This window comes from Psittacula echo, assembly GCF_963264785.1.
Source record: "Psittacula echo genome assembly, chromosome: 3".
Taxonomy (NCBI): domain Eukaryota; kingdom Metazoa; phylum Chordata; class Aves; order Psittaciformes; family Psittacidae; genus Psittacula; species Psittacula echo.
The window spans coordinates 45320055-45608412 of NC_137736.1; the positions used below are offsets into that span (position 1 = coordinate 45320055).

Consider the following 288358-nt stretch of genomic DNA (forward strand, 5'->3'; position numbering starts at 1 on the left):
CCCCAGCCCAGGTGTGCATATGATATTTCCACCTTGCTTCCCCTTTTCCATATAACCACAGAAAACTGCCAAACAGCCGTGGCTTGGCAGGCATGACCTAACAGCAGGCTTTGGCTGGAATCCCTGCTCACATTCCTGATCATACTAAACCTCTTCTCCCCAGTGGCAGACAGAGTCTTGCACTCAAAGCTTTTCCTGCCAGCATAGTTCTTGGACACAGACCCCTCCTAGGTGGCACATGGATGGATGTGGTGCACCCAGGGCTTGCAGACTTCTCTGATGGGCCAGGGGATGCTCTGCCCTGCACTGCTTTCCTGCTCCCCAGCTGTCAGGGGGCAGAGTGCCTGTGGGGACCTCCGGCTCCTTCACACTCAGTGCTTAAAACGACATGGGTCCTCAGCCTCTCCCTGACAAAATGGAAAACCTCATGGCCTAAACCCACCTCATCCAAGCCGGTAACTTTCTCCCTTGCTTTTATACGCAGACGTGATCTCACCAGACATTGCTTTTAGCTGCAAGAAAATGTCTTCCTCTTACTGTTATGTTCTTAAAGACTTCCTTCCCAGGCTAAACATCCTTTGCTTTAAATAGATGGGGTGACCCATATGCTATTGTGAATGATTATTCAAGGATGAAGTACAGACTTTATTCCAATGATTTTTACAAGACAACCTAAATCAATTAGATCTTTCTTGTTAGTTTCTAGATATATATCTAGATATATATGCTACATCATCCCTATTTCTTTCATCATTTGGCTCACTTCTGCTATATTTGTTCATGCGGTACATTACCAAGCATCTGAAGCGTTTGCTCTTTTGTCCTCTAGACTGCACTGATTTCTTCTGGAACAAAGTGTAGCTTAGAAATTCTCCACTGTGGATTTTTGTGATGAATATTCTACAGTAAGCCACTTGTTACTAATGAGCCTAATTTTACTTGTACAACTCTTTTTATAACCTTTATTCTTAAAAAATAATTGGGAAAATTTACAATGATAATTTAAGTGTTTATTAACCGATGGTCTACTTGCAAGATTAAACTGAACATGGCATTGCAATTCAGGCCATTTTTCAGCTTTGTACAGGAAAAAAAATTACTGGAAGCATGGAAACCAATATTTTCCAAAGCACACCTCTGAATATTCTTTCTTATTGCAGATTGTCTACTATAGTATAGCAATGTTTTCAACAGGAATATATTAAAAGCCTAAAATCTAAATCTAATTTAAAGTCTAAATGGTGCACGATTAAAAATGCATTATCTATTCCCAGCAAATCAATATCACTGAAACACTAATGTTTCCCTAATTTTAAGCACCATCTAGTGAGTCAAACATTAGATCTGATTGCCCAAATTATGGCTGAGAAATATAAGATCATGGCTTGACTGCATCTCACCTAGTGCTCTGTCTCTTCCTAAGATTTGTACCTTAGCTGTTTAGCCACTGCTCTCTTGCTAATGGACGTTAACTATTCCTCCAAAGGTGCCAAAGACCTGAGCTGCTGCCTGGAGATAATTTGTCTGTCAACAAAGGAGAGTGCTGGCTGAGTAGGCTCCTTAGTTAGACACAGCTAAATGTCTAAAAGCGGAGCAGGGAGAAACCTCATTTTGACAATGATAACCTTTGTTTTATCACTCCAGAGCAAGGGACTGGAGAGGAGGTGGCTTTTATCCAATTATCAGTGAAAGAAAAAAAATCTCTGGGCAAATAAACAGCTTTATAAAGATCATAATTCTTACTATTTCTATTAGCTGGCTTGCCACAAAGATGAAGTAGGTCTGAGAGGGAATTGCACAGCAAATCTGCATGCAATTATATGACCCGCTTATCCAGCACTGGTATTAAATCAGTTTAGTTAAATCAGTGCCGGCTCCTGTGGCAACACACTGGAATCAGCTGGCAACTGACCTGCGTAAACTACGCCCCATATACAGAAGTCATTCAGACTGCAAGTGGTGCACAGCCAGCTTGGTTAACATGGCATCACTGGGTACAGACATGGATGTTCAGACTGGGCCTCATTTGGCTGCTTATGTTCCAGTGTCTGCAGACGGTGCTGTGCTGGTACTTTATACGTGCCAGCAAGATTGGTGGAAGCCTGGGCAGTGCTTGGCCTGGCCTGGCCTGGCCTTGCTGAGTGCCTTGGAGTGCATCACTTGAGTGGGGAAGTGTGTTTTGGCTGCTGCTGGCAATACCCACTTTTGCCCATGCCAGATTTCTGACCCCTTTCTGGTACATCTGGATCCAAGGGAAGTAGGATTTAATTATGTGTCCTCAGTCCCAGCTTCTGTGGCTTACTGGACATACACAAGGCAATTTACCAGTTCTGGGAGGCTGCATGGCTCAACAGCAGAAGACCAGTCCAGTTTCTGTGCATCAGGTGGGCATCATGTGCAAGGGTTTCTCCCAGTGGTGGGTCCCCAGATGCCTGCCCAGCCAGTGTCTCACCTCTCCTGTGCTCTTGATTTGGGGATCTACGTCTGCCTGGGAGTCCACACAGTGAGGGAGGCTGAGGACCTGACTTGGGCTACAGACATGTCTCTGCTGTTGGAGTACTGGGTTTCCACCAGTCCTCTTCAATCATCAGTTCCTGGCTGTGTCACCTCCCAGCCCTTGCCTCAGGGTAATCGTGGCTGCACAGGTGAAGGGCTGATGGAGGACAAGGACTGTTGCCTAAGAAGAGGTGATTCTAGGACTTGCTTATCCAGAACTGCTGCAGAAACTCTCCTCAAACTTAGTCCTGTGCTGAAGGCACAGCCTGTGTTCTCCCCTGCATTCACTGCTCAGCCTCCTGGTGAAAGCGTGAAGGCACAGTACTGGCTTGCTGTTTTGAAACCATGGAGGTTTATCTGCACCTCTAGTTTTTGAAATCTGGTACCTTATGGGGTTAAACTGGAGAAAGCAGTATCTTTAAGAGTGAGAGAAGAGTGGGAGCTTTAAGGCCTGGTCCCTCATCACCAACACAGATCACTGCTAAGTGGTGACAGACATACCTGTGTCTGTTTTGCCCAAAGCAGGAAAAGCCAGATCAAAAAAAAGATCAAACCAGAAGTTTGGACTCAACTGCAGAGCTTTGCTAACAATATCTGAAATACTTTAGAGTTGTCCCAACTTGGACATAGGCAAAGCCACTGGAAAAGAGACATCCCTTTTCTACTTCATCCCCACTGCCCATACATGTCATTTTGCTAGCAAGGGGGAAGATTTTTTAACAAGATCCTGATTTGTAGTTTATAATGTCATGTCCAAAAGTGGATTCAAGCAGTAAATCAATTTTTAGAGCTTTTCAGCAATAAAAAGCAAGGGTTTTTGAGTCCTTCACAAACAGAGCAGAGCATACGTAGGTATCAGTCTGCTTAGCAAGCCAGTTTAAGCTCATTAGAAGAGTCACACAGCATGCATGTTCCAGATCAATACCCAGCCAGCTCCCAAACAGTCCTTGATTACAGGGGTAAGCCAGAATTTCTTGACACCATATGAATAAATGTAAGCAAATGCAGTAAAAAGTCTTTACCTTGGGCTTGAGCAAAAGGTGACATTTTTGAGTACTGCAGGATTGTCCTCTACACCCAAGTCTGCGGGGTCATTGTCCAGTGTTTATCGACACTGTCAAGATTTGCAGGTCCTGAGTGTGTGTGACTTGGAAAGAAAGGTGTTAGGAGGAGATTCCTGAACACCTCCACCCAGAGTTACACAGAGAAAAATACAGAAAAACAAAAGCAAGCTTTAAGAGGTCAAAATGCATAGCTTGCCCGAAGCTACTATTCCTGGTAGAAATTAGACCCTGAAGGGCCTGGGTGAAAATCAGGGATAATCCCTGTACACATGTTTCTAATGAGCCATATTGAAAATGAGAAAGCTGAGAGAATCAGCTTCTGCCTGTCCCTGGGGGCTCCAGGTTTATTCCCAGCTGGTAAACGAGAGCACAATTATGCAAAGCCTCTATAAACAGGGTTTGGTTTATTATGGCTGAACTGGGAGAGTCTATTTTTGTCACTGCCTTGTGTGAATGTGTTACCCTTGTGATTTCCAGCCAGGTCATTCCAAGTCAGCTGCTCTGGCCGTGGCTGCTGGTGGAAGCTCCTCCGCCTGCCCAGTCCCTGGCCCCTCTGCTCCCCTGCCTGGGTTTGGCTCCCGGGCAAAGAGGATGAGGGGATGTGCCTGTGGCTATTCTGGTAGCTGTGAGTTATGGTGGTGTCATGTGAGGCAAAGAGCTCAGAAATGCATGTCAAATCAAACCAGTGACTAATCATGATATTTTGGTTGTCTTAGTGCCTGCCAGACAAAGATTTATGGGTTCAGAAAATCTTCATGTAGTAATCCTTGGGTGCTGATTTGATCTTCAGCTCAGGCTTCCTAAGAGAGTGTGAAAAGAGGACGATAAGGGCACTGCTGTCCCAGGGGTGGAGAGGTCTAAACTCATTCGAGTTTGAAATACGAACAGGAGACGAGAAAAGCCAGCACTCCCTTCTTATCCGTGTCTGCTCAGAACCATGCACTGCCAGTCAGAGAGGATCTATTCAATGTGCCTGCAGAGCAAGAAGGGTCGAGGGCGACGGCTGAGCAGACACAAACTATCATTTGTTGGGATTGTCATCTAGCTCCCTCATCTGTCACCTGATGGCCAGCCAAGCAAGTGCTCCGCGCAGTCGTGGACCCTTCATCCTTGCACAAGTGACAGAGGCAAGAAAAGTAAGGATCCTACAGCTGTTACAACATTCAGCTGTTTTTTCTATAAAGGAATGCCTTGAATTCATTACCAATCTACTAACTGTCCCCCTCTGCCAGGCGAGAGACTGATTTGGTTTTTTTTTGTTGGGCTTTTCTCTAACAGCTGGAGGTCTGCTGGGCACTCAAGCGATGGCCAGTGAACAGGGCAGCTGTTTCAGTATCTAATTGCATTTTAACTTAAATAACTTCAGGGGAAAGTGCTGCATTGCCTACCATGAGTTACTTCCTGTCCTACTGTAAAGCGCACTGCAACACCGTACTTGCACAGTACCAAACCCTGAGATCAGAAGGCTTTCTGTGTGATATTTTGCTGAAAGTGAAGGAAAATGAATTTCCTGCACACAAGTCCTTGTTGGCATGCTCCAGCGACTATTTCCGAGCCATGTTCAAAAGTTACACCCAAGAGTCTAAGGCCAGTGTAATTCACCTACAAGTCGTCTCACCCACTGGTCTCCAGCATGTCCTGGATTTCATTTACACTTCCTTGTTGCCCCTTTCCTTTGAAAGCCTGGAGGATACCTTGGAAGCTGCAAGCTACTTGCAAGTGACTGATGCTATTGGCTTGTGCAATCAATACTTAGTTAACAACCTTGCCTTGGAAAACTGCTGCTTCTCTGCCAACGTGGCCAGGAAGTTCTACTTGCCAGATGCCTTAGAAGCAACAGAAAAATACATTGTCAAAAATTTCTGGAAGCTGCTGGACTTGGATTTGCCAGGACTGCTCGAGCTGAACTTCAGGTCTTTGCTAGCAGTGGTTCAATCACCAGATCTCCCCATAGTGAAAGAAACCTGCTTGTTGAATCTTGTGCTGCTCTGGCTGAAGCAGGATAAATCCAGGCTGGTTCACACAAGCAGCCTTTTAGAGCACGTAAGATACGGTCTCATCCCAGTGGAAGAGCTGAGAAAAACCTACAGACAGTCAGAAGTACCCCTCTCAGCAAGTATTAAATGCTTGATCATTAAAGCAATAAATTACCATACATCTGTTTACAAACAGCCTGTCCTGCAGGATAAGTTCACCACACTAAGGAATGAGAAAACTCGCATTATTCTGCTGGGGGGAGGAACAGCAAGTGAGGGGCTTGTCACGGATGTGGTGGCCTTCGATGTTTACAATCACAAATGGCGAGCTCTCACGAAGGTGCAGGACAGGGTGCAGAACCACAGTGTATGCGTGGTGGGGAATTTCCTCTATGTCTTGGGTGGGGAAATAGAAAATGGTGCTCCAGGTGACACCAAAACCGAAAAGAACCTATCGGTTACAAACAAGGTCTACCGTTATGACCCGAGATTTAACACGTGGACCCAAATCACAGGCATGCTGGAGAAGAGATGCCAGTTTTCTTGCTGTGTCCTAGGCAAGGATATCTTTGCTATTGGTGGAAGGGGTGGGGATGGGTCACTGCATTCATCTGTGGAAGTCTACAACATCAGCAGGGACAGATGGACAAAGGCCAGGGAATTGCCATGTAAGATGCATGGCCATGCTAGTGCCATTTGCAAGAATACTATATACATCTCTGGCGGCAAGTACTCAGATCCAGCCAGCACAAGCAAGGACGTATATTCTCTGAGCTCATTTGAAGGGCAGTGGGTGAAACAAGCCCCCATGAGCATTGCTCGATTTGGGCATCAGATGGCAACAATCAGAGAAGCCATATTCACCTTTTTAGGATTATACGAACCATTCTCTGAAATAGAAAGATACGATCCTGATCAAAACCAATGGACTCGGTTAAGACCACTGATCTATGATCGATTTTGCTATGGTCTGGCAGTGGTAGAGGAAACGGCTCTCCTTATTGGGGGAAAGAAATGGCAAAACTCACAGGAAGTGCCCACGCAAGATGTGGTTGGCTACGACATTGACAACGATGGCTGGGAAGAGATCTGCAAAGCTCCCTCGCCTTGGTGTGGGCTGCAGTGTGCGGTGTTGCAACTTTCTGAACCAGCCGATGAGCAGGAGAGTGACACCCAGCAGAAGAGGCCGCTGAACTGCTGAGCTCACACACTGAGGAACAACCATCTCAGGAGACAAGCATCAGGGTGGTCCTGGGGAAGAAGAAGAAAATTGCAATGGCACTGAATGTGTCAGAGTCAAGGTTTTTCTCTGATAAGCCAAACACCTGGTGGAAACATTCAAGGAAGTCTGGCTCCAGCATGGGAAAAGGTGCTGGAATTACAGAGTTGGAAGCCAATCTCATTAAGGAAGGATGCAGCAATTTTGAGGCATTTTGAGCACATTTTGAGGCAAGGTGCAAGAATCATAATCCTTGACTTTTGAAGACTAATACCTAGATAGCCATTAATAGGTTTTTCAAGTCAGATATTTCAAAGGTTGAAAAATACAATCCATCTTTTCTGTTTTCTTAATCAGAAGTAATTTTCCCAGCTGGTAAGTGCCATTGAATTCTTATACTATGGCGAAGCAAAATAAAAGTGAACTGTATAAAGACTAGAAAATTGATGCCTATGAGAACTAATAACATATGCTGCCAGGGAAAAGGTATTATTCAATATGCTACATACTAGGCAAGAGCGTCTTAGCTAACCAGCATGAAATTACTGGACAGAAAGCATGGATTTTTTTGATATATGGACTCAACTCATGGCCATAAGTTAAAACAGTGATTGTTTGACAGAAACCATTTCTCCCTGAGCAGCTTTTGTTGTAGCATGCCCTTCAGACACTTATTTTGTGTCATTTTTAAGACCAGGACAGCACATTTTTTTGTACCTTGTGTTAGTTTCAATGGCCAGACCTGAAGAGGTATACTTATTATTAGCCTTGTTACAGGAGTTGCTGAAACTAATCCCTTGAAACTTACCTCAGTAGCACATGCTGCTTTATCATACCTGCTCATAAGGGTAAATGGATCATAGCTGCTGAACTGGTATGTGCAAGAATCTTGCAGTCAAAAAAGGTTTACTTTCATCAAAGAGTATGAAGGGGAGAGAGGTAACTGAAGGTTGTCAGAAGTCAGTGTCTGCCTACATATGAAACAGCAACCCTTACATTTTGGCCATGCTGGCCAAGTTTGAAGGCACAGATATAGGGCTACTTTAAACCATGTGTATCTGTGAAATGCAGGTAAAATGGCCAGATGCTGTAGGACCACTTTGGTATGGAGTAAACTGAATCCTGAGTCACAAGTGTTCATTTAAAAGCTAAATTTATTGTACTTCATTTTACAGTGTTCCTTTCTAGGCTGAGAGATAATACAATAAAAATATATATAGAAGAACATTTAATAGTCTCAAAAGAAGGCAGCACAATGGAGAGGACACATGTTCTTTGTCACTAGACTAGCTTAAAAAACTGTAATGTTTAATTTTCACCTTTAAAGCAATCAAGCTGACTTTACTAATGTAAAGTGCAGGCAGAATAGCTGTTGCATAGCAACAGATCTAAGTCTTCTGAACTGCCTTGGTTTTGACAAGGAATCAACTACACAATGTGCATATACATCCATCAGATATAAAGAGATTTTTTTTATATGAATATATTTACTTTTGGTCCAGTAAAACAATAGCAAGAGAATCTAAATGCTTGGAACAATAGCACAATCCATTTCAAGTCAAGCATTTTTAAAGAGAAATTTACAAAAAACCTCACAAATTTAATATACAAGTCAGTACCCATGCAGTAAATAAATGTCCAGTTTATACAAACAATAGTCTTCTAATGGTACAAATATTACACCGGATCCAGAATTCTATACAAACATTAATACATGATTTGTCATCCATATCAACTTGAATATAGGATTACTGAAAATGGGCTACAGAAAGGCCACTCTTCTGGACAATTGTGCAAAATCTGCAAAACATTTGCAATCCAAATGCAATAAAATAAAAAAAAAAAAAAAAAAAAAAAGAGGGAGAAAAAGAAAGAGAGAAAAGGGAGAATGAAGGAAAATAAGGGAGAGAAAGAGAAACAAATAAAAAAAAAGAAAGAAGGAGAGAGAAGGTAAATCTATCCATCTTTCCTTCAACCCTTCATGGATGCCAGGAAATATCAGAGCTCATAAACTTTAAAGTACATTCACTGAGCTGTACAGGCAATAGTCTAAAGTCGGTTAAGAGTACAACTTGCTGTAAAGAGGACAAAGGAGGCTCTTCCCTTTCACATGAGCATTATTAAATCATTGTGAGTCCTAACTTATGCAGCAAAATACTGAAAAGCAGCAGAAATATTTTGTCATGCTCTGATCACTTTTCTAAAACAAGCCCATAAAAAGTAAATACGTGATTTAAGATTTCCCTCCCACTTTCCTATTCCAGGCCTGTGCCTGGCTCTAAGGAGCTATTTCTACTCATATTCACTGGGTTGTCTCCAGCACATCTTGCATCTCATATAAGTTTAAAATATTTTAATTGGCTTGTGAACTCAGCAGAACCCAGAGGCATCCCTTTCCCTTCAAAAGGAAACCAGAAGCTTTTTTACTCATTTTTTCAGGTTCTGTGCTTAGCTCTGCTCCCATCACATATTTTCCCTGCATACAATACAGCCAAATTTCACAGCTCAGAAAACACATAGGAGACTGCTTGAAAAATCCTATTCATTCCTTTTCTATTGTGGGAATTTTCAAAGCCTCTCAGATTTGTAGCATTTTGTTGGGAACCTTTTCCACTGCTGCTTTTCTGGGCAAGAGAAATGCAGCTATCAAGGATGTTTAAAGTCTACTTACTCTCTTTTGAAAAATCTACACATTGTACTGATACCTTCAGTACAAAAGCAGCATAAATGACAGTACCATGACTAATTTTTTAAAAAATCAACTAAACGTGGTTAAGAGACAACTAACACATAATTTGGTCTTCATTAGCATACAAACCAGCATCTCTTTGCCCTGATAGTAAATCTTAGCAACAGGCTTTACAAAAGCACAAGGAAATAAGACCTAACATTTTGATACTTAAATTCCCATTAGTAATTTCTGTCTGCTGATTTTCACCCTTTTGTGTGTTTGACAAAACTGAAACACAAGCGCCACATTACATTTTCCCTGTTATTTAAGAAAACTCCTAGAGTTTCTCGTTAAATATAAAAATTGGTTTTCTCCCACCACCAAAATAGTACCCGCACTCCAAAAATGCAATGCAATATTGGAATTATATAATATAAAATATCATTGTAAAAGTAACCTTCGATAACAAAACCCTAGCTTGTGGAACTTCCTGCATGAAGGCCACAGTCTTCCAAAAATGCTTTTAAATACTTTTCTTTAATAGCTAAAGATTATTTTTGTTATTTCACAGAAGGTAAACACAAGCAGATCATTGGTAGCATATAAAATATACAAATCCTCATTAAAGACGTGGTATTGTTGACCATTGAAGGTTTACTTTACACAGCTGAGTAACATTAAAATATAATTTACTAGAGCTCCCACATATTGATATAAAAACTACTTTATGCACTTAAGTAAAGGGCTGGAGTGTAGCAAATGGGCAAAAAGAGAGACCTTTATACATGCGTTTCAATGTAAGAGTGAGTGTGCGCTAAGGAAGCTATCAGTGCATCAACCTCAGATGAGCCATTAACAGAGTCCCTCGGGGTGCTGCTTTGATAGATGTCCATGAAGAGATCAAGGTACATTTGTTTCCATTCTTGAAAGTCTCTAGATGTCAAAGCTGGATTATCCAGAACCTTATCTATAATGGCTACTTCTCCTTCTCTGGCCTGTGAGAGAAAAAGAACAAGCAAAGAGTCAATGCGAGTGATGAGTCAGTCTCCTGGGTGGAAGGAGAGAATGGGGGGAGCAAACTCAAGCCACAGAGCCCCTAAAAGCAGGGAGATTATCTGACTGCTCTATGACGGCTCGCAAACAGAAGCCCTTCCTCCAGTGTGTCACACATCACCCTGCATGGCTAGGACTTCCCTTGCCTTGTCCAGAATCCTCAGAAACAGTTCCTATTCCCCTTCCTCACCCCTTGTTCCGCTCAAGAAAAAGCAAGCCTTGTACTGTTTACTATTAGCTGCTTGCATTTCTCAGGATGAGTTTCACACAAAGAAGTGCCATCTGTTAGCAATTCCTGATCAGCAAAAGAAGTACTCTGCGGGATGCAGACACATGGCCTTCTGCCTGCCAGCAGAGCTAAGCTTTTTCTACTGGGCTTGTCATGGGGACATCTGAGGGTTACATTGCAAAGGCTTGTGCAAGGACCTCCATGTTAATGATAAATCATCTTCATTAGAGATCCAGTGTATGTGATGGGCTGCCTGGCTGCAATCTCCTCCTCCCACTGTAGTGGCAAAGAGAAGGCAGAAAAGGATAAAATCTAATGTAGCTGCTGGTATCTCCTTAGCCATCATCGAAGCAGGGGTGTGACTCTATCCTAACCACTGGCCAGTTTATCACGAGACAACAGGCAGCCAGTACAGATCAGATTAAGCCCCAGATATACTCATAGCCAACTGTGGTTGTTGCAAGCAATGAAAGCTGGATGCAACAGACATAAGCCTTGGAAATACAGCTAACACACAGGTTTCCAGTACTACTCCTCTGCATGAGAATGGTATGGTTGCCATCAATCTCCACTCTATCCTCTCTGCTAGACAGGTTTCACACTCCTCATTGCTAACTCACATTTTCCATGTCCATACTATGTTAATTCTTTCTGGGAGAATGTTAAAGGGAAATATTAAACTGTTTCAGCCCATGCTGATAGGAGGCAATCAGAAGGGTGAGAGATGTCACCCAGAAGCAGTAGTTCAAGAGGTATTTTTCATGCTTTGCAAACAGTAGCAAATTAATGATATCCACTAGAATATTAATTTCCAGAAACAGAGGTGCAAGCTGAGAATGACCAGCAGAAACTGAACTCCCAATTACCATATATCTGCTTGAACTACCATAACATGATTCTTGCAGATTGTGGCTAGTACCCACACCCCTGCACTACCAGCCCACACTTGCCAGTAGGAGAATGGTCACAGAAAAGAGAGCAGAGGGTCCTTCGTTAAGGACTTTGATGATGGGACAGAGAGCCTATGGACAACAAAGGCTAGAAGCATTTTGGAGGGCTGTCTCAGGCTACTATTAATTAGGAAAAATTTCAGGAAAGTTCAGAACACCAACTCCAACAGGCCAGTGCAATTGGCTGCATTCACAAAGGAGAAATCAAAAGTGCTGGTAAAAAGAGAGAGTAACTGATTAGGTAACAGCAGTAGCTACGGGTACATATGACTACCAGTAGTATGGTCCAAACAAGAATGGTGACAGGTTTAGAAAATATGGCTCATGGAGAGAGAATGAACAAATGGTCTTTTCTTGGTCCAAAAGGAAGAAGTCTCAAGCATGAGAACAGGCATCTGCTGGATCAAGAGGTTGTGCTGGCTTTGGAATTCCCTGGAGGAAAGCAATTCCATTTGTAGGAAGCTACTGGCCTAATGTAGCTCAGGTATCAATAAATGCTAACAAGAAAGACAAAGGTGGCAGCAAGCTGCTGCTACTGAACCACAGTTTTGGTATGAGTAATCCCACCATGTACAAAAGTACAGATACAGTGTGAACCTCCTGCCACCCTGACATGTCTGAGAGCATTTTGATTTTGTTTCAGTTTCACATGCTTGTAGAAGTCATGTGGTAAGGCTGTGTACTTTGAGTTTTTCTGCCAAACCCCCAATCCTGTAAAGACTCACTGACCCCCAGTGAGATGATACAGTGCAGAAAGTTAAGCATGTGTAAGATTTTTTCAGGATGGGAGCCCCACAGCATGAAAATAATATTGCTCAAATGCTTCTCTAGGTGATGGAGAACTAAATTAATTAATGTTGATAAAGCTCTCTCTGATGAAAGCTGTTACAAAATCCACTGTCCAATTATCTAGTGTCTTAAAATGTGGTAATTTAATATAGTTAACAGGGTCCCTGGGGAAATCCAGCATATTGTTTGCTGAAATCTCTATTAGGACAGAATTGAAACTGCTGTAACAAACAACAAAAAAGCTGATGAGGAGACTAAATGAGCTGTGGTACATTTAGAATAACCATAAAAATCTTAGAATCTGTCATCACCATTATCTATTTATTTAACCAATCCTGCTAATTAAATACAATGATCCTATCACACAGAAAGCAAGCTCACAGTTTCCTCCTGGACAAGCTCAGCAATCAGAAAATAATCAAGTGTTGCAAAAGCTACTGCTCCCTTCTGAAAGGCTGCCTTTGCTTAACTTTAGACTGAGGCAATTACAGAATGAAAGTGTTCTGGTAAATGAAAATGTTCAGAGACAAAAAAGGGATTAAGGTTTCCTCCCATAATTTGGTTTCAAATTCTGTTAAACTGTCTAAAGGAAGAGCAGCTGCTGAGATTTTATCTCTGCAGAAATAAAAACTGATCCCACTCACTTCAACTGCTCTCCCAAGGCACATTTTTCTCTGCTTAGCGGTCAGCACTTCCCCATGTCTCCCTTGTTCCGCACACTAGGTTCAGCCTGGACTACAGCTGCGCACAATTAATCTCCGAATACAATGCAGTCTGATCCAACCCTGGGGCAGGATTTTTCTTCCCTCTTTTATCTCACCTTTAAAGTGCTTTTCAGAATTCGCAGCTGGTGCAGTTTTTCATTGACTACTGGATCGCTACATCTTTTTATAAAAGATTTCTTATACTCCAGTTTAGTGGAAATCCGGTGTTCTCCTAGAGGAGACAGGCTGGCCTGCTCCAAGGCTCTGTACAAATCATGCAAGGAATCTGCTGTTTTTTCCTTTATAATTTCAACTGTAATGAGAAAAAGAAGAAAAAATAAAAGGAAAAAATAGAGAAAAATCATTAATGTGATTAAATAAGATCTATCAAAAAACCTCTGCAAAATGTTTAACAGGTTTAACTAGACCATAAGGACATTTCACAACCTAAGTTGCAGAAAAAAGTGCTGTGATTGTAACTCTCCTCTTGTTATTGCCTTCAGAAGAAAGGGAGAAAAACATTCAAGAATGTAAAGTCAACCTGCACAGAAAAAAGGAAAAAAAGGGAAATATTGCAAGGTGTAGTAATATTAGAGTAGCATACTGGCAGAGATCTCATCTCTACTAGTTAAATATGCTGGTGACTTTGTTGTTACAAAGAAAGGAAGCCCTGAAAACATCCTGCTGAAGGTGGTGATCAGGGATTGGATCTTGGCCTGAGAGCACTGATACGGAATTCAGTATTATATTTATAAAGGTGGCCTTGGAAGGACATGTCATTTCCTTCCTAGAAAAGTCCACTTCTTTTTGTTTCTCATTTTTGATACTCAAAGAGTGTTGTTCAATAGTCAGTAATGCTGTCACTTGTTTTTTTACTCTACTATTACCTGAAGGTTCAGTAGCAGACTACAGACTGGATATAAGAGCATATTCATGACAGCTTACCCAGCCACATGGCAAACCAAACCAGAGCTGTTTGCATTATAGGTTTGTTTATTTATTTGTTTACTACAGGTTTTAAACTATTTGCTCTAATTAACACCAGGAGCATTTTAAAGGAAAATCGAGCAAAGGCTGGGGATGAAATATTACTCTGATAGGAGCATTTGAAATGCTTCATTAAGAAGGCATCAAAACATTTCAACTACTCACACACTGTTTACCTCTGAAGAAACTGTTTGATGACTCTATACAAACTTGGGAAGTGCTAGGAGCAGCTGACCAGGAGTGGTGACCCTCTCACACCAACACTGCTGTATCCACCACAGCTGGCCACCGCATGTGCTCAGCCTTCCAACTGTCTCCAGAGCCCTTGGGACCCTTCTACCCGACGGGGTTTTCACAGTGGTGTATGCTTTCCTGCCCCAAGGTGCCTGTGTCCTCAGGATGCTTTCATGAAAGCTTGTGTAGGAAGGCTACAGCTGTTTGGTTTTTCAAGCATTACTTTTATTCTGTGAGTGACCATGCGTCAAGACATAGCCATCTTCACTACATGAAAGTTCAGTACATGATAAAGTGCCCATACGTAGTGAACCTCAGTCTTCTCAGATATTCAGAGAGGGTTTTTTTATTGAGCACCAACTGGGAGGACAGCTAGTGTTCAGAAGTGACATTTCTAGGAGATACCCAAGGCAACTTCCCATTGAAGCCCCTACCATGCAATATAGCAACTACTCACCTCAGTATCAGGCAAGAACTCCAGAGATCCAAATCTCCACACCCCATCACAATAAGTGTCTGCATTTGTAGAGATTTTTACACTATCACAGAACTTTGCAGACAGCAACTAGTTTAGCTATTTCTCTTACCAGTTTATTCCTTTAACCTTTTAGGAGGTAGCTGTTTTTAAAGCACTTCTTTTTAAGAGATATGGAAGTCAAGTAGGGTTCTAGGCTTTTTATTGATGGAGGTGTTGTGGGTTTGTACAGAGCTCCCTAAATTCTCCCATTGTGTGCTACTTTGCTTGGAAAGCTGGGTTTATTGCTGTAAGGGGCAGCCACGACTAAAGAAAATAGAAATGTGATGCACTTCTCTTTCTTGTGGATTTCTTTCTTATTAAGCCATCTAATTAAAGGGCAAAACAGTCAGTATTTAAATATTTAAGGATCAGTTAAAATCCCCCCCAGTCTTGATTTCTATACTTTCTTCAAAAGTCCATGCACCTACGAGATCAGATGTTTGGGATCTATCCATCAGTTTATATTGCTGAACACTGAAGACCACCATTCTGACAGCTGGGGAATGGGAGTGATTTGCTAAATGGCAAAGGGGAAAAACCCCACCTCTATCTGACACTGAAGTATTTTATATTTCTCTCTTTATCTTATCCCTTGTGCAAAACAAAAAAGATCTTTTGTCCGTTCTGTTCCCCAGCAGCATTGCCACATTGTACCCTCAGGGGATTAGGGGGATTAGTACAGGGACAAACTGCTGAAGAAGCAAGCCAGTGCTTTGGCTCCATGTCATCACTTTGCTAAGGTGATCTAGAGCCTGGAGCAGCAACCACACACCTCATCCAGACTTGCCATCGAAAACCCATGGCTTCCTCAACCACCACAGGTCCTCACCATGGCGAAGGACCTGAATGAGACGTGCCTTTAATGAGCCTGGAAGGCAGCATGGCCTGTGCAAGCTCAAATGCCAGGCTGGGGAGCTTGTGCTGCCCTCCCTTCCCTCCACCACTGGCCAGGCAATCTGCATGGCTGATGCTCCTCAGGGTCCATCTCCTCGGACAGGCAGCTAATGTGGGGCTGCAGACAGAGGATTTCCACCCTCACTCCAAACATGCTCTGAGGCTGCATGGGAAGAGGCGCAGGACTACAGGGGAATGATGCAGGCAGGGTTAGGCAGCAGAGCACTGACGACAGGTCTTTGAAACGCATCAACACATCACCTCCACGCAGCTCGGGCTGCCTCCCCCAGGCTCTGCCACTGCCTTGGTGCTGCAGCTATGGGAGGTGTGTATAAAAGGAGTTGGGATTTGCTATAAAGGAAAGCATAGGGAAGAAAAAGAGCAGGTCCCCTCCCTTAAATGTCTTGCTGGGGCTGGTGAAGCTTAAACAGGGCACAAAGCTGCCTTGTTCCACTCACGGCGGGGGAGAGGGCAGCAAGTGTCATGATAACACATCCCAAGCCCTTAATACTTTCCAGAGGAACACTGAAGGTGGGGGTACTGCTGCTCCCAATGGCTCTCAGTAGGCGGGAATGAGATTACACATGAATCTCCCCTCCCTCACCCTTCTGCTAAAGGCTTTGATTGATTTCCTGTAGGTGTTGGTGAAACCCTTGGCACTATAAAGCATCTGAGGTACTTGATTAGATGTACAGCTGAGCTTAAAACATATTTTCTTTTTCTAAATTGGTGGATTTGTATGTGAGTCATGCTACTACAGCAGGGCTGTCTGCTTAAGGAAAAATAAGGCCTCAGGTACTGACTTGTTCAAGTAGAAAACGTGGCCTAATGGGATTTGCAGATGACCTCAGAACAGCCTCTAATGCAGCAGGTTGTTTTTCACCCTCACTTGGCTGCTGAGTCATAGGTTACATCTCTTTGTTTCTCCGAATACACTGTCAGGTACTTATTTCCACATACAACTAAAAAGGAGGGTTTCTTCTCTGAAGCAATAAGTTTATCCCCTTCCCCACCCAAGCCTGAACAACTGTGTAACTCTGGACTACAAATAAAGATTCATAAACTGCAGCATACAAAATCTAAATTCAGAATTGTATCTTCCAAATGCACAGGTAATGAATTCTGTAACAGCGAAGCATCTGCTATGTCTTCACGTGAATGCAAAGCCATTTGCATTAAATTCAGAAGATAAACAACACATCAGTCTAGTAAATGGTGTGTTATTATTTTTCATTATTTTGCTTTCCACAAGGAAGAATTTCTGAACCTTTTGTACTTCGCCCTTGCTTTTTAAAATGGAGTAAATATTTGTATCCACCTTAACATTTCCTCTGGAGAGAGATTGTGGATGAAACTGTAAGAGGTCAGGAATGGTTTGCGTTGTTGGCATTTAGGAAAAACTGGTGAGGTTTCTTACGCTGTGCTGTCATTTGTTGTTGAAAAGAGCATACCCTGAGCTCCACGATGTACTAAATGCAACCATCTCTTTGCTCTGTCAGGCTATTCATCTTTCCATTATTTCCCTCTTATAAACCAAAATCCTAAGAGCAATAAATAAGAACATCAGACACTTGAGTGAAAAGTGACAGGAAAGAAACAGTTATGACTGGTTATTTACATGGATCAAGTGATGACTGGTGCCTGTAATCTGGTGATTCAGAAAGACGGTACTGAAGTAGGATCATGCAGAAGGTCACTGTTGCAACCCAGCTGTCTAACACATTGGCCTCTGGACACAAAGAACCTCTAGGCACACATTTCTCAAAAATGTGCTTTAAGTATATGAAATAACATCTGGTAATTTTCAGTAGAGGTTCTTGCACTTCTGTGACTCACTTTCCCTGTAAAAGCTTGAGCCACCAAAAGCTTGCATGGTTTTTCTCTTTCAGTGAGGCACCAGAGGAACCTGGGCCTATGAATGCATACAACTGCCCATACAAGGAGAGTACAACTCAGTCACTCGTAAATTTTGTCACCTACTGTGCTGACAAGGTCAGATTTTCCAAAGGTTACAGCTCTCCTTTGAGTCCACCTTGTGCTTTGCCAGTGCCTACTAACACCACCTAGGCTCATCCCGTTGTCTTTAGACTTCCTTCCCTGACTGACAGACACTGTTGACGGCATTCTCCATTTTCCAGCTATCCTCTTTGCTACCTTTACAGCTTAGTGACGTGCTTTCCTTCGCTGTGCAACTCCCTCTCATGCACGCCCACTGCTCTACTTGCGATTAGCCCTGCATTTGAATGAAATTACACCCTCTGCAAATCCTGAGAAAGCCAAACTGCTGCAAAGTCTGTGACAGAGCAAGAACAAGGCACAGTTAGACTGAAACCCCCCGGCTTCACTGAAATTTTAACTCCCATTTCCATTCCTTCTTGTGAGTTCACTCTGGCAGAGGAACCAGCTCAGATCAGCTTTCTCAGGATCTTAAGGAGGCAGTTTTTGCTAGAATACATCACTAATTATGTGATTAAACAGCTGCCATATGTTATTCCTCCCATACAAATCCCAAAGATTTTTTTCCAATTTGAATTACAACTTACTGCTTCCCTTTCGTATAGGGGAGGCCTCTATTTGAAGCCTCCCCAGACTTTCTGTGAGTGTTAGTAAATGCTTCACCAAAACAGAGAGCATCCCTGGCCTTTAGGAAATGGTTTCAAACTAGATGAAACAGGCCCTGATGCATGAATCTCTGGGTGCTTTGTTTTTCTTTTTCTTTGCCTTCTTGACCCTGATGCACGCATGTTGGGAACAGAGAAGCTTACCTACCACAGGCTGACTAATAAGCGATATAATCCCAGGACCAACAAAGGGTTTTTGTAATCTTCTTATGCCATAGCATGTTGATTATGCCATGTCTAACTAAGAGGTCTATCAAATCCCACCTGGTTCTGCAATGGTTTTACAGGTAGATAGTGCAGCAGACATATATCTGCTGATCCCTTTGGAAGGGGAGGCCTCTCATGTCAAGCTATCAAGCTCCAGCTCCGGCTATCTGCTGGCTCAAGTGTGCTAATAGGGAGGTAGAAGCAGGGAGTGTAACATAGCCACAGGGTCCCAACCCAAGAGACCAGTTAGGCGGAAGGCAGAAGGAATCTCCTTATATTTAAAGTTAAAAAGCAGAAGGATCAATATGGCTTTTAGGTGTGTTGGAGGGGAAGGGAGAGAAGAAATTTTCCAAAGAAGGATGTGCAAGGCTTAAATCCATCTTTGCTGCTGTTTGGGTTAATCATTAGAGTTCAATTGCACAAGAGGGAGACATACCCAAATGCTTAGGATGCAAAGAACCAGGAATTACAGTCATTTTTTAAACTATTTGGATGGATGTCAGGCAGATTAAACCAGGCATTTCCTTTCCCCCAGATTACAAACTAAAAGGAATGAAATGGTGGAATCAATGAAAGGATTACAATTACAAGGAGATAGTGTTTGCACAGCTGTGTGCTGCATATGAGATCACCCCTGCACAGGTATGGGGGAGCCACGGTGACATGGAAAGTCAGCTTTTGGTAGGAAAATGATGCAAGTCACATCCCTCATTACTCACAAAAGGAAGAAGTAACAGTGTTTAATCCTGGCAGGAGGTGCAACGAGATGCAGTTCAGGTCTACATGGAAGACAGCTGCTAATCATCTGCTCTGGGTAATACAGAACAGATTTTCTTGTTAAAGTATAAATAGAAACCTGTGTCATCTCTTATGCCACATTAAAATCAAAGCCTGACTGGGCATGTGAGTATGCCTGTGCATGTATATCCCTATACACACGTGTATACTACAAGTATATGTATACTTGTATATATAATGCTTTCCACAATTGATGCAGAGTTTAAGCAAGCTGAAGAAAAGCTGTCGGCTTATTGTACAATGTCTGGCTTTGCAACCCTTTTCTCTGTTATTCTTTCTCTTTGCCTGCCCTTTTCTGATTTGTGTAATCCTCCATCCTGATTGGCCCCATGTACCTGAAAGTTCAGGATTTTTCCCAAAGACTTGATTCAAGGAAGGGAGAAGCAGTGTTTAAAAACAAGCTTTGGCCCATGTGTTTGGTGAAACATTAGTGGAGGAGGATCAGAGAGCATGTATTAATTTGTATGGTATAAAACCATCCTTTCTTCTAAAGCAGAAGTATTTTTGGGTTACCAGGACAGTTGTACATGTAAATGTATATGTAAACCTGCAGTCAAAAAAAAGATATTTCCTAGAGAAGGTGTTCACTGAAATGGTGAACACAACAGAGCTCAGCAGTATGATGGAGTTTTCCACTCAATGATACAAGGCTGCCTTGCCTCTCACATATATGAGCATAAATTGGTTTCTTGAAATAAAGTGAACTGTGCAGGCAAGTGGAAAAGTCATCTCCCATAGGACAGATTTCCGAAGGTATTTCAGGTGTTTTCCACTGTTTGAACCAAGTTCAATCAGAAGCAGTTAGGTACCATAACCACTTTTAGAAGATCCAACCCTAGCCTTTGTAAGGCCTGGGAGATGCTAAACTTTTGCTGTGACACCAAAGGTCTAATTCTATTTGTGAACTATTTATGGCACTAGTGGTTTTTTCCTTGGATCAGTAGATCCCTGCAAATCTCTTTTCCTCTGAGGTCACCCTGCTGGTGATATTCGAATGACAAAAGCCTCGTGAACCACTGCAGCCATGCAGACTGCTGTTTGTGAGGCAGCAGCCGGGAGCACGTTCAACCTCCTGGCTTCATGGGACACCTGTGCTGGTCTTACTAGAAGTCTCACACCCAGAGGCAACCACCTCTTTTTAGCTTTCCTTGCAACTGGAATTGCTTAGTAAAACCAGCCAACACTAAACTCAGCATTAGAAAAAATAATCAATACTCGAGGTTTCTCCCTGCAGACCTGCGTTACTGTGCTGACAGTAACATTTAGGCATTTTCAACATCCACTTAGGACAGAAGTACAGGTGAAGGCAAATAGGTTAATATGTTAATGAGAAGGGAAAACATAGACAGAGGGAATAATTAGCTTGCTCTGTTCATACTGCCTCTTGACAGCTCTTACACACCTCAAATGAGCACCAGGAGAAGCTCCTCATTTGCTCCCAGCCCTGCTGTTTCATGAGCTTATACTGGTGGGCTGTGATTTCAGAAAGAGCATAAGAACGAAGAGGAAATAACTCCAAAGCTTCCCAAAGTAACAAGGAACTCTGATCAGTGGCAGAGCTTTTTGGCAGCAGTGTTATCCTTTGGTATTTGGACACGGTACTCTACTCATTAAGTTGCCTATGAAGGCATCAGTTTAACCTTGATCTGCTGAACTGATTTTAGTGACTCTCTGGGAGAATTTTAACATGATGAAACAAGAGAGTTTGACATTTTTCTGTGCCACACATCGATATAAGTGTTGTTTAATTTTACCACAAGCTACCGATATTGAAGTAAAATAAACAGAGCAATTACATTTTGATGGCACGCTTCCCCTCAGTTCTCACAGTTCAGAAACAATGAAAAACTTGTCTTTATGAGGTAAACCAGTAGCTGAAGCAAACCAGGTAAACCACTACATGTCTGGGGATGCTTGTGACTTTAAACAGGATGAGGATGTCCCTATGGATACATCTCACAAGCTATATATGGAAGCAATTACTCCTTCAGGAAAATATTTTTTCACAGACCTAAGCTGTTACAGCACATGATGGTGTGAAAAGTTAAATGACAAATGATACGGGTGCAGTGACATTACTCACCAATCAGAATCAAGCCACAGTCATGCTTGCACAACAGCAATGCCTGTCAAGGTTTATGGGCTTGATACCTGAAAGAAAGCCTGAATGGAAGAGGTGTGCATTTCTGGTGAGCAACACTATTCCTGGTTAAGAAACACCCACTGAGAAAATGAACTCTACTTTGGGCTGCATCCCAAGTTTGCTTATTTATATGGAAATGTATCACTGACAGTGAAACACTTGCATCACTTAGGAATTGAAATCCTACTTCCAACATGAAAGAAACATGGCAAATCAGTCTGGGTGGGGGCCAGCTGTCTTAGTTACATCTGTAATGCACCACGGTCTGTTGGGAAGGTACCTCCTGAGGCATTTACAAAAGGGGCCTGAAATATTTCTGAAAATGTTATCCCAGAAGTCATATTTATTCAGATATTCAGATTTCTCATTGGATTTACAATTGCACGTCATGATAGCTGCACTGATTAGATTCCAGACTAATTAATCTGCACCCTGATTTACATGTTATTTATGTAGGGCATGACACTGCCAAATATTAAGCACCCCTTGTCAGCTGCTGAATGCCCATCACGCCGCCATGGTCTGTGAGCACCACACAGAGTTCAAAGTACTTTTGAGCACCAGAGCTATTACTGTGATGAGAAACATGCAGTAATACCATGTGGCTTTTCTAGGCATTGCTCATGTCATCAGATGTCATCACGAACTTGTGAACACACATACACCTTAACATAAGGATCTCTCTCATAACTGACATGTCATCACCCAGGAAAGGTCTGTTCCCCATCCACTGGGCAGAATGTGTTTGCACACAAAAGAAACAAGAGAAAGGAAATGAACATCAGCCCTGACAGACGATGGTTACGCAAAGGCAAAACTGAAAATTTGCTGGCTTATTTCCTTTATTAAGCCCAAAATAACACCTTTAAAAAATCCTGACTTCATGAATAAATCAAATGCTTTCATTAAAGAAACGTTTACTGCCATTTTCTATACTTTATTTTAAGGCATACAGAAAATATTTAACAAATGTGTATGCAATTAAATGCCAAGGACTGCTAATTACAGCCCTTCTGAATGCCTCTGCAAAACAAAGATACTCAGTACAATATGTTAGAAAGGGTGGGGAAAAGAAAGAGAGGAAGCTGAAGACAATCTAATTCATATTAGCACAGATATATGCTGGCCTTTGGCTACAAGCAGCAAATAAGCCGACAGTATAACCTCAAATGGCAGCCAAAGGACATTTTTGAGTCACATCTTTGCTTCTGCTTCTCTAATTCATTTCCAAAACATTTCACCTCTAACTAATTATGGAATTTAATGACAGAATGTAAAGGACTGGCTGGGGTTGCAGGCCATTCCAACAAGGCTTTAATGGCATATCCTTCAGGTTGCAGAATCTTTATGTACTTAGCAGTTGATTTATCAGACCTGGCAGAGGCAGGTACTTCAAAGGCAACCTTATATAAAAAATAAATTCTGCCTTTGCCAAGCATTGGAAAGAGCACTAAATTAAATTTAAAAATCAATTCCTACAGACAAGAGAGTCATGAAAACTCAGTGAGTTTGTCTATTTGGCCAACAGGCAAAAATTTATGACAGTACAGTTTTGTAATCAATAATAGCAATACAGTGTATGTTTTTGATCGGAAAAAATTAAAGATGCCAAAACAACGTTGCTAAATATTTAGGCTGATTTGTGACAGTCCCATTGAGCAGAAACACAAAACATGCATTTTGATGAATTTCCAACTAGTTTGTCATACTATACCTTTTATTTTTCAAAAAAGAATATTAAAACTATTATAAGCTTTTGTCACCTGCTGTAAGGCAGAATGATGTAATTTTATTCACTGCACATTTCCTGTTTGTGAGGCAAAAAAGCATAATTTACTTCTTTATAAAAGGGAAATATATATAACTATATATATATAATTTTATTGGTATTAACATAATGCAATACCATACATTGAGCAAACAGAAAGAAAACATTTCAAAATACATTTTTTAAAAGTATCTCCCTGTAAGATAGTATGAAATATCAAGTAATTAGCATTAACATTATTACAATACACCCTTAGCCAAATATATTAAGGAAAATCCACATTCTAATCACAGAGATAGAGGCAAACATCAACCCATAGGGGACCGGGAGCATAATGATAAATACAATATCTGAATCTACTTCAAGTGACATCCAGACAAATACTGGCCCCAAAACAGCCCTCTGGAGTCTCGGTGTTATACAGAGAATACTTTGTGCCTGGTTGGCCAGGCAGCATCACTCACATGTTTAAGTCCTAGAAGATAAAGAGGAACTGAAGAGTTTATCTGCAGAGTCTAATAAATCTCAGCACGAGGTATCTTCTCCGTCATGATCCCAGTGTACTCTCTGGTAAATCGTTACAAGTCATTAGATAAATGGAAATCTCTGAAATGTCTATACATACCTCCACTTGACAGAATACACTTAGTTTAGCATGACAAAGTAAAGTGATTTCCTTCACTAATGTGAAGCTCGCTTTGACTCTGCCTAGTTGGCCTGAACAGGTTCACTGTACAGTTCAGTACAAGAAACAGGATTTTATAGTTACCATGGCTGAATTTCTCTTTAATTCCTCGAAGTCTGCAGAACAAAACTGAGTGACATCAAAGCCCTTCCCCTGCCAAGACCCTCTTCCCCTTCCGTTCTCCCATGCCGGGGGGGGCAATATTTTCTGCAAATGTGCTCCGTGTAGACTGGATCTGACTTTGTGCCTAGTCCCATTGTGGAAAGGGTGCATTCTTCAAAAGACTGGCCATGCCCTTTGACACCTTCCTGGAGGCCTCATATCCAGGCATGTGGTTGTCTATGCTTTAACAGGTCTGTTCTCTGTTATAAACATCAAAGTTATTCAGGAAGAACTGACTTTCTGAATGGAAGCCATTAGGTTGCTTGCAAGAGGCTGAAGTTGAGTCTCCGCCGTGCCAATTCTCTAATGATAAGTTTATCAACCTTTGAGTCCAATCGGTTCAGTGCCAAGAGAAGTGGATTCCATTTGACATGGAGAGGTGCTATCAACTCTCGCAGTGTATTAGCCTAATATGATAAAGCAGTGTTACAATATGTTGAAAGAACTGTGATGTGCCATTATTTCCATATCATATTAGTATATTAGAAATACTGTCATGCAAACAAGAGCAAATAGCAAATCTGGCATACAGTAGCAGCACTACAGAGCTTTTCTAATCTGCATGCAGCTATGCTCATGAAGACAGAGACATGGCACTGTTCTGTTGTTACAGTTTGCTCCATTAAAATATCCATCCCTGATGCAAAAGAAGTATTTAGGGCAGAAAATTATATATTCTCTTTGTCAATACGCTTTCAAAAAAGAAAAAAAAACACAAACAAAACAACAGAACAAAGACCAACTAAAACAACCCAAACAAACCACAAATAAAACAAGAGAACAATACACATCCTAACCAATTTGGATTGGTTTCCTCCGTGTTGAAGAGACATTAGCTCATTTGTTAGCACTGGAAAAGGGTCACATGAGTGAGGAGAAAAGAAATAAAGAATGTGCCCCAAATCCACCAAACGTGCTACAAACACAGAAAAATATCCTGCTGGCAACTTTTTCATGAACTAGGACAAGAGATGGCACAACGCAATCTGGTTCCTTTTGTTATCCTAGCTGACAATCCAGCATTGTGCAACATTGGGTGAAGGATAAGATACAGAGCTAGGAAATCACGTGATTCTGAAACCACACTGACATTAAATTCACCCAAAAGCTAGGCCTTGAGAACTTGAGAAGTTTTGTGGACGTGTGTTAGCAAAGAAAAGAGAAAGAGAGAGTGGAATAAACAGCATACATCTAACTTGTTTACTTAGAGTTTCTGGGTGGCTAGGCAGTCTCTGTACTGGCAGTTTCGAAAGCCCAGCTGCTCTCAATGCATACCCTATTCTATTGTCGACTACACTTATTTGTTATAAAAAATGAAACTACATGGATTTTGAAATCCATTGTGGTTTTAGATCCCAGATATGAAAAGCTGGGGGATGTTTTGTTATTAAAAAAACCCCAAACACCTTGGGAAAGAGTTCATCTGTGCAGAATATACAGATGCACCAATTCAATCCAATTTAAAAGGTGAAATTTTTTTAACCCTTGTTAAGGAGATTTTTTTTTTCTTTTTTTCCCTTAAAGACAGGATGAAAAAGGAAGGAAAATATCAAGTGTTGCCAGTTTTACTCTTGAGCATATTACAAAAGGTCTGGAAAGCTGAAGTATTGTCTCAGTGACAGAAGGCACAAGGTGGAAAGAATCTCAGATGGAAAGACCAGTGCCATTTACTCCACCTACGGCAGCAATTGGAAAATGAGTTTCCAGAGAGGCAGGGGGTGAGCAATGCTATATGGAACTCAAACCGAGTTCAGGCTTTGCTTCACTGCTGAGATTTCCTGGCGACTCTGTGCGTCAACAGGGAGAGGAAGAAGAAGGGAAAGGAAAACAGTTTATATAACTAAATTGTAAGTATAGCAGTTGAGGGAAGCTTTCATATAACTTCTTGCTTAAAATAAGGAACATTTGATTCTACAACCAACCAAAAAGAAAAATAAAAACCGAAGCAACCTCCCCACCCCCAAAAAACCCCCCAAAATAGCCAAAAAAACCAACCCCGAAAACCAAACTCCTGACAAACAGAAGGCCAAACCAGCACATTTCAGGACTCATGGGGTTGAGGGAAGGGGGACTTCAGTAGACTGAATAAGGGAATGTTTTTCACACTTCATCCTGTAATAGACTACAAACAGTCACAGCATTTATAAGAAGAGTCTTGGATTTGTTTGGAAAAAGGCACTAAGTGAAAGAGGATACTGCTGCCTTCTAGCTATCACTTCTGAAGCTTGTTGTCTCTTGGTTGTTATTAATATAACTCTATCTCCAAAAATTCAGGAAGTTTGGTTTCAAAGGTCAGGCTTTGGTGAAAAAAATGTCCCCTTTCATGAAACAAGGTGGCTACGAAATAAGGCAGGGTTATTGAAGATAAGGCAAGGGTATTATCTAGCAGATGTCTAGACCCAGCTCTTCCACATGCCCGGCTGAGGCATGGTACCTAAATTATGTACCTAAAATCCAACTAGATTTTGGATTAGAAGATGACTATTCCTGAAAAAAAACACCTTTCTAATTAGACACACTTTTGAAAAGCCTATTCAGTGATAGGCCTCTCATCAAACACTGGTAAGTCTTTACTATCCCAGCTTGGATTAGTTACAATATGCATGAGCACCTTTTATTATGGCCTCTTAAACGTAAGTGTTAGTGTACACTGTCCTATTTATCTGAAAGTGAATATAATTAACAGGCATTTGAGGGGGCTTTTCTAAATAGATTTCATCATTATTTTACTGTACCACTCTTACTGATAATAAGAGTACTGTATAATATTTCACATTAGTGTAGAAGCACATTAAGAGTTTAGAAATTCTGCTTTTTGTTAGTAAAATTATTTTTCCTTATCATTATAAACCCCACATTTTTCTTTCTGTGTCACGAGCATTAGCAAAATGATTTAATGTAAAATATCTCCAGCATACAGTTCCCTTTCTGTATAGGTTTTTAAAATTTGTTTTAAAGCAGAACATATACAAATAACAAAGAACAAGTAGCGTGCTTTTGGATGGATACTTATTGACACTACAACTTATAAAACTGATGAGACTTGCAAACATTTTGAAAAATAAACCAACTGCCATTCACATATAAAAATGAATGTGACCCTATGAAAATAATGAAGTGAAGTTACTGCATTTATCAACCAAATTATGTTTGTATTATTAGAAGAGCTTTACTGCAAATGACTTCCCCAGAGAGGCTGCAGAAACAAAACTGCCTGCTATAAGTCTCCGCCTATTTCTTCAGCTAATTTGGTCACATAAGATGTGAGTAATCTTGTGTCTGAGCAAACCTGTAAGCAGTGGGAGGTATTTTACCCATTGAAAGTGTCAGAAACAGAATGCATCAGGGCTGGGACCAAGCTGCCAAGCAAGAGCAAAGGGATGCTCTGCTGGCCTTTTCCACCATGTCTTAAAAAACAACAAAAATGTAAGCAGAGGGGAGGAGAAACTTCTCACCTGAGAGAAATGTTCGAGAGTCACAATCAGTAAAGTCTCAAAAGGCCTCTCACACCATAAGTCCTATGTAAGGAAAGGGGCATGGAAGGTGCATCAACTATTTCTCTTTGAGACCTATTTATCATTAATGAAGGCAGAGCAGCAGTCACTAAATGAGAGGTAACTTAAGTTAGGGTTTTCACTCTGATGTGCTTTTCAATAAAATGCATAACATTTTACTGCTGCCACTTGAGAATACACTTTCTTATGAATGTTCACATCATATATTTTGCCTAAACAGACTACAAGGTGCTTGATTATTAAATGGTATGATTATGGTAAATTTGCTTTTCAGAGAAGGGTTAGGTTGAATAACTGCAGGTTAATAAACTTACTTTTTAAAAAAGTACTTAAGTTTTGGAAAAGGAAATCTCAGATTTCCCATCTATAGTAGCAATCAGTGAACTGTAACCACCTTTTGAATCTTGCATGTCTAGTTACATATATTGCCCTAAAGGTAAATACTATGTATGAGTAATCAGGCTCTGAACAAGAATGAATGCAAAGACTTGGGGAAAAGAAATCCTCCCCACCATGTACCACAGGCTGTTCCCTGGCTGCTTGTAATTCCAATGGTAGATATATTTTCGTTCTTACTAGTAATTGCCTCAATGCTATTAGACACAGAGTCTTTGGGAGGAATGCTGGCAGATCTACAAATTGTCCATCCATTGCTCAATGGTAGGAAGCTCCCACCCTCTTTATGACTGCTCAGGTCTCAGACATATGCCATGCAGAGATGAAAAAGAGCTGGTACGCAGCCTGGCAATGAGAGTGCCTGAGGAAAGAGGGCTTCGATGACACATCCAATGCAGCCCCTTGACACTACACTCCAAAGCAGCATCTCTGCAAATTATCCTGTAAGAAGCCAGTTAGATGTGCAAGCAGTAGCAGGAGTCAGTACTCTTCTGGAGACTGAGATACTGCAGTAAAGGGCACTAAATCAAGCAATGACAATATAGGAATATGCTTTCTACAAATAGCAAGTTCCAGCTTTTTATTACAGTATACGCTTTAGTGTTCCTCATGCCCCCACTGAGCTAAACAAAGAAACATCAAGAGCACAAATGTTATATGAGAAGGCACCACAATGAGGAAGGGGGACTGGGAAGCCAGAGGGCGGTGTGAGAAGACATACAACCTCCAGTATCTGCTCCTCTACAAGTGCTGCACTTAGCCCCATAGGACAATGCTTGGGGAAATTACAGGGCTCTGATCAGAAAGCGTTCTTCCTCCCGCTTACTACAGTCCTTCTAAATGTGCAAATGTATCCAGCTTTCATAATATGCAGCTCACATAGTACAGTTATTGCTAAATAATCCTCTATCTATTCAGTACTAAAGAACTAAATACGCCCCCCAACAAAGTGAGCAAAAATCCCACTAGAGTTACAATGAAAAGCACCACAAAAACCTTAAAATTCATTTTTAATGTTGCCTTACACACTCCAGCACCACACTACTGATGTACTTATTAGTACATAAAATAAGATTAGTCTCTGCATCATCCTGTCTTAAACTGTGCAGATGTACGCTAAATTGTACCTAGCTCACCTCATGTGCAGGGAAGACACTGAAGCCTTATAAACTCCCTGGACTCTTGCTTAGCCCTGCAGCTGCAGATACCACTCTGTCCCTAGGCATAAATGCAGACATCACTCTGGTGGTGCATGCTGCAACAACCTTCATTCAAAGCACTCTTACTGCTCCGTGAAAGCCACCTTTGACAAAAACGGACACAGACTTGGAAGTTTGTGGAGACAGAACTCTCAAGAATTTCTAACTTTTCTTTCTGTACTACCTTCTGCTAAAGTAATGCCTCACACAGAGGTGTCAAGGAAAAAGTTTAGCTAGAGAATATGCATTTGCTTTACCAACATTGTTTCTCTAAACAACAAGAGGCTTTTTGACAATGCCACTAGAGCTCCTATATTATTTGCTGCTTGTCTATGGACCTTTTCTGAAGTGACAAACTTCCCGCTTGCTTGACAAATAAGGATGATACTGGTATCAGTAGCTAAATATCTAATGAAGGACTCAATTTTTTGTCCCCTGTTATGTGGATTTTTTTTTGTATTATTCCTAATTCTTACTAATATTGTTCTTATGTCGTTCCATATTAAATACATCTCATGGGAATTCTTGTGCTGTACAGGTAGGTCTCTTTGTGGTATCTGCAAAGTTCTTTACTTTAGCTCATTATTGGCATCTTACTGGAGTAATGGTTTTCATAACTCCAAGAAGGAGCAGTTTGAGTTGTGGCTCTGTCAGAAATCCACAGTTGTTTTTCCAGAGTAGTTTGTTTCATAACCATTGTAAACTAATACAAACAGTTGTTCCCAGGCAGAGGAAGCTCCCTAATCTGGGACATAAACAGTGAAACACAGTTGAATAACTATGGTCAAAAAAGGAAAAATAAGCTGGCTGAATTTCTTACTATTTTATATATGTTCAGAGGGTGCAAGATGCAATCAGGACTTTAGCGTGCCACTGGGTAATGTGAATTCTGAAAATGTTATTAATATTTCTGCATATCAGCACTGTAATTGCTGAATTACACTGAAATGAAGTTAAATATGCGTATGGGACAAGCTTCACCCAGGAGAAGTCTATGTTACATTCAAAAGACAAGCATATGGGGCACATATCTAATGGTGAGGTTCCTTTCGATCCTGTTCTTAGCACTGTTGTAAGCTAAAATTAGCCAGGCTATGATTGTAATAGCATATAAAGCTCAATTTAATCTACTGAACCTTCTGTGCAGTTTACACTGAGAACTGCTTGAAAAGATGTATTTTTTTTCCTGACCATGAAGCAGGAACTGTAGTTCCACTTTGTTGTCCCCTGAAAGAGTTACTATAAAGAACAAAAATGGGAGTTGTGTTTCTTAACTAACGCTTTGGACTACAACCCTGAAAAAAGAAAGTAATATACTGGTTTTTTGCATGTGTATTTTCAGATGTTTTGATAAGGAATATTAAAGTAGAGTTGGTCCTATTATTGTAACAGACTATCCTCCATATCACTTTTATCAGCAGCATATTTCTGGGAATCTTTATACACTAACTCACTCAGGACTTTAGAAGCAAACAGAAATGTATGAAATTAATTATAACATGTCACTTTCAAACTTACACAAAGAGATTTTTAACTTCAACCAGTAGAAGCCACTTTAGATAAAGAACATTTTAATAGCCCATCATCAAGTAACATAATTGCTTTTTCTGATGGTGCCTTCCATACTGACAGCAAAAATACTAATACACTGACAAAATCTCTCATGTGACTAAACAATACAAGGCCAGATTGTCATCTCCCCACTGCCTGCCTACATCCAAAGACAGAGGACTGAGATGCTGTCCCTGCCACAGCTGCTGACAACTGCAGCAACCTGCCCTCCTGGCCTAATCTCTTCCCTGAGTGGAAGAAGAGACAGCTAAAAGAGACAGATCACATAAACATTGTAAGTAAGTTGTTGATATGAGACTATATGAGGTAAAATGAACAAACTGAGCAAAACCTGTCATCTCTGTGCCCTGTTCTGCCAAGGCTCTTCAGCAGCTTTTGCTAAAACATCCAACATGAATGATGTGAAAACCCACACAGTTAGGGAAAGCTGGGAGGGCAGATTATTATGATTATGATTATTATGATTATTATTACTCATGTTGAGATGTTTTAATTGAATTTGGAGCTTACTGGACATTATTACTTATGTGGCGAGGCCATTCAGTGAAATGTCAACAACAATCCCTGGCTGGCTGTGCCACATATAACGAAGGTATTCCCTTCTTGCTACTCATAGAATTATAGAATCATAGAATAGTTTGGCTTGAAAGGGACTTTCAAAGGTCATCTAGTCCAACCCGCCTGCCATGAGCAGAGACATCTTCAACTAGACCAGGTTGCTCAGAACCACATCCAGCCTGGCCTTGAATGTCTCGAGGGGTGGCATATCCACCACACATCTCTGGGCAAAATGTTCTAGTATTTTACCACCCTCTTTATAAATCATTTCTTCCTCACATCCACCCTGAATCTCCCCTCTTTTAGTTTAAAACCATTACTCCTTGTCCTCTCACAACAGGCCCTGCTATCAAGTAGTAGCACTTGTTTGATCTGTCAATCCAACTTGTCTTGACTGTTCACAGGCAAGCCATGTCACTCTGCTCCAGTTCTATTTTTGATTTAGTCAGGTCTCTTCCAGGCTTGAGGAGGACTATACTTAGCAACACAAATGCTATTAGACCTGAAGCCCCTCTCTCAGATTATCAAACTGAAATACACTGCACAAAAGCAGCATACAAAGAAACTGCTTTTAGAAACTAAGTAATTTGATTTCCATAAAAATAAAGCAGAAATCACCCTTTCTGTTTTAAAACAACGATTCAGCTGCTTTCTCAGGTGTCTACAGTGTCCTGAAAGCCCATCAGACCAATACAGCAGTGAGCTCCTTGGTATTCTACTTGGGAATATAAAATGAAGAATTAATGATAAAATGTTTCACATCTGGTGCATACTGAAAGCATATATTATCATCCGGAGAATTTAACTTTTATTTTTTATGAGAATAATTATCTTTACATAAAAAGCTTTCACTGAAAGGCTTTACGTATGGTGCCCTTCTGGCAAGTGAAACATTGCTACACTTTTTTTGCTTATAATTGCTTTATATATATATTTTTTATATACATTTTTAATGTGCAAAAGCTGTTTTCAGAAGTGCTCCATTTTTTTTTTTTTTGAAAAGTATATCCTGAACCTATCATATGTCAAACAATGCCCTCACCAGTGTAGTAACAGAAAAACAGAGCTGCACAGGGATTTCATTAGGCTAAAGGCTCCTCCTCCAGAAGTCAAATGCTGAAAATGTCAGAAGTTCCCCAGTGTATTTCAACTTTAAAGACAGCAGCAAAAACCAAATTTTAACTTCAAATCCCTGAACATGCTAGACTGAAGATGATCTCTTTAATTGGATAGGATATCCTAAAACTTGCTAAGAAAGTACTTCTGTAAGTAATTTAGTAGGTGGAAGAAACAGCAAACTAATCAAGTAAGTCTTTTGTCATATCATGTTATGTGTACAAGCTCCTCATTAATACTCATTCAGAAAACTAAAAACCTACAAGTTCATGAAAAGGGATGGTAAAAGGTATTTGTCAGAAAGCTCAGGAAGCCCAGACAAAGCTTAAGGTGGCATGCCAACGTTTCACAGCCACATGAGATACCCAGCCATGGAGGCACCCTTAGCTCTGCTGCCCAGCCTTCCTCTGACATCCAGGCACCATCAAAGGCCCTCTTGGGGCCCACTTTGGGCACAGCTTCTCTTTTGCACATCTGACCCTTTCCTGGTGTTGAAGAGCAGAGCCCTGGCTCCTGCCCCAGTGCCCTATCCTGAGGGGCCAAGGGCAATATTCCTGAGCCTGGGGGAGACCCTCTGTCCTCCTGAAAATCACTGAATAACATGGGCTCTGTTCTCATCCAAGGGTAGAAACCTCCCTCCTATGGATTTCTCAAGTTGCTCAGTCCTATGACTGTTAACTATGTCCTCTGCTAATTTCTTTAGTAGCTACACTGTATTCTTTAATTTCCTTTTCCTCTGCAGTCTTGTATGTGAACAAGCATTACACTTCTCTTTTCATGCATCACTTGTGCTTGCATTTTTGGTTGTTTTTTTTTTTTTCTTTTTTAAAGCAAATAGCTGCGGGTCTGAGATCTGCAATAGAACTACACAAATGGACTTGTTGGACCATTTGTACTAAGCTCACATCTGCTGTGCAGAAGGGAAACATTGGCCTACAATACAAAACAGTAAAACAAACAAGCTTAGTGAGTTTTTAATTTTGCAAGGATTTGTTTTTCAGAAGAAAGCAAACATCCTTCTTAAAGGAGCAGCGTATCTGATGGCAATAAGCTCACTAATTTTCCTGTACAGCACCAAGACTTGCAATCAGTTCAACTAGATATTCCAAAAGGCTTTACAACAGCCTGTTTACAACAGAATAATGCTTTCGTGATTTGCAGTGATGTGGATTTATTTTCATCTTCCTCAGTGTTTTTTATTCCAGAAACATAGGTTCTGGAAAAATTCTCCTGGTGCAATGTTGTGGAATTAAGCTATGAATTTATGTTTGATTTATGTCATATCTTTCATAACTAGGGTAAAAGATGCATAGAAAACAAGATTGCTTCTGGAAAAGAGACTCAAGGAAAGCGACTTTGAATTATGCGGAGATTGTACTACCTTTCAGAGTGTCCTTGCTTTTATCTGGTATATTAAATATATATCTTACAGATATATCTTACAGAGTAACCACAAAGTTCAATGTATATTATATAATGCAGCTATTCAACAACTCTGTGGAAAAATAAGAACTTTCTCAATTTAAGTTTTCTATTAGAAAGTAAAGTAAATGAGAAGGTAGGAACAGGCAATAATTTATCTGTTCTGGCGACATGGTGTAGGCACGCTGTCAGCACAGCTGCTGGTGATGAAGCAACTGTTGGTGACCACGATTTACACACTTCTCTGTGAACAATAAAATACAGCAAGCGCATGGTTATCTGAAGCTGAAGGTTTTTAAAACAACCCTTTAGCAGGTGTGTGCAGAAACTTTGGGGGGTTTCAGAACTGGAATTCCACACTTGCACACCTAAGTGCAGTGAGCAACCTTCCCTGCTCAGCCTGGAACTACTACAATCATTATATTTAATTTGGGAGGAGGAAACAATTGCTAGTAAAACCCAGAAGGAGCAGAGATGAAACCTGGCTGTATACTTTTGGTCATTAATAACAGTGCTAGCTATGGCAACTGCTAAAGATGGGCAATAGCAGACTGAAGAAATGCAAAACATACAAGGACAAAATCAAGAAACAGGCTCATGACTTCATCTTTTAAAATATCTACTCCATTTCACTATGGTACAACCGAATAAGTCATCTGAAGAAAAAGTCTCACCAGAGGCCTCTGCTAATACTTTTGGAACACCTGAGGTAAGGGGATACTATGAGAAAGTTTTACTTGTCAATAATAACTGTCACCTCTGCTAATTATGGACAGATACATATTACAGAGTTTTCATAATCATGAGGTTATGCCAGATTCTCCTCTGTGGAGAACAGCTTAGGCTGAGCAAACGGTTCTGTGCACTGGCACAGTCTGCCAGAACACAGCCTCATCACAAAATATGTCCGCTCTCACCTGAGCAACATTCTAAACTGTGCAATTCCATGAAACAGAGGCAAAGGCAGCATGGGTGCACTTACAGTAGGTTATCCTCTGTTACTATCAAAACAAAATGCTTTTAAAACAGGTTTCCTTACTGGGTGAAAGATTTATAACACCATCATCCTCAATTGTATCACGGAGCATTAAGGCTGATGGGATTTTCATTTGAAAAACCAGTATCAACTTAAGGAAACTTGATCCATAGCTTATTGCAGATTTATGTCCATTACAGTTTTATGTCCTATTTCTAGACATCTGTCTTCTGCCTTTTGCTTCCAACTCACCCCACTAGATTTTGCTATCTCTTCCGCAGCTACCCTGATGTTTCCTGTTCCAAGTAAGCACTACAGATCACAGCCTATAGAAAGGGTTTCCTTTCTTTTCACATGGGTAAATTAAACCTCTGCCACCTTCGCGGGGGTCTGCTTTCCTTTATTTGTTCATTGGCTTACTCTCAGCAACCTTCTACTCCCCATCATCCAAGGGAGCCGTAATGCTCTGAAATGGATGCAGTCTTCTGGCAGCTGTGCCACAAGAGCCAAATCTAGGTGGAACATAAAATCTCATCCCTCCACTCCTGTTTTCCTCTGAGTAGAAACCTGAAGACTTCAAGAGACAGTGTTGGCTGTTCAGGGATATGCCTTTGTTCTCCTAAGTCCAGCCTCCCCTGAAGCTCAGGAACAATGAAATCCATCAAGGACCCAAGTGCTAGCTTCAAAACTGAAGAGCCTGATTTTTACTTTAAGTGATTTTTTTGTACTCTCGCTATAAATGCTATAATCTTGTTTAGCCACAACAAACACAAGCTCAGGAAATTGGCCTCTTGGGATGAAGGAGAGCAAGAAGAAGACAGCTGACATTTCTAAGTTTCATAACTGTAAAAGCCATTTCCAAATCATGAGTCTCTGAGATAACCACTTTTTCACTTCATGAAAACCTTGAAACTTCCTTCCACCTTCTACCAATAGTTCAAAATTAACTGAACCAAAAATTTCAGCCATGCTTTATACAAGTATTCCCAGGAAACCTAGCACACATCCTCTTTTCCTCCTCTTATACTATGAAGACATTTTACACGTATTTTATAGACTATGCAAGACATTCATGGAATCAAACTTCTTGTTAGAATTTGCACATATGCAAGGATAGCCTGTTTATGCTATAAGAATCATGATGGCCACTACAAGGTGGCCATATCTGCAGGCAGAACTTCTGAACTGAACTGCAGAGAACTTACTTAGAAACTTACTGATGTGTTAATGCATTATGCACTAATGTCAAAAGTGCATTTTCTGGTTTTTATTTTTATTTCTCAGTCTCACCATTCAATAAGCCACTGTCAAAATTCTGAGATTTAAATTTTCATTGTGTTAGTATAAAAAATACATAGTACAGTTAAATTATCCTAGTTCATTAATAAATATTCCTAGCCCCTGCGAGAATCACATGAAACTTTTGAGGCTACAGTATGAAATATGACATTAAATACCAAGACCATACAATAACACTGGAGAAGGTAAGTATAGTCCTCAGTGGCAGATAAAGTTAATAAATGAATGAATAAATAAATAAATAAAAATTTAGTCTTGGAAAGCTTTTAGTGAGACTGTAAAATTAAAACGGACTTTTTCATGCACTTTTTACACAACCATAAATAAATAAAGACAGAAATTCTTGTATCTTCTGAAAAGACAGAAACCAGCAAATCTAGTTGTCCCTAAACCCATTATATTAAAAGTTAAAAATTTAAATGTTGTACTGTACAAGTATGTGCGTGTAATTGATTAAAAAAAAAATCTTGAAAACAAAATTTATTTTCTAAATTAAAAACTGAAAAAAATGGCAGGGTACCTTCTAGCTGGGAAGAAAGAAACTGAATTCTCAATAAACAGCTTGAAGTTTTTTATAGTAAGATGTTCATATTGGATTTCAAGTGTTCACACAAGTACAGTAAAAATATCATTTTAATGCCAAATATAGAGGCTATGTTATATGAATTCTAAACCAGATTTTGCAATTTTTACAACAGGAAGATACTCTCTAATTCTCTATGTCTCATATTCACCAGTTCTCAAGTATTCTGTAATGACTGCTTTGCAAGTATAGGAAACGCCGTATCAGCTGCAAGGAGCCCACTGACACGTGCCTCAGGATGGGTGCTGTACCAGGAGCCTCCCCCAAGCCATCCTGCCTCACTCAAAATCTGATTTTCATTTAACCCAGAACTAAATGGACAGTGATCCTCAGTTAAGTTTTATTACTTATTCTCATTAATCTTGCTTGTTAAAGCAATCAGGGTAGACTTCCTCCCCGTTCATACCCAGTGGCTAGGCTTTGTCATGCTGTTGCCTGATCTCTGTCTATCCCTGAATTTACAACAAGGATAAAGCTCCCAAGTGAGGTTTCCTTAATTTCACTTCCTCCTTGTATATCTTCACAATTAAATTAACATTTCAAAAACTGTCCAAAAGGTGGTTTTAAATCAAAGTTTTTTGGCAGCTTCTGTCCTCACTTTCAAATGGTGATAACAATTCAAATGCTTTTAAACAAATCAGTGGTGATATTTTATATTCCAAAAGGCCAAAGTCTATCCCTCTGGAATCCAGGAGAGAAGAAATAATTAGCTGCTATTATTTTATGCCAGCCATACTCAAAATGTGGAGCCAGAAATCAACCATCTTCCTACTTAAAAGCAGCCATTTTCTTCATGTAAATACAATAAGATACCACAGAGATCTTGTTTCTCACTTTGTCCGTGAAATGATGCTATTTAATAGCACCACACTAGGTACAGTGATGTGGGAGTGTTAACTATCATCAACAAGATCCAACACTCGCAAATTGGGGCCACAAAAGGAGACAAACAATATTTATCTTCTAGCTTTTGAACCACAGTTTTTGAAAGCAAAGCTATAAACCTTTTTTTATTAACAGGAACTGAGATCCTTGCAAAACTGCCTGATTATAGGGATTTTTAGGTTTTATCTTTTTTAAGTACCATATTATCATATTTGTTTCATAAGAACTGGCAATGCTTGACACTGAAAAACAAAAGAAGATCTTACAAATAAAACTCACATAGTTAGTCTAAGCTCTGAACATTAAGCTCTTTTGAGGGACTGACTCAATCCAAACTGACAAAAGGATGAGCCTTCAGTTCTCCACCTATCTTCCTTGGTTATTTAGATGTAGAACAGATATGAGACAGGGCACAACATTTTCCTTCTTGAAGTTCAGCTGCCAGAAGTGAGCGCTATTAGCCCCCTGTGACCCAAAGTGCCCTCATAGGAAAACCCAAGCCCAGACAGAGCAGACACCAGGGACTCGCAGTTAACAGGGAAGACTGCACTACGTGAGGTTCTCCTGAGGCTGCCCTGCGTTGGGGAACAGTCCCAGGCTGCACTAATGACCCGGATGGTGGATGGTGGAAGAGAATAAACCTACTAAAATACACAAGCACAGAAGTGGAAGGAAACATCTTGTAGACTGCTGGAGGTCAGTGTCAGAAGTTGGAATGATTTGAAGGGGTGAAATCTCTCACAAATTTCTCATAGCAATGTGTTCAATGATGTGCTGTCAGACACAAAACCTGGCAAACACCATGTTTGCCTGCAGGCTTTTTTTTTTTTTTTTTTTGTCTGGTCAGGTTGTTAGTTTTACAAAATGTAATATTTTTCAGTTTTTTGGTTGGTTTTAGCTCAATTAATTAGAAATTTTAAGTCACCTAAGGTTTTTATTAACATCAGCTACTTAATGTACATACGTGAGAGGCATAGGAATAATCAGCTCAGCTATGATTAGAAAAATAGCCATTAAGAAGAAAAGTTATTTGAAATACTGTACAGCATGAACTGAAATATGAAGTACAATATGGTTGAAAAACAGATACTTACCACAGTACAGTGCATAAAACACCCAGTGCAAAGCAACCTTCCTGGTCCCATCCAGGTGCACTGCACCTACCATGGATGCTGCTATCCCAGAAGAGGTGGGAGGCAGCTGGTAAAAACAGGGAAGCTCAGCAAGAGGGGTCAGAGCCTAGAAAGCACCATCTGTCAGAAAAACTAAATCAACCTTCATAAAAAACATTCATCTTGAAAAAAGAGCTGCTGTAATGGAGCAGTTTTGGTTTTTATGCCACAATGGAGAAGAAATGCTAGGCTTGAATTGCAGAGGGAATGATTCAACATCCATTAGGAGAAAAAAAAAAAATCCTTTCCAATACAGCAAAGAGAAAAAGCACTGTCCAGAGGGAATGAGGAATACTGCTAGGGATGTTTAAGGACAGATTTAGCAGGTATAGTGGCTCCAAATTTAGTGGGTAACTTTTGAATCCACTTCCATCTCACTGGCTCCAAGACATGCACAGCACATTTACAGCTTCACCAGCACCTTTGGAGAGGCCAAGATTTTAGCCTACATATGCTGCCCTCCTGCAGTGCAAAGGTTTAGGAAACAATGTTAATATGCCTAAACATAAGCATCTAGTGCCATTTTATCTGTCAAAGAGTATCCAAACAAGTTGCATAGGGATGGCAGGTTGGACACATGACCTACACAAGATCTGTGACCCTCTGGAGTAGCAGCTAGCGGCTGAAAAGAAAGGAAAGAGAGCTGAAAGGCCAGGCTGGGACCTTGGAAGGTTAACAGAAAATTACCCTGCAACATCTATTTATAGGCCTCCATGACAATCTTTATCTTAAATCGAAGATCTCCGAGGACATCTTTTTTAACAATAGGTTAAATGAAAAAACCTGCTTTGTAAAATTTGGCTTTTCCAGAGTCTCCTGTCCAACATAAACAAATCTAGCAGGATGGGCATGTTAGCATGAGGGCTTTAATATCTCATTATCTGCTGCCCGTGATGAACAGTAATTAAATAAGAATGCACGCTTACACAGTGACACTACAGAAGTTCAGCATTGGTAGTAGTTTAACTAAATCACAGACATCCAATGACCTTCCAAGCACTACTGATTCAAGTTCATCCCTACATATGTTTCACAGTTGCCTTCCAAGAACCTGAGAACCACAGACAGCAGATGGTATCACATGGAGATGTAATTTGAAGAAATTTTAGTCCTCCTCTATTCTCCCAGTCCTACTGATACCATGTCATATCCTTCTGATTTAATTATAATCCATTATAGAAAGGTGGTGGGTTTTTTTTAGCTTTGAAAAAAGCAAAAAAAAAAAATTAAAATTATATATTCAAAAAAACATTCTCATGCTCACAATGGCCAGTTAATGTTTTTCATTGTAGGTGTCTGTTTCCTTTGCATTTAGAAACTTTCAGATCAGGCTGAGTACCTGCTGCATCTCAAAGAGGAACTATGTCAGTTCTGCAAAAATCACAGCAAAAAAAAATGGCTTCCTCATGTATTATGCAGTGGTCAAATCTGAGAGTGTCTTTAAAACAATTTTCAGTGAGCTTAAGCAAGAAGATTTATGCAAATGATTAAAAATTATGTATGTTTCTCATGATCGAAATAAAAAATGAATCTGAGTATAAATTTCGAGACAGGAAAACCTTCTTTTTAATGGCAAGCTATATGCTAATTTAAAAAAAAAAAAAAAGTCTGATTTTCCTTTTTGTTTCAAATTTCAAAAAAGCTACATACCCCCTTTTAGGAATGTGACTGTATTATGCTTCAGAATGAAAACACATTTTGAACTGGGGGGGGGGGGGGGGGGGAATGTGCAAGCACAAAAAACGCTGTTTTATATTGCTATCGAGACCTATCAGGCCAACAAACAGGGAAGCAATCGCATATCCTTCAGTATGGTAAACAGACAGCCCCAGAGGGCTTGGACTGTCTTCCCTGGATGTGGTCTGCCACTGACAAGTTGTCTTTTCCTGAGGAGAGCAAGTCTGCAGCCAGACTCAGACAGGGCAGTGGCAGGGACAGTGCTTGCTTACACCAAGAAAAAAATGGAAAAAGAAATGATTTTCCATTTCCAAGAAACGGAAAAGTTAAAGACAAACCAGATTGGTTACATAGCACCTAGCAAGAGAATTAATGCAGAACATCATAGGAAAAAATAGAAATATATTCTCACATCCATAGATTGCTTGCTCCATCACCTATCCTAAAGGTGTTTCTGGTACCATGGCTCCATTGACAGCCACTGACTTAGTAATATAATTGGGGAAACTCTGTGAGAAAAGTAATTTATAAGAATGGCCACATAAGAAATTCTCTTGTGCATTTCTTTTTGCTTGCAAAAAGACCACTTAATCCATATATTTCAAGGAAAAGCAGATGAACTTTGTTTGCAATGACATCCAAAGCTATTAAAACCAAGATAAGAATAGGAATTTACCCTTCCATTGCATTTTTAGCAGAACAAGCAATGGAAATCAATTAAAATTTAAAATGTGGCAACAACATATTTGTGAGTAAAATGCATTTGTATGTAAAAACACCAAGAGGCAAAAAATTAAACTACTTTTATTTTTGTTGACAGCCCATATTGCTTTCTGAATTGCTGCTTAGTAAATAATTCAATATTTGGCTTTCAAACACTGCAGGCAATTTTTTCCCCTTAAACTGAAATTTAAAATCAGAATACAGAGGTTCTGTATCCCATCACTTTTATTTAAAATACAAACCCACTCCTGCAACAGAGTTTCTTTTGCATATGAGAACTGGAAAAGCTTATTTTATAAATTTAAGAATTTTAATTGAAGAACATGCTCAGAAAGAAACATACCTACTCCCAGTACTTATTTATCCAAGCTAGTCTTAAAGATAATAAATAGTCTAAACCACATATTTTATACATGCAGCTGAACATATGCACATATATATATGTCAGCTAGAGGATAATTAAGCAACTCTTAGTTGACAATTTTCCCAAATTGCAGTTGCTTCTGGAAGCTTATAGAAATTCCTATTCAGATAAACATGTACCTTAAAATTTAACAAGGATAAAAAGCATTAGCCTGACATATAACCTACATTATCAACAATGCTGTCCCCGCACTCATTCATTTTCAAATATAACAGCTCTCATAGGTTCTCACTGGATCTTATGACAAATGAAGCACTAAATGGCTTAGTTAAGAGAAAACCAACAAAACGATCCAAGAGCATGTGAAGACATGCCATTCCACCAGACATTTTGTACGTAAAGCATTTGCTTTGAAAAGCAGCCCAGGTGGTACAGCAGCTACTGTCTTGCCCTGCTTTTCCACAGCTCCTTCCTTCCTGTGAGGCACAGATGAAATTTCCTTGTACATACATAAACTATCCTTATCAAAGCAGTGCAGGCTAGACATTTACACTATAAACCAACAAGCTTAAGATCATATTTCTGAACACAGCTAGGCAGTATTTTTTAGGCAAGCTCATTCTGAGTTATTGAGGTAAGCTAGCCCTGCGGGGGCAGTGGGAGGGTGGCCTTCTCCTAGCAGACAAGGCACGAAAAGAAGCCTTAGTTCGTAGCCCACAGGAGTGGAAATGCCCAGTCGTGTGCCACATGAAGGCTTAAATGGGAATTAGGAATGAAAAATCAGATCAGAATAAGAAACCTTAGGAAAAGCAGACATTTCATTAGTCCATTCAATGTCTGAGCACATATAGGCTGTGCCGCCCAGAAGGATGTCAAGAAAAAAAAAACAAATCAACCCTGGCAAATGTACTGCTATGTACAGGACTGATAGTGGATGTAGCAAGCTAGAATAACATCCTCCTTAGTGTCCTAGAGGGTGCTGCACTTCCTGCTATTTGCCAGCCTCAGAAAGAATATTTCTAACATGAAACATTACCTGTCATTTCTCATAGCTCCACTTATTTAAGACACTACCAGGCAGGCACACTTCTACTACCCTAAGTAATTCCAGAGGGGAAGATACAGTACCTTAATGGTCTCTCCCTTGCCTCCTGGTGCTGATAAAACTAACTAGGTGGTCAGAAGATGGGACAACCTTAATGGTATCTTCTGTAAAATGGAAAGAGGCTGTCAGAAAAGCAAATGCTCTATTAATTTCAGACACACATTACCATCAATTCCAGTGCCCTTAATCCAGGCTTTACATGTTACTCATCCTGACTTGCACCTTTCATTGTTGCCCAAACCCTGCCAAAGTGAAAAGACACCTTATCCAAAAGGCAGAGAAGCAAAACCTAGAAGTGGTACACAGCGAACCACTTCATAACATAGTGTTTAATTAGCAAACACTGATCTTTGAGAGACAGAATTTGCCCTGCTCATTACAGCCCTCTCATTAAAACCAGGCAAGCCTCCTTGTACCTGTATTTCAGAATTTGAAACATCTGACCTTATTTGGAGTATATTTTTCATTAGCACAAACTCCTTCTTGAAGGCAAATACCACCTAGAATGTCACAAGGAAATACCTTCTTGGGCATAGTGCGTGAAACCACTGCTAGTTATAGCACTACTCCTTAAACCCATCTGTGCTATTCTGTGAAAGCACTGCCACCCTGAATTTCATTTCTGCAATTGGTAGGTGGGGTGGGAGAAACTGCTCTCAGTTTCTCTTGCTGCTTCCTAATTATTTTACTGGGAAAAACAGGAGAAAGTCTCAGGCTTGGTGCCTCAGCACAAACAGACATTCGATACCTCTTTCAGTGACCGTGAGATATCTCTTTCACATCAAAGGGAGCTTTCCTGAAATCCTTTGAAGGGATTGGACATCCCTCTAAGCTGCAAAATACCAGCACCAGCTCCTCTTTGGCCTTTGGCTACTGTCTTCAGTGGTTTAAGGTTAAAAGTCACGTTTCAGAGACTGGAACATGAGGCTATTATGTTCCCCTGGGACAGTGCTCGCCAGACTATGTGAGACTAAGCATGGGATGCTGGGAGATGTTACAAATCTGCACAAGGGCTTCTGGTGATTTAGCAAAATGCCCAGGAACACATGTGAGTGGGCCCAGGCTTAGGAAACGTTGTGAAATCTTTTCAAGGTGACACAAGTCATGCATGGAAGATTGTTGTATCTCATAAACACTCCAGGGGAGCAAATCAATGCAGCAAACAAAAGGCTCCCACCCTTCAATTATCCCAAAAGGACAGCCAGTGATTTATTGAAATCTATTCAAGAGTTTGTTATAGAAGATACTCCAAAATTACGAGGGTAGGATAGCAAAACAAAAATCCTAAAACACATGTCAGCAGGAATTACAGTGCTCAAAGTGCAGAAAAAGGACATAAAACTTGCAGAAGCAAGAGAAGAAGAGGTGAGGAACGATGCAGAAGGAAATGGGGTTAAATAGTGGGAAGACAGCCGAAGTTACTTCTTTCTGCTCCAAATACCTTTTCAAACTCAGAGACATCAATGCTTTTCTATCCATATTCCTGAAGAAACCTTAAGGAGCCCACACAGTGGAAAATTCCTTTGCACACTTTTGCAGGTCCCAGGTGTGAGTTCCCTGGAAGTTGCATCAATCCTGCTCTGGCCAGTCCCACAACACATCCAGCCAGCAGCAGAGCTCCTGCCCCAGCACTGTATAGGCAGGTCACAGCAGCAGAGACTCCCACGGATGCTACTGCTTTCAAAAGAGTTTTTCAGGGAGTATGGAAAAAGGTACAGGGTTTTCTGTGGCTAGGTCTGTAGCACCTACAGCCAGTTACACTCTGTAGAGATCTAGTATCTTCTCTTACAGGCGGAACCCTTAGTAATTTCTGTTATTGTGCCAGAAACAAAAGTCTTCGAAAATGAAGGAACCACCATTGAAAATAATAATAAAGCAAAAAATGAAGCAAGCTTTCCTGGGACAAATCATGGAAACAGTCTCCCAAGAAGATCCCAGAAGCATTCTTTGGCATTAAGTAGTGAAATCTGTCAAAACACAAAGCACAGACAGCAGTGGGGCCAGAGGGGAAGAGGGGTGGCAGTGCCATGATGCACAGCTGGCTCCTTCTGTTACCTCCTACTAGCACAAGCCAAACCTGAAAAGGCCCACCTTGTCCTTCACAACTCAATCACAGAAATGCAATGCACTGTGCCGTAGCCATTGACATGCTCCCCGCATGCAGGCTGCCTCTGAACCAGACACCAAGAGGGACAGTTGGTGCCACAGATCTGAATGTTGCTTGCCATTTTCATAGGTTCAGGAGCGAACACACAGACAAACTCAAATACCCCACAACAGGATCCTCTTCAATTACAAAGAAAGAGACCATTACTGGACAGTGTCAATATGGAACATCTAAATGAGTCACACAAATGTCATTTTAATTAGGGAAATAAAACAACACATTAAAGATTAGCAATGCAATGTTCATGTGATATAACAAGACAAAAAGCAGCAACTGAACACACAACAAAGTTAAGTCCTCACAGATAAACACAGGAAAGGACACCCCACATTTTCAGTTTACCATGATATATCTAGTTACTATAGAAGAGCTGATGCATAAAATTATTTGCACTGTCAGTAAAGTTTTGCAATATCTATTTAAGGCATAAATTAGTAATTAAGAGAAAGCAGATGCTTAGTTGTTGCATGCCAGTGTAGCTTTAGTAGAAAGTCAACAGAGCTATGTTAGATTATGGCAGCTGGTGACAGCATTTGAAAAAAACATGGAGCTCCTATTTTGCGGTGTGGTTATTTGAGAACAATTCTGCAAAAGAAGTTGGAAGAAACAGGACTGCATTTTACTATTTGATTTAAACTCAAGAGGTTTTAAAAGTGGGAACATAAAACCAAAAAGCTGAGAAAACGAACTTTTGGCAATGACATTTGACTTGTACAGCAACAACTGCAAAGGAGCTACATTTCTCGTCCCGCAAAAAAAGCAATAAGAATGATTAAGCTTTAAAACACATAACTGTACACACAGGAACACATATAATCATCAAAGAGCTCGGAACTATGCCAGGATCACAAACGTGTAAGGCAAATAAATACATTTAAAAGGCTCATCTGATTCCATGTTAGGGAATGTTCAAGGTGAGATTAAAACATTTCTAAAAAGGAAAGGATTCCCCTTTGCCAGCCAGTTGCAATGTTTCATTTTCCCAGAGCAATGGAAGTGAGGCCCCGGGGCAATGATGGAGCATGCACAAGGGCACCCACCCTGTCAGCAGACAGCAGTTAAAAGCAAATCTCTCAGCTCAGAAAATGGATTTTGCACCTAATACTACTTGCATGAAATCCCTCCTGCCTTTTACTCATAAGGGAACTGGAAAAAGCCAGTGTTGCAAACAGAACATTGCAGCCATGGCAACAAGCAATTCAACACTTAAACTTTTCAACAGACTAAACAGTATTTTCTTTCTGTTTTTATAATTTCATGGTCAATAATTCACCATGAGCACTTTACTTGTCTAGCTGTTCGTTAATGTCTCAAAAACAATCTCCTGTTAAAGCTTCAACCAAGAAAACCTTCTCACTCAAAGAAAAATAAAAGCATGTGTATACAGGCAGAGCACTTCAAAAATGAATCTTTTTTCTCCCTTTTTGGAAACTGGCGTAGAAAGATGGAGAAGGGATCAAGTTCTGGCACGTTAAATCAAGCATTAGCCCTTTATTAGTACAGTACATTATTAAATGCTACAATCAGCAACTCAAAAGCATTAAAATTGAGATTTAAAACACCTAACAATTTAGGCCTTGCAACATTATGTCTGAGTAATGCCCAAACAGCACAGGAACTCCAGTGGGAGGTCTCTTTGACTCTTTCTGTTGACTGTAAGGATTTTGTTTTAAAATATTTTTATATTGTTATCAGCAAAAACCAATTTGAAAACTGAAACTGAAGGCTAAAAATGGGATAAAGCATTCTGTATAGCCAATGAAATTTAACCCTATTAATTAGACAGCTTCATTTCACAGTCAATCAGAGTCTAATATTACCCTAATAAATGTATGGGGTTTTTTTGAAATGTCATGCATGAACACAACTGAAATTGGCCCTTTTTTAACTTTTAAAGGCATTGAATTTAGTATCTGCAAAAGAAATCACAGTTTTCTCAAAGTCAAGAATTTGAGATTTTAAGAACCTACTGACTGAAACATAAAGGCAATGGAAAACTGCTGATCTCTCCCAAGTAGACCAAATAGCGTCCACATGGATTTTAATGCTCAGCAAAGTTGTTAAACTTAATGAATTATCTTAGCTAGGTAGTTTGCTATCCAAAGCTTGCATTACCATTTCCTATCTCTTTACCATTTTTATACTCCTTTACTGCAGTGAAAACAATGAACGTGAAGGAACCAGACAGTACAGACTCTTTGAGAACTTCAGGAATCACCCTGCTTTCCTTGCCATATCAGGTAGTTTAATTGCAGCATGACCCCACAACTGATGGATGAAGGCTTTGTTGACTGACCCTACAACGTGGGTGTGAATTCAACTTTGCTAGTAACACATGCTGAGAAGCTCCATAAATGACAGTGAAGGACAGACCACGAAAAAGACACAGAAATGTGTTTATGTGTTCAGGAGGCGCAGAGACCTCCTCCAATCCTTGTTTATTTGGATTATTTTGACAAATAGCACTAGTATCTATGGAGTTAATGTGCCACATAAGAGACAGTTATTCAGCGTTATGATTTTATTTTTTAAGCCTTGCTGGTTAGATAGTTATTCTCTATTAATTTCTTCATTTGCTTCAAAAGATTCTTTTTCAGCCTCCCTCTGTAACTCACAAGGTGAAGAACTGGGGAAAATACACTCCCTTTTTCAACTTCTTAGAGCTTCTGGGCTGTCTTGTGACCTGCCCACCTGGATACCACACAACCTCAGCCTGACCCTGCACTCCAGCATTTACCAAGTGTTTTTCACAACCTAGATGGAGTTGGACGGAAATTTTTCTAAGTATGTCCTGAGACATACATGTGCTGGGGGGGGACACTGTGCAACTGGAAGTGTGAAGAAAGCATGGAAGCAAAACCCATTTATAACTAAGAATTGCTAGTAGGAGATGAATGGTGACCAGCCTACTGGTATGGTGACCAGCCTATGGGAAAGAGTCTGGTGATCATGAGAGGTCATGCAACACTGATTATTAAGCCTTATACAAAAAGCAAATCAAAGAGGTGTGTGACAAGGTGGACCTGGTAAAACATGGGGATGTTGAAAGACTTGGGGTTTTTTGATAGGAAAAAGGAAAAACAACCTCCACTTTACACAAACAGGAAAAGCCACAGAAATATCCTATACTTACTTTTATCTTCCTGGTTTTCCTCTGCTGCTTTGCCCTCCTCTTCCTCCTCCTCCTCCACCTCTTTCTGCTGTGCTTCTTCATGGTGGTCGGCGGCACCAACTGAAAGGCTCTGGCAGCAGTGGTTGAAGCCACTATCCCGAGGCAGAGTGAAACTTCTGGGCTTTCCCCCATTCCCATTCAGCACTTGCATCCGCTCACCCTCCACGAGGGGGAAGGGGCCGTAGTGGTCTTGCAAGTGGCACTTCTGGGTGGGCAAGGTGGACTGCCGCCGGTGCTCGGGGGAGACCACAGCCACCTCGGAGAACACAGAGTCCTCCAGTGGCAGCGTCTGCAGGTAGTGGAGTCCTGAGCTTGTCAGCGGTGTCTCTATGAGGTCCTGCCAGGAGCGCCGCTGGCTCGCCGTCTTGCGCACCGGCGAGTCGGTGGCGCTCCCCGCCGCCTCCGGGCGGAACTCCTCATGCGATGACTGCGACTGGGAGGTCTCCGTGGATGAGAGCCGGCTGTGTTTTGGCTCCACATAAGGGCTTGTGCAGCTCATCTGCAACATCAGCAATGGAGCAATCTTCAGATCAGTGTACGTTGAGACCTAGTGCTCATAATAACCATGTACTTTTCATTGTCACTGACACCACCCAGTTCAGTAACAAAGGCATAATCTTACCAGATTAACCTGTCCTGATCCTAACTTTAAGGCATGCCCATATCTATATGTCACACGTGTAGGTCAGACACTGATTCTTATTCGTAATAGTAAAGATATCAGTATATTTACTATGTCCCTTAGTCTATAAAATAAGCCAACACAATTATTTGCAGTAAAATTGGCAGAATATAGCACTATGGAAGACATAGAAGAGGTGTGCTTGGTCCATTAAAAATCTTATAAATGACATTCAAATGCCTGCTGTCATCCTATCGTGCTAAGAATTTCTTTGGAATCATGTTTGCAGTGTTTTGGTGCAGTTTAAAGATCTATGACCTGGGAAGAGAAAGTATTGCATTTAAATTAAACATCATGAACAATCCCTTTCCCCCAGCTTTCCTAATTTTTGATTCCAAATTTTTGCATTTTAAAAACTATATTCAAGTAAGATGCATTAGTTAATACTGAGTATATGGACATGAAAATTAAAATTGCCAGTGTAGAACAAGTTAGATGTCCATACTCTGGTTTATACCAACAACTGCTTCAAGAAGAAAGTAAAACAAATCCCCTTGTGTTCCAATTTACAGACAAACCTACTTTTTCTACAACAACAGAACAACTGGTATCACTGTTTGCAATATAAGACAGAACATTTATATCTTGGCATTCCTCTGGAAATTCAAGTGCAATTTGTCACTGTAAAGCTTCACAGCACAACTGTTGGAGCCTTAGAGAAGAGCCTGTGTTGTTACTGAGGAAATAAGATTTTGTCAGAGAAGTCGATAAGGGGGTGGTGGGAGATTGCATGGATGAGTAGGTGATTGTCATGAATGAAGATCAAGAAAAAAGAACTCTGTAACTTAATCTACTTCATACAGTGAGCGGGATTATAAATCCATATTCTCTGCAAATCAGTTGAAGTTAGGCTGCTGGAGGCTGTTGAAGTTAGCAATGCATGTGACTTAACAAATGCTTTAAGTCAGGTACTGACTCAAAATATATACTAGAGTGTGCCGTAATGTGCGCATGCAGATGCTTCTAGGCAGGAGAGTACATAGAGGTGACGCTTTACCTAGTGATCCCTTTAGACAGTTGCAGGTGACTTACCGAAGGAGGCCGTGGGTATGTGTCATATGGGGGTGGTGGGCTGTCTTGTTTGGGTGTTGACGGAGTGTCAGCTTCCTCCTTATCGCTCTCACTCCAGTAATCTACAAATTACATACAGATCAGATCAAGAACTACCAACACAATTTGGTACATTCATGTATCAGAAACTTGCTTTCTCAAAATCATCCTTGGTATTACTGAGAGATAAATACTAGTGAATGCTGTAAACATTAGCTGCTGTAATTTGCAATTGTTTCAATCTAATTATTTTAATCTAATCTAATCTAAATTCAAAACATTATGTGGTATACTAAGTCTAATGCCCCATTGCAGACATTAAACAACAACCTGCAAATGAGCCACAAATTTAACTCTTGTACACACCTTACAAAATACAACATGCAAAATATTCCTACTAAAACTATCAGATTTTCAAATACTTATACAGACATAAAAATAATTATGACTGGACATACATTGGCTGGAAAATACTGAAAGTAATTTTTTAACAGAAAGGATGAAACTGCAACTTGCTAAAGTCTTGTTGACTGCAAATAACATTAACAAATGTAATTAGAACCAACTGGCAAATCAAACAAGTAGAGGTTACTGCACACATGAATAATCAATGCTATTTTACTACCCATTTTCTCCATTGTATGCTACCAGTTACCCAAGCTTTTAAATTCAATTTCTATTAACAAACAGCTTCTTTAAAGATAAGCCAGAAAAACTACTTTTCATATATCTGCTTCATAAAACAAGTGCTGCCATGTTATCCATGCAAGATCATAAAGGAGATATGGTATGGAAAAAGTATGATAACGACATTTAAGTGCAGAGTTCCAAAAGATGGATGAGAAACTACAAAGGCTAAATTTACCAGGATATAGGGATCCATTTTGTCATGAAATCAAGTCTTGGCCAAGCCCATTTGATAAGTTTGGTAGCTTGGTCAAAGGGCAAAACACATGGTAGAAGGTACCACATGGGAACTTACGTTCATTCTGTTGCAAATATTTTTGAAGTAGAACAGCATCTAACAAAATGGACACTGGACTTTAACAGTCCTTCAAAAAGAAAGCTGCCAACTCAGCTCAAGATAGGTAACTTTAACATTTTGCCACGATGTAAGGCATGTGCAAACATTTCTGTTGTCACCTTCTAGTATTTGGTAAATCATTGTACAACAGGACACTTTAGCTCAGACTATTCACAGGCAATTTTCACTTTGCCTAGGAAGTGTTCAGTGAACTACTTAACTAACTTACTACTTTCTCTTTGATAGATGGCGAGAAAAAGATTGCTGCTTCATAAGCAACCTAAGCTAAAATCCAAGCTGGCACAACATATGATTTTGGCTTTAATGTTTGTTTTTTTTACTATGATGATTATTGTATTGTACGATTAATGATCTACTGTAACTAATCTTCTAAAGATTTCAAAAAAAACCCTTACCTTTAAATAACACCATCTTGAAACAGCTCTCCCTACAATTTTGTATATATTTAGATTGCAGCAATGTTAGGGACAGCTTTATTTATCTATTTAATTTTTCCAAGCAGTAACAACTCAATTTTAACTCTTGAGTCTCCTGATTTGCTTCCTTCAAGCTTATAGCTGAGATTCTTTTAAAATAGTATAAATAAATAGCATAAAAAGTTCTTCATGACTATGAAATAAAAAAAAAATCAAACAGTTTCATCTAAAGAAATCTGCAAATAATTAATTTTTGGTGAATGAAAGACTAAATCAGTGAAAACTCTTTTTTAAATCACTCCTAGTTTTTAAGAAAACCTGTTTCCAGCAACTAAAACCACCTGAAAATATTGGCATATAAGCCTGCTTGCTGCATTACAGCAAAGCCTAATGGCACGATGTGTGCTGAGAGGGCTGTCAGAATTGCATCACTCAGTGACATTACTGTAAACTTGGAGCTCAACTGTTTATTCTGAAAGTAATATTTAGCAGCTTCAGTGCAGGTTCCAATTTTGGCTAAAAATACAAAGAGGTTCTTGCTGTCAAATCCACATTACATAAGCCACTGTATGATCCTGCTTTTGTGCACCTTACCTCAGACAGGGAATTATGTTGGCAACCTTTGGCTTGTCTAGAAAAATTCTGCAGTCACAGGGGTCAAGTTCCAGATGGAATGCATGAAAATAGCCTCATACCAGCTTTTAAAAATGTTCTGCTTTTGGCAATTGACTCATTAGTCTAAAGTGTGTATAATGCTATCAAACAGTTATTGTATTTCTCTCTTCAGATTTTGTCCAATTCAGTGATGGACAAACTCAATGCATCGGGAATATCTTGAAAGCCTTCTGAATGAGCAAAAGACTTAATATATTATATATAAACTAACACTGACCTGCCATTTGCCAATAAAGTATTTTCTATTTATATAAGCTAGTATCTTTTTCTCTGATTTTATACGACTAGAAAGTATATAACTTCTCCATTCAAGGAAGTCTCTTGCCATATTGCTAATATTCATGGTATTTAATATGGAAAGCTGATGGCATTTTTATAAAACTGTTCTGTACAGAATGTAACATTTTATTCAGCAGTACACCCACAACTCGGTGATTTGTGCATCTCCGAAGCACCTGAAATATATTTATGCACTTTAGATTCAGAAGCATTCAACTCTTAATTGAAACAGACTTGACAACTACTGTTGAATTGTTTCAGAGGTATTATAAAGCTTTGCTGCAAAGGGCTGAACTGAGCAGAAATAAAAGACCTTTTGTAAAATCAAATACGTAGATGACAGTTGGCACAGTCACTGAGTATAGAAAATTCCAGCTTCATGGTTTTTACAGTTGCACAAATCTAAGTTATAGAGAGGTTTTACTTTGCTAACTTGATGTCTCTTAATTAGGGACACTACTGTGCTGTTTAATAGCCTTTGTGCTGGGAGTGAATGATAATCACCAGAGGCATAGAGGTACTGTACAGTGGCAAGGGGGGAACATGATACCGCTTCCCACACTAAACACAACTAAGCAACGCCAAGAGGATATAGTTTTACCTACCTGTATGTGATAAATCAATTTGAGTGAATGGCTTTAGAGTGGTAATATGGAGCTCTGTCAGTGCCTGGGATATAATTTGCATTGTAAGTAGGGTCTCACTGATTACCTTCAACAGGGAGACATTTCAATAATAGGTAACACAAGGCCTGGATGCACATGATCTCATGTCTAGGAGCAGGATCATCTGCTATTTTATTACTCAGTGATTGCTTGGTAGCAAAAATATTTCTCCATATCCGTCTGGATTTTGAAAGACGTACTATGTCTGTAATTATGCACTTGGACAGCGTGAGCATAACTGTTCACACACCTTTTCACTTACTGTCCCACAGGTTATTGCAATTCTAGTGCCAACCTGCTGTCAATAAGAGTTTGAAATTGGCTTTGAATACTAACACAGAGGATTTCCTAGAAGACTCCAAGATTCAGAGTTTGTTCACAGCCTCTTCAAGCAGTGACAGATGGCATACAGGTCCCTCCAAAACGGTTATTCTAGTACCGCCTGGGGAGTACAGATTCCCTAACTGATTTTGAAGTCTGGTGAGGAACTGACAACATGACTGGAGGAACAGTGAGCATAGCACTGCTATCCTGGGCTGTGTGAATACGAAAGGTCTTGTGTTAGATGTGCCAAGCACCATACCAGACTAAAAAAGGGTGTAGGCAACACTCTCAGGATAAGCAGCTGCACTTACTGGAAGATGAGATTAGAAATAAGGTAACAAGAGGTACAACCCAGTTATGTTGTACCTGTTGGCAACAACCTGCTGTTGTACCAAATGGCAAGACCAAAAACCTTCCCAGGCACACTGCTACCACTGAATTACAGCAGTATGCTGTGAACCACTGCTCTTCAATCCCAGGCCATCCCTCTAGGATGCTCTGTGGTGGGGCAATCAGGGTATGAATCAACGCAGACATAATTTTCAGATCTTTTAATATTCTACCACTGCAGGATATCCTACTCTCTTGATGTTTCGACCTGGCTGCTGAAGTCATCCTTGCTTCTCACTGGGGAAAAGAGTATTTTTGCAGTGTCTCTCAGAAAAACAGCACTACAGCAACACACTGCAGAGAGACAGACCACACACAACTACCTCCTTATGGTATCAGACATTAAGGTCAGGGCTAAGGCTGCTGTCACATAGGTTGGTAGAGCGCCACGACTTTGGGGGGCAAGAAGGACACCATGTGGCAAATGTTGAAGCCTAGCAATAGCCTTTTGAATACAACTCTCCCTGAAAATGGTTAGAAATACAGTCTTTGTAAAGGAAAGACTAGATTAAATACATGGCTGCTGTAGCTCTGACCTATAAGCTTTTTGGGCCGGAGGAAATAACCGTACTGATGGCGTCTGCAGAGCCACAGGATTAAAAAAGTGAAGTTTTGACTCAGTGGGCAGTGAGCAGACAGGCATCTGGATAAGCTCCGGATCATAACGATCACTGCAACTTTCTGGTGTCTGCTGCCAGGTACATCTATAAAAGAGAGCACGGACTCAAAAGCCAGCTGCTGGCCAAAACAGCTAGTTGGATAGGAACACTTCTGTGGATCCATGTCACTGGCAGTTCTAGGAAACAATATCCCCAACTGAGGACTGAGCCTTTCTTTTTCCTGACTGAAAACAGGATTTCTACTGCAGTAAACTAAAGCAAAGCAACTCATTATTTTATGTATGCCCCTCTTCTAAACCCATGAAATATTAGACATTAAAAATAAACAGATGTAAAATGATGAAAACCTGCAATTTCAAATGAATGCCAGCAGGGCTTTAGCACAAACCTCAATATAGCAAAAGGAGTCGAAATCACAAAAAAATTAAATGGCCTTAAAATTAAAATCTTTAGGGGCAATCCAATTATGTCAACAGGCTTTAGAAAAATGGTTTTGTTCCTGAGACCAGTTTCATGCATTCCTGCCCCTTGTGAGCTTAACCACCAAATGAAATGTTTAATTTTTTTTTTTAGTTTGCAGATTCTTATGTTTCTTCTGACAGGGGACACAGACTCCTTGGCACCACATACCAGAGCTTACTGACAGTACATTTGCTGCTTTTAGCTACCTTCTGTGGCCTTCTCGGAAATAATCCTGTCTGTGGACCAGAAACTGAAGGAGCTAATCAAAATCCCTGGGAAAGAAGGAATTCTCTAAAGCAACAACAGTGATAACCCATAAGTGAATTGCTTTCAGATGACAAGAATGAGGCCTGATATACAGCAGGGAGAAAAGAACAGATGAACTTGCGAAAAGAGCTGACAGAAGAAACCAAAATAACAACACACTACCTTGCTCTTGTTTGATCCTCTCTCTTTCTGCATAGCCAGCAGCAAGCATGTTAATTCTGTTTAGCCACCTGAAACAATATTAAAAAAAGCAGTGATACTGATCCAGCCTCTTAATTCTTGGGTGCATTTCTATAAAAACCAAAGTTAGGAGCATCTGACGGAGATTCAGGACAATGTCATTTTCCATATTAGACAGCTGCTTCCTTTGATACTCTTACGCAGGGAGTCTCCAAAGATCTATGATTCTGCTGTTGAACAAACTGTTTTCACAGCAAAGGTTTTATTTCAAACCATGCATGATGTCAAACATCTGTAAAATAAAGGATTTGGAGATCATCAAAGAGCTGTTAAGTCTGGTGCTCACAGATATGCCATCACAACACTCCTGCTGTTCTGATTTCTTAAGAATAAATACCACTTTTCAGAGATTTAAGCAATATTTTAAAGCCTGAATTGGCAACTTAGCAGAGGAAAAGAGCAGAAACCAGCAATAAAAACAACAGGTTTACTCCCAGTCGGTGAGGTTTAATTATGCCATTATGTGTTTTAAAGCTTACCTACAATGCCAAGTACAAAGAGAAGGAGGCAGATCAGAATTCACTTTTGTGTTCAAGTCAGAGAAGCAGAGGGAGAAAAGACAGTTGCCTCAATGCAATTTTATATCTAAGGCTTTAACATCAATTTAGATTTGAAAAAATGCTTCCATAAACTGCACAAATTAGAAAAAACCCCCAACAACCAAACCCAAACTACAAAAAAAACCCCAAAATACCCCAAAACCTAACCCTCACCCAAACTATTGCTATTCTCTTCTAGCAGGGCTGTCATTGGCAAACATACACTCAATTGCCTGTAGCAGTGCACTGCTTCCACTTGCTCTCTTCCCCCATGGGGCTTTCAGTGTATTCATTATCCAAATACTAAATCAGGTCTTCCATCAACGAGGCTTTAAACCACCATGACAATCTCCCGTGGTTGTCCATTCCATGGTAAATCTAGAATTACCTGGTCCAGTCATCCCAGTCAGGATTTGACAGGCTTGGTTTACCAACCTACTGGCTTGCAATTTTACTGCTAGGGTATACAGAGGGACAACTGAAGTTAGGTTTGAGTTTTCTTCAGGAATGTGAAATGACTGTTTCAGAAAACTGTGCCTTTTTTGGTTTCATTTGCGTACTGTATGCACATAAACAGGATGCAGTATTGTCTCAGCAAGGGATCACCTTTGTAATCACTTCCACAGGCCAGCCTTTAAGACCTTTCAGTTCAGGGTAAGCAGAAATCAGATCATAAAATACAGTTGCTGTGTTCAAAATTAACTTCTGTCACTGCTCTTCCACAAACAGTGACCACACGTATGATCTGTAAATCACATTGATGAACCACAAATCATTGCACACATTGGGAAGAAAGCATACTGTACATTGGAAAGAGATTTACTCCTGAAGTGATTATACAATACTTCATGTTAGCATACAATCAAAATTTCTGCCAGAAGAATAGGGAAGCTGAAGAAAAGACTTAAAATTTACATTATAATTGTTAGGAAGTGCCATACACTTATAAAAATAAATGGCACATAGGAAGAGAAATCCAACAAATCTTGTTTCAGGCAATGATTCGCATCTTCACAGCAGAAAGGTGACCCATACAAAGCAATATTTTAGCTTCACATTCCTGATAAGTGAAGGCTTTCTTTGGAGAATAAAGCCCACCTATCTTGACAGCTCTGCCAGCCCAAATCAGAGGCACTGAGGCAGGAACCTTACCCACAGCACTCTGGCCCCATGCTGCCAAGGGACCAGCAAAGGCCACAGACTTGTCTGTGTCCAAAGGGTAAAGCAGCACTAGAAGAAAAGCGCCAGCTCTGTCAAGTGGCATGACAGACAGTGTAAGTCTGCCATGCTTGTCTCTCGTCTATTTTGCATTTCACATTCCTCATTTGTCTCATGGCTTACCACTCCCCAGTGCAACCAGCTGGGAACAGTGCCCTACTGAGCCCCTCTGGATGGGACTGCTGGTCCCAGAGTATTAGATGATACACCTAACAAGGTTCTCCTGTTGGAAAACTTTATTCTGTCTTAATAAGAGATAGCATTTCGTGTTAATTTGCCTGACAGTGAGGTTACCCATTAAACTAACAAACACATAATTGACAGTCAATTGATACTGCTTACAGCTATGGCAGATGGCAGTTTCCAGAAAAATGTTTTTTCCTGAAAAGTATAATCTAATGAGAACCCAGCAAATGTATACCAGTCTGAAACAGAGACAGCAGACTGACTTCACATTTCGTGATTTTCTGCAGGTCATGACTTGTGTCATGGTTTGGAGTACCACCTGAAATGCATGTGGGCTGAATGAGAAATTACTGATGTGGCTGTAATCTGTTAACAACCATGGCTTTTGAGCAGTTTGCCAGTTTAGAAACTAAAAAAATGGCATTGAGTTCTGCATACATTCTAATATGTGGATGCCAAAGCTTTTTCAGGTGTGGTTAGAATGGGCATGGTTAAAGAATTAATATTATTTTAATAAAACATGGCTAGAATTACAGTTCCTTGAAGTTAGAATCCTATGAGAAATCCAACACACTGGGCTGGTATCACAGGGAAATGTAAAGATCTCCTGCAGAATGGAAGAGGAGTACTGGGGACAAAAGTTCCAAGCGTAGTTATACAAATATTCCTCACTATGAATATTAAAAGATACAGAGCCATAGGACACAGGAAGATTTAAATCTTTCTTCCCTGCAGCGTGCTGTGTCCTGGTAGCCACTGTAACTTTTCGAGGGCAAGATGCCAAGAAAATATTCCTTCCTTACTGCAACTGCAGCTTTAATTTTCTTATGAGAATTATAAAATCTATTTGTTAGCTATGACAGTAAATACAGTGGCACTGGTAGTTTCCACAGTCATCTAGGTTTCCCTTTTTTTTTTCCTTATTTTTAAGAATAGCACATACATTTCTTGTCAGTATTTGATTACAACAATTTTACAACACATGCAGCAGGATTAAAAAACCTCAATCTTTCTGTAATGAAAAATGCACAGTACTGGCACTCTCAGAGAACAGAAGGAAACATTTTTCTATCCTATCTCACGCTGCAGGTAGATGCAATGCTTTCAGTCAAAGCAGGGTGTCATATTGTCCATAATCATAAAGCTTGAGGATAGAGGACAAACTTGCTATATGGAACTACGGAAACCTTACAGTGTCTATATGTACCTAAATGCAGTTTAACTGGAATGAAGAGGCCTGTGGAATTGTTAGAGGCCTTCTGTACTGAAACCTTTCAGAGACATTCTCATGTGCTAATACTAAAAGCTGACTTGTCATCTTTCCTCTTGATCATGAAGCAACATTAAGGAAGAAAACTCTTATAAATGGCAACACTCAATGTCACAAAAAAGAGAAAGAGAACAGCTCAGCTACAGCTATTTCCTTGACAGCAGGTCAAGGAAGTTCTCAGAGAAATATTCCACATTAAGTTACTGACCGTATTTCCCTGCCTTAAAAGTATAATTTTGGCAGCCATATATGTCATCACTAAAAAAAATGGACAGTTTGGAATAAAAAGGAAGAAAAAGTATTGTAAGTATTTAAGCCAGCCAACCCTGAAAAGGATGCATTTGGCTGTGAGCTGATGATCAGGGTTTCTGAGTAAAGAGCAAATACTTGGTCTATAAAGCAGCAGGCACAGTTACCATGGAAAATCAAAATAAAGTTACATATAGTATCACAAAGTAGAAATATATGGACTGTCTTCTCCATCAGAATATTTTCTTGGAATGGGAATAACAATGAATTTTCAAGCAAGATGTTTCTGTGACTATACAGTTAAACTAGCAAAACAGTACTTTGCATCAATAAAGGATATTCTGTCCTTCTTTTCACCCACACTAAGCATGTTATATGCTGGTGCAATCATGCAGATGAAAGGAACTTCAGACAGCACAACAATAAAGTACAGTGATCATAGTTCTCCAGGCTCCTTACCAGCATAATGGTGTGCCACAGGCATAAAAGTAGTGAGAAAATTTGAATAGTGACAGAGTTACCTGAGATTAAAATACCCATTTTATGTGAGTAGATACACACAAACAAAAACTTCATATCCTGCAAACACTCAAAAAAAACCCCAAACATAACAGCTAAAACATTTTATACAAGGGATGAAGGAATTGAACCATTTTGAACTTTCAGTTAGACTATGTATTAGCAGTTACCTACTTTCGTTTCTTCTGCTCCAACAACTGAAATGACTGCATAATACATATCAGAATGTATGACAGAAACCCAACAAAAAGAAGAACAGAAGTTGATCAAACAGTCTTAATTTTACTTAATAACTTGATTCTGTCTTTGCCTTTAGTTAGGTTACAAAATGCTTCTAGGCAAGAAGTATTTTATGTCTGCATCTGAAAGATTATTTTTTAGTAGCCCACTTTTTTTGTTTCCAATATATTGAGTTGTCTCAATGTTTGTGAAAGTGAAAAACTTTTTCTAATATGTTAAACAAAGAGGAAAAAAAGTAATTTGGTGAGACTCTGATGGCAGAATGTAAGTAATACCATGTAAGAATGTCAAGTAATTCCATAGACCTTGACAGAGTTGGTTTAAATTTACATGTGTATAACTCAGATCAAAATCTGGCCAAGTTCATTCGAAATGAATTAAAGAGCACTTATTTAAAAATTTGATAAAAAGACTATTTGTGCTGGGAAGATAAAAATCTTCCAGTTCTTGGGTTTCAGACCTTCCAATATATTTTTAAATAGCTGATGCATATTTGTTGTTGCTTTCTGATTACTGAACAATATATAAATTTTTATCCTTAGAAACAAGGCGCCTTGTCATACCGACTGAAGACCTGCTGACAGAAATCATTTATCTACCGCTGTAGTTCAGGCTATGCCAAATAGACCATGCTATTATTGTTTGCTGTGCAGCAAATTGCATTTTGAGTGACTGGCTTGACAGAATTATCAAGGAAAGGGAAGCTTAAAACTTTACAAACAAATAAAAAGGTTTTAAGTTTTCTGAGGAGAGACTTTTAAAGTAAGCCTTAGTTATGCATGAACTTTTGAAGAAATGTTGACAGACAGCTCTTTCTAAAGGAAAGTAAGCATACTGTAGTACTGGCATACTTTTCCAGTCAAATATTATCAGTAAAGAACTGGCAGTACCCTAAAGGTCTTCTGCCAGGTAGCTGAATCTAGTACACACAGGAGAGATTAAACCATGATTATAGAACTTACTAACAGTTTTATGGATTGAGTTTTATCTCATTTTATTCTGTTTTAAAAGCAATTTTGCTCAGCAAGGATCTCCACAGACATTATCGAAGATGGAACAATTCCCAGGTTGCAGTAATAGATTTTTGTTTGTGTCCTCTGTCATAGGCTATGCCACCTCTGGATAGGTGTATTCTATCCAGAGATTGTCACCTCTGGATAGGTGGATTCTTTGCTGGGTTGGAAACTGTCTGGATGGTTGATCCCAAAGAGTGGTGGCATATGGCATTACATTTAGTTGGCAACCAGTCACTAGTGGTGTCCCTCGGGGCTTGGTGTTAGGGCCAGTGTTGTTTAATATCTTCTTTGATGATCTGGATGAGGCAATTGAGTGCACCCTCAGTAAGTTTGCGGATGACACCAAGTTGGCTGGGAGTGTTGGTCTGTTGGAGGATAGGAAGGCTCTGCAGAGAGATCTGGACAGGCTGGGTTGATGAACTGTGGTCAATGGTATAAGGTTCAAAAAGGCAAAGTGCCGGGTCCTGCATTTGGGCCACAACAATCCCATGGAACGATACAGGCTTGGGGAAGAGTGGCTGGAAAGCGGCTCAGCGGAAAAGGACCTGGAGGTGTTGACTGATGAAGGTGAACATGAGCCAGCTTGCACCCAGGCAGCCAAGAAGGCCAGCGGCATCCTGGCCTGTATCAGAACTAGTGTGGCCAGCAGAACTAGGAAGTGATCATCCCCATGTACTCGGCACTGGTGAGGCTGCACCTCAAATCCTGTGTTCATTTCTGGGCCTCTCACTACAAGAAAGACATTGAGGTGCTGGAGCGGGTCCAGGAAAGGGCAACATAGCTGGTGAATGACCTGGAGAACAAGTCTTATGAAGAACGGCTGAGGGGATTGGGGTTGTTTAGTCTGGAGAAGAGAAGGCTCAGAGGGCACCTTATCAGTCTCTACAACTACCTGGAAGGAGGCTGTAATGAGGTGGGGATGGGTCCAGGGCAGCCTTGGTTGCAGCGACCACGAGATGCTCGAATTCGAGATCCTCGGGACAGTGAGAAGAGCGTGCAGCAAGCTCACTGCCCTGGACTTCAAGAGAGCAGACTTTGGCCTCTTCAGGAACCTGCTTAGTAAGGTTCCATGGGATATAGCCCTAGAGGGCAGGGGGGCCCAAGAGTGTTGGTTGATATTCAAGGATCACCTGCTCCAAGCTCAGGAGTGTTGTATCCCAGCTAGAAGGAAGTGCAGCAGGAGGGCCAGGAGACCTCCTTGGATGGATAAGGAGCTGATGAGGAAAATTCAAAGGAAAAAAGAGGCTTAGAGAAGGTGGAAGCAGGGAGAGGCGGCCTGGGAAGAATACAGGGATGTTGTCCGGGAAGCTAGGGACCAGGTGAGGAAGGCTAAGGCCCAGTTAGAAATGAACTTGGCTAGGGATGTGAAGGATAACAGGAAGGGATTCTGTAGGTACATAGCGAATAAATGACAGACTAGGGACAACGTAGACCTCCTCCGGAAGATATCAGGAGAACTGGCTACCCAGGATTTGGAGAAGGCTGAGGTTCTTAATGACTTCTTTGCCTCGGTCTTCACTGGCAAATGCTCTGACCGCACCACCCAAGTCTTGGAAGGCGGACGCAGGGACTGTGAGAATGAAGACCTTAGGCCCACTGTAGGAGAGGATCTGGTTTCAGATCATCTTAGGAACCTGAATGTGCACAAGTCCATGGGACCTGACGAAATCCATCCGTGAGTCCTGAAGGAGCTGGCGAATGAAGTTGCTAAGCCACTGGCCATCACATTTGAAAAGTCATGGCAGTCAGGTGAAGTTCCCGACGACTGGAAAAAGGGAAATATAACCCCCATTTTCAAGAAGGGGAAAATGGATGACCCAGGGAATTACAGACCAGTCAGTCTCACCTCTGTGCCTGGCAAAATCTTGGAGCAGATTCTCCTGGAAGGCATGCTAAGGCACATGAAAAACAAGGAGGTGCTTGGTGACAGCCAGCATGGCTTCACTAAGGGGAAATCCTGCCTGACCAATTTGGTGGCCTTCTATGATGGGGCTACGGAACTGATGGACAGGGGCAGAGGAGTTGACGTCACCTACCTGGACTTGTGCAAAGCGTTCGACACTGTCCCACATGACATCCTTGTCTTTCAAATTGGAGAGACATCAATTTGATGGGTGGACCACTCGGTGCATAAAGAACTGGCTGGATGGCCGCACGCAAAGAGTTGTGGTCAATGGCTCGATGTCTGGCTGGAGACCGGTAACGAGTGGTGTCCCTCAGGGATTGGTGTTGGGACCGGTCTTGTTCTACATCTTTGTCGGTGACATGGACAGTGGGATTGAGTGCGCCCTCAGCAAGTTTGCCGATGACACCAAGCTGTGTGGTTCGGTTGATACGCCGGAGGGAAGGGATGCCATCCAGAGGGACCTTGACATGCTTGTGAGGTGGGCTGATGCCAACCTGATGAAGTTTAACCATGCCAAGTGCAAGGTCCTACACCTGGGTCGGAGCAATCCCAGGCACAGCTACAGGTTGAGCAGAGAAGAGATTCAGAGCAGCCCTGCAGAGAAGGACTTGGAGGTGTTGGTCGATGAGAAAATGAACATGAGCCGGCTTCAGTGTGCGCTCGCAGCCCAGAAAGCCAGCCGTATCCTGGGCTGCATCAAAAGGAGCGTGACCAGCAGGTCCAAGGAGGTGATCCTGACCCTCTACTCTGCTCTCCTGAGACCTCACTTGGAGTATTGTGTGCAGTTCTGGTGTCCACAACATAAAAAGACATGGAACTGTTGGAACAAGTCCAGAGGAGGGCCACGAGGATGATCAGGGGACTGGAGCACCTCCCGTATGAAGAGAGGCTGAGAAAGTTGGGGCTGTTGAGCCTGGAGAAGAGAAGGCTGCGTGGAGACCTCATAGCAGCCTTCCAGTATCTGAAGGGGTCCTACAAGGATGCTGGGGAGGGACTATTCATCAGGGACTGTAGTGACAAGGGGTAACAGGTTCAAACTTAAACAGGGGAAGTTTAGATTGGATATAAGGAAGAAATTCTTTACTGAGAGGGTGGTGAGGCACTGGAATGGGTTGCCCAGGGAGGCTGTGAATGCTCCATCCTTGGCGGTGTTCAAGGCCAGGTTGGATGAGGCCTTGGGTGACACGGTTTAGTGTGAGGTGTCCCTGCCCATGGCAGGGGGGTTGGAACTAGATGATCTCAAGGTCCTTTCCAACCTTAACTATCCTATGATTCTATGATTCTATACTGAAGCATCCTGGCTCAAACATATTTCCAGGGCTGAGCACAAGAAAAGCACCAGCCTCCCCTATCAACTCTCTTACCCATGTCATTTGAATGAGGGACAGGATGCCAATAAGACGTGGGCATTCTAGGCTAAAAGTAAGAAAAAAATGTCTTGGCAATGTTAACTTTAATCTGCTTGGGAAAAAAAAAAAAAAAAAGCAAAGCCAAAACCTCAGTTAGTTAGAACTGTACAAGACAAAGTAACTTGCTACATGAGCTTCAGGATGAAGTCGAACTACTCAGCTTAAGCGAAACCAAATAATTACTATTAAATTAATTTTAGTTCAAAACATTTGTTGTACCATAGGGAATACATCCGGAACTCCAGCACTTTTAGAGCCAATTAGACCTGGATTTGCATTTGTATACACATGGAGTTTAAACAGTGAATTAAATCTTATTTTAGATGCAAAAAGAGAGGACAAGGGGTAATGGGTTAGAGCTTAAACAGGGGAAGTTTATATTGGATATAAGGAAGAAGTTCTTTACTGTGTGGGTGGTGAGGCACTGGAATGGGTTGCCCAGGGAAGTTGTGAGTGCTCCATCCTTGGCGGTGTTCAAGGCCAGGTTGGATGAGGCCTTGGGTGACATGGTTTAGTGTGAGGTGTCCCTGCCCATTGCAGGGGGGTTGGAACTGGATGATCTTAAGGTCCTTTCCAACCCTAACTATTCTATGATTCTAAGTAACAAGCAATAGGACAAGAGGTAATGGCCTCAAGCTGCACCAGGGGAGGTTTAAACTGGATATTAGGTGAATTTTTTTCACAGAGAGGGTGATCAGGCATTGGAACGGGCTGACCACGGAAGTGGTGGAATCACCATCCCTGGACGGTTTCAAAAACTGTGTGGATGAGGCCCTCAGTGACATGGTTCAGTGGTGGACTTGACAGTCCTGGGGTAATGGCTGGACTTTATCTTAAAGGTCTTTTCTAACCTACTTGATTCTATGATTCTGTGATGTATTATTCTGAACTGAATTAATTTCAAGTTATGTTGTGCAAAAAAATGAAATAAACTCCCAAATATTTGAATAGAGATCCATGTTTTTAATTTGCCATTTGAATGAATTAGAAGGAACTGTGTCTATTTTGTGCTGAAGTCTCAATCAGTTTGCTGAAAAAAATCGCACAAATGGCCTCAAACAGATTCAGTAAAACGCAACACCCAAAGAACTAGGACTTAAGGCCTTGATTTTTTTTGAGTTGCTGGAATTTTCTCCACTAAATTCAATACAACCAAATTTTAACTTCAACATGTGGGTTAAATTCATGGCAATAGAGAGAATCTGCAAAATAAATTTCTTGTAATCTCTTTGTCCCAGACTGGCAGAATTAAAATCAGTGAGTGCTTTAAATCTTTCTTCAACTTCTTATTCTCCCCAGGACCAGAAATAGAAACATCCACAGATCAAGCATCACATATCTTTGAGAATATGTTAGGAAGCAGAGCTGGAGATATTGCACCTTTGCAGGTGCTGCACAACCGAAGGTAAAAACATGGAATTCTGAAATTGTGTTTGGATGTTGTTTCACATACTGTATTCATTTCTTTTTAGAAAGTGGGAATCTTGTTTCTGAAAACCTTCAAACCTTTGTTTAAAAAAAAAAAGTAATTTTTGCATGAATTGAATATTTAACATATGCAGCCACTCAGAAACAATGCTACTCTGCAATTATTTTCTCAGCTATTAAACTTAACTTTTAGATCAGCACATAATTTATTATCACTGTGTAATTACTAGCTTCAGGAAGTGTCACATTTAAGGAATGGTTCCTTGAACTTTGCTAGATTTCCTTACCTGTTCATGTCATCTAGATGTTCAGCAGCAAAATAAAAACTTTTGATCTTAGGATGGCAGGCTTTGAATGCACTGTAGAGGAAAAACATAGTTATAAAAATGTAATGGCACAACTCTTGTTTTTTAAACTGTAAGATAGTGTGGTCACCAAGGAATGAGATGTGTTCTAATTTCCTGAGGTGTCAGATGTACCCAAACAAGATATAAAGATATAACTTTTAGAATTGTGCCAGACTTCACCAAGTGCTCTTGAACTACATATTTCTAAATAATGCTTTATCAATACGTGCATAAATATTGTTCAACAATCACCTGTAGTGTACTATATTTAGATAAAGTTAACCAGTTAAGGATATAATTTCATGTATCAGGTAACTTTGCTGATGTACCTCTAGGTGTCAATTTTTTCTGAACAGAAAACTGACTGAACAATTTATTTGATACAATAGAAAAACTCTTAGTCCTGGTGATTTCTCACATCCCAATGACCTTCAGATTACCTTTAGCTGTAATGACTACGTTTCAAACAGAAGAACACGATGCGCTGATTGACTTCTGAAAAGCTGTTATAAATCAACACTGATTTCAATCTTGAGGTCATTCTAAGCAATGGGCAATTACAGCTCATCTTTTCTTTCCACCAAAGTAATCAACATGACTGGGCTGAGAGAATTACTGCATTTCATACATAATACGAAATAAATTACTAGAAAGCATTTTCTAACTGTGTTGGATAAAGATTTATGGTGAAGTACTTGAGGATCCAGAAAATGCATCTGAAAGTAATTAATAATTTACAGTACAGAAGAATAATTTTTGAGAATAGCCTGAAGGCCTCTCTTAAAATAAGAACAAAAAATGCATAACAGTACCAATGAAAATAAGGAAAACTGCAAACATGACACATGAAGAACATCATTACCATTTTTCTGAGACACAGTGGATTAGAGAAAGTAAGAACTATTTTATATATCTCTTTATATATATATGATCCATTGTATCATCAGAAAAATGGTGATGATGTACTTCATGTGTATCATGCTTGCAGTTTTCAATATATATGTCTCTGTGTGTACATATATGTAAATATATGAAAACAGATTTTTAAACCAGGGATATGAAATTGATGTCCATAAAAGGTATTGCTAGTGAAGGCAACATGAAATTGAGACAAAAAGCATTACAGTATGACAAAATGTTACGCAAGTGAAAGCAAACAGGGACATCTGCTCAGTTTAGAAAGACATTATCAGGTTACTGAGACCCAAAACTTGACTTCTCAAAATTGTTACAGCATCTGTTGTCTGGATTCTTAGAGGTTTTTCTTTATCTGCCACGGAAGGAAGGGATTTTCATAGCCACATTTTATGTTCTACTATTCAACAGGTACCAAATCGGGTACAAAACCCCAATGTAAGCAGGGTGCAATTCTGAGGAATGAGTTGCCTTTATGCTGCTGCCCCAACAAAACAGAAAAAATGAGGCACTTTGGTGATGTAGCCCAAGGACACAGCACAATAAGTCCAAGTTGATGTATATTTATTTTTGTTTTTCAATGAAGTTTTCATTTTCTGCCCTTGGAAACCATCACAAAGAGTACAGTTCATCCTGAAGAGATATGTAGACCAACTGATCCAAGATCAGTGTCTTCTTTAGAACTGTATGTACTACAAACCATATCATTTTACTTTTGCAATTCTTTTTCTGTACAAATATCAATGATTCAACAGTCTTAGTAAACTTAAAAGAGCAGTAAAAGGCATTAAAAGGCAGTACAAAAAGTTTTCAACTCTAGTTACTCTAAAAATACCTCTGTGGGAGTATGGAGCTGTCACATAGCTACATATGCTTGACTTTGTGTCAAAACAAGAAACGGATTTGTGCAATGGCACAGATCTGGACAGAGGCAAATACACAGCTAGGTGAGAAGTTATTTAAGACCTTTAAATAATACAGCAAATCATTGTCATTCTCTTTTTTTTACTCTGCCTGAGGACTAACAACACTGTGTCAGCAAACTTTAAGATGACACTAACTAATTTGGAGTTACTTGAAAGATTGATGCCTGGCCATTAACTTGCAGACTTTTCTATTTGGATTAATTTTATTCAGATTTTATTCTGCTTAAAGCTCTTTATTGATCCTAAAGGTATCACATATACATAGAAACCTGCACCAAACACCTACCTACTCAAAAAAAACCAAAAAAACCCCAAAACAACAAAAACAAAACAACAAAAAAAGCCAGAAAAGAAAAGAAAGGAAAATAAAGGAACAGAAGCAGCCAAGCTCTTAATTCATTCTGCTCTAGTCAAGCACTGTGATTCATGATAAAGTAAAAAAACCTTCTCCAGGGAAGATAGCACACAGAAACCACACTGAATTTGCCTCTTCTGTGTGAACTTATGATACAACCAAATGTCATTGTAATAAAGTCCATTATGTCACTGAGTCAAGGGAAAACCTTGTCCATTTTTCCACTTTTTCTATTGTGTAATTGCATTATTTTTCAGCATACTTACTATTTCTTGCGGCATTCACTGGCTCTGTCAATTTTAAATTCAGGTAGACTGATGAAACCTTCTGCTTTTTCATCCTGCAAAGGTAGTTCTAGATATTACTATTGTTAAGGTGTTTGTTGGAAAAAACCCCAACCCACCACACTGAAAACTTAAAAATATTTTCACTTGCCTGCTTCTTACATAAGGAATACTAATGTATGCTCTGCTCTGGCAAACTGCCTACCGAAATCACTGGGACTTTCGCCAATATAGTAAGAGAGATCCCTTGGTGTAAAATACAATTTTAAATACTCAGTTTTCTCAAACAATTTCACAGCTGAAGCAGCGTTTGAAAATACAGAAGATGACCAAATGTATTCAGGCAATTAGTTATTGTAATTAGTTAATTTGGGGGAAAGATGGACTAATTAGTAAGCAGAAATGCAGCCTACTGTAAGAAATAGGGAAAAAAGCTATTTCAATGTGTGTTGTTTACCATCTTTATATGATATCACATCTAAGAGGCACTGTACCTCTTCAGCTACTTTCATCTGACTCCAACACTTAAGGAAGAAGACATCTGACCTTCCTCCCCCCTCCTCTAAAGCTTGCTCATAGTTCATTTTATCAGATAGCCACTCTCCCCTGACTTTTCACAATTTAAAGCATTATTTATTTTAAGCCACTAAAGACTCTCTTATTTAGCTGCTCATAACTTTGCATGAGAAATTAACACAGGATCATGAAAGTGAAGCTTAACATACACAAATGTTATGTTAAGGAATTCCACGGAATTATATATTTTTCCCAGAATCTCCATAGTTATTTATGCAGCCCATATGACTATGTGCTTTCTTAAAAATAAATAAATAGAAGACATATATCAGCATGTAAAACTGGAACTGTAGCTGGTACAAGTTTATAATGGGTTCTGCATTAGCAGGCATTTTAAAATTGAAAGGACACTGTTTAGAATAATCTTGCCATTTTTATTTTTTTGCATGGTTGGCTAAGGAAACAGAATTTTGGCAAGACCACTGTTTACTTGACTGTCCATCTGCCACTAATGCTCCCCTCACCAGCTTGTGAATCTATTGGTGACTGCAGACACTTCAATGATGGAGCTGAGGTCTCAAAAATAACCAATTCTCAGCAAGTCCCAGGGAAAATGGGGACAAGGGGGAGACAGAGGTGGTCAGACCATTGCCCTCTCCATGGGAAAGTAAGGCACAACTCAGTAGTTCCACATGCTTCTTGGCCATGTTTGGTGACCACTCATTGTAATTGTAGATATAAATTACTGCTCTGATGAACACTTTGTAATAGACCTTGAAGAGGGAGGATGAAGAGAAGGGAGTTAGGGTAACGGAGCTGGGATCAAGGCACAAATGCAATAAGTCTGTGGCAAAACAGGCTTCAATAACTGTTCATGGAATGACTTGCTTTCTGTATACTCAGGGAAAAGTTGTGTTTCACAGTATTTTAAAAAGGATATGCACAAGTGCTTGCAGTGATTGAAAGAACAAGTCCAAGACTGCGTGCCTCTACATGTTGGCAATGATTTTACCTCAGCATATTTACTAATGAACTAACAGAGTTTTAAATTAACGTTTCCTAACTCACTGGCAAAAAGTTTTCTTGGTAAACCTGATATAAATAAACATGCATTAATGCAGAACATGTTGCACAATCAAAGCTGCACACAATTCAGTTTAGGCTGCTCCAGCACTCTTAAGTTCAGCATATATGAGCAACCCGAAAGCTTATCAAAAGCTACAAAGAAGGAGAACTCAACTGAGAAAAAAAAGCATCTTCCTTAACTGCCAGAGGTTTTGGTGATTTCAATAGCATAGATAAACAAGGAATAACAGGCAGTACATCATTAAAGTTTACACTCCCATGACTAAGGTTGAATGACAGGATTAAATAACTACCTTTTCCATTTCAAGGGTTTGAAGATAGATTTATTTTAAGCTGGTGAGAGCAGGACACAGGAAAATGTGTTATTTCTCCTTGTAGTACATAGTGAATTTGAAGGACCAAGTATCTCTAGACCTTAATGGTAATTTAGTCAGTCAGTTAATATTAATTTCAGTATGGTTATTTGGGTGAATAAAATTATTCACATACATGAGCAGTCAAAGCACTGGCTTCCCACTCAATCATAAAAACAGCAGTACACAGGGTATTTGTCAAGGCAACAAGCGTAGATGCTCACCTCTTCGTTGATATACCAATATAGAGATGTATCCTTCAGGACAAACCAGTATTTTTTCCATTTTTGGGAGAAATAACTCTTGGCATCTTTCTTTTTCCAAAGCCAGCCTTCACAGTCCCCTCGACCAAGATCTTTACACGAGATCCTTCTTTTGCTTTTACCTGGAATAGGAGCTGAAAATGACAAGGACATGTGAAAGCATTTGATTTGTCCACTATATCAACAAGACAGCTAGCCAGAAAGCACTACGTATTTGTTTAAGAAAATCAATTAAAAATTTCAACCTCAATTTGCCATAAATAGATTTTACAAACATTCTGTTTCAACCCCAAAGTCTATGTAAGGCACCGTAAGTTAAAAATCAAAACAAATCAAAACAAACCATGTTAAGCACCTCACAAAGCTCATATTCTAAGGATAAGACAGAAAGATAAGATATTATAGAGAAAACAAAGGCAAGATATTTGAAATCAGAAAAATGGTTCTTTTTAGTTTTCAAAAAAATTAATATTTCACATCAGATTAAAGCACCCAGCATATAAATTCATGCACTTTCACACTTAGCTGTCAAATACAACTATGCAAGTACTTCAAGGGTATTCGAAACCCTCTCTTTGTAAGTGCTTTTGCAACTAAGGCCTTTGTACGTCTAAATCAAAAGAGGACAATTTACTATGCTATAAATTACCTGACAGCTTAGGTAATGAGCAAGGACTGCAGTAAGGCATTACATGCACACAACTGGAAAAAATAGCCCTGGCCCCAAAGACGCTAGAGGATAAGTATTCAAAAAAACCCCACCATCAGATATATGCATGAGGAAACTATCAGTAATAGACTAGCAGCTTCTCAATATGATCAAGTGAACTAAACATTGAATAGGAGCTAAAAAGTTCTAGTTCCTCAGATTCTGCAATACTATAAACATTAATGTTGGCAATTCCCTTCCTACCAATACATGAAAACAAATTTAATTTTTACCTTTGTTCTTCTTTTTACTTTTCTGCTGTAGAGAAGACTGCTGAAATGTCTACAAAAAAAAAAATCAAAATAGAAGAAGTGAAAATACAGTGTTTATATTCAACCACATCCTTGTCATACAAGAAGTATAATATTGCGAACACTGAAGTCATCATCAGGTAACACCAGTCAACAGACTTCTATGCCTCAGAAAAAAAGGTAATTTTAGTTCATCTGCTCATAAGGTTGTAAAGCAAAAGCACACAGTGAAACACCTTAAAATAGACCACAAATTACTTTACCAACAACTGAAGTTTCTGCTAATGAGGAAGGAATGTCTCCCTTTGGTTAGTATGATAGTGAAGCTACACTGCATTTCTAAACAGCGTTTCATTTAGGTCTTCTTGACATAAATATGCAAATATGCAAATTAACACTGCCTAGTGCAGGTGTGAAGGCATTTATGTGATGGTCTTTAGAACATCAGACAGTTTGCTCAGAAACGGGCCTAATATTTTTAAAGATATCAATAAAATTCTGTTAAATCACAACTGTGAAAAAGTCTCCCAAATAAATATTCTGAAATAGAAACCACTTTCTGTTTGATCAGGTTTTGACTGGAAGTATTTCTCTCCAATTGATCCACCTCCATAAACCAACCCATTGCCTTGGCAGTGAGACAGGAAAGAAATTATTTGTTCACCCAAGATCCTAGCTTATTAAAAATGGCAACACATATTAACATATTCCATGGTCATTTTTGGTAAAAAACTTTGATTCAGATAATCACCATCACTTCAGTGAACTAAAAAATAATTCTGTAATTAATCACTCCAAAATTTAAAGACATCATTTTAGTTGTTTTGAATTTTAGTTTTCTATAGACAAATGTATTTGAGAATGCCAAAACTAAGACAAGGCCACATTCAAGTGTCTGAGTATTAAAACCTCTTATTTCAGTTTACCATGAATCAAAAAAAAACAATCAATCAAAGCTTTTGTGCCACTTGATAAAAATAAATCTAAGCAAAGCACTGACAGCCCTGTAATCCCAAATCCTGTTCCTTGCAGATAAGACAAACCCTTACCCCAACTTACAAAGCTCCCTTTTCAATTCAAAAACTGCTTTTCATTTTCTCCTCCCCACTTCCCATTCACCTGAACTCATACAGGAGGCTGAGGCTCAGCTACCAAGGTATGTCTTGCTTCAGAGCTGAGACATTCTCAAGCAGCAAATACTAACATGTCCATGGGAATAAATTGCCAGCAATATAACAATAATTAAGTGTAATGTATAAAAATTAACTGACCTAGAAGATGTGCTGATCCCTTGTAGACCATATCTAAAGAAAGCTATTCACCTATATTGCCACCTCAGACGGCCAAAATAGGCCTCCACTAGGAACAAAAAGGAGCCCATTTGTTTTTATTCCCTGGCTCTGGTTCTTTTAATTCTGCTTCTGGTATCATCTCAATCAGCACCAGCTCTCAGCAAGCTGAGACAGCAACTGCATCCCAACTTAAGTCACATGAAATGTTTTGACCTTTGTAGGACTAAGAGAGATCTTTATAGCCCAGGAATCAAGAGTGACTGGGCAGAACTGTGTAAATAACTCTCTTAGATACTTCGAAAATCTTATCTAATGCGAAGTGGTTGAAAAACCACACACACCCATACAAACCCAAAAATTCAGCACTTCTCAGTTCACAACCCAGATAATTTCATTCTGCTGCTTGACTTTTCTGTACTAATGTTTTCACAGTGCCAAAACAGAAAAGGAAAACCTTTGCTTGATTTTCTTATAAGTTATTATGAAAGCAGATTAGAACAATATGAAAAGCCTGCTCTTTAAATGTTTCAACTGTAAATTGAACCTGCAAACGTGAGCTCGCACCTCTCAACTTCTGAGTCAGTTTTTGGGAAGAAAGAGTAATGAAGGGGTATCAGTTTTTAATAGGAAGACAGCATGTAATTTAAATGTCTAGCCATCTTTCCATACATTATGGCATATTGCAAAATAGAAAGGTTTTATTAAATTCAGTTATTATTCTAAATGAGCTCATTAAATTAAATTGTAATTAAGGACAAAATCTACAACTGAGTGAAGTTCCTGGGAACTATTAAACCATCATCAGTGATTGTAGCTAATATTTTAGATTACATAGACTTCAGGATTCAAGTTGGTTTGCCCTTTGCAAAAACAGCATCAGCTTTTTTTTTTTTTTTAAACCTGGAAGATGTATATGTAAAACATATAATATATAATATGCAATAAAAAAACCCCAAACAAGTGAGGATGAAATCTAAAAGTGCTTCTTCTGTTGCCTTTTTCAGGAAATCATTGGATGGAATCTGCAGCCTCTTCCAAGTTTTTAGATAATACTTAATGCCATTTTCTCAGTGCTGTTTAGAATCACAGAATGATGAACGAGGTCATGTCCTTCCCTCCTACTCAGAGAAAGGCGTGCTTTGAAGCCAATGCTATTGATTTGGGTCAACTGGTTATTTTGCTAAACTTCGAGACTGTGGAGGAAGTCAAAAGATTTGGGGTCAAACTATTCCTGTATAATAGCTTCTCTAAGATCTAATATAAATTCTATGTGTGATCCACAGAACACTACATCCATGTCCAAAAAATAGATATATTCTAATATTTACTTGAACCCCTTCATGGTGACAGAATTTTTAGGTGTACCAAAATAAAAGACTGAAGCTTCTCTGAAGATCTGGATTGGCCATAGCAATTAGTACTAAATTTGACAGCTCCTAAAATCCTCTTTCAAGTTGTTATTTGTTTCTTCACTTTTCCTCAGAGATTTTGCACCTGCCCATTTTCAGAAACCTGGAAGAGAGAACCAGGTTACAGAAATAATCCCCAATTCTCTACCTGAATTTCAGCTCAGTATGATTGGGAAGGAAAATGACAGGTATCTTTATAGTTTTTTTGAGAGCTCCAGTCAAATCCAATTTTTCTCAAGCTTCAAGTTTAGACACGAAGGAACTATTTACAGTCAGACAGTTTCCCTCTGCAAGATAACTTTCTCTAGTTTCAGCAGAGTAGCTTGTAACATTTGTGATTACTGGAACTTTCTGCTGCAGATGGAAAAGACAGTATCTAGAAAAAGCTAGTGCTTCCAATTATTTGATTGATCTCTCATACTCGATACTTTGAGAACACCAGCAATGCTCTGTTTTTGTAGTTTTGATACACCACATATACATGTTTCTCTGCATTTGGTGTGTTGAGATTCAAAATTTCAGAGCTAAGGATGAAAAGGGGAAAAAACTCAATATCAAAAGCTTTGATATTACATTGTCACACTACCCATCAGTGTAACAAGTCATGCTCCAGGGTACTCCCAATAGAGGATTTTGCCAGAATCTTATTTGTTTACAATCTCATTTAGTCTCCACTAAGAGCTAGTGATAGAGAGTATTAATTATTTTTGTGGATATTTGTGGAAAATATAGTTTTCAAGAACTATGTTACACAGGTATGATGAGAGATGACCTCTGGCATCTCAGAGAGTTTGAAACCTCCTGCCAATTAGTAGCAGAATTTCATTCACAACAGATAACTGGTTTGTTTACAGCAAGAGCAGGTGTTAACCTGTTATTGTGTTTAGCCCTCAAACTAAGCAAAAAGATTACTGTTCATAGTCAGCTAGGTCTTGAAGCTATCTGAGTCCACACAGATCATCTGCAAGGTAGTTTCTGAAGGACAAACTGAAGCTAGGCCACACAGGACTTCATTGGCATAGGAGAGAAGAGATGAGGTATGACCTAATGCTCTGTTATGAGAGCTAAGGATCAAATGAAGCATCTATAGGTGAAACTACACTCAAATGGGAACACACTAAAACGTGGGATAAGGAAAGACTATGCTCTAAGTTATGATCCTATTTAGGAAGTCAAAGACTTCACTGCCTTGTTTGAACAGTTCTTGTTGACTGGGGTTCAGAGACTGCTAGCAGAAAACATATCTGCAAAAAATCTCATGCTTTGTATATCCGACTTGTCAGGTAATGCAGGGTGTTTTAGGAAATACTCCTGTTCCTGTAATCACAAACACTAAGATTATTCCAAATCCTACTCTCTTCTCTCTTCTTCTTACATTTTGCTGAATAATTGTTAATTTTTTTATTTACCTCTGGATTTTGAACTTCTCACATGCATCCAATGTTCTCTAATTTATCTGTGCCTATAAGTATTTAGTTGCCCCAAATCAGTACTAAGTGGCACTACATTGCACATATAGTATTTTTAATTTGCAGCAAGAACTCTAGTTTACATAACCCTTCCAAAAGCAGGGCTTCAGTCGGTACAGGTAAAATGCAAATACAGTAAATGGGATGGTGTATGTAAGAGACAGTCTAATACAAAAGCACGACAGTAAATTTAGGAAAGCAGATCCAGAAATATTTCCTATGCTAAAGTCACAGGCTGATGACAAAACAGTCATCATATGTGAGTAATTCATAAATCCATGGTGAGTTCAAAGGAAAAGTGATTTAAAGACAAAGGATGCCACAGTTGATTAAAAATGCCCTGAAACCTTCAGTCTTGCCTCCCAAAAGCAACATTTATTGAATCAAATCTTGATCTTTTGGTCTACTGGTAACAGAAACTTCTGCTCTCCCTGCACAGCTCTCTCTCCTCTTAAGCACACTGAAAAATAAAAATACCAGACCTGGGTATTTACTAAGTTCTAGCCTAAAACATGTAATACTAATACACAGTATGAACATTATGTATGTACAGACTTTCAAAAGTGAGCTTTCGTAGTAAAAACAAAATAATGTCAACAAGTAAGGCAGAGTCATTATACTAAATATCCTGTGCATATTTCTCTTTTAAATGGCAGGTATGTCAGAGAGAAGCATGAATCACTGGTTCTGCAAATGAGCCGGGAGAGGCACAGGCATATTAACAGTCATTGCCAGAATAGATATCAGAATTTATGTCTTGATATGTTATCCTACAGACCGTATTCCTCCTCCTCACTTAGTCTTGCTTTTTCAGAGCTGAAAAAGATGTTTAAACACTAAGGCCAAATGAACCTGTATTTGCAAAATTTGGCAAAGCAATAGTTTCCTTGGCAGCAGCCAAAAAATCCATTTCAGGTGAGATAATTTTCTACATTTACCTGACAACCAAAGGCTATGTTCCTATTTCTTCCCTCCTTCCCCACAGCAGCTTCATGAAAGGCTTCTAGAAATTACTAGATCTATATAGATCTAGTATGGATATATAGATCTATCTATAGATAGATGGTTATATCATCTATCATGCATAGCCACAGCTCTAACTGGGTTCTTGTATTTTTGGAGCTCTGACCACGAATTCCAAACACATGCATTTTGTTAGTGACCACAACGATAAAAAGCCAGTATGTGTCTTCAGAGGAATATGCTAGAAGCTTTTTACTGTAAAAAATGTAGCCTGAGACCCTGAAGCTGCAAACTTTCTAGCTGCCTCTGTTGTAGGCAATTGCTACGTTACCTGTGCAGGGCTGCTGTCCTTATTGCATAGTCTACACAGACTGATACTGTCAAAGATGTCTAACCTTTTCATTCAGCTGTTCCTATAGCTGCTTATCCAGGAAGAATATGCTAGCTAAGGACAGAACTATGGTTGTCTGAAATGTGACAGCAAGTACACCTTTTCTGTTCAGAGATTCTTATTCATTCTCCCAGACCTAAACTTTTTCTTGTAATTTGGGGGGCAGGGTCTGTGGAAAATGTTGCATTAGCTGGATGCAAATTTGCAGTTGCACAAGCTAGTACTAATTGCTTGTGCAAAACTGTAGCATAACACAAGCAAAACTTAGAAAAATAAGTGTTTTTAAATCTTCAGGTCATGTGAGAAAATAATACGCAGTGAGAAAATAATACACAGTGGTTCCACCACCAGGGAAAGATTTTCCTTCTTAGACATTAAGCCACAGGACTCTTTAATTGAAACACCAAAGCAGTAAAACTGGACAATATCAAATTTAAATGAGAGTTCTCATACTCCCCCACTGTCTTTTCAACTGACAGAACAAGGACTGCAGCACTGTCATAGCTGCCTGAAGTAAATGAGGATAAAAAGTTAAACTAGACAAGTGCTGTTCATTAGAATAATTTATTCTGAGATCATTCTTCTGCTGTAGATCTACTCTGAAACACGTAATTTTGGCACCTCCCACACTGTTTTTATTGACAGTAAGTCATCTGAGAGAGAAAGTTGGGCTCGAAAACTGTATGTATTCCTTAATGGGAAAAGTCCAAGACACATCAGTTGTTCCATCACTGTGTATGTTTCAACTTCATCTATTTAAGAGGGAAAAAGAAACTTAGCTGTCATATATTACAAAATAGTATTTTACCCTTTTTTGATTTCTACCCCAGAACAATTCCCATATTCATCTCCTACGGAAGCAATTGGACCAGTCAGAGAACCACAAAATGGCTGAGGCAGGAAGGTGCCTCTGGAGACTGTCTTATCCAGTCCTGCTGCTCAAAGCAAGGTCAGCTAGAGCAGGTTGCTCAGAGCTGTGTTCAGCTAGGCTTTTAGTATCTCTAAAGATGAAGACTCCACAAACTGCATGGGCAACCTGCTCCAGTTAGACCATCTTCACAGTAAAAGTAGTTTTTTCTTATGTTTACATGGAATTTCCCAAATTTCAATTTATGTCCATTGCCTTTTGTCCCTTCACAAAGTATTGCTGAGACTAGTCATCCCATATGCACTCTAGAAGCTTTGTGGAGTGCTGGTTCCCTGCTGTGTTGCTCCTACAGCAAATATCAGTCCATCAAACAAACCTCTTTCAAATGACACAATTTCCTCCAGGAAAAATCTGGTTTTGCTTAGAATATTTCTGTCTGATTCACAGGAAATGTAGGTTTTCCTCTGTATATTTATCTACACATTATAAGACTATCCAAGCAGTTGTAAGAAACATTCTGCAGGTCACCTATGTTAGATTAGAGAAGTGGTCATGGGCACAGCATGCAATTGATCCTGAAGCTTCTGGGGAGAAAAATACTGTAGAACACCACAGAAGTCAACCCCAGGGCATTAACAAAATTTTGCAACAGGCCCATGGTCTTTTTAGATGAAAAATCATTAGTTTTAATAAAGGTCCCTTGCCCCCCTACAACACCTACGTTTGCTTATGATGAAAAGAGTACATACACAGGTCCTTCTGTAGGAAAGTCAGCAACACTGCTGACTGTGTCGCTCAGCATGATCTCTTTTGCATTACTCAGCCTGACTGTGTGACAGAGAAAAGTGCAGGGGATGTAGGAGGTCTGCAATGAATGAGGGCAGAACTGAGAAAACAGATTTTTGCTTTAAGGAAGATATACTCTTGCAAGCTAGTTTCTGTTAGCACTTGGTCATAGTATTATTTCAGTGAAATAAACAGAAAACTCATTTTGACTTTGAGCAGAGGAGAAGTTTCCATGAGGCAATGAGGGAAAGAACATTTGTACCTCAGCCATTATACATTCTGTTAAAATTCATACCAAACACTTCAACTGAACCTATGAATTAAGGTAGAAAAAGAACAGTTAATTCCAGGATAAAAGTCACATAACTTGCTGGAATTCAGTAAAATGGCCTCTAAGCATAGGATGAAACAGCATTTCTCAGAAGATGGGGAAAGATAACATTAGGTCTTTTAACTCTGTGCTGGCTATGGTGGATTTATGGGTACAAATAATCTTACAAAATTAGTTTTACACTTCATTGTAAAGTCAGAATTCTGTAGTGTTAGAAATATTATCTGCTTGGGTTAATCGGAAAGCAAAAGTTTATACCTGAGGAATGAACAAAAAGCAGTTATCTCTATATGAAAAATATGAGGGTTTTTTCCTCTACAGCAGAGTAACAGAGATGGATTGGCTGACTCAGAGATCAGGCGCTAAGCAACAAGCACTTCTTTCCAGTAAAATAGAAACACCTAATAAACCAACTTCTGTTCAGGAGCCATACTGCTGCAAAGAGCCATTTTCCGCCCAGGTGCAGCCATACAATCTCTCACATTATGTGTCAGCAATATGCACAAGAGGCCACCACCATGTAAACGGGGAAGAGGAATGGGGCAGGGACTCCTGCAGAGTCAAAACTACCACTTTGTGAAAATCACTTGCTCAGAAACAATTGTGATGCTTGTCAAAGCATTTTGATTAAACGGTACTCTTGCGCTCCTTTAATTCCAACATCATTTTCACCACTCAGTACAAGTTTTTCAGAAGGCCAAATTTCATGACTCATGCCAGCCAGTGTCCTTGGTTCACTGCTTTCATAGCCCAACACCTCCCTTTTCCTTGAGCAGAACGAGTACAGAGAGGAGCCAGCTGAGAATCAGGAACTAGATCTAAGTTCTCATAGATGTGACACTCCCCATCATATTGCAGTGATAACTCACGCTCACTGCCCTCTCTACAATGCCTGACATACACTTCTGTGCTACAATATGCTGTGCTTAATCTTTTCTTTATCAAAGGGGAATAACTGAGGAACTAAATGATGTATTCTGCAGTGAAAAACCTCAAAACAATAAATCTCTCAAATGTGCTATTGTGATTGTACCAGCTACAGGTAATGTGTCTTACTGGTGTACAAACAATGTTAATACCTACAAAGGCAGAAGTCCCCTATCAGTTAATAAAAGCAGGATAGAACCCAGAATGATTAATTGAAATGGATAACAGAAAAAATACAGAATGGGGATGTGAAAGGATATTAGGAAATGGTCTGAGCTGGGAGATTTATTAGTCTGCAGATCTACATCTCTTGACAATGTAAAATTACACTTTCAAAGCATTAGATCATATGCAGTAAGGAATAAATCTAGACTGGCAGAGCTGGACTAGATGACCTTTACAGTAACTCTCTTAGTTTTAAAGAATTCCCCAGCTTCGTCATAGGAAGAAATCATAACAGGCCATTTTTTCCCTCAAGGTCAGTTGCAAAAGAAGGTAATAGGGAAAGTTGAAAATAAAAATTTTCCACAAAAACCTCCAACTGTGCTTCATGATGGCCCATAAACCAATATCACCTCATCCCTGGAGCATTTTGCTTTGCTGCAATAGTTAACTCTGGATTCTAATAAAAATGACATAGCATATAGAAATACATGCAAAATCTCCTACATTCAGTACCTTCAAATTTCATTCTGGCAACCGCTTCCCCAGTAAGAGAAAATTCATGGCATTAACTGCTTCTTTCAAGGAGAAGCAGTGCAGATGTGAAAATGTTCTCTCATCTGTGACAGCAATAATATTCCTCATAAAGAATGCATGTATTATTCTATATAATTAAAAGAACTTAGTACTCCCTCCTAGGGAGACAAAATATTATTATTTCACAAAATATGTGCTTAACCAGAACACAAGTATAAAAGCCACATATGGACATCCGGTCTCTTCAGTCTTGAGTTTAAAGGACTGAGAGTCTAGAACCGGCAAAACAAATGCGAGATTGCCGTGGCACTTTCACTAGATGATTTTAACTAAACAGCAATGAAACAACAGAAACTATGCCTTAAATCAAAACAAGCTATCTTCTCAGATGCTGCCGCCGAGGTCTCTGTTTTATTGCTCATCTTCAACTCTTTTTTCCCATGAGGACAGCCAAGCAATGCAGCAGGTTGGGTGGGAGTTCACTGAGTTTCCATCTCAGGTTTACAACACCTGACTGGGCAAAGCTCTGAGAAGCCTCATCACCTTAGAGCTAACGATGCTTTGTGCCAGACCAGAGTAGAGCCCTCCAGAGGTTCCTCCCAGCCTGAATTATCCTATGTACTTTATGCTGGTTTCTGAGATATTTGGATATTTTTCTGTACAAAATTCATTAGGAGTGATGCCATTCTCTTTCTATCAGGCTAATTATAACTTTGTTCTCTTTCCTCTCCCCTGTCCACCATTTTTAATGGAATTATGACAACTGGCCATCCATTCAGGCAGTTTACCACCTTACACTGTTCCCGTCATTAGCCACAGCAGTTCATACCATGTATGAATGTGGAGTTTAACATGTATCTGAATAGGATTAAATGAAGGTGATTAACTGCAACAGCAGAGGACTAGACCCAGGAGGTCTCTCTATTCCTCTATGTTGATTGCATTAGTCTAAAAATAATACAATGCCATCTTCCATTAGCAAGGAATTTATATGATGTTTCTCTCTTGCCTTATCTCTCAGAAATGTAGAAAATTTATTTAGAACTAGATTTTTACCAAACCCTTTTATTTACCTTTTAGCACAACAATGTTACGGCTATCCTAATCACTTCCAATTCACAGAATCACAGAATCACAGAATGGTTAGGGTTGCAAAGGACCTTAAGATCATTTAGTTCCAGCTCCCCTGCCACAGGCAGGAACACCTCCACCAGATCAAGTTGCTCCAAGCCCCATCCAACCTGGCCTTGAGCACTGCCAGGGAAGGGGCAGCCACAGCTTCTCTGGGCAGCCTGTGCCAGTGTCTCACCACCCCCACAGCGAAGAACTTCTTCATAATATCTAATCTAAATCTCCCCTCTTTCAGTTTAAAGCCATTACCCCTTGTCCCACCACTACAGGCCCTTGTAAAAGTCTATTTCCATACTTCTGGTAGGCCCCCTTTAGGCAATGGAAGGTTGCTATTAGATCTCTCAAGAGCCTTCTCTTCTCCAGGCTTGTTTGTTTTATATGCCACACAGTTCACTTATGGCCTAGATGAAGCTCCTACACCAATTCTAGCAACATAGTTAATAATTTTATCACTTATTTTGCTCTTGTTACATTTATAAAGGGCTGCCATTTGAAGGAAGGAATACATACAGTATCATTTATATGGGTTTTTTTTGGAGTGAAGAAGCTGGCCAAGGCCTGGAACCACTACTCCAGCTTGAGAAGATGCTGCTCTTCTGTCTGAATCAGATACCTCAAACCGTGAGTTTCCAGTTGAAAGAAACCCAGCGCGTGCAGTGTGTAGGCATTCAAAGCTGCCTACAGGCAATGGGACATGAGAATGTTTCAGACTCATGAAGGCACCAGTGAGAATTTTCCATTCTATTTCTTCCTCTTACCTGTATTCCCCTTACTGATTTTTTTAATTGTTCTTTCCAACTGTCTCTCAGAGCAAAAGGCCTTCTATATCTGAACTACACTAGAGGAAGCTGACAAGAGAAATGGATATGTTAGGTGCTCATGATGCCTTCATACTGGAATTGAGTGTTCTATTCCACATTGCACTATATGAAACATTTTACCAGCCTCTGTATAGACTTTGAGTCTTTAAAAAGAATTCCAAATGAACTTATTCTATAACTTCATAAGCCTATTCAGCTATGATTCTCTGCAGAACAGTAAGCTCCTTCCATTTCCACATGTAGACCAAGATATTGTCACAATCTTATTACATGCTCATGGATGGGAAAGTGGACAAGGAGTTGCTGAAGTTTTAGTACAGGGCAAAATGCTCTCTTACATCCCCACCAGGCTACAAAACCTAAGGTGAGACATGACCAGTGCAATATACAGAAGAAAGGGATGTTAATGTCATAAATGCTCCAGTCATCTCCTGAGAGTGATTTCCCAATGCTTAGTTTTCACCAGAGCCAACCTACACTGAATCTTCATAAACCTACAAGTCCTGGAGAAGAAACTAGGGTATCACAGCAGTTCAGACTATTAGCCTTGTTCTACTGAGGCACCCATGAGCCTTCCTGGAGTCCAACCTGAAAAGGGCAGACATCATGAAAAATTACACTTTTTTTCACCCGTGAAATTTCCACAGTATGTGTCACTTTCAGTTGAGGTTTCTGGTTTTGTACCTTTACAGTGGAAGCTACTGCATGCACGATTATATTTAGACTGTAAATGGCTAATTTGCAACAAAGCAGCAATGAGCTTTTTAATCCTTTCTTACTGCGGTAATGAATAGACTAAAATTTTTCACAATTACAAAACATTTCAAAAACTCTCCATGATGTTCATTTAATTTCTGGACAGTTATTTGAAATCCACTGCAGTTTCTTAGCTAGGAATATAAAAATGCTAATGCTTTTTAACTTTAACACAAGTATCTTTTTTAAATCAACTATTTCTTACAAGTACGTTTTCAAGGAGTTTAAAATTTCTTTTGTTGACGATTGATGCTTGTAAGTCTGAAATCATTATGCAAGCTTACGTTTTATTTTAATACAAATATATAGAGGTGAAAGACCATAGAGAAGAAGCAATATTAATTCCAACGTTAACAAAAACTGTGGAATACTTATGGAAAATATTTTTTTCAATATGCACTTAGGTTAAACTGGACTTTGATATTAACTGCTAGACTTTTATTTTATAACAATAACAAGTCTAACTATAGACATTTGTGAAAACAGGGAGGAGAAAAAAGAAAAGGAAGCTTTGACATTTAAATACTGTCATAGTTGGACTTCAAATATTTTGCAGAAGAAAATGTACCAACTCCATCTGCTGTAATGCTACAGGGACATTCTAGATTTCAGACACCTACTTAAAATCTGTGCAAACTGATTTTCAATTTTTTTTTCCGAAACTCATTTTTTGTTTAATTACAAATATCCATAACAAAAATTTCACCAAACTGAAATTCTTTAAATACTGCAATGCTTACAGTTATAATAAAATGCTAGTTTTTCAGTGGGGTAGTTCTGCTTTTTTTCTTTTTTGTTAATAGTTTTCCAGGATATAGTGCCTAGTAGATGCCATTTCTTTTCATAAGATTTTTACAACAAATTGATTGGTAGATTGTGCACAGGTTTATTAAGAAACTAATATGCCTATGTTCTGCATTTTTTTAAAAGCTAGTTACTGAGTACTACAATGAAAAAATTTTATAAATACATGTGTATTCAAGAGTTTTCATAGAAAATTTAGATACTTTATGTTTCAGCCTTTTTACAAAAAAAGGGCAAGAAGAGTAAGAGAAAAATCAACCATTCAAGTAGAGTTAGACTAAAGTTTTCAAATTCAGAAGATTTAGGTAAATTCTTCTTTGTATTGAGAACACCTAAATATATAAATTTTGAATCAAACTTTTGAAAATAACTCTTTCCTATATTTTTCTCTGGAGGGGTTGGTGGGTGGCCAAAAATATCTGGAAATATGCATCATTTAAGCAGAAAAGTTTGGTTTCTTTTTGTTTTTAAAGCTACTGTTTCCTTTCCAATTTATCTTACTGGCTAAAAAATGATTTTTGCAGTGGGTTTTGCAATAAGCAAATCTTAGAATCACAAAACCATAGGACACCACATTCTTGAGGAAGGGACCTCAAGGATCATGTGGTCCCACCATTCTAGGCATGCAAGACCTAGACTAGATGTCTCAGCACCCTGTCCAGCCGAATCTTAAAGATGTCCAGTGTTGGGGAATCTACGACTTCCCTGAGGAGATCATCTTTGCTTAAGGATATTCAACAAGATCACTGTTGCAACTGAACTTTGCATGCCCAGACTGATGCAGACCAAACAGCTCTTCTGAGCAAACCCACTGAGGTGAACCACTACAGCAACCTCACGAGGACTGGCAAAGAGAAATAACTGAAATCATAACCTTGGCCAAATCCCTCATCGTCATCTCAGTGTCCTCACTAGCAGAAAGTAGTAGAAAGGAAAGTGCTTGGCTCTCTGTAGGTGCTCATTGCAGCAAGTGCTGAAAGTAATTATGTGAGTTAAGAGTCACCGAGCTGCACTCCAACCACATGGATAGTTACAGATTGCTAAACAGTATAAAAGTAATTTTGTCAAAAGCGCACCAATATAATTGAATGTTCAGCAAAACCCCTCCAACTGATGGCTTTTTTTTTTTTTTTTAATTCTTCCGTTATTTAACATAGAACTGTGTCCTGGGTTCAGCAGCAGCAGTCATTTTTTCTCCTTCTTAGTAGCTGGTGCAGTGCTGTGTTTTTGATTTTCGGCCTGGGGACAGTACTGATAAAGCCGATGTTTTCAGTTGCTGGTCAGAATGTTTAGTCTGATCAAGGACTTTGCTCAGCCAGGGAGGAGGAGAAGCCGGGAGGAAGCAGAGACAGGACACCTGACCCAAACTAGCCAAAGAGGTATTCCGTACCACAGCACGTCATGCCCAGGATGTAGAACTGAGAGTTCCCCAGAAGGGTTAGTTCACTGCTGGGAGGGGGGTGAGGTATCGGTTGACAGGTTGTGAGGTGTTGTATTCTCTTCCCTTGTTATTTCCTTTATCATTATTATTATTGGTGGTAGCAGTAGTGATTTGTGTTATACTTTAATTACTAAACTGTTCTTATCTCAACCTGTGGGAGTTACATTCTTTCAATTCTCCTTCCCATCTCTCCAGGAGTTGGGGGAGGAAGGGGGGGAGTGAGTGAATGAGCTGCCTGGTTGGCTTTAAACCACAACAAACTGGAACATTAAAAACAGTGCACATGTACATATCTACACATGTAGATTCAGCAAAATCCCTATGGAACAAATCCTTTGTTTCTTTCCTGCATCTGTTTCTGAGACACCTGTTCCTGATACATGAACTTTAATTGATACATCTTGCCAATAAACATGCTTATTTTTTTTCTCAAATACAATTAAAATGGCTAAGAAAACTACCCTAATCAATTAAACAATTTCAAATAGTTTATCAGAAAAGTAAGAATCTGTTACTTGTTACTTTTCCTATGACAAGCAAGTCCTTAGGAATTGCCAAGTAAATATGAACACATGAGCATAAACTAGAAAAGGCAAACAGATGAGGCAGAAAGGGAGAAGAAGCAAGGTCAGCAATAGAAATTTACTCGTATAGGTTTGGAAAGAGTATGTAAGCAAGGTTATTTTTCCTTGTATAACTACTATATACAATAGGCTGCAACCTTTTCTTCTCATAGTAATTCTGTTTCTAGACTAAGGGAAAGTTGTATCAATCCAGATAGGAGCTGATTATTATTAACATGATATGGATCTTCTTTTGACTCATGACACTATCTCCCTTCTAAAGAATCATATTATTTTCCTACAATGAAAACAAAGCACAATGTACCAAGGAAACTTCTACACAGAATAACATAATGAATTTAAAAACTTATAGTCATGTGTCAGAGCTTTCATTTCTTGTGCCCCAAAGGTTCAAGACAATTTTAACTGCACCATTTTATATCTACAGTAATAGATCACATCGAACACCTGCTTGCACACTAGATTAGCAACAGTTCAAACAGTGTGCCTTGGCTTAATAAAAACATTAACACTCTGTGTTGGCATTTCTTTTGCAATACTGAGGAAAAAAAATAGAATGCAAAACCAACAACTTGGCTAGAAGTCAACATGGGCTGGAAACACCTTCTGGAATGGGAAGCAAAATAAAGCAAAGTGGTGAAGAGACTTTGTATGTGAGGATTAAAAAAAATGTGGTAAGTGGATACAAGAGATAATTACTTCACAGATATAAGACAAATTAGCTTTTCTCTTGCTATTATATCAGCTATCCCATCAGTTATCTTCAGTGGACACAAGTAAATGCTATTTACTCTTCAAGGCCATAGCTAAAATGCTATATTGACCACACAGTCTTGATTGCAGTGGCAGGTCAATGATACAAGAAAAAAACTGTTAGAACCTGTGATTTTATGCAAATTTACTATAGGGATGGCCAGGAAAATTCTAGATTGCCACATTCTTGTGATCACTTCAGAATATAACAATCCAAATCTGCTGATGTTTTTCAAAATAACTTTAGGCAAATAAACAACCACCATGTACTGCTGAATTACCATGGTTATTTTTTAATCCCATCCACTTTGTTTACAGGACAAAACCACACCATTTCTGTTGTGGTAATTTAACTCATCAGTGTAGATTTTGATCAAAGATTTTTCTTTTCTAAAAAGCCAGATATAAAAGAAAGGAGTTGAAGTCAGCATAATTGCAAAAGCTGCTTTTCTGCAGAAAACCTTCACAGTAAAAAGGGAATCAACCTGCACACATCAATGGCTGCAAAATTCCAAAGGAAAGAGGCTTGAAATTGTAAGGGGAATTCATCCTTAAATTAGTGCAATGCATTCTTAGTCCACAATTATTTAACATTGATATCGATGGAGTAAAAAAGAGAATGAAAACATCATTGAGTAAAGGTAACACAGAATCAAAGACCAGTGAGTGATATGAGACCTGAATGCTGAGTAAGCAGCATGGTTTCTATTCCAGGGAATTCAGAAAAAAGGGGAAAAAAAAGACAAAATTAAAGGAATTATATATGTGTTGTTTGTTTTTGTTTTTGTTTTAATTTCACAGAATATGCATATTAAAAAGAGAATTTCAAAACAAAGATTTTGGTAGTTCCATACCACAGCAGACCCTGGATTCCTGGAGCTTCAGTACTTCATGTGATGGACTTGGGAATCACATGGGCCCAATTTGAGGGCCCAGAGCTCTCACTCTTTGGTATTTTGCACTTAGGGTTGCTTTAGAGATTCAGATTATTCAGCAAGCATACCCATGAAGTCATACATTTCAACATGGTCAACCATACAGAGTGTTAAATATTTAAGAAAAAAGAATGCCAGATATAAATTATAAGACTGGGGGAATACCAGTCTTGCAAATCACTGATTTGGAAAAGCGGCATTACAGAAAAAATAAAACCAAACCCAAGTGATGAACACACCCTCACTTCAAGTCTGTGGTTAAATTGGGTAAACAGCCCTTTAAATATTTAATGAGGGGTAGCAAACAGGAAAAGTTATTATTACTTTCCATCCAGCTTCTGGAAACTTATGTCCTGTTCTGGCATACATACTTTAGGAAGGACATTTAGGATATTTCAAATACTTCAGGATTAAATACAAGGAGTTGAAAGAATTATGAGAATGAAGGTCCATTTGTAACTAAAGTAGGATATGGAGGTCAGGTAAACACTGGCTAACAGGTGAAAAGGGTTAACAACAAAAGCAGCCAGGGACTGGAACAACTTAAGAAGCCTGGTGGAGTACTCTCTAGTACTGGGAACTAATACAAACAATTGAGGCACTATAGGTACAAGTTCAACTACAGCCACTTGGTAGGAACTGCACTTCAGGAAAGTCTACTGTCTTGTGGTATGCAGTGCAGCCAGGCACAGTATTGTCTTGTCATCTGATATTCTACTATGATGAAATCACTGACATCTTAAAAAACCCTACAAAACAAAACCCTAATCAACCCCTCCAGTCCTTTTCACTACTATTAGTACAGGTTTTGGAATTGCCACTATTCCTCTGCACTGAACTCAGGCTCATCCAGAGGCTCTCATTTCCAAATAATCCAACGTGTGAAAACTAGGTAGCTGATGCTTGTAAAAATATTATATTCTACTAGGACAGCCACTTCTTAGTGATCTTTAGGATGCAATTTGAAAATAAAGTGCATTTCATTGTCCTATTTGTTATCTACAGTTTAATAAAAATGTGTTGCAGTTAGAGACGAGTTTCATGTGTTTTATCTGTATTCATTCCCCTGTTCCTTATCTACTCACTGCACTGTTTATTTAAGATTTTAAGAAAAATTCTGTCCAATTTATTAAAAAAACATTGACTCTGTTATGTGGCAAAGACTTATAGCTCCACCTGCAAATTAGATTAGGGTTTCATAAGCCAGCATGCTTGGGTGCCATTACCACAAAAAGGGAACTGTATTGTACTGCATGGTGGCAGCCAGGTGGCTTCCAGCAATAAAACCAGCAATATTCATCTGCAGGGGACTGTAAATTCTTTGTGGAGGGCTCCTTCCCATTTCCCTGAGGAAAAATCAGTGGCTCAAACTTCCTCTTTCTGTTTATTTCATGCACTTCGCTTCAAAGCCAGTTAGCAGATCAAGACATATTTGTGTTCTGAAGAATGAATAACCTTTATATATTTTTATAAATAAATAAGCTCCCACTAAACTTCCAAGAAGATGCCAAAGATTTTATGGCATTTAAACTGGGCTTAAACCACAACATAGAAAGAGACATTCTTTAATGGTAAAGATGCACAAAAAAAGATTAGCAGACACTGGTAGAACTTGTGGTGTTAGGAATTCTGTTGGTTTGTGGACAGGTATCTAAAGTACCTGAAAAATGTTGATTGTCAGTTCTAAGTTTGCTGTTGCTGATTGAATTCCACACCAGAATTTTGAAGAATCTTCCAGTTCCTGTGTAATTTATTCTCGTACACCTTTTGAGTACACATAGTGAGTAATAGCAGGAACCAGGTTAAAACAAAGATGGTACCTTCAAAAAAGAAAAAAAATTCTCCCATTGCAAGTGTCAGGAATTTAACATATACTAACGAAGAAATGTTATTGAGAGATGACTGTTCTCTCGATACATGGGAAGTGTTGCTAATTTATCACACTGTTCTTTACAGAGCTGAAAGTTCTTCATTGCACAAATAGCTTTTCTATTTTGTTATGTAAATATTTGATTTCAAGGGCTCTTGCACTGATTAGATTTCTTCTAGGAAAGACTGTAGACATTGCAAACAGGACAGTTTGGGGACACTTGCAATCTCCTTGGTTTCGTGTATTAGGGAAACACTATACATTAGTTTGCCTTTGCAAACTGAAATCTCCTCACTATCAATTTTCCAACATAACAAAACCTGCACAAAACAAAAGTTGGAAATAATAAAGTAAAAAAAACCAAACCATCATACATAAATTACTATAAATTAAAAAGAAAGGGAATAGAAGCTCTTGGATCTGGGGACCTGATTTAATTAAAGTGCACCACAAGTGCTTACTTTTAATACTAAATGACATCTTCTCTGAAATTTATCATTCAGCTATACATTGCAGCACAATAAGGAGTCTTAGGAGCCCGTTCGCCAAGCACTCAGAATGTGTAAAAAGATGTAAAGACTCCATTAGTTTCAACTAATCTACATCAACTGTAATGTGATAATCCGTAGTGATATTTTACAACAGGAAACCAAGTTACTTTCTCTTAAAGGTTCAGTGACGCTTCTCCTGCCAGTTTTTCACAGCAGACAAGCCCACACTGCCATCTCCCTTAAACACTGGCAATCTGAAGTACATAATCTTTTTTAGTACATTATGATAATTACAGTTATTTCTACTGTTTTGCTGTAGTGTTACTGTATGTAGATTTCTCTACAATGAAATCTTATACTGAGCTCTAAAATGTAAATACTTTCATGGGGTGAATGTGACATAATATCTAAAATAGGTGGTGAACTTCTAATTTCATTCTCTTGACACATTCAGAACTATTTTCCTTTCACATCCTACTCAGCAGAACCCCTTCCTCCACATTTACTTGAGTTATTGAGGGCTATATATTATGAAGTTACACACATTAGGACTCCCCTTACCTCAGAGGAAAACCAAACACCTCCTACAAGTTTTCCTGCCCTTATCAGGCCTTTCAAGTACCTGTAGCAAAGGGATTGTCTGATAACTTAGCATATTGCAGTGACATAGATGCTGGAAAGAAGGTTTCTAATCAGTCTGGAAACTGCTGCTTTTTCCCTTTCCAACAGTAGCAAGTCAAGACAGAGGTACCACACTCCATTTCAAACATGACATCTTCTAGTTAAAGAACATGACATCTAGTTAAGTTCACATGACATCTAGAACATGACATTTAGTTAAGAACATGATGTCTTCTAGTCCCATCCAGAGGGACCTTGACATGTTTGTGAGGTGGGCTGATGCCAACCTGATGAAGTTTAACCATGCCAAGTGCAAGGTCCTACACCTGGGTCGGAGCAATCCCAGGCACAGCTACAGGTTGGGCAGAGAAGAGATTCAGGCAGCCCTGCAGAGAAGGACTTGGGGGTGTTGGTCGATGAAAAAATGAACATGAGCCGGCTTCAGTGTGTGCTCGCAGCCCAGAAAGACAACCGTATCCTGGGCTGCATCAAAAGGAGCATGACCAGCAGGTCCAAGGAGGTGATCCTGACCCTCTACTCTGCTCTCGTGAGACCTCACTTGGAGTATTGTGTGCAGTTCTGGTGTCCTCAATATAAAAAGGACATGGAACTGTTGGAACAAGTGCAGAGGAGGGCCACGAGGATGATCAGGGGACTGGAGCACCTCCCGTATGAAGAGAGGCTGAGAAAGTTGGGGCTGTTCAGCCTGGAGAAGAGAAGGCTGCGTGGAGACCTCATAGCAGCCTTCCAGTATCTGAAGGGGGGCTATACGGATGCTGGGGAGGGACTATTCATTAGGGACTGTAGTGACAGGACAAGGGGTAACGGGTTCAAACTTAAACAGGGGAAGTTTAGATTGGATATAAGGAAGAAATTCTTTACTGTAAGGGTGGTGAGGTACTGGAATGGGTTGCACCTGGAAGTTGTGAATGCTCCATCCCTGGCAGTGTTCAAGGCCAGGTTGGACAGAGCCTTGGATGACACGGTTTAGTGTGAGGTGTCCCTGCCCGTGGCAGGGGGATTGGAACTAGATGATCTCAAGGTCCTTTCCAACCCTAACTATTCTATGATTCTATCATTCTATGAAAAAGACTGGTGCCCATCCCACATTTGTAACAGGAAAATAAAGAATACTAAAGTATTTCTTTGAAATCTAGTTATTGTCCAAAGAACACAAATCTATGCAACAGCAGAAATCCAACAGATGTTTCAACACCAAGATAAAAACAAGAGAGAGCACTGACTTTTGTTAATGTTATTTTTACTTACGTGGTACAGAGCAGTTTCTGGTCCAGGTGTGCCCATGACTTCTTGTCTCAATGCATCCATTTGTAAACTAGGCAATAGTGAGTAATGGCTTGGACTACTACTCTTGTCTCCCTTCTTTTTGGATTTTTTCCCAGTATCTTTTTTGCTATTCCTCTGAAACATGTAGTCTTCTTGACCTATTTTCTCATTGCTCATATAGCGAAGCAATGAATTTTCTGTTGAAAGAAAAATAATGCAAAATATCATTGCGAATTTTTGTATGTATGTTAATCCTGCTTCCAAAATACATAACATTCTTGCTAAGATCTACTGACAGGTTTAGCTTTTCTAGACTATTTCATTAACAAAACCGATTTACTTCATTGGTCTGTATATAATAAGAAAGCAATCTTTTGGTAGGGAAAATTCATCATTCTTCTAGTTTTCTGGTATCTTTGAAAATAAGAGGAACAGAAAATGAAAGAAACCCCACATCAATAAATTTCATCTTGGAGTGTGCAAAAAATGAGCAATGATACACATATGATCATAATATCTGTAATCATTCTTTCAAACAAGATTCTATTGAATACAAATTATTATGGTGCCATACATTTAAAAGTAATTTGCTTTGAACATTCATTTGAGATCATTCACCGTGTCATCCATACTTTCCCTGAATACTCTTCCAGTATCTACCATTGTGTAGGCTCAGGGACATCCTGAGCCAGAAGCGATGTTTGTGAATTTAGGAAACCTCAGCAGGTTTTTCATGTCTTTCATGAAGTTGTCTGGTCTTTCTTTGTATTAAACGTGAACTTTTAGTATCCACAACCTCCTGTGGCAAGAGATTCCTTAGCCTGAATCCAAAGTGCACACAGAGCTAGCTCTTTTTCTTTTTAACCAGCACTCGATAAAGACATTTGATGCCTCTTGGGTCTTGTTTCAGGAAAAATAGACAAACCTATTACCTTACTTCACTCCACACAAGATTTTTATAAATTTTAATTTTTTAATTTTGTCCTGCCTAAATTCTATCAAACTGATAATGGCCAGCCTACTGAATTGACCCCACTCCATAAATCTGATCATTTTTGTTGTCTCCTAAACTTTCTTCAATTCTACTGTATTTTTCTGAAGAGATGAAGAGACCGGAACTGCACACACACCCAGCATGAGCAAGAACTTACACAGTAGCTTAAGAAAATTTCTTAATTTGTCTTGTATTCTTTTCCTAGTAATTCCTAACAGTTTTTCTTTTTTTTTTTCTTTTGCTCTTTACTGAACATTTTGTTAATATTTTTATAGAAATGTCAATTATTACTGTAACATTTCATTTCTGGGAGATAATAGCCACCTCACAGGTTATCATTTTGAATGTGAAGTTACATATCTGAGCCTCACAAACCAGAATTTTGAAGAACTTATCCTTGATGACTTTGAGGTGAATCTAGAATTGCTCTAGAATGTTTTTGATGCAAAAATAACTCATGAAGACAGAGAAATGTGAGATATAATTCTCATTTAAGCATAACAATATTTATCAGTAATAACCACACATTTGTCCGCTAGCATTACAAAATTAAGGCCACTTTCAAAATAGAGTGGATAATATAGCTAAATCAATTAAATGCCAATATGGAGTTAAAGCAAACTGCAGAGCTTTGCAGTCATGATTTTCTTTAGCCTGGCTGAGCAACCTCCTCAATCCTAGTAGAGGCTCTACAAAAAATTAAGTATACATAATGAAAGAACCCCAAACAGGTTCACAAAAATATGTACCTAAGCAAGCAGCAAAATGAGGTCGAAATATGTATACGTTAAAGCATGATAAAACCCATAATGCCTTGTACAAGATGTGTGTTCAGATCACTTACCTCTCCTACTCTCTCTTTTTATTTTATTGGGGTCTTCATAATCCCCCACCCAGTTATATTCTACTGGCATAGAAATAGGCCTTAGTTTCCCTGGAAACAGAGGAAAAAATTGAGATCATGCACCATACGGCAGCATTAAACTAACATTCTTTAGGAGAAGGAACAAATTATGTGCTAAGCCGCTATTCTGCAGGGTTGCTTACGAAAGAGGATCCAGCATTGCCTCTGAATAAGAGGTTAAGATAGAAGTTCTGTTTGCTTTATCAGGCAAGAAGCAGCTAAGTATTTAATGGATTTTTTTTCAAGTTTAGAAAATAAATCCAGTGCCCTATAAATTCATCAGCAGACTGACAATTGAGACTGAAAAATGCATTCAAGTTACTTTAGCTTTCACTGAACAATATCTATTTATTATTCTGGAAGCCCCTGGCGCACACATGAAGAGAACTGCTTTAAAGCATATGTGAATTGTTAGTAACAGAAACGTGTCCCACGTCACTAAAGTACCTTGAAAATAGCATCTTTGCTGTGGGCTTAAAAGATCCATCAGCGACTGAGTAAGAAAGGAAGAAGAAAACCTCTATGTGTAGCTTCTTTTGTAGGATTTCACCCACAGAAAGCAAATTACTGTTGGTAAATTCATTTTGGTTTCAGACAGCAAGAGACAGAAAAGCTGAAGACTCTTGTATGTTTAAAATTTTTATTTGGAAGCTGCTGAATTGATTTTGTAAGATTATGTGCACTATGATTTCTGCTTAAGGATTCCACAAATATAGTTGAAAATTCAGTGAAAGTGTGGTATGCAACTTAGTGGGGTTACTTCAAGTGGCCTGAAGTTTTTAGCAAGTTTAATAGTATATTGAAAGGAATCATAGAGTAGCATAGCATATGGCACAGTATCTGGCAGGCTTGAAACAAAATGTTTTCACAACAAGGTCAGCCTTTGCTCTTTTTTGAATCAATCTACTGATAACAAAACTGAAAAGTGGGAAAATTATTTGTTTTTAAAAATAGCAGAGCTTAAAGTAAAAAATTAAAAGTCTTGTTAATTATTTTAGTAGAAAACCCCTACATAAAAGTGATCTGTCTTATTCCACGTTTTTGAGGTAAATCCATGATACACTGAAAAAAAATACAAATTTTCAAACATGTTTGTCGACCTGTTGAAGTATGGCATTCATGGGAAATACACCGATACCCTGCAGGCAGCACAATGCTAAAAGGTTGCATTGTCTTTTTAAATAATTGACAAAAAAGTTGTACATTCTGTACAGACCACAGCATCAGGTCACAAATACATCATTGTTCAGGAAATACAATATATATATTTAACTTTTTATTTATAATTTATTTTACTATTTATGGACACATATTTAAGCCTGATTGAAGCGGTGAGAGTTAGAGCACACAGTTAAGAAGTAATTTCCTGAATAGGGATGTATCCGGCTCATGTTTACTTGATCAGAAGGAACTTTCCAAGATTACTTTTTCTAGAAATACAGTATTTTCTTCTTTGTGAGGCTGAACTCAAAGTACCTTACTGAAAGGACCTGCACACTTAAAAAGGTACAAATCCTATAAAATCATGTGAAGTCTGATTGTTACCAAAAGCTAAAGTCAAAACAAATTTTCTACAAAATCTCTAGCTGTTCAAAGTGCATATTTTTTGTAGCTGGCAGTAAATCTGAAATGACCCAGTTTGTTTCTTTCCTTAAACTCAAGTTTCATTTGCCTGCTACCTCTGCTCATCTCCTTCTTCTTAACCTCTATGGATTCCCTAAATCTGTTTTCCCAGGCGACTACACTCAGGAAAATTTCTTTCTTTGGATGTGAACAGAAGCTTTCTGAGGCAACAATTATACAACGGCTGGAATTATAGCAACAATTATACAACATGAAAGAAAAATCTCTCTGCCAACATTGTCAAAAAATGTCAAAAGATTCCAATAAATTATGGCGAGTCCTATTAACCTCTCACAAAGGAGGACTGAGAAATAATTTAAAAAAAAAAAATTAACACCACTACAAAATTAATGAGTATGTGTTGAAAATAATTATCTCTTTAGGCCTTGGAACTCTGTTTGACCTTCTTTAATGGGTCACCATAAGCCATAAGAGCTTTATTGTCATTTTCCACATTTCTGTGAAATCCTAAAGTCATGCCTAGCTGCAAATCTTATGCTAACAAATGTCATGTGAGAAACTTCAGTGCTGAAATTACAGTTTTTAGAAAACGCACTTAAATGAAAGTGGACTCGATGGTGTCAATTCATTAAAAAAGAAGTGAGATCAAAAGCGAAAGGCTGTACAAAAAATGTGTTAAATAATGACTGATTTTCAGTGCAGTCTTTGATCCATGTATTTATAACCCTTTCTGCTAATAGAAAAAAAGGCTAAAAGAGCTAACCTGTAACAGAATAATGGATTCAGCAGTCCTTGAAGAAGCAATGTGTTCTTTTCACTCTAGACTACCAGTATTAAAATTTAACATCAGGAACAGAGAGTACACCTCTCTTAATGGAACTGACTGCATCCACCAATTGTAGTAGTTGAAAAACTGGAGTAATAAAATTGACATATCCACTTTGAAAACTTAGCAGTTATTTTGTATTCTATGGGCATGGTCAGAAGGCACCTGAAACCCCTTTGAAATCAAAAGGATACTGAGGATTTGCAGCAGGATTGTGTAGTTGTGTAGAAAGGGTGCATTTTATGAAAATGTATCCTTTAATGCTGTGTGAGCACATTGCTCTAGGCCCTGAGGATACTTTACAGAGCTCTAGCTCCATTTATATGAAGGTCCCCAAGTGAATTTGCAGCTCAGCTGCATGATGTACTAAATCTATGCTTCCACATAACTTAAATCTATTTTCTTCTCAAAAGGATATGATGTCAGGATTACTATAACAACTCCAACATAAAGCTTGTATTTCAATTTAAAATTTAAATACTGAAATAACATAGCAAGAAGGGTGAAAAAATATTCAAGTGTGTGCTCAGCTAATATCACAGTAGTCAAAATATCTTTTTTAAACATGAGATTTCCTCTTCAATTTCTTTTATAACCTAACAACTCTATGAGTGCACGATTTTATACTTGGCAATAAAAAAACAATTCTCCCAGTACAAAGTTGAAACAACTTACAATACTAGCTAAAGAAAGACTTCCAACAGATTCAAAGGGAAAATAACCTGGATGATCAAGGTCTGAGGAGTAGAACTCTTACCAGAATTTGCATGAGTTCTCACCCTAAATAAGTCAAAATCCAAAATGTGGAAGTAGCATGAATGCACGTGTATGTTTCCCTATCATAGCAAGCAATTCATCTTTTCTTGCACGCAATTCAGCGTAGGCTGAATCTGGACTAAAGTGGTACAGAATTGTTAGCAAAATCAATACTCACTGAAAAGATTTTCATTCTTAAAACCAGAAGCAGATGCACAAAAATCCTAAAGTCAATAAATGGTGATTATCTTCATTAGATCAATGCCATACCATATGTTGGTGTGCTCTCTCTCCTTCCAGGACCACTTGTTCTTCCTTTCTCATATTCATAGCAGTATAGAACTGCATCTTCTTCAACCACATTAAAGCGTTTCCGATATTCCTGGTCAAGAAATGAGTTTGGAGATTCGGACCCTGTATGAACCGGCTTGCCCACTATATGTCTGCCAACATCATCACATGGGAGATTTCCCTTTTCATCCCTTTAATAAACAAGAGAGGTTTTTAATGCATTGGGATAAGACTTTTTTTTTTTTTTTTTTTCTATGAATATTTCAACAAACTGTGAATATGTCAATATTTAATACAAGCAGGAAACAGGTATCATCAACCAGGACAAAACACAAACTACTAAAGGCATCAAATAATAGAGCAAGCTGTGCCTGGGATAGGAGCACTCTCCTTGCATTAGATGAAGCAGGGCTCAGTAAACCCACTGGTAGGACTGTGCCCAGAGATGGGTGCAACAGACCTAATCAGATAGTAATTTCTGGGCAGCAAAATGCGCAAGAGGCAGCCGAAATAGAAGCTGGAGTCTCATGCCCCTGTTGGGCATGAGGTCTTATTGGGCTTCTTCCCCTCTGGACTGCCATGTAAGTTCCAAGCTAGCTGCGTGCTGACCCAGACTTCCCTTAGCTTCCTGAGGCTCCATCTAAGGATGAAGCAAAGCCTCCTCATGGGATCCAGGCAGCCACGGAGGATGAGGAAGGGCTCTCCTGCCTTGGCTGCAACAGCACAGCACCACATCTCCCCAGTGACCTCTTTGCCAGGCTGCTTTCCCAGGGTAGGGATGGTGTTGGCTTAGCAAGGGGCTGTTGCAGCCCCACTGGGGTTGTGAGACCATCTCCAGTCATGGAAAGACTTTCTGTGGCGACAGTGCTGGGCAATCCTAGCAGGCAACATGACAGAGACTGACATAAATCAGCCAGATGCCAATTGATGCCACAGCTACCATCAAGGGCTGGAATAAGGAATTCTCTGTGATAAGGAGGGCAGCCTGAGTGGGAGGGATCTTTATGGTGAGCGTGGAGGGAAGTGCAGAGCCACCAGACAAACAGCCTTTGCCACAGCCCTTTGGAGATGAGGGCTTCAGTTCTCACTCCTGAAGGTATACAACAAATTTGAGCAGGCACTAACTTGTGACTAGTGCTCGTAAGTAACTGCCACACAGAAAGTGTCATTCTCTCTTTCTCTTGCCATCCTTGTGCTGTTATGTCAGCAGCTGTGCTATCTGTGGATATAGTCACCTAGGCATCATGGCTTCAGGCTTTTACAATTTACAATAAAGTATCAAGCCTTTTACTCCATTCCAGTAACAAAAGGAGGGTTTGTGTGCTTGTTTGGGGTTTTTTATTTGGCTTTTTTTTTTTTTTTTTTCCTTTGGAACAGCAACAACAAACTGAGAAACAGATGCTAAACAGTTTGATAATACCCAATATCAAGACATGCTTAAATATAGTTAATCATGGACAAAATAAACTGATGAAATGCCAAAGCAGTTTATTCAGAAACACTGTACACTGTGTGACAAGCTTGTGAAATGAAGTATAGTCCATCAGGATTAAGCTGATAAAAAAAAATTCAAATGTACAAAGCTTAATCTCTCTGTAAGATTACAGCTTGTACTAATATGCATTAGAAGATTTAATCAGAGTTGGTCTAAGGTAGTACATTATAATCATCATGTAAGAAATGTTATTTATAAATAATCAAAATGTATTTTGAAGATCTCAGTTTCTAGAGCAGAACTCAAAAAGTGCTGAGCAACTGATATTAACTAAAAATACTTAAAAAAAAGAGGATACATTTCTTATCAAATTAAATTACTTTTGTAGTGGTAAACATGATCAATAGCAGTCCAAAGGCACTATTTCTTTGGAGATAGTTTCAGTTTCAGGATCAACAGGTCTTTACCATATAACTACTGCACTGAATGAGAAACCTAAGACTATGTTTCGGTTGGGGTTTCTTTTTCCAGCTTTTTTACAATAATGGGTTAGAATAAAATACTTGATATTTTTCCCTATGGATTGTCTATAAAAAGTCCTCAAAATATTTACATAGGCACAGCAAAATACTCTTATCAGAGACACAAAAGACACATTCAATTTCTATGCATAATTCCAGTGTCATGACTGACAATATTTTTATTTAATTAGAAGAAAAAAAAATAGCAAACTAGACTATGTATTCTGTTTGTCTCTTTGTCATATTAAGAGAGATACTAGAGTAATTGTGTCAACAAGTTCAACTATGTTATATGTGTCATATTTCAAATAAAATGGCCATTTTTTCCCCCAAGAAATAAAATCAAGCCAGGTAAAGATGAAGCAGTGATGAGGAAGAAATGGCTTCACAAAAGGCTTCTGACAACATCTATGTCACAAAATGAAATTCACTCTTCTGCCCTGCAAGGTTTTTCATATCTCTGAAGAGTAAGAATTTATTATGGAACCACAACTTCTCCTCCCTACTAGGCAGTTTAATTTGCCATATACCTCACTCCTGGATAACCCCCAGGAAAGTCTTGTCAGTATCAGCTCATACATCTTTTTAATTGGCTAGAAGAGTTACAGATAAGAAAGTCTAAGAAAAACTCAGCTACAAGGAACTCAGCTACAAGAAAGGATATGCTGCCCTACAACCCTTCCAAGAAAGTTAACTAAAAGAAAAGCAAGAAGTAATTTGAAAATACATTGACCGGACATATGATAGCCTGTGTCTAAGAATATGGAAGCTTTAAAAATACTGATTTCTCTAAAACATGTTCCTAGACCTCTTGATAGCTACTTCCATATTATTTATAAGTCATAATTCTCTCAAAGTTTTAGAAAAGCAACATCTGTGTACCTTATGGACTTATACTGAATCATTTGAGGTCATGTGAGGGGAGGGTGAAGAATCTGAAGGAGGATCTGCTGATTTTCTGGCTTAGCAAGCCCAGAGACCTGGGAAAGATGAAAATACCCATGCCAGGCAGCAGGTCAGAGTAGCAGATATATTTACAGGGAACAGCACGGTCACTGCAGAATCTTGCAGAGAAGCAACACTAAAACACAATCCTGAAATCTGCTCTAACAAATCAACTACATCTAGAAAAGAAAATGCTATGGCAGAACAGAATGGTGATGTGTTTGAAGTTGCAAGTTTCTTGCTTTTAGCTTACCCTCCCTTGTTGCATCATGGTCATTAGGAGAGGGGATAGATAGGAACTCTTCCCCTAATTTATAGATTCAGGCTTTCAGATAATTTTAGCTCTTCCGAAATACAATGAGACTGTTATGGACAATAGATTAGCCAATATTTGAGAAAATAGGGTACAGAACCTTTTATTCTAAAGGCTACTGTCTGTTTTGCAAACAAGACATTGATTCACACCGACACAAACATGTCTACTCTTAATAACTAATTCACCTGCAAAATGAAGTGTTATCAGCCTAATCCTGCAGGGAAGGCTGATAAACAGGTAGGAACAGAACAGTCAGTTACTTTACAAATAGTTTCTTACATTGAATTATACCTGAAGTGATCTTGTTTACCTTGGAACATAAGGTTCTGTTGGAGGTGGGGGTATGTAGAGATCCTGAAGGGCAGAGCTATCTCTTTTTGTGGGTGTGCTGATAGTGCTGGATGGTGTAGCAACACTGCTTGTAGGACTTCTAGGAATAAGAGGCTGATTCAAAAGAGAGAAATAATCAAGATTATCCTTATATATAATACATTTTTATTTGCAACAGTTACAAACATTCTATAGTTCAGAAAGTCAAAGAAATAATGGTTCTAATATTTTGTGTGCTTTTAAACTGACTGAAAAAACACTCATGCTGAGGAGACAGATCTTTGAATGGCCATGTATTGTGCTTATAAAATTGATGCCTCTGATTACATCATTTTTCCTTTTTGCACAGCAAGATTATTGCCAATGCCCATAAAAATAGTAAACAGTAGAGCCATTGGTAAAATTTTAATGAGTAAATAACATCCAGAAAATCCCTTAATTAAACTAATACTGTAAAGAAAGAGTCTAGTGTTTCCAGTAAAAGGTGCATAAGTAGGCATTAAATTAAATGTCATCTCCCCCATCTGCTCTACAGCTTAGGAATTAATTGTAAGAGCTTCAGTTTATGTCTGCAGATGCTGTAAAATCAGGTACTGCATCCTCAGAGCACACACATTATGAGACAGAATAAACTGGAGATCATTATTATTATTATTATTATTTACTCCCCTGAGCACACACCTTACAAAGTAACATTTACTCACAGGTAAATAAACTGTATACCCCTTGCAGAATAATCATGCATTCTGGCTATCATTCCTGTTAATCAAGTATCTCTCTCATTAAAGACACCATAATAATAGGGACACCATCTCTCTCATAATCAGACGTCCCTTTTCATTCCTCAACTTCAGTATCTTGGCTAGTTAAATAACAACCAGCCACATGAAGTCTTTATTAAATCACTGTAGGGATAGAAATTACAGAAAGATTTTTCTAACAGTCTCTATAAAGATGCAGAAAAAGGAAATGAGAAGAAAACTTTTATTGCTTTGGTCTACTTAATAACATGTCTGCCTAATAACAAAAGCCTTATGTTGCTTGGCTTGTGTGATAGCTATACTCAAGCAGAAGAAACAAATGGCAAAACGGCAGGTACAACAGTATCTTCAGATACCATAAAAATAATGTAATATAATATAATATAATTAATATAATATAATATAATATAATATAATATAAAACAAATGCTGAGTTTTGCTTTGAAAGAGTTCTTTCCCCTCCACCTTCTCAGAATAAAACTTCTTAAATAAAGAAGTGTTGGGATTAAAGAGAGTTCACCATACCTATAATTTCTGACCTGAATAACTACTGGAGGACACAAACACTTCTCCTTGTGTTGATGACACAAGAACTTTAAATACTGACTGAACAGGTGTGTAGAAACATCCTTCTACCAGCACTATTAAGAATGCTTTATGACAGACCAATAGGGCATTTCTGTGCTGACTAATCAGTTATCATTTTCTAGGTGTTAATCTTGACACTGTAGCATTATGCCTATACTGGCATATAGCATTGTACTATGTACATGCATTATATGTAGCATTATACTATATGTATAATTCAGCATTATACTATACTGCAGAAAACCCCAAAAGTTCAACAGCAGGAATTTTTTCATAATGTTGGCCTTTTATCACTTTTAAGCTAGTGATTAGCCATTCAAATTCATGCTTATCAAGCAAAGCCCCCATCAGTGCATTACTTTTTATTCAACCCGTATGTAAGAATAACGCATACCACCTCATCCTTTAGCCAGTTACTGCTTTGTTCTAGGAACAGAGCTGTGTCAGATGCTACTTATCTCAAACATAATAAAATGTATGCTTAAAATTTTCCTATTAAAGCTTTGCAAGACCACCTTTAGAGCAATACAAACTGGCACAAGTTTTCTCTTTTTGAATGTCAGGAAACCATCTCCTCTAAACAATGATGCTGCTAAATTCTTTCCTTGCTCATTAATGTGAGTATTCTGTAGCCAGGCCAATGAAAGACAGCCAGTATTTACAGGAAGAGAGGGAGAAAGATACACACACACAACCAGACAGGTAAAAGACTTCACAACCACTAAAAACAAGAGACAGAAGTCTGCAAAAATAAGAATAAAGCTGGGGACAAAGCTGGGTAAAAATAAAATAAATAAAAAAAAATCTTTCAGAAAACCAAAAATTTTATCCTTTAATTTTTAATCTGTGACACTGTAGCCACAGACATCCTTGAACCACCTGCTAATACAACACCAGTTATTTCCTTTCTGATACCTTGCACTTCTCTGACAAGTACACTTTGGGGCTTGCTAGCTAGCCTGTAGAATTGTCATTTTAAGCAAAAAATAATTTTGTGACTTAGACTATGTTTACACTTGTTAAGCCAAGGCTGTTGTTGTTCATGGCTCATACTGGCAGAGACACTGAGAGGAAGACAAGCTGAGTAGGTGGATTTGCGCTTCTCCACTTTGAGGGAGAAGACAGCCCTTTACTTTACCTGCATGAAAAGGTAGATAAAAGGAAAGGGGGGCCCAGAGACTAGACTGGTGGCAATCAATCAGTTTATGGTGTATGTCATATGACAAAAATCATGCTCAACATGACAGAGATCTGGAGTTACAACAGCTTCATGAGACTCTAGTGATCCTGACCAGCTTCTGGAACGCTAGAGGACACAGGTAAAGAATTTCCCTTATGTTACAGACAAGGATTAACTATCTAAATTGGTTGGACTCAATGATCTTAAAGGTGAGTGCAACTGGAAAAAATGTTATTCAGTGTACCACAGGAAACCACAAGTTATTCAGCTACCTGAAGGTAAAAGTTTTCCCTCGAACTGGTCCCATGTCTGACACTTTCAGAAATTACAGTGCAACTGGTGACAGTTTGAAAGACTGTGGTGTCACACAGGATGGCAATGTGGGTATAACTTTCCATGGCACCTGGAGCTCTCAAGGGGATAGAAACTGTAATAAAATCTAGTGGAAGCACAATCCTCTAGGACTGTCTCAAAACTAGGATTTCTTCATATTTTCCATAATTGTGTCATATTGTCAGTCAACTCTCCAGCTTATTTCCACAAAAACAGAAAAGCTGTGTTACCAGAAAAAAGGAGAGAATCCAAATTTAAAAATAGGTCACCACTTTTTTTTTTTTTCTTTTTTTTTTTTTTAAATAAGTATATTTATCACCTCTTCACCAGTAAATAGGTAGCTCAGTAAGAACTGTTACACGGTAAAAGTATTCAAATGGTCTCTTATGGTAATAGTTCAACACACTGAGGGCAAGGTAACTACCACCTTGTTCTTTAGGAGTTCAGCTTTCATTTTATAGATAACTAAAAAGTCTTCAGATTCTTTTGGCTGAAAAGACAGCCTTGAGAATATGGCCTGCAGGTTCAGTGCATCTACATGGCTTTTTGCATTGCATTTTAGAAAGGCCACAACTGCTCAGTTCCAGTCAATCTGTGCACCTGCAAGTAAATCAGCCACGCAGCTCTCTAGTTCAATGGCAGCCATTCAGAGGACCATACACAGGCACATTAAACAGAAAAACACATGGATATTCACTAAAGTATTTCTGAATTGGATGCCTTGGAGATCAGTTCTATCACTGAGTTAATTCTCTTCCAATGGCTAGAGCTTTTTCCTGCTGCTGTCCCTTTTGGTAGGCTGTCCAGGGCAAGTGAGATTGCTGAAACAGCAATAAAATGAAAAAGTTTTCAGGTCCTAAAAGTTAAATACTTGACCCACAGGAGCAGCTTGCCAGAGAAAGTTCAGAAGTTACGTATTAAAACTGGAATAGCCTTAAGAATGTAATGCAACAGACTCTTCATCAATCTTAACCCACAATGACAGATACAAAATCCGTATTTAAATATATTTTGGAGTACTATTTCTCAAACATGTTGGATGCACCATCCTCCTTTAGGATCATTAGTCTTTATGGTCTCTTTCCTACACTGTCAGTTGGCCAGGAAACAGATAAACAATCATCTTTATTTACAGCAGCTCAGTTTCTTTGACACAGAGGAATAAGAAGTCCCTGGAAGTACTGGCTGATAACTCACAGACACTTAACTCCCCTCTCCTCCAGAAGCTGCTCTGTGTCCGGCTGGTGCTGCCATGCAGACCCTACTCTCTTCCTACCGGGACTTATTGCTGCTTTTCCCATCTCCAATCCTGAAGGAACTGTAAGTCAGTAAGTCAGTAAGTCAGAATATTACTTTTGCTTTCTCTCTCTAAACAATGAATGTAATTAATATTTAATATATACTATCAAAAATTCTTTTAAATGCTTTTTAAAACTCTTTGAACCTTTCATTAATTCCCTTGGAAGCTACAAAACATAGTTTGAGAAACACTGCTCCAGAAAAAGACATAGAATTTTTTAAAACATAAGCAAAATCAGTACAAAATTTTAAGTGGTAATATCCTTATACAGTATTTGCATCAATAAACAGATTTTACTGTTGATATATTTTTCATATTGGATTAAGGTTATGACAATTTATTGAACAGAATATTTACAATAAAATACACTTTTTATAAGACCAATTATGTCACTAAGTAATGAAATGCTATAACTAATTCATACTTTGTATGAATCCATTTTAACAGTGCTGCAAAGAACGTCCAGTTCCCATATAGTTAAAATACAACTAAGAAACCAAAAAGCAAGCAAGTCAGCATTTTATTCAAACTTTATGGTTGAAGAGTGTAAGGTCATTAATTCTACTTATAAATCATGAAAACAGAATATACCATTGTCTCTAGATCAATGAAGGAGGCAATATAATCACATACGGGAAAATACTGAATAAAAATTATAAAAGTAGTGTTTTATCTCAAACAAGGACTCTGTTGTTACTGTTCCTGTTGCTTCTTAGGAGGCTGAAAAGCTGAATACATAATTGCGGAGACATGAACCATATCTAATCCCAAATGAAGTCTCTTAAAAGAACTGCAGATACTGAGCTGTTGGTGATTTTGTAACAGTACAATTTAATCACACACAAAACAGTACAGTGAACTATTTTAAATATACAAAAGATGTCATTTAAATAAGCTTGTTGAAGAGTGTGACAGTGACTAAGAGGGGTCAGAAGGTTTCTTTCCAAGTCAACACAGAAGACGTGGTTGGCAGCTAGACCTGCCCCCAACCTCACTGACATCAGTAAGAGCCTTTTCCCTGATAGTGGCAGGTGTAGTCCAGATCAGCCAAGGCATGGAAACATGTTGATCTACCACTCCTTTTCTGAGTTATAAAGAAACTGGATGAAGAGTCTTCCACACTGTAGTCAAAGTCCAGTTTCTTTTGACTAATTAACAAAGCATTTTCCTGAAGGCAAAGGAGGACTTCGCAGCTAGCTGCTTGCTAGTATGATGATAGCAACTTACATAAGATTTCATATGCTCCAAGAATCTTCCCATTTGAAATTTCCACCCTTGTTCAAATAGCATTTCAGGAAGTCTCCCTTTGAAACCTCCCCAAAATAACACAAAGTGGAAAGCAGAAATAAAACAGACAATTTGGAGTAGACGACATTTATTTAAGTTAGGTTTTGAACCAGAGCAAAATTTGGAGAGTTCAAAGATAAATAAGTTACCTCTATATCAAGCAATAAAATAGAAAAATTAAAGATTAAACTTAATTGGTTTGTTCAACACATTCAGTAGCAGTCAGAAATTCAAACACTGTGATCTGAAACATCATTCTAGGCTGTCACATAACAGATCAGTGTATCAGAAAAAGTAACTGAAAGGCAAATTTAGTAAGATTTGTCTTGCAGGGATAATATATTACTATTTATGGTACAATACCATATTAATGAATACATTCAATTGCAAAGGCAACCACAAAATTCACCAAGGCCACACCTGTCTAATTCGATTGTTACAAAACCAATAACGAAAAACATGGTCTGTTGACTATACAAATTTGGATATGACTCCAGAATGCGTCAAGGGAGAACTCTGATTATCTGTGAGAAGTTAGATACTGATAGATATTAAAACATACAATCATCAACTGACTGAAAAGAAAAAACCCAGCACTTTCTTTAATCACGTCAGAAGGGGAAAAAAAGAAGAATGTTTTTCCTTCTGTACTGATTGACCTTAGAGCTGGAATTCATGTACTTGTAAACACAAACTCACTATCTAATGGTGCATAGTATAGCCACAGGCTAACTGTATTATTTTACTGTACATAAAGCCATTTCATATCAGTTTCAGGACTGCTACAGAGGATGCATAATTCTTTTCCTCCTTCTTCTTTCCTTCCCCTAATCTTTCATATTTATTCTAAGGATAGAAATATTTGTGAAAGGTATGAAAATACCACATTTCTGATAAAATGAAAAAAAACACAAACCCAAACAATTATTCAACAATTATGTAGATTGCATTTAACTCCTAATTCATGGCAAGACTACAAAGTGAAGGAAGAGCTGTTAAAAATAAATGACTGAACAGTCTTAAAATGTATTAATGCCAATTAGTAGCCAGTTAATATCTGAATGATCTAAAATCATTTTCCTCTCAGAGACCACAAACATTTGGCTGGCATATGGCTTATGTAGATCACTAACAGTGGACAGTAAGCTTTTAAAAATTTTATTATCAGAATGCATAATTTAATTACCTGGATATCCTGTCACTCACACACCAAACTACTTGATACACTGGTAGTAACTGCATACTGCCTGAACTGGAAGATTCATCTAACATTTTCCCAGCTTACAGGCATACTTAGTACCTCTCCATTAAGTCTTTTTTTCATGTAGCTGCAAATGGAAAACCTCAAGTTCTTACATACAATTACTTACTGAACAAGGAGAATGTAATTTACCAATAAAACCTCAACATTATTCACTTCCAGCTAAAATTAAGGTTTGAAGGCCCTCAATTAAAACATCCCAGTGTAAATCTCAATTTAAATGAGTCTCTTAATTTAATTCACTGAAATATTTACCGTCTACGTTTGCTGCAACAGCTGTTCAAAATATTCATTGGTGGGGTGCATACAAAAACTCAATCTCTGTTTATGCGTCATCCTTCTTACATTAGGGCAAACTTCTACATTCCCACCTCACTCGATGCAATTTGATAAGAATGTGACACCATATTTTCCCTCTGTTAAGTCCATTTGCAGAACCAAAAAACCACAGCGGACAGTTTGCAGATTCTAATTCCCATTTTATCAGAAAATCATCCCCATATCTTATTCTAGAGTCTTTTGACTATTTTGCTCATATTTTGTACTTTAACAGAATTATTACTGAGTCAAAACTTCTTTATAGCCTGTGTCTGTTGAATAATACATATGGTTCAATTAACTTAGCTCTGGGATGACAGCACAGTTATAATATTCTCAATTATTTCATGACATCCTGATATAGCAAAAAAAGTTGTAATTTCTCCTGCTCTCAAAGGTGATGGTACTGCTTTTCCTAATTATTTTTTTTTTTTATTGCTGTCACTTTACTCCTCTCCTTTAATACTATGTACCAGGTTCCTATTACAGAATAGCACCCTTATCTGAATCAGGAACATTAAGAAATTTCAGAACAGCCATAGGGAAAACTGCAATTACAAAACTTAGTTTTATGGAAGGTTTTTTTTTTATTATTATTTTCCAGAAAATTTTAAAGTAAATTCTGTTAAATAAACATAATTATTTCATCTTTTGAATGGCTATAAAATTACACTTCACTGCTTTTGCTGCTTGTTATTAATAAAATATAGTTTTCATTGTTTGATAGTACTGATGTCACACAGGCTCTGTTTAAATTTTAACATCATCTGACTTTAACATCTGTTCACCTCTGTGACTTTAACATCTGTTCACCTCTGACCTGCATAAATCAACAACAGAAATCTCCACATTATGCAGCTTCTGAAGTCTGTATTCACTTCACCCTGGAGCTTTTCCAACATTCAGTCTACTTAAGAAAACTGTTGTTTCTGACACTAAAATAAAAAAATTACAACATACATGTGCAACACTGCACACATAAGCATAAAATGAGATTCCAGCCTTTTCCTGGTATCATTTGGTAAAATCAGAACTATATCATCATGATATCAGAATAATCTCTTTAACGTTCAACAGCATCCCTATTTGAACTCATATTAGCCTTAATAATATTTTCTATGTTATCAGCAAAAATACCCCACATGCAAACCAATACTCTCATTACTCCCCTTCCCAAACCTGTAAAATTACAGAAGACCTCTATCTATGGTCAGTCTCATCTAATACAGATAATCTACAGTTGAGCTAGCTGTCCAGACTCTCTTTATCATCAAATGGAGAGAAAGAGGCACACACAATGTTCAGTTCACCTCATCCTATCTGAAATAGGGCAAGATGAATGAACCAGTACCTGTTATGTATGTCTGATGGCCAGAGTAAAAATGAGGAACCTGAATTATATGTAGATATGTACATAGCAAATATCTGAAGTTAGATCAGTTGAATAACACCCTAGTATCTGTATTGAACTACTGACGCTGAGATGAAAATCAAAGCCAAGTACAATACATTAAAAGACTACTTGATTTTTGCTTCTGGAAGTGAGTGTGGAGTTTTCAAACAGGACCACAACTTAAGCTCATGACTGCATTCACTGTAAAAGGACCACAGGAATTCTGACTTTCCTACTGGACCTAGTTTAAATGGTGGAAACTAGTTTCTGTCCAGTTTCTTCCTACCCTTTTGGAATATCCCGCCTTGAACTGGTTGCTTATTTGCAGTTGTCTGCATCAATGACCAATGTCAGAAACTTCTGTGGTGGGGCTTTCAGTGTAATTATTCTAGCAACAAATGATTAAATTAAGCAAAAAGGAATTATTTAGCAGAATGACACAATTCACCCAAAGAAGTACCAAACTCACACGAAGAGGATTTAGGCTGTAAGCATTTGACCTCATTTAAAGCAATGATGTGCATTTTTCTTCTGTATTGATATTCTCACTAAATCTATGCTAAAGTGAAGTCTTCTAGTATGGTCATTCATACAGTCATATCATGCATACAGATTTGCAATTTTATGTTCAGACACTAATAAGACATTTTTGGTAGGAAGTTTTTTATCACATGTCTAGTCAGTTTTTTATATCTGAAAGAAAGACATCTCAATAATTCAAAAATTACTCAGTTTCAAAAACAATGATGCATTTAACCATTATAAAATAATTTTATATATATATATATACTTATTTGAAATAAGTTCTTCAATGCATTAGTTCTTTTTAAGAATCTCTTAATATTTTAAATGGCAAAGATCACAGCTGCTGGCAGTGTCATTTCCATATCTCATTTTCCTTTTGCCCAATCCTTGCAGAAGTCTTCTCTCTCTCAAATATGATTTCAAATTAGACTATTGTGATAATAAAAATGTCACAAAGAACGCAATCTTTACACAAAGAAAATACATTTCTAAACAATGTTTTATTTGAACTGAATGAAAAAAGGGATTATTTCCAGCTCTATCTGTTGATTATAATCTTTCATTAGTCTGGACATAACTTTTATTTCCTACAGTAATCCATCAGAGTGACATTTTATCCTACAGTGAAACATGAAAACTTTCCATGGTTTTCAGCACATTGCAGGCTTACTAAAATTAAACACCTAGCTGGACATCCTGTGCTACACATCTTTACATGCAAGGGTTCTTAAGGACAACTTTGACTTACATGAAGAAATTTTGATGGTCAAGTGGTTTAGTGAATAAAATCACCTTGTAAATCCTCCTACAACTCCATCACTGATCAAACTGAGAACTCTAGATCTTTTCATCCCCTCTTTCTTTAAGGTTTTACTGCCTGAGAGATTAACAAGAAATCAAACTAAATTTTTTTATTTTATGAAGTATGCTTCCTTTCCATTGGCTAGAAAAGTTATCTGGGGCTATATTTCTGCATTGAAAACCACTGGGACTACTTCCTAACTTTGAAGAGTTCTATTAACAGGTTTAATTTCAATTGAGCCTATGAGAACAAACTGCAGAGAAACAATTTTTCAAAGTACGCAAGAGTAAATCCATATGCTGCTGAGATGAAGCACAATAAAGCATCATTGAGATAATCTATAGTTAAAATGATGGTGTATGACTTATGATTAAGCTTCATTACCTGCAGAGCAAGGGGTTTCCATCTCATATTTTTCAGTAAAGCTGGTGCTGAGGTAAGCATGCTCTGAGGTCGCTTTTTCAAAGTTAAGATAACACCACTCGGATCCTCTCGTAGTGCATTCACCAAATTTTTCAACTGCCACCCCACCTGGTAACCAGTAAAATCATTACAATAAAATTGAGGTACAGTATTCAATATGTAATGTTCCCTTTTTAAATAAGATTAGTAAAATAACATAATAGGAGTGTATATATATACATATTAAAGGAGATTAACTCTAGAAATGTCAAAAATAAGTTACTGCATAATAATCATGTCAACTAAAATAATTATTCTAATGCATTAAGATGCATATGCATCATATCAGGTTTTAGAATTAATAAACTATTGCTATTCCACTGTAAATGCACAATTAAATCTCAAAGCATTTTCAAAATGAGCTCTGGTACATAAACTTTAGAAAGCTAAAAAGCCATGGCTTCTGCATTGACAGTTCAATTCAAAACTGAGCATTTTGTACTCCATAGTTACTATTTAAAGTCCACTAATCACATGTAGTCATATTATTTCTACTCCTAGCAGCTTATGCAAGCACAAACCAGTTCAGGAAAATCTTCTACTCTTCACACTGCTATAAAAATAAAATCAGAATCACAAGGCCTTTTATTATTTTTTTAATAGTACTTTTTCATTATGATTTCAGGAACAAATACAGTAAATTGATGACAGAAATGTAGTCTAGCCACTACTTGAGTATTAGCCCAAAGTAAAATTTTCCTACAGCATTTTGAAATATTCTAAAATTAAGAACTTGACTAACATGGAATGCAAGAAGTCTTTATTTATAAATGCAGGATAGAACTTTCTAAAACAGTTTGCATTTTTAAAAACACTAACTCAAATATTACAATAGTACAACTCATGACAATGATTTTCAATTTAAATAATACCTAATATTAGGTATCTATCTTGAAACGCTTCAAGATATTAAATCTCTGCACTCTCAAGTTTGGCACCTAGAATGGCAATACACAGAATCATACATCCCTTTAAGATCATACATCCCTTTAAGATCTTGGCCTGCAGACTTAGAAAGTGATTATTTCTGCAAACTTGACAGTTTTTATACCTTTTTTTTTTTTTTCTGTTTCCCCTTAAGTAAACTTTCTGGATGTTTAAAAGATCACAGTTAAAATATTTTCCTGCTTTCACAACTTGTACAAGAACAATGTTCAGAAGAAAATTATCCATTTGAGAAGTGAAATTATTACTGAAAAATAGAAATCTGAAGTGATAAGGTAATGTGATTGTGAAAATGTTACTTTGTATCATGTCAATTGTATTAAAAAATACAATTAGGCAATGTGAACTAAAAGAATGCAGATGCTCCTTATCATTGGTGTAGTGCAATAAGACACAAATATGTATTTTTTTCCTATGTTTAAGTAGGTTGTTGCAACTATTTTTTACCTTACTCCCTAATACACTGAAACTCACTTTGTTTGTTTATTATCACCAATACTAATGCTTGCCAACAACTCTGGATTACAGACATGGTTCAAACCTCAACACTCTTCCTCAGCTACTGTGAACCCATCTGTCCCATTTTCACCACAGCAAATTCACTATATCCAGGATGTACCTCTCCAGTAATGTTATTGTACACAAAGAAACAGGGTTTTGACAGCATGCATCTCTATGAAATATTTTCCAGCTTCCACAGAAGACTAGAAGTCTTATTTTCAGTCCAATGTGCTAGGCATATGGCTGTTATACTTTGAATAAAATGAAACATGAATGTAATCAACTTCATCTCAATTCCCACATCCCAGTGAAGTCTCCATTTTGTTTCAACAGCACCTAACCCAAGTCTTTGTAAGTGCAAGCTTTGTGTCTTAGAAATACAATTTTATAAAAAAGTACTTTGCTATTTACACTATCATTTTCCTACTCAGAGAGACTTCCACCACTGCTTAGAAACAGTGTATTCCGTATAGTTCCATAACGTCACCATGGGCATATGCAAGGTTTCATATGCTACCCAAAAGAAGGAATTCAAGGCCTACTGTTCTTGTAAGCTGTTTCTATACATAAGAGACTGCACACTTTAATTCCCTAACATAACAACTGAAGACAGAGCTCTGCAGAGGAATCTTTCTGCTGAATAAAGCAGAACATGATTGCCAAGAACACGATGTGGCCCCAATTGCAGAGTTAGGGTGTAAAATTCTTGCCATTTAAGTTGGTAGAACACGGCATACAAAACCTGTGCTTTAAAGCCATCTGTTTCTTAGAGAAATAGCCAAAAGAATCTAAATAAAGCTGGAGGGGTTTGTTATGCTAGCAGTTTTAAAAATATTTTAAATGCACTTTCAGAACTTGCAGAGATAAACTATTATGTATTTCAACTATGCCTTAGACTGCAATAAAGGGAGATTACCTAGTGTCTGCATGAGAGTTAGGGGGATTAAAGAAAAAAATCACATCAAAGTACTAAATCTGATGTACTTAATTTAGAAGCTCATGAATATAAACAATTTGACTTTATTTTTCACAGGAATACTCTGAGTTTACTATAAATTTCAAATGAACTTCATCCTCTGCTTTTACTTGTTCCCTGACAGGAGTTTTCTGACTGGTTCAGACAATCCTTGGTTACTTCTCATCTTATTAACAGAAACAACTAAATTGTCTGAAGAGGAAGAAGTCACATAAAAGGCTGTCTACAACAAATTGAAGGAAATCACTGTCCACATGGAAGGCATGCTTTTCAGTTCCCACACAGTTTAGATCCCATCAAAATTCATATTGACACAAACTAAACAGAAGCACTTTTATGTGGGGAGGTCAGGTTGAAAAGAGGAAAAGGCAGTGACTATAACTGGAACTGAAAACTGTTTTCCAGAAATCCACTCTAGTGATATATCATCTACAGTTTCTTTTAAGTGTGATTTGAATGTATTCTCTGTAATCTATCCTTAGTATCTTCCCTTTTCTCATTACCACCACAGTTATTAATTCTCAACTTCTAATCATCAAGGTTTTGGGCAGAGATTTCAAAGTCCCTATCATATTCTTTATCCTGCCATGTACTGCAAAACCAGACAGTAATAAGAAAATTTTATTACTGGTTTGAAAATTTAATAGATAAGTAAAAGTATTAGCTGAGAACTTTCCTTACATTTAAGGAACCTGAGCCATTAATTTTTAAAACACTGCACTATGCTGACCAGGTACCCATTTTTAAGGACCAAGCAAGTTACTGTTGCTTGTTTAAAAATAAATTTACATTGTTAAACCAAGCGACATCAACAAGTGGTGGTCAGGAGAGGTCTCTAGAGGCAGCCTAAACTCAGCATGGTGTTTTGCTGAGCAGTGCCTGAATCACTGCTGGCTGCCAGTGCAGCTCATGGCCAAGCACAGGGAGGGCCGAAGGCAGACAAGGGCAGCCCGTGAGTCGGGTACCATGCACAGGCACAACACAGCAGGTTCGTGGGTAATACTGGGAGCCAGTGCAGAAGTGGGCACCTGAGGGAATGTGGGGCACCTTGTGGAAAGGTGTAGCTTGAAGCAGACAGGAAACATGGGGTTTTTTTGATGAGGAAAGAGGAGGAGGACTATGGGCTTCATGAGCACCAAGGGATGGTGAGCACGCATGCAAGTCAGGGGAGCTGGAGGAAGAGGAAAACGAGAGTGAGCAAGCACCACGGGGGTGCTGAGAAGTTGTGTTGAGCTGTTTCTGCCAAGGAGATTATAGCACCTTTGCTGGTAGAGTCTACTGCCAGGGTAAATGAGGGATAGACAAGGGTAGCCAACGTCCATGTCACCTAACCATTGATACCCCAAGCCCAGATGAACAGCGCTTCTGGGGGATGGTGCAAGAAGTGATGTCACCCTCCCAAAGGCAGAACAATGCCCTGTGCCAGGAGAAGTGAGTCTGCAGGCAGGGTGCCTGCAACATCAGCTTCAGGCCACCTTCAAATTTCTCATCTCATCCCACCACTACACACCCAGAGGTTGCAGCCAGGCTGGGAAGCCTCACCAGAATGCTCTTCTCAGAGCCAGCCAGGTTGCTTCAGCAGGGCCAGACTGGCATGTGGGAGTGCTGTGTAGCTGCAACCAGCTCCGACACATCCTCATATCCCCTGCCTCTCCCCATCACCTCTCACCGGCTTCTCCACCACCTGGAATATCCCAGCACCCATTACCTCAAACAGCAAAAAGCTTTAGCAGGGGATGCTGTTAGAGGTCTGCTCCCCCAGCCATCACCTCTGCCAAAAGATGCCTCCAAGCAACAAGAGACATTTTAAATGACCACAGTGTCTCTTTGGCAAGTACATTGAATGACAATGTTACAACAGCCTGAATGGAATTTTTATTTTGAATTCCTATTCTAAATTGCTAAGAACTTTAGCATTTTAAACTATTAAAAAGTTACTCTTAATGTAATGACCTTTTTTCCTCCAGATTAATCTATTTTCTCCTTTATGAAAAGCTTGGAAAATTGGTAGTGATCTTCCCTTTTCCTGAAAGTATGACCATTCATTGAATCTTTGTTTTTACACAGACACACCCAGGAAAGTATTCCCAAACTCCTTTGTTCATTCATGACTTTCGTGAGTACTGCTGTATGTTATGAGCCAGAGAGGAACTCTGTAAAATATTAACATGCAGGCAGCTTAAATACAATTGGATGGATCTAAACCAAGTATTTTTAGCATGTTACAAGATCCAGTACTAAACAACCTACAGTGTGAAAAATCTAGCAGATGTTTGCCAAAGAAACCATGGAACAGCTGCATTATTTAAAAGCAGTGTGCAAATCTAACACACACTGAAACTACATCATCTAGAGGATGGAATTATAGTCAAATGATAAATAGAACAGAGTCCTTATTTTTACAGGCATATTCCTGTTCAAAGGGCCACCAGAGTCCCATGAAAGTTAATGGGATCCTTCTGTTTTCATGAAACTGGTTTGTTTGTTGGTTTTTTTTTTTTCCCCAGTTACAGTAATCCTTTCCTTACGTGCAGATTTGTGAAAGGGAAAGGTACAAATATTTTTACACTTCCGAAGGAAAAGTAGTATCTTCCTGCTAAATATAACCTGCAAAGCCATGTGCTATTTTCTAGCTAGGCAAATATGCAAAATCAACTTTAGCATTTCATTTGAAAAAGTTACTGGAATGCAGAGATAATAAAAATTATTATTCTTTCAATATTGCCCATTATAAGTGGCATGCAGCCAGAGCTCTTTAACTTATCAATCATTTCAAGCTTCAAGCTTTCACTAATTTTTCAGCTAAAAAAAATTATTTCTAGGAGGAAAGTGTGTTTATTTTATAAATAAAAATTAGTGCATAAGAAAAAAACCCACAACACTGCACTTCAAATCACTGTCTATCAAACCTAGCATGTCTTTAAGCAAGTCAGAATCTGACAAGGAAGTATCTGGTGTCATGCTGTTAAATTAACAGATTGATTTCCATGAATGCTGGCCAGAAATGAGGATGGTCAGCTGGCAGCCCTATGAAACAAGTATGTTAGTAGCAAGCATCTCCTTTCCTTCCCCCAGCTGTAGATGCCTAAAAAGGCTAAAAAAGAATGGAAGGCCATAGGTCTTCCGCTGCCAGAAAAGATTATTGGGTAAGGAAACCACAGAAGGATGTTTACAACATGAACTACCGCAGAGATGAAAGTTGTATCTGTATGAGGTAGAAGCAGTGTCAGAGACTAGCAGATGGCTTTCAGGGATTTATCCAGCTGAAAGTCCATGCTTACATAGCAGTTTTCTCCCAAAGAGGAGAGGTTAATGATAATGTGATTGCATATGCTGCAATTCTAATGAAGACTATCTATCTTGGCTACATTATTTAAGTAAATGCAATTTTAACCCAATGTTAAAGTCAGTTCTGTGCATCCACAGAATGTCACTGATCACACAGCACTGTATCGTTGTTCAAAGTCACAACACAGTGCGTACGTAAAGTACATTGAAGAAAATCACATCTTTTACTTGAGAAAATTCTAATGTTTCACTAAAACTTTTGTTTACTACCACCAACGTATTAGATAAGTATTTGTCATATTTATTTTTGGCTATTTAAACTAAAGTTCACAATTATGAGACCTTCCCAAGAATAAGCTAAGTTAGGACCAAAATTGAAAGCTGAATACAGAAGTTACTGCTTCTTATTAAGCTGCTCTAATAACATTTCCCTGTCGAAAAACATATCTGATCCAAAGCATGACTTCTGACTGAATTTATTACCTTGCTCCTTTTAGGTATTTGTACAGCTAAGTTCTACCATAATTCAACAAACCTGACAAATGTTATTAACATGACTACAGAACACCTTGGTAATGGAGACAAGCATCTGTTTCATTCATTAACTGAAACTTGAATTATCCAGGGACACAGAATCAGTTCTGCATTGAAGCTTGGATATTGTTTAATAACAATGCTTACCTTTCATTTTTCACTGATACAATCAACCTTTAGTTCAGAGCTACCTCACTGTTTTGCTAGCAAAACCAGCCAGTTTTTGCTAGCAACAGCTAAACAGAGTCAGTGCTAGCAACAGCCTAGAACAAATAAATGAGTATATCCGTTGGGAACAGCAAAGAGTCCAACTTTATGGGTTTGATTATATCCTATTTTTGCAGATGTAAGGTCAGTGAATAGGTACAGGTTTTGAGGAAAAAAGGTCTCATTTCCCTATTTCTATATATGGCTCTAGAAAACAGGGTTGATTTCAGTTCACCCAGTTTTGAGGTACCTCTGAAATTCGAAGCAAGTACTTGGGTACTTGCTCTTCCCTGCAGTGACTGGCTGCCTCCAGCATGACGACTGCAAGGCAACTCTCCCTTCAACCGAGAGTACAGATAACCTGAGGAGACAGGTACCAGAAATTTGGAGGGATTTTATCCAGCCTTCCACCCACCTGCAGAATGTGAATCTCAGTATTATTTAGCCTCAGAGGGACTACACTCAGTCTTTCTAAATCAGGATGTGCATTAATTTCAGGTTAAAGGCCTTCCCTGAAGGCAAAGCACTGTGCTGACGGGAATACATAAGTATGAAGCCCGGTCATACAACAGGTAAGAAACCATCATGTCCCTACACTGGGAGCAAAGAAATGAGGGTTCTGATCCCAATTCCCAGTCACTGTTTTTTTTGTGTCGTATAAATGCAATACAAACTACACACATACTGCAAGGAACAGGGTCTGAAAGCCAAGTTGTGATGATCAGGCCCTACTCTTTCTTCAGCAAGGGCATAGACATTAAACTATTATGAATAAAGGTGCTGCCACCAGAGTCCTCACTTGGTCTCATTTTCAGGAGCTTCCAGGGAATATATGGAGAGCCCAGGCACCTACGTTCATTTTCAGCAGGGCTGCTGGTGAGGGACAGACCTCCACTGCCTGAGATTTCAGCATTCCTGAGTGGCCACAGGTGAGTGCTAAAGAAACTTAACTGCTGATAAAATACCTAAGGAGACACAGGCAGGACTTAGACTGGATCACACCCCAGTTTCTCACAGATCAAGCTGCAGTATGGATATAGGTAGCCTCATCCTTCCTCAGGGGAAGTGAGTAGACAAGTTGTCCGTATTTCACACAGCATGAGGAACATGTTCCTCAGGAGCGACCCTGCAGTATTAACCCACCACAGCCACTTTTGCCTTACAGTAACTCATTTGTGCTGCTGTGTGCTTCATCTCACAATGGGAATTTGAGGCGTGTATGTGCATTGCATATGCTCATATTTAAATTTCAAAAATGGTTGTCCTTGAATTAAAATAATAAATATATAAACATGCATATATATCTAAATAACTTTGTTGCAGATTAAATTTACATCATTACAACTTAATACTTTAGAACAACTCCAGTGACTCAGTAATTCCAAGGTTTTGATGCCCGCATTTTAATGTATAAATAAACTGAGATCCCCAGTAGCCCTGCAGCTAAACAGTGCTGCTACCCTTGAAGCAGATGTTTCCTAAGACTGAATTCATATAGTGAAAATAAATTAACATGTCTTTACAAAGAAATTGTAAAAAAATCCTTAAAAGTCACTAAAAACCAAGCAAACGGGGGAGGAGTGGAGAGAGCGGGGGAGGAAAAAAAACCAAAACAAAAAGCCTTTAATTGAACTGAATTACATGGCATCACTTGGCTAAAAGAAAGACATGGATAGAGATTTGAAAGAAATTGTCATAATAAAGCAGTAATTTATTTAGACGTAAAAGTTCTTTTCTTTTTTATTCCATTTTACTGCTGTTAAAATAATCAGCCATAAACATTCAAGCCACAAAAGTGTTCTAAGCCAGTACGGAGGTGTTTTTTTTAATAAAAAATTACATATCCAGACTACATCTACGCAAATTAGGCACAGAATTTCCCTGCTTTAATTTTTCTTCCCTCATGACACAGCACTAACTTCCTTTTCTTACTGTTTCGATCTACTTTTACAATAACTATCACCGTCTCATGCTTCCTCACAATTAACTCCTAACTTCATCAGAATAAGATAGTGAAATATGTAACACCGTATCAGGCTGGAACCTGAAGATCAGCCGTTTAACTTACATAGCTGCTACCTGTGCAAGGCACAGAGGGATTCAAAACTATTGAACTCTGACTTGTACGTGATCCATGCTGTGCACGACTGTAGTATCAGTGAATTAATTTGCACAACTTTGAAGACATCTCTCCTTACCTTTATCTCCTTCTCTATAGTGTACTACAATTTTCAGCAATCTCAGTTAAAATGATTATTAGCAGCAGAATAATACCTGCCTTCCTTTCCAAAGACAGATAAGTACCTGAACTTAAATAACAGTAAGCCTTTTAACCTGTTCCTATTAGACAAGACTAATGTAATATGTGTTCTGTTCTATAGGCATCAACATTGTTAACAATAGAAAAATTCAATTCTGCTTACTATCTTCTACCTGGGCATCAAATATATGTTCAAATCATGCATCTCACATATGAGAGACTGAGAAATTTTGAAAGAAGTATTTTAACTGCAAAATCTACTATCAAGAACACACTTAACACTGTAATTTAAATTGCCTGCAAATACAAATGGTAGTGAACAGCCACTACTATAAAGGCATGAAAATTATTTTTATCAGGAATATACGCAAAAAGTTTTTGGCAGCATATTGTCTTTCAGTATTTCTGTTGGAAATATTAATACCATTTACAGCACCTCTTAAAAGACTTTTTTCTTTTTAGTTCCTATGGAAACATCACCATATAAGGAAAAAATGAAAAACATAAAGCAACTGTACAAAATACATAAATGAAAATGCACCATCTCCCAGAATGTTCTGTGCATTTCAATTTTAACAATTAGATCACAAGAATACTCTGCAGAATGCTACAGCAGTTTCTAGCAGATACACCCCCAAGATTATGGTCATGAGTACAGCTTGCATAAAAATACTTGATTTGGCTAGAGACTCAGTAACTTAGCGAGAAGCAGCGCTGAAACTATGAAGGCCCACAAATAACATCCACAGACAAGGTCTACTGGTACTGCAGTGGAACTCTTACTACAATTACACTGCTTTTAAAAGTGATATCGGTGCCTTCAAAGTCAGCCTACATGTGTATTCCCAAACTGTAGTCGGTGCAGCCTATGTCATCAACTACAAAAGAACTTTTTTTCCCCTCAAAGAAAATTCATGAAAGAACATAACAGCCTGCTGAATTGCATATGTTCATCTCATCACATGAGTAAAACACCAGGGCTCAGGAGTAGTTGTTCATTCTGGGTTACAGCCAGGACAGAAAAAAAAAAATAATTCTATGCTTTTGAGTGACTTATGGGACATAGCAAATGGCAACAGGTGACCAAGATCACAGTCAGTTGGCAGGGGTACTTCTAGAAATACAGTGTATGGCCACTGACCCCACGTCACAGTTACATGAGAGGATAGGCATCTCCTGTTGCACCAGTTTCTTCGATTACTTCTGGAAAGGACTACAATAGCAATCTGAACCTCTCAGTGCTTGACCGTTACATAGCTCCATCAATAGCATACTAGTAGGATACTAACCAGCTATGCTGGTTTGGGCTGGGATATGGTTAATTTTCCTCACAGTAGCTGTTATGGGGCTGTGTTTCGGATTTGTGCTGGAAACAGCATTGGTAACTCAAGGATGTTCTCATTATTGCAGAATAGTGCTTACACAAAGCCAAGGTCTTTTTTGTTTCTCAAACCACCCCACCAGCAAGCAGGCTGGGGGTGCATAAAGAGTTTGGAAGGGACGCAGCCAGGACAGCTGACTGTAAATGACCCATGAATATCCCACACCGTATGTTGTCATGCTCAGCATATAAAACTGAAAGAAAAAGGAGAGGAGGGACATTCAGACTGACAGTGTTTCTCTTCCCAAGTAACTGTTATGTGTGATGGAGCCCTGCTTTCCTAGGGATGGCTGATCACCTGTCTGCTGATGGGGAGTGATGAACAAATTCATTGGTTTGCTTTTCTTGGTGTGTGGCTTTTGCTTTACTTATTAAACTGTCTTAATCTCAACCCAAAAGTTTTCTCACTTTTACCTTTTCAATTCTCTTCCCATCACACCAGAGAGTAGGGGAGAATGAGTAAGCAGCTAGCTGGTGCTTAGCTGCCAGCTGGGGTTAAACCACAACACCAGCATATATTCTTCAAGTACTGTAGCATACCATAACTGCAGCAGAGAGTGGAGGTCAGGTCCTCTGGAGCACAGATCAAAGAGCACAGTGAAAGTGGTCAGTGTCCAGGTCACAGGACCAAACCTGCCACTCACAAGTAAGGAGCAGTTCCCACAACCATTTACAACTTATGAGTGATGCTGTCAGTGTTCCCTTTCTATTTTGGGGGACAGTCAACCAGGTTTAAGCTTTCAGCTAAGCCAAGCAGGTGGATTTTAAATTAAGGTAGAAGCACTCACATACTTAACTCTGTTATCATCCAGGAGACAAGTAGCTGCTGAAAGGCAGCACAGCGCGGCCTTCTGCTGCAACTGAACTAATTCCACTGGCTGGTGACACAGGTGTGTAGTTAAGTGTGAAAATTTCATGAGGAATGAAAAAAAGGAAATTATTTAAAGTTTGGCAGAAACATGAAGCAGCGTGGGCTGGCCAAGCTTACGCTGCTCTAACACAAGATGCAACAATGAACTTGTTTGTTAGCTGATGTGTCGTGCCAGAGTTAGAAGTATAAGTGGATGCCCACACTGACACAGCATACTAGTTATATAAAAATGAGCCTGTGCTCATCAAAGTGGTGTGTTTCACACGTCAACTTTGAGCAAGCCCCAGGGATCAATGGAAAACAGATTCCATGAACAAGTGCATACAGTATTTGTTACCATGGGGAAACAAAAGATCATCTTCTCCTACACATTTCATTTCTGCAATATTACAGTTCCCTGACATACGGGATTAAAATAATTTATTTCTGTGTGCATTTGCACATCCATGTAGAAAACAAATCATAAGCAAAATCATACAATCTCAACACAAATACCATGTTATATGCAATTGCAAATTCACGAAAAGATTTTCTCTTTTGAGAGGATCTTGCCAATTTAGTTCCTTTATCAGTATTACAAAATACTTATGAAGACTGCAAAGAAAGAATAAAGAATTAAACTGAAATTTTGAGAGGACATTTGGAGGATGGTCTACATTTGTCAAAATCAAAGTATGGTCCTCATATCCTGAAAAACTACAGAGCGTTCAAGATAGAGCCCTGCAGAGAACTTCCATTACATTTCTGAATACACCTAAAAACCTTTTAGATGTAAATCCCACCTACCTTTAAAATTAAATATTAATGTTAGCATTTATCAAACTATTATAAACAGAGGAAACTCAAGGATTTGGCAAGGATTAAAATTATTACTGGGGAGCTATTACTCTATCTCCTCTTCCATGAAAGTACATGCATTAACAGCAACAGAAGGAAGCTGAGCATGACACACGTTTCTTTTGAACTTTTATGATCTTGTTTCACTGCTCTGTTCAAGTCAAGCATCATAAGTGAATAAACATATTATTTTAAATAAAAGATGTTGTTAGTGGAAGTTTTGTTGTATAAACATCTAATGTGAAAATCTTGGACAGACAATGCTGTCCCCGCCCAATTATACTCTTCCAGCCCACTTACCTACTGAGTCCTTATAAAAATACTATTTCCTTCAAAGCCAAGTTAGTAAGGCCTTCAATGAAATCTATCTTCAAAAAACCCTAGCTTGGATCTGAAAGAGATCCTTCTAAACAGTGCAGAAAAACTGAATAAACAGAAATATTTGCAATGACATTTTTCTACTTCTATGTATTTTGTTCTGGTTTTCCTAAAATAAGAAGACATGCACTGCAAACTCCATTTTGGATGCACATACTCGAGATACATATGCACCCCAACTTCAGCATTTCCTATCAGCTGTAATTTGTCAGTTACCCACAAATGCTGAGAGGTTCTGTGGAAGTTGTAACTCTTCTCACTAATTGTACAGTGAATCTTAAAAACCTGTTCCTTACTTTTCTAAGCAAAGATTAAGTTAGTGTAAGGATCTAGAAAGGTATCATAGCCTTCTTAAGTGTTTACCCTTACAGAAAAGCAAGGTATGATATTGTAAATGCATCTATCATGTTTCACAGGAATTTTAGCAAAATATCCTCAAAGTTTTTGCACTGTAAATACAAAAAGAATTCCAGCAACTCACTTCTGTGGACTTGGCTTGGCCCACAAGAGCCTACAGGAGTTTTCATGTCAAGAGACATATAAAACCTAGGTGTTATCTACACACTACATGATTCAAAAAAATCCAATTTCAATGGTAACTTCCAGGTCTTAAAAACATTGAACATACCAGCTTCTCCATGAAATGGATTGATAACTGACCATATTCACCTATTTTGCCAAATTAAATGCATTTTTTTCCATCATCTATATGGTGAGTTCCAATGAGTTTTAGCAACAAACACAAATTCTGGGAATCCACATGCCTATCGGATGTCACAGCATCCTTGTATTAAATCTGTAAGTCCTATTGTACTTGTTTTAGAAGTAAATGCAATGTGCCAAAAATGCATCCAAAATAAAGAAACTATGCACAGGACATTACACAGAGTGGCCTGTTATTCAAGAATCTTACACCATCCTTAGTCTATACCTTCCTCTTTTCTGCTTGGGAGTATTTCTTCTACTGCTTTATCATTGACACAACCAGAAAGTGTACTGTGAACAGTAATAATTCATGTAAGCACTAACACTGTTTCCTGCCTTTTCAGTTGGTTAAAAGGAGGACCATCTTGAGGCAAAACACGCTCTTGACTTATATATAGTCACAAACATGAGTACTGCAGCACAGTGCAGATTCTGAATCATCTGGATGACTTGGGTTTTTGTTTATGTTTGAAATATTTTAAACAGGCAGGCTTTTAAAGAAGATTAAGGATAGAATTTATAGGGAACTTTAAGAAAAGACAGTGCCTAAATCCTTTGAATTTCAGTGGGGGAGTCATGCCTCTTAGATACAGAGCTATTAAAAAACAACTGTATTCTATAAGGCAAATGTGATGCAGAAGATTGATATAGCTATGTAACCTCAATAAACCATAATTTAATGGACAATTTTGTGAACACTAACTTTTCACTGACTTTAGGCTTAATCTTATTTCTTTTAATTTTAAAAATTCAGAAGATATTTACATTCCAGACATCCTGCCAGCAACAAGTGGAATACACACTGTTACACATGTTTTCTATCAATGTAGCAAACGATCAGAGTAATCACTTGAAATCCTTTGATTTCACCGCCAAACAAAATACTGTGAAGATTAAGCATCACTACAAGCAAGCAGAGGATGCCAATAGAGAATTTAAATTTTTTTTACACACACTATTAGGATATGTATAATAAAAAAATCACTATAAGTCACTTAACTATTCTCCTACTTTGTCATAATGCTTGTTTGAAAGACTGGGCTTTCTGGAAAAAAATCCACAAACCAACAAAAAAACCCAACCAAAGAATCCCAGACATATCTCAATTATTAAAGTAATTCTTTTAAATCATGTTAGCTAACAAGTTGGATTTTTAATGTATTTGTGTAGAATGGAACTTCTCCTCCCCATATATTCATTCTTTGAAATACAAAGTACTGAAAGCCAGGTATTACATTCACTTTGACAAATAGAATACACTGGAATAACTGAAGAAAACACAGTAAAAAAGTTTTAACTCTAAAATATAAATTTAGTTAGATTTTTTTAGATTTTGATTCTCCAATTACAAGACATCACCTAAATAACAGTAACATGTGAACAATAATTTCCTGTGGCTTTAGCTCTTTAAGAAATTTCATCATAGTTGTTTCTATAGTCAATACAAGTGACAATCTCTGACAAGTTACAAGGAGCAATTTGAAAATCAGATACTGTGTATGAAGTATGAAAAAAGTCAATAAAGAGAAAAACAAAATATAATATCTTCAGAATTATTTATCTCCAAAGTAAGAATCACTGTAAGGAATAATACCTCTCCTCCGCAGGAAAAGAGATTACTAGAACTGGACAGTAAATTCCTTATGACAGGGGCCAGGGTACAAAAGGCCTGAGTTAGACTTTTGTCTGTTTTAAAAATATGTCTGTTAAAAAAATGTCTACATTAAAAATGTTTCTAAACCCCTTGCAATAGCCATAGAAAAGGTCAAACATTTTTGCTCTATAAATTGGAAAGTGAATGAAGTGCACTTTTGTAAAGGTAATGTGGGAGGTGCTACCACATTTCTAAGAGAATGCTTGCTGACTTTCACTGTGGAAAAGCAACATGAAAATACAAGGAAGTTACCTTCATAAAATAGCAGTGATGCCAATTATTTTAATTATATTGTTGATGCAACAAAGCGAGAGCATATGCAAATGTGTGATTTAGTCTATTACTATACGTATCCTCTACACCAACTTAAATTACATTTGTCTTAGCTCCCTATGGTCCTTTTTCCTAGAATTACAAGCAACTCTTTCTTCTGTACATCTCAAAATACCTAGCTTCACTGATATGAAAGCCAAAACCTACATTCAAAATTCCATCCAACTAGGTAAGAAAGCCCACCTTAAAGCTTGTTAAAATGTTTTTATGATCAGTGATAGTATTAGGAATGTAATCTTTCCATCACATAAATGCAGTGTAGATGTTCCAAAAACCCTAGAAAAAAATACCTAGTTGATTGGAAATTTTCAAGTTAACAGGACAAATTTCCTGATAGTAACATCAGGATTTGTTAGAAAAACTGAATGCTTGTTGATGTGTTTCTTCAGATATGTAAACATTTTGGTAGCCAAAAAAATAATGATCTAAAATGTTTTTCCCTATTAAATTAATATCGTAAGCTTTCTTAGTGCTGAAAAATCAAGAAATTAATCATTAACTACACATGTAAGTAATCATGGGATACAATACTTTTGAAGGCCAAACAGTATTGAAGTTCACCCTGATCTACTTAGATTTATTAGATTACAGTGCATAGCTCAAAAGATTGCTTCTCATCAGTTAAGTTCCACATATGTACAGTACATTTTAGATCAAAATTAGCTGGAGGGTATACTGAAATATTACACTAATTTGTGCACAGGACCTGACGTGATGTACAATAGCCTAAAGCTAGAAGTGGAACCCTATGGGGAATGGCAAACAGGCTTTTAACAAATGACTGCTGTATTAATAATGGCAATCTAGGATACTTTTTTGTCAAATTAATTAACTGTTAAATTAATTTGCAAGGACATATGTAATTTATATCATATATTGACTTTTGCTACTCTTAGGAAACCTTATACTTTGGAAAAAGAATAGTTCTTTTTTATACTGACAGTCTGGTTTTTTCTGTTCCCAAGCCTTACCTTAGAAAAGGTGATTTTAACAGTTCGTCAACCCTAAATCAGCAGGAACTAACATGCATCTGTTCAAGAGCAGTTTGCTTGGCATTAGTTTTCTTGACTATCATATGTGAAAGATTGTTTCATCTTAACTTTCCAAGTTTAAAATCCGTGTTTAAAGTACCCTAACCGCCCTAGGCACAGTATGCGAATTTTACATGCTTTTGTTCTCAAAAATCATGTTCTACACATTCCAGTAGGTTTGCAACTCCCCGCATTCCTTTGACCCAAAACTTCTATTACACTAAACCCAAGGTAAGCAGGAAACACCCTAACATATCTCCCAAGCCACAGCTATTTAGTCTAACTTTGTAGCTCCAGTGATACTCAGAGGATCAGGGCTGAACTTCAGAACTATGTGGTTTCAGAAGAGAAAAAGAAAATTTTAATATTAGAATTAATAATAAAAACACATTTTTCTACATATTTTTTCTCTACGCATGCTGATGTGCCATGACACCTCTATCTCCAATCGACACAGAACATATTTATACATACCACAGTTTGGTGGTTAACTTGAATCACTTCATCCCCAGCATGGATTTTCTTGCACCGATCTGCAGGTGACTGAATTTAAAATAAAAGAGATGATCAAGAATGCAGTTCTTACTGGTCATCATCTCTCTTTCAGCAGTATGTTTTCTAAGCTATGTAAATCAGGTTAGATTGATAATGACATTTTACTGTGAAATAAAGAGTTAAATAAATATTTAATAAATCAATTCATTGTTATTGGAGAAAAATAATCTGTACTATTGTACACAATACAATCAAATATAAAGAAAGGTTTGAATATTTTTTTTTATGAAAGCATAACCGAGTCCTAAGGATTTCTTTTAAATTTTATTCTGCCAGAAGAGTGCTTTAATCTGCCTAACATCTCTTAAAGCCTTGAAAGCCAAGCTTTGGCTGAATATTGAGCCTATCAAGACTAATCGGCAATTCTTCACAAACAAATTTCAAAACATTGCCTTTTTATTTTTCAATGTTTCAGTATGTTGCAGGAGCTTCAGTAAATGTATGTTCTTCAAAGAGAGGATTAGGTTAGGTACCAACTATGAAGACCATGTAAGTTACATGGCAACTTAGTTCCGGATCATTAGGGTGGAAGAAATGCAAGCAGCATAAAAATCCTACAAAGATCACACTTTCAAAAAGCAAAGTATTTTCATTTTTGGCTTTTGCCTCAAAAAATGCACCTCAGTGACAACACAATGCAAACATAAAAATCCAGAATAAAAAACCCCAACGTTCCTCCATAAAGTGACATTCCCACGAAACTCTCCCTTCTTCTGCCTTCTACATTTACAGTAGACCAACTGTTTTCTGAGGCAAATACTCCTATGTTTAGAGGAAAATAAGTTCCTCCAGCTTTTCATAGAGTGACAACACTTTGATTTTTCTCTCAGTACTGTGATTGCCAGTCTATGAAGGCACTTAATCAACTTAAAGGTAGAAGGTGAGACTGTCAATTTGAAAGAAAACAACCCAAGTTGCTCAGAAGTAGGTTTCTGAAAAGCCCCTATGAATTTTACAGAAATGAACGAAATTAAATTAATTTTCAGATGAAATATCAAATGAAATAACAGGTTGTCTAGAGAATATGCTCTAGGCTTGAAATGAAGACTCTTTGTAATAGCCTACATACTGTATCGTAATTCAAAATATGCCCCATAGCTTCACCACAACTTTCTAGTACAATTGCATGTAATTCATGGTCTAAGTCAAGGACAGTGTTTAAATGGGAGATATCCAAGAGAAACACGAGGCTGAGGTTGTCACTGACAACTCAGTCCTAGGAGACATTGCTCAAAACATCCTAAATCAAGCTGGGATGGTGAAAGCATAATTTTACTTGCATAAAGAACAGCAGCCTTGACTTTTTGGCACCACCCCAGCATTAAAGGTATTGGCTAAGTAACTTGGAGAAAAATTTTAACACTGATGATTATGTTGTAATGATCTGTATTTTGCCTGCCATTTCACTACTCATACTTATTCATTCATATCTCTAACAATCTTTATAATCCTCCTATGAAATACTGCTATTTTAGCTTAGATGTAGTTACACCTAAGCTGTCAAAATGTAAGTGCAAGTGAATTTTGTGTAATTACCCTTGAACTCTACAATATAAACTTTCTTTTGTATTAACATCAGCACTTGCGGCTTACATCTTGACAAAATGGGTATTTTGTGTAGCAGTGTGACAAGCCAGTAAAATATGGTCTGAGAATCTTCAAATTGGAAAAGTCTATTTAAAAAAACCCTTATTGCAATTGTGCCTTGAACACACTGCAAGGTGAGGTAAAAATCATTTATAAAGGAGTCTCAAGGTTATGGTCTTATGAAAAGGTTACAACTCTTGTTCGTTATCCTTTTTCCTCCCAAGTAATACGCAGAGACCTTGCCATAAAGGAACAGTACCTTTTATCATCACTATATAATGAAAACAGAAGAGAATCTATAAGCTTTTTTTTCACAGATGTATCTTTACCTTGTAATTCAGTTCAACAGGGAGTTGAACAACAGATGAAAGTACCTGTTACTGAGGATCGCACATACGAGCTATTCAGAATCTGTTTAGGATTTATTCTTCAGCATAGATTTAGTTTTGTTCTGAAGGCTAAATGTTGTCTTTGTCTTACTCCCCCTGTATACCCACACTGTCTGAAAGACCAGTTTAGATCCCCTGAAGTACATTAGCTACGTGCTCAGAATGGAGAAATTGGTACTATTTTTCTGAAAGGTCTCTCTTCCCTGAGATCTAAGGGCACCCTGCAAACTCAAACAGCGCACAGTAAGTGGGGATGCTGGAAGCACCCCTTCAAAGTTACACTCCTGCTGCAGATGCACTACATGCTATTACTTTGGAAAGTACTCTTTTCTATTGCAAAACCAAATTACAAAATGACCTTATTTGAAGAATACATTTGCTTTGTGATTTAAAAGAACCTCTCCAAAAAGGGCCACTTAAGAAGAAAGCTGTAATCTTTTGCTGGACCAATATACCCTTTGGATTTCTCACTTCTAAACAAAAGAGAGAAGACATGAACCAGAAAGCTCAGCTTGCTCTAATGCTACAGGACCACCAGAGAGAAGCTCTTATGGGGCAGTCACCTGTGAGGAAGCTTGCTCTCTCACAATTCAAGTTTCAAAGCTGCTTTGAACTGCAGTGCTGATGGGTTGGGAGAGATGACTCCTAATGCTGAAAAGCAAGATTCAAACTAATGGGCTTTGTAGCTGGACAAAACCCCCTAAAATGGCAAACAGAAAAAGCAGAGCTACGGTTTCAAAAACTACTCTGTTATACTCTGTGACATTAATGTTGCTAGCACTGCTATGCTACTGTGTTTACCAAAAAGACAGGTGGTTCTCTGTGATCTTGCAGCAAAGCCTCAGACAAAAAGTTTGCCAACGTCTCACTTGGAGGAACAGAATTGGAAAGAAAAAGGACATCAAATTTTGTTCAAAGGAAAGAGAGTTCAGATTCTTACTGTTTCCTACAAGTTAAGTTGTATCACAAATAGTAACAATGTCAACATCAACAGGTCAGATTACATCTGCACCATCATGACCTTGCTCTGGCCGTGCTACTTAGACGTTTATCCTCCCATTTATCAGAATCATACCTTTTTTTTTTGTTCTTAAAAGAAGCATCTAGCAGCTGTGTGCTTAAAAGCAAAAGACACCTTACTTTCTCTAAAGTGTTGCTCATTTTCACACATGCTTTAGCATACAGCAGTTTTTTCCCTAGATAGCAGACTGCAGTTTCTCAGTCTGCTGTGAGCACCTCCAGAGCGTTAAAGAGTCAGTAACAACAGCAGAAAACTCATCACGAATGAAGCTTCCTGACGTGGCTTTAAATTATATTAATGAATCACAAAAGATAAAGAGTTTTGAGGGAATGCATTAAGATTTTATTTTTATCTTTGCCACTGGGAAATTAAATCCGATATTAGTAAGTCATGAAGAGAGATGGTTCTTGTTTTAATCTGAGAGAAATCCAACCATAAAAATCATCCCCTTTCTTTCTTATATTTTCTAGATTAAGTTCAAGTATGGTTCTGTTGGTTTTGTTTAGTTTTACTGATTTCACTGATTATATCTGTAGCTGTAAATCTAGCTCCCTAGATTTTTCATTTCAAGGTTGAAATTCCTTATGTTTTCCTTATTCTGAGACAGGTGGCATTCACATAAGTTCTACAATAGATATTATCTATTGTGTGTAATGCATGGATGTCCTGCCCACAGCAGAAGAAAACAAAGAATAAAGGCTATCAGATGGCAGCTCCTATGAAGGGATGAAAATAATATTCTTATTTTATTTGGGACGTTAACAGAACCTCACTGCAGATGAGATGTAGCAGCTGTAAATACTATGTAGGCAGTTTGCACTTTCCACTGTACAACACAGCAGCAGAATAAAACAAACATTTCTGACAGCTTCATTTTCAGAAAATGTCATCAAAATCTTTGAAAGGAATTGCCTAAATCATCATGGAACAGTTCAGTGTTGTTTAGTTCTTGTTCCATGTTCATTGAAGATTATGGCTAGAACATTTTCCCCACAAAATGATCAGTTTGCTCACTTCCTAGCTTACAGCCAGATCTCTAAATATGGTGTACAAGGGAAAGAGGTGGTATTTCAATGTAATTTGAAAAGTACTCTATTATGGTTTTTTGCTGTTTAATACCTTCAGTGAGAACTAGTACACTGGTAATAAGTGTTCCTTTCTATAGGCATTATTCAGAAGTTCATGCAGAAATGTATGGTTATTTGTCAATGTGGAGGGATGTCCCCATTTCCATGCATTTATTTATTGCAAAATAAAGCTTGATAGATGGAAAAATATAAAAGCTGTTTGTATAAAACTGCAGCGAACTCCAGCATATCAGCCTATACATAATAAAGACATTTATCTTTTATTCACAGAGCAAGGCAGCTCCAAGACAGTTACGTCCTATCTTGATCAACTGCAGAATTTTAGATGTCTTGCAAGAACAAATCAAAACTGATTCTCCTGGTCATCAACTGGAAACAACTCTTTCAATTCTGAGGAAAACAAGCACAAGCGTTTCTGCTGTCCAACATGCTATTGGTCCTCAACAGCCAACTAGCACACTTTTGCAAGCAAAATGTAGTCTATAGCAAAGGGAAAGCATAAACCACAGGTAAGGTCAAAAAGGCTTCCAGGCCTGAACATACAGTATTAACAATACTTACATTTTCTGTTGTTCCAGTAATTACATGGAGACCATCATATGTTGATTTAATGTACATACCCTAAGAAAAAGACATCATGGGAAAGAATTTTTAAAGTGTTTCACAAACCAACACCATCCAAACATAACTTGCACATCTCTAAAAGAAAAGACTTTTTTAAAAAAAAAGAAAAAAAAAAGATTTGTGGACTTTTAATATATGCCATGAGGAACTTGCCTCTGGATAGGAAAGTGTTTTTTGACACACTTCGAGAAAAACAGCCCAAATTAGTCTGGCCCTAATTAGCAATAGGAAACTAAATTTTTGACCACAGCCATCTCCATAAATACTCCCCAGTTTTTCCAATCCTACAAATATAACTTCAACTACAAATATAACAACACCTGATTATAAAAAAAGTACCAGAATAATAGCCTTAGGGTGATCCATTTTGCTTTAGAAGGTAGAGCAGGCTTTAAAAGACCTGGAGTCTCTGGTAGGCAATGCTGCAAACGTAACTTTCAAACTGATAAACCAATGCTCTGAAAAGAGCCTGAAAAATGGCTTTAAGACTTTTTGATAGCCTCACTCATCTCAGTGAACAGTTCAGCTGTAAAACTCAGTGACAAAATCTTACACATCAACTTTGTTAGCTATTTCGCTTTTTCCCAAAAAATACAGAAATGGAGGGTTAGCCTATGAACAGACAGAAGCTCCTGCATGAGTAGTCAAAGACAGTGCCTGAAATACTTTTTTTTTTTGTCAAGTCATAATTCAAGCATTTTAGAGCATCCACTAAGACAACAACAGAAGGAAAAAGGAGAAATAATTGCCATACCCTGAGCATTAAACAACTTCTGAGGAATCTCCTTTCCCACCACCAGTTTACAGAAAGCAGGTAAATACTGAGGGCTTGAGTATACATTCTCTCCATAACCTACTTTTCTTCTTTTAACCAGAGTGCCCAAAATAGTCTGTTCCTACTTGAACAGAGTGCACTCATTGGTGATTAAGTGTGGTAAAGAGGCAAAGAAGATGTATCAGGTTGGACTAATCTAATCTGGGACCAAAACTCACAGACATTTTGGTAGTAGGAAGAAGAAAGCACTCCCCACTTAAAGAGGATGATATCCCTAGTGAAAAAAAGGGACTTTATGAGTTTCTGTGGACAGGGGTCTCAAAACTAAACTCATATTTTGCTCTTCAAAATACACAGCAGTAACGGCATCAAATCCAATTGTCATGTTAGGCTGCCACAGCTAGGACAGGACAAAGCAAGAATCTGCTTGTTATTATACAGATAGAAGCCCTTGGCATCATCCTTCAACTCCCAGCTCCTCTATGCACCTTCAGCAATTTTTCCATTGATTGGCTCCACGCACACAGTTTCCCACTTCACCCAGTTATAGCAAATATAGAATGGCAATTTCTTATACATTTATCCTCACAACACCCCTGTGAGGTAGGGAAACACTAACATACATTTTACAGACAGGGTAACGAGCCACAGAAGAAGCTGAGATATGCTGGTATCCATTATTTGGTACACATACCTACCCTCAAACCACCAAAAATAAGGGCCTAAATCCCTCTCAGGTCACCCAAGTTACCTGACCATACAACCTGTGACATGGCGAGAGGTGAAATCACAGTGAATTTGTGGTGACAGAACTATGAGCTAGGTCCCCACACAAAGCAATTTCTGAAGAAATCATGTCTTTGCTTTCATTGACAGTGCATTACTGCTTTCAACTGAAAATATCAGGGTGAAAGCCGAGGATAGTCTCACGCTTGATGGCTACACGGTGCTTAGTTTTGTGTAAAGCATTATTCTGAAGGACAGTAAGGTCATCAAAGTGTGCTATCATGGTGGAGTACAATTTGCATCCAATCTAGTCTTTTCTACAATTTACATCCAATTTAGTCTTTTCTACAAATCTAAAAGGCTTTGAAATAGCAATAGGAAAGAAAGAACTTTTGCAGAATTTTCTTTGAAGGCTAAGATCAGGATTATGCACATATTAGGAAAGAGTGGAAAGAATGAAGCGGCAAAACTCCCACCACCACCACCCCCCCGATTGTATTTATTCCACACGTGTAAAATTCATAAATGTTACACTAGTACCATGACATATTAATTTTGCAAGAGACAACATAATCCTGCTTACAAAGCAGCTTTTAAATGGGGGGAGGTAACATTTTGCAACAGAAAGATGAGCTTCCCTTTCACCCATGTTCCTCCACTTTCTAAGTGAACAATATATAGGAAACAGTACAGAGAAGAGAATGTTCCTGGCTTACATTGTTTGATCTGGAACAGACATAAGAATACCACAGACATTTAGAAGCTTTCACCTCTGCCTTCTTGTGGCTGCACAGTATCAACAGTAATTTTAGTGATCAAGAATACAGGGAGGATTAGTGTGTGTGGTGTTCACTTGTACTGAAACAAATTGGCAGATACACATCTTAGGTATCCAAGGATAATACCATGGTCCCTATGAATTTACAAGAACAAGTTAGGTGAAATAAAAGGAAAGATAATTAAAAAATAACCATAAGGTAACCACCCTTGTAATCAAGATCAAATGTATGCCTAGATTAAAGATAGGGTAACTCTTGCTTAATTCAATCAGAGATTTTCCTCATCAGTTTTGCGTAGAAGTCTAATTTCAAACCAATCATTAAATACCTTTTGCCTTTTTTTCTGATATACTTTTAACATATTTTATGCAATGCTGGATGGAAAAGAAGATACCAATGCCACTTATCACACACACATAACTGAACTTTTACTTTCACTGTGAAACCATCTTAATGGAGTTCCCCCAAAGTTTCATGAGCCTTCTTAAGCCCAAACAGTTCTCAGAATCTCTTTATAAATTTTTCCCAGCTCCTCCAGCATTTCAAACTAAATAACTCAGGAGAAATATTAGGAACAGTAGTACACCAGATTCCTGGAAAATACTTTCAAGATAGGGATCAGCAATACACCTTTAATCAGCTCCCACACCTTGCTGTACCTACAACTTGTATTCTATTGCATCATATTTTTTACATGACAGGCTCATTTTGTGTTTGACTGAACAGGCAAAGAGGAACCTAGAACAATCATTCTAACGTCCTAGCGAATTCACCTTTGCATTTCTGAATCTTGCAAGCCAGGTGAATAGCTGCAACTTGAAATCATATCACAGTACCTAAAATGACTAGGATTAAAATGATAATATGAACAGAAAAAGATTGAAACTCAAGATTAACCCTTGCCACAGTTCTCTAATATTCTGTTCTATGTTAAAACAAAAGATAAAATAGAAACAGACTGTTGAAGAAAAACTTCCAAGGAAAACGTGGTTACCTGCTTTTGTCTATCAAAAGGAAAAGGTGTACAGTATTGTGCTTCTTTGCTAGTGTATTCACTGTTTTCAGCCAAGCACTAATTTTTTTAAGTCTGTTCCATGGCAAAATATACTACTTAAGCTACTCAGTCTTGTCTCTTTCTAGAATATCAGTAGTGTAAAAGCATATAAAATTAAATTCTGCTTACTGATAGAGATGGAACAAGTTCCAAGTCTTCAAAAAAAAAAACAAACCAAAAAAGGAGCATAGAGCATGCTGGTGACTGCAAAGCTGATCACATTCATCCATTTTAGGCCTTTAAAAATAATTTTCTAACCTGAAAACCCTCTTTTCACCCTTACTTCATAGCCACTGCTGGCCGTATCTCTTCCACAGCAACACTCACTGAAGAACACATGTATGCAGCCAGTCACATAACCACACCTCGGCAACAGACCAGAGATAGAGATAAAAAAAAAAGAAAACAAAAAAATGCAAAAATAAAAAAGCAATACCAAAACCCACCCATAACATCGCTTTACCCAGTAACAAGTTCCCCTGCAACACACCCTAACAACATTTTCTGCTTGCCAGGTTATTTGGTCTGGTTTTCTAATAAGTGTTAGCTAGTTTTAATATATGTAAGACATTTTAAATCCTGTGACACATTTACCTGTTACTTCTGCATTAAGGTATTAGTCTGACAATTTACATTTACCTCTGACTGATAGTTACGTTTCTACAAGAAAAGATCAAACATAGTGAAGGAACTATTTGTGCTGATCAAAACATTCTGATAGTGTTCCAAGCTGTTTCAAGTTGTAAAAACGCCAACCATTTTCTTAATTCCATCATACATTTATCATATGACTTTAGGGAAATAGCATTGTTTTCCAAACTTTTTATTTCCTTCTCTTCTCCATTCCTTTTCCTCTCCCTGATCAACTTTAGCTTCTCAAATATTAAATTTGTGACAAGTTAGATACTTTGTTTATGCTAGGTGACAAAAAAATCTTCCCAGTTAGCAGCCATCCTTGTCCTCGTCTTTCTGCTTGAAATCTTTCCATGTTTATAGAAGATTTTATTTAGTCGTTGGTAGAGCCAGCACAGAACTGTCACGTGGGTCAAAAATCTAGAAGAAAGTTGACAATAATCCATTTTTCCACCTCCATCATTGCACAAATCCTGAAGAAGGTCCAGGAGTTATAGAGCTTCACATTCATTCAAGTGCTACTAAAGTGCAGAGGATATTCACAACTCCAAGCTCCATCAGCAATTCTTAAATTTACAGACTTGGCATTCAACAGGACGGTATTGATATGCACCCACTGCATCTTAATTGAAAAACATTAGTTCAAAACCTAAACAAACAAAAGCCAAGCAACCGAAAAGCAAGACTTTTCTTTAAAGCACCAAGAGCAACCTGACAAAGATGGCAACAGTGGCACTGTAACAAACTGAAAGGTATGACATTCATGCTTCCGGCGCAAATATATTGTCCTTGGTGCCTGCTCTGGAGAGCTCACAATCTAGAGAAGACAGCACAATAAAGAGGCAAAAGAATAGTGGCATATAGGCAAGGATGAAGGGGAAAAAATATGACTGTACCAAAATAGCACGTATCCTTCTAAGGCTTGTGTACTGCATAGTTGGCATTTTCCATTGTTTAAAAATACATATAATTATTTTTATGACAACAACATGGTAATCCTTAGTCAGCACCAAGTCCCTGTTCAGTTGGTTCATAAACAGATATTAAAAGAAAAAGCCCTGTTTCAAAAGCTTCCAGCTTAAACAGACAAGACAGACAGGGGTGTAAAACAGAGGCACAGAGTGGGAGGAGATTCTTTATCTCATCAGCTACCCAGCAGGAACAGACCCATGAAGCACATTCTTACTTACAAAAATACCACTCAACATTTTTCAGTCAGTGGGGCTTAACACCACCCTACACAAAGACTTAAAAGAGGAAAAAAAAGGCAAAACCAAACAAAAACCAGTCATGAGACAGAAAGGAAAAGAAATAAATGTTCAGATAAAAATGGACAAAACTCGAGAAAAGGTGATCAAGAGAGGGAGAAGCAGATCTCTTCATTACAGTAAAAGACACGATTTCAAAAAGTTGCAGTGAGCTGGTGAAAAGGAGTTGAAATTATAGGAAAGAGGGAGGAGAGAATCCATGCAAAGCTGAAATCCTGGAGGACTAGTTTGAAATGGATTCAGAGATCAAAAGAAAGCCAGTGGGGGATGGGAAAACAAAACCAAAAAGCAGACTAAAGCAAAGGATGGGGCAATATTTACTCACCTATACATTTGGGGGTTCTTATACTTTAATTGTGATTTTCCAAAAAGAATGGATAATTAATCTAGTGTATAATTGCTCTAGATAACTTGGCATGCCAAATTTGTAAAAAATCCAAACCAAATGCCAAAACCCAACAACAACCAACCTACAATCCAAAATGCTCTTCAAAACAATACCATCCAAACAACTTCAAAAACCTGCTGCAAAGAGTACAGCAGTAATCCTTATTCAAGAAAATACAATGAGAATAAACTTGGACAGAACTTGAAAAAGTTATTTAATTAGGCAAAAAATTATTAACTGTACTCTGATCACCTTTTACTACCTCCAAGGATTGTGGGAAGAGATATTATTAGTGATGTAAAGTCGTACTGCTGTAATTTTCACCAGTGTTGGTTTTTTCCATGCAGTGGGTGTTGGATACTTAAGTAAACAAAAGGTCAGTGGTCAACTCTTGAACATCAAACACAGGATGGCTGCACTGCACTGAGCCTTTACAAGCACCTGATTAAGCATGCAGAGTTCTTGCAATAAATTCAATAAGCTATTTCTCAGCAGTGCTGTAGAGCGCTTGAATAACTTATAAAATAGCATTATATCTCAGAGATACTATGAAGCATATTCCAGAATTTGACAGCTTTTGTGTATAAGCCCACGCAAACTTCTTGGTTGAGTTCATTTTAGTAATTTAAATCCCTTCAGACTTCAACATCCTAGAACAATCTGAACAATTTTTCAGAAGCTGGTATAAATGGCAAGAACTTCTCGCTCATTTCTCCCTGTTCTCTAAACTCTTTGCATATATTGGTCAGCCTTACAAAATACTTCCCTGTTAGCCCAGCTGCATGAGAAACGGAACTAGCATGAGAAACTATTTTCAAACCATTTTCAGACTTCGAAATAGAAAAGGTTAAAATCTCCTACTGTTTTCCATATATGAAACTTATTCTCATCCTGGGTGATGGGTTTGATTAACTGCGTACTTCTTACCAGCCCTTCACTTGGCTTGATGTTTGTAAGCTGGATCACTTCAAGGTGGGCAGACTGGGAAACCAGCGGATCAGAGGAGAGTGAGATAATGTGATCACAGACGCCAGAGAGAGTTTTACACTAGGAAAGAAAAAAAAGTCACAATAAGCATACCACTGCTAACTACTCACATATCAACCTACAACTTAAACCACTGCATTTTTAAAGTACATGCTAAATCACATTGCTGAATCTACAAGGCAGAGGAGATGAAGGAAGAGGGGGAAAGGCCTCAGACAACAGAACCATACAAAATCACTTCTCTGTGATGACCCTAACAGATGCAGCATCAGACCAGGGAAGAATAAACACAGAGAAAAAAGGACTGCCTGAGCTGCTCCCTCGTGCTCTCAGTGTTAGATGCCCTGCATCTGAGCTCTGCTCAGGCATGCACGGAGTGTGTGGTAAGCTCCAACCCTGCTCTCTGCACACACCTTTCACAAAGACATTAAGTGCCCCAAAACCCCTCTAATTTCCGTTGACCATGCAAATGTTCAGCACAGACCAAAATCAAGCTCTTAACAATGACAGGTAACTCTCATTAACTCTGAAGTTTATTCTATACTAATAAAATTAGCTAACTGACTTTGGACTGAGTTTCTCACATTCTACTGCTGCCAACCATGATTTACTATTGCAGGTATGAAGATTACAACAAATAACCACTTCACTATGGGATAATTCTTAAACCTGTTATCCTTGGCAGCCTCTTCACAGCAAGATAGAAATAAAAAGTTTCTAAAAAGGATGGGACTGTCAAACAGGTTCTGTGTATCTCCTCATCTCTCACTCCCTGAACACTCTCTTCTCAGAGGCAATGAAGCTGTGATTTTTTTGCTATCATTATCTCATATGTCACTAAGCAGGTGATTTTTGAGAGGTTCAGTGTTCTCTGTAAAGTCCCCTTTCAGCAACTAAAACTGCTTTCTCGGTTCAGGTTTCCAAAGGTGTGTTTTGTCAGGAAATTCAGGGATTAGAACATTTTTCTGGTCCCATAACTGTGGGTACCTCCAAAACCAATTAAGAACCAGCTTAACTGCTCTCAAATTCAAAAGATGAAAGCAAACCAGTCTCCTCAAATGACTGAAACACAACTGCACACAAATGCTGCATTAACCACTTGTTAAAGATTGCAAAGCATACTTCTGAAAGAAAAAATTCCTACAACAATGCTACAGAAAAATAATATAAAGCTGGATATAAACTCCTTGCCAAATTAACATTGTCATTCCAAATGTCAAACTACAAATATTTTATGTAAAAAGAAAGTAAAAAAATACCTGATAAAAGTAAAAAAAAAAAAAAAAATCCAGTGACAGTGAAATCTTAATCCTGTTACAGAACATTACACTGGTAATTTTTATTTTCTCCTCTTTAAATTATTTACAGTTAGAAATTTAGCTGTGCATATCAATGGCTTACTTTACTAAATTATACTGTTTCAAAATGAATAAACAGATTCAGAAGCAAATGGAAAATATACCAAAATATAACAAAACTTATGTTACCAACATGACCTTTGTTCAGAGATAATATTACCTTCAAGCATAGACACACACATACACACACCACCCCTTCTGCTTTAGCTGTATTTCATGATGCAGGATCATTACTGAAAAAAGGAAGTCAGGGAATATATAAAAGGGGGTTAAGAATGATTTGTACTTTATCTGAATTAGGAAGAAGTGAAAAAGTAAACTTTATTGCAAAATTCAGCTTTTATGGCTTTTTGAATACATGAAAATTGCTCTGACCTGACATTTTAAAAGGAAAAAATTATATAAAATTCCATAATAAAAATGAAAGCTTAGATTTTTTTTTGTGTGTGTGTGTTTTTAGATACAATGCTGGCATGCTATTTGTATTTTCACAGAATCACAGAATGGTTGAGGCTGGAAGGAACCACTGGAGGTCATCTAGTCCTGCTCTAGCAGCTCAAGCAGCTAGAGCAGCTTGCTTAGGATTGGGTCCAGACTGCTCTTGAATATCTCCAGGGAAGGAGACCCCACAACCTCCCTGTGCAACCTATTCCAATGCTCAGTCACTCTCACAGTAAAGAAGTTCTTCCTCATGTTCAGGTGGAACTTCCTGTGTTTTAGTTCATGCCTGTTGCCTCTTGTCCCACTGTCTGGCACCACTGAGAAGGGTCTGACCCTGTCCTTTGACACCCTCCCTTCAGATACTTACACACATTGATCAGATCCCCCCTGAGTCTTCTCTGCTCCAGGCTGAACAGGCCCAGCTCCCTCAGCCTTTCCTCATATGAGAGATGCTCCAGACCCTGAGTCATCTGGTAGCCCTTCACTGGACTTGCTGCAGGAGCTCCACGTCTCTCTTCTACTGAGAAGCCCAGGATGGGACCCAGTATTCAAGGTGAGGCCTTACCATGGCTGAGTATAGAGGGAGTATTACCTCCCTTGACCTGCTGGGCAGTTCTCTTCCTAAGGACACCACTGGCCTTCCTGGCCACAAGGGCACATTGCTGCTGGCTCATGGACAAGTTGTTGTCCACCAGAACCCCCAGGTTGCTCTCCCGAGAGCTACTTTCCAGCAGCTCACCCCCCAGCCTGTTGTGGGTTACTCCTCCCTGGGTGCAGGATCCTGCACTTGCCTTTGTTGAATTTCGAAAGGTTCTTCTCTGCTCACCCCTGCAGCCTGTTCAGATCCCCCTGAATGACAGCACAGCTCTCTGGGGGGCAGCCACTCCTCACAGCTTTGTATCATCAGCAAACTTGCTGAGAAGTCCCTCTATCCCCTCACAGAAGTCACTGATGAGCAAGTCAATACTGGACCCAGTACTGGCCCTTAGGGAACACCACTAGTTACAGGTTGCCAATTAGAATCTGTGCCACTGATCACAACCCTTGAGACCTGCCATTCGGCAGCTCTCAATCCACCTCACCATGCACTTGTCCAGCCCACAGTTCCTGAGCTTGCCTATGAGGATGTCATGGGAGATGGTGTTGAAAGCCTTGCTGAAGTCCAGGTAGGCAACATCCACTGCTCTCCCCTCATCTATCCAGCCAGTTGAACCATCGTAGAAGGCAGTCAGGCTGGTTAAGCTGAATCCATGCTGACTACTCCTGATTTTCATGTATCTTGTTACTGCACTGACAATTATTGAAAAACTACTTTTAGAAAATTACAGAACATTCAGTTCTCCACATGCATACTAAAGAGATCTAAAGTATAAATTATTCTTTGATGATGAAACCTGAATTTTTCATGTATCTTTAGGTTTGTATTCACCCATACATACTTCCTATTTATCTCTTCTAAAACTACTAAATTTATGGGGTCCTTGGCAGTTTCAGAGGAACTTCGCTTTACAATGAATTAATGTATGATTTTTTTCCTCCTATTCCCAACTGTTACGTTGCAGAGAGATGCCAAAACACACAGAAAAGGAGCGTTCCTATCACCTAACACAAGGTATGCCATTTCAAGTTCACAGACGTAGCTCCTCAATAAAAAAAAAAAGTCCTTGGCTGCCTTGACAGATGATGGGGAAAGGAGTGAGGCAAGTCTAGGATGTGGCATGGAAGAGAAGCCTAAACTGAGATGCATTAAATAGCTCCTTAGAGCAGCTGCTCTCCCTCTGCTTCTTCAAGAGAGGGGTACAGACAGTCTAAAACAGTAAGCCTATGGAGATCAGCATTCCAGAATGGTTATACTGGTTGCAATCTTAAAAAAAAAGTAGTGTGAATATTCCCTAGAGGAACTCTGGGAATACTGGATGCCAAGTTACTACAATAAAAAAACCGGCCATATGCTCCTATGCATTTCTATAAGATTATTGTCTTTAGGGTCTTGTGGTTTTATTTCCATCTTAGATATTCATACTGCCGTCCAACAGCACAATATCATGCCCATTCTAAGCACAATAAATGAGCCACAGCAAAGTCTCCAGAAAAAATCCTGCAATGAGAGGATGCTCTTTCAGACTGAGGTTTCAAATTCTATGACCTTTCCAAAACCAGCCGCTACAAGAAAATATCTAACAGAAGCTTGTTTGTGTTAGAATACTTACAGAATCTTATAACTTCCCTTAACTGTTATACATTTAAATAATTTTAGTTAAATACTCCTTAGTTAAAGAGTTGGATTGTAAGTAGGATCAAGTGTCTGTTGGGGTTGTGTGAAAGGCAAATTTTCATGAATTTTCATTTTCTGAGCTTAAGCAGAGACAGGACAGCAAGAAGCCCACCATCATATAGCAGGTATCCTCTCCCCTTTCGAAAGACAGAGTACACAGGGTCTCACTGGAAACATGTCCAGAGGCTGACACAGAAAAGATAATGCATTTTTCCTTGCCTTTACTCTCAGAAACATCTTATTCACAGTTTTTGGGTTGGTTTTGTTGTGTGTATCTGTGTAGGATGGGAGAAGGAGGAGGAGGTAAATTCAGCTCCAGGAAGATATCAGAGCTTGGATGGTTCTGGGGCACATTCACAGGGTACAGCTGTGTCAATTTACAACAAAGTTTAACCAGTGGTTCTGAATGTAGTTACTGTGCAGTTCCTGCCCAGATTACTGTTGTTGACTTCACTGGCCAAGGCTTTTTAATATACCAATCAGAATAAGTCAGCATACAGAAAAAACAGCCTTTTCATCAGGAGCAGGCTTCCTCTCCATTAGGCTTCTTTATGGAAAAAGACCTTGGACCTATTCAGTGGATCAGGAACTTCCATGGCAAAGATGCTGCCACATGGCACAGGAACAATGTTAATTTAATGGTGGCAACATGCTGAATTCAGAAAGTTCCCATAGAGAACTATGCTCCTCTTCTTAAACAGTTCACACTGTGGCTCATCAGATTCATTCCATATGCATTCAAGCAACAAACCTGCCTAAATCTAAAGTTATGTTTGATGCTACTTCTAGCTTGAATAAGTTTTCCCTAAGCTCCCCAAATTTCACTGGAGCTTTCACCTTGGCAGATGCAAGCCAATTTTACAAGTTATGTAGGTGCAAGAAATACAGGAGGGCTTATTATTATATTGTTATTATTAGTAAAAAGTTTTAAAATTATTGTTTTGTTTGATGGAAATTAATGGACTCGCGTAATAGTGGCCACTCAATTGAGTGTAAGAAAAGCACACAAAAAGTGCACATTTGCTACTCATTTTGCTCCTATTTATGACTGCATTATTTCTCAGCATAACAATTCAGTACAAACTGTAGTGTAGACATGTATTTTAGTTTCACTAAATAAGATGACAGTACAACTCACCTTTTGTCTCATATGGTAGCTACATCTCGTTACTTTGTAAATCTACGCTTCTGTTTATGAACACATTGCGAATGAGATCATGATCCTTCATCTTTTGTAACTGTTGAGTCCCTGCTGCAATTCAGTACTAGCTACAGTACAACTCACAGGAAGATGAGCATCCAATTGCTCCTACAAAAATCAGGAGGCATTAAAAATGCCCAGCCTTTCTCAAGCTCCACTCAGCTTTTCAGTGTGCAAGCTATCTAAACAAAGGAAAAGGATTTGGCCAGATCAAACGAAAAAAAAGCAAGGTATAAGAGGTTAACTGAGAGAAATTAACAGATTACATTTTCTCCTTTTGTCATACTGTCCCTATTCTCACTATCAGCCTTACAGCGATGACTTCAGTTCTCTTTTGCAGTAACTCTTCCCTGCACTTTATTACCAAATTCTCCTCTGTGTTCAGTGACAAACTTACAATTGCAGATTGAAGCTACACCACAGTCTTTAGATGCAAAGCTAAATGATTCATGGGAGGATGAAAAACGTCACTACACAGCATCTAGTTGTTTGGTAGAAAATCAAGGGGAAACATTTTTTTTTTCTATTCAGCAGACAACTAATTTATGCTCCAGAGCATGAAGAATGAAAGATAATACTTAGTTTGTACCTCTACTTTTGGGATATAGTGTACCAATTTTTAATAGATTTTCCACAATTGCTTCTTCTTTCAGCCAGGAGGATAAGGACCTAGAAATGACTAAATTAGAATTGCACCTGTTCTGATTATCTGTGGCTACTTCAATTTGTGTTGGGAAAATGACTGTCCTCTGCAGCACAGTGGAAGTACTTAGGTGTCATGGCTAGCTTCAGAGACTTCACCGTGGCCTTTCATCAAATTGTTCATCTGTTATCTGTTCAATTCAGGGAGCTCTAGGATCACCAAGCATTTCTGGTCAAGCAAACAGATTTGTATTTGCTCCTTAATTTTACCCAGGTCCTTAATTTTACCCAGGTTAGTGACCAAGCTTTAACCCATCATGCCAAGTGTGTGCTCGCAGCCCAGAAAGCCAACCGTATCCTGGGCTGCATCAAAAGGAGCATGACCAGCGGGTCGAAGGAGGTGATCCTGCCCCTCTACTCTGCTCTCCTGAGACCTCACTTGGAGTATTGTGTGCAGTTCTGGTGTCCTCAATATAAAAAGGACATGGAACTGTTGGAACAAGTGCAGAGGAGGGCCACGAGGATGATCAGGGGACTGGAGCACCTCCCATATGAAGAGAGGCTGAGAAAGTTGGGGCTGTTGAGCCTGGAGAAGAGAAGGCTGCGTGGAGACCTCATAGCAGCCTTCCAGTATCTGAAGGGGGCTTATAAGGATGCTGGGGAGGGACTCTTCATTAGGGACTGTAGTGACAGGACAAGGTGTAACGGGTTAAAACTTAAACAAGGGAAGTTTAGATTGGATATAAGGAAGAAGTTCTTTACTGTTAGGGTGGTGAGGCAGTGGAATGGGTTGCACCTGGAAGTTGTGAATGCTCCATCCCTGGCAGTGTTCAAGGCCAGGTTGGACAGAGCCTTGGGTGACATGGTTTAGTGTGAGGCGTCCCTGCCCATGGCAGGGGGGTTGGAACTAGATGATCTCAAGGTCCTTTCCAACCCTAACTATCCTATGATTCTATGATTCTATACTGAAGCATCCTGGCTCAAACATATTTCCAGGGCTGAGCACAAGAAAAGCACCAGCCTGCCCTATCAACTCTCTTACCCATGTCATTTGAATGAGGGACAGGATGCCAATAAGACGTGGGCATTCTAGGCTAAAAGTAAGAAAAAAATGTCTTGGCAATGTTAACTTTAATCTGCTTGGGAAAAGGAAAAAGAAAAAAAAAAAAAGCAAAGCCAAAACCTCAGTTAGTTAGAACTGTACAAGACAAAGCAACTTGCTACATGAGCTTCAGGATGAAGTCGAACTACTCAGCTTAAGCGAAACCAAATAATTATTATTAAATTAATTTTAGTCCAAAACATTTGTTGTACCATAGGGAATACATCCGGAACTCCAGCACTTTTAGAGCCAATTAGACCTGGATTTGCATTTGTATACACATGGAGTTTAAACAGTGAATTAAATCTTATTTTAGATGCAAAAAGAGAGGCTTCTATTACAGTGAAGTTTGCTGGGCCCAATTATTCAAGATACAGACTATTCAAAGGAAAAGGTGTTTACTTTTTCTTTTCTTTTTCTTTAATAAGACTATAGAAATTATGTCTTTAACAATGCATTTTTTGTCAATTACAGTTCTATAACAAATATTCAAATACAGTAGGCAGAAGTGAATTATCATAACTGTGGTTTCTTAAGGCTCTTAGAAAAAAACCCAACATTCTGATCCATTACTTTTTCTTTCTTTTTCAGTTTAGTAACTCTTTTTTATTTTAAATAGCTCATTTGTTTTTCAAAAACTCCTGGATATTAACTTCACTCTGCAGTTCTACTTTCTACAGTTTTCCAACTCAATAAAATAGTGACTTTTTTTTCAGGTAAAAATAGTGTAATTTTAATAAAATGAAATTCCTTATGAAAACATTCTTTTTATAGAATTAAACTAAAAAGAAAACTCAGTTAAAACTTATTATTCATCTGACTGATGCCTGGCTTCTATAATTAGCCCTTGCTTTGCTCTTACTTTAATACTCTCCTGCTTCACATGGATTAATTTGAACTAGAAATTTCCATCATATATAGCCTTGAACAGCTGGATGGAATCAATGAATTATTCCTCAAAGATTTTACAGGTCTATTCAGAGTTTTGCAACTATTAACTTATAACTCCCCAAATAATCAGAACTGACACCTTTTTTTAAGCTGATCAGTTTTCCATATGTTTTATCATCTCAAGTTAATCAGTATCAGGATTCTAAATACAAACTAGCAAGAGCACACTAGTCTCCAGTTTTGAAGCAAACACCACACCTATGGCTTATCTTTTCATATTTAGGCCCACTGTATTTAAAAATCTGTTCTTCTTAAGTTAGCATTTTCTATTGCCATCAACTTCTGCTGGTTATTTTCTGGTGATATTTACTTTCTATCTATATTAGTTTCTATCTATATAAGTTATTACAACTATTATAATTTAATTATTTATTTATTGCACCGCTTACTGAGCAAAAGGTAAGCTGGAGAAAACATACTGAGAAATGAAGTGGTAGAAATATGAAGCATTTCCCTGTGTTCCTGAATATTTCAGAAGCATTAACATTTTAATAAGCAAATACCAACACATTATTCCTGTGTGGATTTATGCTTCTTATTCCACAGAAACCAAGTGTTTCTGTGAATGAATTAACAGGAAAAAAAAAAGGCAACAAAACTTTAAGACCTATAGTTGTCTTTAAAATAGGTTCAACACACCTTCAATTCTAGGGCAGAAAATTATAGAAAAGACACTTTTTCCCAGACAGATTTTACAGCCACATATAGAAAAAATAAACAAGTTGAAGTAGGCAATTTCTTCTTAAAACTTCATAAGTTTTCCATAAGACCTTTTTCCTTTAGATAAATTTTATGTGTTTAGTTGAACACAGATTAGTTTACTACTTCATCTAATATTGTGACACTCAAAACGCTTTTATATAACATTTGAAACTCAAATTGCCCAGAGCAAAGAAAGACATTTATTTCTTGAAGACAAACTGAAGCTCTACAGTTCTGTCTCCACAGAATACTATTTCTTAACTATATCTGTGATATCTAAAAAAGCTAACATCTGAAGAAGTTTATTGACGTAAAAATATACTATCTATGGACAAGGCGATTCAGCAGTCTCTCCACATGAACATCCACACTGCCATCTCTGAAAGAAAGAGGGCATTCATTTGCTTTTCAAAACAAATTACTGCCATTAGAATATGAGCACATTAACTATTTTCTGGCCCTTACTGATTAAAGCAAAACAGTCCATTATTTAAATGAGGATCTTGCCTTTGATAAGGGATACTGCCTTCTCCGCATTTATTTAGAGGAAAGCATGAAGACTTAGTGACGAGTTAACTTTGGAGATATCCATGTATGCACTTCAAGAGCAGCAGAGTGGTCTCACATTCCCCGCCTGTGCCCACGCACACTCTTTCCCCCCGATTTGACACAAAGTATAGAATCATAGAATGATTTGAGTTGGAAAGAACTTCTAAAGGTCATTTGGTCCACCCATCTATAATAAGCAGAGACATCTTCAAACTAGGTCAGGTTGCCCAGAACCACGTCCACCCTGGCCTTGAATGTCTCCATGGGTGGCGTATTCACTACCTCTCTGAGCAGCCTGCTCCAACATTTTACCACCCACATTGTAAAACATTTATTCCTCATATCCAGCCTGAATCTTCCCTCTTTTAGTTTAAAACCATTACTCCTTGTCCTATCGCAAGAGATCCTGCTCAAAAGTCTCTCACCATCTTTCTTACAGGCCCCTTTTGCATTACTGAAAGGCCACAGAAAGGTCTCCCCAGAGACTTCTCCAGGCTGAACAACCCCAACTCTGTCAGCCTTTCCTCATAGGAGAGGTGTAGGCTCACTCCAGGGGGAGTGGGCAGCATCCCCACAGGAGATGTGTGCATCTTACAGACCTCAAGCCCCTGAATCATTGTACACAAGTCCAAAATAACACTTTGAGCTATGTGAACAATGGAGATGTTTAACCTAAAACACAGGTTCAAACTGAAGTAAAGCACTGGACCACCAATAGGTAACACAGCTAAGAATCAGCTACTTTGATCCAATGATGTGCTCCTAAGGTGGTAAATTTCTACGTGTCCTAAAGAATAAGAGTACATAACTGAAACTTAATTTTAATTTCTGCAGTTGTAGTTCTTTTTTACTTATGTAAGAAGGATTTCTTAAAATCTGACTTCAATCTTTAGTGGGAACAATATCCTGTAACAAGGATTTCCTTAGGCTAACTGCATGAATTGCTGGCTAGTTGTTAAGTCATTGCCTTTCGCTTTTGTGAGGAACCTTGTTTCATTGTGTCTGGAAGAGAACGTGGTAGTAAAATCATATGAGATGAGCCCATGGTTTCGAATTCAATTTCTTTTCTAAAACATTCCAGCAAACACAGCTATACATTGGTATCTACTCATTCAAAGGCAGTTGTATGTGATGCTGGCCAGACACCATTTCTGTTACTTTCAGGAATTTGCACACTTTGCAGATGGGAAATGTACTCAGAAAGTGGACTTGCAATAGCTTGGTCTTTGACTTTGAGAAGAGAGAATTCACTTTCTCTCCATATAATATTCTCTCTTCCCAATCTTTCTCCTAGCATTTCTCATTCAAGATTCTTTCTACACCTTTACCAAATTAACTACTCTTCTCTTTATATCAGAGAATCTTCCTTTTAACATTCACCTCTAAATTTACTGGATGCACAGTCTGTCACAGGAGATTTAAATTCTTAATCCCCCTCTAGAACATCTTTAACCTAGTTTCTGCATTCAAATATTATCTCATTAGGTATCTAACATGTCTCTTCTTTGACACTGGCATAAAAATATCACGCACTTCTCAAGATCTTGACATAAGCAGGCTTTGCCCTTATTTTTTTAATCAACCTGTTAGATTGCTCCTCCCTGGATTGTCTAATGGGCTAAAGCTACAACACCTTTTTCTTTCTTCCAAGGAATGCAGTTAGAGGGTACTCTGCTTTCAATTCCAATTCTATCATCAAACTTTTCAGCTGCACGTGTAAAATATTCTCTTTCAAATTCAAATATGATTTAAAATCCTGTATTTTAATTATTCAATCGCAGATTTACCTCTTTCCTTGACTGCCTTTGGTCAGCTTTTGCCCCATGAAATCCCATCCATCAGCTAAAATACAGCATGGTCAGAAATGATCCAGGTGAAGTGTAATACATATAGTCATTTTAATCCCAGGCTTCAGTAAAACATTCAGTGCTCTGTTCTGTTTCCTTGCAAGCTTGAGCACTAATCGTGGAAGCTAATTAAGCTCTCCATAATAATACATACATAATAATACATACACCTGTCACCACAATAAAGTTACTGTGGATTAAAGAAATAAGTCTATGTGAGTCTGAATGTTGTAAGATAACTTTTGAAACCTGCCTTAAATTTGTGCAGTCACATATCTTAAAAGAATCCCTTCCAGTTTCCTCAAAATTTTCTGTTGAAGATTATATTAATGGATACTTCAGTAGCTCTAAACACTGCCAGCTCCCTTCCCAATCCTTTTTATTAATTTATAAAAGATACATATACTGTAGATAGCAGAACTCAGAACTCTTGATTCTTCCATCAGAAAACAAACATGCATTGAACACAACAATTTCAAGCTTAACAGCACTTTTGCCAAGATTATGCAATTAAAAACTTAATGACTTAAATACTTGTAAAGATCAGCCTAGCAAAGATGATGATGATGTCAGCCTCACTAAAATGGCTAATTCTTTGTGTCCCACAGGGAAAAGTGTCAGTGAAACTTGAGAATACAAGGAGATGTTTCATTCCACGTCACTGTGAAATCAAAGCATCAAAAGCTTATAGAATTCAGCTTGCCAAGCATTTGATATGGGAGCACTGAAAAGGAGAAAAAAAAAAAGTACAGCAACGTTTACTGGGATGCCCACCTTTTCAGACAAAGAAATGCAGTACTTTCTTCATTAAACTTTTGTAATAAGAACCAGAAAATATTACACCACACTTAAATGAGAAATACAGTGAATAAACTAAACCAATCCATTACGCATTCTTAAGAAGAGTATCTTTGTATCTAACTTCCAGAAACAAGCTCTGGGTTAACTTAATACTCACTAAACTACAGCAACAACATGAAACATAATTTAATATCTAAAACTTAGGTGCAAAGTTTACTCAAGCTTTTTATTCTCCATCCACCAAGTACCAGCCTTTCAAACTCACTCTGCGTTCTGATTTCTGATGCCCTGATGACTTTCGTAGGCTTTGTTTATTACCAATAGCGCTACAGATTCTGGAAACAGAGAGTTGTATTTATGCTGAGAGTTAAAAAGGAAAGAATTGCTTTAATTTTCCTATCACTAGGCTAGGTCCATTCTCCTATGAGGAATAAAGCTGTATAAATGAGACTATATCACTTACATAAATATATATGATTTCATAGAAGCCTAGCAAGCAGCTGTCCCGGAAAAAAAAAAAAAAAGATGCTATTTTTCAAAATCATTCTTCTGACCGTGGTTCACAAATAACAGACGGATCTGAGCCAAACACACACAAGCCCTTGCAAAGTTCCTGGCCCCTCATATGCCAAGCTCAGCTTCCATAAAATCACTACTTATTCACCACTAGTTCCATACATGACATTCACTCAGTCATACCCAGACTAGTTCATTATCACACTGGCACTGCAGAAAAAGCATGAAACACACAGGTCTGTAATTCTATGTAGTCTATACAAATATATTTATTAATAGAAATCCAAACACTACTCACCACATGAAGAATTTTATTCTCTGTTTCATATACTGTGCAGTCCTGAAAGAGTAAAGCAGAAAAGGAAGGTTAAATTGATCCAGTCATCCACCCTTCCTAGATTTGTTCTTGAAAAGAATTAAACTTAATTGAAAAAGAATTAAAGAAGAAACAAAATATTTCAAAGTCTTAAACAGAATGGAGAGATTCATGTAAATTTAATGTGAAGCCACCACAGAAAGGAAATACTGGTAAATGTTTGTATCTCTTGACTAGTTCTTGTTGCTTCCTTCCTTGAGACAGATACTGATCTTCCTCCTTTACAGCCTTTCCGCGTATACCAGCTAGTCACATGCATGCCAGACAAGTGGCTTCAAACAGCAGTCCCTGGCCATGGACAAAAATGACCCACTTTCAGTGGTAAGACTGAACAAAACAGATGTACCAGCAGTACTCTTTAGTAACTAGGAAAGAAAATGAAGCTAAACAATTCCTGCTGAGCCGAGCTGAACTGACATGTTTGCACACCTTGCCAAAGAAGAGGAGGAAAACACTGGGAGGAGGAAAAAGAGAAAAGGAAACCACTGTTTGTTTATAACACTCCATGCAATGTTAGGGAAGACAAATGTGGAATACAAAACGCACAGGAAACTTGAGTTGGACTATCTTATTCCATACAGCCTGCTGGGGACTGCATGCACATTCTTTGCCACTTTACGTAGCATGCGAGGTAGTTTCTATAAGCAAGATTAACAGATGGGAGGCTGAGGGCTGTGGAAGTTTTTCTAACAGGCCAAAACCTCGGTGGATATATAGAGAAATTGAATTAATAATGCTGGAAGCACATGAAACACAACCAAATTGGTGAAGGAATAACTCTTAGAATTCTAAGATGCTGTAGTTTTATGGTAATTAGAGCAAACTCTGTTTAGAACAGATGCTTTATATCCTACCTAATAACCCACATGAAAAATGTGAAAAATTTTCATGGTTTCAGTTTAATTTTTAAATTAGTTGATTTTATTAGAAAAGCAACTTCTCATATGCAACTGGGTTCGCCTTCTTTTAATGAACTTTTAATCCATGAAATGGTTCTAGCATTACTTGGGAAAGAAAAGTCAATGTGTTCTTAAGCTTTATATAAAGCAACCTATGCAGAAGGAGCAGGTTGATAGGGAGCATTTTCTAATAACAGCTGTTGGCATTCAGGAAACATTTGCCAGTAAGTAGAGCCAGAAAGAAAATCTACCACATTTAATTATATGCAGACATCAATGAAGTATTTGCAATCTTAGTAGGAAAACACACATTTCATTGTTATATGTGGGAGGACATGTAACATTTTCAATCTGGATACATCTATGTTCTACATGGTTTTTTATGAATCATTTTGCAAAAATAGCAGGAGGGGATTATAACATTTATATTGAAGAAAAAAAAGAAGTGCTTTTAGGTAGACATAATTATTTCATTGGTAATAGCAAGATTTTACTATAAGTTAAACACTCATCTTAAAGAGGATACTGTTTGAGAACTCTCACTACTAAGGGAAAAAAGGTTCTGCATTCTTAAATGCTGCAGAGGTATAGTAGAATCAAGAAAATGGAGTATAACAGAGAAACACTGCTACATCCTTGAAATGAAACTCTTTGCACAACCATGAAGGAAGTTAAAGAAATATGCTTATTTTATTTTTTATATATATATGTAAATATTTCTGAGTCTACAGAAGACAGTAAAGCAAGTGGAAAACTTCTCTGGTATCCAGTCTATGCATAGGAGCAGGTGGCCTCATCCTGAAATTCTCTCCTCAACACACAATTCCCTACAAATCCAGGGAAGAATAATAGCTAAATGAGTTCATCACATAGCAGGCAAGAGAAAAATTAACAGTTCAGTAAACCACAGAACACAGAAAATCTGGAGGAGAGCAAATGCTTAGGCAAAAAACTCCCAAACAATTCTAAAATACACATTTTCAACACATGAATGACATTCCACTAAACATAATTCAAGCATGAACTTAGGCAAATGTGCAGGAATGCAAAGATCCATACCAGCACAGCCCTGAGCAGCCCTGAAGTGTAGGATTCAAAGAAACCTAGAAAAGGTCACCGAGCTGATCCCTGCATCGTAGCAAGCTCATTTTAACTTCCTGCAGCCATCCACGGAGATGAGGGCTGAGGCTGATTCTGAATGATTCCTAGAGTAAACCTCCATGTTATTTTCTTTCATAGTGAAGTTTATTTCCCCTTAGATTTTTTGAAGTCACTCCACTGCTTTGTGATTTATCTTTAAGCAAGTGCTGAGGATAACTATGTGCATTGTCTTCAAACATCCCTTAGGTAGAACGATAAGCTGAATACTTATTATAGGGGGGCTTTTCCATTTACAATTACTGCTTTTTCATACCCCTTTCATTTCAACTAAAAGAACTTAAAACACTTGAGAAATATAAAAAGAGTCACTAACTATGCAATTAGACATAAATTTGTATTTTTAATAGCATACCACCCACAGCTGGAGAACATCTCATATATATACCTGGAATACAAGCCCATATCTTACTCTCGAAAGATCTTAATATCTGTTTAACTACAGTATCAAAACATTGCAATTAAGTTAAGAAACAGATCATATGCAAGTTTAACATCAACTTTTTTCTACTTTAGAAAACAAGGAACACACAAAAAATCTGCAGTGAAGCTTTACTCCTACACAAGCTAACAATTTGCTATTCACTTAGTGAAACAATACAGTCATTACCCCTGTACTGAAATATACAGATATTTTACTTTTAGCTGTTTATTCTCTCAGCTCCACACATATATACACTGACAAAGTATAACTACAGCTAACCTATATTATAACCTTCATTCAACCAATCAAAGAAAACCTCAGCTGAAACAGCACAAGGTTATCTTCAAATGTGCATTAAAACCTTAATGACACAGATTGCTAACAAAGCAACAAAAGCAGTTCTGTGTTAATTTATACTTCCTGAAGATGTAGTCAAATATTGGCCATTAGCACTTTCAGAGAGGAAAATGGGACAGCATCATCTACAAAGAAAGATAAATAAAAGGGGCATATTATGGAACAACTTAATTACTAGTATCATATTTTCATGGTCACTCTTTCCAGCTCTGTTGTATGTGTAAAAAATGGCAAAAGTGACCTTTGTGGAGGCAGCTGGAACTTGGCTAAGATCCCAAAAAGAGGAAACATGAAGTCCAAAGCTAGAAGAATAAGGTAAAAAAAAAAAAAAAGGCAGTAAGGGAGGAAGGTAAGAAAAGCAAGAACAAACCAGAACAATGAGGGAGAGGAGGGTTCTTCTGTACTTTCAAACCTAGTATAATATTTAAAACCTTTGTTTAAGACTAGCAAAACCTATGTTCAACTGCAACTGTGAGGCATCACTTCTTCCAGAACTTTTGACTTTCATAACCACAATTCTGCATTATTTCTACAAAAATTACAAGTTTTATCTGCATAGATTCTATCATAATGTCATAAGTCATAATTACTAAAGACATTTAAACGCAGTGAATTAGGAAGCCCTGACTGGTGACAATGCTGCAAAATGTACACACCTCACCCTGCCCTAGACACTGCTAGAACAATTCACACATGAGGCAACATACCTAAAATACAAATATTTGTGGACTTCATTTTTCAAGAACAATGTTTATGATGCTTTATTTTTCCATTTTATTTTTAGGTCAGCTAATTACAGCAGAGTTTTTCTTATTTTTTAGCCCATTTCTTTGCCATTCAAGTTGATTGAACCTCAACTCAAGATGTGAAGTACTGAGATATAAAAGATCTGCCAAGTCCTGCTACTGCTCATAGAGAAAAAAGTTCATGCAGTTCTCCAGTACTATAACTACAGGATAATATTCAGCAGAAAACACTTCTAATTTTGCATATATATGACCTGGTTTAAAAGTCCGAGTTGGCAACCTGCCAAATTACCTATTGCATTTATCTGTCAGACACTTCTTTTCACAGGGTTCTTCCAGCATATCTTGAAACATACCATCATTGTTACTACTATTATTATTTGTGGTTTAGCCACGCATTCTAAGCAGCTGCTGTACTGCACTCTTCTTGGCAGTCTTAAGATCCTGTCAAATCCATGACTTAACTTCAGAATAAAGTTACGCTAGCTCAGAAAATAAAAAGTTATATATACAAATAGTTATGCGATAAAAGAGGGAGAATTGCAGAAATATGTTTATTGATTCTTTCAGCAAGGAATCAGCAACATTTCAGCATTTCTAGTAATCCTTAGATCAGAACGCTCATGAGAGGGCATGGACTTCTTTCACTGTATTTTCTAGTCCAGCAGAATGTCTTAGTTGCTCATTTATATTTACTCATCCTAATTTATTTTTTCCTCCAAGGCAAGGAATTTTCTAGTCAGAACTGATAAAGAAGCAGGTTACACGATTGTTAAGAACAAAAACGCGATTTCCTGACTCTCAGTTAACATATTAGCCCCAAAACGTCCTTTGTGAATTCGTATGATGAGCAGCATTGCTCAGAAGCAGGCTGTGTGGTGCTACAGAGGTGAAGTCAAGTGGAGCAACTTTTGAAGAACCAGAACTTGCCACAAGTGTTCCTTTTCCAGACAACTTTGAAGCTGCTCCTCGTGAAGCTCCTTCACTGTTTTTAAATTTTGTTTTCCACTGCAGTTTAACTGAATTTACATGAAGGCAATTTACATGTGTGTGTTTGTGTACACTGCACTCTTTCTACCAGCACTTCGCTGATAAAATGTAGGCAAGGTTAAGGAACACAATTTTAAAAGAGCTAGTGAAATTGCCTGGGAAATGCATCTTTCATGAGCAATTCCACACATCTTCCATACCTAGTTTTAAGAGGGCAACAGTTAGATTTTATGCACTGCTTAAAAACAGATGTCTGATAGAATTGCTGTCACGCAAAATGGCCTAAACTACATAATTTCAGTTATCTATTTGTAACAAAAATAACGAATTACATGATTGCTAAAAGAAGGTTCAGACTCTCATGCATTGCCAAACCTTTGGCATAAAATCTCTCTTGAGCAATGTAACCATAGGTTGGAATCAAGCCAAGCCATCCTTTAAATCCTTTAAAACGTTTGCTTGTCAAATTGATTAAAACTGTAACTGAATCCTTTAATACCAGGATATCTCTAATGGATGGTCTGTTGGTCTTGCTAGTTCACAACAGTACAAAATAATCAACCCGAGAATGTTCAGATCATAACTCCAAGTCCCTTCAGAATAAGTTGTGCTGGCTTCCAGGCACCCATAATAAGCCTGTTCAAGTGTCACTAGCTGTAGGGAATTTATGCCACTGGCTCTAGAAAGGCTCATTTGGTTTGAATTCTGCCCAATTCAGCTATGACAAGAAAGCCACAAGACTGAGGTTTGCTGGAGTAGTCACTGGAGGTTCTCACAAAAGTTCTTAACAACACTCATGACAAAGTCTTGCGCTCTGCCAACACATGAAGAAGGCAAAAGTTTATAGCTCTCATAGTATGTTCACTTATTATTACCTTTCATTGCTTTTCTTGGACCAAAACAGGAGTCTATAATTTCCAAAAAGGTACAAGGTTAAGATAGGTTGAGTTAATTTAGCCTTTCACTACTTAGAAAATGCATGAAAAATATATATAATACATTTGATGGCAAGATTACAAAGACAGCTTTGAAAAAAATAAGCTTGATAGATATGATATGGGCTATGGCAAAATACTGTACTCTATAGAGCACAACGATTAGAAATTGAATAATATTAGGGAATTCGGCTCAGGCTGTGATTTATAGGTATGTCTGCGTAATTACTAGAACAATAAAATACAAATCAGCAGACATACAGCTCTGTTCAATCCCCTTCCCTCCAACCTCCCTTCAAAAATCAAGAAACAAGAAACTCTTAAATATCCCGAAAGCTATAGAACCTGGCAAGCAGATAACATTCTCCTCTGGCAACAGGCAACGAATTAAGAGCATGACACAGGCAGAGATTTCCTGAGGTGCTTTCCTACGTCTTAGATTTTGAGAGGTCTAACAGGATTTTGGATACAAGAAATGTGGGCCTTGCGGACACTGACAAGTAAAAATGTTTGTAGCAGAGAAAGGGGAAGAGGAAATCCTTGGCTGCTGCCATGAATTTTTAAAATCACACAGCCATTTGTGTGAAACCTATTTTGTATTTGTAAGTGGATGTCTAAAGTACATGCTTTCCCTGACTTTTTTTTTTTTCCCACTGAGATGCTCCAGGAGGAACCTGTCATGGCTGTTCTTCCTCCTTCTGACTGCAACAATCCCAGGGAGCTCTGTCCTCAACTCTCCCATTTTCTGCAACCACTTCCCTATTGCTCAGCAGCCTCCTAAAATCATGCTGCTTTAATTATCATCTCTGTGCGGATGAGTCACAGATCTCTTGTCCCTTCTGTTCACATTCGCAGTTCAGAATCTCCTTCTGGATATTTGCCACCAGCCTTAGCACATTATGCTGAAAAGCTGAAATCACGTTTCTTCCCAAACCCTCCCTGCTTCCCCCCTCTTTCCCTGTCTCTGTCAACAACGCCACCACCTTATGTCCCACAAGCTCACAACCTGGGTGCCATTTTCAACTCCTTTTCGCTTCCCACACAAATCCTGTCGATTTTAATCCCACTGCCGTTCAGAAATACTCACTTTCTTTCCAACTACACAAAATCATTCAATTCCTGCAGTTTCTTGCCACTTGGTCTATGGCATCCTCACTCTATTATTATTCCCTGCCCTTCCACACCGAAGCCAGAGCTCATCTGTATCTGCAGCAACCCACTCTGTCCTCCCCCATCAGAAACATGCGTAAGAACTGACAAAGGTAAGAGAAAACAGAACAATGAGCACATGCAATTTAAGATACTAAGGGAAGAGAAAAAAAATATCTATTGTAAAAAATATAATGTAAGCTATTAAATCAATGCTACATAAAAGGACCTTTCCTATGCAACCTACACAAATGCTTCTAAAAGTCTAGAGCATTTCCCTGAATGCTTAATGAACCTGCAGTTCTCCAAGTTCATAACCCTTGTGTACAAACTAATAGCAATTACCCAGCTTACTGAGTAGAAAGAATTGCCTAAATTTTATTTGAACAATCTGCATGGAGTGGCACCTATCACCATAGTAACAGAATACTTCATGTAAAAATTTAACACAACTTACATAAATCATCCACAGATCAAGCAACTACTGGGAAAAATTGCCTGCTGGATTAAAAGAGATGCAATGTGTACACTAAGCTCTTTTCTACGCTTCTGAAGTTATTTTCCATTTCCAATTATTTCTATCCTCCTTTCTGTAAAAGACATCATCTTGCTTTCCTTCAGGATCTGCTTGCTTATTAGTTCTAATTTGCATATAGAAACACTTCTTCCTGCTATGCCATTTCTAAAATGAGCTGATATACCATTAGGTCAGAAATCACAGCAAGTATTTTAGCACTGACTAAAATCATACTGATACGTGCTCATATATCCTGCTAGAACCTAAGCGCTTACATGGTCTAAATTGAATTTCAGCTTTTCGGGTGATTTTTCTACACAGCAACATTCTCAGCAGGTAAGAATAAAATCCACTGAAACTATCAACAGATGAGAAGTTGGAAATAGGCAAAAACGTTTCACCCAAAGCAGAAAAACCAAAGTCAAGACACCCTTTTTTTCCATACACATAATTCAGAAAAATAAGTGTCATGCATTCAAAACTCAAGCTTTTATTACTGACATGCAACATAAGTTTTGTAGCACGACGTATTGTGCAGTTCTTAAGTTTTCAATGTCACTTCCAAGACCATTTAGAGGTAAATAACTTCTTAATTTTTCACTTCTGCTTTTCCTCTAGTACTGTCATTTAAAGAATTCTGGTTTATAAAACAGAATTGCAGCAAAATATTTCATGTTCCATATAGTGCCTGGGTGGTTATTCTGTAAACAGATGAAATAAAAGTAACTGAACTTGAGAAAAGGTAATTATACATAGGTAGATGGCATTTCAGTCTCAGCTATGACTTAAATGTTCCATATTGAATCATCTGAAATTCTTGATGTATTTTTAATGGATTTAAATAAACACACACATACCTGAAATACTGAAATATAGACCCTACACGTTTTCATGGTCAAGGCTTCTACTAGCTACTCAGCAACACATAGGTTCTGTACTTCACTATACTGAAGTGAAATTTTGCTTCACTGCACCTGGTGACAGAGACTATTCTGTCTTTGGAAAGGGAAATCAGCTCCCAAACTAAAAGAAACATCGAGTCTCAGTCTTCATTTCTACTGACACAACCAAAACCAAAGTTATCTTAATCCATCATCATTAATAATTAAATTCAGCATTTATAAAGAATTACACAGGAAGCATGGCATGTCCTCTGTCTGCCCTCATTCAACTGGAAAATGTGATGCCACTCAGCACTCATGGACTGACACAGCGCCCACAACAATCAGTCTAAGAATATAAAGTTTTACTTAAAGGAAACATATAAGATATTAAAACACACTTTTCCCCTGTCTACAATTTATCTCAGTTTCCACCAACTTTCTGCTACTTTGTGCAAGTGCTTCCATGAGTCCGCAAATTAACTCAACAGTCCCTGACTCTTTCACTGTCACCTGGGCCCATTCAGTCTCCTTTTCTTGGAAAAATTTAACAGCTGCATTGATGTACCAGCATATGCTCTATCAAAACAATTACTCTTTTCCCCACATTATTCTGCTTTGTGTTTCAGTTTTCCCCATGTTCAGAGGCTGTCATTTGTTAATCTGGAAGAAAAATAACCAAACAGGAAAAAAAATCCAAACAACCCAAACAAGCCAACACCAACCCACTTTTGCTGTCTGGTCACTAAGCTTCTTATGTACTCAGCAGCCTCCCCTCACGCCCCCATCCTTTTTTTTTCCTTCCATCCACTCCAGAAAAGAAACTACTTTCTCTAAGAATGGAAAAGAAAACAGAGCTAACAAATTCACAGGACTTTACAGGGTGGATTTTTTATTAAAGTATGCAGTGGCTTCATAAGATGCTTCAAAAATGTCGTATCACGGGCTACACAAGTTTAGGAACAACAAACCTCTTTACAGCATACATCTCAATGACAACTAATGAGGCATCAAATGATTTCTGGTAGTGGTTCATATCCCTGTAGACTATTATTGATGTTTCAACCTTTGAGCTGGTCCATGCCTAATCCATTTCAGGAAGGACTTAAAAACTTATATCAAAAGACAACACTATATCTCCAAGTAAGTCATTTCAAGGGGAAAAAAAAAAAAAGTATAATAAACTAGCAGAAATAAACTACCAGAATCAGAAAAAGACATCAGTGTTAAGCACCTTAGGCGCTTTTTTACATTACATGAAATTATATCGAAATCTTCCATAAGTGTGCTATAGAGAAATAAGCTACTCTGCAATGAAAAAGAGAAAACCTTTGCTAAAGAGCATAAATTGAAACTACTTTGATATAGCTTCTTGTAAACAAAAAACAGTTTCATATTTCCAACAATATTTTAAATTATATTTTACCTTATACATTATACATGGACTTTCTAAATGTGAAGAAAACAACTGCACACAACAATATATATCCTGAAACGCTGCTACATTTGAGCACTGCTTTGAACCTTATGGAACAGAAAATTCTGCATAAGAGCAATGCTTGAAGGATACAAGGTAAGTCTAAATTTCTGTCAGTGTTACTTGCAATGAGTTATAACACTCTCATATGAATATCACTTAAACTCCACGTACTATAGGCAGATATTGCCTGGGTATTGTTTTCAAAGGAGGCTTTTTTTTGTGCTGTTTTTAACTTTTCACTGTATCTCTTCAGCTACCCACTTGTACACTCACTGCTCTACTTTTACACCTATCAGAAATGGGGTATTTTGCATAAACAGTGTACTATGCACATATATATTCTAAATTCCAAGAATGTGGCCTCCTCACCGTGAAGTATTTTCATTAAGAAGAAGGAGTAGTCGAAGCAGGGGGAAGGGGAGCAGGGGAATGATGCAAGGGAGAGATTATTACCACCGTAGGTTAACAAAGAATTTCATGTAAGCATTTGATAATAAAGTTGGAGCGGAAGGAATAATGTTAAAAATTTAAATTAAAAAGTTTAGAATTTAATGCATAACTGTTTTCATCAAACACGTGTTGCTTTGAAAAATCACAACAATCTGGAAGTGCAAAGCAGCTCTAATGAGGAACCAATTAAACATTCACACCACTAAACTATTAAAGCCAGTTTATTAGCTAAAGATACCTGAGATAATTAGCTACTTGGTATGACCTAAAATTCAAAATTTTTAAGCTATATTTAGTCAGTCCTTAAACTCCTTAATAACTAGGACTTAAAAACAAAAGTGAGGAATTGTGATAGAAAAGAGTTTATGAGAAATACTTTGTAACAGTAGTACTAAAGATACTCATTATTCTTCTGTATTCACATATTTGATATTGTCCTTACCAAATGAATAGAGCCATTTTATATTGCTGCATTTGGATTCTGAGTCGGAGCAGGGAGCTAAGAAAGTAGATTTCCTTTTCATTGTTATAACTGGAAAACCAGCGTTCACTTAGCTTTTCAGCGAGACTTAATATTTGAAACATCCATTACATTACCGACATTTGACTATAAAAACCACAATGTTATACAAAACAGTGAATTACTGAAGAAATAATTTGTGATCCTTTTCAGTATCTTTTATCTGAAAGACAACAATGGCTAAAAGCCCAACACAGATTACCCTGCTAGAAGCCCAACAAAGACTGGGAAGTAAGTCCATCAGGGCATGGAGTATATAGACAATTTTACAAATCTCAACCATCTTTAAATGGGGAATAAGCTTCAAATCATTCAGCTGAGGCAGTGCACAGGGCACTTCTGTATGTGCTCTATATTACAGCTTTTAGCTCAAAATCGCAGGTGCCTATGCGTCCAGACAGAGTATTTGTGAACAGCTGTCTTGGTCTTTCCTAGCTGTCTTCCATCCAGGCCACCACCTCCCAAACTGCATCACTCAGGTTCTCACCCCATGTTATCCAGAATCTGAGTTTACACCAAAATACTGCTGTGACACAGATGATGTCAGAATTATGTTCTGTAACAACAGTGCAAGCCAGATCCATGTCAGCCAAGTGACTGTTCTCCATCTCCATCCCTGTTACACAGAATTGCTTCCACCATGTAGTCCTTCAAAAAGGTGTTTAGCAAGAGAAGTAATTGCAGTGAAGCTTTTATAAAAGAGTATTTACAAGCCTACAGTTATGCTTCTGCTGGACTATCTTCCTAAGGAAATCCCACAAGACCCTAAAGCTGTGAGATAAACTTCAGTGGTTTTAAAACTAAATAAATACAGCAAATAATTGTGAAACCTAATTAAGGAAAGTAAAAAACATGTGGCCAGTACTACTAATGATCACTACTAAACTGCAATAATGACAGTGCTCAGCAGTAAAGTTTTCTTTACATGTCTGATAACTTACAAAATCGAGATAAAATCAGATTTTTTGAATATTCCCAAGATTTCCAGGGCTTTAATTCTAAAGAAGACAGCTTCTTTAGTGACACCGTAATGGGCTCCTGAGGAATAAGAGCATTGAGAATGATAATAAAAGCTACCTACAAAATGCCTGAGAAAGCAATAAATCTTCTCTTCCTTACAGTTGTCTACTACTACCTTTCTAAAATGAAACAAGCACACTTAAAAGGACAAGTTCCTGTCACCCTTTGAAGCTGAACACCCCAACTAAGTCAACAGCAAGAAACTCATGAACACCATGAAGACATGGAGTCACCCATGTTCTTCCTTACATGCCAGTTATGACTGGAACAATTCTGGAACACAAATCTAAATTCATGAATGAACCAAAAAGGAAAAATGCAGAACCCAAAACACACCTCTTATCCTCTACACCCATATGCCTTTAACAACTATCTTGTACCATGAAGAAGGAACAGGCCATTTTTACTTATTACAGTATAAAAAGAGAAGAAAGATAATGCTTGTCTCTGGTTCCTATGGAGAGATAGACAGGTGTAGGACAGAAAGGCAGAGAGTGCAAGGGAATGGTAGCAAAAATCATGATAGAGTCATAGAATTATTTAAATCTTTTTTCTTCAGTGTTCTGCTGCAAGGGAAGAGTTGATTATAAAAATGAAGCAAGAATGCATGCCCTGAATCAAATAAGCCATCAGCAAGGATGGTATTAAAAGTGAAAACCTGCAGAAAGTGCCTATGAAACAATAACCTAAGGTCCTAAGGGAGAGAAAAAAAATCTCCTGAGCCAAAATGTAACAGCTACATAAAAGCAGACGATTAGTGTGGATGTAAAGAAGGTTACAACAGTAACTCGCAGTGCTCTGAGGGACCTGCTTCCACTGGCAAATATCCACCGCATGCTGGTCTGCCAGTTGGGTCCTGGGCTTTGTGCAACACGCATAAGAAACAAAATGGTTAAAACACAGTATGTGTCATTCTGTACTTTATTCTAAAGTCTGTCTCTAAGTAGATGTCCTGGGTTCAGCAGCAGCAGTCAGTTTTTCTCCTTCTTAGTAGCTGGTGCAGCGCTGTGGTTTTGACTTTCAGCCTGGGAATAATACTGATAAAGCCGATGTTTTCAGTTGCTGGTCAGAATGTTTACCCTGACCAAGGACTTTGTGAGTCTCATGCTCTGCCAGGGAGGAGGAGAAGCCGGGAGGAAGCAGGGACAGGACACCTGACCCAAACTAGCCAAAGAGGTATTCCATACCACAGCACGTCATGCCCAGGATGTAGAACTGAGAGTCACCTGGAAGGGCTGGAACATTGCAGGGAGGGGGCGAGGTACTGGTCGGTGAGCGGTTGTATTCTCTTCCTTGTTATTTCCTTTATCATTATTACTATTAGTGGTAGCAGTAGTGATTTGTGTTATACCTTAGTTATTAAACTGTTCTTATCTCAACCCATGGGAGCTGCATTCTTTTGATTCTCCTCCCTGTCCCTCCAGGAGCGGGGGGAAGAAAGGTGTTGGGGGGAAGTGGACTTCGTGGTTCTGATTTACGGCCTGGGCTTAAACCACGACAATGTTATAACTCCAACTTTTCAAATTATTTAAAGGATAAAGCACAGGCACTCAATAGATTTTCTTAGACTTTTCTTAGATAAGAAAGTACTGTAATTCTGTCATTTTTTCTCTTCATTATCCATTTAGCACTGATGGGGGGGGGGGGGCAGAAGGATGACCCAACAACATTTAATTCTATGAAGAAACACTGATGTTACCATTAGCCTCAAAACATGCATAATTATTCAAGCAACACAGCTAAATTTTAGTGCTTTTTTTCCTCCATCTAAACTAAAGAAACATTTTTGGTTAATAAATCTGAATGTTGGCTGTAACTTAAGCACCACAAAAAAACCCAACAAAAAAAACCAACCACCAAACAAAAAACCCCCTCACTTTTCAATCCTGCTCGTGCTCAGTTACTGAGATGAATACTGTAGTTCTATTTTTAAGTTGTATTAAAAAAAAAAATTGCCTTAAAAAAGTCAAATGTACAAGAAAATGTACAGACAATATAAAAATCATGGGTTTGATGGTTTTAATAAACTATTAAGCTTTATAAAAACCTATTCTTGGCAAGTGTTACAAAAGCAATTGTAACACTGCCTTCTGTAGGTCTTTCATAAACAAAAAAATATTTTAAACTACTCATTTTAAGTTAGGGAAGTAATTTGCATACAAAAGAAAACAGATTCTGAGACAGATCTTGATAAGATGATATTGAAACATTCAGTTGCGTTCAGTGATCACATAAAACAAAAGCTCAGTGAGGACATTTTGAAATGCTATGTTGGAATGCATTTGTTTTACATAGAGATCAAACCACATGTGTTTGGGATAAATAATGGAATTTTTCACTATTGTTCTTCTGACTACAGCCCAATTCAATTTCAAAGCATTCTTAAATTTAGGCACCTAAATGTTCTTTTTGATTTCAAAATATGGATTCATGTACTGAACTGCTGCCTGATTGGGGAATCATGCCAGTTTTGGCAAAGATGAAACTGCTGTTCTCCAAAGGTATTTAATAATAAAATTTGTTCTCATTCATACTAAAACTATACATAGAAAAATACTTACCTATACACAGTGAATTGGCATTATCATAGATAGGGATGATTTTGAAAGAAAATGAACTGATATTGAGCTAATTCCTGGAACATACTGCAGCGGTTGATACTTTACCCACTTTCTCACAAATAGTGGACACATCAAAATGGATCAGGTGGCTTTTCCTCTTAATTGAAAATCTAGATAGTGATTCACAGCTAATTCTGTAGAAAATGAGCCATTTGGCCATGGGGAAGGGATGCCTTCTTCTTCCTGGGGTTATGACCCCATGTCAAGAGGGCAAGCTCAGCAAGGACACAAACCATTAGAGAACAGATAAAAAACACTCATCATGCAATAGACAGCCAAGAAAACAAAGGCTGGCTCTTCTTCCACAGTCACTACCAAAGGCACCTCCTTCCCATTTTGAGGCAAGGTGACAGTGAGAAGTGGGGAGCATAGGGTGGCTGAAGGACAGGACTGGACCTTTGGCCCCCAGATCTAGGAAGCAAACAGGGACCCTCACTGTGTGGCCTGTGGGGAGAGAACAGCCCACGCTCCATTTCCACGCTACCACCACCCCCTCCCCCATAACTAAGGGAAAATAATAACAAATCACTAAAATAAATCAGTAATAACTATAATAACAACAATAATACAGAAAAGTGAGAAACTTTCATTTCCCAAGCTTGAACACGGGGGACTAACAACAATGCTCTTCTCCAGCTCAGGTGGGAAGCAAATCCAACTAGTCATCTAACTGCACACATTTATGAAAGGGTCAGAGAAATATGCATTTCTTTTATAAAAGGGAGAGTATCATCACAGAAAGTCATGCCAAGAGGCCACAGGAGAAGTGTAGCTTTGCTCAGTTTGGAGTGGTGCTTCTGAAAACCTGAAAAAATCTCCTCAGTGCTCCTACCTAGCCCACTCTCTCCCTTCTTCTCCACTCCAACTTCTCATGTGCAAACTTCTGCTTGGCAGCAGTGGTCCCTTCCCTCTGTGGTTGTTGAACCACCAGCAGAGGCAATCCTTCCTGGACTCTTTTCTCTTTGTATGATGGGCACTGCTGCACCACAAGGTCAACTGATGGTATAATTTGGTAACAAGGCCCTTCACAATCATTAGCAGCAGACTGGTCTCAGAAATGCATGAATAAGGGTAAATGATGATGCTCAACTGAACTATTTTATAGGTTATTTATACAGAATTTCATATCTACATTAGTTTCAACTTGTGGCTAAAGAGACTTTTCAGTTTCAGCAGAACAACAGACAAAGATAGGTACAGACCTAAACTACAGAGGGACAACAGAAGGGTAGGGAAAGTTCTCTAAATTGCATTTCCAAATGCAGCCCATTAAGAAAGTGCTTCTCAGAACCTACTTATGGATTTCTTGAAGGTAGGATGCACGAAAATGTATTCAAAATATTCTAGCGTCATGGGGACGTGTCATCTGTCCAAGTGTAGAGATGATATGAATTGTACTAAAGAGCAGGTGGCTAAAGGCCAAAAAATACAGACCTGTTAAACCAGAGAGTTAATTAAAAATAAATGGAAAAACACAACAAAGTAAATATGCAAATTATCAATTAGATTTCACCAATTTATAGTGATGATAGTAGACTAAAGAACCCAAGATGAATCTTACTACTGAGATACGCAGAAGCCTATACACAGCACAAACTAAACTAGTACTATAAAACCAGGAAGCAGAATTTTTATAAAGCACTTACTAAGTACTGATAGTCCCTTACTTGTGTTAGAAAATTGTACTGACAGAGTAACAAAATTGTGTGAAGAAGGTAACAGCCATTTACAATTTAGGAAAAAATAAATTGCTAAGCAGATGGTCTCATACCTGTTGTACTATTGTTGTTAGTTCCAGACACAGCTGTATGACATTATTTCTTGTTACTGAGTAATCTGTGACAGCAGCAAAAGGTGATCTAAAACAAAAAAAAAGAAAAATAATGTTGAATGGCACTAGCATATATCTGTTTGCTTCACTGATGCACAATGCGCTTAAAACACATTAGAGAGATTAAAATCACACAGAATACCCAAAATGTACTACTAAAATTGTTAAACTCAGGATACATATCCGTGGAAAATATTAATCTCTCCTTAGTTTTGCAGTTTTTAAGTTTTTTAAGTTCCTCTTTAAGAAATTCTCCCAAGTAACAAGTAATAGGATGAGATGAGATGGCCTCAAGTTCTTCCAGGGTAGGATAAATTGGACATTAGGAAAAATTTCTTCACTGAAAGGTTTGTCAAGCATTGGAACAAGCTGCTCAGGGAAGTGGTTGAGTCACCATCCCTGGAGGGACTTTACAGATGTTTAGACGTGGCACATAGGGACATGGTTTAGTGGTGGACTTGGCAGTGCTGGGTTAATGGTTGAATTTGATGATCTTAAAGGTCTTCTTCAACCTAAACAATTCTATGATTATTTCTCACAGTTTTCCAGTTCACTTTTAGACTGCCTTTACTCCCACAGAAAAAGCCCACCTTGCCTTCTGCATTCGTTTGTGAATACCCTCATAAAGGCAACCAGAGGCACCACTTCCACCTGTGAAACAAACGGTGTCCAGATGCGAATCAGATGAGAAAAGCGTTTGGCTGATTCACTGGGATTCTTGGGACCTGATCTAACATCTAGTAAAAGTACTGGAGGGACCTAGAATAAGTAAAATTTTTATCCAAAGAGAGGAATAACATTCAGAGCCAGAGATCCATCAATACTGAGTAGCAGCTGCAAAAGCTAAACTGGAGGCACAGCCCAACATCCCCCACACTGCACTACAATCAGACATGCTTAGTGAAAAGTTGGTCCAGCATTTGCAGATGTCACCTACGTGTATCCTAAACCATAAACCTTCACATTAGAATGTTTAAAATGCTTGCCTACCTAGAAGCATGCTTGCTTTCTAGAGATACTGCTAAAATGTGTTTGGTTAATGAGGCTGTCAGTCATCTGATTCCTGTACTTAAGAGTCCATGTTAAACTATAAAGTCAAGTTGGCCTATTTTCTATATTTTAGAAGGAGCCAAGCACTAGGCAGGATGGGTATTTTCTTCAGGAGGAGTCAAGATTTTGACTCAGTGTTGCAAATGAGGTTTTTATGGGCATTATTAGCATTGCAAAGATGGCATTTCTCCGTAATATACATACCTGCTTCAAACATATAAAACATGTAAACATATAAAATGGTGGCACAGAACCACAAGGATTATAATGTCTGAATAAACTAATGATAAATCATGCAGTGTGCCAAGATCTCTAAACAATACTTTAAGTGTCACTGCCTTTAAATTAAGCTGGGTGATTAGTTCCTTCCTCAACTGCCTTCTTTTATCACTTATTAGAGCATGCATATTTGTACACACCTGGTTTACAGCACTGGTTGGTTTTATGCATTCCTCATTTAAGCTGAGAGAAAAGTTTCCAGTACAAAGAACTCTGTTATACGCAGGTCCAAGTGATGACTACAGATATAGTTCTTACGGTTCTGAACGGGTTTCTAAGTTTCTTTTCCATATGCAGAATTACTGAAATTTTAGTGCAGGCTAAAATTTAGTTCTGCACTAAATTTGGAACTGTCCATTAATAAACCCATGTGAACTCCTCTCTCTGCCTGCTTGTTCCAGCACTTTCTTTTTTCTCCAGAGCTCCTAATCCAGCCCTGATGGTTCGTAAAATAGAATGAACTTTAAGATGCATACTCAAGTCTAGCTGCCTTAATTTGATGTAATACATCGTACAACAATATATACTTTCTGCCCATATTTTCTAGGGAGAAAAGCAGTACATTCTTTTTAAAATAAAAGTACAGAAATTGGAAGCTAGGCAGAGTTCAAGAAACATAAAACCAACAACAGTGTTAAGCATCTGGTTAAGTTTCAAAAGGTGCCTTGCAAAAGCTATTTGACACATCACAATTCAAAGTCCAAGTTTTATGCAGTATTTGGCAACTGCACGCTAAGTACACACTACAGCAGGCATACCCACAGACACACACACAGATTATTACTGAAGTTCAGGAGACATGTGAGCATATTAAAGGATAAAAGGTATCTGAACAGCTTGGTTATGAAACATAATTGTGTTTAAAAAATCATATTAGCCAAGATGTACAAAAAACAGTGATATTTTTCCTTTCAAAATTGTAACTGCTGAGGTTCTGAAGTCTACCTGAAACTTTGATTTAAAAAGGTCATGTTCATTTATGAACTCACTTTTATTGAAGATGAATGGAATCAAGGCAGCAAATGGTATTATTTTACATTAAGTATGGGTGTTAATGTGATTTGATCCTCAAATTACACAACTGGAATCTAATTGACATTTCAAAGCCTCCAGCATTTCTCTAAAGAAAATCACTTGGTAGGCTTTGACTTCTAATACTGCATCATCTTCCTTCATACTTTTCCAATTTAGTTTGGTTTCACAATTCATGAGGAAAACAATGACATTTTTACCATCATTTCTCTTAGTGAAGATTGTTAGAAATGCACCCCAAATAAACTTTGTTGACATTAAAGAATAGGCCAAGAGACTGAGACATTACTCATTTTGTGACATTGAAGTTTACATAGCGAAGATTTACTGAAAACAGCATATGAAGCAGGCAGCAAGGGTGTCAAGAGGAGGGAGAAGACTATTAAAAATCAGTAACTAATATGTAATATTTTGAAAAGTGCTTCACAACTTGGAAAGATAAGGAGACAGGTCCATGTTATATGGACTTTGCTACTGCAGAAAACATAAGGGGTCCTTGCGCTGCCTCCTCTGGAGGTCTCTGTAGGTCTGGAGACCTCTGGAGGTCTCTGGTCTTATAAACCACCTCTCGCATCAGTTTCTGCTGATGCCTCTCTGGGGTATTGCTGCAAATTGGACCAGTAAAATTGCAATTCCTTTTCCTTCCCAGTTCACACCACTACCCTGGAGGCAATCTGCACACACAATTATACAGCACTACTGCATAAGCAGCAGGGGAAATAGTAAGGGCCTCTAAATATTTACTACCAAAGGGAATGCATTGTGGTATAACATCCTAAGACTCAATTTCAACAGTGAAAGTCCAGCAAGACTTTGTATAGCAACATGCCAGCAGTTTCAACCAAAATATTAACAGAAACTTCACTGTGGGATCACTGATCGGATTTCATGAAAGAAACAGTGTGAAACTCCAGTCTGACAAAAAAACCCTCTTTACTAATAATATCCACTAAATGCAATTTTAATACAGCACAATATTGTTGACTGAACAGATGAAACAGTATGTACAAATGCAAATAACGCTCCCATACACTGAAACTTTTCAATTGGCTGTTAAAACACTTTCTTCTTCAAGGCATCAGATACACACCATGTAGAAGGAATTCCTTGTTTAACTAGGCCACTTCTCTCTACTTTTAAAAAATCATTTCCTTGGCTGAGCTAGTTCTATCAGCATCCAAGTTCCACTCTTTTCTGTCAAAGCTGTATCTTTCACAGTCCCTTGGACCTTCAAGTCTCCCTTAACTCCTAAAGCTTCAGTAAAGAAAAATCCTTGAGACAACTGCAATTTTTAACACATTTGCTGTCCAACTCAGTGCTCTTTAAGTTAAACAAGAACTCAAAAACTACCTTGGACTGGGGCCATATGTTGCCCCACTTCCTGCTGTGACATTGACCTCACTGTCCCATTGTCCTGCCTCTCTCAGTAACTTCCAAGACCTTTTACAATATACATTTCCTCATTCATGGAACCTGCTTTACAAAATTTCTCTTGTAATTTATTTTTTTCTTCTTTCAAAACCTCCTTGTAATTCTCCTCCTTTGCAACACCCATGTGAAAACACCTCTGTAGCTCCATAGCACACATAACCTGACCACATGCCCTTTCCACTCATTTCCTCTTCCAGATCTCTGCTGGTTTCCCCTTTCCATTCTTTGTCTACCCCTTTTACACCCTGACATTATGAGAAAATGAGATTAATCCACATCAGCGCTTCTGCACACATGCACATGTGCACGGACATGCACATGCAAGTTGGTTTTGCCCTTTTTCTCACCTTTTCTCCTGCTTTCTCCAACATTTGAAGCCGTTAGCCATTTTCAAACCACTTTCACAAATGGCTGACAGGCTTCAAGGATAATTAAGTTCAGACATGTTTTGTGATGATGCATGCAGCTGGAAAAGTGGGAGCCTCTTAATTTTTCCACTTTGCAAACCTACGTTATGAGCCTGCACCTCATTAGACAAGACAGATTCCAGTGAGATAAAGAGCTTCTAAATACCTCATTCACAGAGGAAAAAAAAAACCCAACTTACAATTGGTGCTTTATCTTTTTTTGTTGTTGTTTCAATTGACATTAAATTCAATCAACTTCAAGTCCCTGATCTATAGGAAATAAAGTTTCCCTAACACCAGGCATGACAGAGCTACTGTTTCTTTTCATATTTTTTTAAACCAGTGCTTGAGATAAATAATAAAACACCTCTGAAACACGATTATGTTTATACGTGTATAATGCAAGCTGTAACATCCACGCATGTATGTATATACTTTTATGAAATGAGACCTAACTAAAATCTATAGCAGTATCAACATCTTTCAGAATGAAAAAAAAAAAAAAAAGTGTATTATCTAATGTTAATTAATTAAGCCACCCTAAAGGACTGATAGAAAAACAGCTACATCACCATAGCCCAGCTAATTCCCTCACAGAATTAAGAAATAATATGATTCAATAGCTATTAATACTCACAAGTACCAATTGCACATGAAGGAAAATCCTTCCTAAACAATTACATAAAGATGTGCATTGTGAAGGAGATGCATACACTTGGTATTTCTACATTATCATTATCAACATTTTTCAGCCTCGGATGCTTTACCTCATCTGTCTTTTTCACATAACATTCAGTTAGGGGAAAATGATACACAGAAATAACTATTTCACTTTAAAAGTTGCACTTTGGACAAACACAGACTGCTGTTTGTAAAAGCATTGCCCCAGAATAAATGTTAATCACATTTCACTACTAGTTTTAGTACACAGCTATTTTATAACAATAGACATTTTGAGGGCTTTAAGACCAATATCATACTTATTTTAGCACCCCAACATGGGAAAATATCCTCAGAGCAGCTTGATTAAACATAATAGTCAAAAATATTTTAAAGAGAGAGGGAACCAAATCAGAGACATAACTGAGTCTTTAAAGGTAACACATTAAGCTCAAATGGAAATCTGAATTCAAATAGATATCTGAATGTAGAATATTGCTGCATATATATTTGTGCCAAATCCATCTAAAATTCATAGTTTTAGGCTTTCATTAAACAAATATTTTATTTGATTTCTAATGGAACTGCTTTATGTAGAATCAGGGAGGAATGCAGTAGAATTCACACTGGATAAAAGAATTCTTTGAATGAGTGCTCTGTTAAACATTTACAGCTCTTCCATAGTTAAGTACCATAGCACTCTTAGGCAGCACTTACAGGTTTGGCATACCATTCAAGCAAACATAAAGGGAAATGCATAAAGGAAACATAAGATTCACAGGTTTAAGATTGAAAACCAATTGACAGAAAGTACATAATTTGTGTGATGAATAAAGAATCACTAAACATTTTGGTTTCTTTTTGTTTGGGTTTTCATTTTTTTCCCCCTGCCATATTGTGTGCAAAACAGGTTTGCCCTATTAAGATAGGCAATAACCAAGCACAGCTAACAGGATGGTATAAAGTCTCTTAGAAAGGAGACTCTAAATCAGAAACACCTTCTTTGTAAGGAGTTATGGGCTTGCAAACAATGTTCCTCTTTACTTAAAACTACAAAATAGTCACACCATAAACACCACCATGGCTCATTCACTGAAAACAATGAGACAAAGAAATCCAACTGAACCCATTTTACCTACAGTGCAAGACAATGTACGTATTGTGTATGTCACCATGGTGAAAAGAGGGAGATCCATTTTTTAGTGGGGAATGCAGTCTGCTACCACAATGCTTTCACACCAAGTAGGCTTAAGGGGTTGCACTGAAGCTGAACACCTAGAATTGTTCACACATGAACAAAGAGTATTTACATCACTGCAGGCTGCACTTCTCTGCAGACAACAGATCACCATCAAAAAGGTATATGCAGCCCACAGTGGGGCTTGGAGGTCCTGTTCTCTGTCCAGACTTAACTACTGAAGCATTCTAACATCCTTAACTTAACACACAGATTTTAGTCTTACTTAATAGGATTTATGTATACATAGAAGTGTTTTGCAGAATATTAGCACATTTAAGCCCAGGCCAAAATGACTTGCCCACCTGGGGTCAGAAGCCAAAGGATTGTATCCAACCACTCTGTATGGCCCTAAAAGAAGACCTAGACTTGCCAAAAAATTTCACATTTTGTTATTACTGTCAGCAAGTTGACCTGTATCTTTCAGATGACCAAAAATTTCTATTTACAGTTGGGTTTTTTGTTCATCTCCTTGTTTCATTTTGTTCATGTATTATGTATCCAGACAGCAGTGGTAAATTAATTAGACTGGCGCACATTTGTCAGCCTGCTAGCTTTTCTGTGGCCACAGTACTGAAAGCTTTGAATACAAAATCTGTCTCCACAAGGTCTTATTGTTCCTACTACTTAGACTTCAGTGTAATCTGCAGTAGCAGTTTAAGTTTTTTATTTCCAAAATGGGGATAGTGCTAGGGTGAAAAACAAGGGATACAGGAGAGTTGCTGTGAAAGACATATTGAATCACTGCCCACACAGATGGCTGAGTCAAACAGTACACTAAAATCCAGTGTTCCTTGACAAATACTAATTCACAACCATTAAAATCTGTGACACAACAAGACGCAAAATGCTGTAGTAGTTATCTCATGGGGAGTTTATTCTATTTTCTTAAATTCTTAATTGAAAAATAAACTACCACATTTTCTTAGTTGTGTCTTTAATGGAGACTTGATTAAAGCCCTAAGAACAACAATCCCTTCCTCACTCCTAGACTCTAAGTCTGCATTTATTGCTACTATTTGCTAAGATCCAAACCATTCTTCCTGGTGCTGCACAAGACACATGGTATGAGGAGCCCTTGCTTCAGGTAACACAGCCCAAGCAGGAAGGGCAAAAGCATAACTAAGAAATTTTTTTTGCTTAGTGCAGTCAATAGCAAATACAGATTTCCAGGGTGTTTGGCTGGCAAAACTACAGGAGTGTGTTGGAGGTGAATGAAGACAACATATCAAACCAAGAGCAACAGGGAAGATGGAACCAGCAGAAGCAAGGGATGCAAACAAGCTGTGGGCTGGCAGAGCAAGGAGACAAGATGCTCATGCAAGGAGACAAAGCTCATGCCCCTGCCACCAAATGTCACCCCATGTCAGATTCTTTCAGGATCCCTCCTCTTCCACAAAGCGCATTACAGTTGTTCCCTGTTAAGACTGTAGTAAGAAGCTCTACCTTAAATCTAGCTGTCCCATGAAAGAAAACCACAATGTACAGTGGGATTTGAAGGGGGAAAATGGAGTACTTAAAGGATTTAAGTCTTCTGGAAGAGAGTACAAATTTTATGGGCTGAGAAAGTAACAGGAAGTTAAAATTAGTTTAAAAAATTTAAGGACATAATCATCTAGTGTGATGACAGTTTCTTTACAGAATGTTATTGGAGAGCTATTTCATGTTCCTCAAAATCATCAGCCAACCTGTTTTAAAAATAGCTAGAATTCTCCACAAAGTTTTCCAGTTTCTAAATGAAACTAAATCAGAAGACTTTTAAAGCCTGGTGACAAAAGCTACCCTAATTTTCAGTTAAACTCAATCTCTGACATACATCTGGAAGTAGGACTGCTCCAGGCATAGACCTGGAACAAACAGCGTCCTTGGATTGGCCCTGCACAGTAGGACTGCAAGAGCCATGGTGAAAGTAACTCAGCAAATCATGACTCTTGCACTCCTTTTGACAATTGTGCCTGGCTTAACAAGGTTCTTACAAATTTTAAGCACTCTATAAAAACATTGCAAAAAAGAATTCACTAGAGCAGCAAGAGAAGCACAAGTCATATGGAGTCACCACCATTCCCTACACATAAAAGCCACATTATTGTATTTCTATGCAAGCTGGAACTGCCGCTAGCTGCTTTTTCCTGACATGACCTGAAAAACACTGCATAAGGGCAGCTTAGTATGACTAGCACAATGGGGTGAATAACCCTAATAGCCACTTTATTCCTCCTAATGGCATGCTTTCCCCTCTCTTGCACCTTAGAGATAGGACTGGTGGTAAAACCAATCAAAATACTAAGATTTGGGACCCAGATTTAATAATAATGGTTGTGAAGAATAAAATTAAATCCAAGTTCCTGACTTTAAATATTTTATTTTTACAATCTTTCTATCTCCCTCTAGTGGCCCCAATAGCTTCTTAGAAGGAATACAACAGGCAAAATCCTGTTGATCTCCAGATGCTCCGCTTCCTGAGGAAAATGAAGTCATTGGCCAGCCTTCATCCTAACCTGGGGCTTCACAAACAAGGAATAGAAAACCTAACCAAAATGCTCACATGTTCATAAATAAGAAAAGTCTGGTTTATGAGGGGGGGTGGGACGGGAGGGAGGGATTTGCCAGAACGAGGTGTTTAAGCTACACAGATCTTCAACGGACTTTCCTAGAAATCTGAGAGAATTTAAAATATCACTTTTACGAAGCCTTATCTGGACACTCCTGAGCTACAAACTAATTTTACAGTCTGGATTTGTCTTTTAATACTAAGAAGTCCTGAAGTTCAGCTACTAAATTCATACTGATGCCAAAACCACATTGTTTTTCAATGTGTTAGAAGTATACATATATGTGTGTGTGTGTGTATGTGCTCACATGTGTGAAAGTTTACTTCTTAATACCAGAAGAATAGAAAGAAGTGGCAAACGCTCATCTGCCTATGCAAAAATCCCCATGGTTTTCTACCATTCCTTCTGTTTTAAAGCCCAGAATGATATGCTGTTCTCTGCCAAAAAATATTTGCAGGGATAAAATGTGAAGCCTACAGGTCTTCCCAGTAACAAAATTAGGCTAGAGGCAGAACTAAAAATATATTCAGAATTTTTCAAGTCTCAATACTAAACTCCTTCCGTGAGATTGTATTGCTTCTCCGCACATCTAATGCTAAACATATAAATAGCAATTTAGGAACCCAACTTAGGTGCTCTGGTTTCGAAACTTGGGGAAGGCTTGAAAGGAAGGAGAAGTAGCAGTGGTACCTGCAGTCTAATAAAGAAAACAAAGATTTTGCAGTTCAGCTTAAGAAATGGAAAAGATTCATGCCTCACTTAAACCTTTCAAATGGAAATCACTTATGGGACAGAATACAGTTTGCCTCAGGAAAATGAAACACAACAAAACCCACAGCAATAAATCCAAGTAATTCTGTCGAATTTTGCAAATTTCACGAAGAGCATACTCGAACAAAACTTCAGTTGCTGGATACAAAAAAAAAAGATACAGCTTTAAATCAAGATAAGCATTTTATTTTAATGATAAAAATCATGGTGATGCATTTTGCAAGACATAGAGATAGGCTAATTTTAACCACTTCAGGGGTTTCAATGATCATCTTAAAAACTTGCATTATTACTCTTGTTATCATTAGAAAAATGTCACTATAGATACAGAAAAGGAGAGCACTTAAGTTGTGGTCCCACAGACTTCCTAGGTAATAGAGGCAAAAGTATAAGTTCCATTTGCATTTACAGTTTCAGAGGTATCTCACTGCCACTTAAAAAGCCTAAAATGCAACATGCATGATACACACACACACATTTTAAGTATATATTGACACCTATATAATGGAAATTACTATCATATTTTTGTGAATTTGATACTCTCAGAGCAATGAATCTGAGTGCCCCTGGAAGTGTTCAAAACCTTTGCAGGTGAAGCTTTTTCTTAGTGACATGGTTTAGTGGTGGTCTTGGCAGTCCTGGGTAACGGCTGTACTTGATGATCTTAAAGGTCTTTTCTAACCTAGTTGATGCTATGATTCTGTGATGTATAACCTAATGATGTCATTCTGTTTCTCTACTGTATTTCCAGATATGTGTAGTGTTGCAGTGTATTTAGAAGTACTGTAGTGAAATGCTATCTGAATGGCATGGTGACTTAACAAGAAAAAATTGCTACAAACGTCCTCTCAGAATTTATAAATGAATTCTGCTTCCATTTCAGTGTCTACATTATATTTTGTAAAGAAGTTGGGGTTTGTGAGTGTGCATGATCTGGTCACTTGTAACACATTTGGGACATTTTACCTGTCCAACCAAGCCAGCAGACTTTTAGCTGCTCCAATCAGATCCACTACCGATGTCAGAAAATCATTTGGTAATTTGCGGCTGGTCCTTCCATCGTAGTGACCACTCCTCCTCCTCCCAGTGATGAAGTTCTGCAGATTTTTGGCAGATGCATTCAGTTTGTGAGAAAGGGTTTTTAGATTTTCTGTTTCCAAACCATAGTTCTGCATTGAGGGAAAAAAAAAAAAAAAAAGACGAGAAAGTTAGCTTTGCATCTGAACATGAAGTACCGAGAACAGCAAGACTGCTCTTCTGCTTCAAAACTTAACCATTCCTAATAATTAAGGTAGAAATACACCCACTCATTAATTTTTAAATGTATGGCGTGTTCTGTTTCTAAAGTGCATAAAAATGGAACAAAAGAAGAGCAAAATTATGACTGATCTTTTAGCTGAAAAACATCTCAAAATGAAGAAAAAAACCTAGTCTGGAAGACTGACTCTCAAAGCAGTCCATCACTTTCAGTAGATCAGATGGTTCTCTTAGTAGATCTGATGGTCAGGGATCTGTCCCCTTATGACTGTACTCACACCAAGTCCTAAGATCACGTTAGACAAGAGGGCTTGCAACTAGGATTAGTACATAGTATGGACACAGTATGACACCAAAATGCTTTTGTTGGTTTCTGTGAAGGAAACATGTTCATTGCTTTATTTTTATTCTTGTTAGCAGAAAATAACCACTAGAATCACAGACTAGAGAATATAATGCTACTCTGCCCAGTGCCTGTTGCCCTTTTAAAGTCAAGATGTAAACTTCCATTTAAGAGTCAATCCTTTAAACTTAAATTACGTTCCTCAGCTGTGCAGCAGAGACAGAAATAATTATGCAGAAATATTAAAAAACAGTACTAGAAAATCCTTCAAATATACTAATGTTACTGAAACAGCACTAGAGAATATCCTAATTTAATGTTCAATTGCAATATAATATAGTACCATCAATGATTTGCCATTTCTATGATACATTTGCTTTCCTCACGTATGCAAAGAATAATAGTTTTTTGAAAGATATTTTCTTTTGCTTTTATAAAGGAATAAGCAAGCAATTGCACTGAATTGAGCTTAGTATTCCTGCAAAGGAAAGACGGGACTTCTGAAGGTACTCCTCACCCTAACCACATCACAGAGTTATAACACAGGGTGCTCCCACATTGTTCAATTGATGACGGGAAGGGCTAATTTCTGTCAAAGGGTGGACCATTTTCTACCACAAATGATGATGGAGTAGGATGCGGAAAACCCCTCAGCTGCACACATAAAAATCTTTCTAACACACCCTCTCCTCACCAACTCTCCTCCCAGACCCCCAGTTTGGCTCCCATGCTGATCTGTCCACAAGGAGAAGAGATGGGAGAAGGGATATATTTGCCAATGCTAATTTGAGACCACTGAAGTTTATTTACCTTAGTCTTTTCTCTGTAAGAAATGGGTTTGGGGTGTGTAATTATTTACAGCAGTTGTCATGCTCCTAGTCCAAACCATCTACTAAATGAACTTAATCCCCTCTTTAATTACACAGGACTACAGGATCATTATACTGAAACTAGTGGCAGAGAGCCACCAGCCCTCCCACAACATCCACTCCCAAGAAAATGGGAGATCATCACAGAAAAGAGAAACTTCAGAACACAGTTCGCCATCTCCCAACAAGCCCTTCTTTGTGCTTGTAAATCAAACACTCTTCATGAGGGAGACACTAAAACCATATCTATCTTACCACAGCAGAGGATGCACTTTGGGACTCAGCTTAAGGCAGAAGTGACCATGCGCTAAGGTTGTGCTTTAAAAGCTGGCACTGTAACTTCTGTGAACATTTGTACTTTGGGCAAAGAAGGCTTTGCAGGCATGTTTCTCAACCGCATGGTTTCTGCACAGGAGCTGTCCTCTGCCATCAGGTTCAGTTCTCAATTAGACAAATTGTATGTTTGGGCAGTGACTTTCCCACCATGTAAATATTCAATAGTAATTACACAAGAGATGGAGTTAGACTATAAATAAAAAATTAAGAAACGAAAGCAATAAATAGAGAGGAAAAAGTAAATTGTGCTTTGTTATGCAGCCAAACTATTAACTTACCAAATCAGTCCAAAGTAAAGAGATAGGCATCTGAAAAAAATAAATTTGATTTTGCTGTGGTTTTCTGTGGCTGAGAGAGCACGATGGAGATTGAGGACTGGGCCAGAGTAAAAGTTCAAAAAATATCATAAAATCATAGAAACAGAATGGTTTGGTTGAAAAGGACCTTAAAGATCACCCAGTTCCAACCCCCCTGCCATGGGCAGGGACACCTTCCACTAGACCAGGTTGGTCAAAACTCATCCACCCTGGCCTTGAAGACTGCCAAGGATGGAGCATCCACAGCTTCTCTGGGCAACCTGTTCCAGTGTTTCATCACCAAAAATACCGGTTTTGTTCTTATTTCACCCTGCTTCTTAAGCACCTAGCTTATTTTGACAAAATTAACAGGGGAAGAAACAAATTAAAGACAGTTTAGGTGAAAGATGTGTCCCACAAAATGCCTTATAAAACAGCCAGATCAATACCCCACTGTAAGCGAGCCCCATGACACCTGCATGACATGGTGCTCACCTCCCCAAAACACAGGGTGAATCAAAAGTTATTCTACAACAGGAAAATAGGCTGCATTTCTGTATGCACTTCTTTAGAAAATCAGCTCCTATAAAAGCTTAGTGGCCTCTTGTTAACATTTCAAGTGACAGACACCTGCAGACTCACTCTTTTTCAATGTCTTTTTTCACTATTGTATATGTGGAAAGGAAGAGACAATGTTAACAGATACAAAGTCTATTTTCACACATATTCATCAAGTGTGTGCTCTTTAACATAAAAAAAAAAGAAAACAAAGGACAAATGTAAAGCTTAAGCTACATACAAAATTCAGTCTTACATGGGGAATGGCTCCAGTAAAGCCTCCACCTGTAATATGAGGCAGATAAAGCTTGGGATGGAATATATTTTGGGGCACACTTTGTTTATCACTAATATTTCTGGCCCACATTAAAAATTAACAAAGAGTTGCATGTTCTAATATTGGAAAAAAAGCCTGCTCACATAATAACCACCAACTTTAATCATACTTTCTATATAATAAGATACTATTAATAATATGGTTTTCTTAGAAATGCAGTTTATTTTCAAGCACCATAAGAAGATAATTGAAGGCAAAAAGAGACAATTCTTTGTTTTCCCCTAGTCTACATTTAGCCAGCACTAACACAAGTTATGCTTTCATTAGCCAAAATAAATTTACAGTCACTGAAGGAACCACAAAGAAATCTCTGCATGCTTGTAGAGATTACAAGAAGCGAAGCAAGTCTCTGCATCCACTTTCTCAATGAGAGGCCATGGAGCAAGAATCTCTTCAGAGACACCCTGCCTCAACAGAAACGGCTCTAATGGAGTCTTTTCTGGCAATCACAAAACAAGAACTTGATGCAACTAAGCTACACAGAGTAATAGCTTGTCAGCAGGTGTTTGAACTAAAGGTGGTGGGAGCTATTAATAGGCATTTTACCTGCTAATTACTTTTCTGTGGCTTCACATGACAGTGTGAGTGATGAACTGTAGCTCTCTTCTTCACATGCTGACAAGCAGCAGCTCTAATCACCACTGATCCACTGATGAATTTTGCTTTTTTTCTGGTAATGACAGCAAGCCTAGTCCCTTTGCCAGGACATCCTTGCACCAGTCCCACAGGATAGGAACAGAGTTCAGTAACCAGACTTTGGAAGTAAAGTGAAAATTCGGCTTGATCAATGTTCAATAGGTGTCCCTTCTCTTCCTCCAGCTAAAACATATGTGTGTGTGTATATATATATATATTAAAAAATATAAAACAAAATCAGACAAAAAAATTTTCTGTCTTGTGCTAAATTCACTTGACCCTTTCTGGCAGGGAAGTGCATCTCACACTGCTAGTACAGCTTAAAAGCAAAGTGCTTCTAACTCATAGTGCTATCTCTGCTGGACCAGACAGGTTGTCTAGAAGCTGCTGAGACCTTTAGTTTAGGGTACTTTTATGTTGCCTATTGCAAATGCAAAGACAGATCAACTAACTAAAAAAGCCAAGCTCAGATACCAGAAGAAGTCCACATCTAAACACATTGCAATATGCAATAGAGACATAGCCACAGGCCCATTAAGAAATAAAAAAATCCCTTAGAACAGATGTCTTGATCACAACTTTTATGTAACCACAAATGCCTCTACATCTCCAAGCACAAAGGACACAGCAAGTTCAATGACATTATTCGGCTTCAGCAAACAATTCGAAATTGAGAAATTAGCGTAAGGCCCCTCCGCCTACCTCCCTAAATAACTGCTTCTTCTCTTCAGCCCAGAAAGCAGCTGGAAACCATGTGGAGAAAAAGGCATGAAGTGACCATCGCTAGACACAAGTTGACAACGAAGAGACACAAGCTGGGAACTGTTACTACTGTAACACTGGAGCTGAGGGCAAAAGTAAAGTAAAAACAGTCTCTCCAGCCAGGCAGAGCAAATAGCAGTGCTAAGATCAATTTCTGCTACCCCTCTGGAGAAGGCAACCATGGCTGTACAAACTACAGAAAGTAAATGTTTATTTTTATTTGGCAAATGTTTATCATCACACACACAAACATTATTATTTAAAGAAGGAAAAAAATGGCAGCCTTTTGAAAAGACTAACATTATAGTCTAGATAGGTATACTGGGTAACAAATCATGTGTAAAGAAATGTAACTTCTCAGTTATGCCTGACATCTCTCAGTGATATGAGTAAAAATCACAAGGATGAAATCATAAGTTTTCTCTCTACTACAACTTTTTAAAAAGTCTTTTTCTTCTTATTCACAGACTGAATGCAGGATTTTTAGGTAATAGGATATGACTGCTAAGAAATGGACTTAAGATAACCTCAGACAAGCTTAATTCTGCTCTTTGCTATCTTTCAGTGCTTTCATCTTCCATATTAATTTTTCAACATCATTTCTGTATGTATTATAGCTTTTAAACAAGCAACTTGGACACAGTAAAGTTCACAGAGTCCTCAGTTCAGGGAAAAACTGGGGAAGATCTTAAGTGAATAATCAAAACAGCATCACACAGATACCACAGCACATGGCAGCCATTTCAAAACCATGCCTCAAAATTTGGGGCGGCCAAAAATTCACCAAGTTCCAACCTTTGTCTCCAAAGTTGTTTTTAAAAATAACAAAATGCATCTGAACCTCATTCTTGAAAACATTTGGCTGAACACATCCCACAAAGTATGAGGCAGATAGCTTACCAGCCCGAAGTTGCGAGCAACTGAGAACACAACTTGTCATATGGAAGGTGCCTTATGTAACTTCATACCTCATCAGATCTGCCTACAACATATATTTCTAACGGCCCTTCCTCCAGCATTATGAAATGCCAACACTAAGGTTATCTCTCTTTCAAATAGCACTGACATATGGGGTAATTTAGAAGTGCATAACACATGATCCTTACACATCTGTTTCATAAACATAAAGTAGATAAGAAGAAAAAGCCAGACAGCTCAAATGACACTTATCATTTACTGCAATTACTAAACATATACTGACTAAAAAGCAAATAGTTTCAAAGAGTACAAATATTTGTCCTAAATGTTTACAGAAAAAAACAACTCAGGTGCATGACTTACAGCCCTGCAGAACCCAGGAAAGATTCATAATCAATCATCATCATTATCTCCTTTCCTGAAAAATGCCCTTCTTTTTCACAGCACAATCAAGCAAAAAGCCAAGCCCTAGTCATGCTTTGTAGCACTAATAGAGCAATTACATAAACTATTCTTCTTACTCTTATTTAATCAGCAGACTCTTCAAGACCAAGTGCTCATTATTTTTTTGTTTTTTCCACTTTGTCATGTAATTTTGTCCCTAGCCAGCCAAGTGCTCTTATTTATTTCTCCAGAATTCAAACTATCAGTTACATATTCAGTTAAATGCATTTCACAAAGTCCTAAACAGCTTATCAGCAATTTCAAAAAAAGCAAAAAAAAAAAGTAGATCGCTATGAATACACTACCTCTTCAAAACATATTATACTGTAACAGCTCTGTTTATCCAGTCTGCTTTTGACCTAGAGGGCTGGATTTTTAAAGGTCCCTTCCAACCCAAACTATGCTGTGCTTCTGCGAACCTGGGTGTGTGTTTTGTACTTGCCCGAAACACCAAACAACCCGAAGAAAAAGAGCAACTAAGGAAATTATCTAGGATCCAAAACTGACTCCTGAGACAGTTAGGAAGAAGGACATTCACAATTTGCATGCAGACGTATTTACTGCCTTTGGCATACCACAAGCCTTTACTGCAGTTCTGTATAAAAGATCTGCTAACAACAGTAACAAACATTTTCAACATGATCTATATGAGCTATCAGAACCTCTTTAATTCCTTAGCTTTATTGATTTAGTGATGGACTTCAGGATTTCTTTCTCTGCAGTTAAGTTAGCTCAGGCTGAAGACAGGAAGGCAGATGACATACAACCAGAACTTTAACTTGCAAAGGGCAACAGCAGAAAGGGCAAATAATTTTTGTGCTATGAGCATGCAGAATATTAACAATAAATCCCAACTCTAGCACATACAAATCTCCATTCCAAAATGAAGTCTTCCTCATTTACCACCATGATGATTAAATCTAATATTCACTATTATTGACAAAAGTAGCTTTAAGATCTGACTAGTGATAAGGGCAAAGGAAAGGATTTCTATGTGAGAAATGGCAAGAAGATGAAATTAAGGTAAAAGGCATAATTCTTATGAGAAATCAAATCATTCATGGGTAAAGTAGGTCTATTTTTTACATTCATTTGCATATAAATGTTTTGTGTTAGTGGCAAACGATAAGTAATTTCATGCTGTTAGTGCACACCAATGTTTTCTCTACAAAATAATAATGCTTCAATCTTCTAGCTTTACAGATTCAAATACACAGTGTACAATAGATTCCTGTGCAGCCACAGCAGATTTAAATAACTAGCATGAAACCAGTACTGAAACCAGAATGCTCTACAAAGCAAAAACTGTTTTGGGTTTTAACAAAACTACACAAATGCAGATTCCCTGAACAAGGATTTTGCAAATTGACAGGGACTTTAATAATTTCTTTGTTTAAGGAAAACTTAAAATGTCCAAAAGTTATTTTGAAATTTTCTAAATATTCTTGTCTTCCCAGAACAAAATATTTTCCACTTTAAAGTCTCCTTTTTAAAAATATTTGAAAATGCTCAATGAAACTAATCTAACATTCAATGAAGCTAATCTAATCTTCACGAAAACAAAACGTACGTAATATTTTCGAAAAGTAAAGCAAAAAAATCCCTTCATGCAACAGGCCATTGTGGTGATATATCAGATAAACTACATCATTTGCTTAAAGATTGAAGAAGAGATCTTTGGCTGCGCAGTCTTCAGTCTTGGCATTCCCCAGGCAGTGAAGCAAAAGGTAGCATTTTCTGGGATAAATATATCAAGGAGACATAAAATTTAGAGTCCATGGACAGTCAGCAAAATATGGTCATACCCAGTTTTGACAAATGAAACTCTATCTCTGACAAGCAGATGATGGAAAAATAATTAGGTGCATTTCTTTGCTTTCTGCAGCACAGTCAGATATTTCAGGCACTACAAGACCTCCAGATGCACTCCAAACCTGAAGAATGATAGAGTGATGTGATGGTGTTATCTAAGTAATCAGTTCTTCAGTATGCATTTCTCTTTTCAAAAGCATCACATCCGTCTTTCCTCAATGTACTTTCTTTCGGCATTGTTGATTCACAGCCAGTTCTTAATGCAACCATCAAAGAAAAAAAGCTGATCACATTTTATGTGTGGTTCAAGGTCTGCTACACTGTTGTTTCATTACTGATTAAACGTAAAGCATTCTTAAACTAGCTTCACATCACACACATGCTGAAAAGGATTGTATTGAGGCTAGGTCTGGGTGGTAAACTTTATAACTGATGAACAAGTGTGTTTTTTATTACCTGGGAGTAGCCTGGAGAAAAAAAATAATACAACTTCTCCTGTGTCTCTAGAGCTGGACACGCAGTTTCTGAGTCAGTTTTCAACCAGTTTTGAGAGGTCAATTATTTTTTGAGATCTTATCAGCATGAATAAACATGCATGTCCACATCAAGCAGAAATGTACCTGTAGGTGCCACCAGTGGGATCCTGGTTTCATGTCCCCATTTGAATTGAAAGTGAAGGACAACAGATGTTCCTTGCTGCAAACAGAACAATTCTACAGGCATGTCTCTGTCATGGTTTCTCAAGCACCATTCAAAAACCATGCAACAAACTCTTATCATCAATGAAATACCATCACAGACCTCATTGCTTCTTTCTTCAAAGCACAGAGAGCATTTCATTTATCTTGCCCTTTCTGACATATGAATTTTATAAAACACAAAACTGCACTGAGGCAAGATAATCTATTGAACATGCTCCCACCTTCACAGACTGAAGAAGAGAGGAAAAGACAAGCCACATCAGTTACATGGCCCACTCCCTCCTGGAGCACATTCCGTTTCAGTGATGGTATGTACGCCCCCACCATTTGCTGTGAGTGTGACCTGTAACAGCAATAGCAGCTGCGAAAAATCTTTATTCTTCCTTCTCAGAAGTACCATAGGAAAAGAAAACCTGTGACTCTCACACTCAGGATGCTTGCTTTCCTGTTAAGAGCACGGTATGTCAGGCTGGCAGCCATGAGAGACTGTACTGAGATGGATAGCACAAGCCACCATTTGTTCTCTGATAGCTAACACTGGAAGCTATTGAGTATGTATTGAGTTCTGTCCAGGGGCAGATAAGGGGCAAGTGGAAAGTCTGTGGGTACGAATTAAGGGACAGGCTGGTACGGGTGATACAGTTGTGGGGGTCTATTATAGACCTCCTGATCAGGACGAAGGAGTTGATGAGGCTTTCTACAGGCAACTGAAAGCAGCCTCGCGACTACATTTCTTGATCCTCATGGGGGATTTTAACTACCCCGATATTTGCTGGAAGACTCACACAGCCAATCATTCACAGTCTAGGAGGTTCCTCCAGTGCATTGATGATAACTTCTTAATGCAAATGGTGGACAAACCAACTAGGAGAGGAGCGCTGCTGGATCTAGTACTTACCAACAAGGAGGGTCTGGTTGAAGTGGTGATGGTCAATGACAGCCTTGGCTGCAGTGACCATGAGATGGTGGAGTTTAGGATCCTGTGTGGGAGGAACAGAATACCTAGCAAGGCCACAATTCTGGATTTCCGAACGGCCAACTTTGGCTTCTTCAATCAATTGCTAAGGGAAGTCTCATGGGAAAGGGTACTAGGTGGTAAAGGGGCTCGAGATAGTTGGTCAGCATTCAAGGACCACTTCTTCCAAGCTCAGGATCAGAGCGTCCCAATGGGTAGGAAATCAAGTAAGGGAGTCAGAAGACCAGCATGGTTAAACAAGGAACTGCTGGGCAAACTCATGTGGAAAAAGAGAATCTATGGATTATGGAAGGAGGGGCTGGCCACTTGGGAGGAATATAGGACAGTTGTTAAAGGATGTAGGGAGGCAATTAGGACAGCTAAGGCCTCCTTGGAACTTAATCTTGCAAGTCGGGTTGAGGACAATAGAAAGGGCTTCTTCAAATACACAGGGGATAAAACTAACACAAGAGGCAATATAGGCCCACTGCTGAACGAGGTGGGTGCCCTGGAGACAGAGGACATAAAGAAGGCAGAGGTGCTGAATGCCTTCTTTGCCTCTGTCTTTACTCCTGCAGACTCCCCCCGGGGGCCCCAGATTCCTATAGCCCCAGAAGGAGTCAGGATAAAGCATGAGTTTGCTTTGGTAGATGAGGATTGGGTTAGGGATCAGTTAAGCAATCTGGACATCTATAAATCGATGGGTCCGGATGGAATACACCCACGGGTGCTGAGGGAGCTGGCGGAGGTCATTGCTAGGCCACTCTCCATCATCTTTGATAAGTCGTGGGAAACAGGAGAGCTGCCTGAGGATTGGAGGATGGCAAATGTCACACCAGCCTATAAGAAGGGCAAGAAGGAGGACCCGGGTAATTATAGACCGGTCAGCCTTACCTCCATCCCTGGAAAGGTGATGGAACAACTTATTCTTGACACCATCTCTAGACATATCAAGGATGAGGGGGTCATTAAGAGTAGCCAACATGGTTTTACCAAGGGGAAGTCATGTTTGACCAACCTCATGCCTTCTATGAGGAAGTAACTAGGTGGATGGATGATGGTAGAGCGGTAGATGAGGTTTTTCTTGATTTCAGTAAAGCATTTGATACTGTCTCCCACAGCATCCTCATAGATAAGCTAAGGAAGTGTGAGCTTGATGATCAGGTAGTGAGGTGGATCAAGAACTGGTTGAAAGAAAGAAGGCAGAGAGTTGTGGTCAATGGGGCAGAATCTAGCTGGAGGTCTGTGACTAGTGGAGTCCCTCAGGGGTCGGTGCTGGGACCAGTGCTGTTTAATATTTTCATCAACAACCTGGATGAGGGAACTGAATGTACCCTCAGCAAGTTCGCTGATGACACTAAACTGGGAGGAGTGGCTGACACACCAGAAGGCTGTGCTGCCATTCAACGAGACCTGGACAGGCTGGAGAGTTGGGCGGGAAGAAACTTGATGAAATTCAACAAGGGCAAGTGTAGAGTCTTGCATCTGAGGAAGAACAACCCCATGTACCAGTACAGGTTGGGGGTTGACCTGCTGGAAAGTAGTGAAGAGGAAAGGGACCTGGGGATCCTGGTGGATAGGAGGATGACCATGAGCCAGCAATGTGCCCTTGTGGCCAAGAAGGCCAATGGCATTAGAAGGGTGTGGTTAGTAGGTCAAGAGAGGTTCTCCTCCCCCTCTACTCTGCCTTGGTGAGGCTGCATCTGGAATATTGTGTCCAGTTCTGGGCCCCTCAGTTCAAGAAGGACAGGGAATTGCTTGAAAGAGTCCAGAGCAGAGCCACAAAGATGATTAAGGGAGTGGAACATCTCCCTTATGAGGAGAGGCTGAGGGAGCTGGGTCTCTTTAGCTTGGAGAAGAGGAGACTGAGGGGTGACCTCATCAATGTTTACAAATATGTAAAGGGTGAGTGTCAGGATGATGGAGCTAGGTTTTTTTCAGTGATGTCCAGTGATAGAACAAGGGGCAATGGGTGTAAACTGGAGCATAGGAGGTTCCATGTGAACATCAGGAAAAACTTCTTTACTGTAAGAGTGACACAGCACTGGAACAGGTTGCCCAGGGGGGTTGTGGAGTCTCCTACGTTGGAGATATTCAAGGCCCGCCTGGACAAGTTCCCATGTGATGTACTCTAGGTTACCCTGCTCTTGCAGGGGGGTTGGACTAGATGATCTTTTGAGGTCCCTTCCAACCCTTGGGATTCTGTGATTCTGTGAAGATCCATTTGTTGCTAGTGCCTATGACAGCAGAGGAATACCATGACAGACCACAGCCAATCACCCACCTTCTATCAAAACTCAATAAAGAACATCCTTTAAATAGTGCTATCAACCATAAATGGTTCCCAACTATTACTGTGGCAGGCAGTTTGTATATTTAGCACTGTTCAGTAGCCTTCACCTGGGTTAAGGAGGTCTCATGCTCTCACCATACCAGCCAAACATGCTTTTTCAGGCTCTTCACTTTCCTCCAGGAAGAAAATGTTGCCCCATCAACTACAGGCATGCAACACAAGCAGCTGGTCTGCCATTTGCCATATCCACAGATGTCAGGGCAGAAATTGCAAGTTTACACCATAAAAGTGCTGGGAAGTGGGGTGGGAAAAAAGCAGCTCTTAAAACACATCAGCTACCATCACTGCAGAAGCTTTTTTCATTGATGGCAACTCTGTCTTGGAAACTCCCCTGCAGAGCGCGAGCAGGAATGAACAGTGGGAGGTGGTTCTGTCTCCCTCAATTGCCCTCCCTGCCAAAAACTGATTAGGTGGCCACTCACTAACTTGGAAAGAATGGGGAGAATCATAGAATAGTTAGGGTTGGAAAGGACCTTGAGATCATCTAGTTCCAACCCCCCTGCCATGGGCAGGGACACCCCACACTAAACCATGCCACCCAAGGCTCTGTCCAACCTGGCCTTGAACACCGCCAAGGATGGAGCATTCACAACCTCCCTGGGCAACCCATTCCAGTGCCTCATCACCCTCTCAGTAAAGAATTTCTTCCTTATATCCAATCCAAACTTCCCCTGTTTAAGTTTTAACCTGTTACCCCTTGTCCTGTCACTACAGTCCCTAATGAATAGAAGTGACAATACTTTTGGTTTTCAATAATTGGTTTAAAATCAGAGATTTTGCTTGCAGTGCAAAATTAACATTAATATTCCTTCTCTGTCATGCACTCTCCATCTCCAGTATCCATAAATAGACGTTAACTCGGTCAGATCGTACACTTGTAACTCATGCCAAATTCTATCACAAAACTTCTGTCAAACACCAATGAAACAGAAATATTCATTTAAGTACCTTGCACTAGCAGTTATCCTACACTGGAGAGTCATTGGATTGAAGTTCTCCTAAACAATATAGTCAACATTAGAAGCTAATCAGAAGAATGGACAAGCACTAACCAGGACAGATACTTACTGATGCAGTAAGAAAAGGAAAACCTGTAAGTACAGGACTAGTATAGCCAAAAGAATTGCCTCTGAATTAAATTTCCTAAGAGGTTTATCTGATTAGTGAACAATAAATTCAAATTAAGTCCACTAAAATCAATATAACAATCACATATTTTTATCCCTAAGGAGCCATCAGGAGCCAATTCTGAGGCTGCAAAAAACCTCAGCTTATATTAGAAGCTGTGATCTCACACATGCTATTTTGTTTCAGTGATGAAGTTTTCTTTAAGACAAACTCAGAAAAGCAGCCAATGCTACCTGTGCAACATGGACCAGGAAGGTAGAGACTCGCTGCATGAATTAAGCATGCAGTGCTAACCTTCACTACAGATGCCTTATTTTATATTCAACCTAGTTCCATGCACTTTTGCCTAAGATAACAGAGCTACAAAGACAAGTTGTGTTTGTTTGTCTAAAGATAACATCTGTAATTATATATCCAGGGAAAAAAAAAGAAATTTCAGCTAATAAACAAGAGTGTTTTTTTGTGAAAATAGGTTATTTTTGAAAGAGCCATAATCTGTCTCCTTGTGTGCCGAGGAGGGATGGTCATCACTGTTCACCCTAACTCAGATTTTATCTCAGTTAATTAAAGTATTTTTCTTGTTGCCTTCTGCACTGTCTGATGAGAAAAGTATTTTGTGAATAAGTCTGTTCCCTTCTATATGAGTAGCTTTTTTTCTTTCAAGATTGCATTCTTTCCATTATTTAAAAAACAAATAGACGAGTTAACTTGCTGCACTGAGCCACTTCACAATGTTAGTAGAAATACTGCTCTAAAGAAGAGAACCTAAGACGTGTTTAAAACCAAATGTCTTCCTGTATGGAAAAGCTTTTCCCCCTCTATTTCTGCATTTCTTTTTTTTTTCCCCCCTCTATTTCTGCATTTCTTTTTTTTTTTTTTATCTTCATAACCCCTCACATCTGTCTCCTAAAGATGCAACATCAGACTATTCAGCCAAGCTGCTGCATACTGAAAATCCATAAGCCTTCTTCTGAAGGGCCTTTCAGCCTACCATCTTTGATTGCCTCTACTGGGATTCAGCTTTCTTAAAGCTGCTTCTAAGCCTTGGAAAAGCAACATGCATTAAAAATCCACAGAACACCACTTTAGGCAGTTAAGTACATCTTACCAGAGTTGTTTACAATCCTTCCTACAGTGAAGAATGCAGACCGTGTGCCCAAGCTATCACTAATGTTTACAGGCACACATAAAAGGTTCATTAAGAAGAGTGAAGTCAGCACCACACCTCTCACCAAGGGAATAATCCCAGTTATGCATGACACAACCTGACTGAAAAAAACATTACCAAAATCCTACTGTATGCTCCACCAAAAACATATGTATTATTTACATATAATTATTTCAGTATTTAATCCTTTCTACTGTGAAATAGAAGCAGCCATGTTTCAGCAAACTCAGATTATCACCTAAAACATAATTTGCATGTATCAGTGAAAAATGACATGGTTAATATCAGGACATTTTGTTTGTAAAGGGCAACCAGCACTCAATTACTACATTCACATATATAACTGTTTCACATTCCAAACCAAACCCAGTCTAGTTTTTTTCTGATTTCAGATAAACTTTTCTTCTATAAAGACAGATATACAAGCTTTAAATATCTGATACCAACGCATTTAAAAAGCTCCATTTTATTCGTAGATATTGCTCTTTATCTTGTCTCTGGTTTAAAATGCTGAATTGCTCATACGTTATGTGTCAGGAGTTTAGATAGTGTTTAGGACTAGCAATTTGAATACTGTGAATTCACAAACTGTGAACGTGCACTGTTCACTGCCCCCCTGTTTTGCCCTAAGAAGTTTACCAGTGCGCAGAGCAAGTCTACTGCTTCCAAGATAAGTTCCTGATGGCCAATTCGTGTGACTCCAAGATCTTCAAGTTCTTGATGAGTAATGCGTAGTAGCTGGTCACCACTAATCTTCTCTCTCTCAAAGTTCTTTATGTATTGCTGCAGGCAGTCATCAAGACCTGCAGAAACAGGGTAGAAGGGAAGACAACAGTCAGCAACATTTTGTACTGCCATGGGAAGTAAAAAAGGACTGAAACCAAAAATCAAGAAAACAGAGAGTACTTGCCCTATCTTGAAGAGAAGTATTTCAACATTACAAAAAATTAATGCTACACAGAAATCTGAAGATTTGGAGAGCTATGGCAGCCATGGCTTTTCAACCTGTGGAAGATACCAACCGTTCTGGAATTCCAAGAAGAGCCCTGAATTCTTTTAGGATAGCGCACTGTGAATGCCTATGTGGCCATCTCTAATAACCGGTATGTTAGCAATGTCTCTATCACATCTGGGACGGGAGAGGAGAAGAGGGAACAATGGAAGGGAGAAAGACTATCACCCTTCTCTGGTTGCAGCATATCAACAGATGTTGTTAATTATTACAGCACTGCAAGAGACCGGAAACAAAGGAAAGTGTTTCTGCCAGAGACCAATTCTAAGGAAATAATGAGAGTGTGAATATGCTTAATGCCATACATCCAGGAATTATTAGCTGTCAGTGTCTCTTAACCTCACTCCTACAGTACCATGGAAGGTCGCATGACAAGGAAGGACTGCTAGAGATGCCAAGAAGACCAACAGCATTCTGGCTTGTGTCAGAACTAGTGTGGCCAGCAGGGCCAGGGAAGTGATTGTCCCCATGCACTCAGCACTGGTGAAGCTGTATCTCAAACGTTGTGCTCAGTTTTGAGCTCCTCACTACAAGTTAGATATTGAGTTGCTGGAGCATGTTCAAAGGACAATGCAGCTGGTGAAGGGTTTAGAGCACAAGCTGTATGAGGAGCAGCTGAGGGAACTGGGGTTGTTAGAACTGCTTGTTAATCAAAAGTAACGTTTCACTGTAAAACAACGCAACATATGCATAATCAGTGTGATGTACAAGAGGAAGATCTTAATTTCTCTCTTTCTTAGACACCATTGCTTCAGAACATGTCAAAGAGCAGGAGTCCTACATATTCCCAAGGCATTTCAATGGAGCCCTCTATTCATCCAAATGCTACTGTCTCTCTGTTATGTGCTAGGCAATGATCATCATTATCAGCAGACAAGCAGCAGTAAAAATCAGGTATTTTTTTCTGCCTGACACCCAATAGTAAGGCCATTTAAAAAGTCCTAGTGCTATAAGAACTGATTTAGACATTTAAATTTAGGTTGCAAAACGAAATAATTTATTTTCCAAATCTTCTTGGATCCACTTTACTTGCTCACAAACACAAGATACGATTATCTTGAATTATCTGGTGTGAACATTCTTGATTTATCCATATTTCTATGTACTTTCTCCCAAAGCCCAACTTTTCCGTCTGTTATGTTAATTGCATTAACTGTTTTACAAGGAGTCCCATGTATAATGGCATTTATTTTTTGAAAGAAATTGAATACGCTTGACAATACATAAAACATTTTATCTAAGAATGTATTAAAAATAGGCCATAGATGTTCTTTTGCTAAATGACTATAAAAGAAGGCAGTAAGTACTTCTGATATTCCTGAAGTCCCACACTGCTTACACAGACTGCTGAATGAGAATAATAACGTTAAAATATTCAACATCATCAGGTATCAAAAGATCTCAGAGCTAAGAGACTACCAACACAAATCCGGAATATGACATGACAGATGCATTTAATAAACATTGACAGTTAATTCTAAATAAAGCCATTATTCTTCCACTTCTTGCTATCTATGTTTTTGTTGTCATTCAGATGTAATCTAGATGGATGCATATAGTTCATATAAGGTAAGAAAAAAATTTAAGACAACAAAAATACTACTGACAATTGCTTGACTCACCGATTTTGTAAAAGCTACATCCAGGAAAGAACAAAATAATTCAACCATAGATTGCATGACATTTTCAGAATAGCTTACCACAAATACTTCCCCTCGTTCCCTAAATAGAATATCCTTTTAAAGTAATTTACTTCTGCCATTCTATTTCTTAATTAAAGAGCAGCAATTGTTTTTTTAAACAGAACTGTGCACAACTAGGAAATAATAATAGTTCAAAAAGAGCGGCAGCATTCCTCACCCACACCTTTCATCCCAGAACCATGGCAGACAGCCCTGTTTGCCAGCAGCTGGCCAGCCGCTGTTGTGTTCAGATCAACACTAGGGGAGCTTCAGGGAGAGGGCGTTCCTGGCTGATGATGCTATTTAACTTGGGACAGGACAAGATGTTTCAAAAAAACATCAGGTGCCTGAGGTTCATAGAAACACGCTGGAAGCTAGTGGGGAAACCTCAGCTTTCTTAAGAGCACTGTGTCTTTTATGATATTCCTCCAAATCCAGCATCCACCAAACCTCAATGTAGTAAGAAATTTTTCTAGCTGTCAAGGTCTGATTCGCTTCTACCCTCAGATGCCCTAATATCAGAGGATGTCACACAACCCATGTACCACAGGAATCCCAGCAAATAACTCATTTTTATGTACTATTCCTTGTTCCTGGCTACTGGTGCAATTACAGTTACTAAGCATCTAGCAGTCCTGGATATTCAAGAACAGTGGCCTCTGTCCAAAAACCAGGTTCATTATGATATTTGGCTTGCATAAGGCACCACCAAACAGATTTTGTGATGTCAATACACAAGTAACAGTCTCTTATTCAACAACTCTGCTCCTCACCCAAAATAACCCCAAGATTTATGTAAAGGCACAGATGTTCCAATAAGAAGAGAGCTTAATGTAAAACCGTATGATGGAACTCCTTTTTAGACCTACTATTTAAAATAAACACGATATAATGTAACTTTTTTTCCTTAAAAGATTCCTCTTTTTCTATAGAAATAACACAGACCTCCAAGAACACTAACCACTCAAGAAGCACCTCCCTGCCTTGCATGCTTTCCACCTGAGCTTATCAACAATGCTATTATCAATGGGAATGTTGTCCAGATCCCCCTATATGCTCCTGGCTAGTTTGACTGGGGCCCAGAAGAGTATTTAAGATGTTAATGCATTGCACATCTTTGTCAGCTGGCATACCCCTGAAGTGTCATGTACAAAGGTGTACTATACACTGCATTAATAGAATATGAGCAGCTCTCTTTATGAATTTTAAAGTAAGATCTACCTCATCTGTGAGACTAAACAAATTAAAAACAGTAGCAAAAGTAAAGAAAGCACTTCCAACAGAAACCGCTCAGGAGAGTCAGTGATTTTAACATTAGAAAAAACTTCTCTAGAAAAGTTCATTTCACAGGTAGAATATTCTGGAGATTGGGGTTTTTTTTCCTACTCCACATTGAGTTCTACCTTGTGTGGGCCAAGTCAGAATTCATCAAATCATTAACAACATTTAATGGCTCACTGATACAAAATTGGGCATATTTCTATGTAATGGATTCTTTTTATTACAACAGCACAGTAGAAACTTAAAAAGAAATGATTAATTTTATTTTTATACTCATATGATTTTCTGGAATAAGACTGCATGATGCAGCGCTAGCCTCCAGGGAAATCTTCCACACTTGCAATCTTCCAACTAATACCACAACTGCACACTTCATGATCTCCCTGAGGTATTGTCTTATTTTGAAGTGTGTAACAGGTTATCTTTTGAAATAAGCAAACCAACAAACCACCCTGTAATTCAATGTCAGAAAAAGTTATGCACATATGTGCTGCTTCAAACTCAAAAGAACCTCTCCATTAAATATATCCTGAGGTTCTGATCCCACAGTCTGTTCCTCCTTTGCAAGCAGTTCAGTCTTTCCTCCCTCCTCTAGGAGACTAAAAAGTATTAAAATAGCCTTTTCTATGTCTAGATCTGAATTATAATTTCTAATCAGCTGCTCAGATATACATGAGAAGATACAACTCCAAAAATACTGGCAAATAGGTAGAATATTCTTCCCCAGATTGGTGGCAAGAGAATTTTTCCTTACAACTGGAAAACTACTGTGAAAATAAGAGAGTTTGTATCCTTATCAGCCTTCTTTTCCATTTGAGGTTAATGGAAAGATGATGAGCATTACAGGTTTAACTATCATACACAAAATTTTGGAAAGGGAGTATATTTTTATGCTCCCCTGGTAAATCAGAATGAGGCTGTAAACTGACAACTTGCCTTGGCAAGTCCTTGTTCTGTAAACCCAGCATTACTGAAAAGCAATAACACATAGACAATACATGGAATAATTTTGCATGGGAGGCAAAGAAACACAGCTTTCTCAAAAAACAATGACAGGTTTGGGGTTTTTCTTTAAATATAAGGCAAATTCATCTTTTAATATGAACACAAAGAGTATGCCCTACCTGAATGCCATTAGTTTCACACCTTAACAAATACAAATTCAAGCAATGGACTGCAACGTAGAGTTTAACAAGTCATTAAAAAATACAATTGCATTAGAGTTTAATATAAACTGGGCATTTATGTAATGCTGTCCAATGACTTTTCAGGTTACAAACTATTATTTACAATATTTTTATCTGAACTAGCATGACAGAAAGGACCACTAAAACATTCAGTGTTCAGAAAAAAAATCACGGTTGTTTTCTCCCAGCTCACCACTAAATATACATTAAATTTAAGCCAACCATTCTTAAGGATTGACCACCTTTGAAACTCCATGAGTCTACTTATGTTTCAAATGTTCAACTGTGTTCCTGATAAATTAAAACACTGTGCCACTACTTATGCATTTGCACCTAGGCTTCATTAATCCAGAGCTGGTAGGCTACTAGCCTATTCACTTTATTTATGCAAATACGCAAGCTTTGCCTATGTCAAAGATCAAGACAACCAAACAGAAAATTTTTCCCTATCTTCCACCTCAACCAGACAGCTGCTTGTGGGCACAGACACTGCAGTCAGCCCAGAGTGAGCAACTCTCCCAACCGCAGCAGCTCCTATCTGGGATACACACTCACATTTCCTCCCTAGGTGAACCAGACCATGAGAGGGGAGGCCAGGAAAGGCCAAGTTTCCCACAGTCTGTACGTAGCATTTGGAAACTCTCCATATCCCTCAGTCTGAATGTCACCACGGAAACTAGGAGCAAGCCAAGCCAGCTGCTTTGCCACCTATGAGGCAAAGATATTTCTCCTCTGCCCACATAAGGGATGCTCATGTAAGGGATGCTCACTGCTTCAGGGTCTTCAGCACCTCCTGGGCTTCATATGTGACAAACAGATGCCACAGTTATCAGTGCCAAAAGACAGAGCAAAGAACAGAATGTTTTAAGTGTGGTAGATGGCAAATGCCTACTGCAGAGAGGAAGGCTGAAAAAATGTAGTGCCCCATCCCAGAGGAGCACTGCAGGAAGGATGGCAAAAGAAACACCAGAAGCAGCTTCGGGAAAAAATTATATTTAAAAATTTGGGGAGAAAAAATAATTGCAGGCCACAGATTTATGAATGGGTAAAGGATTAAGGGAAAAAATAAAAATAAAAAAAAAAAAAAAAAAAAAAACAAGAAGAATTGCCAAATGCCTGGATTACGAAAGACCAGGACAATCACTTTGTGCACTGTTATCTGCAATTTCAGGCAAAAGCCCTCTAACTGCAAAACACATTTGCCCTTCACTCTGTAGAATTATTTTCTTTTGCTCCCCACCCTTCCTCTCTTTCTCTCTATATATAAGTAAAAAAAAAATCCAAAATATTAAAAATAAATATTAAAAATTACTGAGAAGATCCAAATAATTATTCCGGGGAATAATTCCGGGGAATTACAGACCAGTCAGTCTCACCCCTGTGCCTGGCAAAATCTTGGACCAGATTCTCCTGGAAGAAATGCTAAGGCACATGACAAACAACAAGGTGCTTGGTGCCAGCCAGCATGGCTTCACTAAGGGGAAACCCTGCCTGACCAATTTGGTGGCCTTCTATGATGGGGCTACGAAACTGATGGACAGGGGCAGAGCAGTTGACGTCATCTACCTGGACTTGTGCAAAGCATTCGACACTGTCCCACATGACATCCTTGTCTCTAAATTGGAGAGACATCAATTGGATGGGTGGGCCACTCACTGGATAAAGAACTGGCTGGATGGCCACACGCAAAGAGTTGTGGTCAATGGCTCAATGTCCGGCTGGAGACCGGTAACGAGTGGTGTCCCTCAGGGATCGGAGTTGGGATCGATCTTGTTCAACATCTTTGTCGGTGACATGGACAGTGGGATTGAGTGCGCCCTCAGCAAGTTTGCCCATGACACCAAGCTGTGTGGTTTGGTTGATACGCTGGAGGGAAGGGATGCCATCCAGAGGGACCTTGACACACTTGTGAGGTGGGCTGATGCCAACCTGATGAAGTTTAACCATGCCAAGTGCAAGGTCCTACACCTGGGTTGGAGCAATCCCAGGCACAGCTACAGGTTGGGCAGAGAAGAGATTCAGAGCAGCCCTGCAGAGAAGGACTTGGGGGTGTTGGTCGATGAGAAAATGAACATGAGCTGGCTTCAGTGTGCACTCGCAGCCCAGAAAGCCAACCGTATCCTGGGCTGCATCAAAAGGAGCGTGACCAGCAGGTCCAAGGAGGTGATCCTGACCCTCTACTCTGCTCTCCTGAGACCTCACTTGGAGTATTGTGTGCAGTTCTGGTGTCCTCAACATAAAAAGGACATGGAACTGTTGGAACAAGTGCAGAGGAGGGCCACGAGGATGATCAGGGGACTGGAGCACCTCCCGTATGAAGAGAGGCTGAGAAAGTTGGGGCTGTTCAGCCTGGAGAAGAGAAGGCTGCGTGGAGACCTCATAGCAGCCTTCCAGTATCTGAAGGGGGCCTACAAGGATGCTGGGGAGGGACTATTCATCAGGGACTGCAGTGACAGGACAAGGGGTAACGGGTTCAAACATAAACAGGGGAAGTTTAGATTGGATATAAGGAAGAAATTCTTTACTGAGAGGGTGGTGAGGCACTGGAATGTGTTGCCCAGGGAGGCTGTGAATGCTCCATCCTTGGCGGTGTTCAAGGCCAGGTTGGACAGAGCCTTGGGTGACATGGTTTAGTGTGGGATGTCCCTGCCCATGGCAGGGGGGTTGGAACTAGATGATCTTAAGGTCCGTTCCAACCCTAACTATTCTATGATTCTATGATTCCTTCAAGCCTAACATGTGTATTCATAGAATATACATGTTTTCATGTGCAGTTTAGGGTAGATGTATTTTTTTCTAGGAATCTTCGAATGTTCATAGTTAAAACATTAGCTGAGAGGTACGGCTAACCAAAAACTACACTTTTAGACAATGAAAAAACCCCACAATATATATAAAAGACCACTTTATATACAGTGGATACATGCTACTTCATCTAGAAAAGCATGTGAAATATTTAGAATGAAGAGCTCAAAGTACAGAAAAAGCAAATAGAAGAAGCAGCAACGTAATCCAAATTCAGCCTCTCCTAAAGGTATAAATGCTGATACCCTGGCTACTAGACCACAGGTACTGTGTACAGCAGTGAGGTAAATGAAGAAGGCATCACACGGGGCTCCTGAAGAGATGCACGAAATGAAGAACTGATATAGAAGTATATTTTAGACCTTGTTGCTCTGTTCTTCTTAAGGTCCTTGCCAGGAGAAGGGCCTGTAGTCAAAGGAAAAGTCAGTGGTGAACAAGGAGATGGCATTATGCCAGGTGGGAACTTGAGAGTCAAACAGAGTATTAGTGACAGCGGTAGGTTGAAACAGAAGTTTGAGGTGAAAGAAGTACTGTCTCGAGTCACTGTGAATTCTGTAACTAAAAATCAAATCCTGTTTGAGGGTTCTAACTCTAAAGTGTCTGCTGTTTCTGTGCCTACCAATATACTATTTTCATGATCATGAACTCTTACGAGACCTGGATATATTAATAGTATGACCATGCTGGTGATACATGGCAATTTTGTTCATCGGAAAACTGGAAACATATCAAGACTGACTTGATCATACATGGCTCATCAAAAGCCCTATTTACAAAGAATTTCACACTGACCAAATTTTACACGGGTTTTCTTGAAAAATGAAAATGAAATTTAAATAAGAAGACAGAGAGAAAGAAAGTGTACATGTAGTCTAATTACAAACATAATTTAAAGATACACAAGACCAAACTGAGTGCAGTGGCCAAAATATTTTCAATAAAATCAGTTCTTGCTGTTAGACTACTTATAATCAGGGCTTATTATGGCAATTTAGACTTGTTAATTACAAGAATAATATCCAAAGTGTTCTGTTTAGCTGTTGATAAATGTAATCATTCATATTTCTCTGGATGCTTTTTGTTTCCATTATACCCATCTGTACAGCAAAGCCAAATCTTTACACAAGTACATACAAGTTTTGCAAAGTATCTGAAATCTTAAAACACGGATAACACTGCAACAACCAGTGACGAGCTTGATTTCTATGAAATCCAAGGATCAGTGTCCCTGATTATCAATATTGTTCTCAATGTAAAGGTTATAATTATTGTTATATTTAGGACTCATTATTGGATTACAACAACCACATTGTTCAACTACAGCTGTGGCCTTTGCACACAAAAAATGCTGAAGTGCGCTGAAAAGTTAGTGTGGTTGATAATGGCAGCGGAAATCTCTCACTAGTGAAAGGGAGTGGAGCCAAACAACCCACAGCATCACTAAATATCAGGAATCCCTCAAATGAAGCTAATCAAAGGAACGCATCCATTTACTCCTGATAAACACTGCCATGTCTAGCTGCAGGGGCCTAGGGTAGCCACAATGCGGACAGGATGAAAAAATGTGCCGTCACTTGCATAATTCAATGTATAAAATGACAGATTTTAAACTCAGGGTTGGAAGTTCAGCACAACTTGGGAGGAACCTAGAGATAAAGTGGAAATATCTGAACTGTAATTCCACCCCCCCCCCCTTGAAATCCCACTTGTATTCTGAAAAAATAGATATTGGGGGGGACGAGAGTGTGTTTAAATATTGTATTCTACCAAAACCAGAAGTTCTCCGGTAAGTTGTCCAAGCATTATCAAGATTATGAGACTATAAACACTGAATGAAGTACTTCCCTAAAATTTCAAAGAGGAAATATCATTGTCTCAGTTTTCTCCCTACTTAAATCTCAGCCTTCATGATTTCTGAAGCAGCTTTAAGGCCATGGAATATACCATCAAAGCTTTGCAAAAAGCAAGAGGGGAAAGTAGCATTGTCACTTTACGTGTAATAATGTATTTTTATGATAACATAAGAATCCAGCCAGTCTAGTCTTATTCAGAGCTCCATGATGCTAGAGATTGTACAAAGTAATATACAAGGAGACACTGTCCTGACACATGACATTAAAGAAATTTCTGTTTCTCGATAAAATTCATGCTGGCTAGCTAATAAAGGCAGATCCCTCAACAGCTACTTTTATTTCTACTCTGTTTGTTTCACTTTGCAGTTTTCACACTCTCACAATCATTCTCCTTCCAATTTTTCACATGCATGCCAGTTTGCAGAATACCTCAGGAAAGGGAAGCCTTCTTGGGTCCAATCAATGTTTAACATCCTTCTCAAAGTTCTGCTCCAAATATCGCACATAAATTAGAATACATTGCAACTATCTTATCATATAAGCATTTTTCTATCAAGACTACAAAATTAGGATTCTAAATACCATTAACTGACATGCATTTGGTTTGTGTTGCATCAGATACTTTTTTTAATTTTAAATGCTACCATTTCTCTTCTCTAAAATGACTCATTGTACAACATCTGTCTGCATCATTAACACTATAGGGATTTGATGTTCCCTAACAACTTGTTACCATACATCAGACTATAAGGAATAACTTTATTAATAATTGTTTCCCGTAAAATATAAAGCAATTTATGAATTAAGAAATTAAATCATTATAAATTAAGAATTTATTTATAAAGCACAACAAAAAACTTTTCTCAGCAATGCCCTTTTGACTTCAGAGTTTATGGAGATTTCTCTCTGTACCAGCACAAAGCAACTTACAAGACAAAAACACAGCTTATCGCTAAACATAGTATTGTGGTGCCTGCAAACAAAAAAACTACATCATTGGTTTACATGGGGAGAACAACTGTCCATCTAAAAACAGGGTGTGGCTTTATTACTTTTCCAACACATCTCTCAAGCAAGCAGGCACTGCTAATGATATTAAGATAGGCTGAAGTGAGTACCATCAGGTTCAAGCACACCAGCAATCAAATAGTGCCAGAGCTGGAAAGGGCTAGTAAGGGCACAGTCTACCCAAAGAAAACCAGCCCTCCATCTGTCCCAGCCCTGGGGCTAGGGTTGCACGTTTCCGACCCCAACAACTCCAAACCATTTCGTATTGCACAGCAATGACAAACTACCAAAGTCTCAAATATGACTGTAAGCATTGCAATTCACCACCATTTCCCCTAAGGATGGGAGGCGTTGTCTGAATAGGCGTGGTTTTTGCTTCTTCAACAGTTTAGAAGGGGCTATAAGGCTGAAACACTCTCTCAGGACTTGAGATACAGAAGTCTTCATTTTCCATAGCTTTTCATTGTCTCCCATGATTATCTGCAGCTGTGCTTCACACTAGCACATATGACTACAGGAAGTGCAAAGCCATCAGATATCCAAGCCTACAGCAGACAGGCAGAAGAGAAAGTTTCTTCAAACTCCAAGTGAACTCCCTCCTGTTCATTCTTCCTTCTCACACGCCCATGCAATTCCCAGGCTTGAAGCTCTCTTTAGCAGAAGTTCGCACAATTCAGCACAGTGTGAGATTTGGGATGGTTTTAGATTTGTGGGCAGAAAAAGCTGTGCATCCCCCTCCACATGACAAAGAAACATCTGTAGCTTAAAATCACTGGTCAAATACTTTGATATGTGTAGGAGTGTCTTCAAGAAGAAAGAGAAAGCTACAGTTCTAATCATCACTTCCATCACTTCACATACCATGTCTCAGTAACCATCCCACCCTTCTGTAAAATACAAATTAATCATATATTAAAGGGGAAAAACAAGTGTAATATGTAAGACAGTCAGAAGGTGTTTATTTAAGACAAGCACACCCCTGACATTAACCAAGTAAGCAAATAGCTACTGGTTGTTCTTTCAAATGCCTTCCCATGTTTGCATTTTTACAGCATGCTCCAGAGCAGCCACATTGAACACACTGTTGTTGCCACAAGAAGGGCATTCCTCTTCTTCCTCCCTCACAAGGGCTAATATATGCTAGTACACAAAATAGTCAAATAAGCACTGCCACGGGCTTTATTATAGTTCTTCACCATGAAAAACAGCTTTGCTGTAAAAAATTTATTATGCCAGAAGGCATCCATCCTTTCAGAGCAAGCTGGAACATTATGTCACAGAAGAAATAATACAACAGTTGTTAAAGCCTTCCTTTATCTCAGTACTTTCCACTGTCTCCCACCCACTGGAGAAATCTGTAAAGGGTTCAGATAAGGCTTCAAGATTTATTTGGTGATACCACCACACAGGGTCTGTGGATTTCATGCAGCCCAGCAGCATGGTTAAAAACAAGGCAATTCATTTTGCAACACGAGTAAATCCTCAGTTTTTGCTACATTTACATTGAACCTCTCCCTGGAGCAAAAGTGAACAAGACACTAGGCACGAATGCGAGTGCCTATATGATGGCTTCCATCCATGCTCCAAATTATTCTTCCTTCCCCTACATTTGATTTTCCCTCTAATACCACTAAAATCATCCAGTGTTCACTGGCTTTATCTGCCTTCTCTCAGGAAGGGTTCCAGAATTAAGAGAGAAACCCTAAAGACATCACCCTTAATTGGACAGAGTATGTTCAAATAACTTTATAAACAGCCCTACAAGTACAGCTTCATTATAGCCTGACATGCGCAGATCCAGTGTGTATTAAGTTTAAAACAGTTCAGTTTTAAGCTTCTTGGGTAAGACATTCTGCTTCAAACTATATTCAACGTAGAGAGCTCTACATAAAAATACATGTAAAGACAAATTTAGCTGCCCGCTCTTCCCCACTCTCCCTCTTGCTCATTAGAAGAGAACACATTCCATAATGTAAAATCTACCATATGAACCCTAAGCCTGTAAAGTGGGAGTGCAATCCACACAACTAGAGAATGGCAAAATAAATTTGTCATTTTTTCTATTTTCTTTGGCAATAGACTTTTTTGAATACCGTTATTAGCTTTGCATAAATTGTAAAAACAGTTGGCTTTTCTTTTTAATCTGTTGAAGTGACAACCTAAGTTACACTTTAGTCAGTTTCTCATTTTGTATAATCACTTGCTCATGCAATTTATCCATACGAGCACAAAGCAGTAACTAGGAATTAGACCCTTCAAAGACTGAATTAATCCACAGCGACATATTAGTCTCATTCAAGTCTCGTTAATGTTATATCCCCAGGAAAGAGAAATGAATGCTCACATGGAAAGTAGTGTGTGCACGTATCACACAAAATCAACAACAATTTGTTTTTCACTAGTAAGTACATAGCACTATATGAATTATATGAAATCTGTCCCTGAAGCTTCTTCCCAAAGGCAGGATGAGGTAGGTACTTCATTAAATATTAGTATTACACACTACACAGATTTGTGCAAAATGCTGCCGTTTAATGCTACTAACTCTTCATAATGCACACTTTTACACACAATTACTTCATCAATTCAGAGGCTTAATGCCAGCCAACCCAAAGAAAAACCTGAAATCCCCATGCTTTGCCTCTGTTGCAGGCAACATAGAGAGCCATCGGTGGGGAGGTGGGAGATGCACACCACACTGCTTCCCAAGCAATTCATGTAGAAGGAGGCCAGAAACATCACAGTAAACGCACTGTCAGTGAGATCTCTACTCATGACTTCCAGAAGGCAGCACAAGGTAAAGTGATGCTCTCGTGTTTTTATTAGCCGTACTTACAAGCAGCCTTGCCCCAAACCACACATGGCAAACTAAATCAGAGTTGAGATTTAACTGAAGCTGCAGTTCCACAACCTCTAGAATATTACTGCCATAGCTCATGAGATGAAAGGGAAAAAAAAAAAAAAAACAAACACAACCATATAAAGTTTTACCACTGAATTAATTTTGAACTTTGATTTCCTTTGTGTGATCTTCACCTTTTATTCTGCAATATCCTTGGCTTGTAGAACTAATTTCTTGTATCAGTCAGCACGGGATAGTGTTCCGGTTATGGATATTCCTGCCCATTTCCACAACACATCAGCAGAAGGTAAATGCTGTTTAACACTTTCTGTGCTAGCTGTACTTTCTGTGCTCCAACTGTAGTATATGCCTTGGTCCGTTACCTCCTGCTAAGTTAAGCATTGTTTACTTTACTGTTGAAAAGTGATGAAGAGGATGTATTCATACAGCAATGCTAAGTATTGTGATTAGCACCTCATCCAGACCTCATCAAAAGCTGAAAGAAAATAACAGAGGCAAAAAATCCAAGAAAATGTCTGAATTTTCACTCTGCAGAGTTTAAGAGGCCTTGTTATATGCACTGATTATGTTACTGTATGAGAGATTTCTTATTCCATATTTATTCTTAAAAGCGTTCCTGAAACATAAGTTAGATGCCATTTCAAGTAGTTGTGAAACCTGAACAAATTAATAATTACTATTTTGATCATAGCAATTCTGGCTGACTTTGCATGCCTTCCATCTTATTGATAAAGACTGAAGGAAAAGACTGTCCTTGTTACTTACCACAAACTCCTTTGGTCTCATTAAGAACTCATTAAACATGGTTTCTTTAAACTTTCTGAACCTGAGTGAGACTTAAAGAGTGGGGCTTTTGAAAGACAGAGGACATCTTTATTTCTAAGTACTTGCTCTAAAGTATCAAATCCATCATTTCCACCACCATTTCCAATGCTAACCTGTCTGTTGAACACATATTGAGAGCTGTATTCTAATCTTTCACTGCATCACATGCATCCTACTGCTTATGTATTAGTTCAGCTTTCAATTAAGTAACAGTAATATCTTAAAACTCTCCAATTCTTTTAGAATCACTTCACTAACTTAAACTATTTCAGAAATAGCAGGGCTTTTAATAATAAAACATGCATGAAGTTAAGCACTGACACATAGTAAATGGCAATGATAATGCCTATAAAGATAAGATGTAATTCCCCTTCTCATGGCAGGTTCTGCTCTGCTGAAGTCCATTCAGAGCTGGTTCTTTGAACAATGGTTCATTTCACAACTACAATAGGGAGAAAAGTGGAAAAAAAAAATAATCTGAAGCTTTAATATTAATACTTAGTATTTAAATTTTCAACTTGTATTTTCGAAAATAAAAACAACAGTATAACAATATAGGACATGCAGATTTCTGAGACAGTACTTTTTAGGAAGCGAATGAACACCAAATTTTAGGGTGAAAATTATGAGCAAGAGATTCTGCAGACTTCTGACTGGAGTGGTTTTGCAATACACCAGCCATCAGCTCAGTCAGCGTGTCCTGCAGCCAGATGATAGGAGTCTTCCTTGAAGACCACTGGCTTCTGCCCAGCTGTCCTAGGCTCCTTCAGCTGAAACTGCAGAGTTCCTACCTGCAACCCGCTGCACAAAACAGAAGTACTACAGTTTCTGCACAGCAGCAAGAATTTAGTTGGCAACATCTCAGCACCAGTGATGCAATCTTTAATAAATGAAAAACCTGTAACATATCCTGCCATGATATTGTGACCATAAGATTATTTGGCCAACTTGTGGTTACAATCAGATATGAAAATCTCAACCATGGGCAAGATTTTGGCAAGAAGCCTAACCACTATCTTCAGCAGATGGGCAGGAAAATCTTTTTACAATTCCCACTTGGAGAACCCATCTTACCACCAAGCTGCGTAAAGACCAGGTAAGCTTTACCCCTATCAATGTCACTCTCATTTTTTCCTTCATCATCACCACCAGCTGAAAAAATTTTCCTCTGTACATCTGTTACTCTACCAGCTCAACCCAGTCCCTCTCCTCTTTATCTCCCCCTTATTCCCTTTGCACCTAAAAAAGAATGGGAAGGCCATCTTATACTAGCATCTATTTTTCATCCTACTCTCTCTCCCTGCACAGTTCCAAGGTCAGCATCTCCTGCAGCACGCAGCTTTCTTAAGTGGCATAAGCTGTACAGCAGTCTAACAAGAGGCTCAATGATTTAGCTGCTGCATGAGAACTGCTGCTAACATCAGTGAAGCCACCCAGAAAGAGCATTAACATTTTCACCTTAGTGCTCGCACATGGAAAATCTGTGACTAGCAATAGAGGGATTCGAGTAATCTTCCAAATATCAGGCTGGCAATATTTATGGTGTGCCAGAAACAGAAAGAAAACTATGTTTCTTCTACATAAAAAATCAAACTCTCAGCAGCCTGTAGGGATCCTCCCTCCTTGTCAGTAGAACTACATATCCACCATTTGCAGAGAGAATTTTATAATAACCTATGCACATTACAAGCCAGCCTTTGGCAGACAGAGCACTGCTTTGACTTCCAAGCATTCAACAGGAGAGCCAATTAATGAAATGCTTTTAACCCACATTGCTCAGGTAGGGGGCAATTTGCTAACATGTGTCTCACAAAGTCTGAGCACCACATTAGTATAGGGCCCATCTTCTCTGACACAACTTGACACTTCAGTCATATGTTAAGCTCTGAAGCATCTGCTCCATAATAAACCGTTAGATGCTTGCCAAGAGCCGAAGCACTGCCTTTTGGGTGAGTATTGCTAAGTTGCAAGCCATAATTTAATACTCATCTGACATTGATGGTGACCCAACATTTAATGGAGCTTAATGCTCTTCTGATGCCACTGATTAAATTACTGCTCAGTAGTCTAGTTTCATAATCTACAATTTGCAAGGAAGTAAGACAGATATACAGGCACTGTCTCCTCTCATATCAATGAATCAGTTTACTGGCAGAGAAAGGTTTCCTAATTGAAGTTATAGGTAAGTACACTACAGTGTATCATTCGTCAGTACAGAATTTTGTTCAGATGCTTTAAGCCAATTATATTATTATGAAAAAGTGAAGCATGAATTATTCCCAAGCACAAGGGGAAAATATGGGTAAAAGCCTTGACCCAGCATGTGCAATGACTTCATAATGTCCTGAGCACTGTCCAGGAAACTCAGTCCTCTGGCCAACAGGAGTTTCTATTCATTTTCCCCCCACTAGGTTGTTTAACAGTTTGGTCACTGCTTAGGCACAGCTGTGCAAACAATCTTTCAATGTTTGGCCTGATGCTATTGAACTCCATTCCAAAATGTCTCTCCCCTCCTTTCTCCATGGAGGATGAGGAAGGCTAATTTGGACATAGAGGATTAGAAACTTTCAGAGCCCAAATTAAATTATAAGGTCCTAAAATTTTTGAGTTTTTAAAGAATTTTGCTAAGTAAATTAGCAAGTTTAAATTTATATCAAAGACAATTGGTACCAACAGTTCTTGCTAAATTACCTCAAGAAGGCCTATTCTCATTTTGAGGAAAAAAATGCCCTGTGAATGCCCAAACGTTTTAAAATAATTAAAAGCAAATAAACAAAAGCAATGAGAAAACAATGTTTTAAAAATCCTGTGGATGAGAACAACTAGTAAAAGTTTCTGAGAGTACGTACATTAAAAAACATGAACTGTTTTTTTGGGTTTTCAGAAGGTAAACCTTTCATTCCAGGTAAAACAGAGGAACAGCTGCCAGTACACAAGTACTTTTGCAGGAGTATTTATTATTACATTATTTTCACAGCTATTGACAGCCCAAAAACATGCCACCCTCAGTAAAGTAACTATGGAATAACTACATGCAGATAGAATGCTAGATGGTAACACAATATAACACTGCAGAAATAAAAAAGTCAAAATCATAAAATCCCCAGAATAAGGTTTCTGAGGAGTATGTACCTCAGCTACATTATAAGTTGTCAAATATGGGCCTAATTGCTGAGATTGTCCATGATTTTAACTTCAAGCATGTGAATACTCCTACTGAAACTAGAGCAGATCACTAGAGCTTTATGTAAGTGCAAGCTTGTGCAAAGTTATGGAGGTACTCATGTCCTCTCAGCTGTTAGCAGGGAGAGACTAAATAATTTGTTATTATGGAAAGTATAAACATCAGACCTAATTATGCCCTTTACAGTCCTTCTCTGAAATTAATGTCATTACCTTAGAATATTGTGAAAATTTCAAAACATCAGCTGGCGATAATTAAAAAAAAGCATACTTTAAACACTCTACCAACCAGTGCTAATATATAGAATACATTCCAAAATGGATTCTAATACAGATTTACACAACCATAAGGCCTAGTGACTTCTTTAATTTTTGGATTTTATCCAGAAATGCTTGAATACTGGTAAAATAATCCCAATTCCTATGTTTACTGAATTTGGTCTTCAAGATTGTTCCATGTTAAATATTAGGAAAAAAGAAATAATCAAAAAGCAAGACAAAATCAGCAAGTGTTTTTAACATGCAGGACTTGATAATTAAATTTCAAGGAGTTAATCTCCACGTAGAACCTCAAAACCTAACACACTGTCCACATGAAGAGGCTCTCCAGCTCAAATCCTGCACTGAAATATCAAAAGGCAAGGTCTCAGATGTCTCCTTGGGAGATGCCTGTAATATCTTCTGGTTTCTGAGACCTTAAGACATTTTGCCAAGGATAAACATACTTTTAGGATTCTACAAACAGTGAAGTATATACAATCCTTCTTCCCTTTTCTAAAGAAATATTTTCTGTATTGTCAAGCCCACAAAAATATATTTAGTTTTAGTAATAACTGACCTTTTTTGTTTGCATCTTACTCTTCAATTTCACCTTTCCCACTTCTCACCACCAAGCCTGCACTTTAGCCAAGCCTGCAGAGAGGTGGGGTTTTTTTGCTCTATGAAAGAAGCTAAGCTCCAAGGAGATTTTCTTCTGCAAACCCCACTCTCACTACTCTAAATGCCAAGAGAAAAATTTACCCCATTGGCATGGGTATAGGTATTGTTATTCTTGGTCAGGTTTTCAGTTAGTTCTGAAAGAAAACTTTACCATTCAGCATTTATGGGAAACAAAAGTTCTGTTTTCCTGCATTTCAGCTCTTCCCAAGACCTTTGGCTGCAGCAGTCATCACTTGTGATCCACTGACTTTCTCCATGGGTGGCTGGGGGAAGCTGAAAGAAGTGCGTCTGAGCCTGGAATCAATGCATCAATGAAAGAGGAAGCAACAGCCACAAAAGTCACCTTTCTTCAACCCCAAATGCTCACGTACAAATCCATGGGCTCTCCTGCCCATGCCTTGCAGCACGAATATTTTGGGTCCCTCACTGCATCCACTTTAGCCAGGAAAAACTTTGGTATGATCACCCCCTAACTCTACATAAAACCCATCTGACCTCTACTTACAGCTTCCCCAGGTGGGCAGCCAGCCAGCCAGCCAGCCACTCCCAGAAAGGCCAGGGAGAACCTGCAAGAAGCCACAGTGGGATCCCCATGCGATGAGATGCCATGTGCTGCCTTGTCACACACTGCACTGCCAGTCATCGCCACCGGTGCAAAGCTGCATGTGTGCTCTCAATTAGCAAACCTGGCAGAGATCCTCACAGCATGAATCCATCGTGAAGACTTCTCCCACCACAGCCTGGGACAGGTCTTGTCCATTTAGAACAGCAAAGGAAAGGACAGGGATGGATTAGCAAACTTTCACTATTTCCCATGGCATTCCCTTCAGAGTTCCCTGGAATATACTATTAAAAATGAGTGCTTAAATCTGTCATGCATTCTGTATTTTTAGAATAAAAACAGTTACATGAAAATTATTTTTCTTAAATGCCAATTTTGTGCAGTTTAAGAAAAAGGTCCTACTATTACGGACCCCTGAAGAAATTAGCTGTTATGTTTTATTGCTACTTGGAACCTTTTCAATATAAGGCTGAAAACATAATAAGAGACTGCACTTCAGTATTTTGAGAATTTCTGAGGCTTAGAAATTTTCCTTTAATCTATAATTGAAAGAGCTCCTTTTTGGGAAAAAAAAAAAAAAAAAAGAAGAAGTTAGTCAGAAGTCTATCCCAAATAACTTTTTAAATAGCTACCCCGTGCTAGGGAAGAAAAAAGCAATTCAATGAATATGTCACTGCTACAGAACCAATGTTGTATCACGCTTAAAATATTTCACTAAATAGCAGACCTTTAGAAGATGAGAAATCATTAATTTCAATCGTGAGTGAAAGTATCCACCTTTGCACCAAACACAAAAAATGTCAAAACATTTAGAGGCAGTAAAAGAGGATCTTCCAGGCTTCTGCATGACATTCAGAATTATTACTATTTTGAGATTTCAAGAGTTTAAAAACATTATTTCAGGGAAAAGAAAATGTAATTTGCTCAGGCCAGTAATCTCATTGCTTGAAATTGCTGCATCCCAAGTAAAACTGTTGAAGTACATTTTTTCACTTAATTACAATTTTTTTCTTTTAAAGCCCTGCATTAGTGACTACTGCTAAGAAGAAAAGACATGGTGATTAAACGTTTCATGTCCTTTAATAGCTAATCTGAAGTGCTAATGAGCGTTCAAAACATGACAAAAATGTCAATTGTTACAGAGCTCTCCACACTGTGGAGCGATGAATAAAGTTGACTTTTTTGTTTTGCTTGAGTCAGAATCAGAACATTGCAGACCTGGAAGCTTAAGTGGCAGTTAGAGAGAGTTACTCTGTATGGGAGTGTCATACAGGACACTGCAGGTGCCTCAGCTCACGCCTATCTACCAAGACGGCTTTCTGACTTCCCTGTGCTGCACACCATCCATACTTCTGTACAAAGGCAACCAGCAATCTCATAAACCTATCTCTAATTAAAAACACAATATTAAACCCCTTTGCTTTCTGCAGATTGACCAAACCGAAAGAGGTTTGTTTGTTAACCAGGAGAGTTTCCCGTGCCCTTCCTTTGGACACAGGCCTGTCTCACGTGCCAGGTAATTTTACACCCAGCAACAGCCTGGCGCCCACAGCCGTAGCTGCCAAAGAGAGAAGCAGAGAAAGCCTTCTTTTAGTCCCTCTACCAAAAACACAAAACCTGCTCTTCCCTGTGACCAGCCTTAGCACATGGTAAATGCCATAAGCATTTGTCATAATATTTTACCATTATGACATAAAATGGGAGAAATAGTGCATAGTTTATTCAAGACACATCAGATTAGTTACTTCAGTTTTCTGTAATTTCTATGTTATGCTTCCTTTCCTACCAGTCTTGGTATTTTAATATCATCAATCCTTTTATGCAGACTCAAGAACAGTAAAGGCTTAGTCTCAAACTGATGATGTCATTTCAAATTTTCCTTGAGAAAGTCCGTAAATATCCATGAAAACATTCCTTTAAAAGCCATCACAAATACTGGTGCAAATAAAAGTTAGAGCTTACAAGAATGTCAGCATTTACTTTTGTCGTGATTTTAGCCAGTCGGCAAGTCAGCCACGCAGTTTTTAATAATTAGTACTCTTCAGGACCTCAACTGATATTTTGAGGATGTTTTAACACAGAACATACTATACAGACTCACCAGATGAACTACTGGTCCTTTAAAAATCCTTAAAAGTCTTATTATGACCTGACTCATAACTGGTATCCTACTGAGCAATATGTACTGAAGCTCCTCCTGCCCTTGCAACAAATGGGTTGCAGATCCAGCCCATAGCCACAGAAACACCAGGTATCGGTATTTTGTCAAAGCTCTGATATTTCTCATACGGCTTCAAGGAACTTCGGAAATAGGTTTAGGTGCTGTATTTGTTTATTTTTCATGAGCACAAATGTGTTTAGTAGCATCTTGCTTATCATTGTAGCAGTGATAAGCACTGCGCAAGATCAAAGTAGACCTACAGTTTATAGCAGGCAGAGATTTTACGCCAAAGGGAACCCTTTGGTTTTCCTGCTCAAAATCATTTAATCAGATAACCTATATAAAACAAAAAACCAGCAGTACTCTTCTTTCTCCTTCTAGTCATACATTGCCTCTCTTTTTTCATGTATGACACTCGGTTATATAGAGCCTACATTTACAAAGCCTAAGACAAGAGGCACCCATCCAGTTGGTTTCCGTCACCAAGCCTTTCCCAAAATACCGCATTCTGAACTACAAACACTCTCTTTCATCCTACATTAAGTCAGAAAAATGGCAGACCAGGTGGCAAATTGTGACAGCTTCTACTACCCAGCCAGAGGTGTGCTGAATTATCACTGGGCTACCAGCTCCCTCCCTTCAAATAACCTACGCAGTAATTCAATTCACCTTTTCTGTCATGCCATTAAGGCTGTGATGTCCCTGGGGAACAATTCTCTGCTTAGGGGTGAAGAAAGGTGCCTACTCAAGCCCTCCTCCAGCCCTTCCTTTTTGGAGGTAGGGGTGGTTGGTCTTCATTTTTAAGACTCTTGTATTTGCAAAAGATGCCAACTTATTCAGCCAACAGGCTCAGCAACAATATACCTAATAGAAACTTTGTTTGTGAAATTTTAAGCCACAAATAATTACTTTTTCCCTTTTCAATGTTTTACAGAATCTGCACAAACATGGCCACTGAAGAATTTGTCAAGGGACTGCTTGACATGTGGGACAAAAGTTAGTGAGGCTGTTAATCCTCAGTCCACCCCACAGCTTCTGGCATGAGAAAAAGGTAGGAGGAAAAGCAGGGTATGCATGATTTGTTTAGAAGGTGGCTCCATCTCAACAACCAATCCAGCTTCCCAGCTGGGTGAAGTTCCTCAGACCTCCAGGTCTCAAATCAGGAGTGACAGGCGGCATGGCAGTCTTCAAGTCCCACCTGTGCACACTCGGATCCGTATGGAAGAAATCAAAGCAGTGCAATGAGGAGACCACTGGAAAAATATACACGGCTTCAAATAATCTGAAGGGCATCAACCAACACTGAGTGCCTTAGAAAAAACAGAGAATCATGCCTCTTCATTAAAAAAAGGCATTTTTCCTGCCTGACATCTTTTAAAAAGGTTGCTAGCAGAGAGAAACCATGTTGTAATGATTTCTGTATTTAAAACACATTCCCAAGCTTCGTGTATCAAACAGTATGTCACTCAGCTTAGTCTTGCCATAAAGCTGAGGCATTTGCACACATAGAACAAACTGTATCTTATGATGCTAAGCAAGACTGAAAATGTTTTTGGTGTTAATGATTAACAAATCTTTGTATTTTCCAGTATCTAAAAAGCCTTTATGTCTTATATAATAAGTAAAAGACATCAGAGACTTAACAAAACCAACATCAACAAGAAATAAATCTGTCAAGTGCAAACAATTTCTGCGTACCAAATAGGATACCTGGAGGGTAATATAATGTAGTTGTTTTAATTACCTGGGCATATAAAGCTGTTACAAGACAAATTTCTTTCACTAAAAAAAGCAGGCAGTTAGAAGTGCTTCAGCACACTTAAAATAAAGATGACATAAGGCATTTAACCTCCTCCCTTTCCTGTATTGAGGAGCCAGAGGCCTTGGGATAGAGTGGGTGACAAACAGCCCATTCCCCTGCTGGTCAAATACTGGTACCTCCCTAGAAAGTCCAACAGTGCTCCAGCAGCATGTAGGAAAAAATCAATGGCATAAAGAACCATTTTCTGTAGTTTTGCTCATACTCCTGAGACAAGAGTTTCATACAAAATGAAATGTAAGATTTTTAAGGCCTTCCAGTACTGAGTACAAAAGTTTTGTGCTAGTCAAAAATGGCGCTGTGGTGGTTTAACTGAAACCAGGACAGATACCCACCGCAATATGCTGTTACTTTGCATAATGGCTACATAATTTCAGTACCAGATAGAACCTCAAGTTTTGGCTACTTGGTAAGCATCCCTGTATTACTAAATACAGGGAATTTTCTTCATTACTTGTTCAATTTTGTTTTTCTTTTATTAATCTTATGGAAATATTTGCTCATTAGCAAAGGCAATTTCTTATTCCCAAGGTTACATCTCATACCACATGGCTCCTGAATCAAGCACTTATTATATACATGGAATTTCAAAAATGAAAACCAAATTTAATGTAAAACAGAAGTGACAGACTCACAGAATGATTTGGGTTGGAAGGGACCTTATAAAGATCATCTAGTTCCAACCCCCCTGCCATGGGCAGGGACACCCCACACTAAACCAGGTTGTTCAAAGCCCCATCCAAACCTGGTCGTGAACACTGCCAGGGATGGGACATACACAACTTCTCTGGGCAGCCTATTCCAGTGCCTCAACAGTTCTCACAGTAGAGAACTTCTTCCTAAAATCTAATCCAAACCTACCTTCTTTCAGCTTAAAGCCATTCCTCCTTGTCTTGTCACTACAAGCCCTTGTAAAAAGTATGCATAATAGATTTTTTCTCTCATCTCAAATTACTCTGCTTTCCACATTACACATTTATTTCAACACAGTGTTCCCACTTCCCTCCTGCTTTGGGCTAGAGGTGCACCCTTAAGAAGGGCTTCGCCTTTTCTCCTCCTCCCATACAGGCCAAGGGACAAATCAGAAACATTGATAAAAAACCTATTGCACAGATTATTAGCAAAGGAGTTACTGTGCCCAGACCCACTTATGCACATAAAGACAGAAATTCGATGTTTGAATTTAAGACCACAGTCATCAAAAGCTGCTCTTAATCTTTCAGGGCATGACTGCAGACAGTTTTGTCTGATCAAATTAGGATGGAGACAGACCCATCCTTGTCTTCAAATCCTGCTCTTGCTAATGCCACTCTGGGCACACCAGCCACACATATACACACATGCGTGCACACACTAGTCAGAATATTCAAGGTATTTAGGAGCACAGGGAACAACATTATGCTCCAAACCCTTGTTCCCAGGAGTATTTAAAGATTCTGGACAAAGTGAAGAACAAAATACAAACAGTCATGAAAACAAAGCTGAGAATCCAAGATTCCCCTTTGCAGCTAAATGGGGATTTGTTGGACAGTAGTTTTTTATTTTTAACATGCTTTGGGGAACATAGATTGTAAGATTATTGTATGAATGTTGGACTGTTTCCCTTCAGTTCAAAACATGTCATTGTTCTGGGATGGGAAACTGTGGTTTCTCAAAAGACAAACATCCCTTCTTGCTTGTTTCATTAAACTGGCAAAAGAAAATTTAATTCAAATTAAGAAAACTCATATTCAAACAGATCCACTGGAGAAAAACAATTGGTATTTATGTGCTGTTGCCACTTTGCACTCATTACAGGGGCTAATGTTTTGCAAGACACATCTTTTAAACCTTACTAAGCTTATTATTTACTATTTCCTGACAAGCATCATTCCATTTCAAGAACTGGCACACATCCCATTGTGAGACTCTATTCTTTAATAACATATCTTAATTAAATATACACGTTTAATGATAAAAACAAAAGCTAAAATTCAAAACAAAATAAAAAATATTCACCTGACTAAACAAAGCAATTGGATTAGAGCTCACAGAGCAAACCTAAATAAAGTCACATATGCCACAGCAAAAAGTCATTAAGCAAAGGCGAAAAAAAATGGTAAGCAAAATAACCGAGCAGACAACTCTTTATAGCTGGCCTTATCTGACCTCTCTGAACTCCTAGCTAGTTTACTCCCCATCTGTCATAAGATAATAACTTTTAAAGGGAGCACATTTAAGAACCTATCAAAAGTTCATTCAAGTCAATTTTCTTAGGATGCTTGATTACATGCAAGACGAGTGCGTCCTAGAGAAGCTCTACATGGATTTCTTTTTCTCAACACTGATGGCTGATTTTTACCATTAAATCATTTATAATTTATCATTTTGTGTTGTTTCATAGTGACAGAAAAATCTTAAAATAATGAGCAGTAAACAAAAACAAATGGCCTCTTGAGATTTAAATATTTAATCATGCCACTAAAAAGCTATCTCTATGTTTGCCCATTTTTAAATTACTGTAATCTGGAAGACATTTTCTTTCTACAGAGTACAGTCATAACATTTGACATTACTGAGATGCTTTGAACTCAAAAACTTTGAGCTCCAGCTTTGTGAACTGCCGTAACACTTTCAAAGATTCAATTTAAAAAAAAAATTGGATAAATTTGTAATTTTAGAATCAATTCTATCATCAACTGAAACTAAATCTTGACACCCATCAATCTTTTGCTTCAGAAGTCTCAATTTAATTCTTTCTTGAAGTGAGTTTTAATGTAATAAGATTTATCAAAACAGTATTCTGCAGGAAACTCCTTACAGTATTTGAGAGCACTAAACGAGAGGGTACAAGCATAGGATTTACAGTTTTAATTCTTAGGATAAATACAAGTCAATTACCTTGTAAGAGGTAGACCACATTACTGAACACACACAAAGTGAGGAAGTCTAATGAAGTGACAAGACAATGTTACAGTTCCTAGGTATTACTTAATTCTGCCTGTTAGTTGAATTAATTTCATACATATGCAATGGGAGAGTTATGAACATGTTCATTTTTTCTTTGGATCGCAACCAGCACCATTCTCACCAGAGCCTGCAGTATATTATCAAGTGAAAACCAAACGTTTTCTAGAGTAAGAGTCTTTAACCTTTTTATTTTTTATGTAATGGACTGGGCAGCAAAGTTTTTATTCAACTTTTCCTTCTTTTCAACTAGAAAATGAATTTTCAGTTAGGTTTGGGGGGGTTGTTCTAATTTTATTTGAAGGAATGCATTACATATCAAAGTTGTATTTTCAGTTTTCTATTACACAGAGCACACATTCTCTAAACAGGAATTTGGGCAGACCTGCAGACGTGGAAAGCATTCAGGACGCTGGCATCTAGCAGACTCAAGCCCCTGTCCCATAATCACCAGCATTCAGATGCCCAGGTAGCCACTTCCAGCACACTGCTGCACCCTGCTTCAGAAAGCAACAGTCTCAGGGACACACATAAAACCCTCTGAGCTGATAACAGTTCCATAGGCAGTCTTTAATTGTCCAGTCTGTTCAGGTTTACTCATTCATACCTCATTAGCATTAGTTACCTCCAGTTCATAACTGAATAATTCAGTGTGGCTTAGAGTGAGCTGAGGAACAACAGAGTGGAAGACAGAAACAAGATGATGTCCAAGTAAGTAACTGAAAAAAGTTTCACTGACCAAGACAGAACAAGAAAAGTGAGCTCCTTGTAAAATGAATTTGTAAACTTCTACTAAGTGAAAAGAAATTACCTTTAACCTTCTGCAACTAATTTCAATTTTTATTCATCTAGCAAATAGTTCATGGAGCATATTTTCATAGAAAAGTGATCTTTTTTGTCTTGTGTTTTGTTTTCCCAAGACCTTGGGTTAGTAAAATGGGAAGACCAGGTTCAAATACTGACATATCCATCAGGGAGATGGAGAGCAGTCCTGCATTAGCTTTGCCACAACTCTCCAGCAGTCTTATTCAAGCCTAAATAGTTAAGAACGCCCAATCCTTCATTTAAAAGGGGAAGGTGAAAAAAAACCAAAAACAAAAACAAGGAAACATGCTAATCTTAGGAATACAGAAGTTTCATGATTGCATGTGCACCATTTCACTATTTTGCATGCTCCATAGTTGCAAAGGGTCATTTCATCCCAACTCATGCAGGAATTCAAATGCTATGCCAGTAATGTAATTTGCTAAAGCAGGCATTTAAAACAATTATTTGAAGGCTATGAAATACTAAGTTTATTTGCTCTCAGGGAGCCCTGTCATATACCTAACTTTCTTATTTTTCTAATGACAAACTGTCCTCCTCCCTTCAAAGGCTCAGATTGACACTTATATGGAAATCTCTGAAGTGCAATGATTACGCTTCCAGGCTCTCTCTCAAATCCACACGCAGCGTGTGACAAATTATTCACATTACACTGTACTCTTGGACTCAGTTACCAGGGCTCCAGAAACAGGCTTTTGACCACAGACTGCATTAAATAGTTAAGATCTATATGGTGTAAAACATACAATGAAATAACAGCTAAAGTAATGAAAACTACATTTGATTTTGAAGTCCAGTGCCCAACAGCAAAATTACTGATCGCAGGTATTCTCAAGAGGACTTGTGGGACACAACACTCAAGACTGTGCTAAAAAACATAAACAGAAATTTAAGAAACAATAAATCTCCACACTCTAGGTTAAACTAACATACAGTTAGTTTCATTTGAAAATATTTGAAGACCCCAATATGTGAAAAGGGCAATAAATACCTCTTTGAAAAGCAGCAATGACTACTTCATCACCAAGCACTTACCAAAAGTTTCTGACACAAGCAAAAGCAGACTACAAACATTAAAAGACAGTAACAGATTATTTCTTTTTCTTTTTAACTTTTTGTTTTGTTTTGTTTCATATCAGCTCTGATGAAACAAACCCCACCAAAAAGAGACATGCTTCATCTTTTAAGAGAAACACAGTTCTATCCATGAGAATAAAGCAACAATAAACAAGCTAGCCAGAAGTCAACCAATGCTGAACACTCAAGAAAGTGCTTTTTGGATACTTCACCCCATACTTCAGCCACACTTCAATCAGACTAATCAAGAAGAAAACTGTTATTTGTTTGGTGTTTACAAGGTGTACACAAAGCAGTACAAGTGTAGATTCACAACAGCTGACTGTATACAACATGAGTCATTTTTCCAGAGAGCAACTTCTATTTTGCATTCAACAGGTCCCTCCACCACTATTTCCTGACAATATGAAAAGAAAAGAAGGACCACGATGGCACAGCACCTTGCAAATCAAAATACCAGCTGTGTGAAAGCAACCAATAAAACTACAAAGCAATTAAAGTAAGAAAGGCAGGCACATGTCAGTAATAGATACCAGCGAGGGGAATTCAGTTACAAAGATGTTAATTATTAACATGGAATTTAATCGGGGTGCTATAGTCAAGTCTCCCACTATTATGAAGAATGCCAGCTAGCCTTCCGGAACCACACCTGGTCAAGATTTCAGGTTGACATTTCACTAAAAACACTAAGTGAGTTCTCTTGTCATTCCCATGAAAGGTTTCAATGTCAACTCAGAGGGAAGAATGTCATCTAGTGAATTACTCAGACAACATTGGCATGTCCCACCTGCATTTATTTACCTGTCTTATTATGCAGCGGAAGGTTTTCTTCACCTTCTTGTGGACGTGAAGATTATCAGGACAGAAATGAAACAGAGAAGGGAGGGAGGCCATGGAAGAAGAACCTATTTTAAAATAGGTCATTTATAGCTGTAGCTATTGGCAGCTGGTGGATCTGGCCAAACTAAAACTAAATTCTACACTTTAACAAAACCAGCAATAATATAAACTTCTGTAAGGCCAACAGTCATCTTCTGTAGGAGGCAACAGCCCTTTAGAGGTGACCCAGCCAGCTGCTCTGCAGTATCCACGGGGATGTTCATCCTTCCAATTATAATACAGACAAGGAGTAGGTTCCAGCATTACCCCGACTCACACACAACCTTAGCACAGGGAGATTTCATTGCACTGGTGTTGCTAGACCAAGCAGCACAGCCATGGACCCATCAGTGATATCTGAAGTTAGGTGAAAATGGCTTACATGCTTGCGCCACTCAGCTGCACATTCACTGACCATCCACAGCTGACAGCAGTAAAATCCTAGCAGAGAAGTCTCCACAGCATTCACAAAGTAAAATTCAACATTATCAAATAATGACCCTGTTTCACTTATGGTTGAATGGTTGATGCTAATGTGAGTCTTAAACCATTTATTTTAGATAGCTACTTGAACCTTTAATTTAAAGGCTCAATTAATTTTCGTCATCTTTTTGCCCTCTTCTTCACACAACAGAAAACGTATAATACAAAACTATAGCACTTTGTACCCACTAAATTAAAATAATACACTTCCGCTGAATATCGTTTAATTACAGCTTACTCTTGTACACTCATATATTAATTAACAGTTTACTTGGAAATTCCCACCATATGGTACTGTAGCAGATGTTAATCATGTAAGGCCAAACACTTTGAAATTACTGTTCTAGGCACTTCATCTGAGGTACCAAGTGCCTTAAATTTATACTTAAAGGATAAACTGGAAAGGCCAAGCATCCCGCAAGATCCCATCCACAGCTATTTTCTCAAATAGAGTATTATTTGTCAGATAAGGAGAACAAAAAGGGCTAGATTTTCAAGCCTCCCTTGTTTTAAAATTACTTGATATAGATAGTGCTGATTTCCCTCTACATAAGAAAAATGCCTGCACTGGAAACCTCCATGAAAAATTCATTTCATCTACCAGATTCCTGCTAACGCTGAAATATGGTGAGGGCAAAATGTGTATGAGTGGATACTCATGTAGTGTTCCAAATCTTGGGTACACCAGACCAATAGACCTGTGTTTTCCAGCCCTTAACCCTTCAATTGCAGGAAAGGAGCATTATGAGGAACAGCAGATGCTTGCTCTTGGACTATCAGCTATTTTAAATTCAAGAGCAAATGCTCCACAAAAAGAAATTAAACTCCCTGACTGTGCTGCAAGTACGTTTACATGGCAGTTGCCTTCCTTTGCATTTTGACCTATTGTCCTGAAATATGGGCCTAATATTGGGCTCCTAAAATTCTTCTTCTGAAAAAATGCAACTCATCTCCATCTCCCGACTTTGTCTTTTTAGAAAAGGCAGAAGCATTTGAAAAGCTGGAAGAGAAGCATGAAGAAAATGTGACATTTACGAATTTCACAACACAGCCCTTCCAGAATTGGATTTTTTTTAGTAAGATATTTTGGAACCCTTATTCTACAGCATTTGTCTTGATAACTATTCACCTTCTAAAGTGAAGGTTTAAAGTTTTCATTAAGCAAATTATTAAGCAGTAAGCATGATGGTAGGACATTTTTGTTTTATTTGGATCTAGAAATCTACAGCTAAATTATCCTGCTGAAGTGCTTGCTACAGGTGATTGCGGATATGATTATTCTATGATTTAATGAGGAAATGGTAACTTATTGAAAAAAACCCAAACAAACAAAAAACAACCAATAAACAAACCAGCATATGCATACAATGGAAGCCTGAGGAATGAGCTTTCTCTTTCTCCTGATTGCATACCTTTGAATGCAAGCCTATACCTGAGAATTTTCTCAGGAAACAGCTTTTCTCTATTCTCCTGGAAATCAGTAACAAGTATTACTATTTGACTTTGAGAAATCAAGTGCAATCAAATACTACAGTAACTTCACTGAGATTAAATGGTTATCTGTACTTCTGAGGATCAGACAGAAAGGCCAGACCATTTGGCAGTTTCAGTTTTTGAAGATAAAACTGCCTGGTTTACTACTGTCAGAGCTAAAAGACCATTACTTGAAAAGATTCTAAAAATGCATCTGTATGTATATTTCAAAACTCTCATCTGAAAAGTGATCTGGTTTCTGTTGCTGCCTTGCAAAATTCTTGACAGCCATTAACCAGAAAAGGCATTTGTAAATTGCTTGCTTTAATACTGCAGTGTGCAAATAAATCTGAATAAGATCAGAGTATGGAGCTTTGCTGAAATGTTGCAAAAAACCACTTGAGAAAACATATTGTGAGGCCATATTTAAACTAACAGATGTTTCAGAAACAGAACAATATGTTCAAACAAAATAAAGGTGTAAACGGGCAGTGTTAAAATTGCTTCACAACTAGCACATTAATTTTGGTAGCGAGTGAGATCACCTCATCTAGGAAAGCTCCCTCATGAAAAGATCATTAATTTAGAAATTAATTCTCATGTTATGTTTAAAATTTGGCTGTGTGAATTATTTGCAGTGTGGCTGCTTATGTAACATTGCCTTTGCTATGGCAACACCCGGACTGTTAGGCTTTGGCACATCCCAGTTGCAATTGCAGTTTCATTTTCTGCTGACAAACCATGGAAGAAGAGGTCTTCTAATTACAAACCAAGATGCCCCAAAATACATCACCGTGACTGATGTGGTGGCCATTGATACTGCTAAAATGCCTAATGTCAGAAGGGCAAGCAAAAAGCAAGAGATCCACAGGAAAAATAAACACGCCTAAGACAGAGATCTTCCAGCGCTGCTTTCACTACAGTTTTAAAGCCAGAGTCCTTGAAAGTTTGGAATAGCACAGTTTGTCTCTTGACTATCAGTCTTTGTACAAGCTCCCCTCTCCAAAAAGACCTCCAACTTTTTGTCTTCCCAAAATTTTTATTATTTCCTTACAAACTGAGTAACTATCAATAAATTAAAAAGTTTGTAAGTTCATCGAAATTAAGCTCCAGCTATGGCACTATTTCCTACTTTTCTATGGCTTTTCCACAGTTTTCTTTGCTAGACATTACAGTAAAAGTCATACCTCCATTTAACAGCATTGCTTCAAAGCTGATGGAGTACTATATGCACCCTCTGATACTGCAGAATTTTAGTTTGCTTTTCTTGGGAGAAAAAAGAATTCTAATGCTGACAAACCGTAATACACCTGATCTATTCCACATATGGCACTTAGCAATGACTGTTCAAGCTGATGACTATTCTGCAGCTCATTAGTCATCTACACAAGCTTCACAAAGAACGAAAGTTTCAAAATCCAGGCATTTTTCATAATCTTAAATATCCAGCTTTTGTCTTCATGAGACAGCTCAGCCTTTTCCATATTATTTCTAACAGTCACATTTGTTAAGGGGGCCTGCCAAAAGCAATATGAAGAGAAGTAGCGTTAAGAAAGCACCTTTAACTCAATAAGCCATTGAAAATAAAACCTAAAAATATGGACAAAACTGAAAGCCCCAATCAGGCCCGTACTTATGTGCAAGCACACTTCTTCCCTACCATCAAGTACATGCTCACAGGCCTGTGTAGCATTATAGTTCAGCCTACACTGCAGAAAAAGCTCTCTCCTAAACTCCATCCATAACACAGTCTTCTTCAGAGAAAGCCAAGGCAAAAAATTATGTAGGTCTGATAGTGACCCTGAACACAGGCACCATCCTTACTGTTTTTAAGACCTAGATCCATTTGCCATATCCCGGCACTGTAAGAGGGTTTGTGCCATCACTGACGAGCTTCTCTGTTGGTACCTAATGGCTCAGGAACTGCAGTGGGACCTGGGTGCTGCCACACAAGTCCTAGGGCTCTGCACATGCAGGAACAGGAGTGAAAAGATCCCCATGGCAACTTCTTCTTTTCTTTTTAAATCATCATTAAGTATTAGTCTTTTGTTTCAGAGCATTCCCACAAACTCCTGCATTTCCTTGCTGAATAACAAGTAACTCCCATTACACCAAGCTGTCAGAAGCCCATGATGACTCCGTGCAAACACACGTGCTACTGAAAATGGCCATGAGCTCCTGTACATGAAGAGCAGAGAGAAACTCAGTTCTTAAATCCACGTAATATTCACTCATCCAAATAGGGAACTTTTGCACTCTGATTTCTCTCTGCCAGCTCATTCATGTTTTCCTTCTCTTTCCCCAGTCCTCCTAAATATTTACATCCTTCTAAATGCTAGTAGAGTAGACTTTATAGAGGTTAAAAACTCCTCAGCATTAGAAGCCCTCAGAGCAACTCCATGACTCAGATGTCAGCTTCTTGAGTATGACTACCATTACAACAGTTTAAGATGTACGAGCTTACTATAAGCTCTATAAACTGTCATTCGACAAACAAAAAAAAAATATTTAGGCTTTGTTAGATAAAGTAATATTGATTTTTCCAGGTGGACTGCCTTTTTGAACAGCTTCTGCCATTTAGAGATTGGTACTGAATTAAAACTAGAATACTGTTAAAAGCAGCAAGTCCTTATCAAACTACAACCATTATAAATAACCTCGGACAAAAGAAGTTCAATCACAAGACTCAGTTAAAAACATCCTGATGTTTGGAAAGTAATTGCGTGTCTTTGAGTTTTCTCAGCACCTTAGAAATCTAAAACACATCTGACAAGTTATCCTCCTGAGTCAGTGGAAGCCATGACGTCCAACAGTGCTCACCTATGCAGCGTGTCAACATCTTGCAACGCAGCAGTGGAATCCACGCATGTCCTCCAAAGGGGAGGCAGAGGAGGTGATTGACATAGTTTCAGCTCACTGATCCATGCACGGCCTTTAAAATTAGTACTAAATAGATGAAAAGCAAAGTAATACACAGTTTGAATCAATTTAAATATTCATTTTCTCCTCCACATACAATATGCCATCCTGTGGGAGAGATGAGCTAATCCATCTGCTCTTTTTCCAGCTCCATGACAATTAATCTTCTGTCAGTGGATTCATTTTGAACCATCCAAAAATTCATGCGCTGACACAGGCTCTGCTCATTTTGTCCTTTAAGTTTGCAAAGTTTTAACTGGTACTTCGGTCCGCAGCTTCTTATAAGACTCATTTTCACAGGTCAAAATTTAGATAGTCGCTTGATTGCATAACCAATTCCAGGTCCAACTCTGTATCTCAGCAGCCTGAGAGTCCATAGGCTATTAAAGGATCCATAGAACAACCATGTATATCAAGGAATTAAAAAATGAAAACATACTGGAGACACTGTATTTATTCCATGAATACCCACGGTGTTGAGCCCGCTCCCTCATCAGCTACCCAGCCCAGAGCTTGGCATTTTCATCTAACACTTTCAAGCAGGACAGCTTTCCCTATCTCAATTTTTCACATCTTTTAATATTAGGCCCGATGCTTTATCACTGCCCTGAATATAATGCCACTGAGGTAATGGCTGTTTTGCTTAAATAAAGAATTCCAGACGGGGCCTTTTATTGCAAACGTTTAGGTCATACCAGCAAGACCATCACAAAAACACTGAGAGCAATAAAATCCAAAGTGTTTCATTTCCCCTTACTTTCAGATAACTGTAAACAATGTTAAACAGTAGGATTTTTCTTTTTCAGAAAAGATTTCACTTTGAACACTGAAATCCATTTTGAAGAATGCTCTTTACAGAGCTGCTGTAAGCAGGTATATTACATAGCAGGGCACTTGCTTCAAGGAAGAGGTTAAAACAAGAGTTCCACATTGATAATTCTGTAAAATAACCCAGCAAGTCAGCAAAATATTCTTGCATCTTGAAGTTTAATGTAGTTTATGCAAATCAGACTTGATGGCTGCAAATGCAAAGACCACTAATGCACTAACCCCAAAGTTCTCATGACAAAGACACATATATGCTTTACTAATCGAACTGTCTTGGGTACCTCTTAAACCACAAGTAAACCATTTTTGAGACTTTTGGAAATGTAATTTCTTGGAGACAACGTGTTTAAAGCAGCAGCAGAACATTTTTTCACGTAGATTTCTATTACAATATTTGCAACACTATGAATTATAAGTGAGGAAAATGAAGTTGTTGCAGCAAAGACCACATGCCCTTATCCAATCCCGTCTTCCCTCCAAGCTGGGCAATGTGCAATCCATCAGACAGGACTGCACTTTCTCACAGTGGCTGGTCATACTCATCTCCAGGCTCAATTTTGGCAACTACAGTACCTATCAAGGTGGTTTTCCTCACACAGTGCTAGTAAAAGGCAGGTGCTCTCTCTCTCTCTCCACCTCACTCTAAATGAAGCTTCATCTGCAATTCAGGATACAAAATGAAGAAATGAAAGCTTGAGGCAACATATACATGTTTGCTCGGTAAAAATTAAAGTACTCCAGAGAATCAGTTGAGCATTCGCACCAAAATAAACAGCTTAAACACTAAAAAGCAAGCTTTGCAATCCAAAATCTAGGCATGACTGCAACAACTGCTTTTCTTGTAAAGTTCTCTTAATTATTTTTAAAATCAGATTTACAGCTCTGTGTGTTGGTCATGGGTTTCTAACCACAAACTTTTATCCAGCCTCACAACTGTTAATGTTATCATTTAGCCTGTTGTTTTTAAATAACTGATTTTATATTGATGCAATACAAAAGCAGAGTATGCACTGTACTTCACTTGTCACTTACGAAAAGTATTTGATACGTTACATTTTTCAAGTGTTTTAGAAATGCACTATCTGCAATTTTTTTCTGCATTCCCAAAATAAGGGGGAGGTATGTCAGACATTGATTTGAAAAAACTCCTAAGCACTCTTCTTTATTCTTTTTCTTTTCAGAAATAAAAATGTTGGAAGCCAAACAGCTGTAATAAAACATTCTGAAGTTGGAAGAGATTTCCTTTTAATACTGATCATCTGTGGCTCCTTCAAGTTTTTAATTAATATTTACTAATTTCTTAGGATATGAAGTACCACATTATTCTATTATTATTAAGAATGCTTCAGAAACAGCAAAACTATGTATGTTGCTTAATATAATTACAACTCGACAGCTACAAATGCCAGGATTGAATAACTGAAAACATATGCTATATGCCTGAAATTTTAAGGATGATGAAACTGTCACATTAGTAGCATGCAGCATGTTATAAAGAACTCCCACAATGTAGCAGTTGTTCAGAAGTTGTACCCATCCGGTCATTCTATCTTTATAAAAAGATACATAATACTAGATGGTGATTTATTCAAAACACAGCTGCAGCCTGACTTAAAGGTAATTAAAAAAAGAAATCTATAACCACACCACAGAAAGACCTTTTGAAATTGCAGTGTTAAAGCCATGTCGGTGCACACAGAATAACAGGAAAGCATTTCCAGAAAGTCCAAATTTTATTCTTATTAGACTTTATTTGGAGAGGACAGGTGAGGGAGCGGAGGGGCAGAGAGCAGCCTAAACACGCTTCAGCCAAGCGGACTCGTCCAGGCTAACATAAATCACGGCTCTTTAAATACCGCCCCTGGGGATGGGGACGGGAACGGCGATCCCCTTCCCCACGCGTGGATGCCCCGGACCCGAACGAAGGAGCGGGCTAGCCGCCTTCCGACCCCCCAGGCGGTTTCACGGCAGCGGGGGGCGGGGGGAGCGGGAAGGGGGGAGGATGAAGGGGGGGTATCCCCGGCGCTCCAGGGGCGCGCACTGAATCGGCAACCCCGCCACCTCCGGAGCCCCCCCCCCCCACACCCCTCCTCCGGTTGCAGCCATGCCCCCCACACGGGCGAGTGCCCCACGTTAGATTGAACTTTATTTCGCGAGTCATTTCGCAGCGCATCTGTCGGGAGCAGCCGGGAGCGCTCCTCTGGCGCTGCTGGCGGGTAGGGGGGAGCCCCATCGCCGCAACGGGGCCGCCGCCCGCGAGGGAGCATCCTGGGATCCCTCGGGAACAGCCTGACTCCAGTCCGTCCATCATCCCCCACGGTTTTATGAGCCCCAGGGGGTCAGCGGCCGCCACCCTCCCACTGCACCAGGGGACGGAGGAGGAGCGCGGCCCCGCGCCCCGGGGCAGCCCCCTGCCCCCTCGCCCTCCTCCTCCCTTCCCACCCTGCAAACGAACCTCGGGGGGAGCCGGCGGAGCCGGGAGGCGGGACCCCGGCGCGGGGAAAGCCGCGGAGCTCTCCGCACCTGCGGGGATGGGGTGTGGGGGGTGCAGTGATGGGACCCCCGGCGCCGCTCCTCACCTTTCATCCAGTCGACCACTTGGCTCGGCGACCACTTACTGACGGGCTCCATGATGAGGGCCATGGGGGGTTGGGGGCGCAGGGAGCGGGCGGTCACCGCTCTCCCAGCGAGGGGCGAGGCCGTGCGTAGCGCCGGGACCGCGCTGCCCGGAGCCCCGGCGGCGGCGGCAGGAGGAGGAGAGAGCCGCTAAATCCTCGCTTGCCTTCGCTGCGCTCCGCTCCGCTCGCTCGCCGCCTCTGTCCCTATCTGGGGATTTCAGTTCATGTTGCCGGCTCGGCGGGGAGGGGGAGGAGGAGGAGGAAGGGGGAAGAGGCGGTGGCACGCTCTGACGCCTCCCGCCCCCGTGGACCTGCGGGCAGCGGCGGCGGCTCCCGGCCACTCCGAGAGGTCGGATCCGGGGAGGCGGCGAGCCGAGGGGCTGGCTCGGCTCGGCTCGGCTGTGCTGTGCCCGGCGACTCCCGCAGCTCTCCGCGGCCGCGGCTGCCGCGCCGGTGTCTTTTTCTCCTGGCGGAAATGACGAGGCGGCTCCTGCCACCCGAAAATACCTCCAAGTGAAATGGGAAGCGACACCCGACGGCCTCCCGGGGCGGGGGAGCGGGGGGGAAGGGAGGGATGACTCGCAAGGTGCAGAAGGGGGGGGGGGGGCGGGACGGGACCAGGGCAGTGGCAGCGCTGAGCACCTGCTCCCGCCGATGCAGGGACATCGGGGATGCCTGCGGGCAGCGCTAGCAGCGGCACCAAGCCGGGTTTGGGGTTTGTTGGGTGCTTTAGGGTGTTTTTTTTCTCTTCAAAAAAGCATCGGTGCGTGGGCGGGAAAAGTTATTTATTTATTTATTTATTTATTTATTTATTTATTTATTTTAATTCTTTTGAGTAAAGCTCCTCTGGAAAACGGCTGTGATGTGATGTGATGTGATGTGACGGACAGCGCCGCTGAACGTCTCTATGGGGCCGTGCCGGCGGGTAGCACAGATGGGGTACCGGCCTTTGGCCGGGAACTGAGGAGAGGGGGTGATCTGCACCTTGTTGTTTGGCCTGCCTCCCCCCGGGAACGCAGTAATGGGGCAGCTGGAGTGAGACCGCCCAGCGGAATCGGGGTGGGCACTGGGCAGCCTTCGCACAGAGAGGGCACCGCAGCGGGCTAGCTCCTTTGCCCTGGGTATCCGCCGAGTTGCACCACTACGGTGTGGTGGCTGCGGATGTGTAAATCCACCGTCTCTGCAGCGGACCGTCATTGCTGGAGCTGTTCATCCCGTTGTGTGCCTCTCCAGGCTGCATCATGCTGCAGGCTACGCCGAGGGAGCAATTCTCACAGATCCTGAGCCAGAATATCTGCTTGCAGGAGTCCCTCCCAAACGCAGGGCGATCCCTCCTAGTATGGCTGTGGGTGCTTTTCAAGCACCCACCCTAGCAGCCTCTGCTCTGAGGAGGCAGCGGCCCCCTCCCCGAGCTCCGGGCGGAGGATAAATACTGCTGAAGGGTGTTTTCCTTTTAGGGAGTTGGCCAGTACACAGCTTTGTCTGTATTTGCATTCACCCTATTTCTTCTGCCAAGGCTGAGGCGACGGCCATCAAGATCTTCCCTCTGACGCTGTCGGCTGCTGAATGCCAGCTGCTGACGCTGACATTTAATATCTGTACGTGAGAAAAAAGAGGATTCCCTCAGCTCCGAAGTGGCAACAGTGAAGGAATCCCTTTGCATGGCATGGGCAGCGACAGAAGCTCTCCCTTTTCAATACATGGGGCTGAAGTACCAGCAGTTGACGAGGGCCAGCAAGGCACAGGGCTGGTAACATTTCTCCTTGGAGACCCAGGAGGAGCCTCCCTAGCAGCATTAGTTAGACTTCACTTTTAAAGGTTGTATTTATCCTTGAGAAGAAACTTCTTTTTCCTGAAAACTGGGGCTTACACACTAACTTTCCTGTGTCACATTCCTGCCAGCACACTGACTACGACGCAGTCTGCTTCTACAGAGGTTGCATTACCTGAAGAGACTGAAACAATAAAACTCACTTGCAAATTAAGGCTGACTTTTTTCTCTATGAAAGGTTTGAAAGGTATGCAGAACCCTTATATACTGGGTTATTGTTGTTGAAAGAACGTGTCACAATTTTAATTAGAAACCAGTAGTTTGAAAGGTTTAGAAGTACATACCCAAGATCAAACTGAAACCTGGCATATAATTTATAACACCATTGTGTAATTCTCACTGTGCTGAAGGGTTCTTCATGGGTGAGGAGAGGGGAAGTAAGCTTTCAGTGTGCATGTCTGAAGTCCTATAGTTCCTATTTATGGCATACACCGTCATTCCTATAGCTTGCCAGGGTGATCTGTAGCTAAAGTGAGTTTGTCAGTAAAGCATCTGTGATCCAGTAGTGTTCCAGTAGTCAATAACTATTACTTTTAAATCCCCTTTATAGTGGTTCTAGCAAATTATGGAATGGCAAAAGGGAGTTTATACTCTTGCTTCAGTAAACAGATGATGTTTTGAGATGGGATCTAATTACCTTTACTGTTCTTCTCACAGAGAGTAACCATCTCATAAACACCAGGGTAAATCCCACCTTTTTACTTAGTTCTTGTTTCAGTCTCACTAAAGTGTGTTGGCTTGGCTATGGTGGGGAGGATTTGGCTCAGTATGAGTGATGATAAAATTATCCAGACATGGTATTTAACTTGATGACCTATTACAGCAGTGAATTCTATACTCAGGACATGTGCTACATGAAAGTATTTTTTAATTTGCTCTAAATTTATTACTGCCTGATTTTATTATTTTCTCTTTCTAGGGTAAGAAGTCAAAAGGAGGGCTGAATGACTTTTCATGCTGAACTTCTTAAAAGACAGCATCTCAGCTAAATGCCTTAACTAAAGTCTTTTGACTGTTTTCATCTTTTAGTTTAGTGGCCCTCATTTTGCTGTCACACCTGCATGAGTCAGGTCTTTTATGTAAAGCATATGGGACAGGCTTCTGCAGCACTGCTGAACTGCAGGATTAAGTTCTAACTCATCTTTTATAATTACTCTGGTCCATATAGTACATTAAAAATTAATGTGTTTAAATATATATATATATAAAAATATACATGTCTCTGTTAGATAAGTCTGAATATATTAGGTAGTATATATAAAAGTTAGTACACAGTAACATTGAAAGAAAAATAATAAGAACAGGGATGAGTTTGCAACTGAAGTACAAGCACGAACCCATCTTTATAGACTATTGGCTTAAATGTCCATTCTCCAAATATCCATGGACATGGATGGAGAGCTTCAGCAGATAGTTTTGGACATACACACCTCTCAAATCAGCACCTCAGCCTGCAAGCTCACAGATGATGTTGCCTTTCTGTCATGGCACATTGTCAAAACCAGAGCTCCCCAGAGTTCGGCTGGCAGGCGTAGCTGCTACAGCAATACAGATTGTAAATACTGCCAGTAAATAGTACAAGTATGTCTAATAATATGCTTTTTGTGCCTGTTTAATTAACTAGGACAACTCCTGAAGTAGAGCACTGCTCAGCCTGAATAATGGTGGCAGAATTAGACCCAAGTTCTAACTTGAGTCTAATGCCCACTTGAGTGGGCGTTTGTTTTGTGTATATGAAGCCAGACTCTACAGTGGGTACCAGCAATGAGTACAAGCATAACTGTGAGTTCCCCAGAAACTTCACGGACTTTCTACTAGCGTCTCTAGAAAACATATGAGATGCTCAGTAATGACAAGTTGAAATCTTGCCCTGAAGCTGGGGAAAGAAATTTAGCACTCAAAAGATGTTATTTCTGGTGCTGGATATTAAAGCAGATTCTTCAAGAGGAAGGAAGATGAAAACAAGTGTAGGTAAACTAAAGCTGAGGTCTAATAAACCCAGTTGGATTAAAAAAACAAAACAAAACAAAACAAACATGATGAAAAGGCGAATACTCTTTTCAAGCAAGAAAGCTTGTTTGTGTTTTAGTAGCAAATAAATTCCTGATTTTTACAAGGGAGGCTTTATTTGATAAGAATCAAGCTCTTCCATCTCTATTAGCTACAAATATCTGCTTTGAATGCTGTACCCTCATTACTGGAGATTATTTTATTCCACAGCTTGGGACAACATGTAAAGCGAGTTGCTACTTTTAGTTGCTACTAAAGACACTGGGCTCATTCTCTGGCTGATAGGGCTGCCATCTGTCCTCTGTTTCCCGAAGTCTTTTTGCCTTCAGAGTGGTGTCTGAGCTGATGCCTCATCAATGCAAGGATTGCTGTCCCTGCCAGGGCAGGCATCTTCCAAGGGGAAATGGGAATGATGGGGACAGGGAGGGAAATAACGTAGCCATTCCAGTAGGCCATGGGCAAAGTCAGAAGAAGAAGGTCCATGGCAGAGCAGAGGTGCAGTGAGGTGGTAAGTCTCTGAGGAGGGTGGAGGCAGGGTAGATCAGGAAAGCTTAGAGGAGCAAAGAGGCTTAGATGGGGCAGGGGACTCAAGACAATTCAGAGCAATGCCCTGAACTGACCAGTTGTCCCTAGCACTGGAGCAGAGAGGTGTGAAGGCCCTGGGGTGGGAAGGAGGTGCATCCTGGTTGAAATGAGCAGGTCGGGGGGGCTCTGTGGGCCACCACGCCACTGGCAACCAGCTACTGCTCACTCCCCTTCAATGGACAGCTTCTACCTGTTATGAGAGAGGCTAAAAAGACACTCAATTAATTTGGGGCCAACGCTGAGATCTCACTGTTTCCTCATTTCTCACCACTCATCTTCAACCTGCCTGAAAGCACAAGTCCTTTAAAACAGTATTTCAAAAGCAAATACCTTGCTCTTAAAGTATATGCCTTAGATTCTTGATGGTTTAATTTGACATAAATATGGGGGAGGGAGATGCAATTTATATTGTTTTTTGTAATCAGAAATAGAAATTGTAATTCCCCAAAGATGTTTAATAGTCTGAAGTATTCAGAACCCAATTAAGGCTGTTAAGAGATTAGAAATTAGATTAAAGGTGGCTAAAGGGTAAAAATTCAAGGACTTCAAACACCTTTTGTAATACAAAGGCTCTTAAAAAATTAACAGGCTGAGAATTTCCCCAGGAAATTCCTATAATTTTAATTAGGTTTCTTCATTTAAAATAAAAAAGGAACCACTCTATACACAAGTTGAGTCCTGCTGCCTCTCAAACAGTGGACTTAAGCAATTACCTGCTGAGACCTCCTCCTTCCCCAGGTCTGGGGGGTCATGCAAAGACTTAATCGATTTTGATGATAAGGAGGGACCACCCTGACCATCTGACATGTCCTCCTGCACTGATGCCTGCCAAAGAATTTCTCCCAGCCCTTCCCTCATTGAGGGAAATTGTTGTTCCTCTGATCATATCTCTTCTCCACACCAAATTGTCTCCATTTCTCATTTCATTCTGCATGGAGTCAAGTGCCTGGTTCATTCTGTCACTGAAAAGAACAGGAATCCCTGGCAGTGTGACAAGCTCTTGTCTTTCTGCATCCCATGGCTGCTCCCAGGTGAGGTTTGATGCAGCTTCTCACTGCCATGAGATGCTGCCATGTGGTAGGTGTAAACCAGAAAAAGGGGGGCAGTGGAAGTGTCCTTACAGATGCAAAGGGCTTTTCAGGTGTGTTACCCACTCGGCTGGAGGTGTGGGGGAGCTGCCTTCTCAAAAAAACAGTCTTCTGTTCCTTTGTGAAAGTAAGTACACATAGGTGGGCTTTCTTGTTCTCTTTTTTTAGGCACAAGCTCGAAGAGGCTGTTTGTTTGTTTGTTCAGCTACCGTGCTAGGCTAAGGCTGCATCTATACTTCTGTGACATATGCCCTGCTTGAAACAATAAGAAACCCAAGGGAAGTGTCCTTCTTTGCTAAAATTATTAGAAAAAGATTTTAAAAGAAAATAACTACTAATTATTAACATCAGGTTCCTACTCATTATTAGCATCACAAATGTAAAATGGCTGCCAACAAGAATCAGCTCGGAAATCTCATTAGAAAGAAATGTCACAGTTTATTCCTGATTATAAATGCGATTTTGTTACCTTTGGAATGGTCGGGTGGTTGGCTAAATGCAATGGGTGGCTCCCCTCGAGGTATATATTTTTACTGATGAATTAGCATTAGTGAAAGAATAATAAATATCTGATCATTTTCTAAGCAATACTGAAAATAAAACAACATTTAGAATTGCCCAAGAAGGTAGTCATCTAAATTGCACACTGGAGTACAAAAGAAAAAGAATAATGATATGGTAATATAAAAAGGGCAAAACCATAATGAGAAGGGACATTTGTCACTATACTCAGAAAAGCACAATCTGTCTCCTCGGTAATTTGGTGGAGTACAGAAAGTATTACATGCCATATTACAAGTATTACATTTTATTTCTGACTTCAGGAAGCATTGCCATATGTCTTCAGATCAGACATGGCCTCTTAAGTGTGGCATGTTCTTTGTTCACACTGTGCAGGCTCCATCCCACTCGGACAGTATTTATGCCGAATAAATTAAAGAGAGTATAAATCTTCCAGTGCCACAAGACTTCATATCAGCCAGCTTTTGTGGATGAAGTGGGCAGGAGCAATTTGGATCCTAATGAACAGGGAAACTTGACAGGTTTGCTTTATTTCCCACACCTGACAGCTTTCTCTAAAAGCTATTGTTACAGAAATAGCCCCGACCTTCCCAGACTCAAGAAGCATTTACTATTTTCAAACATATTTCACAGGAAAAGGCAAAAAGACACCTATTTTCAAATATTCCTGGCGTAAAGCAGCATATCTATGTTACAACTAAATACGCCCTGATGTGCACTGGTATTGCTATGATTAGAAGTTATTTAAGATTTTGTACATTTACACGAAACTTCATTTTTACAGCTTGAGAAATTGGTGACCTACTCCTATGAGAAGTCCTTCCTGGTCCCCACATTCTTCCTGGAGCTGTGTTGGGACTGTGCATAGACCTAAAGGTTCGTCCATATGCTGTAACATTGAAATCAAAATGAATTTAGGGAGGCTGATGGTCAAATCAAAATGGTGCCTGCAGAACAATATTAACCAATACACAAAGTGTTCAGATATTAAAGCAGTGCCAGAGTTTGGAATTTTCTATACCGCCATGCCATTAATGTTCTTTTTGTACTGTTATTTACAGCTGGACCTGGTTAAAGCATAAGAAACAAGGATAAGGCAGAGGAATCTTGGTTTATGAAAAGCAAGTATGAAGAATATTTTTGGGAGAGAAGGAACTTTTCTAGTATCAAAGAATTGTTATAATGAAGGAAAAGTAGCAGTATAGAAAAAACGATGGATCAATGTGAAAAGGTGGCATTATAGGAGGAGTGAAGCAGAATGACAGGGATTACACAACAGGAAGCAATGCAGTTATCAGAAGAAAATATTACAGGAAACTGAAAAACAAGCATAAAAGGAAATAAAAGTGAATGAATAGCTCAATCTGTAGGTACAGTTAGAATTGGGGGGGGGGGGTTAAAAAGTGAGAAAGCAGTGAAATAGGAAGAGACGGATGAGTACTGAAATTGGGAGGAAATAAAGGAGAAAATGTAAGTATATTATCAAATCCAAGAGATCCAAAACATGGACAGGTTTTAGAAGAAAAGGATTTTAAGAAGTCACATGGATTGGACAGGGTAGATTTGAAGTAACTAAAGTGACTGAGCAGGAATTAAGCCACGGAAAAGGAGTCAAAATAACTTTAATCAGAGAACCAAGAAAGCTTGGTTCTCAAAACATACCTAGATTAAGTGCTAAACGAAAGCTTTTTTTGTTGTTATTTTTCTTATTCCTTGGTGGACTAGAGCTAATTAATTGAATTCTGCTGAATTAAAAGTGCCTGGCTCATTCTCTACCACTGGTCTCAGCTACTACAGAATGCCTCATGTCCATAGCATTAAACAGCTTTTACCTCCAAAACCAAGTGACTGCATGCAGCCTGCATATTTTGGATAGTTCCTGGCCATGCTACCACCCAAACAGAGCTTGGGACTTGTTTGGGAAATATTAGCTGGCATAGCCCAAAGTTGTGCCAGGGAACATCTGAGCAGTTTGATAGCACAAGCATTCTCATACCTGGAAATATTCCAAGACCTTTATAGATTTAGGGCTGAGGTCTTAAGGATGGAGCCTAGATTCATACCACAGGCTCTGGCATTGCTTTCCAGGTCAAGGTTCTTTCTCTGCTGTACTCTGACTTGAGCGTCAACGTCAGACTAGAGCAATCAGCATCTGTTCACCACAGCAGTGAAGCTAGGGCTGCACAGGGGCCTGGACAATCTCCAGGTGGTCACTCAATCCTTATGCTTTGCCAACCAACAATCAAGGATGTCCTGGAGGTGTCATAAAGCCCCAAGGAGAACCCGAAGGTGCTCTGGAGGTAACCTGAGGAGATGATCTAATCACAATCTCAAGGAAATGGTTTATAATCAACTGCAAGTATTGCAACTGCTTGCTTCCCCGCAAGTACCCTTACATACCTGTGCTTGACAAAGTAGAATGAGGACAAATAGTCAATACAACACTACAGATAAAATCATTTTCTCTCACTTGTTAGCTCCCTCTAGTTTCACAGCCTGAAAGTCCCATCTGAATGTTGATAATCATCTTAGCCAGATCCAGTCTGATGTTAATCATGAGTGCTGCCCCAGTCCTGCAATCTCCTGAAACTTTTGTTTCTGTAGTTGGCAAAGATGAGTGGGAAGTCTGGAAAGTCAGGAAATAGGAGTCACAGGTCGGAAACTTTGGCAAAGCTCTCAGTCGCTGTTTGAATAATTGCTCAGCAAAAATGCAAGCCACAGACTTATTTCAGCTTCCTCTAACCATCCCAGTTTTAAAAACTCTTAATCCCAATGACAGCCAGGTATCACACCTATCTAATCTAATTTTCCGAGGCAATTCCATTGTGCTCTTCTCCGTAATATTCTGAGCATTTTAGAGAATTAAATGAGTCTAGGATGTAATCTAATTAATATCGATCTTTGGTTCTCTATTTGTGCAACACGGACTGGAGGAGAAGGCACATGATTAATCCATTTTAATTATTATTATTAAAGTTATTCATAGAATGGAATCATAGAATAGTTAGGGTTGGAAAGGACCTTAAGATCATTTATCCAATCCCCCTGCCATTGGCAGGGACACCTCACACTAAACCATGTCACCCAAGGCTCTGTCCAACCTGGCCTTGAACACTGCCAGGGATGGAGCATTCACAACCTCCCTGGGCAACCCATTCCCAGTGCCTCACCACCCTCACAGTAAAGAATTTCTTCCTCATATCCAATCTAAACTTCCCCTGTTTAAGTTTAAACCTGTTACCCCTTGTCCCGTCACTACAGTCCCTGATGAATAGTCCCTCCCCAGCATCCCTATAGGTCCCCTTCAGATACTGGAAGGCTGCTATGAGGTCTCCACGCAGCCTTCTCTTCTCCAAGCTGAACAGCCCCAACTTTCTCAGCCTGTCTTCATGCGGGAGGTGCTCCAGTCCCCTGATCATCCTCGTGGCCCTCCTCTGCACTTGTTCCAACAGTTCCATGTCCTTTTTATGTTGAGGACACCAGAACTGCACACAATACTCCAAGTGAGGTCTCAGGAGAGCAGAGTAGAGGGGCAGGATCACCTCCTTTGACCTGCTGGTCACACTCCTCTTGATGCAGCCCAGGATACGGTTGGCTTTCTGGGCTGCAAGCGCACACTGAAGCCGGCTCATGTTCATTTTCTCATCGACCAACACCTCCAAGTCCTTCTCTGCAGGGCTGCTCTGAATCTCTTCTCTGCCCAACCTGTAGCTGTGCCTGGGATTGCTCCGACCCAGGTGTAGGACCTTGCACTTGGCATGGTTAAACTTCATCAGGCTGGCATCAGCCCACCTCACAAGCGTGTCGAGGTCCCTCTGGATGGCATCCCTTCCCTCCAGCGTATCAACCGAACCACACAGCTTGGTGTCATCGGCAAACTTGCTGAGGGCACACTCAATCCCACTGTCCATGTCACCGACAAAGATGTTGAACAAGACCAGTTCCAGCACTGATCCCTGAGGGACACCACTCGTTACCGGTCTCCAGCCAGACATCGCGCCATTGACCACAACTCTTTGCATGCAGCCATCCAGCCAGTTATTACAGTGGGACAGCAATGATAGGGAGGAGGCCTGCATTTTAGCCAGAGGGCATCAATATCTGTGGCTTTTCAAGTCTGTCAAAGGAAGGAATCCCAGATAGAAGTCTCCTCTCATGATGTTGAACAGCACTGGAGAGCTTTGAACTAGCATATCCAAACTTGATCAAGTAGCTTTTCAGCTCCCAGTGTATAGCATAGGAACATATTAATGTTTGCACTGCTGCAGTGTGTGTGGTTTTATACCCAAATTAGAACTGCATCAAATTTAAGAACTAACTTGCATCTGTGGACAGGTTCATATCAGAACTTGCCTAATGCATTACACTGATGAGAATTCCTGTTGTGCAAATGTGGTTATATGGCCTTTTAGAAATAACTCATCTTGCAGATAATCTGGAATGACTCTATTGGGACTGCTGAAGGTCAAGTCAGATTCTGGAAGCACGACAAAGATTTATTTGTACATTTTCCCTTTCTTTGCAGGTCAGCTGCTGTCTCTTGAGCTACCCTGAGTTTTACATTTTCCTCTCCAGAGCTGAGGTTATTTTGAAGTTTCTGGATTGCATCTGTCCTCTTTGGGAAACAGCAATGCTTAGAACCAAGTCGGCATATAACAGGGTTTCCTACCATCTCCAGATGAAAAATATTTTTCTATCAATCTTGACTACTGGAAAACCCAACAGCAATGTAAAGTCCATGAGGATTCCACAGCTAAAAAAAAATTCCGTGAAACCATTATCTGAAGGCAGCATGTCAGGACCTACAGATATGCAGTCTACCTAAAGAAGCTCCACAGCCACCTGGCCCGATCTGACCATTTGTGTAATACGCTGTGCCAACCACTGATGCTGGGACAGAGAAAAAGGCTTTGTAATCCTTGCTTGTCCCCTAAAACTCCTTTGTTTTCTATCCATCCACTATGCATCATCTTTACACTGCAGGTACTTAGACCTAGCCTGCAGCTGTAGCACACTAGCAGTTGTGTCAAATAGAAAAGTTGCCTGTGTAATTTCACAGAGAACATCTGTAGAGAAGGAGGCTCAAGTGCTTCTCCAGCCTTCACAGATAAATTTTGGATAGTAATCATGGCCTGAATGACCATGATGCATTTTTGTTTTGATGAAAGAGCTTTGGCAGGCAGCAGAAGTATTTGCTAAGCAAGAGCATGCAATGTGCCTTAGACAACCAAAAGTATGTCCATTGTCCATAGTTCATATCAAGAGGCAATATGCTCCCTTCTGGCAATGCTAGCAGTGAATCTAAGATGAACTCAATGTAATGTATTTGAAAAATTACCCATCACCCATGTCTTTCTTTCAGTCAAGGAGAGAAAAAGTAGCAGCTCAACCGGGGAAAATACTGAGCAAGTTTTACATCTGACATGTCCTTATGCACTCTACAGAAAATTACCATCACCATCTCCAGTAATTACAGGCTAAATTCTTCACAAATGTATAAAGTGACAAAAATGTATCCCAATTTCCATGGCACCTGTCTTATCATTAGTGCAAGAAATCTTTCTTTTAGCTTCGAGTAATCATGGAAGAACTCAATGGGTAACACAGTGATCATTTACTGAAGAAGGAAATGAGTCAGTATGTGAAAGATAAAACCTTGTAGGTTAATGTGCATGTATTTGAAGGATAAAACAGTCTTAGGGTTGAATTTCACTTGGGACACTTTATATGGGGTTGCATACTGTACTGTAAATTCAATTACTATGCAAATACACACAGTAACCAGGGAGGGAACTTACGGTATAGCTGGTAACACTGTTCTTGTTTTGAGATCATAAAAATTATTTTGACCAGCCGATCCAATATTGCAGTGAGAAGCTAGAATTGGTGTCACCTTTTATCTTGGAGAGAGATTTTTAAACTACATGCTGTAAAACGTATTTCTGGATTTTTTTTTTTAGCAAAGTTACATGTATAAATTTGAAGCATCAGATAATGGCTAATTCTGATCTCTGTAACCATTATCCCACATCTGCTCAGACCTGTTCTAACCGCTCCGCTCAGGCTTGTTCTAACCACTATACTGGTCTCTTTGTTCATCCTACCTACTGTACATGACTTCTATGATGAAGAACCAAGGCACTATTTGATTGAAACAGGTGGAGAGCGGTGCTGAGTGCTGAGTGCATCCCCGTCACAGTGTGTGATGCAGCTGCCAGATCAGAAAAGTGGGCAAGTTTCTTTTGCATCACTTTCCTGTCCTTCTTTCTTTCTAAATGGTCCTTTACCTCTGCACTGTTAATCTCTCTGACCAGCAGTACAGGCTTGCCTTTTGTGTTAGCGCTCATCCTAGTGGGTCCAATTTTCCTCTGAGTTAAACCCAATTAACTTCAGAATAACTCCATTAACTTCAAAGCACCCAGCAAGTGAGTATTAAGTGTATGTAAGATGGAATTTAGTGTATTGACTTCGGTAGCATTGTTTTCACCAGAACACCCTTGCACATGAGGAGAGAGTGGGAACCTTATTATTCATCACTGCCTATTAATATCGAGTATCTGGAGGTTTGTTCTAGTCTCATCTTTGTCACAAGCCTGTCAAAGAGAAGAGCAATGGTTTTTTTTTTTTCACATTTTTGAAAGTTGTATCATTTTTTAATTTTATTACTTTGTCATCATGACCTTTCTGCCCAGAACAAGATATATAGTACTAAGATAAATTGTTCTGCTCTTTTTCTCCTAAAAGTCAATTAGTTCATTTCATCATAATGCGTCAGAAGCCTCTGTCAGTCACATCAGCTTTTTCTGAAGTAACAACTGCAACAGAAAAACACATATCAAAACACTGTGCAAATACAGTGGTATAACTATAAAGTTACATATTATTCTGTTATTTTATTTTCAGAGAATAAAAATAGGAAAGAGAATATTTATGGTCAGAAAACACTGGAGTTATTCAAAGGTTAGTTTTCCCCTGGTATCTGCTCATACTTTGAACAAAGCTTCAAAATATATCAAGCTATTTACCCTTTATATATGAAAAGTCAAGTGTGTTACAATTTGTAGTCAAGTGGCTACTTAGAGGAGCTCAAAGCATCAAAGAATATTATGTCAGACTATAAAATAGAACTGTGGACATTTGTACCTAATTCAAGGCACTCACAGTAGTTTACAAGAGTTAAAAAAGTTCATAAAACTGTCATTTGTCCATTACATATTCACTAGAGGTTGGTACTGGAAGAAGATGTTTTTAAACACTATGCTGGGGAAGGATTGATGAGTGAATTAGAATTCCTGTACTCCAAAATTCCACATATCCAAATTCATGCACAAAATCTTTTAACATAACATTCAAATGCAGACTGCATGTAGTTTATGTTTCTGCCACAGAACAGAACAGGCCGATTCTTTTAACTTTTTCCAGTCTTTATTGCTTCATGGTATTCATACAGGTAACTGTTAACTCCTACCAATTCTCAAGAAGTGCACTGATGTTTTGAGCAAGCTGAGGTTTTCTTTTCCTGCATGCATGCACAAGTGCATATTTGAGGTTAGCCTTTAAAACATTTTCCACTGTATTTGTCCTGATGCTTGACATAAACTTCATATTTATATAGCATCTCTCATTCAGGGATTTCAGGCAGTACGAGTATTACATACAATATTCCTCTGAAATATTTATAAACCTTTTCATACAGAGGTGGAAAGGTGGAAAAACAGCACACAAAGTCTAAGCAACCTGAGGAGCACACACAGCTGTCAGCACCAAAGTTCTGGATGAATCCCAGCCTCAAAACTGCAAAGCTCTTTTTCCCTTTTGAACATTTCAGAAAGAAAGCCCATAACTCCCACAGATGTACCCAAAATACTGTCCCACAGCACTCCTGAGATTTTTATCTCACAGGATTTGGTACAGTGAGAAACCCAACAAAACACTGGTATCCTCAGGCAGATACCCTGACTTACCAGTGGACAGAGAGGGCAAGCAAGGGGGAGAGGTTGCTGCCCCCTCAACACACTCAAGGCAGGAAGTACCCTGCAGTGCAGGAAGCAGGACTAAGCGCCCTCTGCCACCCTGCTCTTTGAAGCTGGACCCCATGCGGCATCCAGGTGGCTGGCTTGTGTCAGCAGGGTATGTTGTACTGGATGGAGCTCTTCGCTGCTGTCATGATGGAGGTCTTTGCAACCCGCCCCTCCTGTGTGCAGGGCTGGGGGGAGCGTACAGCTGTGAATTATTCAGCCATACAATTGACTGTCTGGTCTCTGTAGCTATTGGATTCTCCCTTGCAGCCTGGATGCTCCATGCTTTCAGAGGCCCACTCCCCCATCAATGTCTCTGTGCTGCAAGGGGAACCAGGAGTCAGGAGGGAGGTGCATGTAATTGCCTCTACTCAGAGTGAAATTCAGACATATTCACTTAGGGCCCCTCTAAAATTTTGATCCCTTCACAAATTAAGTGTATTCATTTGACTAGTGTATTGGACTACGAAGCAAGTATACATTAGGTAGCTAGTAAGTGTGTTTTCAAATAGTCTTAGCTTTTATAAGTTTTCCAGATCCTCAGAAGTATAAAGAAATCTAAAAATAAAGATGTAAGATATGCAGTACTTCTGAACTCTCACAAGTCTTTACTTTTCCCAAATATTTGATACTACAGCAAGTATTTTTAACTCTTCATGCTCTGTTTCATCTTCCCCCCCCCTTTTTTTACATTTTTGTCTTCTCTCCCAGCCTTTTGATTATAAAATGTTCAGCAAGTGGGTGCTTGGTTTCTTGCCTAAGTTCCCTGCATATTTGCTTTTCCTCAGAAGTTCAATTTGAGGTCACCAACAACACCTTGGCACAGTTTAAGATCTTTTTATATGTTCATATTAAATAAACTTACTATGAGATGCAAGATTTGGTAATGAAACCTAGGGAATTATTTAGCAAAAGTGAAACCATTCTGTGCTTTTCTTGATATATTCTAATATTGTATAATTTTCTGTGTAGCCTCCAAAAAAGACAGATTTTCTTATCAAAGTTCTGTTTTCAGAGAGAGCCTGGAGTCCAGATACAGAGTTACAAAAATGTATTATAGCAACAGTAACCATAGAGCTTAGACTCTTCCATCCAAACGAAATGGGTTTGGGTTTTTTCCCCCTCTAGGTTGCACAGCAAATGTAAATCTTCCCTAAAAACAATAGAAATATGGAGCTGGGTGGCAACCAGCGTCACACAGAGGCATAGATTTTATCGTTCACCTCTAAATTATTTTCTAAGCAGTCACTGAAAGGCACTCTGAAATCATTGCAGCATAGTAGGGTTACTCACAGCCAGATTGGACAGCTGTCACTGGTGGTGACCCCTGCTGCCCACATCTTCTCCTACCACATACTCTCACACTGAGACATCAGCTTCACAGCCCATATTTCCACCACCTCCATGTCTCAAAGCCCAGGTGTCCTACAAATAGGGTCAGCAGTGGTGGTGGTGGCTGGGATCTGTCAGGGCACGCAGGCGGTAATGACCCTTGCTGAGCCACTGGGTGGATGCCTGCATAAACAGCTGCTAGTAATAGCCTTTGAACAGGCAGTTCCTGGGCAATTCAAATTAGCATCCATATAGGAAGAAGGAGGTGCCCGGGTAGGGCCTTTTAAGTGGTTTGTGTGATGCCAGCAGCACTCCTGCCACAGGTGGGGAAACACCACTGATGTCAGTCTGCACCAGAATAGATCAAGGCAGTATTACCTGTGTGCTTTGTAGAACAAGGCCTGCAATGACTGAATTATTTAGTGGTGATGCACATCCTCTGAATATTCTTGCCCTATTTAGGAGCGCACAAATGAAATTGCTGTTATGAGCTTTTTTCCTCATCATCCTGTACATCAAACGCATGCCAGACAGCTTGGGCAATAAGCTGGTACTGCAACTATGAATCAGTTTGCATTTATTGCTGTTCTTATTTTTTTTTTTTTTTTTAATACTTCCCATATTTTTGAATGGTAAGAAATATGATACATTGCTAAACATTGGAATAAATCTGAAGCAGTGTAACAAGAAGTATTTCTCCTCTGAATGTTGAAGGGCATTTTGTAGGTAAGATTCAACATAACAACTTGTAGCTTGTCTTCCTGAGGACTTTGTTAGAGATGAGGGCTGGAAAGGAGCAGTCTTACTAAAGCCTGACATTAGCTTTAGTCTGCCATGGTATTTTTTGATGCACATTGCCATTCTTGCATCTTTTTCATGTAAGAAAAAGAAGGGGGTCCATGCCCTGGGGACAAATTCAGAAAAAGTGCATAAAAAGGGGCCAGATTTCTTTGAATTCTTTCAGTTAGTTCCCCTTCTGTCTTTGAGAGTTTTTCTTAAAGCACACGCAAAAGTGGGGGAAAGTACCCATTAGAAGACCTCCACATGACAACATGCTTCCTTAGACAATTTGCATATAAGTAGGAGCAATAACTTGTTTTAATGGCAAATTTGGGTGGGGAGACTTGGGAAAGTTACAGATAATCAAGTGGTAAAGTTAACAGGCAGAAGTTCAAGCATATTAAACTCCTCAAACATGTGTTTTCACTCAGAATAAAGAGGCTGCAGTTTGCAGCAATTTAAACAGAATTAAGCTGCAGAAAAGGAAAGCCATTTTATTCCTGCATAAGAAAACCCATATGGTGTTTATCTACCTGCAGTTGAGGCATACTTGCATTTCACCATTATTTGATTAACTTTCCTGCATGCCTCCATAATAGGTATGGTCTACGATTTTTCAATTAGTTCAGAGATCCTAAAGCATGCTACTTTCACAGATACCATTTCTTGTTTCTAAACTAACGTGAAATCCATTGCTAACTGTAATTGCATTAAAATTGCTGTAGTGGTTTCTTAATAAATATACAAGATTAAATATGTCTAATTTAAAAATAAAAGATAAAACATATTATACTAGAACTAGCTCTCCAAGAGAAATGAGCTTTTGTATTTTTCCAGAGAGACTGACTCCACCAGGTCCATCTGTGCTGTCACGTAATTTAATTCCCCTGTTCATTGCCAGGTTATGTCCTCTACCTATCCATGTTAGTCCAGTCTTGGATTCATTTGGCATTAACCTACTAGAGCTCCCCAAAACAAATGTGTGCATACTTCTGAGAATGCTTGGTTCCAGGGCATTGGGGGTGAGAATGGACCAGGTTTGGGTGCCTCTGCCTTGCACAGGCAGTTGTGTTGGTGTGGTGTGTGTTGGTGTGGTGTGTTGCTGTGCTCACCACAGAGGGAGCCCTTTGGAGATGGGGGTAAGTCCCACACACTGTACACATTTTCTATTTTCTTTGGATTAACTCTGACATTAGGAAGGCATTAAATGTTCTCCTGTGTGTCAAATGCCATGCTCTTTATATACATATATATATGTATATATTTAAAATTAAAGATCAGCCAGAGAAAGGTGCCCTAGCTCCAATCCCTCTCCAGGCTGTAACAGGAGATGGCCAGCCTCACAGCTGGGAGACATCCCTCAGCACTGGACAAGGTAAAGGCTCTCCAGAGACTCTTACAGACCAGATTGAGTTGTGCACTGCCTGTGGTGGGCTGTCACTCATGGGATCCGTGGGAAAAACATTTGGGGAATATGTAAGACTTATTATGGGATGTTCAGGGGAGGAACCAAAGGCAAGAATGGAAAGGATCAGGGTTGAGGGAGAGTAGAGAGAAAAGGAATAAATGGGGCCAGTTGGAGGTCAGTAGAGGCTGGTCAACCAATAAGCGCAGTCTGTCTTTTATCTATCTGAGTTGGTCACTGGAGAGACAGTGGCATCTGGGAGCTGACTGCTACTAAGTGCTAAATCTGGACCAGCTACAAAAAAGACAACTTTGCACATTTGTGTATGCCTGGACATGTGGCAATGAGGCAGCCAGGGAAGCCAGGGCCCAGCTGCTGGGTGTGCTGGCTGTCCAAGGCCCATTACTGGAGGAATTCATAGTGGGTGTGTGCATCTTTATGTGCTCGTGAGTTTGTGTAGACCTGAGTACTGGAGAGGTCCCTATGTATGTAAATTTTCCCTGGTGTGCTTTCATCCTGATCAGCCAGAAAGTGGAACAGGATGAGGCCACTGGTGCCCTTTGCATTTGTGCAGGTGCTCAGCCTTTCAGTCTGTGCTGATCTGTGGGTCCATCCGTGTTTATATGCATATGTGTGTTGTATGTATGTGTGTGCATGTGCCCGCTGGGATCACCCGCTCCACCTGCCTTCAGGCTGGACCTGTAGAACTGCAGCAGCAGCACTTCGGGCAGCCTGCTGCCTGCAGCAGCTCCTAACGTTGCTCATTGCCTTCCTGTTGCACACAAACACAGCCCTGATATTTCTTCCTCTATTTACTGCAGCAACAGCCTTTGCTCCGGCGGGAAGGCTGGAGCTATAATCTCCTCCAAGGCTGATGCAGTCGGTGTGAAGTGAATGTACTGCTAAAGGGCACCCTTTCCCCCGGGTACTAAACATGTGGCCTCAGGTTTCCCATCTGGCAGGGAAGCAGCAGTCCTGAGGTTACTCCTGAGCTCAGCTCCGCTGTCCTTAATCACTTTATAAAATGAGCTTCCCAATCAGAGATTATGATGTTTTCCCACTATGTTAAGCTTACTGCGTTTTTTACTCATGGTTTTATAGCATTTAGCTAGGTGATGGGCATCATCCTGTGGCTGATGTAACACACTCCATAGTAAATTTGTCAAAAATAAATGACTGTTAAAAACATGCTAATAAAATGTTATTAGAACGACAATTTGCAAAGGTTTGTGTCTCTTCTATGCTTATCAAGGTGTAGCTAATTTTATTTTTTTAATTATGAAAGCATTTATATATTAATTTAAAAACTAAAAGATTTTTTTTTTTTAATCAATGGAAATGAAAATAATTATTTAAAATTCTAGTTGATTGTTTGGATATGTTTCCCACTGAAAGGCTGAGCTGGAGGGTTTTTTTATATCCATTTGTGAAATGGCTCCAATATCATTTACCTTCTTTAGAATTTAATTTCTGATAATTATCACACAAGTATTTTGTTTTAAATGTTAAAATTTTCACAGAAAATTGAAAGTTTATCGAGAAAAATAATTTAGAACATGTCTTCTGTGAAAATAAATAAATAAAAAGGTTTAGTTTCCTAAATCATTATCTGACTTCAGCAATCAGTATACAAAATTAAAATCTTACTAGATACAGAATGCCAAACAGTTGAATTCGCAGCAATCTTTACAGTTGTACACAGCACATGATATTGTTTTATGAACCCCTGGTTAGACATAAGCAACTGTTGAAAATAACTATGTGCCTCCGCTACAGACTCTGAAAAGAATGCATCTTGCTTAGTCATAAGTAAGAAAACTTTCAGACATCTCAGTCTGAGCTGCTTACATTCAAAGACCAGTTAAGAAAAGCAGGCATTTCTAGAGAGTGATTTGTCTTAAAGATCTATCTCAGATAAGAAGGAATTGCCTTCTGGAAATACCTGTGCCTTTCAACATGCTGTAAAATGATCCAATAGTGAATAATTCAGACACAGACATTTAATTTCTCAGAAAACCTGAGCTTGAGTAGGTGAAGTCCATATTCTATGTGCTTGAACATACAAACCAGGGGCTAATGTGACAAAGCAACAAAAGTAATGCTGGGCATGTGTGTTCTTGAGCAGAAGTCAGGAGAGCACTGCATGGAGCTGCATACTTTGGGCATCCAAAATCACCAGTTATCCCCAAAGCAATGTGAGAACTTTCCCTGGGTGTATGAAGTGTCCCTAGTTTGAAGAGGTCACCCATATTTCTTTCATTCTTGGTTTATAGACTTATATCTTCACATGATGTAACTTGACTGAAGCAGGCCAGCAAAATTCCCAATACATTCTGTAAGGGAACTAAAATACTATGCTTATGGTCAACAATTATGACCTGTCCTCATAAATGAATACTCATGTATACACACTTTAACCTGAAGCTTAATTGAAAGTTACTCTTATCACACTATCTAAAGGAAATTAATGAGAGATATGTAGGTATACATACATACCTAGTGGATTTTTTTTCCTGCTGTGGTACAGCAATCTATACCTTCTTTTCCAGGCACTGCAGTTAGTCATAACTCTAATAGCATTATTTTGAAGCATCAAAACTCATTTTCCTTTATCACAGCAGCATGTGATGTGTTCCTCTTGGTTGGAGTTTTTTTTCGTTTGTTTTGCTGGTTGGTGGGGTTTGTTGTTTGGTTTGTTGTTTGGCTGAGTTTTTTGCCTTTCTATTTATAACATACTTTGCAGCATGAGCTGATCTAATACCCCCATATATATCTCTATACAACAGCAGAAAAATCCTGCAGACAACAGCTCCAGATTACTGTGTGTCGCCATAATACGTTTATGGACCATGTTCATGCTCAACACTTAGAGTAATTGTTACTATCCTGCCAGACCCCAGCTTTTTGAGGAAGCCACATATCCCAACCAGAACGTGAAATCAGGGCTCTTATTTTTCCATACAACCAAAAAGCAAAGCCAGCTCACACCACCTGAAAATATGATCTCTTAATTTCCTTTCAGTTTTGTGAAATGCAGATGAAACCCCACCTGATACCAGTTTTTAGGTTGAAAATACTGTATCTTTGTTCTTCTTGTTGCCCCTAAAACCGGTTTTGTCCAGCTCCAGGTTGCATTTCTTCAGTTGACGCTAGGGAGTTGTTTATAGCTGTGAGATCTGCAGTGCCAAATCTGTGCCCCATCTCCTGTCACCCATTGCTGGGACTCTCCTATGACACACATCACATCTGCACATCCCAGAGCCTCTGCAGTCCCACTCAGGCAGTATTTTTTTACTGCGCTGGTACTGTGAAGCCACAAAAATAAAGTGGTACCATGCAGCAATAAGCAAAATAAACCAAATCAGCTAAAGGCACATGGTCAGAAGGAAAACTGCAGCTACAGTTAAAGCAAGTTCAAGAGAAGCTGCAGGCTAGCTTTGCTAATTTCCACCACATCTTGGGAATGAAATTCTTTAGCACTATAGAAGCAAAGGAGAAAATTCTCCAGTGTCCTCCTAAATCTAGATGGGGGTGGGAAGTTTATATCGAATTATGGAAAGGTGTTGAGGGTAGTTGTTGGAAAGATTTAATTCCTTTAAGGATAGGAGTTAAGACTCAAACATCTCTTCTAATACATGTTGACTAATTATTCAAAGTTTTCATGCAGAAAGCTTCTTCAAAGTATCTTTTTGCCTGATGCACCATAGCTACATTTATTTCTGTATTCTAGATATGGTAGATACAGATGATGTTAAAAAGATAAACTCCATATTTGTATGTATTTTTTTTAAATCATGCTTCTTTTGTTTGCTTCTTCAGACTTCTCCCTGAAGAATTAGTTTGGATATTTATGCTGCACAGTTCACCAAGAATATAGCTGTATTTTCACACAGACCTAAAACTGCCTGGGGTTCATAAAATACTTCACACTGATTTGTGTTTGTGGTGAAGGCAGTCCTTCATATTTTTCATGTATGTCTAAAAGAGACCTTTTACATCATTAAAAATTTTACTGAAATTTGTTTTAGAACTAAACTATCAGAAGCAATCTGAGACTCCTTTTTTAGCAGGTCTTTCTTCTGCTGCTGAATCTGACAAATTACTCAAATAATAAACTGAAAGAGGAAGGATGACTGGAGCTGCTTTATTAAGAGAAATCCAATTAGCAGCAGGACTGTGCTACTGTAAACACTGCTCTCTGAAGAGACAGCCTGGTCTGCAGGATAGCCCCATGTGTCAGTCTGGATGGGGATCACAGCCTGGCTATGCTGTGGGCATGTTGGGTTGCATGGAGATTTCTTGCTACACGAGATGCCAAATTAGCCTGGGAGAATCCAACAAGATCTCATGGGCTTCTGTGGGGACAGCCTGCATTTCAGGGCATGGGGGCACAGAGTCCATTTCTTTTGCTGTTCAGGATGCTCACCGTGAGCATGTAGAGGTCATTAGGTTAGTGGGGGTGGACTTTATTAATTAACTGCATGTTTGGTTTGGGGGTTTTAATTCCTCTGATGGAGTGAGACACCACTTCCCCTTCACTGCCAGCCCAGTTTAAATCGCCACCATAAATTGCTTAAAACCTAGGTCGCAGGGTACAACTGACTTAAGATTTGTAATTTTTTTACCAGAAATACAGGGTGGCATAGACCTCTCCGCAGGCAGGAAACATGAACTAAACCAACCTGAAGTGGTTTGAGAGCCTGGTAGGTCCCTGACATGAGGCACCTGCTGGTAGATCTGCTCTGTGTGTGCAGACCCAGCAATATACCCTCAACAGAAAGGCTGCTGGGGAAAAGGTCCAGCGGAGCTTCAGGGCCACACTACTCCTCTTAGTGTTTCAACTTGCATCTTAATCAGATTTCAAGTCTCTGAGTCTTTGGTGGGTGTAATTCTGAAGTGTGTTAATTCAGTGAATGTTATGCATGAAAGCTAACGCCTTTAAACTCATTAAGAGTGTTAGCTGAAAGGTCTGGTATCTTAAATGAGAATATTTCAGAAAAATTGTGATATCAATGTTCTGTGGGGAAATACCACTTCTAGAAAAGTCAGGGAAATATTTTCACAATGTTTGACATTTTTACGTTGAAATAATGGCAAATACTTATGTTCCCTTAATCTCCCCACCTCCCCTCCCCAGCTGGAAATATGAGTGAAGAACAGAACTCTGCATAAATATCAGCAACATTTAACATTTTAAAATATATTATTTTTCTGAGACTAATAACAATATGCTATAAACCTAAAATAGCAATTAACTTTTTTCCAGTGAGAAGTTAACTTTATTCCCAGTGGGAAATAAGCAAAAATCTTCCTCCTCCTCCTCTTTTAATTTTGATTTCTTCACCTACTCCAGTGACAGGGAGGGCAATGAGTGTGAGACAAAGAGAAAAATGAGAGAAAGATTTTGTAGAATGAAACCTTGACTATACATTTCTGTTGATTTTATAATTTTGCTTAAATATAAAATATAGAATTTTAAATAATTTATTTTGAATTCTTAAGTTGTTATAACTTATACAAAACAAACTGTTTAAAGTTTTTGTATTTAATTGTTTACATCCAAAAACTTACTTTTCTGGAAAAGGCCAAATTTTAGAGTTTCCACATTCCCCAGTATTTTCAGGTGACATTTTCATTTGCTGAAGTGAGTCCTTCAGAGAGGACGCCTTCAACACCAGAGCTCAGCTCAGATGCCTCTATGAAAATGCCCATAGTATGGGGGATAAACAAGAGGAATTAGATGTGTGCATGTTTACAGGGATATGATATAATTGGTATCACAGAAACATGGTGGGATGGCTCCTATGACTGGAGTGTTGGAATGGAAGGTAACAGTCTCTTTAGAAAACACAGGCCTGGCAGGCGGGGTGAGGGAGCTGCTATTTATGTCAGTCATAGGCTGAATAGCATGCAACTCTGTTTGGGGAGAGGTGAGTCAACAGAGAGCTTGTGGGTCAGGTTCAAAGGGAGAACTGTGATGAGGTACATTACTGTGGGGCCCTGTAACAGGCTGCCTACTCAGAAGGACTCTGTGTACGAAGCACTCTATAGACACATAGGAGCAGCCTCACGCTCGCAGGCCCTTGACCTCATGGGGGGACTTCAACCATCCTGATATCTGTTGGAGGGACGGTACGGCCCGGCACAAGCAATCCAGGAGGTTCCTCGATTGTGTAGAAGACAACTGCCTTCTGCAAGTAATAGAGGAGCTGGCAAGGAGAGGTGCCAGGCTTGACCAACAGGGAGGGGCTGGATGGAAATGTGATGCTCTAGGGCAGCCTTGGTTGTAGCAATCATGAGATGGTCAAATTCGAGATCCTCAGAACAGTGAGAAGAGCGTACAGCAAGCTCACTGCCCTGGATTTCAAGAGAGCAGACTTTGGCCTCTTCAGGAACCTGCTTAGTAAGGTTCCATGGGACACAGCCCTAGAGAGGGGTGCCCAAGACTGTTGGTTGATATCCAAGGATCACCTGCTCCAAGCTCAGGAGTGTTGCATCCCAACTAGAAGGAAGTGCAGCAGGAGGGCCAGGAGACCTCCTTGGATGGATAAGGAGCTGCTGAGGAAAATTCAAAGGAAAAAAGAGGCTTATAGAAGGTGGAAGCAGGGACAGGAGGCCTGGGAAGAATACAGGGATGTTGTCTGGGAAGCTGGGGACCAGGTTAGGAAAGCTGAGGCCCAGTTAGAATTAAACTTGGCTAGGGATGTGAAAGATAACAGGAAGGGATTCTGTAGGTACATTGCAAATAAAAGACAGACTAGGGATGATGTGGGCCCTCTCCAGAAGATATCAGGAGAACTGGCTACCCTGGATTTGGAGAAGGCTGAGGTTCTTAATGACTTCTTTTCCTCGGTCTTCACCGGGAAGTGCTCTGATCATGCTGCCCAAGTCTTGGAAGGCAGACACAGAATGTGAGAATGAAGACTTTAGGATCACTGTAAGTGAGGATCTGGTTTGAGATCATCTTAGGAACCTGAATGTGCACAAGTCCATGGGACCTGATGAAATCCATCCACAGGTCCTGAAGGAGCTGGCAAATGAAGCTGCTAAGCCACTGGCCATCACATTTGAAAAATCATGGCAGTCAGGTGAAGTTCCCGACGACTGGAAAAAGGGAAATATAACCCCCATTTTCAAGGAAGGGAAAATGGATGACCCGGGGAATTACAGACCAGTCAGTCTCACCTCTGTGCCTGGCAAAATCTTGGAGCAGATTCTCTTGGAAGGCATGCTAAGGCACATGACAAACAAGGAGGTGCTTGGTGCCAGCCAGCATGGCTTCACTAAGGGGAAACCCTGCCTGACCAATTTGGTGGCCTTCTATGATGGGGCTACGGAACTGATGGACAGGGGCAGAGCAGTTGACGTCATCTACCTAGCCTTGTGCAAAGTGTTTGACATTGTCCCGCATGACATCCTTGTCTCTAAATTGGAGAGACATCAATTTGATGGGTGGACCACTCACTGGATAAAGAACTGGCTGGATGGCCGCACGCAAAGAGTTGTGGTCAATGGCTCAATGTCCGGCTGGAGACCAGTAACGAATGGTGTCCCTCAGGGATCAGTGCTGGAATCGGTCTTGTTCAACATCTTTGTCGGTGACATGGACAGTGGAATTGAGTGTGCCCTCAGCAAGTTTGCTGATGACACCAAGCTGTGTGGTTCGGTTGATACGCCGGAGGGAAGGGATGCATCCAGAGGGACCTCGACACGCTTTTGAGCTGGGCTGATGCCAGCCTGATGAAGTTTAACCATGCTAAGTGCAAGGTCCTCTACCTGGGTCGGAGCAATCCCAGGCACAGGTACAGGTTGGGCAGAGAAGAGATTCAGAGCAGCCCTGCAGAGAAGGACTTGGGGGTGTTGGTCGATGAGAAAATGAACATGAGCCGGCTTCAGTGTGCGCTCGCAGCCCAGAAAGCCAACCGTATCCTGGGCTGCACCAAAAGAAGCGTGACCAGCAGGTCGAAGGAGGTGATCCTGCCCCTCTACTCTGCTCTCCTGAGACCTCACTTGGAGTATTGTGTGCAGTTCTGGTGTCCTCAACATAAAAAGGACATGGAACTGGTGGAACAAGTGCAGAGAAGGGCCACGAGGATGATCAGGGGACTGGAGCACCTCCTGTATGAAGAGAGGCTGAGAAAGTTGGGGCTGTTCAGCCTGGAGAAGAGAAGGCTGCGTGGAGACCTCATAGCAGCCTTCCAGTATCTGAAGGGGACATATAGGGATGCTGGGGAGGGACTCTTCATTAGGAACTGTAGTGACAGGACAGGGGGTAACGGGTTAAAACTTAAACAGGGGAAGTTTAGATTGGATATAAGGAGGAAGTTCTTTACTGAGAGGGTGGTGAGGCAGTGGAATGGGTTGCCCAGGGAGGTTGTGAATGCTCCATCCCTGGCAGTGTTCAAGGCCAGGTTGGGTGAGGCCTTGGGTGACATGGTTTAGTGTGAGGTGTCCCTGCCCATGGCAGGGGGGTTGGAACTAGATGATCTTAAAGCTCTTTCTAACCCTAACTATTCTATGATTCTATAATTCTATGAAACAGTGCATATTGTGTCTACTTTCTAAATACTGAATATTGAATCCACTTTTCTGGATTCTGAAAACCATCTCAAATTAAACACCTTCTCTATTTGAATATATTTTTATGTCATATTGACTAAACATGAAAGCAGGTATTTTAATAAAAGAATGACTATCTGAGAGTGTCTCATGGGGACAAAGCACAAAACATGATTTTGGTAGAAAGCAGGAGAATATTATACCCTTTTGGTAATTAAATAATATATTACTGTAGGAAAGGCCCTAAATTTTAACATTTGTATATTTTATTGCAATCACAAGGAAAAACTCGTGAATATCGAGCTTCACTAAGTTTAGATGTTTGTCATATGTCCCACAGCTGTATATTTTCTCTTTACCTGTCTCCTTTTCTCCCTCTTTTCACCATCCTCATTCCTCTACTCATCAGATTTCAGAATATCAGACATACTTTGTGGGAAAGTAAAGTTACTGCTGGTTAGTACAAAGCACATTGCTACCTTAGCTGTCCATATTCTGGTGGGGTTTACCAATATGGACAAATATATAGACAGATTTACGCATAGCAGGTCTGGTAAATTTGTGGTTACCTGTTTTATTTGTATGCTTGTGGAAAGAAACATACTTAAAGTAGTATAGTATTTTTTAATGTTTTTTTTCTTTTTGGACAGTTGAATTTTTCACATGCATTATTTACTTTGGTGAAATTTAAGAGAAAACTGTGCTCATAAAATTTTTAGATGAGCATTTTCTAACCTGATGAGGTGAGCATTAAGCTTGCTGGCTTCTTAAAAATAATTCCCATTATTCATGTTACATACATGCTAACCACATAGGCTTCGTTTGCCCTTTTTATCTTTTACAGGTTAACAGAATGATTAAGGAGTTCACTGAAGTGAATATTGTAGAACAGAAAGGCCAAAAAGCGCACCATCAGAGCCACTCGGGTCACTTGGCTCAATGATTAATGAAGAACATAGTCCAAAAAATATTTTATTCTACAGAGTGATTTGGTTCACATGCAAATGCGTAATTACAAAAATGACCCAGATTGTTTTTCCCAGAGAGCATCTGTTCTGGTTTTCTGCAGTTGTTTAGTTCAGCAGCTTGCTATCAAAAGCAATTTGATGCTGGTATGTTGAGCTGACCAGTCTGATAATTAGGCTGGGCATTCTGAATAAAGTATTTTAATACCTTATTGAAAAGTTTGTACCATATATGTCTCGAACATTCCGCCTTAAATATTCAGTCATACAGTTAGATTTTTGAAAGAGAATAAGGAATGGATTCATAAATGTATTAATAAATACACAATTTTTGTTGCTTGTTATGCACATTTCAACTCACTGTATAATATCTTAATGGATTTCTGTAAATAAATATGTTAACCTTTTTGCTAAGCTGCATTGCTGCTTCTGCACTTTAAGCATTTTACTTACTCCTAGACTTTGTATCATCAAGCTCACTCTTATTGATTTCTTCCATTGTTTTTATGAACTCAGTCACTTGGAATAGGAAACTTGGTAAACCTGAGAAAGACGTTAATCTTATTTTGACATATTATTTGTACTTTTTCTTCCAAGGAAAGTAATTCTCTATTCTCTATGAGATATATAAAGCAATAAACAAACCTGCTTACTAAAGATGCTGGCATTTGACACAGTCTTTGCCTAATAACACTGGGATATGATTGACTCTTGCTAAAACAAGATCACATTTATTTATCCTACATTAAACAGCATGACCTTTTCAGTACCACTTTACATGTCAGATAATCACATGATGGCTCAGGTTGGAAGGGACATTAAAGATCATTTAGCTCCAACTCCCCTGCCTTGGGCAGGGACACCTTCCATTAGACCAGATTGCTCAATGCCCCATCCAACCTGGCCTTGAACACTGCCAGGAATGGAGCAGCCACAGCTTCTTAGAGCAGCTTGTTCCAGTGGCTGAGCACCCTCATAGTAAAGAACTTCTTCCCAATATCTAATCTAAATCTCCCCTCTTTCTTTTTAAAGCCATTATCTCTTGTCCTGTCACTACATGCTCTTGTAAAAAGTCTCTCTCCAACTTTCTTGTAAGCCCCCTTTGGGTACTTGAAGACCGCCCTAAGGTCTCCCCAGAGCCTTCTCTTCTCCAAAGATGAACAAGCCCAACCCTCTCAGCCTTGTCTTCATAGGAAAAGTGCTCCAGCCTTCTGATTATTTTTGTGGCCCTCCCCTGGACTCTATCTAACAGGTCCACATCCTTCTTTTGTTAAGGGCTTATCACAGTATCACACAGTATCACAGTATGCTAGAGTTCGGAAGGGACCTCAAAAGATCATCTAGTCCAATCCCCCTGCCGGAGCAGGAACACCTAGATAAGGTTACACAGGAATGTGTCCAGGCGGGTTTTGAATGTCTCCAGAGAAGGAGACTCCACAACCCCCCTGGGCAGCCTGTTCCAGTGTTCTGTCACTCTCACTGAGAAGAAGTTTCTTCTCAAGTTTAAGTGGAACCTCTTGTGTTCCAGTTTATACCCATTACCCCTTGTCCTATCATTGTTTGCCACTGAGAAGAGCCTGGCTCCATCCTCGTGACACTCCCCCTTTATATAATTATATACACTAATAAGGTCACCCCTCAGTCTCCTCTTCTCTAAACTATAGAGACCCAGCTCCCTCAGCCTTTCCTCATAAGGGAGATGTTCCACTCCCTTAATCATCTTAATTGCCCTGCGCTGGACTCTCTCCAGCAGGTCCCTGTCCTTCTTGAACTGAGGGGCCCAGAACTGGACACAATATTCCAGATGCGGTCTCACCAGGGCAGAGTAGAGGGGAAGGAGGACCTCTCTCGACATACTGACCACCCCCCTTCTAATACACCCCAGGATGCCATTGGCCTTCTTGGCCACAAGGGCACAGTGTTGGCTCATGGTCATCCTGCCGTCCACTAGGACCCCCAGGTCCCTCTCCCCTACACTACTCTCTAACAGGTCGTTCCCCAACCTATATTGGAACCTGGGGTTGTTCCTGCCCAGATGCAGGACTCTACACTTTCCCTTGTTATATTTCATCAAGTTATTCCCTGCCCAACTCTCCAGCCTATCCAGGTCTCGCTGGATGGCAGCACAGCCTTCTGGTGTGTCAGCCACTCCTCCCAGCTTAGTGTCATCAGCAAACTTGCTGACAGTACACTCAATTCCCTCATCTAAATCATTGATGAATATATTAAATAATACTGGTCCCAGTACTGACCCTTGAGGCACTCCACTAGATACAGGCCTCCAACTAGACTCTGCCCCATAGACTGCAACTCTCTGGCTTCTCTCCTTCAGCCGGTTTGCAGTCCACCTCACTACCTGATCATCCAGGCCACACTTCCTCAATTTAGCTATGAGGATGCTGTGGGAGACTGTGTCAAATGCTTTGCTGAAGTCAAGGTAGACCACATCGACCGCTCTGCCATCATCCATCCACCGTGTTATTTCCTCATAAAAGGCTAGGAGGTTGGTCAAGCATGACTTCCCCTTGGTAAAACCATGCTGACTGCCCCTCAGAACCCTCTTATCCTTGATATGCCTTAAGATGGCACCAAGGATAAGGTGTTCCATCACTTTCCTAACCTCATCCATGGCTGCTTAGACAATTTCTCTGTATTCCCTGCAGTCTACATGTCCTTGTTTCCACCCTCCATAGGCTTCCTTTTTGTACTAGGGTTTGATCGGGAGCTCCTTGTTCATACAAGCAGGCCTCCTGGTGCTTTTGCCTGACTTCACCTTTGTTGGGATACATCCCTCATGAGCTTGGAGGAGGTGATCCTTGAATATTAACTAGCTTCCTTGGGCCCCTCTTCCCTCTAGGGCTTCATCCCATGGTACTCTACCAAACATGTCCCTGAAGAGGCTAGTCTGCTCTCCTGAAGTTCAGGGTAGTAAGCTTATGGTGCACTCTCCTCACTGCCCTAAGGATCTTAAACTCCACCATTTCATGGTACTGCAGCCAAGGCTGGCCTCAAGCTTCACATTCCATCACCTTTCTCACTGGTGATAACAAGGTCCAGCATAGCACCTCTCCTTGGTGGCTTCTCTATCACTTGAAGAAGTAAGTGATCACCACCACTTTCCAGGCAACTCCTGGATTGCTTATGCCCTGCTGTGTGGTCCCTCCAACAGATAGCAGGGTGGGTGAAGTCCCCACTGAGGACTAGGGTTTGTGAATGCGATGCTGCTCCTATCTGTCTATAGACGGCCTCATCCGCTCGATCTACCTGAATGAGTGGCCTGTAGCAGACCCCAACTATAATATCACCTGTCCTTCACCTCCCTTTAATCCTGATTCAGAAGATCTTCATCAACTCCTCATCTACCCCCAGGTGGAGCTCTATGTGCTGGTCATTGACATAGAGGGTGACACCCCTTCCTAAGGAGTCTTTCCATTCCAACACGCCAGTCATAGGAGCCATCCCACTGGGTTTCTGTGATGCCAGTAAGATCATAGCTCTGCAGGTGTGTAAATGTCTGACTAGTCTTGTTTATTCCCCATGCTATGTGTGTTTGAATAGAGGTGTTTAAGTTGGTTCCTCAATGAAGCCAGCTTGCTGTCTGAAGTGGCAGGAATTCTTTTGTGCTGCTCTTCAGGTGTTCTCCTGCTGACCCTTCTGCTGACGGTACTGAGATCTCAGAGGCAGTCTGTAGCTGTTCCTCCACAGATGCTCCAAAGAAGTCAAAAGGAATTTACTGATGGTAAATTTGGCAATAATGAAATACAGCATTTACATTTTGTTAGCATGATGTGGTTCCTTCCCCAGAATCTCCACATGTAATTTCACTTTAATATCTTTTCTTGAAGGAGACTACCAGTTGAAACAGACACCTGTTAAACAAACCATAATCTGCTGCTGCAGGTACAGCACATCCAGGTGCATCCATGTATGCATCTACCAAGGGGACAAGAGAAGCTCATTTAGGGTAGCCCCACCCAGGGTGGTCTATCCTGCACATAGAGTTGCAAATGTGTGACAGTGCAGTCCTAGCAGCATGGATCTGCTCCACATCCCCTGTTGCTCAGTTCACTCCTGCAGGTTCAGGGGCTACTGCCTGGCTATGACTACAGTCCTTCAAAGATAACATTAAATCCCAGGAGACGTTTTGGCCTTGAAGAAGGCAATGCTGAAAGACACATTTTCAGTAGAAGCTGGATTTCATCCCAAGCTTCCATCTTTCTAAACATCTAATATTATTTGCATAGACTTGTATTAAATTATTCTGTCATGGCCAGATTCCAATTCTGAAATGTCCAATTTTCATCAGATAAATATACAAGGATCTTCAGGATTATTTGTGATGAAAAGTTACAAATTTTTTGCTACTGTTCAGTACATGCATGTCTAGATATTTTCACCCTTTCCAAGTGAATTCTCTATTCTCGTATCACAGTGGGCTTTCATTGCTAGGTAACATACTACACACCTGTGCTCTCTTATCTCTTCTCGCTGCTTCCTATTTAAACTTGCATTTCACTCTCAAAGTGCAGCCACATTGTCTGTCAGCTTCAAATAGTAATTTTCTCTCCTTCCCATCTGACTTAATTTGCACAATTTAATTCTGGTTAACCTCTCATCTTCAGAGCTTGAAAGACATGAATGTGCAACACCTGGCATAAGTTATTGCATTGGAGCACAGGAGAAGGAACGATAGCAACTCTGTTGCAATAGGAATGAGCAGAGGTTCTGGCTCTGATCTGGAAAAACACTTAAACCTACACTTGTTGTAAATTAAAAGAAATATTCGCATATATAACTTTGAGGACATGCATAGCTGTACTGCTAGATTGCTGCCACTGTTTTTAAGAATGGACTGCACATACTTTATGTTCTGATAGTTACTCACAGTGTAAGACAGTGATACTTCATTTTACAGTAATTTTTCTTTGTGTAACCCAAGAGCTAGTTCAGAAGCTACAGAATCATAGAATGATTTGGGTTGGAAGGGACCTTAAAGATCATCTAATTCCAACCCCCCTTCTCCTCTCTGTCTATAAGGTGTGTTTGCAGTTTGTTTCCCTGTCACTGAGTGCTGTGCAGAGAGAATGCATTCTCTCAAACATCACACACAGACTAGTTTCCATTTCTAAAACATCTATTGGTATACTGTCTTGTAATCAAAAATAATACCACATTTGTTTAAGGAACAAGAAATTCCACTTTTGCAGAAGTTTGAGGTACTAGAATTTTTTAGATGTGGCCATATACTGTTTTTGTGCACTCTTACCAAAGAAAAACAAGATGAAGTCTAGCTTTTAATCTACTTATCCTGAAACTACAGTTTCACAATCTGTATTCTTATCTCAGGAAAATGTGGAAAACAAACCCCTTAATAAATATCTTTGTTCTTTGCTAAACAGCAAGCAAACCTCTGCAGTCTTACGGCTTTACGTGTTGGAACAGAACATTCTATTCACCCACTCATTAAATAAAAATAAAGCTCTCTATGAAATGGAAGAAAATAATTTTCCTGAAGAATAAGCAAGCATTTCTTTGAAGTTTGACAAGGTGGATGTGATGACCAGACAGAATTAGATTTGCTTGATCAAATAGTTAACAACAAGGTACAGAGGAATCCAAAGGAGAGAGTATTCAAAAACAGTGGGAAGAAGATTATCTGTGATTTGCAAAAGATTAACAAGACACATTTTTCAGTAGGTTGTTTGCTCTGGTTCTTTAGATGTACATGTGCAGTATTGTGCAAATGTGTGTTTTACAGCTTACTTAGGGAATCCCTGGAGGAGGTATATCCTCTTATTAGTATGTCTTTTTGAAAACCTTAACATGGAAAACAAAGAAAACAATCGAGTTACAGTCAATAGCATAGCTCTTTAGGGCCCCATTTATCAAACCTTTGTGATAGGCATGCATTTTTTACTTATTCAGACAAAAATATTATATCCTGATTATTCTATATAAGTACAATGAGTATGATTTAGTTCAGTGCAGAATATGATATGGGTCTAATGGGGCATATTACCAGTGTAATGTCTGCAAGGTTCCAGGAAACCAAAGGACATGAACAGAATTACAGGCAACTACAATTCCACATAGGTATATTCACATCTCTCAGCAGGTGTAAGATCTACTTATGTAAGTACACTACACATAGAAAATGATATTACCAGACTATGCTAACATTTCTATAGTGTCTACTGTGTCCCTTTAACATTACAAAATGTTATCTTTCAGTTCTTTTCTCTTGTAATATTACCTTATTTTAATCAAAAAACATTGACTGAATATAGGCTTTGGCCTGTATTCAGTCATGAATGTATGAATCAAGTTTCATAGACATGAATGCATGAATCAAGTTTATAAGAACTCAGCTTGATTCAAAGTAAGAGATCTAGTTAATTTTTTTACAAACAGGCCTTTCTCTGATAGCCTGCAGGTATTTTAGTACTTCTAAAGGCACAGAGGGTGGATGGGTAGCCCCTTAGACTCCTCTTGTGGTCAGCAAGGAAAAAAATGGTCCTTTAGGGAAATGCAAATAGCAGTTAAGACAGATAAGGTAGATTGCCCTCTGTGGATCCCAGCCCACAGGTAAATGTAAGATATCCTGAGGCCAGAAGGGGATGAGGCATCAGCAGGTAAATCCTCTTCATAAACTCACAGCTGCCTCTGGTACCCTGTCCTCTGCCACCAGAGACAGAGCGACACTGGGTATTCAGTGTCTGTGGGCCCTTGGAACAACAGGCCATGTACATTTATATAATAAAATGGTGATCTTTGAGTGCTTTTTACCTCGAGTAATTAAGGACAACAACAATAATTCAGGAATCAGTAAAAATGTAAAATTGAATTTCTAGCTAGCTCTGGTCAGCACAAATATCAAGACATTTTAAATAGTCATGTATTTAAATACCATACACTTCATGGCAAATGCAATTAGGCTAATTTTTCTGGCCTAATTTCAGTGTAAGTAATTACCTAACAAAGTTTTCCTAGCAGGATAGAGTACTTTCCACTTCCTACCTCACATTACTGCAGTGGATGGATGATTGTACCAAGTTGCTTCTGGGCTTGCATGCATCCCAGGGCTGCAGGCTGCACCCTGTCCTCCAGTTGTGATCCTTGAGCCACGGCAGAGCAGCTCTGATGAGATCAGAGCAAGGACAGAGTGCAGAATTCTGGTGTAGTCAAGAGAAGGATTTTCCTTGTTTGAAGTCTCTTTGCAGCAATGCACTTTTATAAGGGTCTGCTCATTTACTGAGATATGCCCACCTGATTGCACTGTTCATCACATTGGCCTCGTTGCACTGGGAAAGAAGATGTTTTTCAGAGCAAATATTTCATGGAGTAAGATACTAAGTTTAGATCTGTATTCATACACTTTCACAACAATGCCCTGTATGCCTCTCAGTCCTGGATCTCAGCTGCCTGCCCAGGTCTGACATTCTAACAGCATGAGGACAAGGTCTTGAGAGCATTTTTGTGTTTTAAACACCTTGAATACCTGGACTGCTGTGTTTGAACAGTAGCTGTTCTAGTATTTCATCAATATTTCACATACAGTGTGATGCACTGCGTTTGTTTTCCTATATAAATATATCCTTTACTGATGTTGCCTTTCTTTCTTTACCCTTCTCTATTGCCCTATTAAGATGCTACCTAGGCCATGGCAAAAATCTGTTTATAGGACTAGGGACTGTATATGTGCTCCCTATTTGGAATTTGTCACCTAGCATACCACACATAATTTATAATCTGAACTAAATCTACGGCATATTAATGAGTACACTGTGGATGTGTGGATGTTTATTTTGATGCTAGTCAGATTTAGAGTAGGATGGAAATAAGGTCACCATGCAAGCAAGGAGCACAATATCTTGGTAAAGAGCTTCCCTAAAAGTGCTCAGACCTAGTAGCACAGGTTAGAGCTGTGCAGAATCCACGCATTGTGCTCAGATCCATGACATGTAATTTCTAAGCTGGTGTTTTCCAAAAAGCAGCAGTGAGCCAGAGGATTTGCCCTGCAGAAAGTGGAGCAGGGAGGAAGTTACTGGCGGCTGTAGGCTGCCACAGGCTGGTGGAAAGCCAGCTTGCATAGCCCTCGCGCCCTGACTTGTTTCCTCCGCGTGGGGAAGGGAAGCTTCAGCTACTGAGAGACTTCAGGAGGATAACAAGAAAAGGCAAGAATCATAGAATAGTTAGGGTTGGAAAGGACCTTAAAATCATCTAGTTCCAACCCCCCTGACATGGGCAGGGACACCTCCCACTAAACCATGTCACCCAAGGCTCTGTCCAACCTGGCCTTGGACACTGCCATAGATGGAGCATTCACAACTTCCCTGGGCAGCCTGTTCCAGTGGCTCAGCACCCCCACAGTAAAGAACTTCCTCCTTATATCCAATCTAAACTTCCCACTGTAGTAAATTGATTTCTAACCATAAGAAGACATTTGGATAATTCAGTATCACAACAGACACTCATATGTGAAAGGGTAAGTGGATGGCACATGCAAAACAGTGGAAATATTGACCTCTTGCTTGGAAGAGGTTCATGCTGGAGGCTGCAAAAGGATCCAGCTCCTAGTCAGACACTGTGGCATATAGAATAATCTTAACAGCTAGCATTTTTGTTTTGAATTGTAGTCAAATAGAATTGGGCAAAAGTCAAGGCTATTTTGATGAAAATACTGATTTAGATGCTATTTTCTCTATAGGGGGATTGTGCATATTGGGCATCTTTGAATATTGCTTATTGACTCTCTATTAGACATGCTGAGTTTTTACATCTACATTACGACTACAAGAAATCCTAGTCACATAGACTGAAACTTTTATTCTCATATATTTTGACCTTAACATGAGACAGAAAATAAAATAGTTGAAAATATAAATAGCTGAAAATAAAGTCAGCTGAAGGCATATACTCTCTAGAGACCAGCCATCATCTTCCTGTAGCATGTGGTGGTAAAGTCCAGTCTCTTTCATTTTTCAAATTTCTTGAGAGAATTGTTCAGGTTCATGCTGAGAAGTTGACAACAATTCACATATACTGCAAAGCACTAGAAATTGATGCTTTCTTAGTATTTTGCGTTTTTTAAAACTAAACATAGGAAAAGCATGGTTTGCTGACTTATAAAAGTAATAAATAACTGTTTGCATAAATATTATTTCTATCGTCAAAATTCTACTTTACATTTTAGTAAGGTAGCTCATCCCATAGTTGAAATCCTGTTGAGGTTATTTGGCTGAATAAATGTCATTTGCAGCTGGAGACTTCTGGGTTCTGGATACTTTTACCTTCTTTCCCTCTTCTCCAGCATGGGCTGGTAATGACTTTCTGGAGCTCTGTTGTAACAGGGAAAGGAGCTTCTCATTTATGCCCATCTGTTTCCACCACAACTTGGGCATCAGTCAGAACGTGACACTGAAAACCTCACTCATTTTGGAGAAAAAGGGGGTTTTGATGGCTGTAGCACAACCTTCCAACACTGCTGTGTGCGGCTTCTTCCTGTGTGACAGGGATGACGCTTGCCTTCTCTGAGGCACTACTGCTCCTCAGCTGTCGGCTGATGGTGATCATTCCCTACTCTGAAAGGATGTTGTAAACCAACCAGATTTCCAAGAAAATGTCAGTCTGCACAATCTTATTGAGAAATTATTGTTAAATGTTAACATAATACAAAACGAATGAGAAAGGAAGATCCCCGCTTCAGTTTTATCCTGTGCCATTCTGGCTGTGTCTGATATTGCTTCCAGCACACCTGCAAAACTCTGAGAAAAACATTCAAGCTATACCTTCTGGAATAGATCCTTTTGGGGAAAAGCCAGTGAAAAACAGTTAGAGTTACAGTCCTAAAAATATTCATATTATCCTGTCTTCTCATCAAAAGCTAAAGGAACCCCTTAGGAAATGACAACAGGCTGTAGCACTTACGGATGGTGGTGATGATATATATATGTGTGTGTGTATATATATATATAAATTTGGTACTTATATAGATATAGGGATATAGGCATATAGACATTTATCTCTGGAGGTAAAGAGATACCATCTGATGCTACTATTAAAATGGCAAAAGAGCAATTGGCTGAAGCTGAACCCAGACAAGATTTAGGTGATTATCTGGTCAGAAAGACATATCTTTAAAGACCAAAGCTTTGTTCCCAGTCTGCCAACTGGTGCAAGGCCCTGGGTTTCCACAGGGGGCAAGTGATGAGGTTGAACAAATGTGCAAAAATGCCTTCTTGTTCTTGAGTCTTTTCTTTGCTTATAATCTTAATGGGCACTTGACTGCGGCATTCGTCTCCTCCATGCTGGCACGGAGAAATTTGCTGAAGCCAAAGCCGACCCACAGGCTGCCTCCATCTGGGATCCTGGCTGGTCAGTCTCCTTGTGCCATGGCTGCTGCGAGCTCCTCAGCCTGGTTCCAGTCTCGGTTGGCAACCAGCCCCAGAAAGATGTCTTGGCTTCATTTTTCAAATCCGTTAATAAATGTATCAGTCCCCATTTGTGCCAAAATTTGTGATGACAGCTCTGACCTTGAGGGATGGTGGGGATGAGAAGGACAGAGAAGTAATGTGGGAAAAGCCCCAGTATAGCAGAAGAGCATTTACACTGAAGCAACCTCTCATTGCTGGGAGCTCAGCCTGACATTAGGAAGCTGTGCTCCAAGAGAGAGCCTCTGCTCATATTGTGGTGCTAACAAATAAAATGCCCCTTTTAGTCCTCTGCTCCTTTCACTTCTCCCAGGATGAAACAGAGTAAAATCACCAAAGTAGCTTTCTCAGGCAGAGATCTAACTTTATAACACACATGAAACTCCCTGAAGTCCACCAGGTAATTTGCTGTTGCTATTGATTTTGCATGAAGCACTTTCATATGTTATAGCAGTAAGTGACATAAGAAAGTTCTAAGAGAGGAGGAATGCATAGCTATCTTTAAAGGACAATAAAGTGAAAAGGACTTATTTACAGATAGTGAATAAACATAAGATAAATAGGATCAACTTTCCTGAGGTCTGACCGAAACATGGTTCAATTTCAATAGTCGTAAGTGCTGAGTGTTAACAGCAGCACCTTAAGGGATAACCCATAATGTTACACACACAGATCCACTCGATCATCTTCCCAGAGGAATATTAGGGAACACGTGATAGAGGTTACCTGCAGCATTTTATGAAATTAATTCAGAAAATATGTTGAGAAACCCAGACCCTTTCCTATGAAATTTTTAAGCTATGAATTTGCTGGGCTCAAAATAGAAGCAATCCTGTGAGAAGCAGCTCAGATTGATGGTCAGTGAGTCTGCTGTCTTCATTGTTGTGTTGTGACACAACACCACGTAGCTGAGGTCTGGAACTGTTCCCAGAACCAACACTGAGATAAATATTCAGTCTTTCCCTTCACTCCACATTTCTCTTTCCTGTTTTACCAGGATGTTTGCTTCCAAGTTGACCCATCTAACATTCCTGCCAATGACAGACAGCTGTCCTTGGAAGGGCAAGAGAAATAAAAAAAATAAGTGAGGCTGAAGCTGTGGTACAGTGCTTAGTGTACCAAGCACTGACAAAATAAATCCTACACTCTGCAATAGCCCTGTCCCATACTACTGCCAGTCCCATATTTCAAGGCCAGATTTCCCTGCATCAGGACAGGTATTTTATTTAACATTTCCCTTCAGAAATAGCTTCTCAACCCAAAATTAATTTAGAGTGGGATTATCCCAATGTAGATGCAGTGTCAGACAATATAAAAGTAATGTAAAGGCTTCTTCACCGTATCCTTCCCTGCATCCATGGCAAGTCAGAGCCTCAACTTGATGGTAAAGCCCAGGGAACCAGAACAGCTTATAAAAGAATGGTGATCAGTCTGACATGTCACTGAGGACTGGCCTAATGGTTAGATTCAGGGCAAACTGAGAGCAACCTAAACTCATCAATGTTTCTGCAGGGTTTGCAGTACTCTTCTTCCCAGTGGCTCATGTTTTGTCTCCATCACAAGCCACATTGAGCTGTTCTCAGACTCTGAACAGGGAGGGAACAGGGCCCTCTGGGCTGCCAGAAAGGTGGCTGCAGCTAAGGTGCTGGTGTTCTTTTGTGCATAAGAACCAAGGCTAGCTGATAATGCTAGATCACATCAGATAAAAATGTTCCTTCAGCCCAATACCCAGAACCAGCACAGCCTGCCTTTGCTTGGGGGTCATCGATTTCCTAATGAAGTCAAAAGCTGGGGAAAAAAAAAAAAGGTCTTGTTCCTGTTAGTGCCATGATCCCACATTTTCAAAAGTTTGGATTCACTTGCCATCACATCAGTAGATTTTTATATTCTATTAGCTTTAACTTGAAATACTAAGGGCCTGCCTATACACTGAGCTTCCTTGGCCTCATGCTGAGAATCCAGGGATTAAAGCATGTGTAATTCAGGCATGGCAAACGCTAAGCTGGGGCTGTAGACTGCAAAAAGTTGTTACTATATGGCAAAATGTCCTTTCCATTTAAGTGGTTCTGTTGGTGCCAAACCATCTGAGAGCCTAACCCTGATCATATTTTCTAATGTGGTTAAATGGGACCTCTGCTCCTCTCCACTCTGCTCTGCTGGGGAGGGCACAAATGCTCCAGAAGCTGCTGAGCTGTCCTGCCATGTGCCATCAGGACAATTGTGTCTCCTCATCTCAAGCTCCTGCCAGAGTTGGCAGCCCTTACTAAATCCACTAGAAGGGCACATGAAGGTGGTCTGACAGGTAAATGTGGATAACAGAGAAACTTACGCCACTCCTAATGACATTCTTAGAGAAAACACGACTTCTTCCTGTGAGGTGGGATTCATCAAATACATTTGAAATCTACATATTTTTCAAAAAGAAAGAGTATGCAGAATCTCATGCATCAATTGGAGGAGTTTGAGAAAATATTTTTTTTCTTTATGTTGTCTATAATATGTGTTAATGTTACCAATATTGTTATATCTTCTTAGAAAATAACTCTGCCTGGTTTCAGTCGCTTGCTAGGTTTAATTCATCCTACCTGTCATATCACTACAGCTTTTTGCTGGTTGTTAGAATTGTGGTGATGTAGAATCATAGAATGGTTTGGGTTGAAAGGGACCTTAAACTTCATCTAGTTCCAGTCCCCCTGTCATGGGCAGGGACACGTTCAACTAGACCAGGTTACTCAAAGCTCTGTCCAACCTGGCCTTGAACTCTGGCAGGGATGGGGCAGCAACAACTTCTCTCAGTAATATGCAACACTAGCTGATTTGTACATCAGTAGGTTAATATTCTTGTTGCAGTTCAACTTGCATTGCAGAGGTATACTCAAGGAAGCTGATTTCCATGTCTTGATAGAGGAAATTAATGGTAGAAATGATAACAAATTGTCAAATTGTGGTTCTGAATATTAAGAATCAAAAGTAGAAGATGTGTAAGAAGGAACATTATGGTAATTTCAGTGAGCAGAGTGCTACCTCCTAAACTGCGGCTTTCATGCATAGCAGCCACAGGATTTCTATGGATGCATGCCTTTGCATGCATTTCTCTATAGCATGCCCAAGGTGCAGTAATTTTTATTCTCTAAGTGTTGTAGACTGTCATAGCACTGCTTTTTAAAATGTACTTCAAATAGGGAGGATTTCACTAAACCTTCAGAAGACATGAAATGTGGAGTCATAAAAGCCTGATTAAAGCATAAGAAACAAGTATCACTCAGTGGAAGCTTGTTTTATGTTATTGAATAAGATACTTAGAAAGCCAGTGGCTTTGGTTCTGTTATTTAACTGTTGTGTCACAATATAATTTTCTCTTTTTTTATGAAAGGAGAAACAGCATGATTGTTTTCTTTATCTTTCATTCAGCAGTACTGATGTTGTCACAGGAAGAATGACTTTACATCATTAGATTCTCTCTGGTAATTAATTCACTGAGATTTTGGTGTTGCCCTACACAGCAAAACCAGGTGTAATTGCACCACATATGCAAAATCATAATATTAGGTGAATCAAACATTTTTCTTGAGTGTGGATCTCAATGTATTGTGTGTTAAATTCCACAGCTCAGCTCGCTGCTGCCTCCCTATACCTGGATTTCTGCATCTGTTATCTAACAGTCTAAAGGTATCCTTTCCCCTGCACATAGAGCCATGATAAGCATCTCATAAATGCCTGCATTTCCCAACAGTGACATAACTTGTTTTTATACTCCACATATGGATGTCAGAAAACACCATGCACATAAATGACTACAATGTTTCCATAGAAACTAACGTACTTCAGGCAGAAAAATGGAATGAGATTTATAAAATTTATTATAAAAAAGCAAAGGGTTAAAAAATAAAGAAGGACACCAAATCTTCTCACATTTTTGCCAAGATGCTCAAAAAAGATGTTCAATACAGATCTTTATAAAGTATCTTTTAAAAATCACGATTGATGTAATGACACTATCCTGGAGAGCTAGACTGTTAGCTTATGTATTTTGCTCTGTATCTCTGTCTCCTGTAATGTAATCTGGAGAGTGTTTTGCTTCCTGACATATTTACAGATAGTACTGAACACAGTGCTGAGGTGCCTGTGGGATGCTTGTGTGCCCCATATGTGTCCTTTGGGGGCCTGACGTACTCCCTTCAGGGGGCTAAACCTCACTCTCATGGCTGGTTTGCTGCTAAGGAGAAAACCAGACTCAGCTGAGGAGGAGGCACGGATACAACCTTTCCTTCTTGAATTTTACAGGAAAAAATGAGAGGCAAAGCAGGCACCACTCTCCCAGAGCAATTTCTGTGCTTGGAGCTGCCACAGCTGGACCAAACAGGGACGTTTTCTGACTGAGCTCTGCTGATCTTGGAGCTGGGATGGCAACATCCCTGCAGTGACACAGTTTCTGACACTTGCAGTATATCCCATCCATTCCAATGCTCACCAGCCACTGTTTCAGCACGGAGCTTCATGTTTGCCCTGGGTTGAAATTATTTCCTGGTGACACGAGAGTGGTTTCCCCCTTTTCAGCACCAGGCTGCCTGCTCCTTGGCAACTATGTGCTGCCTGTCTCAGCTCCAGGTTCAGCTGCATCAGCAATGCCCGTAGGGCTGGTGCTGCCTCCTCTGAATTTGTAAGACCTGCAAAAATGTATAGGCAAGACTGAGGGTTACTGTTGCAGAACAAGGGAAAGAGTTAGTGGCATTTTCCTGTATTCATTTTCTTTGAGAGACGGCGAACAGTTTTGTTTTGCCTGGCATGTCATCAAAAAAGGTTTTCCAGCTCTGCCTCAAGTCTGATGCAGACACAAGACAGATGTTGCTATATGTTTTTCAGTAATTTTCCCATCCAAGTCTCTTGGTCTTCCCTCTATGACTCCTGCATAATTCAGGTTGCTTACAGTGGTTGAAGGTTTCTGTTTGAATTTCTTCTTGTTTGTTTGCCCTCCCAGACTAAAATCATAATACTTTACCACCAGCCTGGGGACTGCTACACTGATGCATCAGCTGTGTGTTCCCAAGGATCCACTCCAGGCCCAGCTCTAACTCCTCTGGGTCTTCAGTGGGGCATGCTGGACTCTCCAGACAGCAGCTTTCACAACAGAAAATAAAGGTCTCAGTGTATTGTTATCAGTAAGGTTGTTTTATTCTAGGCCATTAAGGGTGGTGGGTTTACATCATTTAGTAAGTGATACTTATTAAATTATCCTTAGAAGTGTGTATCCAAGCTGTTTTGGGAAGGGAAAAGTGACTACATAGTTGTGAGGTGACTGAGTATCTAAGAGGATGGGTTAGTGGACAATAGAAACTTCCATGAATTAGTCATCTCTTTAAAATAACTCAGGTTCACCACAAGCAAAAACAGTTCTTACTTGTCATCTGGCAAATGCATCTCAGTTTCTAGCACAGCACAAACTACAAAAATCACAGCTGCCACCGTCTCTTGGTGGGCTCAGCAGTGAGAGACTTGACATCGAAATTGAATTATTGCCTTGTCTTGGCAATGGTCATTCCAGGTGAGTACTGAAACACACACAAAAAGCTAACAGCCAGGTACATTAGGGCTGGATCCATCCATAAAGGATGTAGACACTGAAGCATGTAATTCGGGAAGCTGCAGTGTCTCCAGTGTCTTCTGAACCTTATTTCAGGGGCCAGCACCCTCTGTACCTTAGCAGGGAGCCCTCTGGATGTACTTACCCTGTCCTGCAATGTGAAAGGAACAAAGGTGCCCCAGAGGGATTTCTGCTTTCAGGCTAAGGGCAATATTACAATATCAGTCCTCATGTCCCTTATCCCTCCCATGGACCCATGTTTATGTATATTAAACCTAGGCATCCTTAAAGTCAGTCTGCACATTGACACAAACCCTTTGTCGTGGTTTAAGCCAGTCGGCAAGTCAGCCACGCAGTTTCTACTCCCCCTCCCCAGAGTGATGGGGAGGAGAATTGAAAGAATGTAACTCCCACGGGTTGAGATAAAAACAGTCCAGTAACTAAGGTATAACACAAATCACTGCTGCTGCCATCAATAATAATAATGATAAGAGAAATAACAAGGGAAGAGAATACTATACCACCCGCCAGAAATGAGCCTGACAGACAAGAGGATGTGCCCTGCCGGGTAACTCCCAGTTACATCCCCGGGCATGACGTGCTGTGGTATGGAATACCTCTTTGGCTAGTTTGGGTCAGGTGTCCTGTCCCTGCTTCCTCCCGGCTTCTTCTCCTCCCTGGCAGAGCATGAGACTCACAAAGTCCTTGGTCAGGGTAAACATTCTGACCAGCAACTGAAAACATCGGCTTTATCAGTATTATTCCCAGGCCGAAAGTCAAAAACACAGCACTGCACCAGCTACTAAGAAGGAGAAAAACTGACTGCTGCTGCTGAACCCAGGACACCCTTTGTTGCCTAACCTTTACATGCTTAATCTCCATTTATAGAAAACTGCCCCAGCAACAACAGCTCCAGCTGTACCTTCCTATTGCACAGGCAGTGGTAGGATGTGTCTGAGCAATGCAACTCACCTCCTAGCCTATCTCATCAGCAGCCCTTGTGAGGACTGATCTAGCAAAAGATTTCTCTCTGTATTGACTTTAAGTATGTCCTATTCCTCCTTGACTTCAACAGAATTACTTACATGTTTGCAGGTATGCACAAGCTTAAGCACTTTGCTAGATTAAATATCTTTTTGAAAATGATGAATTCTATTAAATAAAGGTAGAGTAGGAAATGCTTGCTGCAGTCTATTTAGCAGTGGGAGCCAGAAAAGGCTCAAAGGATGGGTAAGACATAATGGCAAGGTAACATGTATAGCCCAAACTGACAAAAGAGACATTAGTGTTTGGATTCTTCTGCCTGTTGGGACCCATTTTGAACATCTTGGTAAGTCCGAATTCTCAGAAATTGAAAGTCAACAACCCTCAAGAAACTGGGCTCTTACCAGGCACTTAAATGAAGCATCTTCAATCTTCAGACAATTCTGAAAACTTTTGATTCCCCTCCTTGAAGAGTTCTCCAGATAGCAATTCCATGTAACCTATCTGCTTGGTCCCTGAAACAGTATTAAACTATTAAATAAAAGTTCATTAGCTGCTTTTGGCAGGGGCTCTCCTGCTGTACATATGCAAGAAGGCTTCAGAATATACTGGATGCTGATATGACCTACACTAAAAACTGTCCACTGTTACAAAATCCCTATATGCAACTAAACATACACATGTAAAACCTAGAGAAGTGGCACGATTAACAGCTAGGGCAAAACAGATTCTCTAGGGAGAGCATCTGCACCCAATGAGGTTGCATATCTCAGATCTCTGTCAGCAAATCTGACAAGATAAAATGCTTACACTATATCTAGTTAAATCTTACAGTTCTGAATAAACACATAAACATACACAAAGGTGTGTTTCAGTGGCAAAGCTTACAATTTTATTAGAATGTACTATTACTGCATCATAAGAGCATCTTATCTATAGACAGCAGCTGACTGTGAAACTGGCAGATTGGGCACTGCCCATTGGCAAACAGTCTAATTCTACCATTTTTTTTACAGTGCATAGTTAGAAAATCTTAGTAATATCCCGTTGTATTGCAGAGGCTGCAGAGCTGAGCTTTTGGTGCTGAGAAGCTTCAGACATTTTTCTGCTGGTTTTGAGAAAGATTCTGATGGTATGTTCATGCTGAGTAGCAGTACAGAGCTGCATATGGTCTCAGCAAGTATAATACGCCAACGCAGGCAGTAAGGTATCTCACCCCAGCCTTTTCTCGTGACAAGATGTGATGCTGTCCACAGAGGGTAATGAATGTCCACAGAAGGTAATGAACCTGCTTTCACAAACAACAGTAGATGTCTTTTGGTGAGTCATACTGTAAAAACCTGCTTTTCTGTTGCTGAGGTCTTAATCCTAGTTACCTGCTTGTGTGGAGTCACATCATAATTATGTCTCTCTGCTGTTAACTTGTTAACAGCTGTCAATGTCCTTCAGTTGTGATGAACTCCCTTTCTGTGACTTTCCTGTAAGCATCCATTTTTCTCTGGTCTTTTGGCTGCCTTACTCGTGCCCATCTGCTAACATGGCAGGATGCTGCTTTCAGATTGGACCCTTGCTCCAGCAGAGGTTCTGGGAGATGTTAGGGTTAGGCAGTAGACTGTTTAACATTGTCTCACAGGTGAAAAAGTCTTCCCCTGTGCCGGCTCCAAGGAATTTGCAACCTGTCTCTTTTTACACTCTGCTTATATTGCAAAACCATTGTGCTGTTCCTTCAACAGCCAGGGTTGTCTGGGCCAGATGGCCCTCTTTGTTGCTCAGCTAGAAAAGATCTGAGGTGATTCCTAGAAACAGACTGTAGATTACAAATCTGGGTGTTAAGAATGCAAGAGTTCAAGTGTTTTCCGTGGCCAGTGTGTACAAAGCCCTTGCTTCTATATTCCTGTACCTATGGAAAGGTCAGAAGAATGGCTTTAGGGTGGTTGCTGCTTGTTGTTTTGAAAACTTTGTGTCTAAGTTAATACTCCATTAATTTGTCTTAATTTCCAAGCTAACAATGTGAGAAAGACTTGCATTTGGCAGATTTTTTCAGGAAGGTGACTTTTCCTGCACAAAAAGTAGGCAGTTAATAACCAGAAGAATATATTTATTAGCAGAAAAGAAGGCAAAAATTAATGAGGTCAAAAGACCTTCTGGTGACTAATATCTTGTTACTCATTGGACCATAAAAATGGTCCAGAGCTATATGAGAGTTTGCATTCTTGCTGTGCAAATATCATGCTGGGGATGGCTGGTAATATTTTGGGACCAAACTAAACAGCAGAACCAGAAGTGCCTGTTTACTCTAAAAAAGCAAACATCTTAAGTTGTACTACCTGCTTTAAAACTAGTAATGTGTTTCATGCTTGCTCTCATGAAACTAAAGAAAAATATTCACACGTGTAGTTGTTCTTCAAAGTGACTCTTCAAAGTATAAGACACAGGCTAAACAAGAATGTTCATGCACAGAAAGGTAATAAAATATTAGTGCATTGAGTACAAAGTACAGGATATAGAAAATGCTCTTTTTCATCAAAAAAACTCAAAAATTCAATAGCAGAAAAGCTACAACTCTTATTATTTGCCTAAAGGCCAACTGTCCTAGCTAAAACTCATTGACATGGATTGCAATAAATGGGACCATTTGCTACATGAACAGCTAATGGAAGTATTTGATGATGCCTTTTTTAATTTTTTTATTAACGGTGACCAAGGAGGCACTAGACTATGAGAGGCTATGTTCATATACACTTAAATGTCAGAAGTAAGCAAGAGGAAACAAATTCTATATATGAAAGAAACTGCAGTGTTGCAGCCTGTGTTTCTTTAGTAGAGCTCCCATGTATGTCTGGATAGAAATTCCCTTCCATTTCTCAGTTCAGAATAAGATGAACTACTTCAAATCCCTCCCCCAGGTGGGAAGCATTTCCCTATTGCCATGCAGGAGAGGTTGACCAATATGATATACAATGGGTATAAGAAGGACATTGTGGAGCGAGTCCAGAAAGGGGCCATGAAAATAATCGGAGGACTGGAGCACCTCTCCTGTCAAGACAGGCTGAGAGAGTTGGGATCGTTCAGCCTGAAAAGAGAAGGCTCTGAGAGACCGTATTGCAGCCTTTCGCTACTTAAAAGGGACTTATAAGAAAGCTGGGACAAACATTTAGGCAAGGTCTGTTGTGACAGGACAAGGGGGTAATTGTTTTAAGCTTTTTAAAAGAGGGTAGATTTAGACTAGACATAAGGAAGAAATTTTTTACTATGAGTCTGGTGAGGCTCTGGCACAGGTTGCCCAGAGAAGTTGTAGATGCCTTATCCCTGGCAGTGTTCAAAACCAGGTTGGATGTGGCTTTGAGCAACCTGGTCTAGTGGAAGGTGTCCTTGATTGTTGCAGGGAAGTTGGACTAGATGACCTTTAGAGGTCCCTTCAAACCCAAACCACTCTATGATTATATGAAATAAATCAGTCACAAGAGGAAAACACTGCTGTCTCTGCTATGGCACATTTTTACCATTGCTGACTCTCAGAGTGGATATGTTATGTGTTTGATGGAAGGAAAGAGGAGCCACTACTTCTCCTAAGGAAAGGAAAAGTTGCAGGGAAATGGAGCCTGGAAGAGGAAATGTGCACAGTTAATACTGTGAATGTTTAGGCAAGTTCCTGGGAATGCCTGGAATCTTTATTGCTGGTGAATAAATCTCACCAGAGCTGACAGCTGCAGGGATGTTTGGAGAGTTGGTCTAAGGTATGAAATGAGGCATAAAAAAGGAGAGTAGTCCAAACTGTCATCTCTGTGCTGCTGCCTTATCATCAGTTCTGACACAAATATCATGGAGTAAAGATTTATGGTGTGCACTCAGTTCTTTGGATAATTGGATGCTAAATACACACAGAGCTCATCTTCCAGATATTTGAAGCCCTTCCAAATTAGGTAGTAGCTTTTTGTAACTAAAAATTTCAGTAAACTGCCCAAACATGCATCCCTTCCCCCTTGATTGTGGACTTCAAATACTTTAGCCTTGGTACACCTTTGAACTGTTCCTGGGCAAACTACAGGCGTTTATTTAATTTCCTTGGGGTAGTTTATCAGCTTTTTTTACACTCAGACTTAACATGAACATCATAGAATCATAGAATAGTTAGGGTTGGAAAGGACCTTAAGATCATCTAGTTCCAACCCCCCTGCCATGGGCAGGGACACCCCACACTAAACCAAAGATCAAAGTTATATCCACATCATAAAATTTATTAACATCTGTTACAGACAGCTAATTGGTTAGGTCAAAACCTGTCCAGCCCAGAGTGCAATCAGCCACAAAATCAGCAGTTACCCTGCCCTCACTGTCCAGATCATCATCATCATATTGAACTGGATGGAGCCTTGAACTATCCTGAGCTTTCTGTAACCCAGGGATCCAAATTCCTGCCCCTAGGAAGCCAAAGTCCATTCACATCAAGGGGTGCTCCCCTCCTTGGGGGGAAATGGGATCATGGCACACTATGAAATGAGCAGATGAAGCAAACCTGTGATTAAAAGAAGGAAAAAGAGAGCAAAAAGGAATGGGAAAAGATAAAAAATGAGATCTTGTTAGCAAACCTAAATGAGATCACATGGTGTTGTCCTGGGGAACAAGCAAAGGGAATGGCAAAACAAGCCAGTACAGATGAGAGGGCTGATCTGAGTGAAAATAAAGAGCAGAACTACTGGTGAACATCTGAAAAGGTCAGCAGAAAGGCTTGGCCTTGGTGTGTCTTTTGAGAAGAGCATGACTTCAAGAGCTCTGTCCAAAGAAGTGTGGTGCTCTGGAGAGAGCCTTTCATGGCATCCTTCCCTGGGTGCTCCCCTTTGCTGAGGAGGCTGGCAATAAACTGCAGAGTGCTTTGTACTGACTCAGCTTTGTTTGACCAGCAAAGGAGAGCTGAAGCTCAGCACTCCCTTTTGTCCTGCAGTGCTTGTGTAGGCTCCAAGGGGAGCATTTTAGAAATTCAGCAGATAACGGCTGTATAATCACCCCATCAGCGTTAAGACAAGCAAGGATCCCAGGGCTGAGGGGATGCTATTGCAAGCAGATGTCCTATCTAAATCACAGCTCCTTGGATCAGGGGGTCATATGTCTTTATGAGAAAGCCATGATTACTTTGACAAAATGTGGATTCAGAAAATAATCACCCTCTTCTCATTATCTGTGATATTTCTTTCATCTTTTTCCCCATTTGCTTATTGAATCATTTCAAATGCGCCCTTGTTTCTTTGCCTCTGGCCCTTCCTTTTCTGTCTCCAAATCATCTGTCAGGCATTTAAAAGCTTTCCTTCCTCCTCTCTTATTTTATCATCAAATAGATTTTTTCTCTGAGAAATCTGAGCCTGAGAGCCTCAGCAGGAGTCAGTTGGCACAGCCTTATTGGTGGCACTGGAGCTCTGCCGATTCTTCCAGGCAAGGATCTGGCTCAAAGATTTTAGAAGTGTCTGCCTTGCTGATGTTGCCACTTTACAGGGCCCTTGCTGTGCAAAGCGGTATCTTCAGAGGCCTTTTCAGATGCTAGTTCATACAGGCAGTACTGACAACCCAAACAGACAAGGCGAGAGGGCTTTTAGCACCACAAGGTGACAAAACTGTAGGTGTCTGTGTGCAGGTTTCTGGTCAAGTAGGAGACCAAATTCCCTAGATCTCACCTTGCTGAGTTTTAGTCTGCCTCAAACTGGCATCTGGTGCCTGTGAGGGTATTGCTTTCTGCCTTCAGCTGCAAACTGGAGTTCAATTGCACCACACCAGGTGAAAAATCTTGACCCACATATTAATCATCTGAATTAACACATGAAGTCATTGTCAGAGGCATGTGAGCCATCTGCAAGAAGCAATGTAAATATGTGGAAAAAAGTCTACTTTTCTGTTTGCTCACTGTCCTCCGGTATTTCCTTGCATTCCTTTAAGAGATGGGAGATTTCTCAAACATATTAATTTTGAAGATTTCTTTCCTTGGAGACCAGCTAAAGAAAAATCTCTGGGAATATGCACAATTTGTTACTCATAAGTCACGCTCTCTTGCTTAGTCATATCCCTGTTTCTCTGTTCCCGGCTGGAAGCATTATGTAACATCTGTGCTCTACGTAAGGATGGTAGCAGGACAGGCTTCACATATACATGTACAGATACATCTTTTCATATGCACTTATATATGTGTGTGTATTCCTAAATATTTATAGATATAAATCAGTCTTAATCATGTAGCTTCTGCTTCCAGCAGGATGTGTCTCAAATCTATGGGGAGACTATTGCAGACCAAAAGCTCTGGAAATGTGAGCCTTCACAAGGTAGAGCAAAATAAAATCCATCATGTTAGTAGTCCGGCATTATTCTTATTCATCTGGCAGACAAGTAAAGTAAATGCATCAGCAAAGCCCAGGGTTGAGAATCAGAATGTGGTGCAAGAAACAACTAACTCCTGCTTTACAACAATCCTGAGGCCTCCTGTCCAATCCACACCTCCACTCACGGCAAGCCAAAGGCTTCCACAACCATTCTAGGCCTTAAATGAGACAGTATATATAGAAGTCACTGTAATTTTCAGGGAACCATGGCAGCTACCTGGACAGAACACATGGAAAGTGCCAGATAGTATACAGCACCTGGCTACAGCTCAGAGGCCAAATTGTAGAACTATTTCCCCTTTTGAAATAAAAGAAACATTACTGCCCACACGTCCTTCTATGCCAGCTATGTCCAGGCCACGTTGCTTACCCAGATAATTAAACCAGAGCACAGTTCATTAAGAAGGCAGAGTTGCTTCCTTTTTCTAGGTCTAAGTGCATGCACCCAGGTGAAAACACTACAATTTCCTATGCACAAGGTGAAAAATAAATACACATGAGAAAAGAAACTAAGAATAGAGATAAATAAGCTGGAAAACAGGGGGTCTGCCTTGTAAGTCAGATCCAATGGCTTTTACCACCCCTGTCCATATATGTGCAGTAGTACAGTGCCCCCTACACCTCAGCACAGATTTATTTCAGAATTAGCTGTGTGCAAGGGGCACCAAAACAGTACTATCATTTGCCAGAACACCTGGTTTTCCCCTAGAGGTTTCAGATCCAAAAGCTGAGATCTGACAGATTTTTCATGGTGTGATTGCAGACATGTAAACTGGAGGCAGCCAATTTCATTTTGCTCACCAGCTTAAGAAATGTAAATCTGGGGCTCTGAAATATTCTGATTACTTCTCCCCCAGTGGATCTTTGTGGCTTGAATAACACTAAAATTGCATGACATTCCACCCCCAGAAAATACATAATTCATATCTGCAATCCAGCATCTGTATCAGCTTTGTTCAAGTTCCAGGGGGAACATTAATTTCAGAATGAGGGAATCCCTTATTTCATTATAGGGGTAAAAATGTAAATTTCCATGTTGACTGCAATTTCCATGTTATTCACTTACAAGGAAGCAAGGACTGTGCTGATGGCGTACCCTGCACCAAGCTGATGGTTCGTGTGTGCTATAGGAAATACGTTCTTCTTGATCAATGTCATGTTGGCATCTCAGACATTGTGGTGTGGCCTTCACTGTTGCTAAAACTGACATGGTGACACTGAGACAGGTGAGTGCAGCACTGAGGCAGCTCACTAGGTGTCCGCTAAGTGAGTGACTTGGACATCGGTGGGAATGTGATAGCATTTACATTGGTTAGTAGAGAATAAGAAGACGTTCCCAACTGCTACATTTTGATCAGTGCAAACTAAAAGATCTCTCTAAACTGCTTTGGTTTTATAACAGTCAGCTCCCAGGTTAGAAGCAGAGATAACTCTGGGGCCTGCAACAGAGACTGCATTTTCTGGCAGACAAAAATCTGGAGTTTTCTATAAATGCACAAAAGGAAGCTGGGAATTAGGCAGAATGCTCTAATGACTGGCATGAAGTGTGTACAAGATGGAGATGTGATAAAACCCTGTTTGTTCATATCACTTTTGTGCAGCATCCTCACTTTAACTTTGTATTTATTGTATTCCTTTGAAATGTAGCTGCTTTGTAAGTATAATTAAGAACGGGTGCCCTGCACTTTGCAAACACGGGGATGCTGCCATGGCAACGGCAGAGGAACGCAGAGGAGCAGCTCTCCCTGATTAATGTAATTACATAGCAAGCCTGTATAATGCCTTTAAATACAGTTTACTTTTGTATGAAGGAGGCATAAAATGGATATTGTAAGTTCTATGTGTGTTAACATTCCAGAAATGCTCTTTGTACATGTTGCAAGATCATCATTTGTAGCAGATTACACACATCATGAGGGACCTACCACTGCATGGCAATTAGATTGGTGGTAAGGGATTAGGGTTTTGACTTTCCTCAAGCTCAGAGAGAGGTTGCTCTCTACTTGGTTTATTTCTGTTACATTTAGGTTTATATTTCAAAGTAAGGTTTTGTAAATGCAGTTGATTTTACTGCTAGAGGGTTAGAAGGTTCAAGTTCTTATATATATTACCAACTTTATTGAAGTTTGGAGTCCTATTCAGGTAAAAGGATAATTTTCAAGTGAGTAAAATTCCCTGTATGCCTAAATACTGGTTGCGTCAAGCCTCAGGCAAATAGGTGTACACATGCAGCTCCACTGAGTAACTGATGGTCACAAGTACTAATCCTCATCCTGCATTCCTCAAACGTTAACCGTCAATGCCCTCTTCTTTCCAGGAAAATATTTTCAGCATGGAGAGAGCAAAGAACTGAAACTGAGAGCCTGGGGATGTCTTACGGTGAGGCAGGGTGGTGACCCCTGTCTCAGTCCCTATGTTTGGCTGGTCTGGTACCATTTCAGCCAGCTCAGTCAGAAGCCTTCAATAAAGGAATGGAAAGGGAGTTTTGTGGGAAGAGAAAGCATATTTTTTCCTTCCAGGTCATCCTTGGATCTGAAATTATACAGTGTGGTGAGGACTGTTGGAAGCAATGTAATATATAGCTAATACAGGTGGAAAAAAATGGAAGAAAACTTTGGGGCCAAGGTTCCTTTCATGAGGCTAAGAGGCAGGAAAGCTTGGCATAAATCTTGCCAGGTATCATTCTGTCTCACAAGAGATATGAGCTCCCTTTTGGAGCCTAAGATTGTTAGGATAATCCACTGCCACTGTGAAGCTCTGCACATGTATTACAGTATAGATTTTTTCAAAACCGAAGAGCAGCTTACAAATCACAGTATTTTCGCAGATAAAAAGAGAGAGCATCCATTTAGAAATGGAAATCTTGGGATCCAGAGAACAATATTCTGTGAACTGAGGAAATTATATCATATTGAGCTGCAATAGCTAAGGAATGGTGTTCCCCCATGAATTTCGAAAGGCTCAAGAACTGTGTTCTCCTATGAATTGTGTGATGTATTATGAAAGGCCTGTGCATCTGCAATAACACATTTTCCTCTGTCAGCACAAAGCCATTGAAAACTACTATTTTGTGGTTACCACGTATGCTCTTGCTTTGAGTATTTATATATAAAAGCCTGGCAATACAAATTATTGTAAAAATCACAAGATCATGTTCCCTCCAGCTCCTTGCGTGATTCTTCTCTGACTATATGTATTTACATAGGCTGTTGACATTCGTATAGATCTTTCCAACAACACTGTTTAATCAGGAGAGCCTTGCACTTCATATTCTGGATTGTGGAGGTTGGCTAGAGCCACTGATTTTGCCAAGATGAAGAATATGTTGAAAAGCTAGGTTGTGACAACACATCTTCCTGGAAGAGTGTGAGGGGTTTTTTTAGTATTGAGAATCTTCAACATTAGAATTTGAGAAAATAGTTCATGTTTTCATATTAAACTGTGGCAAAATTCTCTTACAATAAATTTTTCTTTGTCTTACACTGGAGAAGGAGTAAATAAATGTAAATTAAAAGGAAAAAATCCACTTAAAATCCAGTTATTTCACTGGGACAAAAAATATAGAAAATTAAGTATTAAAAAATGGTTCTGAAGTTTTAATCAATTTTGAAAGCAATGGAAACTTCTACATTAAAACCTATTTGTGTAACAGGCTTGCCTTTTCTTAATGTTGCTCTTTACTTGCACATTTTCCGTTTATTCATTATAATCCCTCTTAAGTGGACAGTTCATTGTAGCCTCCCATTAAGAACTCTTCTGCATAAACAGATCTGCCAACAAAAGTCAGGAAATAATCAGGAAGTGACTTTTGTGAAAGCTCAGCAGTGTTCTTAGTTGTCTAATACTAGTGCATCTAATGTCTGGGAACAGAAGGACTTTCCTAAAAACTGAAGAGAAAGCTGACGTGTGAGCTTGTATCTCTCATAATGACTCAGAGCCAGACTCCTGACTAAGAGAATTTCATTGTTCATTCCACAGAATATTGTTAAATTACAAATTAGCAAAAGTGCTAGTCCGTACTCTCAGGCTGACATATGAATACGCATTATTCATTGCATTCTCATTATTTCCTTTCCCTTCATAAACCAGGAAATGAAAGACTAAAGAATTCAGCGTGAGGTGAGTTGAAACTATTGATGCAATCAATTTTAGCCATATGTTGATTTTTATTGAATTTAGCTCCCAAGTTTCCTCTTTCCATTCTCTCTTTTTCCATTCTATCTTATTATCTGTTCCATCTATGTTTGCAGCCATAAAAAGGGCACAGATACACTCTCTGGAGCACAGGTAGTTTTTTTGCTTGCCCTTTTTTTGAGTTTTTTTGAGTGTTTAGAGCAATGGCAGACTAAACTCTTACTTCAGCCTCCAGGTATTACGGTAATATAATTAATAAGAATGCCTGAATCCCTTTTAATAAGAATTGCCATCACACTGGTTCACCGATAAATCAGATTTCAACACTTAGAGACAGCATTACGTTTTGTTTGGATTTTTTTTTAAGAGCTCTTAGTAATGTGTCCAGTTACAAGGTTTACACTGTAGTCTTCTGGTTTTTAACTTTTGTATGCACATGAGTAATAATCCATCGGATTTCTCCCCTTTTTGTTACTCCTGACAATGGAGTTCTCCAATTGTTAATTCACTGCATCATGGGAACTTTCTGAATTTTCCTTTTGAATTTTATAGTAACTGAATAATCAAACAAGTGTAAGACAAGTAGAAGACCTTAGATTTTGAAAGAGAGATTTTCTCACCTTCTCAAAAGCTCCAAAGGAATGAGTGACTGAATGTGCTCTAAATACTTATCATTTACCTGGCAATACAGACCAGGTAGTTGGGATCAAGGCTAAATGCTTAATTATATATTTTGCTTTGAAGGCTATGCACACAGCTGTAATTTTTCATGACACAGTATGGAAAGTATTTGAGCTGCAAATGTCAAGGAATTGAAAATTAAAAAAAGTTATGCTTTTCCCTCTTTGGGTATTTTCTTTAATCAGGTTTGTTCGCATACTGAATTAAAAGTTGAGCTGAAAACTATGCAGTACAATTGCAAACTCTCTCCAAGGGCTGCTTTTACAACTCATTCTGTAGCAGCTCTGAAAATGAAGAGTTCAATTCATGTTAAACCTCTCAGTGCTTAAATTTAAAGACCCCACACAATTAAACAAGACCAAAACATACCCCATGCCTTGATGATTGTCTCGCAAACACTGGAATTGGTTAAAGAAAGAAGCCTCTGACTTGCAAACAGGTTTCCTCTAACAGCTGAAGGAAACAGGGGTAGGTGGTGTCTGAGCTTCAGTACTCCCATGCCCTGCTCAACATGCCATTCCTCCTGGACAGCCTAATTCCCTGGGGACACTGGTGCACGAGGGGCAAGCTGGGATGGAGCAAACACCTTTCACCTTGGGAGATATTCATGATGAAATCAGCATGCACACTGGAGTTCACAGGTATAAAAAAAGGCTGTGAGAATTTTTACCATAAGATGGAGTCTTGCCTACAATAAGGAAACTTTGTCATATGAATGGTTTGGCTGAAAAGCAGCATCTTGCAGGCTATTTATGCTTTCTGAGCATCAGCACAAGGTTGAGGCTACAGTATTGAAACTATCAGCCTCACCACTGACTTCAGTGGGAAAAGTTGGACTTCTGACTTCCATCCGCTTTCTTACTACTATTTTGAATGTCTCCAACCATGAAATCTCTAAAATTTCAAGGATGTAGTGAACAAATGAAATGCCTGTATAGTTCAGCCTACTAGATCAGTGGATGTCATTACACAAATAAGTTAAGAAACTTTAATTTCTCTCATATATCAATGAAAATGTACTAATTTTGCCTTAATGACTTTGCAATGCAAAGGAGCACATGCCCACATCCTGAGACTTCCTTGCTGGTCCTTTATAATCTGTTTTCTGAGTGTCCATGTGCTTTGTTGGCACAGATTCACTAGGTAAACCCACAGTATTTCAGGGTATAAGTTAAGCCTTCCAGCATGTGCCACTGGGCAGAATAAACACCAGCCCTTCTTGAACACCTTCTGTAGCCTGTATTCAGTGTCTTCAGCATATTCTTAATCAGAAAATAGCAATCATGTGGAGGATAGCTTTCCTCTATGAAGCAAATGAACTGTTGATTGAAGAGGTTAATGTTGGCAAGTATTCTGCTGCTAGATCTGCCTGATTTATTAATTTGAAACAAATGACCTCATGAGCATGTCATTGAAAAGATGTGTTCATGTGAAGACTTAGATTTGCATGAATTTATTTTCTGTGTGGAATTGATTAGCCAAAGTGAATCAACTTGAGGGTACTTGTTTGCATCTATTCACTTCAAATATTTAAGTATTTTCTAATTAAGAGAAGGAAATCTTTTAATCAGTAATTTTATAAACAACAAGACATCTTCTCTTTTTCATATACTTCACATTCATAATTTGGAATTTCATGTCGGTGGCAAAGATGGGTCTGGGGAAGGATGGGTCTTACAAGTACATGTTTCTTGCGAACTGTCTCACTTTGCCTTTGACCCAGCCCCTTCTGACTGACCATGCTCTACAGTAGTTAAGGACAGGAAATAAGGGTAATGTTAAACTGCAAAATTCCGTGTCATGTGGAGCCACCTGAGCTAACACCATAGGAATATTTAGAATTTACACCAGGCAGCAGAGGATATTCGGTGGGCTCTGCCTAGAAATGCAGGTAGATATAAGCTTGTTTAGGAGATATCTAAGTATTTATTAAGAAAATCTGTTAAGAAAGAAAACAGAAGTATGTTTCCTTTGAATCATCAAAGCACAGTCAAGGAACAATCATGTTGTGCTGGTTTTGGCTGGGGTAGTGTTAATTTTCTTCATATTAGCTAGCATGGGGCTATGTTTTGGAGTTTTGCTGAAAACTGTTGATAATACAAAGATGTTTTCTCCTGACTGCATGTGCAGATTTTTCTTCACCTATTAAACTGTCTTTATCTCAATTTAATGATTTTCTGACTTTTACTTTTCTGATTCTCTCCCCCATCCCACATGGAGAGTGTGAGCAAGAGGCTGTATGGAGCTTCACTGCCAGCTGGACTTAAACCACAAGAGTTGAAAAAACCTATTTGTACTGTAACTTCAAAGGAGCAAAGTGTTTTCGAAGTACTGCCCAATGAAACATAAGGGATGATTGTCCAAAGCAAAGATAGGTTTGCATGGTGCACATTGACTAATGTTGGTGTTCAGCGTACTGTCCCTCTGAGCTCCCTTTGTGCTAGGCTTCACTTCTGTAAATTACAAAAGCTCCATTGCACCAGGTCACTTGTGGTAAAGATTTGCAGCTGGTTGGAGCTCTGTACAAATGTGGTGTTTTTTTAAATTTTTCTCTAAATGCTCTTTTTTGTTTGAAATGCCAAAGATGATAGATGTTGGACTGGAATTGTCTAACTTCCTGTCAAATTGGTGTTTATTGACAGAAATGTCTTTTGTTGATGCGTCACAAAAGTTGTGTGTCACATAGCATAGTTCACCATGAAGATACAGCTAATCTGTTTTAGCATGAAACTCTTGTAGGATTTGCAAGCAACGGGACTTCCTAGTAGACAGTGAGTTCCAAGACCTTGTTTTATTTCTGGGGTCTTAGACTCTTAAGAGGATATGAAGTTTGTCTCCTCCCACATCCCACCATTTGACTGACATGGAAAATAATGGAAGGGGCTTAATCTTTATTTTTTCAGAAACATCCAAAGCTAAAATCCACTTAGGAAATTAACTTAAAGGATGATGTGGATGACAGTTTCCAGAATTTACCTCTGGTGTCAGTAAACACATGCTAATGAAGTCAGCCTATTTCCTCTGTTCAAAAAATTCCAACAGAAAATCAATTAAAGAATCTATTGTTTCCTCACTTGAAGCTAGATTAGAGTGTACTGGCAACAATGTGAAGAAAGGGGATTCCCTGTTTTGATTTGACACTTACTTTTGAGCAACAGATAGGAGACAGGTGGAATAAGGTAGCTCTATACCAAAATAAATAGAAGATATTAAAGTAGCATATTTATGCATGTGCACTAAGCTTTGACCCTTTGTTCTGACAGTCAGCATTTAGCAAAACCCCCAGTGTGTATTTAAATGAAAATGTAAAATAGGTATTTTTGTAACAAAAGCTTTGATGTTGACATACGTAACAACTGAGGTTATCTTCATGCAGATTTCCCCAATTATAACTGATACTGCACTTAACTTAATGAGAAATTATTCATCTCTTGTATAAAGCCCTTAATTAGGTTCTTCTCTGTGGATGTGTAACAAACTTGGAGCCTGGCATGTGAGAACCTTTTAATACATTACTGAACTAACTTTCTTCCGGAAAGAGAGTGTTACAGCTTTCTGGACTTCTTAAACTGAAAGCCGGTTTATCTTATGAATTATTTGTTTCGCAGTGGCAATTAAATGATTACATGACTATCTGCACAAGGAATCGGACAGAGACTTAAAGGAATGTGGTTCACATCTTAAAGAGCTGTTACACTAAATTCAGAGGCCAGGGCACAGATAGTTTGGAAAGCGAGATAAATAGGATCATAGCATGATCATGGTATGGGATGGTACTCAAAAGTAGCTGCAACTCGATGGTCACTGAACCTAAGTCTGTCCTTACAAACACGCATGCACACTTTGTTACAAATCAGGGAGCTGGCAAAACTTTACCTGGCTTTTATAGCTTTAGTTCTTTAAAAATTACCACAGTCATCAATTTAAATTCAACGAAATGAAGTGAGATTTGGTCTTTTTTAAGGCAGCGAGAATTTTGACACTGATTACCATGAACCTTCAGATTTTACCTTTCCAGTTTTTGCAAAGTGGGAGAAGGATATTTTGCTGCCTTAGCTACACAAGAAAGTTGTGCTTGTACATGAAATGTACAATCACCTGGCCAGTAAAAAGAGCTGAGTGCTCATGTGTTCTGTCTAATCAAAACT

The 288358-nt window shown here is 39.3% G+C and overlaps 2 protein-coding genes across 5 annotated transcripts; one reads left to right on the forward strand and one right to left on the reverse strand.

Annotated features, from left to right (window-relative positions):
- Nucleotides 1-4949: 4949 nt before the first annotated feature.
- Nucleotides 4950-6737, forward strand: KLHL34 (kelch like family member 34; the record flags this gene model as incomplete). Its single annotated transcript, XM_080613775.1, has 1 exon — nt 4950-6737. The coding sequence occupies one exon, from the start codon at nt 4950-4952 to the stop codon at nt 6735-6737; it is 1788 nt and encodes a 595-aa protein (XP_080469901.1).
- Nucleotides 6738-10205: 3468 nt separating this feature from the next.
- On the reverse strand, nt 10206-228968 carry CNKSR2 (connector enhancer of kinase suppressor of Ras 2; the record flags this gene model as incomplete). 4 transcript variants are annotated; one of them, XM_080614173.1, is made up of 22 exons in its annotated part: nt 10206-10421; nt 13268-13464; nt 48030-48567; nt 49783-49883; nt 55106-55173; nt 65451-65522; nt 67973-68046; nt 70170-70342; nt 71151-71199; nt 91780-91994; nt 93636-93725; nt 97132-97343; nt 100680-100813; nt 110832-110978; nt 127285-127353; nt 132012-132071; nt 138625-138744; nt 151368-151409; nt 167364-167451; nt 177809-178011; nt 192355-192518; nt 228905-228968. In XM_080614173.1, the coding sequence occupies 22 exons, from the start codon at nt 228966-228968 to the stop codon at nt 10206-10208; spliced, it is 3096 nt and encodes a 1031-aa protein (XP_080470299.1). The 4 variants fall into 4 exon arrangements, with proteins under 4 accessions (XP_080470299.1, XP_080470301.1, XP_080470300.1 ...); XM_080614175.1 differs by lacking the exon at nt 110832-110978; XM_080614174.1 differs by lacking the exon at nt 93636-93725.
- Nucleotides 228969-288358: the final 59390 nt, after the last annotated feature.